This window comes from Sciurus vulgaris (assembly GCF_902686455.1).
Source record: "Sciurus vulgaris genome assembly, chromosome: 2".
NCBI lineage: Eukaryota > Metazoa > Chordata > Mammalia > Rodentia > Sciuridae > Sciurus > Sciurus vulgaris.
The window spans coordinates 6,960,591-7,176,144 of NC_136462.1; the positions used below are offsets into that span (position 1 = coordinate 6,960,591).

At 52.4% G+C, this 215,554-nt stretch overlaps 2 protein-coding genes across 8 annotated transcripts; one reads left to right on the forward strand and one right to left on the reverse strand.

The window, feature by feature from the left end:
• Positions 1-41,962: 41,962 nt before the first annotated feature.
• Positions 41,963-63,906, forward strand: DEGS2 (delta 4-desaturase, sphingolipid 2). Of its 2 annotated transcripts, none has more exons than XM_079129530.1 (3): positions 41,963-42,126; positions 61,662-62,404; positions 63,490-63,906. In XM_079129530.1, the coding sequence occupies exons 2-3, from the start codon at positions 61,688-61,690 to the stop codon at positions 63,634-63,636; spliced, it is 864 nt and encodes a 287-aa protein (XP_078985656.1). In that variant the 5' UTR covers positions 41,963-42,126; positions 61,662-61,687; the 3' UTR covers positions 63,637-63,906. The 2 variants fall into 2 exon arrangements, with proteins under 2 accessions (XP_078985656.1, XP_078985655.1); XM_079129529.1 differs by lacking the exon at positions 41,963-42,126 and adding an exon at positions 49,467-49,646.
• A 1,686-nt stretch (positions 63,907-65,592) lies between these two features.
• EVL (Enah/Vasp-like) lies at positions 65,593-207,193 on the reverse strand. 6 transcript variants are annotated; one of them, XM_079129514.1, is made up of 14 exons: positions 206,678-207,193; positions 107,991-108,159; positions 99,849-100,026; positions 81,364-81,427; positions 78,983-79,044; positions 77,469-77,698; positions 76,985-77,106; positions 74,993-75,053; positions 71,648-71,711; positions 70,163-70,229; positions 70,008-70,070; positions 68,142-68,208; positions 67,754-67,811; positions 65,593-66,069 (listed from the first exon to the last, which is right to left on the reverse strand). In XM_079129514.1, exons 1-14 carry the CDS (start codon positions 206,680-206,682, stop codon positions 66,032-66,034), a joined length of 1,248 nt encoding a protein of 415 aa, XP_078985640.1. In that variant the 5' UTR covers positions 206,683-207,193; the 3' UTR covers positions 65,593-66,031. The 6 variants fall into 6 exon arrangements, with proteins under 6 accessions (XP_078985640.1, XP_078985642.1, XP_078985638.1 ...); XM_079129516.1 differs by lacking the exon at positions 206,678-207,193 and adding an exon at positions 184,469-184,969; XM_079129512.1 differs by lacking the exon at positions 206,678-207,193 and adding an exon at positions 168,472-168,666.
• Positions 207,194-215,554: the final 8,361 nt, after the last annotated feature.

Here is a 215,554-nt window from a genome sequence, read left to right on the forward strand (position 1 = left end):
CAAAAAAAAAAAAAAAAAAAAAAAAAGAATGAAGATGTCAGTCAAAAGATGCTTAATAGCTCTCTGTTCTTGCTTTGTTCAGAGTAAGTTTTGTTTCTCATTATTTTTTGAGATGCTGGGGATTGGACCCAGGGTATCCTGTATGCTAGGCAAGTGTTGTACCACTGAGCTAGATCCCAAGCCTGTCTCCTTCAGTGATTATAGTCAAACACAATTAAATCTGATTCTAGCGTATTTCTACTTCTGACAGTTTGAAATTAGTTGAAGCAATGAATTCATGCTAAGTGCTGAATAATTTTCCCTTACCCAAAGTAATTTGGCTGCCTCATGAAATTATGATTTTTTTTTTTTTTGCAGTATTAGGAAGTGAACAACCCAGGGCTGCTCTGCCAGTGAGCTACATCCCTAGCCCTTTTTATTTTTTATTTTGAAACAGGTCTTGCTGAGTTGCCCAGATGACCTCAAACTTGTGATCTTCCTGCCTCAGCCTCCTGAGTAGCTAGGATTATAGGCATGTGCCACTGTGCCCACCTATGAAGTTGCTTTTGGATTAATTCTGATGTCTAGTCCCTTATGGTGACTTCAAGTAGGTAGTCATTGCTTCTTATTAGGTCTAGGACTGAGGCTATTGGAACTAAGGAGGGCATCCTCTAGTCGGGTCTGTTCATTTTGCAGACAGAGACACAAGCTGAGAGCGGGAAATGTGCTCCAGGCCACTAGGCCAGGTGGGGAAGGCATCCCTGGGGCTGATGGAAGCCCAACTCTCCTACCTTTTCTAGTTTCAAAGAAAGTTTGGGTGGTAGGACTCTGTTCCTGAAAAATCAGGAGGAAAATTCCTTTCTGCATCTGGATTAGTTGCCCCCTAGTTTTGAGTCTTAAAAGTTAAGTGAAAAACCATAGGTGTATCAATTGTCTAAATCATAGATGATGATTTTGGGGGGAAGAGTTGTGAAATCTTTGAAACCTGAGCTGCTACAGGGGAATTTTTCCCCCTCAAAATCAATGTATGTATTAGATTTGGAATTTAGGCTATGGCAAAAGGCCCTAACTGTATATGTTAACAGATGAGGTCCCATATTGTTAAAAATTAGCATCGTTTATACAACATTATATGTTTTCTTAATAAGCTAGTGGCTTATTGCATTGAGTGAATCTGATTAATGCCCATAAAGGAAAGTTGAAATCCGTGGTAATAAGTTAGTCACCATTTTTCTCTACTTTGTTAATACATTGTCCCTCCAAAAACACTAAATCAGCCTGTTTGTACCTGCCCACTCCTGTGAACATGGAATGTGCAGTTGAACAGAATGAATGGAAAATTCTTTAATTCATGGTAGCTTTCATGGCCACAGTTTAGCACACAGTTATTGCAGTTGAGAATTAGAGAAGTTAACTTTTTCATATATGTGAGAGCCGGGCTACTGGACTTGTCCTGAGAGTGAGCTGTGACCTCTCATAGGGGCTTCCTGTTTGTTAAATAGGAGTGACTCCCCAGAGATTAACAGCGCAGTACCCGCCCTCCATGCAAGGCCCAGAGGGTAGGTGCCTTTGAAGGAGATGGGCCTGCCTGTCTTCATGGGGTCTGCAGGCTTGAACAAGGTCGACTGTTAACAGACAGATGGTATATGCTTAACCTAAGTTTTAATTGTGGAAGTCCTAGGAAGAAGTGGAGTGTTTGGGAACAGGATCAATCCTAATATATAAGATGAGGACTTCAGTGAGGAAGGGTCAGGTTAGCTGTGACATGTAGGTTGAACATTAAGCGCCTACCCAGTGCTTAGCCACACGGCAGCCTTTTAAAATGTTAATTTCTGCCTGGGAGGGCGCTGCAGGCCTATAGGGACGCTGAGGAGGGGAGGGTCACAAGGTCAAGGCCTTTGTGGGCAACTTCACCAGACCCAGTCTTCAAAAAAAAGAAGAACTGGAGGTGTAGCTCCCTGGTGTGGCCCCTGGGCTCAGTCCCCCTACCAGAAGAAAGTTAATTTCTGCTTGAAAAAGAAGTAGTCAATGAACTAGTTGGTCAGTTTGTAAATATTTGAGTCAGGCCTGTAGCACTCAGTATAAAAGGGCTATTTGTAGCCTTGAAAATATATGAAATTAACAAAATTTCGCTCTCTCTTTTTTTTTTTTTTTCCTTGGTGGTGTTGGAGTGCAGGGCTTATGCAGGTAACGACTCTACCAAAAGCCCAACCCAGAAAATTAATGAATGAATCTACTGAAGCAACTACAGAGGGGGTGGCTGAGTTTCTCTTAGTATTTGGTTCCCACTATTAGGTCCTACTTTTAATTTTTTATTCGGTTTTTATAAGCCATACCTTGTTCACCATTTTCACTTGAACTTGGGCCTTCATAGCGGGAATCAGACTGGGATCATAGCTCAGTGGTGGGACATGTGCAAGGCTCTGGGCTCCATCACCAAAAAAACAGGAAAAGAGTGGAAACTGTATACTTAGCTGCAGAACTAGAGAGTGGGAGAGCAAACTTTAAGGTCATGGCTCTGTCACTCCTGCATGTGACATCCCCACCACCGGCCAGGGCTGGAACCCAGGTAAGCACTGAGCTACACCCCACCAGCCCTTTTTTTTGTACCAGAGATAGAACTCAGGGGCACTCCACTGAGCCACATCCCCAACCCTATTTTGTGTTTTAGAGACAGGGTCTGAGAGTCACTGAGTGCCTCACTGTTGCTGAGGCTGACTTTGAACTCACGATCCTCCTGCCTCAGCCTTCTGAGCCACTGGGGTTACAGGCGCAAACATGCCCAGCCATACATAGTCTTCATTTGAAAATGCCATCTTTGTACCTGGTGTCTAGGAATCCTTTTTTTTTTTTGAAACTGTGTCTTGCTTAATTGCTGAGGCTGACTGGCCTTGAACTTGCATCCTTGTGCTTCAGTCTCCTGATTAGTTGGGATTATAGGTCTGCATCCTACTCTACATTCTGAATACTTCATTTCCTCAGCTATAAAACCAGAATAATAATGCCAGTCTTTAGGGGTTAGAGAATAACTGAGTAGAATTCCCTGAATCAGGTGTGTGTAGAAGTATTAATTAAGAAGGAAGCACAGTGGCACAAACCTATGGTCCCAGCAACGGAGAGACTGAGGCAGGAGGATCTCAAGTTCAAGACCAGCCTCAGCAACTTTGTGAGACCCTCTGAAAATAAAACGGACTGAGAACGTAGCTAAGTGATGGAGCGCCCTAGGGTTCAGTCCCCAGCAACACAGACTCACACAAAAGAACAATGGTTCTTGGCTCTGGGACTGGTTCTGCCTCCCTCTAGCTTGCTGTTCCGAGGGGAGCTGGCTCCTACACTCTCCAGCCCCAGCCTAGTGTTTGCGCTCTGCCTTCCAGCAGGGCTAACTCGGATCATGCAAGGACCTCCTGCACACATAGTTCTGGAGTAGATGAGAAGTCACTGCTAGCCAGAATGTCTTTTGAAGATATTTCCTGTATCAGTGATAAGTTTTTAACGTCTCTGAGCTAGGTGGATTGCTATCTATTAAAAGTGGAATAAACAAGATTGAGGTGTAGCTGAGTGGTCGAGTGCTTAGCTAGTGTTCAGGAGGCCAAGTCCGAACCCAGTACCCAGTACCAGGGCTGGAGCGGGTCGAAGAAGCCATCTGCCTTAGTGTTTTCTGTGGTCACTTTCTCTCATTGGACTCCTTTTGAATTGTGTCTGTCTGTGATCCAGCTGTCTTCTCCCCTTGTATCACAAAGGACAAACCCAAGAATGCCTCATAAGGTCTTGGTCGTGGTGGGTTCTGACAGCCGCCACTTAGAAAAACAGCGCAGAGTGACGAGTCCAGGAGAGGGAGACAACGTGAGTTTCCACTACACTGTTCCAGTGAACAGCGTCCAGCATGGAGTTACAGTCGCACCTGCAGTTCTCCTCTCTCATGTCATGTATGATTTTAAGCTTGGGAATTAAAGAATAGGATTAGAGAGGAAGGACTTTATTATAGTCAAAATCATGTCTCTGCGGCCAGTGCCAAGAGTGTCACTGCTCTAGACACTGAGCAGAATCACTTGAGCCCACAAGTTCAGGGCCAGCCTGGGCAACATTGCCAGACCCCATCTCAAAAACACAGTCATGGGCTGGAGTTGTGGCTCAGTGGTGGAGTGCTTGCCTCGCATGGGTGAGGCACTGGGTTCGATCCTCAGCACCACATATGAATAATTGAATAAGATAAAGGTCTGTCAACATCTAAAAAAAGTGTTTAAATTAAAAAAAAAAAAAAAAAACCACAGTCATCATGTCCTGTTTACTACCTGAGAAATAGATCAGCAATGTCCCTCCACCGTTTTGCTTAAATGGCGCCGTCACGGTGGTCAGAATACAATTAGAAAGTGCCTGAGTCTCTCCTTGGTGATTTTCTCACCAAATCACACTAAACAGCGCTTTGCCATGCCACTGAAGACCTGGCACTGGATCTGTTCCCTTCCTCAGCGGAGCCATGCCAGGCCCTCGGACTCCGTCACTTAGCCTCTTCATACTCGGGCCTTCGCAACCCCAGCTGCCTTCACTCGCACCCCTTCAGATGCGGCATCCTGGCTTTGTCTTTCTTGAGAACAGCACCTCGCCCAACCTTCCACTCCCAGTGTCCTGTCCTGCCTGCTGCTCACACCTCCTCTCCCTCTGCCCCTCAATCTTGGCCCGAGACCCTCAGTTTTCTAAGTGGATGAGGAATCCCTGGTGGTCCCAGCATCCTCAGTGTGATAAAAGGTACACTTTTATCAGTGTACCTCTGATAAAAGTCACTGTGGACCCACCCACTTGGGACTACTTCAGTCCTGCGGGAAGGAGACGCCCTCGTGACTTACACGTGGATCCGGCATCAGCAGAGTGGGATCACTTGCAATTTGGTTTTTCAAACTGCGGTGTAGCTTGGAGGTAGAATACTTGCTTAGTGTGTTGTTTTAGTCACCGCTGCCACCAAAAGATCTGACAAGGACAGTTTTAGTTGAGGAAAAGTTTATTTGGGGTCTCAGTTTCAGAGGTCTCAGTGCACAGACTGTGGCTCCATTCCTAGGGCTTGAGGTGAGGCAGAACGTGGTGGTGGGAGAGTGGCGGAGGAAGTGGCTCTTGATGAGCAGGCAGCGGAGAGCTCTCTGCACCAGGACAAAATATAAACCCCAGAGGCACACCCCCAGGGACCCACCCCCTCCAGCCACAGCCTCCCTGCCTTCAGTTACCACCCAGTTAACCCCTAGCAGGGTTCATGCACTGATTGGTGAAGGCTTTTGTAGCCCAGTCATTTCTTGCATTGTTTCACACATGAACTTTTGAGGGACACTGTGTATCTAAGCCATAACATGTATAAGGTCCTGAATTCAGCCCCGCAAAACAGTGAATTTTTACTTGGGTTAATTCTATCCCCTTCACCATTTTGCTCAGCAGATTCTCCAAATGACGTTCCCAAATTCCTGAAGAAATCTACTTGTGTCCATCTCCCCAGATCCCTCTGGTACCCAATTCCATGGCCTCCTACTTAAAGAAAATTGGAGAGATCAGAATTTCTTTTCCCAGATGCTAGCTGCACTCATCCCCCCACCCTGCATTTACAACGGAAAGCTGCTTCATCTCAGCAGCGCTGCCGCACTGGCCAGGCCCACCCTCCCCTGGGTGCCCCACCGTCACTCACTTCTGTGGGGCCTACACCACCTCCTAGATTCATGCTCTTCCTGGCCTTTGCAAAGCAGGACCCAGATCTCCCTTGAGCTATTAGCTTTTTTTTCCCTTCTGTTACTAGTCACCGTTGTGGCTGGACAGGCGAAGACTCCTGGAACCTCGTCCACCTGCTCTCCCTTGAGCTTGACACCCCGTGTGGCTCCACCCGGGGAGCCCCTTTTACTGTCTCAGGGCCCGCTCTGCTGGTCAGCTGTCGGCTGCCACCTGCAGCTGACCATTCTCGAGCCTCTGTGCATGGATGGTCCCCAGGGTCCTAAGTCCATGCCCCATTATTCCCAGTCGCCACAGGCACCTCCACCGCCCTTTGCCCCTGCTCTGCCCCTGCTTCCTCCCAGCAGCCCTTCACTCATCCCCAGTTGCCCACAGCTGAAACCTGGAAACCCTCTTCCATGTCTTCCCCTGATTCTCCACAAGCAGTCACAAATCCTGGTGAGGTCTTCTTCGAGCTGTCTCTCAACACAGCCCTTCTGCACTTCGCTGCTCCTGTCCTTGCCTAGGCCTCCACTCTGACCTGCACCTTTGCTGAACTGCAGCTCCACCTGCCCCCGCCCTCCCTCCCCAGGGCGCTCCTGAGTGGATCCAAGGTTAACATGTGACCCACGGTCCCCTGTTGACACTTTCTGGGACTTGCGAGGGCTCAAAGTAGACATGACTGAGCCTCTGCCTCCTTTCCAACCCTTGCTGCTACCTGCAAGTAGTGTGCCCCTTTGCCTAAATGTCCTTTCCCATCTCCTCCTGCTCTTTGGGACAGCTCAGGTGACTTCTAGAGGAAGCTTTCCTGGGATGGGCATTGCCCTAGCACTCTGGCCAAACTGCTGCCATCATACTTGTCCCTGCAAGAAATTGTGTCCATGAGTGTTTCTGCTTTTGCACATCAAGGGCAGGGACGGTGGCCTTTCACTCCCAGAGGGGAAAAGAGCCATCCCAATTCTGGACTCTGGATGGACCCTGTCAGAACAGAAGGGTCACCGTGTCTGCAGCTCTCCATGGTTCTGAGCACTGAGTGCCCGGCATGTACCTGGGTTAGGAAGCAGTGGTTTCCTTCCCTGGTGCGTGGGGCAGGGAGAGAGCTTGTCCACGGGGCAGCTCTGGCCAGAGTGTGAAAAGAGCCAGACCTTCTGAGAACAGAGTCTTACCTACTGGTCCTTAATATCTGCAAGTGACAGCAAGCAAAATGTTGGGAAATTAGATGTAATTCTAGAAATTTCATTTTGAATGAGAAATCCTTCATCTTAGAATTCCTTTATAATATCAGGAAAATAAAGAATATTCTTTGCCCTAAATGATATACTAGTGATGTATATTACTCATTATTTTTTCAAAGACATAGTCTCAAAGGAGCTAGTGCCAAGGAAATTCTTCAAGGGGACTGTGCTTTGGGAAGATAAGCTCATTTTGTTTCAGCTGAAGCTGGCACAGTCTCATCTGGCTCTCCCAAAGCAAACGGTCTTACAAGTAGAACCCTCTTACGGCAGCCACCCCAACCGCAAAAGCCCATGTAGAAAGGCTATTACCTGTAGCAGTTCCCCTTAGACCCTGCATCCCGTTTCGCTGAATTCTGATGCAGAGCTTCCTAGGTGAGAGGGGAGAGCTTTCCCCTGCAGCAGGTGGTGTGTCCAGGTGAGGTCATGCTGTCAGACTTCGGGGTCCGGCTCCCTTTCAGCATTCGGACTCGAAGAGTGCTGGGGGCTCCGGGGTAGAGCACATGCTTAGCGCAGGGAGGCCTGGAGTCAGTCCCGGCCCCAGAGAAGACCTAAGAGCAGAGCTGCGAGCTGGCCGCCACCTGCCTCCCGCCTGCACTCAGTCACTTCCCCTGCTTGTATTTGGACTGTTGTTTTGTCGATCCAAATTTCGTGACTTACATCTCATAATGAATACAATATATAAATCTTCATCTTGTTGGATATACATCCTGAGAGCCCACGGGGGGTCAACTGTCATCCAGTGTAGTCATTGTCCTGTCACTTAATAACAGTAGTAGCAGCTGACCGTGTAGCCCTTAGCTGGCTGCGCTAGCCATTGTGCTGAGCACAACAGCGCGATGTATTGAAGTGGCACAACCTGAGGTGCAGGTGTCCTGCCAGGCCCTTGTGTGGCTTAAGAATATTCAGATATGTGGCCAATATGTATTTTGTGGGGAGCTTTTCAGCTCTAAACTGTCTGTGAACTGGGGTTATCGTGTCGGATCTCGGTCACTGTCGCGAACACCTGAGACAGTCAGCTCAGGGGAGAGTCATCTTGGCTCGGTGCCCTGCAGTTGGGCCGGTGGGGGCAGTGCATCCCGGCAGGTGCTGGGGGAGCATGCTGCTAGCCCCAGGATGTGTGGGACACAGAGTGAGAGAGGAAGAAAGGTCATGGGTCACACTCTGCCCATCAAGGAGACCCCCAGCGATAGGAAGACCTCCCTCTCCCGGTAGGGCCTCACTAGGGACCAAGTCGTTAACTCATGGGCCTTTGGGGACATTTCTGGTCCAGACTGTAGAGTCATACATCATAAGCACCTTCTAAAACAATCCCGGGGATGGCAGAATACACTGTCGTGGCCACATGTGGACGTGTCTGAGTTTGCTTGGCAAAAGGCGCAGGTCCTTGTGGTGTCGGGTGGTGCTGACCCCACGGCTACTCTTCCTTCTGACAGCTGCATTCCTCCTTGTGGGCCCCGCTCTTCCCTTTTCAGGTGGTGGGTGGAAGTCTTTGGGTGGCATGGGGATGGACCTCGGGGCCTCCGTGCTAGGCAGGGCTCTCCACTGAGCTCCGGCGCAGCCCTGGGTAGGAGCCTGCCTCGGCAGGAGGTGTGTGGGCAGCCCGGGGGAATCTGAGGAGTGGCAGAAGGTGTGACCCTTTACAAGCAGGGCAGTGCCCAGGGAGGTGGTATTGGAGACCTCACCTCCCAGTGGACAGACAAGCTGCCGGAGGAGCAGCTCGGTGCTGAGGCCCTGTGCTCAGTCTCCACCACCACAACCCACAAAGACAGAGCCTCAGGAGGACACAGCCTCCCTTCCTGCTGAAACGTGTGATTAGCCTGGCCGTGGCAGCCATCCTGTGACCGTGAGGAGAAGGCTAAGAGAACTGTGGGTTCCTGGCAGGTGCTCAAGCCTGAATTCACTTCTGCTGCTGGGCTTCCTGTGTGAGCCCTGTACTGGGGCGGTGACTAGCAGTGGACTGTCCAGTAGCTCCTCCTGGAAAATTGGTGGGGGCACCAAACGGGGGGTTACTGTTCAGGGTGTCTGAAGTGTTTTCCCTGAGGAATCTTTGGGGCTATCCATGTGGAATGCAAGGAGCATTACAAGACCATCCATTTATAACTGATTTTTATAAGTGCTATTTTGTTTTTGTGTGGCTGGGGATAGAACCCAGGGTCTTGCAAAGTGCTGTCTCACTGAGCTGTACATCCCAGCCCCTATACATGGTTTTATTTTTATTTTTTGGTACCAGGTATTGAACCCAGGAGCGCTTAACCACTGAGCCACATCCCCAGCCCTTTTTATATTTTATTTAGAGACAGGGTCTTACAAAGTTACTTAGGGCCTTGCTAAGTTGTTGAGGCTGACTTTGAACTGTGATCCTCCTGCCTCAGCCTCCTAAGCTGCTGGGATTACAGGCGTGTGCCACCATGCCTGACCATATACATGGTTTTAATAACGTGAATTATGATACAGTAATTTAAAATGTGTGTGTGTGTGTGTGTGTGTGTGTGTGTGTGTGTGTGTGTATTTAGAGAGAGAGAGAGGGAGGGAGGGTATAATTTCAACCTTTTTTGAAAGGGCATAGGAAAAAATGTCAAAACAATGTAGTTTGCTTCTGGGAATTAGGATTTGGGTAATAGGTTTTGTTTGTTTTGTTTTATTTTATGTGCAGTAATAAGACATGTAAAATTTTTATTGTATTAAAATACACAGAACAAAATTTACCATCATAACTATTTTTTTAGATGTTGATGGGCCTTTATTTTATTCATTTATCTGTATGTGGTGCTGAGAATCAAACCCAGTGCCTCACACGTGCTAGGCAAGTGCTCTGCCACTGAGGAAACATCCCCAGTCCTTTTTATTTTTTATTTTGAGACACGGTCTTCTAAGTTGCTTATGACCTCACTAAGTTGCTGAGGCCTTGAATTTGCAATCCTCCCACCCCAGCCTCCTGAGCCATTGGGATCACAGGTGTGCATCACTGGGCCAGGGTTCTATGTCTTTTAGGCCAGTGCTCTACCACAGAGGTGCATTCCCAGCCCTTCGTTTATTTTTATCTTGAGACTGCATCTCATTAAATTGCTTCAAACTTTGATCCCCCCGTCTCAGCCCTCTAAGTAGCTCAGACCACACCCCATTCCAGAACTCGTCCTGAAAAACTGAATCTTCATACCCATTAAACACTGCACCCTGCTCTCCCTTCCCGCAGCCCCGACCACCGCCATTCTGCCCTGTCTCTGATTTGGACTCCTGTAGGTCCCGCGTTCATGTAAGTAGATAGGTATGATATTTGTCTTTTTGTGACTGGCTTATTTGAATCAGCATAACCTCTTCAAGTTCATCCCCTCTGTAGCATGTGTCAGAATTTCCTTTCTTTATAAAGCTGAATAAGGCCGGGCATGGTGGGTGGGCCATGCATGTCATCCCAGTGACTCAAGAGGCTGAGAGAGGAGGGTCACAAGTTCCAGGCCCAACCTGGGCAACTTAGGGAGATCTTGTCTCAGAATAGAAAATAAGAAGGGCTGGGTGCTGCTCAGTGGTAGAGCACCTGGGCTCCATCCCCAGCACCAGAGTGAAGTACGCGGCTGAACGGTGCTCTGCTCTGCACACATCCCATTTTGCCCGGTCACTCATCTTTGACGTCAGTGACACGGGCTGCTTCATGTTTTAGCTGTTGTGAGCAATATCTCCATGATCATGGATGCACAAATACACATGTGTCTTATAAGAGAAGAAAAGAAAAGCTGTAGAAGCCAAACCATCTATTTTGGACTTGTGGGGTTTTCCATCGCTTCTCATCATGTCCAGCCTTTTGGCCACTTGAGCCCCGTGGGAAGGAAGTGAATCCTGGAAGTCAGGCTCTCGGCCAACCTAACTGCATCCTGGAGCTGCTGACTGCCCACTTCCCTCCTAACTGAAGAATAAGGTCTGGAACTCTTCGCCTGTTTTCTCCTCTAAAACAGTTGGCCCTCCCTGCCTGGGGCCCCATTCCCTGGGGTCCCTGTGCTCCTGTAGCCTGGGTCTTGCTCTGTGGAGCTCGCTTGTAAGGGAATTTGTCTGGCCTGGTGGTGTTGCTCAGTGAGTACAAAGTGTGTTTCTGTAGAAGAGTCTGGAAGCTGTGGCACACACCTGTAATTCCAGCTCCACAGAGCCTGAGGCAAGAGGATCGCGGGTTTGATACCAGTTTCTGCTGTTCAGTGAGACACTCTTCATAACGAAAAAATAAAGGAAGGGCTGGGAATCCAGCTCCAGGTACAGCACTTGCCTCGTTCTTGAGGTGGGAGGTTATGTTACTTCAAGAGACCCTGGAACTGATGGGGTCCAGCCACTTGATCCCCCCACTGGCCTCGAGCTGTCAGTTGAACCGCCGGGGCTCTGTTGTGACGAGCTCTGGTCATCTGGAGTCATCTCCCCCGCCTGAACTGCCTCTCAGAAGCCTTCCATCAGCCACCACTCCTCCACCGGGTGTCTTTCTAGCAGTCACACTGTCATCCTCCAGGGCCCAAGGTTCCTCCCACCTCAGCCTGGCCTCTCTGGGAGGTCTTCCCCAGGCCCAGACTCTGGCCCGCCCGCACCACAGAGCCCTCTGTCCTTGAGCAGGCTCCCTGCCCTGTGCGGCGGAGGTGGCATCTGTTCCACAGGCTTTGGGCCTGTGTGTGTGTGTTGAAACCTCTCCTCCCCTCCCCTCCCTTCCTGTCCAACAGTGAACATGAAGAAAGAAAGGTTCAGAAGGATGCAGACCGTGAGTTAATGGCTACCTTAGGCAAGGCCAAGGAGAGAATGGAGAATTAAAGATGAACAACCAGGCGCTGTGGCACACCCTGTAATCCCAGCAGCTCGGGAGGCTGAGGCAGGAGGATTTCAAGTTCAAAATCAGCCTCGGCTACTTAGTGAGGCCCTAAGCAACTTAGCTAGACCCTATCTCAAAATAAAACACAAAAAGGACCGGGGATGTGGGTCAGTGGTTAAGTGCCCCTGGGTTCAATCCCTGGTACCAAAAAAATAAAAATAAATAGAGATGAGACAGCTATGGCACTTGGAGCACGTGCTGTGGAAAGAGCTTATTTTTCAAAGCAGGAGCAGCCGCAGCCCCCATCTGGGTCCCAGGAAGCCAGTACGTTCTGGCTTTTCCAGCAGCTCAGGGCCCAGGAGTCAGAGGGCGCTTCTTGAAGTGAGGTGCGTCCCTGTGGGAGGCCAGTCACTGCCCGCCCCCCCCCCCCCTTGATGCAGGTGGCCTGTTCCCTCCTTCCCCTCCCTGCTCCCTTCCTCCTTCCCCTCCCCCGCTACTCCCCTCCCCCACTCCTCTCCCTCCCCCTCCCCCCCCCCTTGGTGCCCCTCCTGTGCTTTCTTCTCCAAGTTTACTGGTTTTCTTGTCCTGTCCCCATGTGTGCCCCGTTTCCTACCCCACCTCACTTCCCTCCGCTCTCCTTAGCACAGAGTTAATGTATAGATTTCACGCTTGTTCTATTTATTGGCTGTAAGTGTTATTAATAGAGCTAGTAGATGAGTTGTGCTTTGGGGCATTTTTTTTTCCCTAAAAAAATTCCAACCCAAGTGATTTTTTGGTTCATGGGCTAATTGATTTTCTCCCCATGGATCAATGATCCTCTGTAGAAAACGCTCCCATGAGCCAGGGCTGGGGATCCTGCGTGACTGGAGTCTGCACGTGACACCGTCTCACCTGTGCCCAGAGCGCCCTTTCTCCATCCTCCCCTCCTCTGCCCACCCTGTGAACTGGAAAGCCAGGGGTGGGCCTTTGCCCCCTGCGCATGGACGGCTCCTCAGGCCTGGGCGCTGGGCCACTGCTTTCCTGCATTTCATGTGGGACGCCTGGGATTCTGGGCATGGACTGGTTCTTCAAGCACGTGGACGTGGAAGATGGCGTGGGCACTAGGGTCTTCCTAGTATTCTATTTTCTAGTGTCTGGAGGCAGTTGTCACGATGCTCAGGTTGTTTTCTGACCTCGGGTCACTGTGTGGCCAAATGCTCTGCTGCCAGCAGTGGCCTCTGGATCCCCACCTTCCTGGACCCCAGCCCCCGTCTCCAGCCCATCCAGTGATTCCATGCACTGCTCCCAACGCCTGCATTGGCCCTAGTCAGTCTAGGACCCCAGGGAGCGCTTCCTGACCCCACCACAGGCGAGGTCCTTGGCCGGCCTTGTTCTGCTCTGCTCCTCACCTGCCCCATGGCCCAAGGTGTCTTAAAGACAAATCCATCCCTGTGAGTTCCCTGCTTAAAACTCTTTCAAAGGTGTGTTTTACTGAGAAGAAACTGCCAACCTCTGGCCAGGACCAGGGCCCTGCACAGCCCCACCCCTCCAGGCCCAGTCTCCCTGTGCCCACCCCACAGCTCCTCCGTCCTCACTGCCCCACAAGGCTGGGGAGGGAATAGAGAATTAAAGATGAACAACCAGGCGCTGTGGCACACCCTGTAATCCCAGCAGCTCGGGAGGCTGAGGCAGGAGGATTTCAAGTTCAAAATCAGCCTCGGCTACTTAGTGAGGCCCTAAGCAACTTAGCTAGACCCCATCTCAAAATAAAACACAAAAAGGACCGGGGATGTGGGTCAGTGGTTAAGTGCCCCTGGGTTCAATCCCTGGTACCAAAAAAATAAAAATAAATAGAGATGAGACAGCTATGGCACTTGGAGCACGTGCTGTGGAAAGAGCTTATTTTTCAAAGCAGGAGCAGCTGCAGGCCCCATCTCCCGTTCCCTCTGCATGGAACATTCTCTCTGGCTCTGTTCTCTGTTCTGCCAGTTCCTTCGCTCACTGCAGGCCTCACTTAAATATCGCCCTGAAAAGCCCTCCTTTGGCACGTGCTGAGCAGCCCCATCCCCGTGTTTCCTCCAGGGCCCCCTTTGCAGCTACCGTGCTGGGTGTGCCCAGGGTGCTCCCTGGCCTTCACCTCCTTGCCTGGCCCCAGCCTCCTGAGCCAAAGCCTGAGAGGAGGGCTCGGCCACGCCCAGGCCTGCCACTGCAATTGGTGCCAGCAGCTAGTTCCCAGCTCCGTACCTCGGGACAGTCCCTCCAGGAGCCTGTCCTTCCAACCCAGGGCTCAGTGGCCCTGCCGGTGGACAGGCACAGCACTGAGCCATACTGCCACTTCCTGCTCTGTACTTTACACACCTCACGTGCCTGGGTGGGCTTCAGCCGGCGGTCCCCAGTGTCCAACCCAGTTGCCAGTTTATTTTACAAAGTTCCGATCTCACAAACAACCGGGAGTCCATCCAGGAAGTGGGACGCTCCCTAGCGGGCGGGGCCTGGGTCTGGGAGGTAGCCACGTCCTGAGGGGCGGATTTATAGGCCTTCCTCAGGGACAAAGAAGCCGCTGGCCTCCAGGGAGGCTGGAACATCACAGTTTGCAGGTTGTGAGCGCAGGGAACACTGTTCCTGAAGGGGCCCAACTGTCGACTGTCTTGCCTGTCAGTCAGGAAGCTTATAGTGCGGAGGCAGCTGGCCCAGCCAGCAGCTTTGCTCTGCCAAGGGCAGTGGGGGCAAATGTCAGAGGCTACTTCCTGGGGGCGACTGCCAGGCAGTGTTCCCAGGATCTGCCTTTAACCTGACCTTAAGTGTGTGATAAAGATGCAGGGAGCTAGCTGGGAGAAAGACCAAATGGAGGAAAGGAAACTGACACCACAAACCCAAGAGAAGGGGCCCTGCGGCCTGGCCTTGCACTGGCTCAGGACGTGCATGGCTTCCGGCCTGCCTGGGCTTTACCATCTGCCTATGACAGAAACGCAGCAGAAAGCCAGGCATGGTGGCCCATGCCTATTATCCCAGCGACTTGGGTGGTTGAGGCAGGAGGATCACAAGATCAAGGCCAGCCTCAGCAACTAGGAGAGACCCTGTCTCACAATAAAAAATAAAAAAGGCTAGGGATGTAGCTCAGTGGTAGAGAAGCCCTGGGCTTAACCCCTAGTATTAGCAAGGCGCTGGCAAGGGCAGCAGCCCCTCTGACTTCCCCAGAGCCTGCCCACCCCAGTGCTGGACTTCTTCGTTCCTACTGCTGCAGCTTAAGTGCTGTCTCAGTGGAACCGGAACTGCTCCTGTTAGCCCCTGGCTGGCCGTGTTGGTCAGGGGTCCCCACAGGCAGGCCCCAGGAGATGTGGCTAGACATAGGGGGATTGGTTGGGGAAATCGCCCACGTGTTGATGGTGCCAGGGAGGCCCTGGGATGGTGGTACCATGGCCCAGCCCACGTCTAAAGACCTGAGACCCAGAAGAGCCTGCAGGGGCGCTCTGAGCCCCGGCGGAGGCCTGAGAACCAGGGGCTGCTAGCATTAAGTCCTGGAATCCATCAGCCAGCGAGCTCGAAGCCCTGACGTCCAAGGCCGCAGAGAAGGGGTCATTCCCGCACTCGGAGCAGGGCGTCTGCTCACAGGGCTGCAGGGCCTGGGCCAGAGCCACCTCCCGCCCGCCTTCTCAGCTGCACCCACTCACCTCCGTCCTGTACTCTCCTGGCAACCACGAGGGTGCACCTTCCCGACCTGGGTCCCTCAGACTCACGCTTATCTAGGGAAGCACCCTCCTAGGCACACCTGCCTGCTTCACCAGGCTTCTAGGCACTCCTTACTCCTGTCAGGTCACACTGGCTATGTGACCTTGACCAAGTGACCTCACCTCTCTGAGCCCCAACAGAAAAGCAGCCTGGCTTTCGAGGGGAATGTGAGAATGAGGTTGGTGGGACACGTAAAGCCCCTCAGTGTGGCACCTTGCTCCTGGCAAGTCCTAAGTGCTTCCATGTGGAGCTCCGGGGAGGGGGAAGGGCAGCCCTGGCCAACAGTCACAAGACCTGAATTCTGCTTATCTCTGCTGCTCACTCGCTGACCTTGGGTCAGTCCCCTCTGGGTTGAAATAGATTATTTTCTGACATCTGTGAGAAGTGTCCCAGAAAGCTGGAACTTGGCACGTTCCTGCTAGTTTCACATGGGCTTTTATCTGTGTCTTTCACGAGCTCACTAGGTGTGCTTGGGACCAGGGTGGGGAGACTGCAGCCCAGGGAGCACACAGCAGGACCAGGGTGGGCTCACGAACCTGTTTCTGCCTAGGGTGGGTCAGTGCAGCTCTCCTTGTGAAAGAAACCGTCAGTCAGGAGACCAGTCACCAACTTGGCCTGTATAGTTTAGAAATAAGGCATCCCCCAGAGCGCCCGTGTTAATGCAGGAATGGTCGGGGAATGACCAGATTAGGAGAGCTTTAGCCTAATCAGTGGGTGGATCTGTTTAACGGACTAATTATTTGAATGACCTAACTGAGAGGTAACTATATGTAGGCAGGGTATGGCTGGGGAAGTAGATTAGGGGGGTATGCCTCTGGGTACCTTGAGCTCTCTGCTTCCTGGCTGCCAGAAACAGAGCTGCTTTCTTCCACCATGCACTTCCGCCACGATGTTCTGCCCCACCTATGGCCAAGAGTGAAGGAGTCGACTGACCATGGACTGAGGCCTCTGAAACCAAGAGCCAAAGTAAATTTTTCCTCCGCTAAGTTGTTTCTTTTTCCAGGCATTTCAGTCACGGTGACAAAAAGATGACTAACACATGCCCGGAAGCTTGTGAGTGCTAAGGGATGAGGGTGGCTCCCCCACCCTGTGCCCTGCTAGAGTTGGCCAGAGGGTAGCTGATTGACAGATGTGCATGCCAATGGTGGAAGCCGGGCTCTCTCTAGCCTGGGCTCAGCGGGTTGTGTGAGCAGGTGCCGTGCTGACAGGTCCCACGCCTGCTCTGGTGAGTTGTCACGGCTGACACAGTGACCGTCCACCCTGGTGGGCCCCCCTCAGCAGGATAAGGTTCAGAGGTGGGTGCTCAGCAGGCAGAAAGGGCTGGGGTAGGCTGGTGGAACAGCAGCGGTGTGCAGGAGGCAGGGGTGAACCTTGGAAGGAGTAGGACAATGGGGCAGTGTCATGGGAACTTGCTTCCAATGCACCAGGGCTGGTGACCAGAGCCCTGCTGGCTGCAGCGACCTCAGGAGAGCCCTCTCCTGGACATGTGGGCCAGGGGAGGGGACTTGGCCTTCTTTCCTTCCAGGAAGGTTCTGGAAGCTGTTGGCTGCAGGCTGGTGAAGGCCTTGATAGCATTCCCTCCATGTTGCTCATGAAGAAAGGGAACGGTAGGGGAGCAGGGCTCGTCCAGTGTCCCGCAGCTGGTGAGGAGGGGCTGTTGCCGGACAGTGAAGGGGTGAAGGGCTTTGATTTGGTCTGGCATTTCAGTGTTGTGAACAACGTGGTGAGGCATGGCTTGTGTTCCCGTCGGGTTACTAACGAGGGACATGCTGGATGGAAGTGTGGAGCATGTGCACAACTCTTGATTCCTGATTACCAGGTCTCGCCCCAGAGTGTGTCAGCACACACAGCCACGCACCATGCAAGAGTGGGCCAGTTTCACCGGAAGATGACCAGCCCCCTCGTTTACAGAAGTGTTTGCACAAAGTGGGCTCTGCAGGCTTGTTCTTTTTCTTTTGCAGTTCTGGGGTCAAGCCCAGAGTCTCCTACACGCTTGGCAAGTGCTCTACCACTGAGCTACACCTCCAGCCCTTTGTATTGTTTAACTTTTATTTTGAGTCAGAGCCTCACTAAGTTGCTGAGGCTGGCTTCCCGCTTGTGATCCTCCTGCCTCAGCCTCCCGAGATGCCGGGATTGCAGGCATGTCCCCACACCACTCCTTGATTTTCACACCATTCCCAAATGCTGTCTCCTTTCTGACTTTCTCTACATTTCATTCCTTTACTTTTTTAATTTGGAGAGAAGGGCGTAGGCTATAGATTGGATCTGGACCGTCCCCCAGGGTCCATGTGGTAAAGGCTGGTAATATGCTGCTACCGGGAGGCGGTGGAACATGTAGAAGTGTGGCCCCGGGGGAGGTCTCCAGGTCGTTCCGGGTGTGCCCTTGAAGGGGAGCCTGGGTCCCCAGCCCCTTCCTCTTCCCGTCTCCTCCCTGCAAGGAACAGAGCAGCTGGTTCTGCCCAGTGCTGCCATCACGAGGCCAGCAGGGCCATGGACTGAAGCCCCTGAAGCCAAGCTAAAAATAAGTCTTGCCCTCCGCTGTGTTGCAGGGGTGTCCCCTGTGACCCTGAGGCAGGAGGACGGCAAGTTCAAAGCCAGACTCAGCAACTTAGCAAGGCCCTAAGCAACTGTCTCTAAATAAAATGCAAAACAGGGCTAGGGATGTGGCTCGGTGGTTAAATACCCCTGGATTCAATCCCTGGTACCAAAAATAATTTTTCCCCCTTTATAAGTCGATTATCTCAGATAATGGTGACAGTGAGGGAAGGCTGGCTTACAGAGAACTGGTTCTGGCAGTGGGCTGTTGCTGTTGACTATACCTGATGGTGTGGAAAAGCTGTGGACTTGGTTGAGGAGTTTGGAGAGGTCTGGAGAAGGGCTGGGAAGAGCCCAGCACTGTATAAGCAGAGCCTCATGCACCGTTCTGGCGGTGGCTCAGGCCAGAACGCTGACAGGGCTGGTGAGCTTTCAGTGGAAATGTGGGTCTGTTAAAAATTGTGTGGACAAGCCAGGCACCGTGAGGCATCCCATAATCCCAGCAGCTCGGGAGGCTGAGACAGGAGGATTGAGAGTTCAAAGCCAGCCTCAGCAACTCAGATAGGCCCTGAACAACTTCATGTGACCCTGTCTCAAAGTAAAAAATAAAGGATGGGGATGTTGCTTAGTGGTTAGCACCCCTGGGTATAATTCCCAGTACCAAGAAAAAAAACCGTGTTGTCAGACTCGGGTCCCAGGACTCCCTGAACGGAAAGCTAATCCGAGAGGTGAGTGCAGGGAAAAGAAAGTAAGCTTCTGGAGGATGCTAGCAGCCTGAGAGGAGGTAGGTTAGTCTTTGGAGAAGTAGGGGATGTCTGAGGACCAGGTTAGGGGCTGCATGCAGAAATCTCCATTTCCAGGGAGCTTGAATCAGACAGTCTGATGTTCTGACACTGACCAGAGGTGATAATCTCTTAGTGACAGACTATTCTTATCTCAAGGGCAAGATGCTCTTGGGTGCAGAGTGAAGGCCATAGCCTAAGAATGCACAAGGGAACAAGAATAAAGCAAGACCAAGCCACTGAGGGCAGCAGCTTGTTCCAGTCAGGCTAGGGACCATCTTTGTCAAACCACAGCATAGAATTCGAATGTGTTCCGTCTGTGCCCTGGGACTCTGTGGGAGAGTGCACTTAACGGTGATGGACTAGTTCACCTGGCAGAGGAAATGCCAAGGCAGCACGGCATTCAGGCTGAGACACGGATATTCTTGGCTGCTTTTACCAAAACTTATGTTGGTGATGGGAGGCAAAGATGAGCAGAACAGAAAAATCAGAAAAGCATATAGTTTTGCCAAAAAAGAAGTGAGTGTGAAGGTGTGGCCAAGGAGGATGCTATTAGCACTATCACAAAGAAGCCAAGTGCGACACTGTGGTGCACACCTGGGATCCCAGTGACTCAGGAGACTGAGACAGGAGGATTGCACGTTTGAGGCCAGACTCAGCAACTTAGTAAGGCCCTGTGTCAAAAAAAAAAAAAAAATTTTTTTTTAAAGGGCTGCAGATTGTAGCTCAGTGGTAAACTCCCTGGTTTCAATCCCCAGTACCCAAGAATCAAACAAAAAGAAGCCAGGTGCTTTGTATCAGGCCCAAAGGAAGGATGCCTTGAAGTCGTCTCAGGGGTCTGCAAGGTCACCCCACTCATCACCAGTTCAAGGGTGCAGAGAAACACTTGTTTCAAAGATTTTTATTTGAGAAAAGAGCCCTGAGGCACCCTGCATGCCCCAAAGCACCTTGGGATTTGTTCCCAGACCCACCAGCAAGGCACCAGGAGGCCACTGCAGCTATGGTCCAAGTGCCCAGGTGCAGCTGACACTAGGGCAGACTTTGGTGTATCCATGTGCTGCTGGTCTTACAGGTAAGCAGAATGTGTGAGTTAGGGATTCGTGGAGGCTTCCACCCTGATTTCAGAGTAAGCCTGAATGCCAGGCAGCGTGTGAAGGGCCAGAGTCCTTGCAAACAGCCCCAGGCAGCGGAATGCCATGACAGTGAACTGGAGACCCCAGAAAGTGGCGAACAGCTGCCAATGGAAGCTGTGTGCAGCATGTAAAGCCTGCCCCAGAGGACGGGTATGCGAGCTGCAAAGCAGCTGAGCCATGCTGCCAACCCGGGAGCCCACCTGAGCCGCCTGTGCACCCGGAGCTGGGCACGAACCTTTGCTCTGCAGGGTTTCAGTCTTGCTTTGGTCCTATACCTCCCTGCTATTTGCCTCGGCCTTCCTTTTGGAATAGGAATGTTCCTCCTGTTTGATTTTTGTGTTGGAACTATGTAACTTCTTTTTGACTTTTACAAGAGCTCACAGCTGAACTTGCCTTCCCAGAGGCTTTGGACTTGGGCTTTGGAGCGATGGTGGGCAGCTGACTCTTGGAGATGAACTGTATGCATTCTGCATCGTACGTGCACATGGGCTTTGGAGTGCCGAGGCCAGAATGCCATGGTTTGGATAAATGTCCCCCAAAGGCCCAGGGGTAGAAGACTTGGCCCCCAGCCCATGGCACTATTTTTGGGGGGGGTACAGGGATTGAACCCAGGGCCACTTTACCACTAAGCCACATCTCCAGCACTTTTGGTTTTTCATTTGGAGACAGGGTCTTGCTAAGTTGCTTAGGACCTCACTCAGTTGCTGAGGCTGGTCTTGAACGTGTGGATCTCCCTGCCTCAGCTTCCCGAGCTGTTGGGATCACAGGTGTGTGCCACCACTGCCCCTGGCACTCGTGAGCCTAGTGACAGGTCTTTAGGGCTCTGGAGGGGTGGCTTGAAGGGAACAGGGGGCACAGCCTCTCCCTGCTCTTTCAGTTTCCGGCCAAGAGGCGAACCATTGGCTGCACTTGTGCTGGGATGTGCTGCCAGCAGGACCCGCTGACCCCAGACCGAAACCCCTGGAACTGTGAGCCCAAATAGCCTTTTTCCTTTATGAGTCCATCACCTCCGGAATGGCGGGAAGCTGGCCAAGCGTGTACACACGTGAGAGAGCGTGAGCCAGACGAGCACATCGGAGCGGCTGCAGCCAGCCACCGCAGCACCAGCCAGGCCCGGAGGGACGTGCTGCCGGCACCCCGAGTCTGGGCCTCCCTTGACCATAACCGCTTCTCCCCGTGGGTGAGCCCAGACCAGTCTGAGGACATTCACAGCCTTCTGTTTGTCTGATGGAATGCTCCATCCTGGGATTTTAATGGAGATGGCACTGAAGGTCTTCATGATCCTTCACTCAGCCACTCTCCTCTTACAGAGTTGTCTCATTCTTTTTTTTTTCTTTCATGGATACGAGAGATCAAACCCACAACCCCACACATGAGCATTCTACCACTGAGCTACATCCCCAGCCCTTTTTATTTTTTTGTCTCAAGACCAGGTCTTGCTAAGTTGCCCAGGCTGTCCTTGAACTTGAGATCCTCCTGCCTCAGCCAAGTTGCTGGGTTGACGGCTTTTCTTTTCCTTTTGAATCTTTACACCCAGTGCCCTCTTTCTTTTGCTGCCTGTCCTTCCAGGCCCTTGGTACACTTGGGCCTGGGCCGGAGGTGGGGCCAGTGCACACCTGCTGCGTTCCCATGCTCACGACTGCTCAGTGGATCGCAGTAAAGGCTGTCCCACCCAGAGCCCTCATGCTACTTAGGAAGCCTGCCCCGGGTAGTTCTGTTCCTGCATATTACCAAAACTGCTCTGGGTAGAACTGAAATGGCTTCCGGCTCAAGTGTGTTTCAGAGAATGGGCGCGGGTTCAGGATCACACAATCAGTCCACGGCTGTATCCAGCGCACCAATGCTGGGAGCCTCTGTGACAGACCCCAGGGCTGGGTGGTAGAAGGTTCCACCCCAGCACTGAAGAAGAGAGTGCAATCACCTGTAATCCCAGCAACGTGGGAGACTGAGGCAGGAGGACCACAAGTTCAAGGCCTGTCTCAAAATTAAAAGGGCTGGGAATGTAGCTCAGTGGGACAGCATTCCTGAGTTCCATTCTCAGTACTGCCAGGATAATTACGACAACAATAATTAGTTAACTGGTTCCAGTCATCTCAGAGCTTGCCAGTGAGCGGGAAATTTAAAAGCTTTGGCTGTACAGATGAACACTAAAAAGCAAGTTTAGGTCATCCAGAACCCCACTGTTCAAGTATGGTACCATTTCTTTCCAGCTTTAAAAATGCACACAAAGGGCAGGGCAGTGAGGCGGAGAAGGAGGAAGCTGACCACAGCACATACCTGCACTTTGGGAGGCTAAGGCAGCCTGTGCAAATTGGAGAGACCCTGTCTCAAAGTTTAAAAAATAAAATTTAAAAAAAGGACTGGGATATAGCTCATAGTAAAGCTTTCTGGGTTCAAAGCCCAGTACCGCCCCCCCCCCCCAAAAAAAAAACTGCAGAGAAAAACCTATCTGAATAGGTATGTAGTGTCCTATTATACAGATGAGGAAACTGAGGCGCGCAGCACTTTAAACCAAAGCTTACATGGCTAAGGAAAATGGTGTCCGGACTCAGCAGCCTGACCCAGAGCTTCCCATTTTTCTTCCCTTGTTTTTATTTTTTGCGCTTTTTTTTTTTTTTTTTAATATGACGGATCGAGCTGTGTATCCCTATTTGGAAGCCCCAGTTCTTCACGCATCTGCTTATCTACTATACACATCTTGCTTTGGGAACACGGAGTGTGCGTGCAGCCCCACCGACCGCACGCTCCTCGGCTCCACCTGCTTTCCGCTCAGGCTGCCCAAAGCTTCTCCCAGCCCTGCCATCAACGAACTCGCTGTGTGGCCTCAGGTTAGCCACTCGGCCTCTCTGGGCTTCGGCGTCCACACGTGACGGGGGCGGCGCGGTCCCCACCTGGAGGCTCGGGCCACTGCCGGCCGCGCTCTCCCCCCCGCCCGGGCGCAGTGCCCAGACCCGCGACCCCGCCGCACGCGTGCGTCCCAAGGCGCTTGCGCGCGGAGGCCCCGCCCCGCGCCCGGCTGAGTCGGCTGGGCGGGGTCCGCCGCTCCCCGGCGCGAGCCCCAGCCGCTACCTGTGCGTCCCCAGAGAAGGCAGCCTCGGCCGTGCAGACGCCGGCCTCAGGTGCTGCTGCAGCACGGAAGGCTCGAGGCCACGCCTGGCCACACTGCCTCCCGGCCCCCTACCCGCCACCTCGCGTGGCCCGGGCCTCAGACACACCTCGCGGGGAATTCTCCCCGGCCCGCTGCTCAGCTGGGACGCTGGTGCGTGCAGAGCGCGCGCTGGCTCCCAGCTCCCGGCCGGCTCTCCGGGGTGCCTCCCCTGCAGGGGCCCCCCGCGAAGCCCAGGTGATGGGAGGCTGGGTGGCCACACGTGACCAGCAGCCTGCGCCCTCCGCGGCGCTCCTTTGACCAACAACACTGTTCAGGTGGCGCGGTCGCTGCTAGAGAACAGCAGCTCTCCGGGTTTCTTCCAGCCCGGGACCCAGGGCGCGCCGGGAGGGAGGTGGCGGACTGGTGCTGCGGGGGCGCGCTCGGCGCTGGCGCGCACTGGGAGGGCTTCCCCGAGAAGGCGCTGCCCGGCGCGGCGGCAGCGCAGTAGGAGTTACCTAAACGCAGGAGGTGGGCGTGGGAGGACACAGCAAAGGCCGCGGGGTGACCCTGCCTGTCCTTTTGGACAGCTGAGTTCAGCCTGGGAGGCTGGGCGCTCAGGAGCCCCTAGCACAGCAGGGACAGAGCCAGGAACCCCGAGTAAAGCACCGTTACCCAGGCAGGTGAGCTTGAGCGGGTGGAGCTGGCTTCTGCCAAGGGGTCCTGGAGCAGGTCCGCTGGCCTGGGAGAAGTGCTGGAAGGGCCTGCCTGACCGAGGCCACAGCAAGGGCAAGGGCGTGCAGACCTGCCTGGTGCTCGAAGCTGGAGGAAGACAGAACCTGCACTGCTGGACTGGGGCAGGAGCAGAACCGCCTGAGCTCCAGACGGAGGCACCCGGGCAGGGATGGGGCGCAGGAGCTAGGGTGGCCTTGGGAACTATGGTTCTGGGGAGGGGTAAAGATGGGGGCCACTCACACAAAGCTCCCAGAAGACCCTGAGCCTGGCCGGGAGGATCCTTAGTAATGGCCACACCCACCATTTTATCTCCTTGGGTTCGCCTAACATCCTGTGAAGTTGGCAGAACATCTATTCATTCATTCAGAAAACACAATCCATGATTAGAGCTGAGCTAGAATGACAGAATTTCACATTCTGTATTATATATTTCTGAACTGTTGGGTTTTTTAAATGTGTGAATTAACTTCTGTTAATCAGGAAACACAAAAAAAATATTTTAAATTACGATGTAGCCCAGTAATGGAGCACTTGCTGAGCATGCAGAGGCCCTGAGTTCCATCTCCAGCACTGCAAACAAAACAACACAGCCACAAATAAAATTGCATTAGCCTTATTTTCCAAACATCGCAGTGCATGCCTCCTTCATGTACATAGGCCCTTTTATGAGACCCACAATCACAGTTTGCCCACCATCTTACGGTCTCAGTAACTGATAACATGCTTAACTAGTGGATCCCAGTCTTGCCCTTTCATCCTGTTTCCCTTTCTGCACTGGTCACAAGGAAGCTCCACATCAAATGTCAAATTCCTCTCTCCATTTGGCATTCCTGTAAGACATTCTGGTCTGCGTTTTTTTTTTTTTTTAATTTTAGATGTTAATAGACCTTTGTTTTATTAATTTATCTGTATATGATGTTGAGAATCAAACCCAGTGCCTCACACATGCTAGACAAGCATTCTACCACTGAACCACAACCACAGCCCCTGGTCTACATTTTTTGATGCTGACTTTACTCTTGACTTTGTCTCACTCTTCCATCTTCAATTACTTTCTTCTTTTTTTCACGGTGGTAGGGTAGAACCCAGGGCCTCATGCAAGCGCTTTACCACTAAGTAACACCCAGCTTAACTTTATCTTCATTTTTATTGTACTGCCTCCAATTCTCTTTGGAATGAGATAGGACATAAATAGATACACCATTTTCTTAAAAACCATAGGAAAGAAACTGGAGAAAGGAAAAAAAAAAAAACAAAACAAACAAACAAAAAAAAACCAAGCAGAATGGGAGCTCATCAGATTGGAGAGCTCTTCTTGCTCTCGTCTCCTCCTCTTGGAGGCGACCTTGGGCTCTGTACCCTTGCACATTTCTTGAACCTTTCCCAGTTTCACATAGGGTGAAGCCCAGTGTGTGCTGGTGCCTCACCAGGTACTGTTTTTCCTGCCGAGAACGTCATCCCCATCCAGGCATGTGCAAACGTGGCACCTCTCCTGGTGGCCAGAACTTTCTCGTTCATTAATTTTGAAATCATTATTATTATTACTTTTTGCACAGCTCTGGGGATTGAGCCCAGGGGTTCTTGACCACTGAGCCACATCCCTAGTCCTTTTGGTCTATACTGAGACACGGCCTCGATAAGTTGCTGAGGTTAGCTTTGAACTTGCCATCCTCCTGCCTCAGCCTCCCAGGTTGCTGGATTACAGAGTGCGCCCCTATGGTCAGAGTATAATAGTAGAGCACCCCTGGATTCGATCCCCAGCATCAAAACAACAAAATATTATGAAAAAGGTAAGTACTGCATTCACATGATACAAAAGTGTAAAGGTACCACAGATGGTCATTGAAAAGTCAGTCCACCCCCTCCTCTGTCCCCAGTCACCAGCTTACCTTTCCAGTTTTTGGGTGTCCCCTCCAGAAACAGTCCACACAATAAGTCATACACATAAAGTTCAAGGCTTCACTCTTCACATAATGGCAGGGGAGCTGGGAGGGAGAGCTTCCATACTGGAGCGCGGACTTCCTGGACCTTCTCCTGGCTGCGTCGTAGTCTAGATTGTGTTTTTCTACGATGCTGGCTGGGCATCTGGGTGGTTCTCATTTCACTGTTACAAACAAGGCCAGAAGCAAATGCCCTCCTCTGTAGGTCATTTGTACAATTGCACCTCTGGATGCCGATTCCTTTAAAAAATGTCCGCCACCCATTCCACGGGGCTTCTGGCAGGACCTGTGTTCCCAGAGCAAGGCATGTGGTATAATCAGTGCTGTGGCCCTCTGTACCCTGGTTTAGATCTGTGGACCCAACAGTGGATAGAAAATATTCGAAAAGAAAATTGTGTCTGCTTCACACGGACAGACTGTTTTCTTGTTATTATCCCCCAAACAAAAACAGTATGAGAGCTACTTACTTAACAGGTACGCTGCATTCCGTCTCCGATGTCATCTGGAGATGATTAAGTACCGGGAGGATGTGTGCAGATAGCATACAGATGCCGCGTGGTTTTATAGAGGGGCTTACACACCCTGAGGTTTTGGCACCCTCAGGGGCCTGGAACCACCCCCCATGACTCTTTGATCTTTGTCCCCAGTTCCAGGCGAGCCCTCCTGAAGTCCTAGGAACCTTCTGAGTATTAGAGTCTCATTGTTCCTGACGTCTCCATCACCTGGGCTTATGCTAATGAGGTGGCTTAGGGAGGGCCCTGCACAGCCCCAGAAGGTGCCTGTCATCCGAAAGACCCAGTAATAAGAGGGCTGCAACTTCCTTCCAGGCAGTCGAGGGCCGGGCCCTATAGCACTGTAGACTCCTGAAGTCTTGCATGACCTGGGAAGTTTCCAGGTGGGGAACCTCGGGTCCTGAGAGGCTGGCCACCCCCACTCAGGCACAGACGCGCCTGTGCTTGGGAACCTTCCAGCATTCCCTCTGTGCCTCCTCCAGCAAATGTCTGGTGAGTGTTTCCTGAGGTTCTGGAAACCTTGCTGGCAAATTCTTAGGAGAGTTCCGGGCACCCCTAATGACTAGCTGGTCAGTGGGAAGCTGGGGCCTAGGTGTGCGAGGGGCGGTCTGGGGGTCCGCCCACCTGCAGGTGCAGTGCCAGGTACCCACTGAGATCTCTGAGTGGGTAAGAAGACGTTCTTCACTGTGTGACCCAGCTGTGCTCTTGAAATGGCACGTCCGTGGGTGCCCTTTGTTCACAGGATTCTTTGGCACGAAGTTTAGGTATCAGCTGCTGAGCGTCGTGGCTGGTGGTGAGCCAGGGCCCCGAGGACAGTGATTTGGCCTTTTGCTTTCCCACGTGAAACTCCTGAGCGTGTGGCAGCTCCTCTGGGGCCGAGGCAGGAGGGTGGCTTGAGCCCAGGGGTTCTAGGCCAGCCTGGGTGACAGTGAGACCCCTGTCTCAAAGCAGAAACCAGAAAACCCTCATGAACCCCACAGCCTGGTTCTAAGTGGGGGTCCTGGCTGGGGATCACGGACAGGACGCCAGGTTTCGCAGGAAACCCAGAACAAGGTGCATTGCACTTGAAGAACCTCGAGTCCAGAGTCGCCTTCAAACCAGCAGGTCTGCCTGAGGCCTTGCCCAGGAGGTGAGGGGCCTCGGGTGCTCCTCCCAGGTTGTTCAGGGCCAGGGGCCTCGGGTGCTCCTCCCAGGTTGTTCAGGGCCACCCCAAATTGGAAAGCACCTCAGCGCCCCACGGGGGGGGGGGGGTTGGGGGAGGGCGGGGAGCGCGAGGTGCCACTGCCCAGGGTCACGTGGGTGGTGGACAGATTGAAAGTGTCCTGCCAGGAGAGGGCGACGGCGGGCCCAACCTCTGCGCGGCACACCGCCCTACTTTGTTTCTTCTTCCATGCGGGGTGTCGAACCCGGGCCTGCCTGGCACGTGCCAAGGAAGCTCGACCAGGGAGCGGCACCCCACCGACGTATGCACTCTAAAAAGGTGGGCTTACGACCTGAGAATTGTGGCTTTATTTTATTTTTATGCGGTGCTGAGGATGGAACCCAGGGCCTCACGTGCTAGCAGCGAGCGCCCTGCCACTAGCCCAGCCCGGCCCGTGTGGCTCAGCGGAGGAGCGCCAGCCTCGCGTGCGCCAGGCCCTGGTTCTACCCTCAGCACCACCCAAAAGGGAAGAGTGTAGAAAAACACCTGCACCTCTGCCGTTTCCACAGTTCCTGCGGCGTGGCCCGCAGAGCTGGGCGGTGAGCTCGCGCCCTCCAGACTTTCTGCAGTAAACGTGCTGCGTTTGTGGTCAGTGTCTATACATTTACCTAGACACTTAATTCTCGTAATAACCACGTCATCTTTGAAATCCTAAGATGTGGGGAGACACTTTTGCCGGAGAGGAAGAAAGGGTGGCAGGGTGTGAATGAAGAGAGCTGATCAATGATGAGTTAGCGCATGGCTGCATGGCGGCGGGTCCCAGGCCCCTCACACCCCCTCTCCCACTTCAGCGCAGTTCAGACCGTTCCCAGCAAAGCACCAAGAGCCCAGGGGACATCCTGTCCCCGAATGGCTGCTTCTGGTATCCAGAAGGTCTTTTCCACCTCCCAATGCCTGAGGAGACCGGGCTGTTACCCAGGAGGAGGACAGAGGGTTTCTATCGCCCTGGGAGGCCGGGAAGTGAGGGCGGGTGGGCGGAGTGGAAGGTGAAGAGCACCTCCTCATCTTTCCCCAGCAGCCAGGTACTGGATAATAGAAACATGAATAGTTGACAACGGTTAGTATAAGCCTGTTATGAGTATGGAGATGAGAACGGGAAGACTTCCAGAATGCAAAGTAACTGTCAACAAGGGGAAGACCCTGGTTGGGCAGAGTGGAGCAGGGGACTTACTTTTTCGTTATAAGTTTCATAGTTCAATTTGTCCATTAAAAATGTGTGCCGATGGAAAGATCTCCCGTGTTCTTGGATAGGCAAAATTAATATTGTCAAAATGGCCATACTACCAAGAGTGCTATACAGATTCAAGGCAATTCCAATTAAAATCCCAATGATGCACCTTACAGAAATAGAGCAAGCAATCATGAAATTCATCTGGAAGAATAAGAAACCCAGAATAGCTAAAGCAATCCTTAGCAGGAAGAATGAAACAGGGGGTATCGCAATACCAGAACTTCAACTATACTACAAAGCAATAGTAACAAAAACAGCATGGTATTGGCACCAAAATAGACAGGTAGATCAAAGGTACAGAATAGAGGACACGGACACAAACCCAAATAAATACAATTTTCTCATACTAGACAAAGGTGCCAAAAATATGCAATGGAGAAAAGATAGCCTGTTCAACAAATGGTGCTGGGAAAACTGGAAACCCATATGCAACAGAATGAAACTAAACCCCTATCTCTCACCCTGCACAAAACTCAACTCACAATGGATCAAGGACCTTGAAATCAGACCAGAGACCCTGCATCTTATAGAAGAAAAAGTAGGTCCAAATCTTCACCTTGTTGGCTTAGGATCAGACTTCCTTAACAGGACTCCCATAGCACAAGAAATAAAAGCAAGAATCAATAACTGTGATAGATTCAAACTAAATAGCTTTCTCTCAGCAAAGGAAACTATCAGCAAGGCAAAGAGAGAGCCTATAGAGTGGGAGAAAATCTTTGCCACTCATACTTCAGATAGAGCACTAATCTCCAGAATCTATAAAGAACTCAAGAAACTCTACACCAAGAATACAAACAATCCAATCAACAAATGGGCTAAGGAAATGAACAGACACTTCACAGAAGAAGATCTACAAGCAATCAACAGATAAATGAAAAAAAGTTCAACATCTTTAGTAATAAGAGAAATGCAAATCAAAACTACACTAAGATTCCATCTCACCCCAATTAGAATGGCGATTATCAAGAATACAAGCAACAACAGGTGTTGGAGAGGATGTGGGGAGAAAGGTACACTCATACATTGCTGGTGGGACCACAAATTAGTGCAGCCACTCTGGAAAGCAGTGTGGAGATTCCTTAGAAAACGTGGAATGGACCTACCATTTGACCCAGCTATCCCACTCCTTGGCCTATACCCAAAGGACTTAAAATCAGCATACTACAGAGATACAGCCACATCAATGTTCATAGCGGCTCAATTCACAATAGCCAGACTGTGGAACCAACCTAGATGCCCTTCAATTGATGAATGGATAAAGAAACTGTGGTATATATATATACAATGGAATATTACTCAACTATAAAGAATAATAAAATTATGGCATTTGCAGGCAAATGGATGAAATTGGAGAATATCATGTTAAGTGAGATAAGCCAATCTCAAAAATCCAAAAGAGGAATGATCTCACTGATAAGTGGATCATGACACTTAATGGGGGGTAGGAGGGGGACAAGAATGGAGGAAGGAGGGACTGTATAGAGGGAAAAGAGAGGTGGAGGGGTGGGGGGGGAGGAAAAAATAATGGAATGAATCAAACATTATTAATCTATGTAAATATTTGAATATGCAAATGGTATGCTGTTACTCCATGTACAAACTGAAACAACATGTATCCCATGTTTACAATAAAAATAAATTTTAAAAAAATGTGTGCCGAAGGTCGGGGATGTAGCTCAGTGGTGAAGTGTTTGCCTTTCATGTGTGAAGCCCTGGGTTCAATCCCTGGTTTCGAAAAAGAAAAGGGGGGAAAATGTGTACCTAAGTCAGGCACAGTGCTGCACACCTGTAATCCCAGCGATTCAGGAGGCTGAGGCAGGAGGATCGCAAGTTCAAGGCCAGCCTCAGCAACTTAGTGAGGCCCTAAGCAGCACAGTGAGACCCTGTTTCAAAATAAAGAAAAGGCTGGGGATGTGGCCCAGTGGTAAAGCACACCTGGATTCAATCCCCCATACAAAAAAAAAGTGTACCTGAACCCAGGAGTTCAAGGCTAACCTGGGAAATAGGTGACACCCTGTCTCTAAAATGGAAGACAAAACCCAAGTGTACCCGGGGCTAGAGGTGTAGCTCTAGTACAATGCTAAAATGTGAGGCCCTGGGTTCAATCCTCAGAACCCAAAACAACCCCCCCAAAAAAGGAAAGGAAAATGTGCATGGTTATTAATTTTATTGAAAAGAAAAGTTAAAGTGAAAAAGACGACGAGAAATAGAGGATTAGAGAGGTGAAGTAAGTTGCCCGAGGTTACACAGGATCCAGAGTCAGCCTGTGTGAGCTCAGGTTTGAGCTGGTGCCAATCCTGCAGCCCTGCTCAGCCCTGACCTGATACTGGAGTAGGGGAGCACCACACAGGCAGAGGGACCAGCCTGGTCTTGAACACAGATAATCTGCTATGAGAGGCCGAAGGAAGAGTCCATTGCAGATGTCAACTTTGGCAAGCCTCATGAAACCGAAAGGCCGTGTGCACACATCTGACCTTGCAAGCTGGGTGGGGATTTAGTGTCCACCAAAGCCCCAGTAGAGATGGAACTGCTTTCCAAACCAGAGGTGAGCTGCTGTCCAAGGGCAGCCACACGTGTCAGGCAAGGGATCTGGGCTTGTTACCCACTCAGCACCTGGTGGTCCTCAAGGCAGTGCGGGTCAGGTCTGAGCAGGACCTGGAGTCTGGAAGGGAAAGACTGGTCTCGATAACATGGGGGCTGCAGCTGGGGGTCAGGAGGGAATGCCGACGCTGTGTCCCAGGTCTGGGAGGTGAGGGGGGTCAGTGGCAGAAAAGAGCTGGGGTGAGAGGACATGAGGGGTGCAGCCTGGGAGGTGGGGGCTTGGTGTGGGGGGGGCTTTGCAGCGCCTTTAAGGTGGCCACCTGATCCTGTGGCCCTTAGGTCAGGACCACAGGAAGGCTGTGGGTGTCTGGGTGCATGCCTACACTCCCCTCTCCTCCCCTTTGCCACCCTGCCTTGGGGCCCTGAACCTGCCTTCCAGGGGCCTGCCCTGCAGTTTTCCCCAGCAGAACCTCGGTCCGGCTGCCTAGCGTGAGCCACCTCCAGCGACCCAGCCCAGCCTAGGGACTCAGGCTAGTCAGTCTCCAGGAACCTCCACTGACTCCCCAGGAAAAGAGGGGGAGAGTGCTCTCCCTCTCAGCTCTGCCAGGGACGTCATTCAGTGCTACAACGTACCTGGCACTCAGACATGACCTGGATGTCGGTTCCTAAACTATCATCCCTCCCCTCAATTCACATGGACACGCAGGTGTGCCTGTGTCCTAGTCCCTTTGCTGAGGAGGCAGAGATGGAAACTCAGCGGATGTAGACAAGCAGTTACAGCCCAGGGCAGGGAGTTTGGTGCAAGCAGAAGGAAAACGCACAGGGTCTCAAGAAGCCCCCCGAGGGACCTTTACCTGGCCGCGGCTGGGTCTGAAGCAAGCGAGGGGGCGGGGGAGTGGGGAAAGGCCTTTACCAGCAAAGGAGCAGCCTGGGTATAGTGACAGGGGATGAAGAGTCCTTGCCAGGCCCGAGGTCCCGCTGCCTCCCTGCCCGCCCTTCGGCAGGCTCCAGGGCTCCAAGCAAGCGGTGTCACTTACCCCGCCCACCACCCGCGGCGAGGCCCCGCCTCCACCGCTGGTTGGCTAGAGCTCTGGCACGTGACGTCGCGGACAACCAGTACCTGCGCCGCTGGTTCCGGAGTCCCGCCTTCCTGGTCGTCCAGCGGCTCTGAGATTGACCGCCAGGGGGCGGCACAGGGCAAGGAGCGCCTAGGGGACGCGCTCACGAAAGTCCCTCGAGCCGGTGACCGCGACTCCTTTGCGCTCTACGCGGGCTGGGACCCCTTCCGAAAACTTGGCAGGACGCAGTGTCCAGGACGTCCGCGGCCACTGGTGGTGTGGCCCGGTACACTGTTACTGCCCAACCCCGCTCTGTCAAGCTTGGGTTCGGGTCTCCAAGATCAGGGGTCCCTCCCGAACGTCGGAGTCGCAAAACGCCCCCTCCTGCCTCCTTCCTCCACCGGGCGTGGTTTGGCCTCTGCGCTTCCCGCGGAGGCTGGCCCTGGCCCCGAAGTTGACTTTTGCTGACGCTTCTCCCGCTGTGCAGGGCCTGGCGGGAGCGAGGGCCTCCCCGACGCCAGGGCCCCAGCTGGCGGGGGCCATCGAGGTGTGATCAAGCCACCTCTCGCCAAGCTGAGACCGCGAGCCGGCTGGGGCCACCTCCCACCACCGCCCTGCGCGAACTGGAAGGAATTCGCACAGCGGAAGAAAACTGCCTCGCCCCGAGAAAGCATGGGTGTGGCGGGTCCTCTGCACCCAGCACTCAACCCCTGAACCGGGCGTGCAGCGCAGCACCGGGGAAACGCACCCAGAGCAAAGCCTTGGAAAGCAGCGCCTCCCAGCAGCACGCCGCCCTGCACCCGGGCCGGGGCTTCGGGAGTTGCAGGACACGAAATTGGACCTTAGAAACTCACCTTGGTTAGGGCTTCTTTCCGTCTAAAATGGCAACTCTAAGCCTGAAAGGCCTACCCTGTCCCCCGCCTGGTCATTTTATTTAGAGTATTTGTATTTTAGTTCTTTTTGGTTTTTTTATTGACAAGATCAACAATTGTTTTTTTCTATTTTTCATTTTTTGAATTATTCTACTCTTTACCTCTTTTCTAAAGCATTATTTTTACTCTTTATTAATTTTCATTCATAGTATTTAAAGCTGTGAATTTGAGAGCACTAATCTCCAGAATCTATAAAGAACTCAAAAAACTACACCAAGAATGCAAATAACCCAATCGACAAATGGACTAAGATTATGAACAGACACTTCACAGAAGAATATCTACAAGCAATCAACAAACATATGAAAAAATGTTCACCATCTTTAGTAATAAAGAGAAATGCAAATCAAAACCACCCTAAGATTCCATCTCATCCCAATTAGAATGGCGATTATCAAGAATACAAGCAACAACAGGTGTTGGAGAGGATGTGGGGAAAAAGGGACACTCATACATTGCTGGTGGGGCTGCAAATTAGTGCAGCCACTCTGGAAAGCAGTGTGGAGATTCCTTAGAAAACTTGGAATGGACCCACCATTTGACCCAGCTATCCCACTCCTTGGCCTATACCCAAAGGACTTAAAATCAGCATACTACAGAGATACAGCCACATCAATGTTCATAGCTGCTCAATTCACAATAGCCAGATTGTGGAACCAACCTAGATGTCCTTCAATTGATGAGTGAATAAAGAAACTGTGGTATATATATATACAATGGAATATTACTCTGCCATAAAGAATAATAAAATTACAGCATTTGCAGGCAAATGGATGAAATTGGAGAATATCATGCTAAGTGAGATAAGCCAATCTCAAAAAAACCAAAGGACGAATGATATCGCTAATAAGTGGATGATGACACATAATGAAGTGTGGGAGGGGTTAGTGTTAGGGTTAGAGTTAGGGTTAGGGAGGGGGGCAAGAATGGAGGAAGGACTGTATAGAGGTAAAAGAGGGGTGGGAAGGGTGGGAGGGGTGGGGGAAGGGAAAAAATAACAGAATGAATCAAACAGCATTACCCTATGTAAATTTATGATTCCACAAATGGTACGCCTTTACTCCATGTACAAACAGATAAACAACATGTATCCCATTTGTTTACAATAAAAATTTAAAAAATTTTTAAAAAGCTGTGAATTTGTCTCTGAATACTACTGTTCAGCTGCTCACTTTAGGTTCTGGTATGCAGTATTTCAGTTGTCTTCTCTATACTTTGAAATTTCAACTTAATTTCTTGTCTGACCCAAGAACGATTTACGAGTTTTACCATTTAGAGGTAGTAAGGTATTTTTATTTTCTAATTTTGTTATTAATCTCTGGTTTGGGTTGCATTGTGATTGAAGAATTTAGTCTACTCTATTTCTGCTTTTTAGAATTTCTATTTTTTAAACATTGGAATTTTTAAGAAATGGTTTAGTATGTGGTTCATCTCTGTGAATAATCGGTTATCTGTCTGCAAAGGTATAGTTTGCTTTTAGGGTAGAGATGTTGATGTAAATGAATTAAATCTATCTCCAATAGCTATGTTAGTAGGTCTTTAATGTTACCTAATTTTTCGTGCACATCGTCCTCGAGGGGTGAATAAAAAATGTCCTACTGTTGCTATGCTTCTGTTCTGCCCCGCGTGTTTCTTTGGCTGTTTGGGTGAGATTCTGTGCTGTTCGGTGCATAAACATCAATAGGCTGACGCTGTCCTACATGGTAGATGGGCTTGCTTTTTTGTGACTAGCATCATTATTATTCTAAAGGGCTCCTCTTGGCCTCACCTGCTGCTCTGCCCTGATTTGCCTCCTGCCTTCTGTTCTCGTTTGCCCTTCGATGAGTCTTCCTGTTTGGGGAGTGTCTTTTGCCTCCAGTTTCCAGTTGAACGTGACCCATCTGGCAGGCATCTCCCTTTAAAGATGAGCTTTGCATGTGTCGACGTGACCCGTCTCTACTAATCTCAGTGGGGGTGTCTTCTTTTACATTTTCTGCTTTTGTAGGTTATATTTGCTGAATTTGGGTGCATAGATTTCTTCTGAGATTTTGGAAATACTTGTGTACTTATGGTTACCTCTATAAGTTTCTATTTCACATTTAAACCTTTATTTCTCTGGAGAGTGTGTGACATTCTCCACCTGAGTCACGCAACATTCGCCTTCGCCTTTTTCTGCCTCCCTTCCCCCTTCCCGTCACCATCCTGGTCACAACATAATTGCAAATGGAAATATCTGGGCAAAAGACACACTTTATGTCACATACATGACACGTAAATAAAGATTTCTATCCCGTGTCCTTGCGTCTAACACAGCGATTTTAAGTGCTCCGCTGATGTAGAAAGAGCTTTTTGAATGAAAATGGAGCTGTCACACCCCTCAGCCTCTGCAGAGGTCTAGCAGTGGTCATGCTTGAGATGGAGTGCGAGGACATGATTTCCTCCCCTTTGGACCCTGGTGTCCCTGCCTGGGCTGCTCCAGCCACACGGCAGAGTCCGTGCCCTGCCTCGGGTTGCTGGGAGGGTGTCTGGTGTCTGCCGGTGAGCTCAGCTGTCGCTGTTCCGGCGGGAACCAGCAGCGGGGGAGTTTCGGGCTTTGTCACCTGGATTCTGGGCACCACGTGGCTCCATGTGTAGGCGGCTGGCTTCGGATCTGTCCTTCAGGTTTCTCTTTTGTGAAGCTAGACACAGTTGATACTAACTCAGAGCAAATCATGTTCAATATCATCTATTAACGCAAGCCAGAAGTTCCTTGGCCACCGTTAGTCACAGGATGCCCGAGGTCCTAGGAAACCCCAGCATCACCTGGTCCCAGTTCATGGCCGGGATGATCACACCCACCTGAGGAGGCTTCTCTAGCCACCGGGCTGCGGCCTGCAGGGACCCCACGTGTGAGCCACACCGTGCCTTCCCTCCTCCCTCCCAGCCTTCCGCTGGACCCTCTACTCCTCCATCATCTCTCCATCCCCCCTTCTCCGAGGCTCAGCCCCAGCATCTCCTTCTGGAGAGCAGTGGTTCCCCTGCGGCTCCATCACAGCCTGACCGTGTCAACTGACCGAGGTGCCACTGCTGGCAGCTCAGGTGTCCCCCCAACCGGGACTCTTGTCTCTGCCTCCTCTCCTGGCCATGATTTTCTGGGACTAGAGCTAGGTCAGCCCCAGAACTTTCTGAGGAGAGCTATGGACTTACCCAACACCCAGGTTCCTCTGAGTGGCAGTTTCCATGGTTGGGAAATGGGGATATGCCTGTTCACCACTGTGGGGACGGTCGGGTGCCCTGGGCTTAGTGCTGGGGACACAACAGTGGAGAAGCAATGGAGTTACCTGCATGGGAGGGGCTCGAAAATGGGGACCTATTATTAGTCCGAGTGGCATGTTATTACTATACCAGTTTGTCGCTGTATTTCGGTTACAGTAAAGTGCCAAATTATAAGTGAGGGACCAGACGAATTTCTCCCTGGGCCTGCACTGTGGCTCCACCCAGACCAATTCCAGGAAATCTCCAGACCCCACAAGTCCCACCAGGGGCAACTGCCCTTTGACTTTCACCACCATAGATTAGTTCTGCCTGGTTTTGAGGTTTATCTGAATGGGACCACGTCGTCTGTGGTCTTGCGGCTTCTTCCGCTGGACAGACACCCTTACACCATTAGCTCGTGCTCCCGTATTAATACTAATACTTGCGTCCCCTCCCCCAGCGTGACAGGTGAGGAATGATTAACCAACCGTGAGGCTTGGCCAAGGGAACTGGCCCTGTCAGGTCAAGTTCCTGAATGAGACCTGTTCCCTGCATTGCTGAAACAGGCACAGGAAGGTGGAGACCGGGTCACAGAGGTGCCAGGGTTTGGCTTGTGTCGTGTTGTCATCTGGTGTCCGTCATTCGACATGGCCTTGGCTGTTGGTAAATACCCAACAGCAGCCTGAGGTCACCCTGGGCCAGCAGCCGAGGCCTTCTGCTGAGCCCTGCCCGTGCTCCCTGGAGACCAGGGCAGGTGCGGCACCCTGCCGACGTCACTGTCTCCACCTGCCCGCTGGACTCCCCGCCTGTGCCTGAGGTCTGGGACCCCAGGAGGGGAGACTTGGAAGATGTCCTTGTCCTGCTCCTGAGCTCCAGGAAGAAATCTCTGGGCCCGCATCTTTACCCCAAGGCTGCTGGGGCAGGTCCCTGCGGGTCCCTTGCGTGTGCTGCGTCGCTCCTGGAAGAGGCAGGCACGCTTCTCTCCCCAACACATGCTTCACTGAAGCTCCCAGGGCAGGCCGAGTGCACCTCGATGGGTGGACGAGGCGCAGCCCCACCCTGCCGTGCGCTGGCCCACGGGACGGGCCACAGCCAACCTGACCTGGCGGAGAGGAGCCAGGCTCAAGGGAGGGGCTGGGAAAGCTCTTCCTTGGGGACACCGAGTGTGACCTTGAAGGCTGGGACCAGCCAGGCCTGAGCCGAGTGAAGCGTCCCTGCTGGAGCCAAGGCGAACACAGGGCGAGCCCTGAGGAAGAGCCAGCGCTGTGGCTCGCAGCAGAGGCCTGTCCAGGGCGGGGAGACGCTGCTGGGTGGTCAGTGAGTCCCCTTCCTGTCCTGGCAGGTGGAGGCCCATCTCTAGGTGCTCCCCTCCACCCTCTGTCCCAGGTAGACGAGTGGAGGCGGCATGCAGTGAGTCAGCGATGGGCGTGAGGCGGGGCCAGTGGTCAGGGCCTGAAGTGGGCAGGTGATTGAGTCAGTAAAGGAGCTGGTCCTGCCGTATTAATCATGTTCTCTGTCCTCACCTCCTGGGGCAGGCCATTCCTGCACTCCGCCCGCCCTCTGGGGACTCAGCCTGGGTTTCTCTGGTAGGGCTTCCCCCTCCCCTGGCTCCACCTGTGACCCATTTGCTAGATCCCTTGTCTCTTTTAAGGTGTCACTGGTAGTTCCTGACCTACCTTAGCTCTGTGCCCAGGTGTCCTGTCTCAGCCCCTGCCCAATTTACCCTGGCCCAAGAAATGTCCAAGGAGGATGCCCAGCCGCCTGGTCTGTGCCTCTGCCTGTTAGAATCTCCTCCCTTTCTTCTCTCTGGTCACAACCTCTCTGGTTCTGACCCAGGGCCGCACCTCCTGGTTGCCTGGTGGCCCCTGAGCATTTGCCAGATAGGGACCCTGAGTGAGGCAGGCTGGGTCTGCTGCCCCAGCCCTTCCCACCGTGGGTAGTGGGGCCAGTGGACGGGGTGAACGTGAGAACCCCACGGGCTTGCTCCCCACCGCAGCGGCCCCTGAGGTGCTGGCCTTCTGAGGCTGAGCCAGGAGGGAGGGGTCCAGTGTCTTCCTTGGGCCGCACTGAGCTTTCCTGCACCAGGGCTGGGCCCACCTCAAGCCCTGGCAGCCACACAGCTTAGCAGCAGGGCAGGGGCTGTGGGTGGGGGGCCAGGGAGGCCTAGGGATGCTGCCTGGGAGAAGTCACTCATTTAAAACATTAATTAGACGTCTTCCGTGCTTTCAGTGACTCAGTCTTGTAAAACTCAAACAGGGCAGAAACTTTAAAACAAAAATCCTTGCCCACAGCCGCACCCCCCAATCATCCCTGCCTGCAGGGAGCCTCCACTCAGGCCTCCACAGAACAGGCAGGAGCAGGTGTGCAGAGGCACACTCGCGAACGCAGCACGCAGATACGCTGGACCCCACGCAGGCAGAGACACGCGATGGTCCGAGAGGCTGATCAGAATAGCCTGTGCCAGGGCACTTAGGCCGACTTGGCTCAGTTTTGCTATAAGAGCAGCTGCCACCCTAAACCCCAGCTCCTGGATCCGCCCCCTATGCCACCTCCTGGGGGCATTACACCCTCCCCTCCCTCTTTGTGCCCTGGTGTGACCCCACAAAGCTTCTAGTACACAGCATGTGTGTTTAGACCTTCGTGCCTGAGGACATGTGCCAGGGCCTTGGGTCGTGATGTGGTGCCCTGAGGTTGTGGGCATGGGGCGTGGTGCACCATGGGTATGCGGGAAGATGCCTGGGCGTGTGGAGGAGGTGGAGGTGAGCAGGCGGGCAGGAGCCAGCCCTCGACATCCAGGAAGGACTTGTCAGAGGCCTTTGGGGCGTCCAGATTAGAGTGGCCACAGCACTGATTACCCCTGAACATTCAATCAAGTTCAACTGAAAACAGACCGTGGACACCCTTAAGTCAGGGAGGGCGCAACACTGGTCGGGGTTCCCGTGGCATTGCAGCCTCCACCAGCACCCTCTGTCCAGGACCAGCCCCAGCTAGGACGAGGCCTCCGCTGGGCCTCATCACAGGGATCTGCCTGCAGAACACGCCTCTGGCTCTGGGCCCGGTGAGCCCTCTGAGGTTGACAGCTGACTGGATGGGGCAGGCGGGCAGGGAAACGGCCACCACAGCAGGCTGGGTCTGCCTTACGGTCTGCCTTGGTCACACCCAGGTCTGGGCTGGGGATCCGGCCCCAGAGTCCCAGAGCACTCCAGAGCCTGATTTGGATTTCCCTCCAACTCACAGACCCCTTTATTAAGAGAGCAGAAAGGAGCCACGCAGGAGCTGTACTGGGAATTACCAAGCTGGCCACACCTAAGTCCCTGGTGTGCATGGTATCACCCAAGAGAAGAGATCTGGAAAGTTCAGGGTCTCTAACAATATCTTGGTGCCACTGTAAAGTGTGTTAAAAGTAGACATTATGAGACTGGGGGTCATGGCACACACCTGTAATCCCAGTGACTTGGGAGGCTCAGGCATGAGGATGGCAAGTTCAAGGTCAGCCTCAGCAATTTAGGGAGACCATGTCTGAAAATAAAAATTAGAAAGGGCTGGGGGATGTGGCTCAATGCTAGAGCACCCTGGTTCACTCCCTGTACTGGGGGGAATGTAGCTCAGAGGTAGAAGACCCCTGGTTTTTGCAAAAGAGTATACCTTACAAATAATACCACCTCATCATAATGCTTGGCGTGTTCTCCGTCAGGGCTCAAGGCGGCAGGAGCAGCAGCCGCATTGTTGGGCGCTCAAGAGTTTGGTCAAGGTGCATGCAGGTTAGAAGGCCCGTGTGCAACCAGGGGAGAGGGGCTTGCGGGGACATGGGTGGAGCTGCAGATGGGAGGGCACCGTGCAAAGCTGGAGAGGAGGGTGGGAGGGAGCGCTGGGCAGTGGTGGGCCTCATCCCAACGGACCCAGCCTGACGGGCCTCTGGGGAAGGCACCGATTGCCATCAAGTTTTGGACTGACTTGGAGAGCGGGCTTCTGCCAGCCTTCTCTTTGGGTGTGGGAGTTGGAGGTGATGTTTGGCAGAGAGTAGGGGCTGCCCCAGCCTCACGGGCCAGGCAGATGGTGAGCGCAGGGAACATCACAGAATCCCTAATATGGAAGGAAGAGTAGAAGAACAGCAGGAGGTGTCGAGGCCCCTCTGCCTAGGAGAGCAGCGGCCGGTGCTGGGGCAGAAGTCGGAGTGTCTGGGTGGAGGCGTCTCCAGCCGTGGGGTCTTGGGTTGGGGCCCTGTCTTTGTGAGGCAGTGCCATCTCCAGAGCGGAGTTCCTGGGGCGTGTGTCCCCGTCACCGTGAGTCTTGCTTTTCTGGCCCTGTGACATCCGGGCAGCCTTGCATCTGGCCACTTGCTGTCAGCCCTTTTCCCAGGTTTGACCTTGACTGGCACGAACTTGGGTGGTACGCCAAGCTCAGTGGCCTGTGGCCTCGGCATTGACACGCCTGCCTGAAACACTGGCATCCTCAAGGACCGATCTCAAGCCAGTGAACTCCTGACCCGCAGGAGGGGCCAACAGGCCCTGGGCAGCCGGGCAGCAGAAGTGTGTGGCTGCGCTCACCGGACTCCCGTCTGAGTGTGTGAACGCAGGCACCGCTGCGAGGCGCACGTGGGCGCCACAGCAGATGGGCTGTCTGGCCATCTCGCCCTTGTGGCATTTATAATGCATAAACCCTGGGGATGCGGGCTGGAGTCGTGGCTCAGGGGTGGAGCGCTTGCCTGGCGCGTGTGAGGCACTGGGTGGGATTGTCAGCACCACATACAGATAAATAAAATAAAGTCCATTGGCAACTAAAAAATATTTTTAAAAACCTGGGGGATTATTAAAGGACCTCATATATAGTGAATGAACCTCTATATAGATGGTGGAGAGACATATCCCCCTTTAAATATAGGGAAGGCTTTGCTGGGTGCAGTATAATTCCAGTGGCTCAGGAGGCTGAGGCAGGAGGATTGCAAGTTCAAAGCCAGCCTCAGCAACTTAGCGAGGCCTTAAGCAATTCAGCAAGATTCTGCTTCTAAATAAAATATAAAAAAAGGGCTGGGGATGTGGTTCAGTGGTTAAGCACCCCTGGGTTTAGTGAATAAATAGATATAGGGAAGGGTCATGGGAAAATTTCTAAAAACGAATGAGAGTTGTGTCTTGGCCAAGGGGCTTTGAATTCAGAGTAGTTAAGGCCTGGAGTGAGATGGAGACACCTTGAGTATCGTCTGCAGGGCTGGAATTTGAAACAGAACTGTTTGAGGAGATAATCGTGTCTCTCCATTAAGCCCGCCACCTGAGCTCCACCAGGGAGACACAGGTCTCACTGTCCCCTCTGCCACCAGTCTGACGGTGTGTCTGAGGAATGAAGTGCTTGGCGTGGTCCCTGCAGTGTCTGCAGCTCCCCGGGGGTACAAGCTGACTTGTACTTAGGTCGTCTGTGAGGCAAGAGTCCCGGCACTCTTTACCCCAAAGGGGCAACGCTTAGGCGAAGGCCCAGCAGTTTGTAACAGGTGCAAACGTGGGGCAGCTGGCTGGCCAGGCTCCAGTGTGTTGACCCTTGGGTCCTGTCCTTTATCAGGACAGTCTGGCCAAGGGATGGGAAGCGGCCACCTTCCCCCGAGCTCCATCCCTCTCGACAGTGGGCAGTGCTCTCTGTGCAGTCTGTTTGCTCAGTTGGTTAAGCCAAGGGATCCAGGAGACGGGCGACCTCCTTCAGCACCGTGGCCTCTACGAGGGAGTGAGGACAGGGACACTACCACTCCTGCTGCTGGAATATGCCACGGGCCCAGCTTTGGTCCCATCCTGTCCTAAGGGGGCCTTAGGAGCTGTGCGGAGCCTGAGGGATTCTGTTCCGTGACCCAAGTGCGACGGGCAGCAGGTAAGAGGGTCGCAGCCTCAGAGGCTGGCCAGCCTCTGCTTCAGGGCCGGGTAGGCGGTGGCAGTTCCGTTTCCATGATGGCTCCGGAAGCCAGCACAAGCAGTCTCTTGCATCAGAAGCTCTCGGGCAGCTGCTGGCTCCCCAGCTAGTCCAGAGACTGCAGGGGCTGTGGCAAAGGTTGCCCAGGGGCTCCGAGGCCACTAAAGGAGTGCCCCTCCGCGGTGGTTTGGACAGACACTGCAGCCGTTTGCCACCAGACCCAGGGAGCTGAGAGACGCTGCACTCGACGTTAAGGAGCAGATGAAGGGCTCTCGGAGGAGGAGGATGTCCTGCGGGGGGCGAGTGTGTCCAGGGGCCACACTGCAAGGCGCCCTGGCCAGTGTCCGGGAGTGAAGGAACGTGGAGGCCAAACCTGGGGAGAGAGGCCTGGGAGGCCCCCTCCGCCAAGTCTAGGGGAGCAGACACTCCACAGGCGGGCGATGGAGGGTTCGTGATTTGGAAGTGTCGGCTGTGGGGTGGGTCCCGTGTGGTGGGGCCACTGCTCCGAAGCCCACCGTGAGGAGCTCTCGTTTCCCCAGGTTCAAGTCCAGGTCAGTTGGAGTGTAAAATGGAGATGGTATCTTATTTAACAAGTCTCATTCTTTGAAATTCCTGGAGTGGTTTTTGGCTTTTAATTCCGGGAATGGAGGCCAGGGCCTTTTGCCCACCTGGCCAGTGCTACGCCCCAGTCTTAGCACCTGTGGCCCTGTGGGCAGGTGTCCTGAGGAGGTGGAGGAACACAGAAGCCACCTCACAGTGGACCCTGTCTATCTAACTTCACTGGGGTTCACAGAGTCCCCCTTAATTCAACCAATTGGTGTCAAATTTCTTCATTTAAGTTTACAGTTCACTGCATTAAGAGTGCCCACGCCCAGAGCCACCTTCTAAGGCGATGGGAAAATTCAGGCAGGGCTGGGATTAAATGCAAGCATCTCTTGCTCCTTAAAAAATCAACTCATCCACTGACTTGGTTTTGCAGTGCTGGGGATTGAGCCCAGGACGCTCTGCCACACTGCCAGCCCCTTTATAAAATTTATTTTTTGGGGCAGGGCCTCACTAAGTTGCCTAGGCTGGCTTTGAACTTGTGATCCTCCTGCCTCAGCCTCCCCGGTAGTTGGGATGACAGGGCTGTACCCCTGTGCCCAGCTGCACGTCTTTTCTCTGCTTACTTCCCCAAGGTTACAGGAGGTGGGGTATTTAAAATTTAGTGGTGTCCCTGGAAGAACTATTACTCAGGCCCCAGCATGGACTAAGTCCATGAGGTTCTGACCAAGGGTGCAGTTTAGCAAGTGCTCAAGTTAACTTTGAACCTGTGTTGTAGAGACACAAAAGCTGATAAGTGACCCTTCAATCTCCCGTTATGGATACATTTGACATACAGATGTTGGTAGGTACTTGTTTTATACATATATATATATATAGTTATGTTTGTTATGAGCATATTGTTTATAATGTAAATTTTAGTATATGAATTTTGGATTTCCAATTGAACCAAATCATGAAACTTCACATATATGAACTTTACGTGTGAATACGCAACCCGTATGTGCCACACATAACTTACCATGTAGTTCATCCGTGAACTAAGCGTGTGTTCACGAGTGTCCGCCCCACGTCTCCCTCTTCCCTTCCTCCCTTGTAACTTGGGGACTTTTTCCTTCCTCCTCCTCCCCTTCTGTAGTTTTAGGCTTTGCCCCCTGAGACAAGGGCTGTGGATTTTGACTCAGGCCCAGGGGGCCAAGAGGAGGAGGGCCAGGACAATCGGGTTGACCGCCGCCTCTGTCATTGGGCCTTTTTTTGCTTTTTCTTCTGTTTTAAACAAAGTCTGTCCGAATGATTGCATTGCCAAGGAGGCAATTTTTCTTTGCCTCCTGCCTCCTCCCGTTCTCGGCTCACCCCCTTTCCTCCCTCAGGTGTTCATCACATACATCCTGTGGTCTTCCTCTCAGGGCTCCGCCACTTCCGGGAGAGGACAGTGGTGTCCGCTCTGTGCGTGCTGGGACCAGCCCACGGCCTTGTGCATGCCCGGCACAGGTCCTACCACTGAGCACCCAGCCCCTCTCAGGATCTCTGAGGCTGCCTCTGGCCGAGGCCCTCACGGGCTCAGTGGCGGGGATGCTCTAGGCCACTAGAGCATGCGGCGCGGCCTCTAGGTCCCAGGGGGCAGGCGGGCAGGCTGCACGGTTCTCCCTTTCTCTTCCACCCCATGTTGTTCCTCTCTGGTGCCTCCTACCCCACTTGTCTGGGGCCATGGGCAGAAAAGCCTGGTGGAGCAGGTGCTTTGGTTTGAGCTCGGATTGGTTAGTTTGCATATGAAAAGGACTTGGGTAGCCTTGGAAGGGCTCCAAGATGCCAAAGCATCAAAAACAAGACCTGATCAATGCACCATGCTGGGGTACAATAGTAATTCCCTTTTTTTCTTAAACTTTAATTTTTTTTTTTTTTTTTTTTTTTTTTTTTTTTTTTTTTTTTAGTTGTCAGTGGACCTTTATTTTATTCATTTTTATGTGGTGCTCAGGACTGAACCCAGTGCTCTACCACTGAGCTCAGAGGCTAGGCCTCGCTATGGTGTATGTAGCTGGGTTGGCCCTGGATTCCTGGCCTGAAATCCTGGGCCCCAAATTCCTGCTTCAGCCTCCCGAGTAGGTGGGACCACAGGTGCACTCCACTGCGCCCGGCAGTAACTCTGCGGATGTGGAATCTCTTGCTGCTGCTCTGTGCAGGGATGGCCACCAGCTGTGCACCTGCCTCAGCTCTTCCCGGTGACCCTGCATGCCTCTTAATGCACATTTGTGTCCCTTCCTCTTGGTTACAGGCCTGGAGTGGTTCCTGGGCCACAAGTTCGATGTGTGTGCAGTCTTGGGGGACATTGGGGAAGAGTTTTCCAAAGTGGTGGGAGCAGGTTTCAATGTTGGGACACCGTGAGCCGCTCCGTCTGAACACGCAGGTCTTCTCTGCTCCGAGGAATCCTTTATCACTCCTTTACTGTGAATCAGTCAGTCGCTTAGCAAATCATCCTTAGGAGCATCTTCTCTGCCAGAAATTGTCCTAGGCATTGGGGATGCCAAGGGTGGTCCCCAGAGAACAAGACGCGCTAGCGAGGGACCGTGCCATCAACACACAGTCACGCGCCGCCATGCGTGGCAGCGAGGCGCTGTGCCATGGGCATGCAGCTCGGGCGGCGCGCTCCCTGTTTTTGTCTTGGAGTGGACCTCTTCCACTAACAGAAGGGTGGCAGTAGGGTAGTGGGGCTGTAGCGCCACCGCAGCCTCCTGGGCACGAGGGCGCCACTGGGCTTGCGAGGCCGTCTTCACACGGTGAGGAGATTGTCTAATGGTGGTTCTCAGGACGCGGCCCTGCGGTGAAGCAGTGCGTGATCGGGAGCAAACACAGCCATGCTGATTTATTTCAGAGGAGACGGCCATACTTCCGTGTCATTAACCGTAATCAGAGGACCTCCAGGAAGAGCGCGGGCACTCAGGACCGTGCGCCTGCCTGCGCTCCCGGAGACCTGCTCCTCTGCAGCGGACAGCGTTTGCTCCTTAAAACCTATGTATTTGATGCTCGGAATGGAAGTCAAGGCCTCCCCCAGGCGAAGCGCATACCCTGCCACTAAGCTCCAGCCCTGTACTCAGAGGGTCATTGTTTCCTAAACACTTCTTAATGATTATTTTAAAACTTTTATTTATTATTTTTATTATTCTTTGTGGTGCTGGGTTCAACCTAGGGCCTCGGGCATAGCTAGGCACGCACGCCCCTGTGGAGCTCCGCCCCATCGTTTTATTTTCAGGATTTCTATTACTACTACTATTATTGTTATTTTGCAGGACTGGGGATTGAACCCAGGGCTGCTATCATTGGACCACACCCCCACCCCTTCTTATTTTTTATTTTGAGACAAAACCTCGCTAAGTTGCTGAGGCTGGCCTTGAATTTGTGACCCACCTGTCTCAGCCTCCCAAGTCGTTGGGATCACTGGCCCAGGTCTATTTAATGGATGAACCCGCCTTTGGTGTCCATGGGCGGTGCCCAACCTCAGTGTTGTCTGGGCCAGCTACTCTTCTTTCACGGGGGACAGGGTGATGTCCCTGGGGTGTCAAGCAGCTCTGGGTCACGGCTGCTTGACTCTGTTGGCTTGGGAGTGTGGGAGGGGCTGTCTGGAATGCATTCTGGCCTGTTTTCTATAAAAGAGGGGCAGGGACGACCTTCTGCTACAGCAACAAACACCGCGTGCCCCGAGACTCCTGGGTGTGGCTGCGGCCTGCTCCTTGCACAGCTGCCGATACCAAAGTGCTCTGACCAGCAGTCACCATCGGGGCCCCTCTGAGAGCTGCCAGAGGAGACAAGGTGTGGAGGGGTGCCAGGGAGCCACAATGGCTGGTTCCTGTTTCCAACCACCAGAGTCCCCGTGTTTCAACCTGTCTGGGACTTATCAGGTACAATGACCGTGTATACATGCAGTCATGCTTCCCTTAACCACGGGACGTGGGGCGATTTCGTCGTATGCGAATGTGACAGAGTGCACCAAAACAAACCTGGAGGGTTTCACGCGCTGCCTGGTACTTAGTGAAGCCCGGGCTCTGGAGCCGCGGCCCCAGATCATATCAGCCCGAGAAGATGGCACCGCATGGGGACACTGCGCTGTTTACGACCCAGGGCCCCAGGCTGGCAAGCGGCGCTCCCCACAGCCCAGAGGGCTGTTTTAATAAGTAGAAGGAACGCACACTAAGACAACAATAAAAAGCACAGCAGAGTAAATGCAGGGTAGCACGGCGGTCACGATTGTCGTCGTCAAGCATTACGCACCGGTCTAATTGCATGTGCCGGGCTTATCCACCTGCAGGCTTGCTCACAGCGCATGACACTGACACACGAGTACGGCGCCACTCCTAGATGTCAGGAGGCTGCATCAGGATGCCGGCTGCCGTCGCTCACAACGTCTGAGCCGAGCATGACTGTAGGTTATACAGGGGCACGTGCAAAAATCCCCAAGCTTTCATTTACAAAGTAAACAAAGAAAAAAAAGCTCAGACCTGGGGGCTGGGCACTGAGTTCCAGCCTCAGCCTTTTAATCTTGTTTTAAGACAGGGCCTTGCTCAGTTGCCGAGGTTGGCCGTCCTTAGGTGTGCGCACCACACCTGGCTTTATTTTTACTTTTGTACTTGTAGATGGACAGCATGCCTTTGTTTTATTTATTTTTGTATGCGGTGACTAAGGATTGAACCCAGTGCCTCACACGTACTAGGCAAGTGCTCTACCACTGAGCCTCAGCCCCAGTCCCCATACCTAGTTTTTAAACTTAATTTAAGAATAAACTTTATTTCTAAGAATGATTTTAGATTTGCAGAATAATTGTGAGGACTGTATAGGAAATTTGCATATATCCCACATCCAATTTCCTTTATTTTAATATCTTATAATAGTATGTTGCATTTGTTACAATTAATGAACCAATGCTGATACATTAGAATGAAAGTCCATTCTTTATTCAGATTGTCCAAGTTTTTACCCAATGTCATTTTTCTGTTCCAGGATCCTATTAGGGACAGCACTTTACAAATGAATGTATCTTTTCTTTCATTCCTAAGACCAGGGAGAGGCTGGGCCAGGCCTCCAGGATGACCTGGGGGACTTGAAGATGTCTTGGAGAGGGCACTGAATGGCAGTGACTCACCTTGAACTCCTGTCCCCCACCTGTGTCTCACTCAGTGCGTCCATCTCATCCCCTTGTGGGCTTCAGTTTCCTCATCTGTAAAATGAGAGCATTGGATTATGATCCCAGGGACGGGTGGTGTCCCAGAGTAAGAGCATGGTGGCTTCGGTTCCTGTCCTGGGACAGAGCGAGCTGGCAGGCTTGGTGGTATCCCAGGGGTACAGTGTTGCCATGGCAGAGCTTGGGGTGGAAGCTCTGACGTTGGAAGTTTTTGAAGTCGAAAGTCAGGTCCTATACCAACTTTGCAGCTTGATCCCTTATTTTAGGCCAGGCCTGTGTCATGTCTGGACCTCTGTTTCCCCATCTGTGAGTGGCAGCTGTGGACCGTGTTGCTTCTGGGGCCCTGCTGGTTGGGAGTAGGGCAGCCACCTGCACAACAGCGAGCCTTCTGTCTCTGGAGGTGTTGGAGCCGGACCAGTGGCCCTGCTGTGTGTTGTAGTACAGGGGCTGACAGGGGCTCTGAGGGCCCACCCATTGCTGGGGACACCCAACCTCTGTGCCCACCCTCTTCCCCACGCTGACCTGGGCTGATACTGGCTGCAGTGGGTCCTGTGTCCTCCTTCCTAGCTCAGGCCAGGACTCCTTTTGGCTCCGGGCTGAAAGAGGCCCGTCAAACTCATGCACTCCTGGGCTGGACTTGCAGGGAGGAGGGATGTCCGCCATCACCTCAGACAGCAGGCCGGCCTCCTGGTAGCTCTGGCTGCTTTGAGGGCACTACTCGGCAGAGGCCAGACTTCGGTCTTTAGGTATGCCATGTCCACCCTCCAAGATCCAAAGGAGCAGGAAGAAGAGGAGAGGAATCCCTGAGAGGGTGAAGATGAGGGTCTCTGTACCCCCTCCTCAAAACTGATTCTGCCTGGAGAATATCTGGGCTCTTCCTCGGCTTCTGCTCTTTTAGCTGTTGAACTCCTACTCATCCCACAACGCCCAATGCACAGTCTCTTCCACTGCACCGTGGCTACTCCCCGCCTGTCTTGCGTCATGGCGCTCATCACCCTAAATCACTTCCCTACCTGTGTCCCAATGGAGACTTCAAGTTCCCCGAGGCTGGGGCCTTCTGACTCACCTCCAGGAGGTTATTGCACGATGGGGGCGGGTAGGGGAAGATGCAAGCAGCCCACCTTTCCTGAGCTGCTCACCCGCACTGCTGCATGCTCTCGAACCCTGTCCCACCAAGTCCCCTCTTCCCTGCCACGCGGGCACCATTTCAGGCTCCTCCGTGCGGGCAGGGGCAGCAGGAGTCCGAGACCCAAATACAAAGGGGTGCGGACCAAGGAGAGAACTGGTGCTCAGCTTTGAGGCCCCACTACTAGTTCCGGGCGAGCCAGGAGGGGAGAAAGAGTGTGCGCTCCGGGGCGACGCGGCCGGCGGGTGGCAGCGGGCGTCGTCCCACGGGGAGTGATCCAGAAGACGCCGCTGGGTCGCGCGGCCCCGCCGGCCCCCGGGTGCACGCACAGCCCCATTTTCCAGCCGAGGCAACCGAGGCTCCGAAAGCCACCGCGGCCCGCCCAGGCGGAGCCACCCGGGCGCCGCCCGAACCCAGCTGCACCGCCCGAGTCGGCCACGGCGGAGGGCACCCGGCCCCGCCCCGCCGCGGCCCCGCCCGGGCCCCGAAGTAGCCGGCGCCGCGCGGGCGCCGCGGCAGGTGGAGCGGATCGGAGCCTGCGCCGCGCTCCGGGCCCCACCATGGGCAACCGCGCGGGCCGCAGCGACTTCGAGTGGGTCTACACCGACCAGCCGCACACGCAGCGGCGCAAGGAGATGCTGGGTGAGCCGCCGGGGCTCCCGCGGGAGGGCAGCGGAGGCCCGGCCTGGGTCCGGGAGAGCGGGGACTCGCACTGGGCTCCGCGGGTCCCGGCCGGCGACCCTGGCTCGGTCCTGGGAGCCCGATGGCCCCGCGCTCGCTCCTCGGGAGCGCGGCGCAGCCCCGGGCGGGCAGCGCGGGACGGGTCTCTCCGGCGGCCGGTGGCACCCGCGGCGTGCAGTCCCCGGGTCCCGCGGCGGGCGGGACACACAGCCAAGCCCCGCGGACACCCGAGTGCCGGGCAGAAAGAGCGCCGGGAAGAAGCGGGGGCGCAAGGAGAGATGCTGCGTCCCGGCGGGCGCGGTGGGGACCCCAAAGACTTTAGCCAAGAGTCCCGTCTATTCCGTCCGTAGCTTGATGCCTAGAGGCCGCCCGGCGTTCTGCACGGTCTTGCGGGATTGAACCCAGGGCCACTCAACCACTGAGCCACATCCCCGGCCTTTTTAGATATTTTATTTAGAGATAGGGTCTCAGAATTGCTTAAGGCCTCTCTGAGTTGCTGAGGCTGGCTTTGAACTAGTGATCCTCCTGCCTCAGCCTCTCTGGTCGCTGGGTTTACAAGTGTGTGCCATCACGACCAGCCTTCGAGGTCATTTACCTGCGTGGGCACCATTGTGTGGCTCGTTGATGCCCACAGCACCTCTGAACCACAAGCAGGTGTCCCTGCCACTTAATCGCTCCCCTGCCGCAAGCTGGGCTCCTCCTCACCGACTCCATGCCTTTGCTGACACCTTTTAATTTTTCTGGTATTTCATAAGATGGTGAAGTAGTATTGTTTCTTTGTAAACAATATGCATTCATTTGATGATTGGATTCAAATTTCAATTTGGACATTTTAATCTGGGGTTGGTCTTTTGCCTGTGAGAGCCCTTTCTCTCAGGGGCTTGGAACCCTGTGCCTCAGATGTGGCAGGTGTCCTCCCTGTTCAGCGACTAGGTTGGCATAGAGCTTCTGAATATTTTAAATTTAGTTGCGGTGACTGGCCGTTTTCTTGCCAGTCTGCACCTTGGTGCCTTCCTGACCTAGGACTGCAGATGTTCATCGTCTGATGGAGTCTTTCAGATACAGGGTGCACACTACAGCGCCCCTGACGCTGGGGCTCCGGGCTGGGAACCTTGAGCAGCTCTGACTTTGGGGCTTTGTCCTGTGAGATCATAGCCATCCTGCCCTACACGTCCAACTTCCTGGGCGTGGCTGGGAGGGTCCCTACCTACCCAGCTGAGGGCTGGCGTCTTGCTGCCCCTCAGCCTTGGTTCCATGCCCTCCCTTGCTGCCCCCAGCTTCCTCTTACAGGGCTCAAGGGGCACCTGGCACACAGGGAGAAGCTGGAAGACGCAGGACAGCCAGAGACCTGGCCATGTGGGAGGACCCTGGGCCTGAAGGGTCCAACACCCTGGGCTATCACCTCACTTTCCCAGTCTGCAAATTGGGCACAGTCTCCCTGTGTGGCAGAGTGGGTGTGAGGATGAGTTGGGATCCCAGATGGGAAGTGCCCAGGGAGCGGCCTGGGCTGCAAGTCATGCGGAAGGATCTCTTTCACACGAGAGAAACCGTGGGCCCTAAGAGTCCAGCATTCCAGAGAGGGTGGCCCAAGAGGTCGGAGCCTTGGAGGCAAGGCTGGCTGTGCACGTGTCCGGTGCTGGCCCTACAGGAGGCTGCGCTCGGGTGCCCTTTCCATCAGGTGTGGTGGCGCCCGCCTTCCACCAGTCCAGTTCTGAGCTAGTGAATTTGGATCGTGCTGCCTCCGTCCTCCTAGGCTCTTTCTCAGCCTTCTCCCTGCTTGAGGTCCTGTCCCCTGCTCTGCCTGGCTCTCTTGCTGGGCCTTGCTCTGCTTGGTTCGGTTCTCCTCCCACAGGAGCCCCTGGCTGCCTCCTGGGCCCTGGCCCAGGCTGATGAGGGCTACCCTCAGGTGTCCCCTCCACGGCAGCAGCCATCAGCTCTGGTCCCTGGGGAGAAGTTGGCTGTGGAGGTGACCTCCTTACAAGGACCCCAGCACCCATTCGCCAGCCATGGTGAGTCAGTGGCCCGAGGAGGAAGCTGGCTTGAGTAGGGTCAAGGGTCGCTTCCTCGTGGAGGCTGTGCAGGCCCAGTCAGGTAATTCCAGAAGTCTCAGCTGGGACTCCTGTGGCAAAGGTGTGACTGACATCTTGCACACGGGCCTGCGGTTCCCGTCTGTGCCTCTGCCGCACCTGGGCTGCCCCTGCCCTGGCAGAAACCCTGTGTGTAACTGCAGCATCTCTTCTGAGAAGAGGTCGCAGAGTAGGGATCAGAGAGGAGGTGACTTGTGCAGGGCCACACAGCCCAGAGGCCCCAGAGGCTGGGTTGTCGCTCAGGCTGAGTCTCGCCCCACCCATCCGGCTGATGCAGGCTGTGCCAAGCTCCCGGAGGTCAATAGATATTCAATTAAGATCCTAATCTGACTCACGTCCCAGGAAATTGTGGTGTTTGCTCCGGGGCTCTGTGAATGGGGCCAAAGTCCATGCCCAGCTCCTGCCTGGGACGGGGACATCCTCCCCAGGCCACAGCATCCTAGAAAATAGGATTGTGAAGCAACCCTAAGTCACATCTCCCAGGCAGGGGGCGGGAACAGAGTCAGCAAGAATGGTCTCATCAGAGGCCAGGGGCGTGGCCAGTGGAATGAAGAGGAGGCTTTGGTTTTGTTTATTTTTGTTTTTAAACAAATAGTTTTGTAATTTTGTTTGTTTTTTAAAAAAAGATTGTCAAAGCAGGGTGCACACTGTTAAAAATATTCAAATAATCAAAGACAAACAGAAGAGGAAAAGGAGGAAGTAGAACTCTTGGCAAATTTTGGAGTCTTTTGGGAGCCGTCTGGCTGGGATTCTCTCAGCAGCGGTGGGAAATCCAGAGCAGAGCTGGCCTGAGCTACAGGGGGCTCGAGTGCTGGTCAGCCAGCCGGGCTTGAGTGATGGGCCTCCCCGGGGCCTGCACATCTGTGTGAGAGCCTCAGAGGGCACCTCGTGGAAACCTGACTCTGCTCTGGCCTCTTGGGGGCGCAGTCTCTGGCCCCTGTCTCCCGCCACTCTGTGGGTGCCCCCCGCCACCTTCCCAGTTCCAGGCTGTGTTCCTCTGCTCTCTGCTGGAGTTCCGGGTGACGGTCTGCAGAGCTGGGCTGGAAGCCAGGGCCTCGTGTGCTTCTGGCGAGTTCTGCTCCTGGACTACTCCCCCTTTCGTTATTCTTCGCCTAGAGATTCCTGCGCAAACTCCAGATCTCAACATGCTCTTTTTGGGGGGGTACCGGGGGTTGAGCTCAGGGGCACTCGACCACTGAGCCACATGCCCAGCCCTATTTTATATTTTATTTAGAGACAGGGTCTCACTGAGTTGCTTAGCGCCTCACTTTTGCTGAGGCTGGCTGTGAACTCGCGATCCTCCTGCCTGAGCCTCCGCAGCCTCTGGGATCATAGGCACGTGCCACCCCGTGGCCTTAGAAACGTTCTCTAGTGACACACGCGCATGCCGCTGCCCCTCCCCCTTTAAGCGTCTCCCTGCTCCTCCACCAGGACGCCTGGCCCTTTCCCTTTGCCCCAGGTCTGGGGGCAGTTGCCTTGGAGATCTGACTTCCTTGCTCAACTCCGAGGCCCCTTCCAAGGTGCCTGGCACACAGTGACTCCTCAGGGGCTGAGTGACACCATGAGACAAGAGGCCCCTTTACAGAGCCTTTGCCATCTCCGCGCCATGCCTGGGTTTCCCTCCCACCAGTGGGCAGGCTTGGTGTCTCGTGAAGGACCCAGTCCTTGTTCTTAGGTGAGGTTTTCTTGTGTCCTCGTGTGGCAGAAGGGTGGCAGAAGTTCTGTGGAGTCCCTCCTGTCAGGGCACTGATCCCGAGCAGGGGCTCCGCCTGGGAACCAGCCGCCTCGCCCCACCTCCACGAAGTTGTTTGTGGCCACGACATTCCAACGTGGCTTGTCTGTCCTGTACCTTTTGACGTGGAGTAATTTTCTTCTGCTTTGTCTTTGTCCTCATCTTCTGCGTCTCATGCACGCTTAGAATGTTTGTGTATTTCAGGAGCCTAGAAAGGGAGGTCACCTGACCCAGGTTGTCCTGCGGTCAGGAGTGGGACCAGGACGCTCGCTGGGCGCCTGCCAGGCCTGGGCTGCTGTGGCTCGGTTTGAGAGGAGGCCACTGTCCTCTGGCCCCTGCACGTGCCTCCCCTGCAGCGGCCAGCCACGTGCCCCTGGTCTCCTTCCTTCTGGCCTCTGTCCCTGCGTGCGCCGTCTTCTGCCCTATGTTCCTTCTATAACTTTTAACAGCTTTCCTGAGGGTCGGTGAGCGTGCCTGGTGATCCACTCTCTTTAGTCACAGTCCGATGGTCGCGAGGAGTCGCGTGGCCTCTTCGTGTCTCATGGCCCGTCAGGACCTGCTCCCACCCCGCTGCCTGAATTCCTCAGGGGAGGCCTCAGCTGGAGCACCCCACTCCCGTGGGTCCGTGTGCTGGCGCTCCTGGCTGGGACGTGCTGGGTGCCCCACATGTGCGGAGCACCCCTCTGCACCGCTCCCATCTCCACCATCAGCCAGATCCTCAGACCTTCGTCACATACCTGTCACTGGGACGGACAGCAGGCTTAGCGAGAGGCTGGTGAGGAGGCAGGCTACTGTGACTCCTGAAGGTACTTTGAGCCACTTTCCTCATTTTCTCTGTGGAAAATGGCCTCAGAGAGCCTCCCGCACCCACCGGACAGGGCTGGGCTTGCCTTTTGGCTCAAACCCAGGAGGGAGAGGTGAGGCGGCAGGAGGAGAGGACGGCTCTTGGAGCACAGGCCAGGCCGAGGAAGGGCTTGGGAAGGAGGGAATTGAGAGGGCTTTGGGTGGCTTTGTGAGAAGAGGCTGCTCAGGTCAAGCCACTCGACTGCAGGAGGGGAAGGGCCCTGCTTGGCCACAAGGTTGTCCAGGCACTTCCCGCTCTGGCCTCTAGGTGGCACCACTGGCACGGAGCAGCTTGGTGGCGCCAGGGGGGAGGCAGGAGTGTGGGCAGCACCATGACAGGCAGAGGCGAGGCCGCCTGCCCTGCAGCCAGCAGGTGACTGTCTCGTGACTGGGAAAGTGGTAGGAGAATCCAGTCGCAGATGGTCCCAGTGGCGGGGCCTGGGCACGCGGAGGGTGGAGGACAGGAAGTGATGAGGAGCCCTTCCCCTGCTCGTGGGAGCCTGTGGGGCCAGCGAGAAGTCAGCAGGGAGCGGGCTGGTGGGCCTGTGGCCGGGAGGGGCAGGGCCCAGGGACCCCTCTCTGCTACAGTGCAGGGCAAAGCAGGGCAACCCTCCTTGCCCGGGGGCTGGTCTGGCCACATCCCCCACCCTGGATGGCACAGCAGAATTGCTAGGAGACTCTCGAACAAAACCAAGCGTCCGTCAGAGCTGGAGGGTGGTGGGCTTGTTCTGTGGGGTGGGGCCACTGGCACCAGGCTGCCTCCCTTCCCTGAGGCCCTGCGTTGTCCTCATGAGGGGTCTGCTGGCATGTGCAAGTGGGCGGCTGGGAGGGAGCCAGGCACCCAGCACTGCAACATCGGCTGCCTCTCCCCGTCCCACCCAGTGGCCCACGTGCCCTCATGGAAGCCCCGCCATGTGTTCCTTAGAGATGGAGAGTGACGAGCCAGGCCCGGGCACACAGCAGTCTCTGGGTGCTTTGCTCTGGGCAGCCCCCTGGGGACTGGAGGCACCCGCACAGCACCTACTTCGCGCCTCTCTGGAGGGGACCGTGGAAGTCGGGCAGGTTGCTGGCCCTTCTGGTGGGGCCTGTTCCATCTCTAAGATGGGGTGGGTCATCTCCTGGGCAGGGTGGCGAAGGATGAATGAGGGTGGAGTGTGGGTCCTGAGTTCAAGTCCTGGCCCCGTCAGCCTTGCTGTGCCCTCTTGGGCCCTTCCTGGAGCCTGCCTGACTTCAGAGCCCTCCTCAGAGTCTTGCCTGAACAGGGCAACTTCTAGAATCGCTGTTGCCATCATCAGCTGCCCTCGGGCCCCACAGGGGGAAACCATTTGTGTGGGTCTGTTTGTCTTTGGTTCCAGATGGCCGTCCACACTGGGCTCCAGGCTGCCAGCGGAGCAGAGAGCCCTGGAGGCACGCATTAACTCCGTCTAGGCTGGGGTAGAGGCCTGAGTGGGCCGGGCCACACGTGAGGTCGGAGGAGCACCACCACAGACAGGGTATTGCACCGAGTGTGTCCCTGGGCACCCCCTCCTCAGGCTTTCCACCCCTCCCATGGCCAGGATGAGATGGGGGCTCTCCCCAGGCCCACCCCCTCTCCCTGTGTCCCTGGAAGAGACATTTCCTGTCAAGACAGCACCCCTCTTGGCTCTGTGATGCCAGCCAGGTGTTTCCTGGAGCCTTTGGCCAGCCCTCCCCGTCCCCTGCCCACTCCCCCTATGTCCAGCCCTCGCTGCCTCAGTTCTCTGCCATCTTGCTTCAAGCTGGGCCAATATGGCCCCTGCTGAGACTCCAGTGCTCCTTCCCAGTCTAGTGAGCTCCTGTCCTATCTTCTTGTCCCTGATCCTCTCTGACGCCTGATAACTGGACACCTCCAAGCCATGGCTTAATTTACTACCAAATCCTGCCAGTGCCCAGGATGACCACACCATGACCTCTCCCGCATCTCCAGTCTGCACGTTCCCCAGGGCGAGGTGACCCCCAGGCCTCCCGTTCCCCCCGGGGCCTGGGACCCCTGGGAAGTGATGTGGCAGGTATTGGAAAGTTTCTGTGAGCAGCGGCTGGGTTCCTTCCAGCCTGCGGTTCACCGATGGGCAGATCAGCTTGCTGCTGTTCCCAGGAGTTGGAGGAGGTCCAGGGTACAGCCCCACTCCTCAGGTGGGGCCTTCTGGGGGTCCCCTTCGGAGGCTCAGTGAGGGTTCTCTGCCCAGTGAGATGCCCTGCCCGTGCTGCCTCCAGAACTTGGTGACTTGGTGGCCTCTGGGCGCTGTTCTCGAAGCCCCGGGAGAGGCACTGCAGGCAGGCGCTCCTGCTGCAGGGCAGGCACGCAGGCCTTGGAGCTGCCAGGCCGAAAGGTGCTTCCTCCCTTCACTGGGGTCCAGAAAGTGCCCTCAGGCGGGTGAGGGGACTGGGGCTCACGGCGTCTGTCCCCTCCTCAGGGGTCACACCCGTGTGATGCCCCTTGTTCAGACTCTCAGCCTTCAGTTGCCTCCTGCAGGATGGCCAGTCCTGTGGCCCCCTGGGGCCCGGAAGGTTGGGCCTGCTCTTGTTGGAACAGGGCAGACAGTGCTCCAAGACCGCACTCAGAAACGGCCCTGGTGAGGCTCCCCAAGCCTCCTGCTGGACGTGCCTGTGCCCGGCCAGGCTGGGAACTGCCCAGCATCCACTGAGAGGAGGTTTAAGGGGTGCACCTCTCAGCCCTGGCGCTGTGGAGGTTTCAGCGGCTCTGCAGAGCCCAGTGGGGTGGAAGAGGCAGCCTTAGGGCGGAAGAGCTGGCACGAGTGGTCCCAGAGGTGAGGGGGCTGAGGGGGCAACTGAGTCCTTGGGAGCCATTGGGAAGAGGAGGATGAGCACCACTCCCCTGCACTGGCCTGGGTCGGGGACCCAAAGTGTCCCGTTTGTTCCCACTCCCACCCCACAGGCAGAACGAATCATCTCTGTTCAACAGATGGGTAAACTGAGGCCAACTGGCCAAGGTCGGGGCTTCTGGGCTCTGTCATCGCGCTCTTGTCCCTGAGAAGCACAGTATTGTTGGTCTGGCCTGGATCTAAAGGCCAGGGGCCCAGGCCCTGTTGCCCTACGGCTCACCTGCCTGTGGCTCACCTGGCGCAGGTGTGGCGGGCCCCACCCTCTTGCTCTAAGACTTGGCCTCCTTCCAAGGAGAAGTAGGGGCCACCTGCTTTGTGGAGGCTGATGGCCTTGAGCTGTGGATTCCCTGGTGGGTCTGGGCAGGTGAGGGACTGGTTGTTCTTCTGAGGACCCTGCAGAGCGAGGCTGGTGCCCCAGGACACCCTGGGTGAGAGGGCGGCTGGCCCAGCCTGGCTCCTGGGTGACTGGGTTCGGGACTCTGCCTGTGCTTTCCTGTGTGGGCTGGGCAGGGCCTTCCTGAAGCGGCGAGAGGCTGGCACGTTCTCCCTGCCCGTCGTGAAGACCCCTGCTTTCCTGGCTAGGGCTGATGGTCCCCGTGGTCCCTCCTAGAAGCACCCGTTTTTCCCAGCCGCACGGCAGTACGGCCTCTGCAGTGTGGCTGCTGGCCCTGGCTCTGCCGGGGCTGGACGAGGTGGGACGAGGCTGCCTCAACCCCTGCTCTGCTCTGCCCGGGGAGCCGCAGGCTCTGTCACCCCCCAGGTGGAAGGCTAGCGGTGGTCCTTCCTGCCTTCATGTCTAGGGCTGTGCCCTTGCAGGCCTGGTGGGACGAGGATGGGATGGTGCCATGCTGGCCTGTCCCCGACGGGGCTGGTGGGCGTGAGGCCCTGGCAGGGCAGGCGGAGGCCACCTGCTCCATCCTGCGGGCTGTGCTGGGGCCTGGGCCGCCATGGGTGTGCGTCTGTTTCCTGCAGCTGCTGGAACCAAGTCCCACAGATGGGGGCTTCAAGCTGTTAACAGCCATGCAGTTCTGAAGCCCGACTCGCTCCTCACTGGGTTGAAGCCCCGTGTCCCTAGGGCTGCGTCCCTTTGGGAGCTGGGGAATCCATTTCCTTGTCTTCCGCTCCCAGAGTTGCCCACATTCCTCTGCACGCCCCCTCCCTGGTGTCCCAAGGCAGCGGTGGCAGGACCAGTCTGTGCCGAGTCACAGCGCAGAGACCTCCTCTCCTGCCTCCCTCTTGTTCTCCCAAGGACCCTTGTGATGGCCGTGGCCCCCAGGTCGCCCAGGAGTCCCCATCGGGGGCTCCCTGATTCGAAGCCGCAGGGCCCACCCTCCTTGCCGTCTGACCTAATGCAGCCGCAGATTGCGACGGGCTTAGGATGTGGCTGGCGTCTTTGGGGGTCTGTTATCCTGTCCCCGCAGGTGTGAGCGTCCCCCCCTTGAGAACGGGGCCCTCCGCCTTGCCCTCCAGGCTTCCTGGGCCCTTCTGGGGGCAGCTCTTCCTCCTCCCAGGCACACCCAACTGCCAGGCTGCCATGAAGCAATGCAGGCGGGGCCCAGAGGCACACACTTAACCCCTGGGATTCCGTCACCACCTCGCCACACCTTCCTGTCCCAGAAACAGGTGGCGCCTCTGCAGGTGCTGTCCTGTCAGCAGCCCTGTGCCTTGCCCCATGTCCACCTTGTGAGCTAGCAAGGCTCGGTGGGCAGAGTTGTGGGATCTTCCGAGGGCACGCAGATAAAGGTCGCATGCCTGGAAGCTGGGACTTTTAAAACCTTTTTGTTATTGTGGTAAAATATGTAATGTAGGGTTGGCCACTTTGACGAGCGTGTAGTGTGAGGTCTGGTGGCACTAGTGACATTCGCTGTGTTCTGCAGCCACCACTATCGTCTCTGAAACTTTGTCATCACCCCAGACAGAAACACATCCCAGCCAGTACCTGGTGACCTCTGCCCCACTTTCCCACCTGGATCTGCCCTTCTGGGTATTTCCTCTGAGTGACCGCAGGCAATATTCATCTGGTGTCTGGAGCCCGGTGCCATTAGGAAAAAAAATGACCGGTGCTGTTCCGCCGTGTGACAGCACATTTTATGCATGCACTCCTCCTGGGGGGACAGGTGGGTGTCTTCACCGTTGGGCCACCAAGAACCCTGCATGGCGTCTGGTTCTCGTTTCCAGTTCTGGGCTTATGCCTGAGTGGGGTCTCGGGACCACGCGGTCGCGACATGTCTGCCACCTCGAGGACCTGCCAGACTCTCCCTCTCCCTGGCTGCCCCATTCTTTGTTCCCACCAGCCGTGTGCGAGGGGTTCCGATTTCTCCACATCCTCAGCTGCTGTCCCTTTTTAAACTCCAGCCCGTCTTGCTGGCATGAGGGGGTCTCTCGCCGAGGGACTGCATTTCCCTGTGACCACTGTGCTCAGCACAGGCACCTTCCCGTGGCTTGCTGGCCAGCTGAGTATCACTTTGGTGGAGGAACGCCATTCTTATCCTCTGTCCACTTTAGAATCGGTTGTTGGCTTCTTAGTTGTTGAGGCGCAGTTGTTTTTGTATGTTCTGATTTTTAAACCCGAATCTGGAGCTGGGGTTTGCAGCTGGGCTAGCCTGGCCCTGAACAGGAGAGAATCTGGAACACGCCCCATGCCCAGCTAGATCAAGACTGGCAGCTTTCTGGGCTCAGTGGGCAGGGGGTTTCACATCTGGGTCTCCCTGGCTGGTTGAATGTGACCATGCTGTGACTCTCTGACTTGCTGTTTGTCTTCGGTCACTGGAAGGACTTGACTAGCACAGACTGGTGTCAGAGCACTCTGCATCTTCTTAGGGTCTGGAGGCCAGGGTCAGGCTATCCTGGCTTTGTCTTGGGCCATGTCCCTTTTCTCCTAGGCTTAGGGAAGGAGGGCCCTGGCTATGGGACCCTGAGCGGGCTCTGCTGTGTGGTCACATGCTCCCCATTCTGGGCACAAAGGGGAGTGACACTTTGGGATACAGAAGGAACTGAGGCAAGAGCCTTCCTTGGCCTGGTGGGTTCCAGTTCTGGGTCCCCAACCCCGGGGGTGGCAGGGTGAGCCGACCCTGGGCAGGGTGAACCGAGGCTGCCAGCTGCTCATTGGGCTGGGGGTAGATGCAGGAGATTCTGGGGAGCCTGAAGGCTGGTATTGACAGACCCAAGGCCCTGCTGGCCTTGGTGTCCCCATCGGCACGACAGGGCTGGCTCCCTCTCTGAGGACTGTCTGCTCTTGCCCAGGGAACAGGGGACAGAGCAGACCTGCTGCCTGGCTGCCTCTCCCTGCGTGCAGGATGAGCCCCCAGTCCTGGCCCCAGCCCTGCAGGCTGCCCTGACCCTTGGCTCCTCCTGCTGAGCCCAGCAGAGGTCTCCAGAAGGCAGAGCTGTCCTGCCCCCTCCGCCTGCCCCCGGGCACAGGGCATCCACCCTGCCTGAACCTGCCCTTTCTGTAGGGCTGCTCCTGGCCCAGGCACACCCCCTTTTCTGTAAAGCAAAATACAGAAAAGTACAAAGGTCTCTAATAAATGCCTATGACCCAAAATAAATGCCTTCCACCCTTTATCACATTTCCTGCCGTTCTTGTTTGTTTAAGAACTTGGCTGTTATCGGTGGATCTGCCCGCCCAGGGAAGGGGCTGCCTTGCTAGTGGCTCCAGAAATACTTGGAGTCAAATTGATAGAAAAATAGGCTTTAATCAAAGCCGCTTTGAAGATGGAAGAAACTGAATTGTTTGAAAAGTTCCATCTCTGAAACTCCTGAAGTGGAGCAGAGCTTTCAGAGCCCAGGGGCAGCTTCAGGCCAGCAGAGGAAGGCCGGAGGTGGACGCGCAGGGGCAGTGGGCCATCTCCCCTCTTCCTGCCCAGCTTGGGCCCCTGTTAGGGGTTGAGGGTCACAGCAGAAGTTCTCTCACTTCAAGGGGTGTCCAGATTCAGTCTGTTTCAAGCAAAGCAGGAGCCCTGGGGGTTGCCCTCTCATGGCCGCCCAGGGGCCTGAGTTTGGGGTGACTGGCCCGCGTTGTCCTTCCTCTGCCTCGCGCGTCCAGGCCCCGTGCGCACAGCATGGAGGTGCGCATTCAGCAGGCGCGCAGGGCAGCGCGGCTCCCAGAGGCTGCTGCTGTGATTTCTGGCGTTCCCGCATGATATTTCTGGGACCTGGGGTGACCCCTGCCCCTTATTTAGACCAGTGGCAAATGCCCCCACTCTGGGAAGTCTCCCCAGAGCCCCCAGTTGAGGGGGAGGCGGGTCAGCCCGCCTCTGTGTCCCCACAGGCTGGGATGCTCCCTGGTGGGAGTGGACGGCAGGCTTTAGAGGGTGGCCTGTCCCTCCTAGACATCCTGGAGGGTGTGGGATGCCTGGATGCGAGAAGGAGAGAGGGAGGGGCATGGCGGATGGCAGAGCCGAGCCCGGAGGTCCCTCGCCGACAGTCTTCCTCTCCTCTGTCTCACCTGCAGCCAAGTACCCGGCCATCAAGGACTTGATGCGACCAGACCCGCAGCTCAAGTGGACGGTGACGGGGCTGGTGCTGGCGCAGCTGCTGGCCTGCTGGCTGGTGCGGGGGCTGGCCTGGCGCTGGCTCTTCTTCTGGGCCTACGCCTTCGGCGGCTGCGTGAACCACTCCCTGACGCTGGCCATCCACGACATCTCCCACAACACGGCCTTCGGCACCAGCCAGCCTGCCCACAATCGCTGGTTCGCCATCTTCGCCAACCTGCCTGTGGGCGTGCCCTACGCCGCCTCCTTCAAGAAGTACCATGTGGACCACCACCGCTACCTGGGCGGCGACGGGCTGGACGTGGACATCCCCACGCGCCTGGAGGGCTGGCTCTTCTGCACGCCGGCCCGCAAGCTGCTCTGGCTGGTCCTGCAGCCCTTCTTCTACTCGCTGCGGCCACTCTGTGTGCACCCCAAGGCCGTGACCCGCATGGAGGTGCTTAACACGCTGGTGCAGCTGCTGTTCGATGCCGCCGTCCTCGCACTCTGGGGGGTCAAGCCCGTGGTCTACCTGCTGGCCAGCTCCCTCCTGGGCCTGGGCCTGCACCCCATCTCGGGCCACTTCGTGGCCGAGCACTACATGTTCCTCAAGGGCCACGAGACCTACTCCTACTACGGGCCGCTCAACCGCATCACCTTCAACGTGGGCTACCATGTGGAGCACCACGACTTCCCCAGCATCCCGGGCTGCAACCTGCCCCTGGTATGTGCTGGGTCCTGCTGGGGCGGCAAGGGCTGGCGGGCCTGCGCCGCAGCCCCGGGAGGTCCTGGCCACACCCAGCTCACCTCAGCCTTTCTGTGCTGCTCGGGTGACGGTCACTCTTGTGGTCTCCAGAACAATGGCAAAGGTCATGGGACACATGCAAGTGCCAGACTGGAGAATAGGGGCAGGTCTGGGATTGTGGGCGCTTCACAGCTGGGGGCTTGGTTCAGAAGTGGCTTGTACCCGTTATGGCATTTACACGCTGTCTCTGGCAAGCTACCCACCCTCTCCATCTTTTTCTTCTGCAAAACGGAGCGGCATTAGCGTTTCGCCATGTGAGGCACCGTGTGCTTCCTGTCCCGACTCTGTCCTTGCTCCTGTCTTGTCACAGCTTTGCAACATGACAGGGGCCCCTCCTGGCCCAGAGATAGCCAGAAAGGACAAGGGTGGGCCTTGTGCTTGTGCTTGCAGGGGCTTGGCTTGGCTGCAGGGAGGGGAAGCTCTGGTGGCACCTCTGCCCCGGAGCCTGGGTCCTGGAGTTGGAGGATTTGCAAGTGAGAAAGGGGTGTGGGGAGCGGGGTTCCCAGGCTCAGGCTGGCTCGGCTGGCTCTGGCCGGAGCTTTGATAGCATCTGTCTGGTCAGAAAGGGCTGAGGCGACCCAGCAGGGGAGCAAGTTGGAGCCCGGGCATGAGGCTCTCAGGTCCCTGGGGCCTGTGTGTGGGGCGTGTTCATGCAGGAGGGCTTGCGGCGAGCTGGCCGGAAGACTGCTGGGCCCAGGCTGTGCAACAGGCCTCCGCTCCTGCCGCCGGTGCCACCTCTGCCTGCTGGGCACCATCTCACTTACGTTCACCAGGCATCCTTGTTCACGGCCCTGAGGGGAAGGCCCAGGCACACGGAGGGCCGTGCTGGCCTGAGCACCGGCAGAGCCAGATTCAGGACCAAGGGTCACGGAGCAGCCATCGGGGTGCCTGCTGTCAGCAGGTGGCCAAGTCAGGCTCCAGCACCCGGGAAGCTGTGTGAGTGTGCGCGTGTGTGCTCGTGGGCACAGCCACAGTGCGGCCCCTGACCCCTGCCCTCTCCACAGGTGCGGAAGATCGCGCCGGAGTACTATGACCACCTGCCGCAGCACCACTCGTGGGTGAAGGTGCTCTGGGACTTCGTGTTTGAGGACTCCCTGGGGCCCTATGCCAGGGTGAAGCGGGTGTGCAAGCTGGCGGAGGACCGCCTGTGAGCCCTGCCGGCTGCACAGCGTGGCGGGACGCAGGCTGGCTGGGCTGCACTGATTCCTGCACCCCCGGCTGCTGCTGGTGGCCCCAGGCCCTGCCATCGGCAGCTCCGCCTGTCCACAGGTGCAGGCTGTGTCCTGGAGCAGCGTGGTCTGCACAGGGACTCGGAGGACCAGGCCTGCCCACCACCTGGGCCAGGGCTCTGGGCCTGTGGTCCTCGCCAAGCTGACTTCTGTGGATTCTTGTGCCCCAAATTAAAGGAGCGTTTGTTTTCAGTCTGCGCTGTGTTCCGGGGGGTGGTCCTGGCCCCAGCCCGGCTCCCAGAAGACCCCAGACCCAGGTGGGCGGTGCCCACGCCCTGTGGCAGCCCCTTTGCTGAGGCTCAGGCAGTGCTCCCAGGGCAGCCGAGGGCCTGTGTGGGCTGAGGGCACCGTCGCAGGTGGGGACCTTGGCCCCTAGACTTTCCACCTTCTGCTCCGTCCTGTGGAAGCCTCCCTGGGCCCAGAGAGGTTCAGGCTGACGGTGCAGGGCTGGCTCTCCATCAGCTCAGTGCAGGCCCCAAGTCAGGCCAGAAGGGTGGCTGGACAGACATGAACACATGGTGAACCACGGCCCAAGGGGAGCAAGCTGGGCACAGCCTTGGTGTCTGTGTGAAGTGGGGACATTTACCTCTCCTTTCTGTGGAGGGACCAGTGGTAAGCTGCGACCTAGGGTCAGCACCCCCAGCTCTTGGGGCTGGACTTGGGTGTCCTGGTGTCCACAGCAGGCAGGCAGCAGTTGGGTGTGGCTGTGGGCCAGCTTGGCCAAGGGCAATCCCACAGACAGCAGGGAGGGCGCTAGCAGGGCATGCCGCAGTCCTTCCCTATGCCTGGGAGTGGCCCCATGTGGTGCCTGGCACGGGTGTCCCCAGATGGGCTGACTGCGGAGATGTTGCAGCGACAGGCTTGGGCCCCAGGGCTCTTTCTGAGACAGGAGGACTTTGAGCCTGGCAGGCAGCCCCTCCCTGTGCACACAGGCCTAACTGAGGGCCAAGGGGACCCTGGAGGGAGAGTCCAGCCCCCACCCCACCCACACGGCAGTGCCTCTGGAGCTCCGCCTTGTCCACCTGCACATGTCCCCTCAGACAGTGCCAAGGCCGTGTCCAAGCCTTGTCATCAGCTGGAGGCCGGTCCTGGGCCTGAGGGTGCCTCTCTGAAGACCGTCCTGATTAAGCTGTGCGGAGGCAGTCGCATGCAGTGGGGAGGGTGGGTGCCCCCTGCCTCCTGGAGCCCAGCGCCTGCCCTCCCCACCAGCAGAACAACCACATGCCTGTCTTTTAAGGTCTGGTGACTCCCTGCTGAGATAAAGCCCCTCGAGGCCCAGGCCAGAACATGACAGCCTAGGTCCAGGCGAGCACCCTTCCACAGGGTAGCTGGGCCTGACGGGATCTGCTGCTGCATGGCGGTGGCAGGGAGGGCACATGGTACAACCTAAGGCATGAAGTCCAGGACATCAAGCCTACCATCCCTGGGCTCCTGGTCACATGGTCAGTGGCCCCCAAGGCCGAGGCTCAGACCTATCCTGGCTGCGATGGAGAGCTAGTGCTAGGGATGCACGCAGGTGGCCTGTGGGCTGTCCCTGCTGCCACCACAGGCCAGGGTCTTCCAAGAGGGCAGGGGAGCCTGTGAGGAAGGTGCTTTCCCTGCCACCTCCCTCCGCCCCAGCACCCACTTCCTCACCTGAGCAGGCACATCCCGGGCTCTGCCAGGCGGGGTGCACACATCCCCGTGGCGTTTCAGGAAGTGGTTGGGCTCAGGGCCTATCCAGCTGGGCCCTGGGGACGTTCTAGCTGAGCCCAGTGCCACAGGAGGGCTGTGTTGCTGCTCTTGCTCCTGCGCACCCTTGGACCCGGCCCTTCCTGGAAAGGGGCGTCCCCAGCCAGGACAACCAGAGGCCGGGAGAGTGAGAGCCGAAGCCTGTGGTGTGGACAGTAAGTGGTTTATTACTGTGTGGACACAGCACGCGGTGCGTGGCCAGACAACACCGTGGTGCCGGATGGCTGTGCTGCGTGGAGATGCCGAGCCCAGCCGGCCCCTCGCTGCCAGCTGGGGAGCTCACAGCGTCACCTGGGAGGAAACCTGGAAACCATCTAATGAAGCAGGTGATTTGGGGGTGTCCTCTAAAAACCAAAAGAAATGTACACTTAAATAAGCAAATATAAAATACAAAAAAAGAGAATAGACCTGGCACTCTGTGTCAGATAGAATCTAAAAAAATCCAGGAGTTGAACTTTGTTTCCTCATTTCAATTTTTTATCACAGATTGAGACTTTCAAGTGAAGCACATCCTGGCTTCTGCGCTTGGTGTGTGCTGGAGGCCGGGGCTGTGGACTCCTTGCTGTCCTCCGGGGTGGTGGCTGCTTTACGTGGTGCTGATTCCACTCAGCTCCTGCCTGATGGCTGAGGGACAGGACAGAGAGGCAGGCTCAGGGCAGCCGTGGGTAGCCAGCCCACACCCCTGCGGACCCACCAGAGGCCGCCAGAGGCCATGCACAGGGTGCAGCCTTGCGGCAGCTTTGCCACAAATCTCTGGGGGAGGCAATAGCACCTGTGTGGGCCTCACAGGCCACTTCTGCCAGTCCCCGCTGCCACTACCTGCTCTGGCAGAGTTGCTGGCTGGGGTCTGGAGAGGCCGGGCCTAACTGTGGCCTCAGCTGCCACAGGCGGGGCAGGACCTTCCTGTGAGCGGTGCCCTGTGTGCTGAGGCTCAGGGGTCTTCATAGGGTCTGGATGGGTGGCATCCAGGTCTGCTCAGAGGACCTGGGACCCTCCCAGACAGAGTGGGCTGCACACTGGAAGTAGGAGGCCTTGCTATTGGAAGGTGGACGCTGCTGACTGCCGCCCGGACCCTGTGCAAGGCCTCCGCAGATGTCCCCAGCTTGTCTTTCTTCTCCTGCCCCTCATCCCTCTTAGCCACACATGCCCTCTCCGTCCTCCCAGGGCCTCTGGTGTCCTCCCTCCTGCTCCTGTCCTCCATGTCAGCTCTGGCCTCTCCCTGGACAGATCTCCTGGGCCCTGGAGCCAACATTCAGGAGCAGGTGGAGGGGGGGACCACCAAGGAGCAGGGGAGGTTTCTGGGGGCTGGGCACTGCGCCTGCTCTCCCAGGGCTCTTGGCTGCCCTGGGTGGGATCCTGTGGGCCTGCACGGCAGCAGCTGCCCCGGCACTCCAGCCTCCTCCATGCCAGCCTGCCAGCCTGGCCAGGCGGCCTTGCTTCTGGGCCCATGGCGGGGTGCACCCACAATAAAGCAGAGTTAATAGCTGGCTCAGAATCCTCGTTCATTAACTCTGTACCTCCCAACCCATCCTCTAGCGGAACGGGACAATTCTGAATGCCCTCTACGGGCCCAGGGTGTGGCTGGGCCTGCTGACTCCCTGTGATGGACTCTCTGGGAGTCTGCCATCAGTCTTTGCCACTTGTGACTCTCTCGTCCAGGTCACTGCTGATGCCCTGGGGGCCAGAGCCAACCACCCAGTGTGAAGCTTCACCTTCCTGGAGGGACAGCAGGCAGGATGGCACAGGCTGCACTTCGCTGCTCTGTTCCAGGGCCAGCCAGCCCTGCCCAAACTTTCCCGTTTCCTCTGGCTGCAGATCTGAGCCAGCTCCTCAAAGTCCCTGGCGGATGTCATGCTCGGGACCCGCCCTGCTCTGGAGTGAGAGGCCGTTGGGGGGAGCGCCACATCTGCTGGAGTCAGGCAGGCTGTGATGGTGCGCAGCTCCTGGCTCCTAGCCCTCTGCACCCCAGGAAGGCAGCAGCCCCTCAGAACTCCAAAACCAGCGACAGCAGGGTGGCAGGTCAGAAAGGCAATGTCAGTTGCCAGATGATGAAATACAGAACAAAAACTGGGGTGTCCCTAGGCTCCCCCCCACTGATCAGGCCCACCCTCCAGCAGCCGGGGAGGCAGCAGACCCCAGGGCCAGGGGCACACCCTTGGGCAGGCAAAGCACTTAACCTTCCTGGGCCTGGGTTCCCACAATCAGGGCTGGGAGGTCAGTGCCTCTGTGGGGCCGCTGGCCAGCAGCACTGGCTCTCCTGCTCTGCAGCCTGCCTCTTCCCCAGGACACCCCGCCACGGTCCACTCACCGTCGATGATCTCCTCCTTCACCTTCTGGAGCTCTCGAACCACCTCCTCCAGGATCTCCTGTGGGTGGGGCCTCTAGGTGAAGGGCCGGTGGCCTTTGCCCCATCCCCCTTGGGCCCTTGGCATGGCCCCAGCTGGGGAAGGATGGTACGGGCATGGGGCAGATACTGGCACACACTGGTGAAGCCAGGGCTGGCCCACGGGAGAGGTCCCCAAGGCAGGCTGGGGGACCGGACGGCAGGGGCCGGGGACAAATGGTACACATGGATACCAGCTTTCCTCCAGTGGCCACTCCCTGCCTGGCTTGGCGGCATCCACGAGTGGGTCCCACTGGGCATTCCTGGCTCCTGACCAGAGAGGGTCTCCAGCCTGAGGAGAGGACACACTCACCTGTTTCATCCGGTCCAAATCCAAGGCGTCCAGGGCCACGTCGTTCATGCTGCCAGCAGGCTTCACCCTGAGGGGGAGGAGGGTGGACCGGTGGGCAAAGCCCGTGGCGTCCCACACTGGGGAGTCTGGCGTGCCAGAGGCACCCGAGGGCAGGCTGCTCCCTTGGTCTTTCCGGGGCTTTTCACCCATGTCACTATTAGGCTGCTCAAAAGACAGTGATGCCCAGTGTCCAGGGCCTGGGGGCCCGTGGGCACCGTGGCCACATTCGCAGTCCACGAAGCCTGCTGTGACAAGCCATCTTCCGACGTGAGAGCTCTTATGTGGAGGAGACAGCTCAGGCTGCGTGCCACGTCCACCCACCGCCGCCATGCAGAGAGCACCAGTGACCGGCTCCTCGGCGTGGGGCTCATGTCCCTGGCTGAGCGGGGCTCGGCAGACCTGCAGCGTGGCACTGCGTTCAAGGTGGAGTCCCAGTCAGCCTGCAGGCACCACTTCCCACCCAGGCCAGTGCCCGGTGTTGGTGACCAGTGCTGGCGTCTCTCCCTCAAGAGACCAAGGGGATGTGGCCTTGCTGCTTTGGGTCTCGTGGCCTGTGCTTTACTGAAGAAGCTCGGAGCCGAGGGTAACGACCCTCTCACGTGGGCATCCCCTGGAAACCTCAGCACTGATCTAACGACCGATTTCTCTCCCCGTGTGGACAGCGTGGCAGGGACATGAACCCAGCCGAGTCAGCAAAGGGCTCGCGGCCATGACAGGCTCAGGCCTGCCCTCTGTGGAGCCATCTGTGAAACCGGACAACAGGTTTGTCTCCCAGTTCTCTGTTCCTGCCCAATGAGGGACACGGCTGCCGACCCCAAGTCCACCGGCAGGCACGGCAGCTCTGCTGGGGCTGCGGACTGCCCACTGCCGGCTCCGGCCGCCTTCCTCTGCTCAGCCAGCGTCACTCCCCAGCTCGTCCTAAACAGCCTCTCGGCTGCCCGCCTCCACCCTCCCGCCTCCCTCTGCGCTCCAGCCACACAGTCCTTGGACTTGCCGGGTGGTCACAGCTTGGGGCCTCAGCACGTCCGTCCTTCGGCTGGGAGGCTGTGCCCACGAGTCTTATCCAGCGGCCTGCCCAGCCCGCGCCTGATGACCCTGTGCCCTGGAGGACCCACAGCTGTCCTGTTTATACGGAGCTCCTCAGGGTGAAGGCTGCTCCCGGCACACGGCCTGGCTGGCTGCTGAGTCTCCTCTCTGTCCCTCTGCTCTGCGGCCTAGCCAGGGCTCTGCTCATTACCTTGTCTCACTCAAGACTGATGGCCACTGTCACCTGCTCTGTGGAGCAGTCTCTTCCTTCAGTGTGCAGTGGACAGTGGAGATGTTTCCTTGGGGTGGGCTCCAGAGGCTGGCAAATGCAGGCACCCTGGGCTGTTTCTCTCTGACTTTTGGGGCAACTCAGGCCAAATGTCCTATCCTGTGGTCACATGGGTTTTGGTTTGGGAAATGAGGCTGGCGGTGGGAGGAGACTGGCTACGTGAGCTGTACGCGGGGAAGGGGGCGCCATGCTCGAGAGGCCCAGGGGCCCAGCTTCAGCAACAAGCTCCTCTGTCCTCTCTGTCCACATGGCTGTCCCCTGCGGCCTCACCTTCACACCTCGCTCACTTCCTGCCTCTTGGACAGTATCTCCTTAGGCAGGAGAGGAAGGAGCTGGCCTGTGTGACCCCAAAGTCCCTCTAACTCCACCTTTCCCCAGGTCTCAGGGGACAGACCACCCTTCCCAGAGCAAGCTGTTAAGCGCCACCACGCAAGACAGGGCTGGAGGTGTTAGTTGTGGAACAGGGACAAGGAGGCCCCGGAGCCTGGGGAGGCAGGAGGGTTGTTCGGTACCTAGAGTGAGGCTGCGACTGAAGGGGGCTCTTAGCTTCGGGGCTCTTTGCCACAGACGGCGTTCTACGGCAATGGAATGAAACAGACACGTGAATCGGTGCCAGCTCCGGCCTCTGCCCCCAGGTCACGGCCCAGGCCTTCCCAGGGCAGCTTACCTGGACAGTAATGAAGACACAGGCTTCTCCACCGAGTTGCTCCGCTCCCAGGGCTTCCGGCCAGCCTCTGTCAATGCATTTCACAGATGAAGAGCCACAGGTCTGAGAGGACCAGAGGCCACCTGACACTACACACTTCTGGCAGGGTCCCACTGCAGGGAGGGTGCAGAGACCCTGGCAGGAAGGTCTGCTCCAGGGGGAGCTGTAACTTGGTGCCTGATTCTCAGTTCCACTTTGGCCCAGGGCACGACTTGAGGCCCACAGATGGCACTGTTGTCACCCCATCTCCCCTGCTCCAGGACTCAGGCTCCTGCCTCCCTCCAAAATGCCTAGGACCAGAAGGGCTTCGGATTTTGGGGTGCTTTGGACTTTGGAATATTTGCAAACTCTATCAGGAAGGATTCCAGGGCACCTGAATTTTGGATTAGGGATACTCGACCTGTATGAGTCTGTAATTCATCATAACACAAGAGACGTGTTGACCCAGAGGGAATTCAGTGGCTTTGGAGGATGAGCAGGGGCAGAAGACAAAATCTCGAGGGGCAGCGAGGAGGCTGCCCTCCCGGAGCAGATCGACCTGGTCTCGGCCTGGTCTCCTCAGAGCCACTCCTTGGGCCTGCAGGCACAAGAGCTGGGACAACAGCCTAGGTCCAGGCCTGTGGCTTCAAGCACACCTGTAGCCGCAGGAGCCTCAATGCCTAGCTGGGAAACCACTTAACCTGCTCAGAGGCTCTGGGTGAGTCAATAGCACAGGGACAGCCAGAGGAGAGGACAGGCGAGCTTCCCGGGCAGGAGGCAGCAGCCACCTCTGCTACGGTGAGGGGGCGCCACGACCCTGTGAGACGCACTAAGAGCTGGCAAGAGCTCCTCTGCCTGACTCGGGGCCTTTCCTCCCCGTGCTGGCATGGAGGGTGCAGAGCAAGGTCAGCTGAATGACTGAGTGGCCACCCCTGCGTCTTCTTCCCAGTATGGGCCCATGGCGCTCTCCTCAGGACGGCCTCTCCGTCACAGCTGCCTGGCAGGGCAGGGCTGTGCTCCTGGTGAGCGAGAGGGCTAGGTGGCGTCTGCCATGCAGATTGAGCGGGCGTTACCTGGGACACAAACGCTAGTGCTTAGACTTGCTGGGCTGTGTGTGGGGCCCAGTGGTGCAGCATGTGCCCAGGTATGGCAGCCCCAGCGCCACAAAATCAAAACCAAACTGTAATGACAAAAAACATCACTCTTAAGGTGGCCCAGCCTGCACCTCAGGCTCTAGGCGCCCTCTCCGCCGGGGGCGAGTGCTGCGGGCAAGTGCCTCCCCTGGCAGGACTCGGTCCCGGTGGGGAAGGCAGGTCTGAGGCCCTGGGTAGGAGGCTGGAGCTGGGCTTCCGCGCCTGGGCCCTGCTGCTGCTCCCAGGAGAGGCTTGGATCGCATCATCCCCTCCCAGAGCCCCTCCCTGCTGCTCTGAGGCCCGGTGTCTCCCGGCTCAGGTGGAGCCCTCTCACCTGAGGAGTTAGGTGGCTGGCTGGCTACTCGGGTCCCTGGGGATGGGGAGGTGCTCGCTTCTTCCTAAAATGGGAGAGAAGGTGCTACGTCAGCCTGCTCAGCAGGGCTGCCTGGGTCATCATAGGGACTGTTTCCAAATGTTCTCAGCGAAGGTGCATTAGTTGTATAATCAGCAAAAGGCAGGATGCTGGAGGACGAGCCCCCAGTTCCACCAGGGAGGTCCCTGAGCATGACAGTCGGGAAAGAGGAGGCCCTGCAGAGCCCCAGAGCTCCCTTCTGATCCCCAAACCCTGCCCAGCCCCGACCTCAGGGGTCTTAGGGACTTCTCACCAGTGCCCTGTGGAGGGGCTCACAGGCTTCTGCCCATCGCCCACCCTGCTCCTGAGGAGCCTGTGGCCAGCAGAACCACCTCAGGTCCCTGCCCCTCCTCTGCTGAGCTCATCACGCTCCCAACTACGTCCCCTCTGCCATGGCCTGTCGAGGAGCCCGGCAGGGCCGCAGCTGCGTCCCTGTAACACCAATCGAGTTGACATTATATGGCCGCCGTGTGGATGAGGTGTCCTAGAGAGTGCCCGGTGGTGCCCTGGCTGTGAGGGTGACAGACCTGCCACTGCCGAGGTCCTGCCTATGGACGACCCAGGAGCACCCGTTTCCCTTTCGGGAGACAGCAGGCGTGCAAGAATCTGTGCGGCTTCCTGCACCCCGTCCGACTGCAGGTGGCCATGCTGCTGCCAAGAGGAGCTGCAGGACTGAGTCTGGCCTGGCTCAGGCTTGGCTGGGCCCTGGCGTTCCGCTGCCTCTGCCAGCCCCGCCCCAGCCCTGCGCCATGCCACCCGCAGCCCCAGGTTCCCTGCATTCCTTGCGGGATGCACTGTGCTCTAGTCCCACCCCACAACTCTGCTCCTCCTCCACACCCTGGGCGGACATGGCTTCTAACGGGGTCCCCGGGCTGCCTTCAGGGGCCCTCCCTGGACTTGGCGCTCGCCTCTGCTCTCACCCCATCTCTGCCTCTCCCAGTGGGCTGCAAGTGAGCTCCGCAGGGCAGAGTGTCTCCCGGGTCCCTCGCACACGACGCAGAGCCTGGCTCACGGTGGGTCTGCAAGGGGGCAAATGTGTATCTGCCACGGCCGTGCCAGGAGTCTGCAGGGATGCTCCACAGGTGTGAGCAGTGTGGCAGTGAATGCGACTGGCATGTGTGACAGGGGCACGTGTTCTGGAAAGATCTTTTACTATCGAGAAAACGACATTTATCAAGTAAACATCACTTCTATCTACATTCAAGGACACACATGCAGCTGCTGTGCAGAGCTTCCGAGCAGCGGTGCCAGCCACCCATGACTTTGCACTAGTGTCATTCTGACCCAGAGCCAGAATCTGCGTTGCCACTTCCTGTCACACTCCGTGTACACTCTGCCTCTCCTTCCTTGGTCCACGTGAGGCTGGGGAGGGGAGACTGGGCCTCCCACAGCCCCCTCCTGGCTCCAGGACTCTGGGTGCAAAGCTAAGTACCCCACCCCTGTCCCAACGTGAGACCGCAAGGGGCCAGGCCTGTGTTCCCATACCACTTGTCCCCATGCCAAGAACAGGCTGGCATCTGTAGGAACCCCTGGAAATCTGTGGGCAAACAAGTGAGTTCTGGGAGCTGGTCCCGAGGAAGAGAACTGTGCTAGACTCAGGTCTTGGCCTGAGTCTCTGCAGCCTTCTCATCTCAAAAGAGCCAAGCAAGGGCTCAGGTCAGTCGGCACGAGTACCTGGGGCCATGGGCCCAGAGAAGCCAGCGAGAGTGAACGTGAGGACCGTGCACCTGGGGACACACGGACATTAGGGTTCTTTCTTCAATATCTTTAAATCACAGTTAAAAAAAAAAACCACTTCCCTGCATAAAAGGGACCTCGTGCCTCCCTTTGGGCTGGGCCGGAGGCTGCCCCACAGCCTCCTGTCAGCAGAGCTGCCTGGGGCGAGCATGGGGCAACTTTGCTTGGGGTGGAACTGGTTCTCAGAGTGGTAACATCATTGCTATGGACAGCAAGTGGCCGTGTGCCCACTGGTGTCACTTGGCTCTGATTTGAGAGGTACTTTCTTCTTTCAAGTAATAACCATTTGATCTTTATTAATTATAAAACTAGTACACGTTCGCTGGAGGGAATTCGGAAGACACTGAAAAGCATGAAACAGAACACGGAAGCTGCTGCCAGTGTCAAGTGTGCCCACGGTTGGCGTGGGGGACTTGTGTAGCCCCTGCAGCCTGGAGGCTAGTCTGGTACGAGGAAGGCCCAGGGAACAAGAAAGAGCAGTGGCCGGGCCTATTACAAAGAGGAGGAAGCCTGTGCAAGGGCACACGCCTGTCATTCCTGTGACTCAGGAGGCTGAGGTAGGAGGATCGCAAATTTGAGGCCAGCCTGGGCAACTGAGTGAGACCCTCAGCAACTTAGCAAGACCCTCTCTCAAAATAGTAATGATGGAGCTAGGGGGTGACTCAGGGGTAGAGCAACCCTGGTTCAGCCTCCAGTATGGGGTGGTGGGAGTGGGGAGATGGGGCTAGAAGAAGGGGGCTACACCCTGGGGTCGAAGGTTTCAAGATCGTGATTCTCTTCTGGAATCCCTGGGTGTGAAATCCATTCCCTTTCTTGTGAAGCACCAGCGGCTGCCTAGGAAGAGCCTGTGTGGACTTAAGACCTCTGCCATGACTGGAGTGGCACTTGGTACTGACCCTGAACCCACCCGGGGCTCCTGGCCACGCAGGCCTCTGCATTTGTAGAAACTTGTGGTGGGGGGTTGGCCGCAGCCCAGTGTGTGCGGTGCCTGGGACCCGGCCGCAGTGAGTGTATCAGCTTGGCCATGGGAGCTGCACAGGGCTGGGGAGAAGTAGGGCAGGGGGACGGGACAGTGCCTCCCAGTCCGGGGCCCAGGAGGTCACATGCTTGGGAGGAGGGTTTATGTAGAGAAGGGCAGGCGAGGGGTCGGCAGGCAGCAGAGGAACGGCATGTGCCCAGGCCCAGAGCAACGTGCTCTGCGCGAAGAGGAGCAGGTGACTGTGGCTGCGTCCAGGCCCAGGCTGCCTCCCCCGCTGACCCCCAGCCACACTTCTGCCTCTTCGTCCTGCCACCCGGACTTCACACTAAGCTGAGGCGTGTCGGTGGGACTCTGTCTTAATCTAGAGGACAGGGGCTGGCCGCTGAGTGGATGCCCAGGATGCCACCGAGAACGGGTGCCCGGGGTCTTGGGTTCCTGGGCCCTTCTGCCGCTCCTGCGAGTCACCAGTGAGTGTGCACCACGTGGACGTCCCAGCCGGGACACCCCGAGCCCCCTTGTGTGGGGCAGGCCGAGGGAGCGGGTGGGCCTACCGTCTGGCTTTCGTCTTCCTTTCTGTCCATGGGCTTGTCTGTCTGGGAGGCTGCTTTTCTCCTAGACACAGGGGAGGAAAAGACACTGATCAGCTTCCTGAGGTTCTCGCGTTGACCCAAAACCAGCGAGCTGCCTCTCTGCTCGACCTGCTGGCCCTCAGGCAGCCGCGTGGGGCGGGGGCGAAGGAGGCCACCGTCCAGGCCCTCGGCTGGTCGGGAGCCACGCCCGCTGTGCTCAGGCCTTCTATGCTTGCCCGTGACCCAGACTTGAAACAGGTCTGGGCAGAGAGGAGGGCTGGATGCTCCATGTTTGTCCAGCTCAACCAGGGATGGCCGTAGCCCCCGGGAGGTGGAGGAAGCTGCTGCACTGCCCAGCTCTCCTGGTACTGAGGCTTGGGTGAGTGGCGGCCATACCCCTAGGACACTCCAGCCTGGCCACGGAGAGAGGAGCCTCTCGGGGCTGTGGCCTGTCCCTTGGGTCAGGGCGGTGGGAGATTCCATTTCAGACTGGCCCCGGGGACAAGAGACTCCAGCTCCTTGCAGGAAGGGGAAGACAGTTCCTGTCACCCTAAGGCCCTCCCGTCCTAGAGCTCAGGCACCAGCGAGGCACCAGGAAGCCTGCAGGCCCCAGTCAGGCCGTGTGCCTCCCTGCAGGCCCCAGTCAGGCCGTGTGCCTCCCTGCAGGCACCAGTCCCTCCTCACGTACTCTCAGGTTGCACTCATGGTTTCTGGGCTCAATGTCTGACGTTGTCTGGCCGCCTCCCAAATCTATACCTGCAGGGCCGCGACATTTCCCGCAGATCTGCTCCTGTGGATTCTCAACTCCGCAAAGCTGCTGGTGTTAAACTCTTGTAAACTGAGGCGAGCTGCCCGCCAAGGATGAAGGGGGCATGTGCTGAGCAGCTGCCCCCTACGGCCATGCTGCAGCCTCCCCATCTCTGGACAGGTGACTACCTGTCACCCAGCCCAGGCCCCTGGGAATGGTCCTCGATCCCGACCTCCTAAGCCTTTTTGCCTGGCCACTCTACCTGGACTTTATTCCCCAGTAGTCTCCCTTGCCTTCACTCCCAGCCCCTTGCTGCTGGCTGCGTCCTCTCTTCCTGGCCCTGGACAGCATCCTCGCTGGCATACCCCACGGCCTGGCCCACTGTACCCCAAGTCTCCCAGCAGGCCTGCGTCAATTCTCCTCCCTGCAGTACTGGGCATTGACCTCAGGAGGGCTCCAGCTCTGAGCTACAGCCCCAGGCCTTTTAAAAAAATTTGAGACAGGGGTTTGCTAAGTTGCCCAGGCTGGCCTGCAACCTGTGATCCTCCTGCCTCAGTCTCTAAGCAGCAGGGGTCACAGGCATGTGCCACGCTGTCTGCCCCATGTTTCCTCTCTTAAGAGTGTAGAGCAGACCAGGCTGGGGTGGTAGCAGTGAGCGCTTGCCCTGCCTGGGTGAGGCCACCCTGGGCAGGCTGAAGCCACTGCTGGTGTGGCTGGAGAAGAGGATGACCAGGTACCGGGGCATGGGAGCTTTGTCTTCCCATCCCTCAGGAGAGGCTTCCTTCCTCTGGGTTCCTGCTGCTGTGTTTCCCTGCTTGCTCTATAATGAGTCCCAGAGGAAGGGGCACCTCACCCCACATCCACCAGAGCGCTGGGAGCTTGGGACTGCATCTTGTGCCCACTGACATCCCAAGTACAGGCACTAGCCTCTCTTCCTCTGGGGCATCTCTGAAGTGACCTCCAAACGCATCCCTGCTCAGGACAGGGCTGGGACCTAGCAGATGCTTTGACTCTGTCACACTGAGATGAAGAGGGACTTAGGAGTTCAGAGGACTCCTGGCTGAGGCCTTGGGCTGACCCTTGAGTTGGGGAACTGCAAGCAACAGTGTTGCCTGCTTGGCGAACCCTGGGTGACAAAGGACTCTGGGGCCAGCCAGGATCCTCTGTGAGGTGCTGAGGGACAGCAGCTTCTGGGGCGGCACCGGGCTGGGGAGTAGAAGACCCACCTCTTGGCCAGAAGTTTGTTCATCTCCTCCATGAGGCCTCCCCCGCCTCCCCCGCTGCTCGCCCGGTTGGCATCAGACTTTGCTGTCCCACTGGGACTGGAGCCTCCAGAGGCATCTTCCGGCTGAGGGACAGAATGCAATGTTTCAGATTCTGGTGGCTGGAGGGCAGTTGTGCCTCTCTGAGGGCCCTCGGGAGCGCGTGCTTGAATCCCACCGTGGCAAAGCCAGGAGGGTGGAAGGGACCCCAGGACAGCAAGACAGCGGAAGGCAGAGGAGGCACATGCAGGGGGCCTGCGGAGCAGCCCAACACTGAGGTCATGTGTGACCTCCCTGTGCCACAGTGTCCTCCTCCGCATGGAGGAAAACTCCCGTGCCCCACTTAGGAAGGGTGCGGAGAGGCGCCTGCAGTTTAGGACGGAGAGGGAGGCAAGCCATGGGTGGGAGGTGCCTGTCCCCCGCCTGTCCCCGAGGCTGGAGCTCTTACCCGCTGCACCCTTCTCAGCTTGGCCCCGGCCAGGGCAGCGGCCAGTCCTGACACGGAGCTGTCGTCGTGGCTGGCCCCCTGGGCGCCTCCAGCTGGCAGGGGGGGCGGCGGTGGTGGGGCGGCCCCCGTGGGTGGGGGTGGGACAGGGGGTGGGGGCGGGGGCGGAGGCCCGCTACATGAGAGGGGGGCGCTGGCTGCCGTAGAGGGATGCCCGGGTGGGAAGACGGACCCTGGAACAGAACGGGGCTCAGTCAGTCCTCGGCCCCCTGCTGGCCTGAGCCTGGTCCTCCTCTCAGGTCCCTGGGGGAGGGACAGAAGGCAGTGGCTCCCGAGAGTCACAGGAGGCAGGCCCCGTGGCGCTCGTGTGTGAGTGCTCCTGGGCCTCCCTTGCTCCTCACGCTTTTCTAGCGGGAGAGGAGGCTCGGGCAGTGTGTGGGCCTTCTCCCCCTGTTCCTTCTCAGCACCTGGCACTATCCTCAGCACTGGCAGAACTCGGTCTCCAACACGTAAGTGGGACTGACCCTGGATCTTGGGGACTGTGGCAGATAGCTGGGTTCCAGGGCTGACTGGGACATGGTGAGGGAGCGGTGCCGAGTGCCCAGGCTCCACTGGGTCTCCAGCCAGCCACCCTCCCTCAGAGGCTGCCTGAGCCTCCACTGTGCACCAGGCACTGAGCTGGGTGCTGGGAAGAGCCACTGGCTCCTCGCCCAGGTGCCTGTGCCCAGTGGGAAACAGTCTTGAAGACGACAGGCCACCCAGAGCGGGCATGCAGGCCAGGAGCCTGTACAGTGGCTCCAACCTGCACGGGAGTTCTCAAGGACTGCCGGACAGAGCGGGACTGGACAGTACAGCAAGTCGCCTTAGCGAGGCAGTGAGGGGGGGAGGGGAAGAGGCTGCTGGGGAGGAGCGGAGAGGGGAGGCCAGGGTGCTGGAGCGTGAGACGGGGCAGTGCTGCGCTGGGCAAGGCAACGGCCGTGGAGGGTGGCCTGGACAGCAGGCCCGGGCAGCACCAGAAGCCCAGCATGGCAGGGGAGGCACTGCCAGCCTCCAAGCACAGGGTGCCCAGGGGATTGGTTCCTTGCCGGCAAGGCAAGAGCGTTCACCTGCTCACTTTAGAGAACACGCGAGCAAACTAAACAAGGCAAGGGACACGGGCTATGCCTGCAGCCAACCCGACAGCCTCCTCCTCTATGTGCCGAGCTGCAGTCAGGGCTGGAGAGCCTGGTGGTCTCTCCTCCGGGCCTCCTCTGGGCCTCCAGCCCTGTACTTCCCTTGGTCACAGCAGACACTAGTGTCAGGATGGGCATTTGCTGGACAGGGGGCTCTCTGTCTGCCTTGCCCATGGTGTGTCCCCCAGAATGTCCCCTGGGGAATGAGTGACAGGAGGCCTGAGGGCCAGTGGACAGGGCTGGACTGGCTGAGTGGCACTCCGAGGTCACGTGAGCCCGCCGTGCCCGGCCCCGGCTGGTGGAGGGCTGCCACCACTCCGTGTGGGCTGTAGGAGGGGCTCTCACCTGTGGCTGAGGTTCTTCTCTCCAGAGACTCCTGACGGTGCTGCTGCTGCTCCATCACTTGTCTGAAAGGCAACCGGGCCGGGGCTGATGGCTCGGGACCCACAACCACAGGCCCTGGCTCTGAGGGCACCCGGGCTGGCCCTCCTGCACTCCTGGGAGCTGCCCTGCCAGGCTGCCTCCACTGAGCGGAGGGTGAGTGTGGGTTTGGGTCCTCAGACGGGGCGTGCGGGTGGCCCCCTAAGCTCAGGCAAACCTCTGGCTGGCGTGGGTTCACCCATGGCCTGGTAAAGCTTCTCCCTTGGGACTGACAGGCTCCCATGGTTTGGGGGGTCTGTGACCCTGACCGGTCCACCACAGGAACACCTGTTCTTACTGCACCTGGCTGAGCTCCTTGAGACAATTTGTAGGCACTGCTAGTTGTCAGGAGAAATGGACATAGAGGCCGCAGGCCCAGCCATCCCAAGGGCCATCTGCAGAACCAAGCTATGAGGACCTCACTGGGAACTGACCACTGGTCTCGTGGCAGAGTGGCCTCAGGGTGCTTTCAAGGCTGACTGAGTGAGGAGAGTGACCCACAAATAAATGCATATACTTCAGGGACTGAGAAGGTGGCACAGGAAGGGCCTTCTGGGACCACCTAGGGACGGCAGCAAGGACGCACCTGGCTGGAGCAAATGCCACACCTGGGCCGTTGGTGCCCGAGGTCGGGTGCTCCAGGGCAGCATCAGGGAGGGTGCTGGAGGCAGACTGCTCTCTACCACGTGGGGAAGGGCGGGTGTGTGGCCCGGGGGCCACAGCCTGCGTTCTCGGTGTGGGCGAGCTCCTGGGCTCTGGCCTGCGGGTGCTCAGAGAGCGCCTGGGGAGGACAGACGGGCGCCTTGCCCGGGCAGGGAGCCTCTCCTGGCTCCTGTCTGGGATTCATGGCTGTGATCATGGGCAAGTCGTTTCCCTTTTGTGGGCCTCAAGTGCTTTTCCGTTAGGTCAGCATTCGGCCACCTGCCCTGGGCTCTTGTGAGGGGTGTGCCTGCAGCCAGCACAAGGCGGGAAGCCCCTGGGCATCGAAGGTGTGAGGGGTCCCAGCAGCACCGGCCTCGCCTCTCCACCCACTGCCAGATCATCAAACCAACCCCGCCCTCCTCTGCAGACCCACGTGCTCGGAAACCACAGTAAAACGAGGATATCTGCAAAGTATCGAAAAACTGAGTCTGAAGTTATGACAGTGAGTTTCCTGCGCTGGGATTCAGACCTCACGTGTGGGCCCCAGAGTCCTCTCTCCTCTGGGCCTCTGAGGTCTGAAAAGACCCCCCATGGGTGGAAGGTCTCTTGCCTCTGTTGACTCCAGGCCCGCCCTGGTCTGAGCATGGCCCCTGCAGCCCACTGCCAAGCTGGCCTTTGACTTGGCCTTGGGTTAAGATGGGAGAACGGCTGGACTATCTGTGCAGCATCACCTGCCCCTGTATGTCACCTCCCGTCTGTCCCGCTGGGGTGCACTGCTCGCCCTCTGGGGGAGGCGCCTGGGACAGACCTACCTGTCTGCCCGGTTCTGTTTAAGCCCTGCTGCCCTGAGCCATCCCCATCCGGGCTTCACTGCTCACTGGGAAACAGCAACGCAGAAACAAGCCCTCGGGTGGTGTGAGGACCGAGGACCTCCCTACACCACGGAGCTGGACTCCGAGGCTCTAGAAGGCAGGCCGCAGGTCTGTGCATGTGGCTTGACAAAAATGAGACCATTGCTCCTACTCTGGGAAGCAGCTGCCCGTCCGGTTCCTCATGTGCTCAGGACAGGCTGAGCAAGGGTAACATCGTTCTCAGAGGTAACTGGGCTCGGAGTGGCACCTGCCTGGAGTCACGATCACCCTGTGGGAGACAGAGGCCCAGGAGCCCTAGGCTCCTGTTGCGTGGTGTTGGGAGAGGTCAGAGAAGACCAAGGCCTGAGTTTGAGAGCTGTTCCTGGCAATGTGACCCTGGGAAGCCACTCTGCAGGGAGCCACCAGGACCTCTTCTCTGATCTCAGGACAGAGCACTGCCCTTCCTCCCATGGTGGGGGCTGATCACCCTCATCCTGGGACCCTTGAACTATCGCCTGTGTCAAGACTACCATTAGCACCCTAGGGAAGGTGAAATTGGTGATGGAAGGTCAGCGGGCGGGACCTGCCAGGCTATCACGGGGACTGTGTGATGCAGGGTGGCGGCCGCCCTGTAAAACACCTAGGATATGGGGGCAGCATGGCCCAGGTCAGGGAGGCGCGCTGCTGTGGCTCCCCGTCCTTCAGGCCTCTGGGAGCGTTGGCCTGGGCTGCACCTGTGTCCTCACTCACTGAAAGGCAGCCCTAGCACTTGGGGGAGGCTGTGAGGCTGGCCGCTGCCCAGGGTGGGGTTACCTTCTCTGGATGTCCATCTCCTCAGGAGAGGGGCCATTCTGCACCTGACGCTGGGTGGAGGGGCCTGTGGGGCAGAGAAGCACAGAGCAGAGTGGTCAGCGGAGGGAAGAAACCAGCCAACAGCCCTATTGTACCCTCTGCTCTCCCGGCCACAGAAGGGATGGCCCTGGCCTGTGGACGAAGCAGGGCCCTGCACCTGCGCCACACCCGACACCCAGTCTCCATCAGCCCTTCCTGTGGCTCCGCCCTCTAAGCCACACACAGGACCTGACGCACATGGAGGTTGGGTCCCCTGACGCTGAGGGCAACATACTCAGCTGAGTGAGCCTGAGGGCCAGCTGCCCCAGGGGCCATGGAGTGCTGAGCCCGGTCTGCGCCACACAGGCTCCACTGCACGTGGGTTGGTCCTGCCTTTTGTCCCACCTTGCACTTCTCCTCCTTTAAAAGCTTGCCTCACCCTCCAAAGATGGAATTTCTAACCACAAAGCTTCTTCCAACTTCCATCGAAGCTGGCTTTGAATAAAACCTGCTATTTTCCTGCCAACTGAACTCTCGAGTGATTTGGGAGCAGTGGGAAGTACAGCCGGCTCTCTTCCTCAGGCAGGCAGCCGTGTAGGCAGGTGACCGTCCAGACTTGACCTCCTTAAAAACCATCCCTCTTGGCTGTTGACCCTCTCTTCTTGCCTTCAGATGACACTTGCTGCCTCTGCTTCCCTATCTGCCACTGTCCCTCTGATCTTAACTCTGACACCAGCCTAAAATCACCAGCATATTTGGAATGGTCAAACCGGTAGGTCCATTTTATTCTGCTTAATTTTTTTTTGGGTGCTAGTAGGAATAGAACCCAGGAGTGCTCTACCACCGAGCTACAGCCCATTTTGAATCTCATTTTGAGACAGGGTCTTGCTAAGTTGCTCAAACTGCCTCAAACCTGGGATCTTCCTGTCTCAGCCTCCCGAGTTGCTGGGATTACAGGTGTGTGCCACCACACCCAGCATAGTCCACTTTTTCGGTAAAGGACTGACACTCAGAGGGTGGTGTCAGAGCCCTAGCTAGAACTGGGCCTGGGGGGCAGGGCAATCCGTGCCCAGTGCCACCCTGTTGCCAGCAGCAGGAATCTGGAGCGGCTGGGGGAGAAGCAGGGTCCTGCCAGGGCTCTTGGGGCTCAGGGCTGACCTGAAGCCTCCAGAACCACACCTGCCCTGGGCCCCAAAGGCAGGGCCCTGGAGCAGGCCAGGCCTGTGTGGAACCGCGTGTCCAGACGAGGGCTGCTGCTGGGAGTTGCACTGGGGCATCCTGTGTCACATTCGGACCAACTCCAGGCTGCAGCCAGCCTGGGAGAGAGTGACTGTGCCTTCTCCTTGCCAGCTCAAGTTTCCCTTGGGAACCACAGAGTCACAGTGACTCGGGGAGGGACTCTGGACAAGTGGCTTTGTTTCCAGCCTTGGAGGAGGTGGCACAACAGGGGGGCTCCAACATAAACAGCGACCCAGGGGGCTGGGGAGATAGCTCAGCTGGTAGAGTGCTTGCCTTGCAAGCAAAGGCCCTGAGTTCGGTCCCCAGTACCCCCCCCCCCCCCCAAAAAAAAGAGTGTAACAGCGACCCAGGGGACTCCTCAACCTCCTGAGTCACAGAGGTCCAGGATCCTCATGGTCCTTCCCACCTGTTCTCAGGAACATGAGCAATGAACAGGTGAACAGCGCTTCAGCAACGTCCAGGAGCGTTTCTCATTTAAATTAAGCCCTAGTTCTCACGACTGTGAAGACAGCTGAGGAACAGGCCCGGGACAGTCAGGGGACTTGCTAGCAGTTACAGACAGCAAGTGGCAGGGCAAGGCAATGGCACTCACAAACGCCGCCCTGTGCCTTAGATTCAGTCTCCCTGCGTGTCAGATGAGACCAGTGTGAAGACTGGGGTGCAGGACTCACAGGCTCCAGAAGAGCCAGGAGCTGCTCTTGGTTGGTGTCCACAGTGGACCGGTGTCTCTACCCCTACCATTATCCTGGCTGAGGCAGGAGGTTTCGAGATGCCCCAGCCCCACATGCTGGGACTCTGCTGTCAGCCTAGCCCAGGCTTGGCCACTGTGCTGGGACAGTGGACCTCTGCCTTGTTCTGGGACCTGGTCTCAGCAGCTGGGCCTGCTCCTGAGTCTGACTCTGTCCTTCTCCTGGGGCTAAGTTCCTGTCCTGGAAAGCTGTACAGCCCTGGTTCCCTCCTTGGACCCAGGCCTGGATGCCTGGATTCCCCTTACTGCTGCAAGGACCTCTGTGTCTGCTGGTGTGGTCACTATGCCAGTTCCCCTCGTCTGTCAGGACCCGGGATGGCATCCAGTTGCACACAGTGGTCTGTTGTGGTCATGTGCCTTGGAGTCCTCAGGAGGCCTGCTGGCCTGCGCTGCCCACCACCGCTTCAGCAAACATCTCTCTGGAAGGCAGGGGAGGCAACAGGAGCCTGGCCCCTCTCAGGGCCCCATGACCCTGTGCTTAAGATACACTACAGAAGAGTTTTAGATGCTACAGAGCAGGAAGAGGCAACAGGAGGCCTGGTACTGCCTCCTAGGCTTCTTCAACGAAGGAAACAGTGGGCTGCTTTGAGCTGCAAAGCCTATGGCACTGTGAAGTACAGTCCATTTTAGGGTAGGCGGTGAGGCCCAGGGTCTGTCTGGTGTTACCCTGTGCACATGTGCAGATGTGAGATTCCCTCTGCTCCCAACTCCTGGCCTCTTCCATTGGCCCAGAGGCCCTATGACAAGGTCAGGGCAGAGGGACAGGGGGACGAGTCACTCCTTCAGGGTGGCCATTGGCCCTTGGGAAGCCTGGGGCAACAGCCCACTTACAGGTGCTTCTTCAGAGAAGGAGGTGCTTTCTGGGCAGAAGCAGGTGCATGTGGGACAGTACTAGGTATCAGATGCCCACCTGTCCTGGTGCTGAGCAGGTGCAGATGACCTTTGCAGGATGTGGCCAGAGGCCAGGGTGGAGGACACACGGAGTTGCCTCTTGCCTCCTGAGCTGAGCCTGGATCCTGCAGAATCCAGGGGGAAGAGGCACCCCGGACGTTCCTTCCTGGCCTCCCATAGCTCAGATGTCACTGCATCTCACTTGTGCTGCCTGAACCACAGGAGACCACGGGCCTCTCTGTCCACCCCCAGCCGTCTTGGCCTGTCCCTCCTGGTCCTGCGCCCCAGTGAGCTACAGGGCTCTGCCTCCACTCCCTGCCCTCCTTCTCTGCCTGCCTTCTCCAGTGACGCTGCAGCTCAGCCACCTCCAGAACACACAGACCCAACACTTGTGAGGTCATCCGAATGGGTCAAGGCTTAGGCTTGGCCCGACCCTGGGACTGCTTCTGGACATGCCATCACAGCTGACCCCTCCATCCATCCACTGAGCTGACCCCCTGGTGCTCCCCACCTCTATGTATTCTGTGGACTACTCAATCCCCCTGCCAAGGCTTCCAGGCCCAACTCGACTGTCACCTCTGCCCAAGGCCTCCCCAGGTCCCAGTCCCCTTGCTTCGCCACACCTGTATGCTTCTACCACAATCCGCACAATTTTCTGGCTCATATCTCAGTGATGGGGGGCTGTCCTCTTTCCAGCTCCAGACCTCAGGCCTCTGGAGGGCAGAGTGCTCAGGGCACTCAGCTCAGGCCTGGTGGGCCTTTGACACTTGTGTTCTACTGAGCTGAACTGTGAAGGTCAGGGAAGGTGTGGCCACCAACCCTGGGGGACAAAGCCAGGGGGAGAGCTGGGTGGAACTAGCCTGAGTGAAAACAGACAGCCCAAGAGGTGGCCTCAGAACTACAGGCAGAGGGACTAGCAGGTGGTACCTTCAAGAGGTGAGTGGCCCTGGGGCTCCCTCTCATGGAATCCGTGCCAGCACCAAGGTGAGCCCAGCCTGTCTCGCTCACTATCGTGCCCTTCTGCTTCTACCAGGGAGGGTGCGGCAAGAAGTCCCTTGCCAGATACCAGGCCCCTCCTGGACTTACTGGCCTGTACCAGGAGCCCAGTGCAGAGAGACTGTGGGGCTGAGCTGCAGGGACGGGGCTGCTGGTCAGCTGTTACCGGTGCTGCGCTTCAGATGTCTTTCTGTTAGATGCATCTCTGTGCTCCCGTGGTGCCTCTGCACAGCACACATATGGCGGACACTCATCCGAGGGTCACCTCTTAATGGCCTTCTTCCCAGAAGGCAGCAGGCGGGGTTGGTGGTGCCGGGGAGGGCACCTGGCCGGAGCTGTGCCCTTCCCTGTGCACTGTGTGCTCCTACACAAGCTCCTGTGTCCTATGAGGTGGTTCAGATATGAGGTGTCCCCAGAGCTCCTGGGACTTTCCTAAAACTTGGGATCCATGACGCTGGCCTCATTGGCCCAAGCTTGTCAAATGTGGAAGCTGGGCCTGGCCAGTCACTGGTGACTCCATGAAGACAGTTCTTACCCTCCTCTCACCTGCCTCAGGCGAGTTTTGCCAAAGTCAAAACAAAGAGCTTATTTGCACCATTGACAAATGAAGAGAAAGGGGAATTTAAGGTGGAGCATCAGACACTGGCCAAAGCAGGTGGCTGTGCCATACTGGTGTCACCCAGGTCCAGCCCTGGCAGCAGGCAGAGGGAGGGAAGGACCCCCTCTCTGAACACACAGAGCTGTGTGGACAGAGGCTGAGCCACGGTGACACTCCAGCCCCGGCTCTGTTGCCCCACGACCCCGTGGACTGCCAGGCTTCCTGGGGGCTTGCTGGCTGTCCCCGAGGCCCACTTCCAGCTTCAGGCAGGACTTCCCTCAAACACCCGCCTCCCAAACAGTGGCAACTCCCTCAAGGGTCACGAGGTGGGGAACACGGTGGGGATAAACAAGAGGAGGGCGAGGACGGCGGAGGGATCCCTCGTAACCTCCTCAGGCTGCCCCGGGCGGCGCAGCTCAAGTCTGAAACCCAGGGCAAGCCTGGAGAGGCCCTCCCGCCTCACTGGCTTGCGCCGACTCCTGCTGGCTCTGCCACGGAGACACCTGACCTGTGCAGGAGTCTGACGGGGGACTTTTGAAGTCAGAGGGCAGAAAACTCCGCCCTGAGATCAGGCCACGTCGCCATGTCCCTTTCTTCCTTCATTTTTGTTGTTGGTACTGGGGATTGAACCCAGGGGCTCTGCCACTGAACTACACCCCAGCCCTTGCCATTTTTATTTAAGTTGCTGAGGCTGGCCTCAACCTTGCAATCCTGCCTCAGCCTCCTGAGTCTCAGGGGCTACAGGTGTGGCCACCACGCCTGCCGAAGGGCAGGTGGGTCGCACGCGTGCGGGCCCCTGATCACTCCACCTCTGACCTCCTCCCCCCATGCCCTAAACCACCCTGCTTCTTATCCCATAAACACCCAATCCCTATCTTGAGGGGACTGATTTGAGACTTGCTCTGCACCTCCATATTTTGCAAAACGCAGCGTTCCGTGGCTGGCCTGCTGCTCGCAGGCACGGTGGGCCTGGTTCCGTGACACACTTGGTGCCTCCCTGAAGGCTTTCACAGCGCCAGCCTTTGACAGAGGTCCAACCGAGGATTCCATGTGAGGTCCGTCATCTGCCCACGTTGCAGAGGGGAGGAGGCCAGGCCCACGTGTCAGCTTCAGAGAGACTGAGGAGATGACAGTCCTGCCCGCACATCCTCACAGCCAGGTGGAGGCACAGGGCAGACGTGGGTCACCGGGCCTGCTCTTGTGGACGCTCTTCAAGCTGAGCCTGTGTGCACCAGGCTCTGTCACCGAGGCTGTGCGAACCCCAGCAGTTCCAGCGGTCTGGCCAACACAATTGCAGCCGGCCTCCGCGCTCCCCACACTCACACGGCTCCGGGGCTCAGTCACACGCTGACAGAAGGAATGGCGGCCTCAGGAAAACTGTCCCAGGATCTCCAACCAATGGCCGAGACTAGAGCAGGCGACATGCTCTTAGGGAAAATAAGTCCAGGGCCCCCAGAAGGCCCTAAGAGCCAGAGCAGCTGGGCTGAGCGGGAGGTTGTGTCCCGCAGCCCTAGACAGGCAGCAGGTGAGGTGGTCAGCTGGAGGTGGCCAGCAGGGGTGGCAGGAGAACGCAGTGGGATGGCTGGGGAGAGAGGACTCGGTTTATCAGCCTCTGTACCAGGTCCTGTGCAGAGGCTTCCTGAAGGACGCCGGGTTCCTCATGCTCATCCCGGAGCGGCGCTGCGAGCTCCAGTGCGTCCCTGGAGACCTGGATGCCTGAGGCCACGGTGTCTCGGGCCCGGCAGGTCAAGAGTGGAGCGGGTTTAACCAGGACAGAGGACTCTGGAGCTCCTGCCTCCTTGAGCCACCTGATTGCAAGGACAGGGCAAATGGGAGGGAGGGGGTAGGGGCCAGGGGCAGGCAGGAGGCACAAGAGAGGAGGCGACCCCTGCCCGCAGCACCCCAGCCAGCGCTTTCCTGGGCAGCTGGCAGGTGGCATACCGCAGCCTCTCAACACTGCGCCTCACGGCTGCTGTGCCCCTGCGTCGTGGCGCCTGGGAGAGGTGGGCCAGGAGGAGCGGCTGGCCCGGCGGGGCAGGCTGCCCTCACGGCACAGGGTCTGCCTCCTCTGCTGACACCCGTCTGGCCAGGACTGCCCGCAGAGGCCTATCGGGAACAGGGGTGGCCACACGGGCTGGCCTGGTGGGACCTGTGCTGTCCCGTCTAGTGCGCCCACTGGCCCTCCTTCCTGCCTTTCAGGCTCTGCCCACCCTGGGCTCAGAGGGTGACCTCTGTGGACCTCTGCCACTCAGCACGCAGGCGCCGCGGGAAGGCCCTCCCTTCCAGACCTGCCTCCCCTGAAGGAGGACGATGGACCACGAACCATGCAGCCCCCGAGCCCTACGACTCAGAAGGACACAGGAGGAAATCTGCCCAGTTGCTTCTGTGGCTCCCGGGCATCGTGGGATCCCCGTTTGGATCTGTGCCCGAGCAGCACGCAGCACCTAGGGAGGGAGCGAGGCCCGAGTCCTGGTGCAGAGCTCTGAGGCCCACCCCTGCGAGGCGCGGCGCAGGCGGCAGACGGCGGGCTCCTCTGCAGGGCGCTGCGGTTTGGTCCGCACGCCTCAGGCCCCAGTGGGCAGACGGGTGGGGCACCACTGAACCCTGCGGAGGAGGCCTTCCTCCTTCCGCCCTTGCACACCGTGCAGGCCGGCGGACGCCAGCCCCCAGCTCCTCTGGGACAGAGGGACGGGCTTGGTGTCCAGTTCATCTCTATAGGAAAGGCATCCCTTGGCCTCCTGAGAAGAGGGAACCTGAGATCCCAGGAGTGTCGGAGACAAAGCATCCGGCACCTGCTCCGTGATGCTTGATGGAATTTCTGGCTGGTGAACAGCAGCCACCTGGCCTGAGCTGGGCAGAGGCCCAAGAGCTCCCAAGCACCCTCCCCCGGCTCTCTCTGTCCCTCGGGCTGGCTCCTTTCTCTCCTTCCAGGAGGCCCTCATCCTGGATGGAGCCTGGCTGTAGCTCCCTCAAGGGTGCCACTCCTCTGGCAAGAAGGCCAGCATCCAAGAGGGATGGAGTCGTGACCAGGGTTTAAGCCCTGGCCTGGCCACTGCCCTGAGAGCTGCCTGGCCAGGCCACACAGGACTCGGCTGTGGAGCTGGACAGGTGCCCAGGAGGAACACCTCCCAGCGGGGCTCTGCTCCCTGCAGCACACTGCCAAACAAGCAGCCGGCCTGTCTAGGAACAAAAGCAGTCACTGTCCCCGCCAGTGGTACCTGACTGCCACCCGCTAAGCTTGCTGAAGGAACTGAGAGTTCCAGTCTTTCTCGCCCAGCCCTCGCCACATGAGCTTAGGCTCACAGTGGCCGATAAGCTGCACACAGGTCACGGTGCCAGCCTTGCCTGGGCGCCTGGGGCGCGGCTCCCTCTGTCCTCACGGTTGTGCTCCCAACGTGGCGCAGCAGAGGAAGGGCCTCTTGTAACCCTGCAGTGAAGGCGTGAGCCTGGCGGCCCTGGTGCCAGTGAGCAGCACCCCTTCCCTGGCCCCTGGCCCCGGCCCCGGCTCCTTACAAGGAGGGGTCCTGATGCCCAGGACAGGGTGGGGGCTTGCCGAGGTCATACCCACGCCAGGGCAGCCAGGGCTAGGACCCAGCCCTGGGCAGCCAGGCCGGAGCAGCCCCATAAGCGCAGTCCCGCTCAGGTGCCGCCTGGGGAGGCAGCTTCCCCGGTTCCTAATAAGCTCATTTCAGAACGTGAAACAAACCTTGACCTTAAACAATAACCGTATTAACAACCTTTCACACCTTTACAGTCCACAAAGCACCTTCAGCACCTTTGGTGATCAACCCCCCTAGTCCTCCAGGGTGGGGCTTACTGGCCCGTCTTCCTGTGTAGGGAAACTGAGGCTCGGAATGGTGAGCAGCCTCCCCAAGGCGGCTCGAGTCTCCAGCCAGCAGAGCTGCCCAGGCCCAGCCACGATGCTGTGTCTACCCTGCCACTGCTGCAAGGACCTCACTGAAACCCTGCAGTCGGTAGTGACAGACGCCCGTCCCAATGCCCAGCGCTCCTGCCCCCGCCCTCCACCTCAGGAGCTGGTGGGAGTGAAAGGAGAGGCCAGGCAGCAGGGAGGAGAAGAGCAGCTCTTGTCACCTACAGGTCACTCTGCAAAGCACGGTGCAGTCACAGTGGCAGAAGCAGAAACAGTGAAGGGTACACTCCCTGCTGACCATTACTGGCAGGGCTCCGCGGCACAATCCGCGAGTCGCCTCTTGCATCCCGGCCACCTACCTCTCCCTCCGCAGCCGCCTGGCCGGTACAGCAGTAACTGATACTCGGTCCAGCTGCCCAACGGGCTTCGCCACGTCAATCTTTAATGAAGCTCCTGCTAACCTATCAGAACCCTCCTGTCCACCTGATTCCAGCAAGCTCCAAGGCCCCGAGTGCTGTCCAGCCCCATGGGCTCACCACAGGCTTCCCACCATGATGGATGCACAGGGTAGGTGCGCAGGTGAAGGGAACAGGTGACCAGGCAGAGAGCTGCCGGGCACGGCGCGGCTTCGAGCCTGCTCCCCTGCCCTCCGCAGGCCTCGCGGCCCCCGGGCTCCCCTTTCTTACCGTCACTTCTGCTCTTTCCAAACCCATTTCAGTCATTCCCACTTTCCTTCCCAGCCCGACCAGCTGCCTGCACGAGGTTACCCCTCCAGCCTGCTCGGGGCCATCCTGCCCCACGGCTCTGGGCCCTCCACCCTCCACCCAGCCATGCCACAGGCCTCAGTGCTGCCATGCCTGTGTCTTCTTTGTGGCAGGCTGGTCCACACGCTGCTGACTGGCCCCAACCTGGTATCCGTAGGGCTGGTAGGTGGCTCTCTGCCTGGTGACACCTCCTGCCTGCTCAGGCAGAAGCCTCCCTGCCTCTGTCTCCTACTTCTGTGGGGTGGCGTACCCTGTGTGGCCGGGTCTGCGCTTGTTACCGATACCCTGAGCTTCCACTCACTTGCAAAGGCCTCTCTTCTTCTGTCCCCTCCCCTGAGGCAGGGCCTGCCACAGATGGTGCGGGAGGGAGTCCAGGTGGGCGTCCTCTCACAAGAGCAGCCCTGTCCCCCACTCCTGCTCTCCGCCTCCAGGAGTCTCCACGAAATGCCGGCTCTCCTGAACACGGTCTCCTGGGTGCATCTCCTCTGCTGTCTGGAGCCAAGGCTCAGGTGCTCTCATTTGGGGGCTTTCTAACGTCCCCAACAGGTCTCTGAGGAGGCTGGTCCCCTCGAGCCTGTGCTCACAAAGTAAACATGAGGAAGCACAGCTCCTGTCCGCTCCTCCTGGGCCAGGAGAGTGGTGGCTCCCACCGGTTTGCATGGGAAACCGTGGTGCTTTGGGGTCGAGGCCTCCTGAACTCCAGCTGCCTGCCCTGCCTGCCTCCTCCGCTCTGACAGGATGGAATCGGGGTCCTGGCTCTCTCACGCACTCTTGGACCTCCCTCGAAGCTCCAGTGAAAGCCCTTGCCCTAGGACACATACTCGAGCCCACCCCTAGGCCTGAGCCGCTCCGCGAGCCTCCCCTCCCCTCCCCCGGCACCCAGGATGGGCAGTGCTTCTGCATGTGGCACCAAGTGCCTGCGCCACTGCGCAGTCTGCTTCCTCTGTCGGACTACTCTTCTCTCCGACTGGCCAGCGTGGATCCTTGAGGACCCTGACCAGGCTTGCCAGCCCAGCTCAGCCTGCCTCTGTGGCTCGCTCTAGGCCCCCACAGGCTCTATCCTTTGCTCCTGGCACAGGACACCCTGTACAGTCTCTTCTGCACCTGGCTGTGAGCTCCATGAGCACAGGCCCATGTCCTCGCCCCCCGTGAGCTGGCGTACAGCCCAGAGGAGATGCTCGGCATTCATCAGATACCACTGTGCAGGCCCTGGGACATGGTGCACACAGAAACTGCTCCCCAGAACTCGCACTCTGGAGAGGAGAGACGGCAACAGGGAAGACAACGCAAGAGGCAAAGCGCCAGAGTGAGGAGTCGGGCTGGCACGTGAGGGCCTGTCCAAGACACTACCTCTCCGTCCAGGGGAAGGGAGAGGGGACACGAAGGGTGTGGTCCCTGAGTCAGGAGCTTGCTTGGCAAGTCTGGGGAATGGTGAGGAGGCTGGGGACTGGAATGGGGTGGGTGAGGGTGAGTCAGGAGGAAACCAGCACAGGACAACCAGGGGATAGACACAGTGGCCACACCTATTATCCCGGCTACTTGGAGGCTGAGGTAGGAGGATCGCAAGTTTGAGACCAGCCTTGGCAATGTAGGGAGACCTTGTCAAAAAAAAAAAAAAAAAAAAAAAAAAACCACAAATAAAATAAGTAAATGAATACTTGGCTGGGGTGTAGCTGGGTGGGGGAGCACTTGCCTAGCGACACGGACACATGAGGAAGAAAGCGAGCGCCAGCCAGTAGGGCCCTGTGGGTTCAGCAGGATCTGGGTCCATTCTGAGTGAGACTGAAGCAGCGGGAGCTCTGAGCAAGGACTGAGCTGGTCAAGATCTGAAAAGACCCATTGTCATGCTGTGCCTAAGAGGCACAGGAGGGCGCTGGGCTCTGGGGCAGGCGGGTGGAGTAGGTGGCTACTGCAAGGACCCGCTTGTCCACAGAGGCAGGCAGGCCTCCTGCCCACACCTGTCCATTTTAGAAACCAAAAGCTGCACCCCACGGGCAGCACTTGGTTTCTGGGCCTGGGGACAGTTCCTTACTGACGTATTTGAGCTGTCTCTCACGCTGTATGAGCTAAAGCTGACAGAAGCTACTTGTGAATTTCTTTTCTCTTCTTTGTTTTTTTTCTTTTTCTTTCTTTTTTTTTTTTTTTAATACACAGGCCTCACTAAGTTGCCCAGTCTGGCTTTGAACTTGTGACCCTCCTGCCTCAGTTTCCTAAGTAGCTGGGATCACAGGTGAGCACCACTATGCCCTACTCATGAATACGTTCTTAGGAAAGAGACTGCATACTATGTGAGCATTAGCGAATTCTCACTGACTTTAGAAGACACGGGCACCTACCTCACAAGATGGGCCTGGTTAGATGTCCTCAACAACCAAGAAAGGCTGTGGCTTAGAGGTGCGGGCTGCAGCCTGCTCCTGGACTGGGAACCAGGAAACGCAGTCGCCTAGGGGCTCTCACTAGGCAAGTCACTCAGCTGGGTGCGCCGCCTCCAGTCCCCTGTCCCTGACAATCTCAGGGATGCTGTGAAAACCCAGGGAGCCTGGCAGCACACGAGGGCATGGAGAGGCCTTGCTCCATTCTGCAGGAGTCACAGCTCAGCCCTGGGTTTTGCTGCAGAGAGTGCTGGGGGTGCGAGCCCAGGGCAGTGTCTGGGGACTCGGGTCCCCAGGAACAGCACAGCCTGTATTCTCCTCTACTTTACAGCGTACAGACCACACTCCCAACTACCTTATCACGACAGCCTGAGGTGGTTAAGATGACCACATGAAAGATGAGGAAACTGAGGCTCGTCCACCCTTCACACCTGCTCCGTGTGACAGCCAGGGACAGCATGGTCACCTGTCTCCAGTCTGTGCCCTGTCTATCAGTCACTTGTGCTGACCACAGGGGGCTGGCCTTACCTGGCTCTCACTGACCCTCCCAGGAGCCGCCCACTGGGGTGCACCAGGCAGGCACTGGTGTGACCAAGCTCCACAACGGCCCTGACTGGGCATGGAAGACGTACCTGTGGAAGGTACGTCTACCTGTAGAAGACGTGGTGAGAAGCCTGGAGCAGTCTTGACACAGGAGAGAACCCTGGGCTGGTGGAAGGGGAAGGAGGTAGCCATTCTTTTCTAGGGGGTAAACTGCAAATGAGCAGATGGCCATGTGGAATGTTAGGGCAACCCCCAGGGGACACATCTCACTACCAGTACGAGGGAACCGCAGGCCAGGCGCAGACGCTCCTCAGACCTTGATCTGAACATGAACTGCCCGGATCTGCGCACTCTGCCATGCTGCTGGTCACGCCTCACCAGGGGCTCCAGCCCCACGGGCCAGGCCTGCTGCCCTCAGAGCGCCATCCGGCTCTGTCACGGGAGCAGAGGTTGACAGTGACATACGCAGGTGGTTCTAAAGAGGGACTTAGATTGTTGAAGTAACTTTCAGTGATAAAGAACTTTTACAAACACGGACTCAACACAACATCCCTGTGACCCACTCTAAGATGGAGAAAGGCTGCCCCAGATGCATCCTTGGCACACTGGTCTGAGGCCACGTGGGGTGCTCCTTCTGCAGCGCGCGCCTCAGGGTACGTTCCTCCAGGCAGCTGGCGGGAAGGTGATCCTCGGTTTGGGGCGTAGCTTAGCAGGCCAAGGTGACGGGTGCGATGTCTGTGTGAGACAATTCCATTGACCATGTCCCTCAATCACAGATAGCACCCCTCACCTTGAGCCCAGTTTCACAGGCCGCAGTGCTGCTGGTCCAGGAACTTCCTTTCAGTCCACAGGGCAGGAGGTGGGTCAGGTGGCCTCAGGTCTGCGAGGCGCACAGGACACGGGAGGAACGGGCGAGTCCACTCACTCACACTCCATTCCTGCTGACACGTCACTCTCTCTCTTGGATGCAGGACACAGACTGGGGAAGCAAGGGACCTGCCCCGAGGAGCTCACAGTCTAGCCTGGCTAAGGGTCCAAGGTGGAGGAACACTGGTGTTGTGCTCACAGCTGAGAGGGCGCCACACAGCAATGCTAAGGATGAGCAGAGGCCACCAGGACACAGGCCAGGGGCCTGCCAGGGCCATGCCGAGAGGTGGGAGCACCACTGCCCCAAGGCAAGCAGCAGACTAAGGCCAGACTCCCGACCTCCCGCCGACTTGGTGGACTCGCAGCGGGCTGGACATTGCTGGGGCTCAGACCCTGCCAGCGTAGGCGTCTTCCTGCCTCCAGTGAGTCTAGGCCAAGCTGCTGCTATTGCTAATTGTACACTGGTCATGCTGCAGCCCTCCACATCTGTGCTGTGCCATGTGCCCTGGAGCCTTTGATGCCCATCATCTCCCACTGTGGAGAAAAGGAAGCCAAGGCCCAGGAAAGGGCAGGGGTTTGCCCAAGTCCCTACTACGTACCTAGACAGCATAGCCAGGCCTAGCCCAGGTCTCCTGCTTTCCTGCAGCACCATGGCCTCTGAGTCCCCAGAGCAGATGGCAGTTCAGTGGGCACCACAGAGAAGGGCTGCTAGCCTGGTCAAGACTGGAGGACAAGCAGCATTCCGCATCCCAGGGAGGACTCTGAGGCACCTGACCTGAGGGAGGTCACACGGCCAGGGAATGGTGGGGCCAGGACTAGGGTCAGCCTCCTGAGTCCCAGTCTAGGAGAACAGAACCTGGAGTCTGCCCTGGGCTGCTGAGTTCCAGAAGGTGGAAAGGCCAGGGCAGCTCAGGGCAGACTTCGAACTCTGGGTGGCTGCCAAGCATCTCCCCTGCACGCGCTAAGAGGCAGAGGGGATGAGATAGCATAAACCTGCCACCTATAGGGCCAGCAGGCTGGGCACACTGCACCAAAGGGCTGCCTGCAGGAAGCACACTAAGTGCATCCCTACCTCCATCTGGCGGAGGTGGGGATGCTGGCCACACTGCCCCATGGGAGGTAGCAGTGTGGACTTGGTGTGGACTGGGGGTGGCAGAGGTCGGGCTCTCTGCAGCACGCGTACCTCCAAAGCCCTCAGTAAGGCCTCAGCGAGGCCCCCCGCTTCCTCTCCTGCACCCAGAGAGGCCACTCCAAGGTCAACACTCCAAGACCCTCCACTGGTCTGTCAGTGGAGCTCAGGAGGGACTGGGCTGCACGGCAGAAGGGCCAGGTTTCTTTTTCAGGTCTCTGCAGTGACTCATTCCAGGAACCCTTTCTCCAGCAGGTGACCAGACTTCTGCCAAGTGAAGATCATTGGTACTGCTACTGTTATTAGTCTTTTCAAGGCATAACTAGCTCTTCCTCATCACAATGGGAGCTTTGCAAGGGTCATAAAGAGCCCCACGCAAAGGGAGAGCCTGAGTGAGGACGGAAGGGGCAGGCTTTGAGGAATTGCTGGGAAAGGGGATGACTCCCCAGGGACGGTGTGGAGAGCAGCAGATTCCCAGGATGTCCACTGGGGAACCAGAGGCCAGTTTCACCAACCAGGAGGCACGGCCCATGAGATTACTCAAGCTTCAAGATGGTGTTTTCCACACTTTTAACCAATTAGTCAAACATGAGCAAAGGAGCAGCCAGAGGCAGATCTGAGCAGCGCTGCAGAGGCATGGCCGAGGGTGTGGCAGGGAGGAGGGAGACCCGAACGGCATCTACTACCTAAAGAAAAAAGGAAAGCAAACTAAAATGCTTTCCTTCTTCTCACGCGGACCAAGATTGATGGGAGTCATAAGGCCTCACGCTATGAAGGTGCAGGCAAGTGACCCCTGGGCTGCACAGAACTTAGACTAGGACATTCATTCTGGAAGGCACTTGGTAGGGCATTGAAAGTGCACGTTGTCTGACTCGGAAATGTGCCCCAGGACAGAAGTGGACAATTGTGCAGAGGGACAAACAACCATGGAATGCCCACTGCTGCAGGGACGCAGAGGTGAAGCATTGGGACAGCCAACGTGTTTGAAAGCAGAAGGTCCAGCCAGGGGCCGTGGTGTGCATGTAGTTCCAGCTCCTTGGGAGGCGGAGGCTGGAGGATCACTTGAGCCCAGGTCTGAGGCCAGAGCTTGATGCCACCCTGGGCAAGACAGTCTCAAGAAGGAAAAAAACAAAAAGAAAACCAAAGGCTGCGAACCTTGTGTCCCTGCATGGTGTTCCACGAAGCCCCGGGCTGCACAGAGGGTGGGGCCCATGCCCCTTGGCACAGAAAGACAGGCCTAGGAGACCTGTTCCTCCACCCAGAGCACAGCACTCTGACACCCTCCACAGGGGCGTCTGTGGACACTGAGTGTGTCCTCCAATTTAATTCAATTCTGACACCAACTACCAAAGTCTGTGCAGACCCGGGGTTACAGGCTCAGTCCCACAGGTCTGGTCCCATTAGGCACCAATTGCAGTAGTAAGTCCCCAGGCTTCTGTCTGACCAGCTTCAATGGGTTCCCACACCTCTCCTCAAGTTTGATAGCTTGCTCCATAACTCACATGGTTCAGGGAGACCTCGAGTTATTAAAAGAGTACAGATGAATGGCCAGATGCAGAGGTGCACAGAGTGAGGTCCAGAAGACCCTGAGCTTCTGTCCCCAGGGCGTCGGGGCATCATCCTCCCGCACCCACAAGTGCTCTCCCACTCAGAAGCTGTCCAGTACCCCTGCCTGGGGTTTCTAAGGAGGTCCCTCAGGTAGGTGTGACTGATGACATATCAGCACTGGGTGTTTGGCTCAGTCCCCAACCCTTCTTCCTGGAGGTCATGGGGTGGGTGGAAAGTTCTGTCAGGGTGGCATGACTAGCACTCTAGGCCTCCAGCCACCAGCACATTAACTTACAAAACGACACCCTTTCACTCCAGAAGTTCCAAGGGTCTTAGCAGCTCTGGTGTCAGGAAGAGGGGCTAAGATCAAACATCGTACAAGGGATGCTTCCTTTGTCACTCCTGCTGCCCAGGAACTTAGGGGGCTTTCAGAAGCTCTGGGCCAGGAGGCTGGCAGGGGCCCAGTCTGCCTCTCGTTAGGTTTTAGCAGGTTGTAGGACAGTGTAGGCCGTGCTGGGGAACTGCCACTCCCTCCTGTATGAACTCGAAGGCCAGGGGTGATGCCCCAGTGTTAGTGGCAGTAGCTCTGGGCTCTGTGTGGCGTTACAGGTAATTCCCCCTTTCTTGTCCTTAGGTGAATAAAGCCTGGTTCACTCAGTGCCTGCTCCTGGGAGGTGCCTGGCCCCTCGGGAAGTAAGGAACAGCCTCCTGCTCCAGACTCCTCACAAGGCCGTAGCTGCCCCTGCTAGTGGATGTGCTGGCAGTGTCTGAGGGGAACTAGATCATCAAGCCAGACCATGTACGTCAATGATCCATCAGGGCAGGAATGACCTGAAGAGGTGGAGATCAAGTCCAGATCTGCCCTTTCACAGATGTCCCCATCTAAGGCCCACAGAAGGGACATGGTGCAGGTCATGTGTGAGTCAGCTGCTATCATTCAAAAGCACACAGAAGAGCAGACTCTCTAAGGCTCCCAGACCATGACCTGATGCCTGGGAAGAGAACGATCTGTAGGCGGGGAGGGAACGTGAGCTGGGCGGGCGCCCAGCAGCAGTGTGCGCAGAGGAAGTCCAAGGGAGCTTTCTGGAATTGGCATCAGCAGTTCAAGAACTGATGACTGGGCAGGCCACTGGGCAGGGGCTGGACCCCTGCCATGAGCCAGGATCACTGTCTTCCAGGTGAGGCGACTGCCGGGGGGCACAGCCCAGGAGCAGCAGCAGGAGCAGGAGCTGGTGGCTTCCCCTGACCCCGGAAGCAGCAGAAGCAGAGAAGCAGGGGACTCTAAACTAGAAACCCCAAACTTCTGTCCTACTGAAGATTCGGCAGACACATCCCTGTTGTGGATCCCAGGACCCCATCTCAGTAAGTACGTCACAGCAGCTGGCCTGACCCCCACTGGAAATGCAAGCCAAGGAGTAAGTGCTTTTGGGTCTGGGGAAGTGCCCCCTATACCAATGAGGCCTGTGGGGCTGCTGGGCTGGCCTCACTAGGCCACTTGGTGGGAGCCTGTCCTTAAGAAGGGTGGGAAGGGGGCACACGAAGAAGTAGGCTGACAGAAACAGAACTCCAGGCCACGGAGGGAAGACCTAGGAGTCACCACTACTATTATCACTGCCTCGTCTTCCACGAGGCCAACAGGCCCGAGTTCCACCTGGGCCTGGGCACCGTCACACCTTACTGCATCACACAGCACCCAGGAAAGCTGGATCGTGTCGCCTGCAGCCATGCTCTGTGGAGTGGACCCCTGTGACCCAGCTAGGCTATAGCAGTGTTCCACCGTGGGGCCCAGAGCCAAGAAACACCTGGCACTTCTTCCTGCTCACTCAGAAGAGAGCGCCCCTCATCCCAGAAGAGGGCTAATGTCCATTTTTGTAGCAAAGGCCTCAGCCCTCCCTCTGAAACTGGCGCCGCGTGAACGCTGAGAGCCGCACGTGGCCTGGCATCTTTGCTTACTGCTGTGCGCCAGCTGCTCACCTCAGCCTGCGCTGTCCTGCAGGTGTGCAGGGCGCTCTCGTGCAGGCCCGCCCTTCCGGAGTCCTTGCAGCCTCCTCCCTACCTGCACCAAGCCCCGGGGTGCTGCGCGTCCTCAGCCCCTGAGCTGCAGGTCCTCTGCCCGGGACACCCATGTGCACCTGTCTGGAGAAGTCCTGACCCCTCACCTTCCCAGCTGAGACGTCACCACTGCTGTCAAAGCCTCCCTTGGTGACCCACATGGGAAGTCACCCGCTGCTGTTCCTCTGTTCCCCGAGTGCCCTGCATGTAGCTTTATCAGAGCACGTACTGCAATTACAGGTTCAGGTACCATCTGCCCAGAACACCCGGGATGTGCCTCGGGGGAGACATCTTATCTCTTCTGCCCAGCCAGTTTCGGGCACTCAGTGAGTATTTAGCAAACATTCGTTAAACATGGATAATCGAATCCAGGAATAAACTGTTGATTGTTCCCTCGATTCATGCCAAAGATGTGCTCTAGAATATGGGAGAAGGATGGCCAAGATAAAACAGATCTGAACGTGGAGCTTCAGGAGCACATTGGTGCAAGCATGTATCTCACAGATGGCAAACAGATTCAGCGGCTCGGGAGGCTGGAGCAGGAGAGTGCAAGTTTGAGCCCAGCCTCTGTAACTTACTGAGGCCCTCAGCAACTTAGCGAGACCCTGTCTCAAAATAAAAGATAAAAACGGCTGGGGATGTCACTCAGTGGGTTCAAGCCCCGGCGCTCACCCCCAAAGAATACCCTCTCAGTCTTCCCTCCTTCACACAGTTAATACCTGTCTACACCTGAGGTCGGGCAGCAAGTTTGTCTGAGGACTCACACAATGTCACTCCATGCAGTAGCAGCGCCAGGTACAAGAAGGACAGAGAGGTCTCAGCACCAGGCTGAGGCAGAGCCCTGCTTACCTCCCTCCTGGGAATTCATGATGTTCAGGGCAAACAGCATGGCGTTGGAGAACGTGGTAGCCTCTTCCTTACTTGCAAAGTTCAAGCCGTAGACCTGGCGGGCGTCGCGCCACTGGTGGAAGGTCGGCGTTGCCTGATTGTACTTCAGCCCCTTCACGATGGAGTAATTGATCACAACCTGGGGAGAAAGGGAGACCTGCTGTAAGAGACATGTATGTGAGCTGAGAGGCGCTGTGGGTGCAAGGAGACCGTACCCATAGACGCAGGGTGCGGGAGGGATGCCGAGCAGAGGAGCACGACCACGCTTCCGTCAGGCCAGGCCTGCAGCACGGCGAGGGCTGAGCAACTCCCTGCCATGTAACGCTTGAAGCTGCCCCAATGGCAGGCCTGGTTGACCCTGGGTCTTCGAGGCCATGCCCTTCAGGAGTGCTACACGTGGTGGGCACTGCCCCTCTCTGGGGCTGTTTCTCTAATTACAAAGCTGGGATGATGACATGTCCCTGTGGGTAGGTGTGAGGATCATGCAATGCTTGGTATCTTATCCACACCTTCTCTGTGTCTTCTGGACCTAGAGCTCTTTGCGGGCACCTGTCTTCTGCAAGTCACTACTCTTCCTGTAGCCCTCTGCCTACTGTCTGGTGCTTAGAAAGCATCAATGAAAGAGTAATTAGTTAAAAGGTCAACTTGGAAAAGTTAATGTGGCGCACAGATACACAGCACTGCGAATGAATTTATTATTATTATTTAAAAATTTTTTTAGTTGTAGATGGACACAATACCTTTATTTTATATATTTATTTTTATGTGGTGCTGAGGATGGAACCTAGTGCCTCACATGTGCAAGGCAAGGGCTCCACCCATGAGCCACAACCCAGTCCATGTATTTATTATTAATCAATCAATGAGCATCACCTGATTGCCAGGAGCAACAGCAGGGCCACCAGGGAGAGACGCAAAGGAGACAGACACAAGCCAGACCCGCAGGGTTAGCAGAAGAGACTCAGCAGTGAGCTGTCTGGCTGCTGAGCTTCTGCTCCTCAGACATTTGGAAGAGAAGTGTGTCAAGTACTTTAGGACTCTAGCAAGAGGCACTCAGTGAAGGCCATGAGGCTGGAGAAAACACTGCGGGCTGGACCCTCTAGCTCAGAGTCACGTGGCCTAACACAATGGAACTTACTAGTTACCAGTGTTCTGGTCTGTGAAATGGGAAGCACATGACAGAGCTGTGGTCCAGCGCCCTCGTGCTGCCCTGTGAGGATTAAGTTACGTCTGTGAAGGCTGATGCGGTGGTACACGCCTATGAGCCCTGCTACGCTCCTGATGCAGGAGGATCACAAATTGGAGGTCAGCCTGGGCAACTCAGTGAGACCCTGTCTCAGAATAAAAAGGGCTGTGGATGTGGTTCTGTGGTACGGCGCCCCTGGTTTGATCCCCAGTACCACACACAGACGTGCACGCACAGACACACTTAGAAATGTGAAGTCTCGCACAGGTGAGGGCATACAGTGGCTGCTACACATCAAGGTCCCTATAAATCACGAATGCAGGCAGAGTCCAGATGAGGCTGACGGCCACCGTCAGGGACTTGACAGATGGGTTTTGCTTTAGGAGTAGTGCAAGATGCTTCTTGGATCTGGCGAGGCTTTGATTTCCAGGCTCTGTGACCCAGGTTGGTGACCACTCTCCCCACTGTACCCCTGCAGGATGGTGAGCTCAGGAAGAGGTCTGAGGGGCCAAAGGGACATGACTAAGATGCCTCGGACACTGCGAGGGTTCTGGCACGCTGTTCTTCTTCCTGCCCCCACCATGGTGCTGCTGGGAAAGGTGACGCTGGAGGACGGCGAGGAAGGGCAGCATCTGGACAAGCGCTCCTCCCGACTCGGCCAGGTGGAAGCTGGGTGTGGTCCTCCTGAGCGAGCAGGCCAGGGACACAGTTGTCACACTCGCCACATACCGACAGCATGTTTCCAGCAACGTCTGTGCAGAGTCCTGCCTGGCTCTCTATGGTGCTCCTTGCACCAGGAGGACAGATTCACGTGTCCACATAGTGGAACCAACAGGATGCAGCCTGATAGAGCAGTTGATGAGAGCAGCAGGTGATGATAGCAGTTCTGGGTCATTGGAAAGGGTGGAGGCTTCCTGGAGCACACGTATCAAGAGAACTGCAAAGTAATGGTAGTTACAAGAGCTCTTAAGGTCCAGGGACATCTTAAGAGAACAGTGACCAGAGTGCAGGCGGTAAGAACTGGCTCCTTTCTGCTGCGGTGAGTCTGTCGGAAGCTGTGCTCAGTTTTCTGTTTTTGTGTCACTTTAGTGGACATTAACAAACTGGAGCTAGCCACAGGAAAATGTTTTAAGTGGGAAAAGTCCTAGAAACCACATTATATGAAGAATGTTCCAGGGATAACAAAGCAAATTTGAACAAGACTCCCAGGCAGGTCTTGTGAGAGCCACCTCCAGCTACTTGAGGGGAGGCTGGGGGAATGAGGCTTGGCTTCCTAGGGTGCTGCATCTCTGGCTGGCTATGTACTTGGGGGAGAATGGGGAGGAGATCAGTGCCTACCCAGAATATGGATAATCACTGAAGGAAACTCACTGGGATTATGGAATTCGATCTTCTCTTTTCATAATTGGGAGGTTGAGCCTGCAGAGAATGGGAGACTCGCCCCTGTTGCAGGTAGGTTAACGGGAAGACTGGATTGCAGGTCAGGCCTGCAGCCTAGGAGCTGCCTCCTACCACCAGTAGGATGGATTGACCCTTCTTCCCATAATCCCCTCCAGTCTCGCCCTGACCTCTGGAGCCTTGTGGATGGGATCTGGCTGCTGGAGGTTCAGGGGGCTAGTGACTTCCTAAGAGATGTCTCTGCTCTGTAGTTCTCAGGGTCCTTGGCTGCACATGCTGGCCTCTGACCCCACACTCTCTGGCAGCCACTGCTGTTGGGTCTACACTTGGAGACTACAGGCTGCCCACCAGCACTTCCGGCTGCCATTCACTCACACCCCAAATCCAGGAGTGCTGTGGAGACAGTTACTATACCAGGGACGAGGAAAGCAGAGGGTTTCGAGTCAAAGGGTTTGGGTTAAGACCCTGGTTTTACTGCCTTTTAGTTGAGTAACTCTGGCCACATTGTATCAGTCTCCTCATGTAAAATGGAGATGGCATCATAAACAAGGCTGCCCTGGACATCCTTGGAAAGATGCATTTCTACAGAAGTTAGGAGACACTTCTATGAGCACCACTGCTAGAAGGGAATGACCATTTTAAAACTTATTTTGACCGTTTGAAAATACACTTCTAAACCCTCTAAAGGAGAGCCCAATGCAGCGCGTTTTGGATACACATGTTGCTGACACATACTGTGTCACTTGACCATCTGCAGGAAGGGGTCCTGTGTGCCCAAGTGCCAGGTAGACCTGACCGCTGGTTGCTCCATCTCAGTAACTGTCTGGTGCTTCCACTGCTCTGTTGACTCTGCTTAGAACATTGTGGGACCTTGGGGACATTGCACTGGGGCAGGTTCATTTTTGGATATGGTGGCTTCATTTAATGTCCCTCTCCAAGCACTCCCTTCAGAGATAACCACGTTTCTGACTTCTGACACCTTCAGTAACTCTTGCCTGTCCTTGAACTTCATAGAAATGAACTCATGGTGTATATTCTTCTGTTTCTGACTTCTTTCACTCCATATAATGCCTGAGATTCATCCATGCTATCGCCTGTATCAGATTTTTTTTTTTTTCAGTACTGAGGACTGAACCCAGGGGTGCTATCACTGTGCTTTGTCCCCAGACCTTTTTATTTGGAGACTAGATTTTGCTAAGTTGCTGAGGCTGACCCTGAACTTGCAATCTGCTGCCTCAGTTCTCGAGTTGCTGGGATTACAGGTGTGGCACTTAATTCTTTTTGATTGCTCCATGCTTTCCATTTTGAATCACAAATAACTTCTCCGCTCTCCTGCAGGTAGACTCTTGGCTAGTTTCCATCTCTTGATGTTATGAAAAAAACTGCTATGAATATTTTCAACGTGTCTTCTAGTGGACACAGGCACTCATTTCTCTTGCATATGTCCCAGGGAGAGGGGCTATGTGGCAGGTGTGTAGTTATCTAATTTTACTAGGTTCAATCAAATAATTTTTCAAAGCTGCTGTTCTAATCTTCCCTCCCAGCAGCAGTACACAGGCACCATGTTGCTCGGCCCTCGGCGTTGTCAATGTCCCCAGCACTGGCCTCTTGGTGTGTGGGTATGGTCACTGCAGTTTCCTCCCTCGGTCCCTTCACTGGGATGGAACCCAGGGCCTTGCATGTCCTGGGTGAGCTGTGCTCTGCCCACAGTGGAGTTTCCATCTGGACTTCCCTGGAGACCTTTCACACACGCACTGGTGTGTTCCACTGCTCTCTTAAGAAATCCTCATTCAAGTTTGGTTTTTGCTCAATTCTGAAAAAAATATCTGTCTCTTGCTAAATTATAGGAATTCAACATATATCCTTTGTCTCATTTAAATCTATGTATTGCAAGTATCTTCCCCAGGTTGTGGTTTACCTTTTCTTGCTCTTAGTACAGTTTGTTTTTTTTTAAATAGTTTTTAGTTGTCAGTGGACCTTTATTTTATTTACTTATATGTGGTGCTGAGAATTGAACCCAGTGCCTCACACATGCTAGGCAAGCGCTCTGCCACTGAACCTCAGCCCCAAACCAGTACAGTTTTTTAATGAAGAAAAGTCTCAATTTTAATGAAGCCCAACAATGTTTCTTCTACAGTTAGTTTCCTGGGTCCTGTTCAAGAAGCTCTGCTTCTCCAATGCCTGCAGGTTTTCCCTGCATTTTGTTCTAAAATGCAAATCTTCAGTGCAAATCTAAATCTTCCATGCAAATCTAAACTGTCAATCTTTACTGATTTACTTGCCACCCTTTTGTGATGAGGTCTCGCCATGTTGCTAGGTCAGTCTCCAACTCCTGGGCTCTGGTGGACTCCCGCCTCCCCCCATGACAGGGACTGTAGGGTAAGCCCTGTGCCAGCTTGCTGTTAATCTTCATTGAAGACTTGTGACACGGCCCAGCCCACTGTTGGTTTTGGTCAATGTTGAGACCAAACCACTTGAGAAGACTGAATATAATACAGCTATTGCTGGTAGTTTCTACAAATGCAAATCAGGCTGAGTTTCCTATGCCTTTGCTAATTTCCACTGTTCACTGCTGGTCAGACCACTACTTGGAGGTATGATTAGACTCTCCACATTTGCTCCTGAATTGGTCTATTTCTCGGAACCTACAGATTGGCCCATTTTTGTTTTCTACGTTTAGAACATATAGTATCAGATGCATACAAAGTGAGGGTTGCTCTGACTTTCCTTTCAATTAACCCTTTATCATGAAAAAGGTCAGTCTTTCTCTTTAGTAAATCTTGTTGCCTTGAGGTCTATGTTAACCAACCATACTAGTTCATTTTGGTTAAGTGTTCATAAAGGTTATCTTCTCACACTCTTTTTCTTTCACCCTCCTCTAATCAGCTTTATTTTAAATTTCATTTTCTAAGACTTGGCAGGACTTATCTGGATGAAGAAGGGGTAGGGCTCAGTGGTAGAGCACTTGCCTAGCAAGCTCAAGGCTCTGGGTTCAATCCCCAGCCTGGAAAAAAAAAAAAAAAAAAAAAAAAAAAAAAAAAAAAAAGACTCATCTGGATCCTTTTGAAGGATCAGCTTCTTTTAGAATGTTGTGCTTCCTGAATAGGAGCCCATAATTGCAGTGCTTGCTTGGGTTTTATTTTGGGGTGTGTAGGAGTAAAGGGGACTGCCTTTCCAAGTCTTTTCAAGGAAGCTCTGCCACTCTAAATACTGATACGTTTCTGAAGCCTCAGAGGAATAGTCAAGAGTCCTTTACAAAACAAGCTGTTGGAGAGAACTATCCTCTTGACCCTATGTGTTTACTTGCATCTTGAAATGACAGGATCTGCAGCTTGGCAAAGATGCTTGAGGCATTGTCTCAGCCAAGTCTCTACCTAAGGAGAGACTGTTCTTCTCAGAATCTTACCACAAGGCAGCCAGCCTCAGGTAAAGTGTTTGTGTATTAGGCTGTTTTCCATTACTATAGGGAAATACCTGAGGGAGTCTAACTTTATAAAGAGAAGAGGTTTATTCATATCATAGTCCTGGAGTCTCATGGGGTCATATTCGGTGACAGCCTTCTTGCTAGCAAAGTTCGAGAAGGTGCAGGGCATCCCATGGCAAGAGTCAGGAGGCCTACGGGCATGCCCCTTCTTGGCCCGAGGGCTCTGCCCTGATGATCTCATCCAATCCGGGCACCTCCCCAAGGCCCCACCTCTAAACACCATTGCCGGATTAATTTCTTTTCTTACTTCCTAAGGATGTGGATTAAATTCCAACGTGTGAACCCGGCGGGGACACCCAGACCTACAAGCCATGCAGTTTGTAAGCAAGTTCTCCCTCTAACTGAGTCGGATCCCCTCTGTTGGAGTGTCCATGCTGGTTCTGATTCTGGGCAGGTATGACAGGCGAGAGTCCCCTCCACTCATCTGCAGGTGTTTGAGAAAGGTGTGTGGCCTCCTCTTCATGCCTTCTCCAGATGCAGGCTTGTGGCTCTTGGTTGCTGCACACTTAACCTTGCCCAGACCAGTCACAGGCGGACGCCCCTCCTGCGGTAGGTGGCACTCAGGTTTGGCCCCAACATTCAGGGTGGGGTCTGGCAGCTCTGAGTAGAGCGGGACTGTGCCTCTCTTCCCCTGGACTCCACCTCAACCAGTCCACTCCGACTTCACGTTACCCCTTCACTCAGCCCGGGAACTCACTGACGTGTGTGGGGCCCGCTCAGCGTCAACTACAGGTCCCTTCGGACCTCACTCACCTCTGAAGGAGGCAGAGAGGTGCACCTGGGATTCGGGACCCACTCTCCAGGGGTGCCCTTCCCACCACACCAGTGGACCTGGGGGGTGGCGACCAAGACGCATGAGAGCAGCAAAACTTGTCACAGTAGAAGCCACCACGTTGGGAGCAGCCCCCAGGTTCAGGAGCTGAACCAGGTAATGGACCTCCAAGGCTCTCAGCCAGGTGATTCTGCCTCACCCTCCGGCTCCCATGGGTGATCTGGAATTCTGTGCCACGGTTTTGGTTGTCACCAAAACTGGGGCCAAGGGTGCTACATACCCTGCAACCCGTGACAGTCTCTAAAAGGCAGATCCAGAACCAGCAAGTAGGAGCAATAGGGAAGCTGCTTCTAGAGTGTTTCTAGAAAACCTCATGTCACGAAGGCTCACAGCAAAGGAGAGAGCTGCCTAGAGCACCTCGCATCAGGGTCCCAAGGCGGGATGCTCTTTGTAGCCACCGAATCTGAAACCTAAGAGGCTGCTTTGACAAGGTGGAGACCCACTCAACGGGCCACACACTGAAAGCAGAACCGGAAGCTCCTGTTCTCCTTTCTAACTGCTCACCTGCCAGAGCTTGCCCAGTGGAGGCTGCCGGAGTCTCTGCTTAAGCAGAATTTCTCATGGCTGCTGAAAGCCAGGATTGGTGAGCTCGGTGCTGGGAATGCACAGCCAGCCTCGAGGAGACAGCGGAGGGAAGGCAGGGTGCAGGTCAAGGTCGTGTGGGCAAGCTGATGGCCCATGTCTGCAGGTCTTGACTTCAGTCTGCATCACATCATTCATGACTGGGGGGACATGGGAATCACCTTGTACTCGCACAGGTATTCACCACGTGCTCTCACAGAAGACTCATCTGATTTGCCCAGAATGTACCATTAGGGAGAGAAATGGTCCCCTTTCTCCAAGCATCTTGATATGTTTTCCAAAGTAGGATTTAAGGATTGCTAAACCAACAATCAGAACAGCCTTACATATGGATACAAAGTACAGACTAACTTGTGCACTGTGTTTTTCAAGGTTTTCACATCTACTATTTAATTCTAATCAGACAATGACACAGTGAAGAAGGTGGATTGAAATTACTATCTGCTCATGAAAGTTAAGAGAGTTTGCTCAAGGTCTCATAGCTTGGAGTACCAAGCTCAGAGGTAGATGTGAACCCAGAGCCTGATTCCAAATACTGACCTTTTCCTTTCTGGTCTCTTCCCAGGGGGTGAGGAGTTGGCACTCAGGCTCGGGGCCATGATCTGTGACCCCAGCACTCACCTGCTGATCCTGTAGCTTGACTCCAACAACTCTGAAGCTGTTGCTGGCAGTGTTGTGGTAGATGTTGATCCGGCTGAATCCCTGCTGGCCAGGCTTGATTGGTACCCATTTCTTACTGGTGTCATCGTAGACCATCACGGAAGCCCGGGCTTGGCAGATACTCTGTTCACTGCAGAGCAAGAAAAACCCAAAGCGTCAGCCTCAGTTGTAGTGGATGGAAGCTTGCTTTGCCTTTTTTTTTTTGAACTGAGGTCACCAGCTGCTTGACATAGACTATCAAACTTCTAGCTGTCTGTGGAAGGGCCGCCCTTGAGGTGATGAGTCTCATTCTTTAAAGACCATGTGGAATGGACAGGAGGTTCTGAGCCCAAATCATGAATAGTTGGGAAAAGAGCCCCATCTTTGCTTTCAGGGGAAAAGGCATTTGAAAGAGAGATGAACTATTATTACAATTTGTCAGCTGCCTACAGTATTCTAGGTACTGTGTTAAACAATGCACTAAAGCACCTATGCTTCACAAGTTAAGAAGTAGTACTTATTACCCATGTTTTTCAGAGCTGAGAGAGATGTACATAAGTCCACACAGGTATTCAGCGATGAATTTGGGATTTCCAACCAGTTATTTCTGACCCTAGAGCACCTTATAGGACACAGAATATTCCTTGCAATGTTCAAAAAAATGCTCGATTTATGGTGTTGTGATGGGGTAGCATCAGATACACTGCGTAGACAATGAAGGGGCTGGGTAACCCAAAGAGCAGGCCACAAATCAAAACAGGTTGGTGGTTGTCTTTCCCTTTGCTAAAGGCATTTACCTATGAAATCGCTTCTGTCCAGAGTGATTTGGAAAACCAGGGAAGAAGCAGAAGTAACCCCTGCAGGGGTAAATGTTAACCCTAAAATTAAGACACAAACAACACCCAACACCATCTTGCCACAGCCTTTGGAGCCCCTGGCTTTTCGCTTGGGAAAGCCCAAGATCTGGAGTATCCCTCCAGTCTCTAGCACAGCAGGATGCCCAGACTAAAAATGTGTGAAAGGTAGGCCCTGAGGACAGCAGGAGGTGGCAGCTATCAGAAAGGTCACACAAAGACAATGAGGTACCTGTAGGAAGTTTAGAGTCCAATGATTCAGGAGCAGAAACAGAAGAGAAGCTTGGACAACAATGGATAACGGTGGCCAGACCAGGCGTCAAGAAAAGCCAAATCCAGTCCCCCTTATCATCCTATGGAAGAAGGCAGGGAACCAAAATATTTGGTAAAGATCTCTCCCCCTAGCTCCTGGCTACTGGGTAACAAAAGTGAAGTTTTAAGAATAGATTGGTCTCGGCAACTTGGAACCCATCGCTCAATCCTGGGTGCTCCAGAGGGCCTGGGGACCTGCTCTGGGGCTGGCAGCTTGCTGATGGTGGGGAGTATGGACGTTTATGATATTAACACCATTTCTGGGCACCCAGCTGAACTGCTGCGTGCGCTCAGTGGGCTCCTCCCTGCACCACTGCCCGCCCAGCTCCAGCCCTGGAGTTGAGGGGTCTGGGGCTGCACCCATCACCCATGCGGCCTGTGCTGGGGGCCTGTCCTGTCTGGCAGCTGTACAGGACTGAGGGTCAGGATTTTGGTCTGCAGTCAAGTCACATCCTTTTCCATGACTCACCAACGCTTATGGGATAGCGCCTACATTTCTGTGCCTTGGAACTTGGAATGCTCTATCTTTTAAGAGTTGGTCAGGAGGAGTTAAGTCTCTGGTCGTAAGGTCTAGTAAAAACCAGAGCAAGCCATGCACACGGTCACTCAGACCTGGACCGAGTCTCGCAATACAAGCTACCTGTAAGCTGAGTAATGGGCTAAGCGCTGTCACCTACTGCTATTGGTACACCCTGGTGCTCACTGTGACTTGGGGCAAGAGGGGATGTTTTCCAGATACTCCTCAGGGACTGGAGCCACTCTGAGATGCAGCGAGAACAGGCTGCATTGTCATAGTGATCTGAGTTGGATCCCAGCCGCACCACCTGCCAGCATGTGATCACTGGTGCCGGGAACCATGTGACAGGACAATGCCTCTGAGTGTCCCTGTGGGCAGCGTGATTGTGGTTTTGACCTCCTTCAGGAGAGCCCACCATGGTTGCAGAGTTGACTTACGGTCCCTGGTGTGTACATCGAGGCCGTGTGTTCCCCAGGCCACTCTAGCCACTGACCATACATGGCAGGGGCACCATGGTGGCCTGTGCCTGCCCAGCAGTGTGGGGACTGCCCACCAGCCTGTGGCCTGAGAGGGCTCTGCTCTTCTTCCTGCCCTCTTCCTTCACAGACCCCACCCCAGATCACCCCAAGGCTCTGCTGCCCACTCCTGCTCCCTCCATCCTCCACCAGGGTCTCCCAGAAAATCCGTTCCATGCCAACTGTCTGCATGGCTTTGCCATCTGCTTCTTGCAAGTCCCATGAGGGCAGGTGCACGCTTGTCCCATTCTCTGTTGTGCAAGGAGCTGGTGCATAGCAGGTGCTTAATAAATGCTCACTAGAGACTCAGTGCTGAAAAGACCCCTAGATGATCTGAGCTTCTCTATGACCCGTGGCACGGAGCCTATGAGAGACAGGAACTTGCTGCTCTCCCCAGTGGCCCCTGCTGTCACATGCTTTGATATAGGGAACCTTCTTGCTCTGAGTGACATTCTGCTCACTGCTCTGCAGAGTTACAGAGGTGTTCTGATCTACACAGCGTGACGATGGACACCGGACAGCTGAAGGAAGAGCTTGGCTCCTCTGTAACTATCCACATGACACTACGATCCCTTCGCCCTCCCTGTGACTCTTCTGAGTCCCCCACGTGTTGCATTCTTCTCTAGGGCCAGGGTCCTAGAGTTGGACGTGACATTTGGGCCTTGGTCTGATGAGCACAGATGCTAGTGAGAGAAGAAGCGAGGCAGGTGGGCCAGTCCCTGCCCCCAGGAGCCCACGGCGAGCCAGCCAGCAGGGCTGGAGGCCAGGGGAGCCTTTCTGAAGAAAGTGCTGCGTGGGCTTAAAGATGGAGACAATTCAGGAAGCGGATGTGGGACTCTAGGCGGAGGAGACAGGCCGCCTGGGCAGGGGAGGCGAGAACCACGTGGTACGCAGAGCCGTAGGCCCTTGTGGGGGCAAGGGTGCCTGGGGGTACCCCCCACGCCTTTCAGGGTGTTAGGAGCAGAGATGATATAAATGAAATGTTGGTCCTGGGTTGCCACCTACTAGGTGCTCAAGCGCCAGTGACTGTTTTAGTTATTACAATGATAGCCGCAGGTTCCTTTTTTTTCCCCCCTTGTTGCTTTTAACGCTTTAGGTTCAAATTAAATTTGTGGTTAACCAAAACCCTTGGGTGCCCCCATCTGATTAGTGCTTGTCTGTCTGCTTATTTCACTGCCACTAGCAGATCTAAATGCAAGAGAAACTTACTCCACTGTCTAGCAGGCTTAGGTTAATCACCCCTGGGTTTTGGTTTGGTGAACTCATGGCACCTATCCAGCCCAGTTGCTGCCTGGGCTCTGGGTGGCTCTGTAGCACCCTGGTGGATACTCCAACTGTAGTGTGCACGTGTGCCTCAGCATCGAAATACAAACGGAAGAGTGAGCCATTTTTTGAAAGCACATACCTCTTTACTAAATAAATGGGTATTTCCTTGTCCTTCTCAGCAGGCCCGTGACCCTAGCCTGTGTGGACCTGATCCAGCGCCCTGCCTGCCTTGGCTCTGCAGAGGAGAGGTAAGGCTGCTGCTCGTGGGCCTTGACCTCCTACAGGGTGCTTCCACGCCAACAAACAACCATGCGGTCAAAAGACATGTCTCGGGTGGTCCTGGGTGGGTGGAAGGTGGATGGACTTCCCCTAGGAGCTCGCTTGGAGTGGCAGGTCTAACTGGAGTCTTCTTCCCAGAGAAGACTCTCAGACAGCAGCCCAACTCCCTCCCCTCTGAGGCTTTGGCACAGCTTTCCTCCAGCAGCTGAGATGGACTTCACACAGCTCAGCGTGCACTCTCATCCCCTGAGGGGAGAAGCACTGTGTGCCTCCGGGCCTTGGCTTCCTTGTCTGCACTTGAGGACCTCTGTGACCTCAGAGGTCTCCTGGATGAGTGAGTACGCCCTGAGCTCTGCCAAGAAGCCCAGCACCGGGCAAGAAGGGAGAAGGCCCAGTCTCTGTCTTAGCACTGGGTTGGCAGTTTTCCTCTTAAACCACAAGCCACTTTGGGACATGCTGAAATCTCTTACTTACAAGGAGTAAAGGCAACACACCCCGTGTGCTCTGCACACACCCTGAAGCCCAGCTGTGGACCAACTTAAGATCTCTTATTTCAACATAAGAAATCACTGAAGCAGCTGGAGATAAGACTAACATACAGAAAAGCTCACGGCACGCCCTTGGGTGACAGCCCCTGCAGTCAGCCTGTCTCCTGTGCTGTCCAATCCTCCTAGAAAAGTGCACTCTGGCTCTGCCGCTCTGGTGGCCAGGAATGAGGGTTCTGACTCCTCCCCAGCTGACCTGGGCACTCCATCTTGCCCGCTCTTTCCTGAGCACAGCTGCCAGGGGTACCTTCTGCTTTGTGAATGTCTTCAGACCTTTCAGAGCATTTGCTACAAAACCTTGGAGTGCATATAAATCCTCAAAGTAAGGGCGATGGAATCCCAGAGGGGAGCAGGGCGGACCCCAAGGGACCTGCTGGAAAACACCAGGCCAGGACTGGGCCTGGAGAGAGCTGGCTTCTGCCACATGTGGGCTTCTGCCTGGGCCACACACTTCTGTCCCACTGGACTGTGAGTTTCTTGAAGGCTGGGGCTCTGCCACCTCCCCTTGGTAAATGCAGGCCTTACGGGCTGTAGACACCAGTGATCGTTGAACAAACAACTCCAGGAGGGGGAAAAGCACGGCGTCTATGATCACATGCCAGGGGACATTCCACTTGCAACCCTGCGCCCTGGTTCTCACGGTGAGCCGCTGCCAGCTAAAAGCAGGTGTCACAGATTACCATCAGCAAAGCGCCTGGGACGGAAGTCGGGAAACCACAGCACTGAGGGTGGCCACTGTGCAGAGCAAGCAGCTGAGGCTGCCGCTGCCACTCCAGGTGCCTCTTGGCTCAGCCCAGGCCCAGGGCGAAGGCTGCGGGGAGGCCAGCCACAGCACAACCCCTCTCCGAGGCCTCAGGAGAGCAAGGGCTGCCCTCCTCTGCTCCCCACGCTCTTGGTTGCTCGGGTCTCTTCCTGGTTCCCCCAGAACAGCACAAGGGTCCTACTCAGCCGATGCCCCTTCATGGGGGCCTTCAGATGGCTCTTCCCTCTCTGTCTTGGGGACCTAACTCGCCTCCCCACCAGGATGGAGCCTAGCATCTGCTGTGACTGTGGGCGTCCTGGAAGAAGCGCATTCGGCACTGAAGCCACATAGCCCAGCCAGTGCCTCGGTGGAAGTACCCGACAGAGCCCTGTGAGCTGATGTGAGCTGCCTACCCTGCTCCCAACAGCCCCCTGGCCCCTCTGCTCTCCCCCAAACTTCTGCTCTACGTCCTCCTTCACTCCCTCAGCCCTCCCCCACTGGACCTGGCTTCTGTCCTGGAGATAGACTGACACAGATCCAAAGGGTGCCCTGACCCTGCTCCAGAATCGCTCGCCACAGGTGAGCCCTTGTTTTTGGAAAACCTCTCCTGACCGGCTTGTCCTCCACCCTCCTGCACCTCCACTGACCTCTCAGCTATCCCTCCAGCTCCCCAGAGCTTCTTCCCACTCACCTCTCAGCGAGGATCCTGAAGCTGGGCCCAGGAAAAGCCTACCTAGTCTAGAATCCTCTGGGATGTTTGCAGATGGGGTGTGCATGCTTCTGGAACCAGGCCAGCATAGCATTCTCAAGTGGGGCCCTGCTCCAAAGTCATCCTCAAAGCTCCAAGTTTCCCAAATGTGCCCAGGTTAGTATTCCTACTCTTGCCCACGATGCTCAGAGTCTTATGCTGCAAGGTTCAGGAAGGCATGCACACCCTCTCCAGCAGAGTCTGAGGGAGGCCTGGGGGCCCGGCTCTGCATGTTCACACATGCTCCAGCTGATTCCGTGGCGAGCAGCCCTGGACTGTGAAACCTCGCCTTCGAATGTCTGCTCTTCCACTCCTGGACGGAGTTGACATCATTAACAAGATGTTGCCGACCCCTCTGCCAACCACTCTGTCCCTGACCTCCTTCAACTAGGAACCCTGTCTCCAACTTCTGGACCTGCCTCAGAGAGCTCAAAATCCGACAAGCAGAGCGCACTCTTTTCACTGTCCCTGCTTCAGAGAATGGCAACCCCTCAAGGTCGCGTGGAAAGTCACTTCACCCGCTGTGATACACAGGCAACCCACTGGCTCTTTTCCTGAGGTGGTAGGGATGGAACCAGGGCCACTGTACGCTAGGTGAGCACTCCATCTCTGAGGCACGCCCCAGTCCCCAAAGACTTCTTAGCCTCCCTCAGCTCTGCTCCTCTCTCCCCCTCGGTGGCCCAGGCCTCAGCCCTGGTTGTCTCGCATCTGATGCCACAATGGGCTCCTGCTGACCCTCCTGCCTCCAGTTCCAAGTCTCGTGACCCCCAACTCCCCTTTTGCAGTGTCACCAGCGAGATGTCCATCCAAGGCGCACCCCATGGGTCCGCCCTCACGGGGAGTTCTGCCTTCACAGTGCTTTGACCCAGGCAGGCTACGCCCTCCTCTGCTGTCTCCCTGTCTGCATCTTACCTAGCCTACCCACTCTCTCCTTCCCTTTCCTCAGCTCCCTAGAGGTGTGTGGAGAAGGCAAAGGCTGGCCAGGTGGAGCACAACATGGGCCTGTGGTGGCTCCCTGCTCCTGCGGACCTTGGGCTCCTCACGTTCCCGCCCTTGCCCCCCAGCCTCATCTTGTGGAAATACTCATGGCCCTCCATGCCTCCCTGCCCCAGATCGTGCCGTTCCCTCTGTCCAGACACCTTCTGCAGCCTAGCTGATGGGTCGTCCCTACTCCCCGGAGTCTGCAGGTATGCTGTCTCTTCAGAGAGCCTTCCTCGAGGCCCCAGGCTGTGTGGACAGTCCTTCCACAAGCCCTAGTACACATCCTGTGCCGACCGCCCCAGCAGCCCTTCCCAAAGTGCATTGCAACAAGTGTCCACTTTGGGCCCCTCTGCTGGACAATGCCTGCCTCAGGCTGGGCTCTTCCCTCTGGACAGGCTCCCGGGTGCTGCTCAGGGGCTTAGGCTGTGGTTCCCCTCTACCTGCGTGCCTTGCCACCTTGGACCTCCAAAGGTCCTCAGATTTGGCTCCAGAGTTACAGATGGAAAACATGGGATGTTTTGCTTTTAGTCTTCCTAAGTGAAAGATTTCAACAGGTGTTCTAAAGTGGTCTTTGGAATATGGTCTACAGAAAGGCAACAGCGTCATGGGTCTAAGACAAGGGTGCCGACTTCTCCTGGCTCTCCCGGCCTGCTGCCCCCAGTCCTGCCAGGCACTTTTCAGAGGAAGGTGGGCCTGTGGGCACAGTCACTCGTGGTAAAGCTGGAGTGACAGCCAAAGCATAGCCCCCACATGTGGTCCGATTAAAATGACTTCGCAGCATCACTCAAGTAATCAGGAAGAACGCCATTTCCCAAGATGCTCTTTCCAACCCTGGGGTTTGAACCTCACCTCTTCTCAAGGCTCAGGTCAAGCACCCCACCTTCAGTGATGGGTCTGTTCACTGCCGTTCACTTAACAGCCACCAAAAGTGAGGCACACTGCTTGAAACCTGGATGTCCCTGCCCTGGAGATTGAGATCCCTTAGGAAAAAGACAATCGCGAAACGGGAACCTGGGAGTGTTAGAGGAGAGAAAATACGGGTCTTGGGGAGGAGTTCCCACAGCAGAGCGGGGCTAATACATGCATCAATATTTTCTCACAGTGACTTACACACAAGGCACACGCAGGTGCCTGGTGTGGCGCTTGCAGTCTGTGTGCTCAGGAGCTCTCTGCCTCTGGCCTGCTCCAAGATTCCCTGTGCTTCTGATCAGTTTCAGATTTCAGGAAAGCTCTTTAGAGCCCATCTGCTTCCAGAGACCATGAACATCCCCACACCCAGCCCCAAGTCCTCCTGAGTGTGGCCAACACCTGGTAGGTGGCAGAGGAACTCAGAAGCAGTGAATGGGGGCGCCTGGGGACAAGTGTTCCAGAGCCAGGCTCTGGGCCCCTGTGGAGTCCTGATTTGTTTACTACCTACACAGGAGACAGCGGCTAGGGAGCCTCCGGCTGGGAGCAAGGCAGGCTCACAGACTCTGTCTGCACTGGGTGCAACGGAGTGGCTGCTCACCTGCTGAGTCCAGGACAAGGACTGGGGATGGGGAGGCAGGAGCCATCTTCTTTGCTGAATGCCAGCCTCTCTCTCGGAAGTGCCTCATGTGCTAGTTCAGTAGCCCACTCACAGGACAGCCTGCATGATTTGTGAGAGTTCAAGACAGCTGCCATGAAGTCCCTGTTCCACTTAGCCCACTCGCATTAGGGGACTTGTCCAAAGTCACTCTCCTCCACTGTCTTGGACTTGCCCCACCTAGGCCCCCAGCCTCCCTTTCAAACCCTTCCATGGCTGTGACGCAGTGCTAGCTCGGCGCCTTCCTGGACTGCTCCTTTTCTGACAACTGTCTTTCCCAAGGAGAGAGGCAGAGAAAGCATTAGAGGAAGTCTGCTTGGCTGGTGCTGGAAAGCAAGTCCTGGCGTAGCCACCGCAGGCCACCACGGGCCACCACAGGCCACCGCGCACAGAGACGGGAAGGTGAGGCTGGCAGGCCCTCAGGGAGGAAGGTGAGGCTCTGTAGGACAAGGGCAGTGAGCTCTCTGGACTGTTCTTTCAATCTGCTGGAGACCCAGTAAGACTGAGGAAGTTTAACGGGAGAGCAGTTTACCTAAGCTGATCAGCACCCCGCTGGCACCATCATGAACAGGAAAAACTGAAGAGCAGAGCTGCAGGCGGTCAGCTCCGTGAGGTGGTCTGAAGCTGCCCCCGTGTGCGGTGCAGCCATGGCTACCTCAGGTTCCTTTAGCCACCCAAAAGAAAACAAGGTGGCAGGCCCCTCCTGAGCCTAGAGAAGCACTTTCTCTCTGGGGGCTGTCTTTGGAGTGTCCCAGGAACCCTGGGAGTGCTGCCAAGGCCCAAAGGAGGAATGGTGGGCCAGCCCCAGGCCTCCCTGTGGGCAGTTTCCACGCCCGCCTTGCACCTGTCCCCTCCAGGGAGAGCAACCCACTGGCCCAGGAAGAGCTCACTGCCCGCTGGCCCCGCACGCTGCCGCTCTCCACCACTCTGCTGGCACATGCCACTGTCCCGTTTATCGCCCCCTCTCTGACTCAACACAAGAGCCCAAGACAGGTTGTCTTCTGTTTGCTTTTTGAAGATTGTCCATCACTGTGGCTCCAGTTACTGGGAGCCCAGATCGCTCTGTAAATACCCACATAACACTTGCTTTTATGTTTGCTGAGCTTTCCTGAATGTTGCATTTCTTGGCATTGAAGGATTTCTGGTGGGGGACAGGAGACTGTGACTCACTTGAGCTCCGGCCACCTCTGCTTTCTCTTGGTCTGTTTCTGCATTCATTGAAAAAAATAAACCAAGCCAGTATCCCATTTACTGAGTACCAACCGTGTACCGAACACATTCCCATGTTTAGGATTTGAAAGAAACCCAACCATTTGCTGGACATAAGATGTGGTCTCTGTCCCCAGGTGGAGGGCACTGGGCACTTGCAGGGTCACTCTGCTACCTCCTCTCTCTGAGCTGTGCATGGGGTGAACCACTGGAGCCAGAGAACGTACGTTGATTCCACCCAGGATCCCAGGGAGGCTGCCAGGAGGAGAAGTGAGACTTTTCAAGGAGGGAGTGGGCCCCTGGAGGCAGAGGGAAGTGTCAGTGGAGGCTGGGGGTGGAGGGTGCCGCCTCCCAGGACACCTTCATGGCCGTGTCCTTCTCCACCCCTACTCCAGGGGAAGGAGGAAACCAGCCCCACGCCAGGATGCCAGGACGTCCCAACGCAGCAATTGAGAAACACAGCTGGAGTCCTGGCAGTGCTGAGCTGACAAACAGCCTGCGGCTTCGTCCTCGATGGAGGAGATGGGCTGGCAGGCCACAGTTCGGAGGCGCCTGCACGCAGCCACACACCTCACCTGCCACCTGCTGCACAGGGGTCTTCTCACTCCCCTCCCCAAGGCAGAAGTCCACCAACTCCCACTTCTAAAAATCATTTTGAAGCTGTTTTCCCTCAGCTTTTTATTTTGAAGAATTTCAAACTTACAGAAATGTACACCCTTGGCCCTTTCATTTAAATTGGCCTGGGATTAATGTTTTGCCATATGTGATGTATCTCCTATTTTTGGTTTTTCCCTGAATTATCTGAAAGTAAGCTGCAGAAACAATACTTCAATCCTGGGTTCTTGAGAATGCTGTTTAAAATAACATTCTAGCTAGGGATGTGGCTCAGTGGTGGGGTGCTTGCCAACATGCACAAGGCCCTGGGCTCTATCCCCAGCACTGAGCAAATAAAATAAAATAAGGACTTTCTAATGGATAACTTAAATGCCATTCTTACACCAAAGGGAATCAGTAATTTCTTAACAAATCTAATACAGAGTGCATACCAAATGCTACTTACATTCCTAAGCATGTTCCTGATGTTTTAGACCCAGGACCCAAACTTGCAGGGCCACGGTTGTGCTGTCTGCTAACTCTTTTTAAAGACAGGATTTAGGCTATTTAGGGGGGTGGTTGCCAGGGCCCAGAGTAATGGGGCTGCCATCTTGGACTGGAACCTCCAGACCTGTGAGCTAAACAAACTTTTTCTCTTTATGAGTTAATTGTGTGAAGTATTTGTTACAGTAACATGAGGCTGGCAAATACAACCCATATTTCAGAGTAAAATGAGAACATCAGTAAAAATTTCGTTAGTTGTCAGTAACAATGTTGATACATGTCACTGTGTATCTGGAAAGTTCCACTGTGTGCTTGTAAGAGAGAAGAAGGCAAATAATGTCTTGGTATCATCATATGGTTTTGACTCAGAACCCAAAAAGGTCAAGTTCCTGAATGAATTTAGAGACCGGCAACAGATAGCAATGAAAACAGTGAATTAGATCTGTGTATATTACCACGCAGACCAACAGTGACTGAGCTGTGTTTTTGTGAATGTGAGAAATGAAGCAAGGCTTTGGGTAAATGAAGCCTTGGTTCAGCATCCGGTCCATTCATCTCTTCTTCCAGCCACACAGGATGGAGGAAAAGATTGCCCCCCAAAGGGCAATCCAGACGTTTGCCTTTTGTCCCCGAGGGCCAGCGTCCTGGGTACCCATGCAGCTGCGCCCCCTCCCCCCCGCCCCGTGACAAGTGGAATCTGAACAACACAAGAGCTACGTCAGTGAGGGAGTGACATACTGAAGGTGACGCACACTTTGGGAAAGACCCAAGGCGCGGCAGACAATGGAAGGCCAGGCAGCTGGATCTCCTGTCGCCCCCTCGGGCACGGTCACTCACTTACTCATGCTGTCTCCTGTGGCACACCCTGCCGTCAGCTGTTCCTGCTCTGGGCAGCCTTGTCCAACCAGCATGCACAGGGCCCTGCTCTGTGCAGGGCTCTGAACCCCACAGGGCTCTGGCCAGCTCTCCAGCTGCTACGTTGAGCTCTCATCATGGTGAAGGAGCCGCCACCCACCTGAGTCACAGCAGACTAGGTGCTTCCCTTGCCCACTTCAGATCCATGGGGAAGTCCTGCAGTCGTCCCTCCCAAGTTCACACCCGGCTTCCCGTCTCCTTATATGTTAGACCTGTGTTTCCCTCCCACCCTCCTGGGATCCATCAGGAAGTCCTGCAGCCACCCCTCCGGAGTCCTGCATCTGGCTCCCTCTCTCCCTTGCCACCATCACCTCTTTCTGGATGGCTGGGCAGCCTCCCAGGAGGCTTCCCGCTTCTGTTCTCGTCTCGTTGCACTGTGACCATCATCTACATAGTGGCCAGAGGCTGTCCTCAGGTGCTATTGGTGTATTTCCCTTTTCCAAGAACCCTGTGACGTCCCCCGAGGCCCATGCGCGGCTGTGCCCTCAGGCTGCCCTTCTCCTTCCACGCGCTCCTCGATCGCAGGGCACCACCTTCCTATTCCTCTTCTGGCCCTTGAGCCCACTGAGCTGTTCCCATCTCAGACCGCTTGCTGCCTGTCCCCCACCCCCACCCTGCCAAGGCTGTCATCTCCAGCACTCTGTGAGGCTGCCTGATGTCCTCACTGGGGGACACCAAGGGGCAGCCCAGGCTTCCTCTAGCACTGCCTGGCCCCAGCTGCCATCTTCCGTAGCTGCTCCCCCACCCCACCCACACCTCAGCGACTTTGAGGCCGAGACTGTCCACCTGGCCTGTCCAGCCTCCCCAGCACCTAGAGCAGCCCTGGCTGAGTGGACACCTGCTTGGTCCCTTTTTAAAAACCTGCTCCCCCATCCTTTGAAGATCACCTGGGAGTCCACTCTCCCTGGAGTCGCTCCTGGCCACCAGTCCTCCACTCACGGCTCTTCCCTCCGAGGCTCACCATTGCCCATGCTGCTGTGTCCTCCCAGGGCCTCCTCTCTCCTGTGAGAGCGTCCCCCTTCCCCAGGGCAGAGGCCAGCACTCGCTCCGAGGGCAGGAGCAGGAGCATGGCATCTGCAGGGGGAGGCATGAGCCAGGCCCGGGTCCCTCACTCCTGCTCTTTCCTGTCAAGCTCCTCTCTCCCTCTGTCTTTGTTCTTCCTCTAGAAACAGAAGTGCACTTGTGGGCAGTGTGTGAAGGAGTCCAGAACTGCTGACCGCCATTAGGCCACACTGTGCGGCAGACGACCGCCAGCTGTGGGAACACCAGGGGCACAGTGGCCTTTCCAGGAGCAACCATGGCAATCATGACAACCCCCTGGCTTCCTTCAGGAGGATGGTCCTGAGCCCACACCTGGCTCAGACAGGCTGCTATCTGTTCACCTGCCGGCCCAGACCTCTTTCTAGAATCTTCCCCTCTCCCAAGTTGCCTACTGTGCCCTCTTGCCTTCCCTTATGAAGAGGACACACCCGGCCTTTGGTTCTGCTGGGATCCAGGGTCACTCTTCCTTCACATGATGTCCCTGTGCGTGACAATGGATCTTTAGGGTGTTTTCTTCTGCCAGTCCGTCTATGTCAGTTTATCTCAGAGGCCCGGCTGTGGAGGCTGTGGAGCAAAGGGAAGCTCCTCCTCCCCTGTGGCTTCCGCAGACTCTTGTGAGAACTACACAGAACTCCGTGCATCGCCCTGTGCTTGAGGGAGTCCGGCTCCTGGCCCTGCTCGGTGCCTGGGAGCGGGTCCCCAGCGAGGGGTGCCAGAGCCAGTGCCCATAAGGGGGAGCTCCACGGTAGGAAGCTCTCTGTGCCCCTGGAGGCCAGGGTAACTCAGAGTCTGGAGGCCGTGATGTCCCCACCCCACAAGGGCCCGTTCGGCTGCCACGATGTAGCTTGGTGGATGCTGCTCTCTGAGAGCCACCACGGGTGGAGCCACAGTCTGCCGGTGGACCAGCACAAATGGGCTTGAAGGGAGTCAAGGCACCAGGGAACCTGGACTCTGTCTTCGTCTGCACTAGCACACTTGGCATGGAGGAGCCTGCCAGACGCTGGGCCTGAGAGCTGAACCAGATCAGCAGTCTTCAGACGTCCAAATCAGCGTCACCCGCAGCCATGCAACGCTGTCATCCCTAGGAAGGGATGGCAGAGTCATGCTAGCTGAGGTGCAGGTACCAGGTGGGAGCACCAAACTGTGTAGCTCTGCGCAGCTGGCCTCCAAGTTCTTTTCTGGATGGGGAATTCTCAGATTTCTTTCTTTTTCTTTTCCTTTCTTTTGGTATTAGGAATTGAACCCAGGGTGCTGTACCACTGAGAAACATCCCCAGCCTTTTTATTTTTTACTTTCAGACAGAGTCTTGGTAAGTTGCCCAGGCAGTTGAACATATGATCCTCCGGCCTCAGCCTCCCCAGCAGCTGGGATTATAGGCGTGCACCACTGTGCCTCGCTGTATCTCAGATTTCTAAATTTTAAAAGACCTTTACGGGCTGGAGTTGTGACTTAGTGGCAGAGCGCTTGCCTGGCATGTGTGAGGCTCTGGGTTCAATACTCAGCACCACATATAAATGAATAAAAAATAAAAAATAGAAAGATCCATCAACAACTAAAAAACATAAAAATAAAAAAAAAAAAGAACTTTAAAAAAGCTTGCTGTGCATCCGCCCCATCTACTCCAGACCCTTTTCTGCCATCAGTAACTGAAAGGGTAGAGTGAGCTGCCTAAACTTTTCACCGTCTTATTTACACCTGAAAAGGCTTTGGAAGTGAACACCTTTGAATGGAAAGCATTTTATAGCACCACCCACAAGTCCTCCAAAGCTCAAGGAGATTTGCTAAAGAGAGAGCTGGCTGCAAAGGAACAGGAATAAAGCCACCAAAACCCAAAACAACAAAACCTGCACTTCCCCAGTGTAATTAGACTGGGCCCAGAGACCATGGTTCCAGCCATGGCAGAGAGGGCTCCAGGAGGGGACAGCCACGCTCCCCGTGCTGCCTGGCAGGAACGCTGGACAGGTTCCACCTATGCGCTCCAGATGTAGGCAAGCAGCCATGCAGCTTTGGGGGAGCCCACAGCTTGGTAGAGATTAGGCCTCCCCGCCACAAAGCAGGTGCTGTGACACCTTCCTCATCCACCCAAGGGGCAAAGGACTCACAGAGGATAACTGCTGAACAGCACTTTGGAAACTGTGGTGTCATTTTAAAGTGAGGGATCATTATTTATGCTAAGACACAAAGCTGTAATGAGTCAATCAAGAGTCCCAAATCCCAGAGAGGGTAAAACTGCCCATCATCTTCCATGAGGTCACAGGGTAGGGGACAGTCAGGTCCACACTGCAATCTCAGCTTTAGGAAGAGCATTCACAATGCTCGGGGTCACAGACCTGTGGATGCTCCTGCACCTTCCATAGCCACAATCTGTGGGATCAGTGGCCTAAGGCTACAAGTCTCTTGGGCTGGTCAGGGTCCCGTCCGCTACCGTTCATCAAGTCTCTATGAAAAAGACACCTGGGTGCTCCCCTCCAAGCAAACGAGCTGCCCCAGGCCCTTCAGAAGAGAAAAGCAGGACTCGCCAACCACACTCTGGCCCACAGCAGACAGCAGTCCCTCTCCCTACCCTGAGGCAGGTGGCCAACTTCTGGTAAGGCTGTTGGCTCAGAAGCCTTTCAAGGTCACAGGCATCAAGAGCCATAGGTCTGAGAATGGAGAGACCAGCAGACAGAGTGAGGTCACTAGCTTGCTGGGTGACCTTGGGTAAGTCCCTTGCCCTCTGGCCCCGGATTCCCCAGTCCCTGACTGGAATAACAGAGATCCCGGAGATTCCTACGGCCCTTCATCATTAGGATTCTGGGTTTCCTCTTGACATCCCTCTGTCCCCTGTGGGTTCCAGTACTCACACCGTGGCCATGGCTGAAAGGCTGCAGCACAGGGGCCTCCTGTCCTTCACTAGGCTGCGTGGGTCGAGGACCACAGACCCTCTGAAGGCAGCGACTTGATTTTTAGACTCTACTTAAAACCAAACAGGAAAAGGAAGTTGAACCAGAGACAAAGGGGAAACAAGCCCAAGTCAAAAACTGAAACCTAGGTAGAAAATAGAGAAACGAGAAGCTCTCAGGGCCGGGGCCCATGGCGTGGGTGGCTGGGGGTGTGACAGTGGAGCCTGAGATGGCAGCCTCAGGCTTCTGGGAGCTTCCAATAGGCCAGGGCGGCAGGGGAGCCGGGGCAGGAGTGACCAGGCTGTGGTGCAGCTCCACCAGAGAGCAGCTCCAGTCCCCACCAGGTCAAGGCCATCTGGGGTCTGGGCCTGGGTTTTGTCTGCGCAGACAATTCAGGGTCCTGCTGGCCTCCTCCAGGAGGTGGTGAGAACTCAGGAGAGTCTTGGCTGATCCTCTAGAGAACAGACTGTAGGGCTATGTTTTAATAGCTGGCAAAGGCTTCATGTTTACTTTGGAGTAAAATCTGCATTTCTACTGAGGAGACATGTTGAGTCAGTCAGCAACTGACAGCGTGAAACTGGTAGAACCCTGGGAACTGGGCGTTGCCGCCTCGTTAGTAAGTGACCCTGCGGTCTCTGTCCCCAGCTGTAAAACAGGGTCAGTAACCCTGACTTTGCCTATCCCCCCAGGTTCTCATGAATACGAGAACCATTCCTAAGCTTGCTTTCACATTTTACTGAAAACCTACCAAGAGTCATGCATGGAGCAAGAAGCCCAAAATCAACCGAGAGGAGCGGCAGTCCTTGTCCTGGAGGGTCTTAACATTCAGAGGGGGAGCCCGATAAGAAATAGCCATGCAAAGTTCAGTACAAGGGAAAGGTCCATTCTAACTGGAGAGATGAATGTATTCTGAATGCCAAAAATGTGCTTTAAAGGCTTTAAAGTTATGTGTTTCCTGTTAGGTTCAGTGTTAGCTGCCACTCAGAATTCTGACATATTGTGGTTTTCATTTTTACTGCTTAAAGTAGTTGTGATTTTCCCTTCTGATTTCTTCTTTTACCCATTAATTACTTAGAAGTGTTTGTTTGATTTTGAAATATCTGGTGTTTCCTACCCTGTTGCCTGTTTATTTCTTGCTTAATTCTGCTGTGGTCTGAAAATAGGATCAGGATGATTTCATTTGTATTTCCTGGTATGACTGAAATCCTTCTCCATTGCGAAGTCTTCCAGCACAGTGTACAGTCTGTTTTGGTGAATTATCAGGATCATGAGGAAAGAACATGCATCTGAAGTTGGATGTGTGTTCCATGAATGGCAGGCAGGTCCGAGTGGTGGCGAGCAGTGCACCGCGCATGGTGTTCTCAGCTTTCAGTTGTCTGCCTTAATCTAATTGTTCCATCAGCTGCTGAGACAAGGTCTATTTCCCTCTTGAATTCTGTTAACTTTTATTTCATACATTTTGAAGCTCTTCTTAAGTACATTTTCCATCCTGAATATATTTATTTTTTTCTGCTGCTACTGTAACAAATCACCACAAAGCCAATACTTAATACAACACAAATTTATGATCTTACAGTTTTGTAAGACAACAGTTGATCAGGAGTTCAGCACAGGTCCCATGGGGGCTAAAATGAAGATGTTGGAAGTGCTGCACTACCTTCTGGAGGTTCTGGAGAAGACTCATTTCCTGGCCATTCCCAGCTTCCGCGTACTGGCTCTGTCCCTTGGTCCATGGCTCCTTCCACAGAGACATCTCTTTTTGACCAAAGCCAGGCCAGGTTATCTGCTTTTTAGGGACTCATAAGATCAGAATGGACTCACTGGATAACCTAGGACAACTGCTCCATCCCTAGGTCCCTCTGACTGTGTAAGGAGCACACTCACACTCCGGGGACCTCAGGGGGCTGGCATCCTTTTACTCTCAGCCCTTGCAGATAGCAGACACTAAAGTCTGCATTTTCTCCCCTCCTGACGGTCTCTTAGCTGAAGCATTAGGCCCATTTGTATTTAATTTATTGATATGGGCCTCCATTTTGCTATTTCTTGATGGTCTTATCTGTGTTTGGTTCCTCTTTCCTTGCATTCCTTTGGAAAAGCTAAACACTTGAGAATTCCATTTGAAGTTCTCTGTTGACTTTTCAGCTATGCATCTTTATTTTTGGAGATTGTTCTAGGGAGGATCATAATACACAGCCTTAATTTTTTGCAGTGTACTTAGAATCAATATTGTACTGCTTCATGTAAAATGCAAGAACTTTGCAAGTGCATGATTTCACTCCCCACTCCTGTGTAGCCTTCAATACAACCAGATGTTCAAAATACACTCTTAAGATATTTTTGTTTCATGAGTCTCTCCCTCTCCCCCTCTATGTATATATGTATATATACAGATATTTATTAATTTTAAATAAATTAAGAAAAAAAGTCCTTTACATTGACTTACATATTTCTCTTTTCTGTTACTCTTCATTTCTTCTTCTGGTATCACTTTTCTTTAGCCTGAGGAACTTCCTTTTCCATTTCTTGTACAGCAGTTATAGTTTTCTTTTATCTGAAAAATATCTTTATTTGATCTTCATGCTCGAAGGCACTTCTGCAAGAGCATTCTGCGATTTCTTTTTGTATTTTAGAGATGCCACCCCACAGTCTGCCAGCCCCCCTGGTTTCCGAGAAGTCAGCTGCCATCATAGATAATGCAGGTTATGCATCTTTTTTCCTCTGGTCATTTTAATATTTTCTTTTTCCTCTGGTTTTCAGCAGTGTGACTATGATGCCCTTAGGTGTGATACTCCTTGAGATTCACAGACTCTTGGATATATAAATAAGATTTTCACCAAATTCGGCCACCTCAGTGGGGCATGGCTGCAGTCCCAGTGGCTTGGGAGGCTGACAGGAGGATCGCAAGTTCAAGGCCATGCTCAGCAACTTGGTGAGGCCCTAAAAAACTTAGTGAGAACCCATCCCAAAATAAACAATTAAAAAATCCCTGGGGATGTGGTTCAGTGGTAAGCACCCCTGGGTTCAATCCCTGGTATCAAAAAAAAATTTTTTTTTCACCAAATCTGGAAAATATTTTGTCAGTATGTCTTTAGATATTTTTCTTCTGTCTGGTTCTTCTCCTCTCCCTCTGGCACTCCAGTTACACATACGCAGCCTTTCTGATACTGTCTCAGAAGGCATCGAGGTACTCTCAATTCTCTTTTCTATAGTTTCTGATTTCCATTTTTAATCTCACCCAGCAAATTTTTCATTTCATTTCTGATATTAGAATATTCATTTGGTAAATTTCTAATTATTTCCATCTCTGTTGAGATTTCCTCTCTGTTTATTCAATCAACTGTATTTATTTCAGCAACTCTGAAGTACTTACCTGCTCACTCTGACCTCAGGGCAGCCCACATTTTACCTAAGTGCAGGCCAGGTTTCCTGACTCTTTACATCTGTGCCAACTCCTGACTGCACGTTGGACCCTGTTAGGACACACCTGGGAGAGTCTGGATCCTGCTGTCTTCCTTTAAAGTTGTCATTTGTTCTGGCAGGAAGGCAGATGATTGGTGCTGTCAAGTTTGGGTCAAATCTTTTTTAAGTTCTGTTTCCATTTTGAACTTAGCCCTAAGGCAGGGTGCCCATACCCAGGGGCACGATCCTCTTCATAAGGTGCGGCTGTCCTGAGTGGTCAATAAGGGCTCTTCACTCAGGTGGAGCTGTACCTCTGCTGTCTCCCAGCACTGCATGGCCTCTAATGTCACTGTCAGCTCTGCCTGGCCTCATGGAGGGTCTCCCCCTGCACAGCCTGACCTCAGCCAACAACCCGCAGTGAATCCTTACGCAGAACTGGGCTGTCCGTGCTCCTGCTACAGGCTCCCTCTTTTCTAGTTCCTTCTGTGTTAATCAGCTTTTTGTTCTTGTGGCCAAAATACCTGACAAGAACAATTTAGAGGAGGAAAAGTTTACTTTGGCTCAAAGTTTTAGAGGTTCAGTCCAAGGTGGGCTGACCCCATTGCTTGGGGCCCATGGTAAGGCAGAGCGTCATGGTACAAGATCAGGGTGGAGGAGCCCTGCTTCACTGCTCATGGCAGCCAGAAAGTAGAGAGAGTAATGGGAAGGGCAGCAGGAAAGATGCACCGTTCTAGGGCACATCCCCAGTGATGCACCTCCCCCAGCCACAGCCCAGTTGCCTGCAGTGACCACCATCAGTCCATCACACTAGGATGGACTGATTAGATTACAGCTCTCACGACCCAATCATCTCACCTCTGAATGCTCCTGATTAGCAGGAGTGTTGGGGGACACTTCACATCCAAACCATAACGCTTGCACCGCCCAGCTACTTCAGTAGCCCGGAATTCTAACACCTGCGTCCTGAAAGCTCACCAAGATCACCTTCCAGCTCAGACCCCACCCCCTGTGCTGAGAGTGGAAGGTGGTGCAGGCAGAAGGCCTGGGCCACCAGGGGCTCAGCATGGTGTTCCTTCTCTCTAGTAGCTGGGTCTTGTGCTCCCTGTTCAGTCCCTGAAAATGGCAAGGATTTAATATTTTGTGCACTTCCTCCATGTATTTTGTTCATTTGCACAGTTGCTTTTACAAAGACTGTAAGTCACTACTCTGTCGCGGTCAGAAGCAGGGGTCATTACGGTTACGGGGTGCCAGCGGGTGTTCTTTCTTGTTTCCTGAAGACATTAGCTCAGCACGGACATCTTCGCTGCGAGACACTCTTTCAGTTTCACTCCCGCTTCTCTGTCCTTCACATGTCATGACTGCCTTTTATTGGTTTCACTAAGTTGGTAGTAAGAGTGAACTTTGGGGGCACTTTAAAACTTCTTCCGCCTGGGAGTGAGCTCAGCACCGGGAGCACTGCTGGGTGCAGCACGAGTAGGGCAGATGTTGACTCGGGCCGACGTGCACGTGGGGAGGAACGGTGCACTAAGGGAAGCCACCAGAGCCACATGGGACGTCAGATCCTCAGGCAGCTGGCTCTGGACCTTCCACACAGTATAAGCTTGGTGAAGGGCCACACACTGGCTTGAACTGAAGAGGTACTTTCCGCGTGCCTCGGCCACAGAAAGCAGAGTGGGAGCTAGTGAGAAGCTGGCCATGGACTGGGCAAGGCCTCCCCCTGCGTGGATCTTGATTTCCTTTTGTGAACAGACTGAGCTCTCCCCTCGCCTCTCAGGGTTGAAGGTTAATGACGTGACTGACACAGGCTGCTTATTGAAAAACTGACCCATGGGATTCAGCACGTGGTTCTGGAGACTCTAGTCTGGGACAGCAGTCCTGCTTCCAGGCTCTTGTGAGGGCCGCGCATCATGGAAGAAGTGTGGGGAGCTAGCCACCAACAGGCTGGGATCCCACGACACCTCCAGGGACCTGAGGGTTCCACCACCTCCCACAGGGCCACCATGGGGACCAAATGTTAACACAGGGGCCTTTGGGAGACACTATTCAAACCATAGCAAGCACGGAGGTTGCTTTCGCAGAGAAGTGCGGACACGAACTGTGCTGGACCGCACGCCAGTTCACAGGAGCTGTGTTAAGAAGGCCCCCGGGTCCTGAGAGCAGAGAGGCGGCATCCAGGATCAGCCACTACTGCTGACGAGCTATGAAATGGTGTTAGCTGTGCTTGCCAGGCTTGTTCAATGACACGTTGTTAATGCTGTCATTATTTCACTCTTACAGCCTCAACTACAGCTTCAAGAATCAAGATGCAAATGGCATCTCCTGGAGATCCTCACATCCTCCGAGACCCTCCTGACTGCCCATTCTTACAAGGTCAACACTAGCAGTGTAGCCGGCCCCCCGATGCCACCTACCCTTCTGCCCCCTTGCACAGGCCTGTCCCTGCCTGTGGCTAGGGCCTGCCTATGCCAGCTCCTCTGTCAGATCGACTGTTACTCACACCAGGAGTCAGGCAGGAAAAGCCACAAACACAGGCAAAGGAACCAAATTCCAGATGATGTATTTGTAGTCCGGGATTCAACCCCGAGTTGTGGGGCCTGGAAGGAAAGTGTAGTGGCCAACAAAGGTTCCCTGATGCTCCTTGAGCACTCTTAGGGGAAACACAACCACTCTTCACTGCCATCTGTGACCATGGACTCAGCGTCCGTGTCCTTCTTCCCATGAACCTCTCGTCATCACGGACAGGGAGGAGAAAGGAAGGTCAAGCGAGCCCCTGGACTCGGGCTGCTCACGCACCGCGGCGGGCCAGGCTTTGGTGCTGTCCTCACCTGAAGTCACCCTCCACCTGCCTGCACTCCAACTCGTTGGCCTTCAGGACCCAACTCACCAACACCCTTTCGGGGCAGCGGTTGCGAGCGAGACCCTGCGAAGTGCTACTTCAGGGTTGCGACTATTCTCGATCAGCTGTGGAAGAACGCTGCCCTGTGTGCGGGCAACCACTCATCTTTTGTAAGCAGTCGCTCCCAGCACAGTTCTTGGTATATAAAGTGTGTACAGCATCCTTGGTAAACTATCTTCTGAGAGGACTGGACCTCGAGAAGAACACAAATGACCAGCAGTTCAGAGAGGGGATAGCCGTGGCCTTGTTTTTTCTTTTTTCTTTTTTCTCTCCTCACTTCCCACGGTTTGGAAAGGGAATGCTTGAACTCAACCCCAATAAATACCAGAGCACCTGCCTCAGGTTCTTCCCTCTCGATCAAGTTCCAAACTTATCTGCAGCATCAGTGTGCAATATTAGGCAAGGATGTTCTGAGAAGACAGGGTGAACTCTCGGGGGAAATTGCAACATCTCTGAGGAATGCCAGCACCATAAAGGAAGGACGTAAGAGACACATAGCAAATGAAGCGACCTCTACCTGGGAAACCGAGTTCTAAAACCCAACAGGCATGATGAATGCCTTCTAAGAGATAAGGGAAGATACTTAAAGATTAAGTGGAAATAAGCAATGAGGAAAGAACCAAGTGAATTTTTTAAATAATTAAAATATAACTTGAAATAAAGAACGCAACAGAGAGGCTCAGCAGAACGGTGATTAAAAAGATACAAAATCGGGTCAAAAAATGGACCCAGACACCATCAGGAAGGGTCAAAGACAAAGGGAGAAGAGAAGTGGATGTATCAGTTTTTATATAAAAGGCATCTCAGAAGGAAGAAAAACAGAGATCAAATATTTGGGGAAATAATGACAGAATTTTACAAAATTCCAGAATGATGTTAAGACTTCAGGTACTAAAGAAGATTGATAAAAGTAAAACATAAGTGTGAGCATGCACTAACACAAACCAGATTGTAATAATGTCTAAGAACAATGAGGTCATAAAATTCCGAAAGATTTTCAAATGAAAGCAAATCATCTACAAAAGGGAAAAAAAAAATCAGATCAGACATCTACATCCTAGCTGCAGTAAACAATGGAATAGTATCCGACTGCTGGAGGCAAAGAACTTGGAATCTTACATCTCACTTCACACCCAGCTACACTACCATTGAAATGTGGGGGAGATGAGCACACCTTCAGGTATCGAAGCTCTCAGAAAGTTTTCCAGCTGTAGACCTTCTCTGGACAAAGGTCCACCAGATATGCCAGCAAGGAGGAATTTGTTTGTTTGTTTGTTACCAGGGATTGAACTCAGGGGTGCTTAACCACTGAGCGACATCCCAAGTCCTTTTTAGTCCTTGTTTTGAGTCAGGGTCTCACTAAGTTGCTAAGACTGGTTTTGAACTTGCCATTTTCCTGTCTCAGTCTCCAGAGCCACTGGGATTACAAGCGTGCGCCACTGCACCCAACAATGAGGAAACTTTACCTAGGTACAATAAGAAGATATAAAACGCGGTAGCATACTACTGACTGTAAGCCAGCCATGAGAAAGGAACAGGTACTGGCGTGTGCTGCAGCATGGATGACCTTGGGGAACACAATGCTGAGGGACAGAACCCAGACAGGAAAGGCCATCTACTATGTGATGACATTTGTATGAAATATCCAGAGTGGGCACATTTATAGGAAGAACATGCAGATTAGTGGTTGCCACAGGCTGGTGGTGAGGGCAATTTGTACTCAGGTCTTAATTTATAAAGATGACTCTAATGAAATGGAGAGGTCCTTGCCATTGAAAAGGATTTTTCAAAACTTTAAAAAAAAAATTCTTTTAGTAGTCAATGAGCCTTTATTTTATTTACATGTGGTGCTGAGAATTGAACCCAGTTCCTCACACATGCCAGGCAAGTGCTCTACCACTTAGCTGTTACCCGGCCCCCCAATATTTTTCCTCACAGAAAGCAAATCTGACTTGTCTGAGTGGTTTGGCAGGACAACAGACTTTGCCACTTAGGTTTTATGGCAGACCTTTTTTAAAAGCTTAAGCTTACATATTAAATTGCATTTACAGATTTAATATTTATTTATTTAGGTTCTGGAGATTGAACCCGGGGACACTTAACAACTGAGTGACATCTCCCGTTGCTGACTTCAAACTCCTGGGTTCAAGTGATCCTGTCTCAGTCTTCTGAGAAGCTGGAACTATAGGCTCACACCTGCATACCTGGCTCACTGAAAGAAAAGTTGACTGTTACCCACTGTTCAGGCACCGTGTGACATGCAGGATCACAAGGCGAAGCACGAGTGTTGGTCAGGAGGCAGAGGAGGGATAGGAAGGCACAGGCTCAGGCTTTCTTGGGGCTTCCATGGGAAAGGCAAGGCAGGGCAGGAATGGCTTATGACTGGCCAGTTTGGTAATCCTGGCATGCTTGGAGGCGGCGGGACTGTTTCTAGTTGTCTGTACTCGGCCCTGGTTTGATTTAGAGCAGAGGCAATACTGGTTTGGTGAGCAAGAGATCAGGAAGTGGCTGGCAATGTACTTGGGACTGTGTGGTTTGTACATGAATGAGAGGTTCACCAAGAAAAGCTGCTTACTATTGCCAGGAATCAGCTAGTCCTGGGATCAGGGGACCCTTTGCAACCAACAAGGACCCCAGATGTCAAACATCAAAACAAGACAAAGAGCCCGGTTAATAGAGGGCAGGGAGATGTGAGAAGAAACTGCTTACTGAGCATGGTGCTTCCTTTTGGGGCGATGGAAAAGTTCTGAAACTAGATAGTAGTGGTGGCCGTACAGCATTGTGAAAGTACTAAGCCGTGAGCTGCATGCTGCAGATATTTCAGTGGCTTAAGGAAAAGTGAGTAAAACCTAGTGAAGTTTCTTATTTATTGCCTGAGGTCTAATTATGTTGGAATAGGCAATGATCATCAATGACCATTTTTAAAGAGAGTGTATCTATGACTTTGGAGCAAAAATTCCATGTGCAGCGAGCTTTATGTACGTATGGGATGTTCATCTACAAGTAACAGGAGGTAAGACCCAGGGAAACCACAGATGCCTGTGGTCCTTAGAACAATGGACAGGAAACCAGCTGGGGCCTCAGGGAGGTAGGAGCAGCCACAAGGAGCTTGAAGCACAACCTCTAACTTTCAGTCAGTCCAAGAAAATCAAACACACGCTGGAAGGCAGGAAAGAGGACGACATACAAGGAGAGCCAGGATGAAGAGAAAACGTGGAATAAGACGGCAGAACAAGGATCCTCACTAGTCACTGCTTGGGTACTGCTATGTAACAACGGAGTCCCCAAAGTTAGTAAGTCGAAGCCACAGCGTAGACGTCTGCACTTGGGCATATGGCCACCAAGGAGGGGATTCAGGTGAATGTGTCATAAGAGCATGGCAGGATCAGGGCTCTCCTGTGAAGAGACACCACAGAGCTTGCTCTCGGTGTACACGTGTGAGCACCCTCCCTCTACCCTGGGCAAGGACACAAGGAGAGCTTGCTCTCGGTGTACACGTGTGAGCACCCTCCCTCTACCCCGGGCAAGGACACAAGGAGGTGTCTGTGAGCCAGAGCCAGGTCCCCACAGAAACCAAAGCCACTGGCACCTTGATCTTTCCATGGGGAAGGCAAGGCAGGGCAGGGAAATCAGCTTATGACTGGCTAGTTTGATAATTCTAGCAGTTTTGGAGGCATGGGGACTTCCCAGCTTCCAGAACTGTAAAAAGAAAAAAAAAAAAAAAGTTGTTTCAACCATCCAGGAATTTGTTATGATGGCCCATGAAGACAGATACATGTGCCTTCTAAAATATTTAGAAAAACTGTACCTTCTATGTTTTTTTCATGGTAAGTTTATCTACAAATTTTCATGGTAAGTTAAATGGTTGCACACGATGAAATATTTAGAAAGAGTATATATTGTATGTGTGCATTAAAGATTAAATTTAGCCAGGAGTGGTGACACATGCCTGTAATCTCAAAAATTCTGGGAGACTGAGGCAAGTTCCAGGCCAGCCTCAGTGACTTAGTGAGACCCTGTCTCAATATAAAAAATAAAAAGGGCTGGGGATATAGCTTGGTTGTAAAGTGTCCCAGGGTTCAATCTCTAGAACCTAAATAGATAAATATTAAATTTATAAATGCAATTTAGTATGTAAGCTTCAGATTCTTTCAATTTAAAGAAAGTTCTGCCTTTATTAAGCGGCAAAGTCTGTTGCTCTGCCAAACCACTCAGGCAAGTTAGATTTGCTTTCTGTGAGGGGGAAAAAACAAAGTCTGACCCAATTCTTCAACTCCAGCATGCTTATGCACGTCACAGGGAAGCCACCACTTCTGAATTCATGATTTCAGAACAGACTGCTGAGCAGATAAGGCACGAAGCAAAGCCATGAGCCTGCAGCCTGGGCAAAGCGAGGCCCGGTCTCTTCACATTTCCTGAGTCTTCCTGGGGAGCTTGGCTCTCCTGCCTGAACTCCAGGGCCCCAGCCTTCTCACACAGGTCACCTCCGTGTAAAGAGGTCACCGTGTGCAGAGGCGATGAGTCACAAGCGGTCTGGAAAGGGAGGGTGGTTGCCTTTCTTCTACAGTGAGGAGAAACCAGAGGTGGGGAAAGGAGAAGCAGCTCAGGCAGATCTCCAGATGGTGCTAGTGGGGGTGTAGACACAGGTGGGGGGTCAGGGAGTCCCCAGGAAGACCTATGTACCCCCCAGGCATAAAAGTGCCCCAGTCTGAACCTGCGATCCTGTGTCACACAAATGGCAATGCTGCCAATGGGTTGAAACCACGGCCGGAGGGACATGGAGGGCTTTGGACTGAATAGAAAGGAAGGGCCAGAGTGACTCAGTCTACACAAGACAGCTAAAGGCAAAGGAGGCTTCAAGAATGAAAACGAACACATGGAAAAGTCATACGGCAATTTTAAGTTCAAGAAAGCCTAGTCAGCAATTTTAATTAGACAAGTAGAAGTGAAGGAGAAAAACATGATTAAGGAAGCAGAAGAGCATTATATACCAGAGAACATAATCATGAGCATGTGTGCAAATATAATAGCCTCAACCATGTAAAGCAATGACTGAAAAATTATGGAAGCAGTCAACTAAACAATCCTAGTGAAGATTAAAAATATATAACGTAGCCCAGCAAATATATAATGTAAGTATATACCCGTATCAAATGTAGCCATTTTAATAGACAATTGTTTTTGAAACAGGATGGCTCCTTACTCAAATGTCATCCCTGTAGACATTTTTGTTAAAGTTATACATGTTTGAAGTTAGAAAACTCAAACAGCAGAAAGACAGAGGGTGAATTAAAAATCCTCCCCTCCCTCCCCAGATGACCACTGTTGACGCCAGGGCAAATGCTTTCCTGGGGTGAGAGTGGGGGACTTCACGTCCTCGCCGCGGTCCAGTGTTGCCTTATCATACCTGTGTCCTCTTAAGGGGCGACGGACTACAGTGAAGCCCTGCTGAAGGGAGGGCAGAAGTCCAGAGCCAGTGACAGCTCCAAGGGCAGCATGAACAGGCCGGAATGTGAGTCTTGCAAACCCCAGGCCTGGAGCAGTCAGTCCCAGAGCCACGGTGGCACGGCTCCACTGACACCGCCTGCCCGGGACAGGCGGACCCAGAGAGGACAGCGGACCGCAGGCCGCGGGCGGCGGGTGGGAAGAGGCTGCGGACTGAGGCTGAGCACTAGCGAGTGGTCTCCTTTGGGGGCCAGGAAACATACTAGTGTCGACTGTGGCGGTGGCCGCAGAACTGTGGCTACACCCCACCCCCAGGTGTGCTTCGATGGCAGGACGTGCACGGCACGGCACTCTCATCTCAGCAAAGCTGTTGTTCAAAAATGCCCCCAATGCAGGCGGCCACTGCACGTGCTTTCAGGGGGTCCTGAGGCAGCGGTAGGGCTGGCACCTGCTGAGCCCCGGGCCCGCCCAATTCTGGCTTGCATCAGACCAGTCCTCAGTGGGAAGGCTCCCGTCCAGGGGGAGAGCTCTCAGGCTCGCTCAGCTCTGGAGGCAGGGAGGACATCAACGCAGCCAGGCCCTTCTGACGGAGAGGCGCTCCAGAGTGCAGCGGGTGCGCCTGGTTCAAGGCGATTCCTGGGACCTCCAACCAGGCTTCAAGGCCAGCCTGTGCATTTGACCTGAGGACCATCTATTTCTCAAACTGTGTGATGGTTTTTCATGTCCCCAAATCTCCTGCCTTTCTTTTAATTGTTCCCAGTGGACGTAAAGAGCATTTAAAGAAAAACAGAACACTTCAGATGGATTTAGTTAATCACAGATCTAATAGATCCAAGGGACCATAACGAGGAGAGAGCCTTTCTCGTCATGCGTGTTACAGGAGCTGTTCGTTCCTGAACTTTCTGGTTTGGCTTTGCTCTTGGCTCACTGCTCTGAATATGACAGGTGGAGGGCTGCCTCGACCAGAAGGCAGGGCGCTTCGGCACCCCAGTGCTGCTGGGGCTTCTCCTCCCCTCACTTCCAGCAGCCGTCTCTGTCCTCCGCCTCAATGGCGCGTCTTTGGAAAGTACTATGCCAGCAGACCAAGAGTGGGTGACTTTTTAACTGGCTTTCTTCACTCAGCATAAAGATTTTGAGAGCCATCAAATTGTCTTTATTACTGATTACTGCAGTTTTTTCTTTTTTTCTGAGTAGCATTCTAGTGTATAAATGTAGTACAAATTGTGTAGTTAGTTGAGGGCATGTGGGCTATTTACTCTTGGTGGTTATAAACGGGGCTACTGTGAGCAGTCACATATGGGTTTCACATTTCTATGGGGTGACTGCTGAGGATTGCCAGGCAGTTAACTGTACGTTTAACTTGAAAAGAAACTTCCAGACTCTCCTGCAGAATAGCTGCACTATTCTAGCTTCCTTCCAGCAATGGGAAAAAGCTGCTGTTGCCTGTATCCTCACCTGCACTTGGAACTGGCACTATTTGATTTATTTCAGCTATTCTAATAAGTTCACAGAGATCTCTCACTGTAATTAGAATTTGCATTTCTCTGATCACTTATGATTCTGTGTATCTTGTCATGTGACATTTGCCATTGTATATTCTCTGTTAAAGTGTCCAAGTCCTGAGCACTTTCACCATATTCTGCTCTTAGGTTCTTGAACAAAGTCCCAGTTTTCAGGGGGTTTCAAGATGGCAGACTAGAGGGTGGCTGCATTTCATGTTACTACAGGACTCAGGATTCAAAAGAGGAGATATTGAGAGACTTGGGACCAACTCAAAGCAGCTAGGTGAGTCTCTCACGTTGGGGAGGCATCCCGGATGGGGCAGTAGTCCTGGAACGCAGGGAACTTTTGAAGTAGAGCTGCCCAGCGAGACACTCCTCCCCCCGCTGCAGCAGTGAACTCGAACAACTGGGAGCATTGTAGAGGAGGCCGCTCAGCACAGCGCTTAAACTTGGAGTAACCACTGGGGCTCCGGGCAGCTGCCCAGAGGAGGAGCTGCGCGGAGAGCTGTTTGGACTCAGAGCGACCACTCCTGAACACGGGGGCCTGCCTGGAGGAGGATGATGAGGAGCGCGGCGGGTCACTTGGACTCGGGGTAACTGTACCAGAGCTACAGGCGGTTGCCAGAGGAGGAGCTGCGCGGAGAGCTGTTTGGACTCAGAGTGACCGCTCCTGAACGCCGGGGCCTGCCCTGAGGAGGAGGAGGAGGAGCATGGCGGGTCGCTTGGACTTGGAGTGACTGCACCAGAGCTACAGGCGGTTGCCAGAGGAGGAGCTGCATGGAGAGCTGTTTGGACTCAGAGCGACCGCTTCTGAAACACTGGGGGGGCTGCCCGGAGGAGGAGGAAGAGCGTGGCGGGTTGCTTGGACTCGGAGTGACTGCATCAGAGCTCTGGGCGGCTGCTCAGAGGAGGCGGCGAGTGGTGAGTTGTTTGGACTCAAAGCGACCGCTCCTGAACACCGGGGGGCTGCCCGGAGGAGAAGGAGGAATGGGGCGGGTCACGTGGACTCGGAGTGACTGTCCAGGGCTATGGGCAGTTGGCGGGAGGAGGAGGCACGCAGTGAGTTGCTTGGACTCCTAGTGACCGCACCGGAACACTGGGCAGCTGTCCGGAGGAAGAGGCGTGCAGCGGGTTGCTGGGACTCGGAGCGATTGTACAGGACTCTAGGTGGCTGCTCAGAAGAGGGGCCATATAGCCAGGCGATTAGGTGCAGAGCAGGGTCCCAGGACCTAGGAGGCTTCTTGGTGGAAGAGCCGCACAGAGACACGCTTAGGGGCGGAGCGAAGGTTCCAGGACTGTGGGCAGATTCTCTGAGGAGAGGCAGCCTAAGGAGACTCGTCTGCGAAGGGTGAGGCTCCCAGGTCCAGGAGGTAGGTCCGGGCCCCTGGGAACATTGCAGAGGAAGGCAGCCCAGCCCAGGCGGTAGATGTAGACTGAGGGGAACCTCTAGGAGGGGAACTGACCAGCGAGACCTCCCCACCGGGTGAGTCTTCCCTGCCGGGTGAGGTTTTCCCACAAGGACGGTAAAACCAGAGACACAGGCCCAAACAGGCCTTGCCTCAGCCTGCAGCCTAGTTCCCCTTTGGATGACCATTGGTCAACAAGTGGAGGCACCTCTGCCTACTAGCAGGGAATATACCCCACCTGAAGGCCACCACCCCTAGAGAGGCAGCTTCCTAGTGGAGCACCGCACTATCAACTTCCTCCAAGACTTCAGCCTACTGAAGGCTAAGAGGGGACATACTAGAAATCTTCAGGGACATTATAAGTCAATATAGGAAATCTGCAATATCTCAGCAGTCCACTGATACCTTAACAATATGAGAAAACAAGGGAAGAAAATGCCCCAAACAAATCTAGATGTTACATCAATAAAACTCAATGACAGCATGGCAGAAGAAATGACAGAAAAGGAGTTCAGAATGTACATAATTAAAATGATCAGGGAAGCAAACGATGAGATGAAAGAGCAAATGTAGGCATTGAATGATCACACCAATCGACAGTTAAAAGAGCAAATACAGGAAACAAAAGATGATTTCAATAAAGAGTTAGAGATATTGAAAAAAAACAAACAGAAATCCTTGAAATGAAGAAAACAATAAACCAAATTAAGAACTCCATAGAAAGCATATCCAATAGGATAGAACACCTGGAAGACAGAACCTCAGACATTGAAGACAAAATATTTAACCTTGAAAACAAAGTTGAACAAACAGAGAAGATGGTAAGAAATCATGAACAGAATCTACAAGAACTATGGGATATCATGAAAAGGCCAAATTTAAGAATTATTGGGATTGAGGAAGGCTTAGAGAAATAAACCAAAGGAATGAACAATCTATTCAAGAAATAATATCAGAAAATTTCCCAAATCTGAAGAATGAAATGGAAAATCAAGTTCAAGAGGCTTATAGGACTCCAAATACACAAAATTACAACAGACCCACACTAAGGCACATTATAATGAAAATACCTAACATACAAAATAAAGACAGAATTTTAAAAGCTGTGAGAGAAAAGAACCAAATTACATTCAGGGGGAAACCAATACAGATATCAGCAGATTTTTCAATCCACACCCTAAAAGCTAGAAGGGCCTGGAACAACATTTTTCAAGACCTGAAAGAAAATGGATGCCAACCAAGAATCTTATACCCAGCAAAACTTACCTTCAAATTTGACGATGAAATAAAATCCTTCCATGATAAACAAAAGCTAAAAGAATTTACAAAAAGAAATCCAGCATTACAGAACATTCTCAGCAAAATATTCCATAAGGAAGAGATGAAAAACAAAGAAGCAAATCAGCAAAGGGAGGAATTATCCTAAAGGAATTGTCAAATAAAGGAGGAACCAAGTCGTGCCAAATAAATAAATAAATAAATAAATAAATAAATAAATAAATAAATAAATAAATAAATAAATAAAATTTTAAAAAATGAACCAAATGACCGGGAATACAAATCATATCTCAATAATAACCCTGAATGTTAATGGCCTGAACTCATCAATCAAAAGACATAGACTGGCAGATTGGATTAAAAAGAAAGATCCAACAATATGTTGCCTGCAAGAGACTCACCTCATAGAAAAAGATACCCATAGACTAAAGGTGAAAGGATGGGGAAAAACATACCATGCACATGGACTCAGCAAAAAAGCTGGAGTATCCATCCTCATTTCAGATAATGTGGACTTCAAGCCAAAGTTAGTCAGAAGGGATAAAGAAGGACATTTCATACTGCTTAAGGGAAGCATAAATCAGCAAGATATAACAATCATAAACATCTATGACCCAAACAGTGGCTCATCCATGTATGTCAAACAAATCCTTCTCAATTTCAGAAACCAAATAGACCATAACACAATAATACTAGGTGATTTTAACACACCTCTCTCACCACTGGACAGATCTTCCAAACAAAAATTGAACAAAGAAACCATAGATCTCAATAACACAATAATTTAGACTTAACAGACATTTATAGAGTATACCATCCAACCAAGAGTGAATACACTTTCTTCTCAGCAGCACATGGATCCTTCTCTTAAAATAGACCAAACATTATGCCACAAAGCTAATGTTAGCAATTCAAGAAGATAGAGACACTACCTTGTATTCTATCAGATCATAATGGGTTGAAGTTAGAAATAAATGAAAGAGTAAAAAACAGAAACTACTCCAACACCTGGAGATTAAGCAATATGCTATTATATGATGAATGGATAACAGAAGATATTAGGAAGGAAATTTAAAAATATTTAGAGGTAAATGAGAAGAAAGAAACATCATATCAAAATCTCTGGGACACTATGAAAGCAGTACTTAGAGGAAAATTTGTTTCATGGAGCGCATTTAATAAAAGAAGTAAAACTCAACAAATAAACGACCTAACACTACAGCACAAAGCCCTAGAAAAAGAACAGACCAGCACCATAAGTAATAGAAGACAGGAAATAGTTAAACTCAGAGCTGAAATCAATGAAACTGAAACAAAAGAAACAATACAAAAAAATGACAAAATAAATAGTTGGTTCTTTGATAAAATAAAAAAAATTGATAAACGTTTAGCCACACTAACAAAGAGAAGACGAGAGAAAACCCAAATCACCAAAATTCGGAATGAACACGGAAATATCACAACAGACACGATTGAAATACAAAACATAATTAGAAGCTATTTTGAAAATCTATACTCCAACAAAATAGAAAATTTCGAAGACATCAACAGGTTTCTAGAGACATATGAATTGCCTAAACTGAACGAAGAGGACATACACAATTTAAATAGACCAATTTCAAGTAATGAAATAGAAGAAGTCATCAAAAGCCTACCAACAAAGAAAAGTCCGGGGCCAGATGGGTTCTCAGCCCAGTTCTACAAAACCTTTACAGAAGAGCTCATTCCAATACTTCTCAAAGTATTCCATGAAATAGAAGAGGAGGGAACCCTCCCAAACTCATTCTACGAAGCCAATATCACACTGATACCTAAACCAGACAGAGACACATCGAGGAAAGAAAATTTCAGACCAATATCATTAATGAACATTGACGCAAAAATTCTCAACAAAATTTTAGCAAATCGCATACAAAAATATATTAAAAAGATAGTGCACCACGATCAAGTGCGTTTCATCCCAGGGATGCAAGGTTGGTTCAACATCCGGAAATCGATAAATGTAATTCACCATATCAATAGACTTAAAGTCACATGATTATTTCAATAGATGCAGAAAAAGCATTTGATAAAATACAGCACCCCTTCATGCTCAAAACACTACAAAAAATAGGAATAGTGGGAACATTCCTTAACATTGTAAAGGCCATCTATGCTAAGCCCATGGCTAATATCATTCTAAATGGTGAAAAACTGAAAGCATTCCCCCTAAAAACTGGAACAAGGCAGGGATGCCCTCTTTCACCACTTCTATTCAATATCGTCCTTGAAACTCTAGCCAGAGCAATTAGACAGACCAAAGAAATTAAAGGAATACGAATAGGAAAAGAAGAACTCAAACTATCCCTATTTGCTGATGATATGATTATATACTTAGAGGAACCAGGAAATTCCACCAGAAAACTTTTAGAACTCATAAGTGAATTCAGTAAAGTAGCGGGATCAATGCACATAAATCTAATGCATTTTTATACATAAGTGATGAATCTTTGAAAAGAATAATTAGGAAAACTACCCCATTCACAATAGCCTTGACAAAAATAAAATACTTGGGAATCAATCTCACAAAAGAGGTGAAAGACCTCTACAATGAGAACTACAGAACTCTAAAGAAAGAAATTAAAGAAAACCTTAGAAGATGGAAAGATCTTCCATGTTCTTGGATAGGCAGAACTAATATTGTCAAAATGGCCATACTACCAAAAGTGCTATACAGATTCAATGCAATTCCAATTAAAATCCCAATGACGTACCTTACAGAAATAGAGCAAGCAATTATGAAATTCATCTGGAAGAATAAGAAACCCAGAATAGCTAAAGTAATCCTCAGTAGAAAGAGCGAAGCAGGGGGTATCGCAATACCAGATCTTCAACTCTACTACAAAGCAATAGTAACAAAAACAGCGTGGGTATTGGTATCAAAATAGAAAGGTAGATCAATGGTACAGAATAGAGGACACGGACACAAACCCAAATAAATACAATTTTCTCATATTAGACAAAGGGGCCAAAAATATGTAATGGAGAAAAGATAGCCTCTTCAACAAATGGTGCTGGGAGAATTGGAAATCCATATGCAACAGAATGAAACTAAACCCATATCTCTCACCATGCACAAAAATCAACTCAAAATGGATTAAGGACCTTGGAATCAGACCAGAGACCCTGCAGATTATAGAAGAAAAAGTAGGTCCAGATCTTCAACATGTCAGCTTAGGACCAGACTTCCTCAACAGGACTCCCATAGCACAAGAAATAAAAGCAAGAATCAATAACTGGGATAGATTCATACTAAAAAGCTTTCTCTCAGCAAAGGAAACTATCAGCAATGCGAAGAGCCTACAGAATGGAAGAAAATCTTTGCCAATCATACTTCAGATAGAGCACTAATCTCCAGAATCTATAAAGAACTCAAAAAACTCTACACCAAGGATGCAAATAATCCAATCGACAAATGGGCTAAGGAAATGAATAGACACTTCACAGAAGATCTACAAGCAATCAACAAACATATGGAAAAATGTTCAACATCTCTAGTAATAAGAGAAATGCAAATAAAAACCACCCTAAGATTCCATCTCACCCCAATTAGAATGGCGATTATCAAGAATACGAGCAACAACAGGTGTTGGCGAGGATGTGAGGAGAAAGGTACACTCATACATTGCTGGTGGGGCTGCAAATTAGTGCAGCCACTCTGGAAAGCAGTGTGGAGATTCCTTAGAAAAGTTGGAATGGACCTACCATTTGACCCAGCTATCCCACTCCCTGGCCTATACCCAAAGGACTTAAAATCAGCATACTACAGAGATATAGCCACATCAATGTTCATAGCTGCTCAATTCACAATAGCCAGATTGTGGAACCAACCTAGATGTCCTTCAATTGATGAATGGATAAAGAAACTGTGGTATATATGTACAATGGAATATGACTCAGCCATAAAGAATGATAAAATTATGGCATTTGCAGGCAAATGGATGAAATTGGAGAATATCATGCTAAGTGAGATAAGCCAATCTCAAAAAACCAAAGGACGAATGATCTCGCTAAGTGGATGATGACACATAATGGGGTGTGGGAGGGGTTAGTGTTAGGGTTAGAGTTAGGGTTAGGGAGGGGGGCAAGAATGGAGGAAAGAAGGACTGTATAGAGGGAAAAGAGGGGTGGGAAGGGTGGGAGGGGTGGGAGGAAGGGAAAAAATAACAGAATGAATCAAACAACATTACCCTATGTAAATTTATGATTACACAAATGGTATGCCTTTACGCCATGTACAAACAGAAACAACATGTATCCCATTTGTTTACAATAAAAAAAAAGTGTCCAAGTCCTTTGCACAGTTTAAAAACCTGGATTATTTCCTTACTGTTAAATGTTGAACGTTCTTTACACATTCTGAAGTCAAGCCCTTTATGATTCGCAAATACTTTCTTCAAGTCTCTTGTTTTTCATCCTTGTGACAGTGTCTTTCACAAAATAAGTTTTAAAGTTTGATGAAGTCAAAGTTGCTTTAATTTGATAAAGTCCAGTTTATCTTTTATGAATGACACTGTTGCTGTCATGACTAAGAATGCTTTGTCCAAGTCCCAGGTCATGAAGACCGTCTCAAGTTTTCTTCGAGAAGTTTTGCAGTTTTACATTTTACATTTGGAGTGACAGTTCACTAGAAGTGACTTGCATGACATGTGGGGGTTAGGGCAACGTTCCTTCCTTTCTGCAGAGATGTCCAATCCCTCTGGCACCATCTGCTGGAAAGACTGCATTTCTCCATTGACCTGCCTTTGTACCTTGGTGGGCATCACTTGACATCTGTCTGGACCTGTTCCTGGACTTTCTGCCCAGTGTCCAACCTCTCCACAGCTACCCTTTGAAAACACGAGGCAAGTTTGTTGCTGTCATATACACATTGCCCTGAAGGCTAACGCAGAACCTGAAACAGGAGTAGTGACCGGGTTCTTGATTCATTTATTCTGACGTCTACACTGTCAAATATGTAGCCCGTTCTCTCTCTGGACTAGAGCACACGTGGAATGCTGGGATCAGCTTTTGATAGCACAACTTCAGAGGAGCAGTGGCAACCTGGAAACGTTCTCACAGGGTGACTGAGATGATAAGGCAAATGGAAATGGAAACGCACGGAGGCTGGCAAGGTCAGGGCTATGCAGCCTGGGGTGATGAAAGGAGGAGGAAATGGCACTAGCTTGAGGCACCATGCCAGGCCCTGGGAGTCCGGAGATGGCAGGGCACGCCTCCTGTGGTCCGGGGCAGCCACAGGGGAAAAGATCTTGGCTGCCAGCTAGCCAACTGCAACTGGAGTGCTCCTGCTTCAGCTAAGGCTCTGATTCTGACTTTGCACAGTTGCCAAAGGTGGCCCAACGCCTGACTATTCTGAACAAATGACCGTTTCTGTCTTGGGTTCAACAGCCCCACAAAGAGACTGAAGTCATGTGAGAAAAGTGATTGATTTGCTTGAGGGCTTGACACAGTGGAGGCAAAGCTGAGATCAGAAACCAAGCCTCCTGCTGCTCATTGGTCTAGGACTCCTTTCTACTAGTCAAAGCTCTCAGCACTATGTTTGCTGGAGGGTGAGCAAGTGCCTCCTCCTTAGGTGCCCTGTTTCCTGGAATTTATTTTTTTTTTTTTTAAATTTTTAGTTGTAGATGGATACAATACCTTTATTTTGTCTGTTTAGTTTTTTATGTGGTGCTGGGACTCAAATTCAGTGCTAGGCAAGTGCTCTACCACAAAGCCCAGTTCCTGCGGTTTCTTACTGCTGTGGTTGGAGATGAGGTACCTCCCCCACCAAGCTCCTGTGTTAATTCAGGAGTGTTCAGAGGTGAAGTGACTAGATAAGACCATGAGAGTTGTAACCTGATCGGTGGGTTGATCCACTGGATGGATCGATAATCTGAAAGAACTACAGTACTGGGGCTAACTGTAGGCAGGTGGGGCGAGGCTGGGGAGGTGGGTCACTGGGTGCATACCCTTGGGGATGACATCTTGTCCCCAGCTACTCCTTCTCCCTCTCTACTTCTCAGCTGCTAGGAGCGGAGCAGCTTTCCTCCTCCATGCCTTTCCTCCCTGGGGGTGCCTCATCTTAGGCCCAGAGCAATGGAGTTGGTCATCCTTGGACTAAATCTCTGAAACCGTGAGCCAAAATAAACTTTTCCTTTAAGTGCTCTTGTCAAGTATTTTGGTCACAGCGACACAGAGCTGACTAACACATGCTTTATGTTTTTAGACTTTCAGGATGATTATCTCTGAGGTCTTAACAGAAGGGAATCCTACTGTTTGAAATTTTAACATTTTTTTCAATGACAAAATGGGGAAAAAATAAAACCCAAATCAAACAGGTCTTTTATTTTCGCTGAGCGGTTCTGGGTGACCTACTACTCTAATTAGGCTGGAAATAAACGTGGCTTTCATGAGATCTAGGATACGGCTGGAGGAAAAAGTTGTCAAGACTACTTAAGGTCATCACTGCCCACACGAGCCCCGGCGCATGCCAAGAACTCATCAATTCACTCCATGATTCATTCCACCTATCAGTCACACACACGGGACCCTGGGAGGCCCATCACTAGTGGATAGAGGTCAGCTATCTACCCAGGGCAGTCAAGAGATCAGGAAAATATCAGCACTGTAGCTTACTGATGGCCGCTTCCGCGGCAATGTGGCAAGCCAGCAGACCGGCTCTGCAGTCCAGCTCTTCCTGCCGGGACACATGCTCACCTGGGGAGGGAGGAGTGACCCAGTCCTTTCACTCCGCTGACCTCTGGGAAGGATTAGAAAAGACAATGGTATGAAAAGAGCTTTGCAAACTGAGAGGTGACGGGCATTTCCTCCTTAACAGGTCGGATACTTATCCAATGGCATGTTCCAAGCCGAACACCTGGGTATAAAGTTCGAGTAGACACAGCCCAACCCTCAAGAGGACAGTCAGATGCAGCATGGCAGGCGCAGGTGTCGGGAGAGCAGGGGCCTCGTCTGGCAGTCCAGGCAGCAGGAGCACAGCTGTGAAGGGGCTGAGGGGGCAGAGGCGGGAGATGGTGCAGGGCCACAAACTGGCACTGGACAAGGTCACACGCTCCTTAATCGACCCAATACTTAAAACCATCCCATGTGTGGGCACCATTTCTACTATCACCCCGTTAGTCCATAAAGAGTGGGTCTCAACTGGGGTGGGGGCTGCTCCTGGCATCTGGGAGGTAGACGTCAGGGATGCTACGGAACATCCGACAATGCACAGACTTCCTCGCCATCAAGAGTCACTGACACTGCCCTCCCCCCGCCCCCCGTACTGTGCCAGCCATGCCGAGGCGGAGGATGCCTGCTGACCAGGGAATGGGCAGCCCCCTGTGCAGCACCTCAGCTGGACTTCCAGGCTGTGGGCTCCACCTAGGCAAGGGGGAGCCGGGAGGATGAGTAGCTGGGCAGGGCTGCACTGAGACCCAGAACCCTCAAAGCCACTTGGGCCGAACAGCGAGTTGGGGAGGCGCAAGGAGAGGCCGGCACTGGTGGGACCAAGATGAAGGACACTTGACTTCTTGATAGCAACCTGCACTAAAGAAGCTACCCCTTGTCTAATGTCATCATCACTGCAGTCCGGCCAGCAAGGGAGAGAGGCCAAGGTCAACGTTCTGAATCTCCCTCTGGTGCTGTGAAAAGTGGAACGTATCAGCCGTGGCTGGGACTCAGGGCGAATCCCCTGCAGCAGCCCATGCCGGCCGCCTGTGCCTTGAGTGGCCCCAGCTCACAGAGGCGGGACGGTTCTCTCTGAGGCTTTCCTGTGGACTTGGGAGGTGCCAGGAGAACAAGAAGCGACACTCAGAACAGAACTGCTCGGTGAGCTGAGCTGAAGTGGAGCAGAGGTGGGACGGGGCTGGGGGATGTGGACCACCCGGGCTCAGCGCCTGTGCTTCCTGGAGCAGGTGTGACTTCACGCTGGTCACGCTGCCCCCCTCCCACCAGGGAGAGGAGCACAGGATCACTGTTAGGAGCACTCCCTGCTCTACATATGGAGCCTGGTTTATTTTAAAACGCTCTCCCCACCATCAAAGGCACTGCTTAAGTGTGACCAACGAAAAGAGTTCCCAGGAAGGCAGCCCACATGGGCATCCCTGGTCTGGGCTGAGAAGAAATATACTTAATTTTGGATTAATTTTCCAAAAATACCGAATCCTTAAAGAACTTTTTATTTTTTTCAACAAATCTGCTGTTTAAGCAAATTTGCTAATAACTGCTTTAATTCGCTTTTATGGATTATGCACTGATGTGGGCAGAGCTGGCCTCGCAGAAGGAGGTGGCAGTTCAAGGTCGGAGCACAACCTAACCTGTACTGGGCCTCAGGCAAACTGCTGGCCCTTGGAGCCCTCCTGTGCTCATCTTGAAAGCGACAGGACTGCCCAGCAGCCACCTGTGCTTGGCCTCAATCCTTGTCTGTCTTTGTTCCTTACCTGGTCATGAAGACCGAAGCCAACGATGAGCGGGAAAGCTTCCGGAGAAGCAGAACATTCTGCTTGCTTGCCAGGAGGAGTGGGGGTGGTCAGGGATTCTCTTTATTGATAATGCTGGCAGCCACTTACCCAGATGGGATCTTTAGTGGCCAAGAGCCGGCGGTGGGGGAGCGGCTGCACAGAACACTGCATTACTAGGCGGCATCGGCATCTGCAAGAGTGATACTGCTCCCAGCTCACGGCCAAAGTCACCCCTATAACCTCGTTTGCACTGACATACATTGCAATGTGATCTTTCTAGGTCTTTCAGTGGAGAGGTGGAATCATACAACCCAGTAACTGTCAACACTGATCGTTTTTTCATTTTAGGGACTCCAACTTCCACTGAATTTCACTTCAGTTTACAGAGTCTGGATTGAGGTAAAAGAATGCATGGTTTTCAGCAGATGAATGGATGGAGAAAATGTGGTATATGTACACAATGGGATATTACTCAGCCATAGAGAAGAATGAAATGATGGCAGTTGCTGGTAAATGGATGGCTCTGGAGACTATCATGCTAAGTGACATAAACCAATCCCAAAAAACCAAAGGCCAAATGTTCTCTCGGATATGTGGATGCTGACCCACAACAAGGAAGGGAAGAGGAAGAGCAGCAGAATGAATCATACATCACTTCCCTAGCCTTGTATTTGGATATATGACCAGGGTTACTTTGTATCATGTATAACCACAAGAACCTAATGGAACAGTTATACCTCATGTTTGTATAATATGCCAAAATAATTCTACTGTCATGTATAACTAAAGGGAACAACAATAACAACAACAAAAGAATGCATGGCTTTAAGAAAGGTTTTTTTTTTTTTGCTTGTTTTTATTTTAATCCCATCAAACTGGCCTAGAATCTATGAATTTGCACATCTGTTTTTGACATTTAACACTCAAAACTTTTTATACTTGCCAAGGCAGGTAAATCCACTGAGCTGACAGCCTCCTCTGGAGGCCACTCATCCAACAGCACAGTAAACGTGCCTCAAGGCCACTGGCATTGAAGTCGCCTAGTAGACAGTGACTGGACCCAGCTTCTCCATATGCCAGATCCTCAGAGTTCAGCCATCCAGCTCTCCACACAACACTCAGCTCTTACTAGAAACTTCTACTAGCATTGCCCAGCCTCCCTTCTCACCCACCCTTTGTCTCCCTCTTTTTAAGACTTCCACTTTCTAGAGTGGTTTTAGGTTCATAGCAAAATTGAGAGGGATGCAGAGATTTCCCACGTGTCCCCGACCCCACATGAGTACAGCCTTGCGATGATGCTGTATCTACGCTTGTCCAAACCCACGGCCGCTTAGCGTGAACTATGGAATCCGGGTGGTAGGAGGTGTCCGTGTGGGTTCGTCAACTGTAACAAATGTACCACTCCGCGGGTGGTGCTGGAAATGGGGAGGCTGAGGGCGTGGGGCGAGGGCATATGGGAAATCTCTACCCCTCTCTTGATTTTGCTGTGAACCTAAAATTTCTCTTAAAAATAAAAAGCCTCAGCACCCTGCATATTCACCCCTTCTCTTCCCGAGAAGGCAACCCCTGACTTTTTGCCTTTTCCAGAGTGTCACATGGTTGCCATCGGACAGAATGCAGCCTCTTCAGCTGGCTTCTCCCACATAGCCGTGTGCCTGGGAGCCTCTCCATGCCTTTTCATCTCCCTCTCTTTTTTAACCTTGAGTTCCTGGCCAGCATGGCCTCAGTCAGGCTCCTGCCCAAACTGGCTCAGAGGAAACTCACCTGTGAGCCCTGGAAGGGGAAGGCACAGGATGGACACGCTGCTGCACCCACCTGCACTCAGCCCTCGGGTTCTCGGTAGAACCTGTCTGGTGGCACCTGTAGTAGCTCCCTTTTTCCCTCCTCTGGCTCCTGGGGCACCTGTGTATGGGTTTCTGGGGGACAGGGTCTAATGTGATGTGCTTTGGTAATCTGTTAAGAAGCTGCTTGGTCAGCATACTGAGCAGCTTCGGCAACCCTAAGCCCTCAAACAGGACCAAGATGCTCTGTCGCACCAGTGGAGGGTCGTGGGTGGAGGCAGGCTGACTCGGGGGGGTGCCCTGAGCTCTGGTGAAACAGCCTGAGCTTGGGAGGACCTGGGCGCACATGCGTGCTCTGCGGGACTCAGGCAAGTCTCTTCACCTTGCTATCCTGGACCTATCTCACCACCCGCCCTTATTCTGCCACAGTACTGATATGGAGATAGACCTGGAAGCCGTGGGTCTACCATATAGCAAGTGCAAATGTGAAGGGCTTTTAAAAAAAGTTTCTTTTTTTTCTTTTGTATTGGGGATTGGACCCAGAGGCATTCGACCACTGAGCTATAAGCCCAGCATTTCTAATTTCATTTTGAGGCAGGGTCTCAATAAGTTACCCAGGCTGGCCTGGAACCCACCATCCTCCTGACTCAGACTCCCAAGTCACTGGGATTATAGTCACCACACCCAGCACAAAGGGCAATTTCTACTTAACAAAAAGCTTTCATGGTCTGTTATTTGGGATGGTGACTGTCAATTAAAACTTTATTACCGGGTGCTTCTCACCCTGCAAACATCAAGAATGCAAGGACAATCCCAGGCACTAGCATCTTCCATACAAGCTTGAGCTTAAGGAACACTGGTTTTGTGGCCCAAAGGATAAAACCCAGCCTAGTCATGAGACTTGGGCTGATGCTGCTGCCTTTCCCATCAGTCCTTGGGGGCCCTGGACAAATGAGCTGTCTTTGGGCCCAGGATCCTGTGAGGCGTGGGATGCCATCAGCTGAGCTCAAGTCCTCCTCCTGCTGGCTCCTTCTCCAGGATGACCAGGCGAGGGCCACTGCAGCGCTCTCCTCTCTGGGCTGTCCTTCCCTGCCATTGGTTAGCTGTGCCTGTCACTGTGCAGGGTTCATGGTGGCTCAGGCTACATCAACATCTCCAGTCCAAGACAGTACTCAACACAGTGACCGTAATTAGCTACCTCCTCTTCGTCTCTATGCCTAGTTTTTCCTTCAGTATTTGTTTTAATTAATGCTGCTACAACTTAGTTGGCAGCCAATCTGGAAATCCCTTTCTTTCACTGTCTACATCCAATTAACTGGCAAGAACTGGATCAGGTCAAATCTGAGCAGTTCTTACTGACCAACCCACAGCATCCTGGTCTCCTCCATCTCCTCAAACTCTCCTCCCGAGTTCCAGGAATGATCTGTATCACTTGCAAGCTGACAACTGCATTTGCCCAAACACAACTCTGGGAAGACCCGCCCCCAGCGAACAGCCCCGCAGACCCCGTGGTGCTCAGCACACTCCTGTGTCTCTCACTGGTCATCTGCAGCAAGGCTGATCCTGGCCTCAGCAGCTCCTGCTGACCCCAGGACTCAGTTTGGGTTTGGGCTTATCAGGAAGCCGGGGCCTAGGTGTGGAGATCCACATTCACTGGTTGGTCTGTGGCCTGCTCAGCCACTCTGACCACGAGGGTCTATTTCTGGGTCTGTCTAGACGCTATGGGCTCAGAGGGCAGGCACCAGGCCCTGCTCGTCTGTCTCCCCCAAGGCGGGCAGACGGCTTGCAGTCCATGTTTGGGGTCTTTGGCTGAAGCTTTCTGGATAGTTTTAACATGAACTTCTGGAGCAAGGGTGTGTTGGTGGTGGGGGGGGGGTGTGTCTGAGCCAAAATTTCTATTTAGCAAATGTTACATGTCATGAAAACTTAAAAGTATTTTAAAAGAGAGAGAGTCAAATACCTCCTTCTGCCCTAGCTCCCTCAAGGCAGCTACTGTCAGTGGCTTCTTGTACATTCTCTCATGATTCGTTGCACATTCACACATGCTGTGAGCCCCCAGCCCCCTTCCCCTCACAAATGGGCACCTACACACCATGTGTCCCTCATGTGATGAGGGCTTCCTAACCCTAGGTGCTCAGACCAGTTGACTCGGTTCATCAGGGTTCTAGATGTCCAGTCTGATAAGCTGGAACGACATGTGACTCTGAGCACTTGGCAGGTGGCCAATTTGGACTGAGAAGTAATATTGGTGTAAAAATATGTGCTGGACACCAAATTCTTTATACGAGAAAGTAACATAATAGCTGGGTATGTGGGGCACACCTGAAATCCCAGCAGCTCTGGAGGCTAAGGCAGAAGGATCTCAAGTTCAAAGCTAGCCTCAGCAAAAGTGAGGTGCTAAGCAACTCAGTGAGATCCTGTCTCTAAATATACTTAAATACAAAATAGGCCTGGGGATGTGGCTTAGTGCTGGAGTGTCCCTGAGTTCAATCCCCAGTAACCACCCCCCCAAAAGGAAAGTGATAATAAAGCTCATGAATAATTTCCTGTTGATATTATAATATTTTGGACAAAGTAGTTTAAAGAAATACATTATTAAAATCAATTCGATTTTTAAAAATTTTGTTAATGCCACTATTAAATGTTTAGCATTCTGCACGTGGCTCCCTGTGGCTTGTGTTAGGACAGTGTGCTCTAGAGAATGTCACAGGTTCCTATTTTAGGCTCTCCACCAAAGCTTACTTGATTAATTTCAACCTCAGAAATGTTTTGTTCTGCAAAACAAAGGTGAAACTTTCAAACAGGAGTCTCTAAGTTTGGCACACAAATAAAAAACAAAAATACATTTGGCAACACTAATAATATAAGTCTAAAACTGTGACATCCGGGATAAAAGTCTAATTTCTTTTGCATGATGTTCACTGAGCACCTACTCTGTGTTGGGTTCTTTACATTTATTACCATTATTCCCATTTTAAATATGAGAAAAACTGAAGCTCAGCAACTAGTTCAAGGCCATGGAGCTAGTAAGCAGCACGTGAATGCAAGCCAGGTGTCTGTGCCGCAGGAACTCTGCCAACATCCTGTGTGCTTCTGTTCGTATCCACTACAGTTTACAGAATTCTCCAAACCATCCCATGAAATCAACAGGGAACTTCAATTACCATCCTAAAAGTGGGTGTTCAGGGCTGGGTTGTGGCTCAGTGGCAAAGCGCTTGCCTAGCATGAAAAAAAAATTTGAAATAAAGTTGTGTCCACCTACAACTAACAATGCACACACACACACACACACACACACACAGTGGGTGTTCAATCCCGGGTGAAGGACAGCCCAAGGCTGAAAATGGACAGCACTATCTTATACCTAGGAGTTCTGAAAAAAAAAAAAAAAGAAAAAGTTTAAGAATATCCTTTCAAATGTATCCTCTCCAAGTCAGCCAAACAGCTCTCTCCCTTTAGCACTGCTGGTGTCACTTCGGCTGGGAGTGACAGGGAGCTGGGCAGCACTCTATACCCACAGGCTCCTATTTCTGCACCCCAGGAAGAATGCAGGATTAATCGACAGCTCTGTGAACTGTTACGTCTCACGCACAGTCAAGCCGGCTATTCATGTGCCTACCTATCGTTCTCACTTGAAAGAGGAAGGAACTGAGGCACGGGCAGGGAATGGCCTCCCCGGGAGCCCCAGAGCCACTTCCAGACCGACCTGACGAACGGGGAACACAGGCAGCCGTCAGGAGGGGAGCAGGGAGCGCTGTGCGCAGGCCCTTCCTCCCTCTCGAAGCCAGACCCCCTCGGGCGAGACCTGCCCATTGGTGTAGACTAGGCAGGTGCACAGGGAAGGACAGGGAGAGTTCGAAAGAGACTACTTTGTGGGGAGAACTGGGTTCTGTGCTTCCTGAGGAGCACATGAGAAGCCAGGCTTTACTGTCCACTTAAGGGGAAACAGCGACAGAGAACTAATCCGCATGCAGAGGAGAAGGTGTAGCTTGAGTGTAGACCAGAGTAGGCTAACTTAAGCCCAGGGGAGAGAATGCAGGGGCAGGGCAGGACCACACCAAGAAGTGTGGCGGAGCTCAGAAGAGCACAGTCATGCATTAGAACAGCGCACTTCTGAGAGGCTGAGGGAGGAGGACGGCAAGTTCAAGGCCAGCCTGAGCAACTTAGAGGAAAAACATGTGCATTAAAAATGAAGATAAATGGAGGTGATAAATATTTGTAGTAAGGCAGCAGAGTGCCAATAACAGTCACCCACATTGAGCCCTCGGCCAAGATCATTTCAGTGCCAAGAAATAACACAAAGAGACACAACCATCGAGTGAGCTCACAGTGCAGCCCCACCACCTGGGACGCAAGCCAGAGAGAAGAGTGGTGCGGACGCAGACTCCAGCGAGGAGAGGCCTCAGGGCTGCTGCAAGTGGTCACTCAGCGTCTCAGGAAACCTAGTTCCTCTGTCCACTTTGTACATTCAAGTTATTAATTTGATTTCAAGGTTTTGCTTTAAGAAGCCTAATGAGGATTATTTTAATCCTCAAAACTTCATCCTAACCCATATTGGAAAAGCTAGAAAACCGAAATTATGAGGTAAGCATATGAGTAACTTGTGTTTAAAAAATGCCTATCACCTGCAGGTCCCCAAGACCTCCATTTAAGGGGCTCCAGTGTCCTTCCTGACATCCTTCCCCAACCAGGTCGCCTGTTTATTTGGCGTCCTGGTTTCACCTGTCTGCAGAAGCCAGTCCTGTGCCCTGTGGGCCTGACCAGAGGAGCAGAGCTCCCCACTCTTGAGGAATGTGTCTGCTTCACAGAGGCTGGGTATGTTCACGAGGACCCATAGGAAGTCACAGAGTCACTGGGAACTCACACTTGCCACCTATCTTCTAGTCCTTGTGAGTAACCAAAGCTGTTACACACACACACACTGGAACAAACTAGGCACACAGGGTCCTAAAGGGTACCAGAGACCATCCCGGCCAGCCAGCCACCCAAGCTGTGGCTTTGCCGAGCGTTTAAGGTCTTCAGGGAAGTTCTAGCATTATTCTATTTGGGCTTTTTATTATGAGCAGTTTCAAATTTTCCAGTTAATGAGACTAGTTTATTTTAAAAAAGCTTGTGGGAACACAGGGACAAGTATGATCTATGTGGAACCCATGCCTAGTCCTCGGGATGATGGAAGCCTGACTCAGGGCTGAGGCCCCTGGGGCCCAGACGCCATAGGAACAGAGGAGGGTTCCATCTCACCTACTGGCTTGGCCATGGCTCCTGATCTTTTTTTTTTCAGTTGTAGGTGGACACAATACCTTTATTTTATTTCTCTATTTTTATGTGGTGCTGAGGATCAAACCCAGTGCCTCACACATGCTAGGCAAGCACTCTACCACTGAGCCACAACCGCTGCAGCTCCTGATCTTTGATAGATAGGTCAGGGCATTTCTAACCCAGCAGAGCGAGGAAGTCCATCCAGACAGGGCAGCAGGGTAGCAGGGGCATCTGCTTCATCCACATTTAGCAGTTCCCCCGACTTATTGCAACATCCTCACATTTTAGTTTCTCCTTTTCTCTCAGTTCTCCAGGGCAGGCTGGTGTGGGGCTTTGTCCAGTTGACGTGGCTAGCTGCTGGCTCTTTCTCCTGGTGCTGGCAGCTCTACACCTGTGGCTTCCTGCCCAGAACAGGTCTTGCCTGGCCTACATGTTTCTTCCAATTCAGGGCAAGGGAGGAAAAACTGGGAACGAGCAGACCTGAGTTCTGCTCCTGGCTCTGCCATTAGCCTGATGCCCAGGACCAAATTCTGAGGATTTTTAGGTTTGTCTCCTCAATTGTAATTAGTTTCTACCTTGCTGAGGGTGTTAATTAAATACAGTACTCTGTAAATACAGATCTTGGCACTTAATGATGAACAAATAGAAGCCACTCCCTTGCACATCCCTGGTGGCGCCTGGATGAAGGCACGGCCTTCGTGCCCTGTGCCTGCCTAGGTCACAGCCGGCACTACTACTCACCCACTGGAAGCACCAGGTCCCTTCAGTCTGCCTCTGGGAAGTGAAAAGCAAACACTGCCCCCAGAGAGTGACACAGTGGTCTGAGCCTGCGGAAACCTAGAAAGGTTCTTTTGTTGGTGCTCTCGCGTTCTGCGTCTTGTTTTGCATTTACTTCTTTAAAATGTAACTGAGGACTTGGCACGTGTGCTGGGTGCCAGCCAAGCCTGCAGTAAATGAAACGGCTCCTCTTGGAAGCTCGTCAACTAGAAGCTGGGGCCAATGAAGACAGCTGAAGTGGGGTCAGTGCAGGGTCTTTCTACAGTATGGGGGAGGCTGACTCTAGCTTGGGGAGCGGACAGGAGGAGGGAGGCCCTAGACACCGAGCAGAAGGCAACTGTTGGAAGTCTTCCTTGAGCTGGAGGAAACTGGTGTCCGGGGGCTTTCTGCGTCTACGCTACACCTTGCAGGCTTGGTGGAGGGCAGTGATGGCTTCCTCTGGAGCCTCTCCCCACTGTGCACATGGCTGCCTTCTCTGTGGCCTCACGAGGCCTTTCCTCTGTGCACAAACTTCCTGGTGTCTTTTCCTCTTCCCTTGGGGGTATGAGGCCTATTGGACCAGGGCCGCATCTTTATGACCTTATGTACATCTAATTATCTAAAGGCCCCATCTCTAAGCATAGTCACCTTGGGGGTCAGGGCTTCAAGTACAACTTTATAGGGAGACAATTCAGTCCACACTGGTGCCCTAGGGTACCACAGTCCTCTGTCAAAACACCTAGACAGAATAGAAAACACCGACAATTTTTTTTTTTTTTTTTTTTTTGTACTGTGGATTGAACTTAGGGGCGCTTAACCACTGAGCCACACATCCCCAGCCCTTTTTAATATTTTATTTAGAGACAGAGTCTCACTGAGTTGCTTAGGGTCTCAATAAGTTGCTGAGGCTGGCTCTGAGGTTGTGATCCTCTGCCTCAGCCTCCTGAGCTGCTAGGATTATAGGTGTGTGCCACTGTGCCCAGTGACACCAACAATTTTGAAGATGACTGCTATGGTCACCTTTACTGGAGGTAAAAATGATACAAATTTTAGTTTGCTTCTGATTTCTCTCGCAGTTCTGCATTATTCAGGACTCTATGTGCTGTAAGTGATATATTCTAACAAGGATAAATGGAATTTATTAGTTTGCGCAGTGAAAAAAAAAAAATAATAATTCACAGATAAGCCTGGCTTAACCATTTTGTCCTATCATCCCGATGTGGAACACCTATAAAAACTCACAGTATATAATATATACAATTATATAATCGTGTTATTAAATGATAATGGTATCAATTAACATAATAACATCTATAAGCTCTAGATTGTGATCTCCAAGCTATCTTAATGCACCTGTGTCGAGTTCACGGAAATGTCTGCAGAACTGAGACCCTGGGGCTGGTTAGTAGCCTGGCTGCCTGGACGCACACATCATTGCTGCCCGGGAACACACTGTCTCCAGCCACCTCTGACTTCCTTTTCCCCCTCTGCTGGCTTCGCTGTCAGTCTTTCCTCACACGATAGAAAGAAGGCTACCAATGACCTGAGGTTGTCATGATCCTGACAGCTCCTGAGCTCAGAAAGAAAGGCATCTTTCCTAACAGTCCTGGTCCAAGTCCCAGAGAGTCCCAGATGACAGACCTGCCCCACCCCAGTCATCACAGTCGGGGATCAAGCCTTGGCCTGGCCAGGCCTGGGTCCTGTGCCGCCACTCCAGTAGTGGGGCAAGGGGTGAGGTCCAATGAGCCACATGAGGAGGTCGGGTTGCGGTGGAAGGGAACCCTAGCCCCTCTGCCCAACTCCCCTCTACTGTGCTGCTGGCAAAACTCCTCCTAGAAATGACACTACTGTTCTAGCAGACAAATCGGTGTGCCAAAACATGACTTGGATGGCCTTTTTAAACACGTTGTGAATACCTGCTACTGGAACAGTCCCCACCCTCCCTGTGCCTGTGGGCAGGTGCTAAAGGCAAAAGCCTCAAGTGAGGAAGTCATGACGCGTGTGCTCAGCTCAGCCCTCAGTCTGTCACCGGTGTATGGCTCGGCGCAATCCTCCGGCGGTCCTTGGTGAGAGTCAGACCTTACCATGGCAGCTTCTAGAGCAGCGACGTCAGTAGGGTGACACGCTAGAAGCTCCTTTAACAAAAGGAAAGCAAAAGCGGAAACCAGATGGCCACATCTGAGGGAATGAGCAGCAGGAAGAGGGAAACAGCCCAGTACATATGCTATTGAATGAAATTTACCATTTTGGAACTACTTAAAAATTTTCTTTCTGCCAGGGACGTGTCAGAAAAACAAAATAAACTGCCTTAGCCATCCAGAGTGGGGTGCGATCAAGTGAATGGAATGAACGTGATTTCTGATTTTCTAGTTGAGTGACTTCTCTAAGCTCCAAAACCAAAAAACCAGCAAAACACAATCTACAAAGAAAATTCAAGGCACAAAAAAAGTCTAGTGAACTTTTTCAGTTCTAGGGGACCAGAAATATAGCTCAGAGCCTATCCAGCATGTGCAAGGCCTTGCCCTGGGTTCCAACCAATCCCCAGCACTGCAATTTTCTTTTTCAGTTCTAACACACCAGTTGTAGAACTGGGAGACGCAGAAGACAACATTCATTCAGCCATCCCACTGTGAACTCCTTTTAATAAACTGGGGTGCTGCGCTAGATACTAGGATGGAAATGACCTTGGTGAACAATGATTTAAAAAAACAACTTTGGCTTTCAGTTTGAAAAACACTTCTGAATAACAATCATACTCCCCCCTCCCCAACAGCCCCATTTTACAGATAAGGCAAGAATAAGATGACTCACCCCCCCAAAAGAAGAGACTGACCCCACTGCACACGGGAGAGGAGCCTCAGGTCCTGAATTCTCCTGCGGTTGGCCATTCACACTTAGGTCCCAGCCCAGACCCGCCCTCCACTGCAGAGTGCCACTCAGAAGGATCCTTGTCACGTGTGCGTGCGTGGGGAGCCAGGAGGAAGAGTCTGCCCACGGGGCTTCTGGGAGCCCTGGCTACCACCACCATCCTTTGCAGGGTGGTTCTCAAACTGACCACAGAACACCCCTCCCTCCTGGCTTCTGGAAATGGCTAAGGCGGCAATCAGAAGCACAGTTTCGAGTCAGCAGGCCCAGGTCTGAACACAGCTCTGTGACATGTGACGTGGACCATGCTGGCATACCTGCGCATCTCAGGTCCTTCACCTCTGGAATGGCCTCTCGGGGCTCCAGGAAGAGAGGCACAGAGCTTACCACGGGCGGGTGGCCACCTGACACAGCCAGGTTTCAGAAAGTGTGAAACAGAACATTATCCAAACAAAGACTGTGGGACACCTGACAGGTCTTTGTTTTACAAAATTAGGGTGGGAGGCAGCTGTGACTTTTTTTCTTTTTCTTTCAGTTAGAATATTTAGATCCAGCTTCAGCAGCAAGCAGTGTGACTGAGAAAGTGATTTCACCTCTCTGAACCTCGGAGCCTCTTAGGTAAAATGGTGACAATAATGTAACCACAGGCTCTTGAATCTGTGCTTCTGAGCTCAGCTCATGAGATTGTATGAATATCAGACATGATAACCAAAGTGCCTGGCACACAGTGAGTGCTGCTGCACACGGTTTCCTGCTAAGAATTGGAAACCACGTAGATACGTGTAAAATGTCATGTGCATTTCCACTAACTCAAAGTTTTCTGCAAATGTCCACAGCCTTGGAAATCTGCAGTCTGCTTGGGCCTTCCCACTGATCTGTCCAGACAAATCCTGTCCATCCACACACAAGTCTTTCTCACTAGATTTAGTATCTCCATCAAAATCCCAAAAGGCCTTCATGCTTAGAAAGGCAGCAAAGGTCCCTTTTATGCCATTTCTTCTTCCAGGACCTATAACGATGCCTGGCATATGGCAGGGGGCTAAAGCATGTAATAAGGCGGGGCTGCTGGGGAAAGAACTGACTAAATTAAATATTACATTGTGCATGTGCAAATGTATAGCAACGAATCCCACTGTTAGGAAAACATGCCAAGCATTGTTCCTGCCTTCAAGTGACCAGGAATCTAGTCAAGAAAATTGGATTGAGAAAAAATATTAGATTACATATTCTACACTCAAGTGCTGTATGGATTCAGAAAGAGAAACGTGGGCTGGAGGGGTCGGGAGACGCTTCCTGGAGAAGAGAGTAACACAGGGCTGGTTTTGAAGGGTTTCAGCCAGAAGAAACAAAGGTTTAGGATGGGAGCAAAGTGGCTCGTGCAGATTCCTGAGCAAGGGCAGATCTGGGGCAGAAAGAGCTGTGCTTCCTGGGAACTAAGCATTAAGAGGAAGGGCAGGCAGATGCTGGGGGGCTTCAGTGCAGGAAACAAGGGGCTGCCTGGCAACGGACAGAATCCTACTCCACAGGTGGGTAAAGGACAATCCCCAAGGACCGCGTGCTTTGGAGTACCAGGGGAGGGCACACGCCTCTCGCTCTTACCTTCCTTGAAGCAAGCTGTGGGCAAAATGAGCGGATTCTTACTTGGTTCATACCAAGGATGCAGCAGCCACGATGTCCCAGCAGAGAATCCCAGGGCAACCTAGGAGAACTTCACCAGCTGCAGCCAAATGCGCCTGCCTTCGCCTTGCTGAGGAGCTCTTCCGGCTAAGCCGAGGATAGTAAAGGTGCAGGCTCCACTCTGCAGCGCTGGAGTGCTCAAGGTGAGCGACTCGAACCAGCGCTTTCCAAGGAAAGGCAGGCCATCACCGCGGCCAGCGTGCCTTTAACCCACTGCCGGCCTGGCTGTCCTGTTGCAGAGATGCCTTATCACAGGCTTCTGTCCTCCTCATCTTCTCAAGAAGGCTCTGGCTTGACTTGGTACACAGCCGTCTCATCTACCAACTGTGGTGAACCGTGAGTGGCAGAGGGACTTCTGAAAACCCAGGCTGGGGAGTCCTGCAAGAGGCAGCCATCTCCCTGCTCCTGGATCCCCGTCCTAGTGTCCCTGGTCTGCAGGGACATCTGTGCATCTGTAGCCACGGGCGGCCTTCAAAGGTGGAAGAGCTCCGAGCTCATGTTTTCCCTAGGCTCTCACAGCCAGGGAAAGTGGTGTCTCTTCTCTTCCAGTGCTTGGGCTGCTGGAGATGGAGGGAGGTTAGCCTCAAAGAATGCAGGTGAGACCATCCCAGGCATCTGGCAGCCCCTGAACAGGCTGACTGGCGTGAAAGCAATTCCTCTTGCTGTAGATGAGTACAAAGTGAATTCCTGAGATCCAATGACAGGTCATAGAGGCACCAAATCCAAGACTGGGAACCAGCACGAGTTCCAGACCAAGCGTGGCAGTCTGCATCAGCCACGTGCGCAACACCCCTGGGCTCAGCGTGCCTCAGGAGGTGCCAGCTGAAGTCAAAACACACAGGTAGCACCTTTCTCTTTCCAGGGCTCTTGACTTTCCAAAGTTGAATGCAGTTGCTCTAACTTTCTGAACCACGCCTCTACAAACTAAATTCTTCTATTTTTCAGGTGGAAAATCAAATGTGTTTGTCAACTTTTCATGCTGTGCCAAAATACCTGAGAAAAACAACTTAAAGGGGAAAGGTCTATGTGAGCCCACAGCTTCAGAGATGCCATCTGTGGGCATGTAGTTCTGTTGCTGTTAGGCCTGTGGTGAGGCAGAATGTCCTGGTGGGTGTGCAGTACCTGGAAGGGCAGAGCTGCTCACCTTGTGTGGCCCAGAGCAGAGAAGGAGGAGCTGGGCCAAGGTTCACCCTTCAAAGGCCCGCCACTGATGAACTAGTTCCTCCAACGAGTTCCGCCTTTGAAAATATCCACCACCTCCCACTGTTCCACTACTTACGACCCCATCAATGAACCAAGTCACAGAGAGGTCAGAGCCCTTGTGATCCAATTGGCTTCCTAGGGTCTCCGCTCTGGACATGCTGTCTTGAGGATCAAGACTTCAACACATAAACTTTTAGGGATCCAAACCACAGCAATCAAGTCTCTGTGAAGTTACGTGACTTATCTAAAGCAGCGTGGCGTCATCAGAGCCTAGAGCTGCTTGGTTCCCAAGCTTGGGTTCTCCTAACTCCTAACTTGGGGGCAGAGTCATCAGTGGAGACTTAACAGTACACACGCCCAGCCTCAGCTCCTCAGTGTCTGCACTCAGGAGCGCTGAGGGGTGCCCAGCACTGTGTTTAGACTGCAAGGTGCTCTCCCAGCAGAGAGTCAGGACACAGAATTTTGAAGAGGAAGGTCACTCCTGACAGCGCCTCAGAGCCGCTCCTGCTGTTCAAGAAAACCCCCCACACAGCACCATCAGAGCTATTGGGAGGGCTCCTGTCACCAAGTCCTCCCTTTAATTAGCTGCTCTCCCTCACAATGGCACCATCCAGTGGAGCTGAGACCAGCTCAGTGGACTCTCACCTATTAAGCCAGACTCAGGGAATGAGGAGAGATGACATGGAGGAATGGCTGAGGACCTGGCGTGTAGGCACTGTAGACTCAGACCCTGTGGGGCCCTGGGGGGACATGTCGACACTGGTGGGGGGCTCTGGCGGTATTATCACAGCTAGAGACTGCTACAGTCGATTTGTCAACTGCCAGGAACTTGGTTCATCTCTCAGATCAGTGACTGTACATGCCAACCCAGCCACCATCCTAACTCTCTGCAGGCTAGTCACATTATGTTTGGTTCACTGGGTCACAAACTTCAGGAGCAGAACAGGACTATCTTCCAAGGACTGACTTTTGGCACTCTGAACACCGAGGGGCAGGGGGAGAGCAGGAGGGCTCTGTCCTTAGGATGTGCCAGCCTTCTTCCTGGCTCCTGTATAATTCTAATCCAGGATAAGGGTCTAAGGGTTACTCAGCTATTTATGGTAAGTTAGTGGTATTAATTTACTGAGTCCATACTAAACCCAGGCACCTTGCCAGATGCTGTATATAGAATTCTCACTGAAGCACAAAAACTCCTGAGCTGAGCAATGGTTCCATTTTGCAGAGTGGGAAAGTCAAGCACAAAGAACTTCCGCAGCTTCTTGGGTAACAGGGAGAGTGGACGCAAAGCCTTCAGCCTCAGCACTGCAGAGCAGTCAGCAGGCTCCCGGGGTGACTGACTCCTGAAGGCCAAAGGGCTGCCCCAGTAACGGAGCAAACTCAGGACAGAGCCAGTCACTAGGCTCCAGAAAAGGCAACGTGAATGAGGCCTGTGCCCTGAACAGGCCGAGACAAGGCTGCCCTGGGACTTTACCAGTCGAGGTGTGGACAGCACACATACACCTGGGCTGCGGCCTCCGCTCTGCCCTCCCACCCACAGCCTCTCCAGGGCCCATCCCAAAGGCCTCCTAGAGCCTACTAACTCTCCTCCGGCCTACTGCATGGACACTGCGCTCGCCCCTGTTCTGCCATTGGCTTCGCTTTGGCTCCATAGCCCCCAGCTTTTGGCCTTTGCTGGACATCCCCAGAGGGCAGTGTCCTGGAGACAGACTCCTGTACATTACATGAGTAGCTGTTGGGAAACATCTGTTGAATGACTAGCAGACGGGTTCAAAAAGCAGACCCAGGGTTTTCAGAACCCGCAGGGATGGAGATCCTGCAACTATCCCTGTGGCAGGAAGAGGCATGGACCAAGGCGGTACCCTCGAAGGCTCTGGGATGCCCCTGGGCACCGGGCTGCTGTGCTCCCTCCTCTGGCCTGGTGTTCTGTTCAGCACAGGCAAGGAGGGATGCTCCCAGGTGTGGACGCAGACACTGCGCCTGCCCGTCACTGGAGCACTGCTGTCCTTCCCTTCCTCTACGAGCGGTGCCACGGCCCAGAGAAACTGCAACTTACCCTGGTCACAGCTTTGACACCTCCATCGTAAGAATAGAAGCCCAATCTTTGGACTCCAGATGCACAACACCATCTCTCTTTGAGAAAAACTCGCCAACAGCTATAAGACTACTCAGTAATGGGGACAGAGGTGTCCCTTCCTCTCTGCCACCTGCAGCCAACTTGTAGCCACAATAACGTTTTGCCCGTGCTTAGTCACAGGCTAGCAAAGCTCATGACAGGGAAGCTTGCTGGCCGGCCCTTTCCTGGCTCCTGCTCTGCCCAGCTCCCACAGGTGCTCCTGCTGGCACCTAACCCAAAAAATGAAGCTAAAATCTACAGTGTGTAGGTAGTGATGTGTGACCTGGCAAAAAACAAGGCAGAGTAAGGGGGTGGGAGCACCCACTGAGGACAGGAATATGTTGCAAGAGGTCAGGGCACACCAAAGCAAGGCCTAGGGGGAGCCAGGAAGCCACACAGATTGCAGGGTCCCAGGAGGAGAGAGCAGGTCCTCAGGAGAGTAAGGGCAAGGAGGGGGCAGGATGGCGGAATGAGAAGGCAGGTGTTGCCACCGACGGGCTAGGGAAACTGGGAGGTTCAGGTGTAGGAAGTGACGGTGTGAGCTGTACTCAGCTTGAGATGCCATCAGCCCCAGGTAGCAACCTGGACCTTGAGTGAGCAGAGCCACTGGGGACCAGAGCTGAGGCAAGGTCTGGGTGGACTATGTAACCATTCATGAGGCCTGGCATGGGTTAAAGCCACTGGCAGTGTCTGGTCCTTGCCCAACACTGGTGCCTCTCCTGTTGACCTGGACTAACTTCCTCTGCCCAGTGTGAGGGTCGACATACCTAATGTCAGCTTGCTCAAGGGTGACAAGAAAAGGGACCCCTGGAAAACAGGAGGGACTGAGCTGGCCTGGGCTCCTGGCACTGGTGGCTTGTGGGTTTCAGGCCCTCCCCTGCCACTCACTCTAGCTCTTCAGTATTCCAGCAAAAGGGCCAGAAAAAAATTATACGAAACTGTAACAGTCCAAATACAGAAACAAATTTGAATTAATAAGGAATGAAAGTTAGCTGGAGTTTGAACTGTGACCATTCTATAACATTTTTGTTTAAAAATAAAATAAAACAGACTCAGAATAGCAACTTCCCATTTCCCTGTGACTGACACATTCCAGCTGTAGACCTTGGAGCTGGTGCCACACTCTGGAACCATGCTGGCATGAATCAAATACTGGGATTCTGAGAAAGTGACCTGAGGTCCATTCTCGCATGAGGGATTAGGGCAAAAATGTCTAAAACTCAATTTTGGCCTCATAAGGGAAAGCTGTCACTGGTTTGGGTGTAGGAATAAAAGGAAGGTGACTGGGAAGGAAAGCCTCAGGGACAGTCTCCGCAGCATGTGGTAACGGGCACTTAAAACTGCCCATTCAGTGCACGGCTTGTCCAAGGCTGATTTTAAAAAGGCAAAAACACCCTAATAACACAAAAGCAAAAATAAAAAAGGGTCTGCGGTTGTGGCTCAGTGGTAGAGCACTTGCCTAGCATGTGTGAGGCACTGGGTTCAATCCTCAGCACCACATAAAAATAAATAAAATGAAGGCATTATGTCCATATACAACTAACTAAATAAATAAATAAAAAGTAAAAAGGTAAAACCAGAAGTGACTGTTGTCTGTCACTACCAGCAGCTCAACAGCTCACCTGGTGTTGCAATGATGCCGTCGCGTATCAATGGCAGGCCAGAGTCCCCTAGCCAGCTGGGAGGTGCTGGTCTGTTCTCTCTGGGAACTGAAGCTCTGTGGGTGGGGACCACGGCACTGGCAAACCACCTCTAGAGTGTGCGCCCGGCACAGCCTCCCTAGGACTGGGGGCCCAGGGCTGAGCACACCCTACAGGCTCTGCGGGACTAGGTGGGCCTCAGCACCCACCTGGCCTCCATCCCAGGAGGCAGAGAGCTGCTGGCTCTTCACTCATGGAGGCCTGGTTAGAGCGAACTGCTGATTCAGACCTACTATGTGTCACATAGTTCAAACTCCACAGAAACAAAGTTAAAAACAGGATTCAAAAAAGCTCTCGAGGAATTCACAGTCCAGCAGGAGGGATGGCATGCAACGGTGGCATGTGGAAAGCAGGTGCCTTTTAAAGTGAAGCTGGCTGGCGCCTGGTGTTGGGGTATGTGCCAGCCATGCACCCAGGAGGCCTGAAAGCACCTGAGTGTTGCCCCCAGGCTCTCCTCAGCCCTTTAGAGTCACGCAGGAACGACTGCGAGGATTTCAGAAGCTTACATTACTCACTGATTCTAACAGCATTACAGGTTTTCTGGGCAAGAATCACTCTCCCATTTTTCAGTTGGGAACACTGACAGTAAGAAAGATCGAGAGGCTTGCTGAGCCTGCAAAAACAGTGCACGGCAACACCAGGAGTACAGACCGAGTTCTGATTCTGGTCTCAGTATTTCTTTCTCCTGCCCTATAAGATGCCACCAGGAGAATGAGGGGCTGTCCATCTGACTTTACTCTCATGAGCATGCCTGGCTCTGATTCACCTGCCTGTAGAGTTGTCACTCAGATTCAACCAGATTCAGGAGAAAGAAAGGAAGGGAGGGAAGGAGGAATGAAGGGAGGAAGGAGCTGCCCCTGTACTGAATATGCATAGACTTTTTCTTCCCTAAACAATGCAGTATTACAACCACTAGGTAGAATTTGCATTGCACTAGGTGTTTGTAACAAGTCATCTAGAAATGATTTAAAGTATGCAGGAGGTGAGCAGAGGTCAGATGTAAACACCACACCATTCTACACAGGGGCCTTGAGCATGTGCAGATTTTGGTATCTGCAGAGTGCCAGAGCCAACCTCCTGTGGACACCAAGAGACCCCTGTACTCAAACTGCTTCTTCCTACTCCTGGTGCCTTCCATGCCTCTTCCTCCACCCCGCCTTTGCCTCTAACTTCTCATCTCCATGATAGGCAATCTGTTGCCTTTCCTAGGCAGTGGTGCTCCTAGTCTGGTCCCAGATGTGCAGCATCAAATCACCTGGGAACTCACTGAAATAGATTATTGAGCTCCACCCCAGACCTACTGCATCACAAATTCTGAGAGAAGAGCCCAGCAATCTGAGTTTTAATATGCCCTCCAGGAATTCTGCTTCATGCTAAGGCTTGAACGAGGTTAAGAAGTTATGTTCCTCGATGGGCCCTGTGTTGTCCCACCGCGATCACCTGGCCCAATGAACACAAACCCTGTGGCGGAAGAACACCATTCATCCAGTAACCATGCAGAAATTACAAAATGTAACCGCATCCAGCAAAGTTCTTCAGAGCCAGATGGCAGATGCCCGGAGCAGGGGATGGGAGACCTCCCATTTCTGAATCGTTCTCCATGACGATGACCCCACTTACTCAGTTAATTAGTGCAGTGGCTTTGGCCCAACCTGCTTCCACCTCACAAGCCCAAGCTCTTGTCTCTGAGGCCACAGGCCACCACAGTGGGAATGGGTTTGTTGACAAGTATCCCTCTTCCCTGCCTGTGAGATGTAACGAAGGGCCCCAGGCTCTGTTCAAGGGGGTGGCTCAGGCTGACCACATCCACAGTGGATGCCAAACAGAGGGACAAACTCCATGACACGACTTCTTGCTACCATTTACAGAACCCTTCCATGACCTGCACAAGGACATGAACGCTAATGCTGGAAAGAAGGCTGGAACCCAGGGGTCCCGATCCATTCTTAAGGTCCCACCTATCGTAACATGCCAGGGATTCAATAAATTCCTGTTAGTTGCCTGATGGAGTTATCCTAAACAGTAAGTATGGTCCCCCTGGAAGGGAGTGGGCCCATGCCGCCAGGGCATGTTGCCACATGGAGAGAATCTCCTTTGTGTGGCCCCGTCCACACACAGGGACATGCTCTGAAGCAGAGGGTAACTTTCTGAACCCAGAGGAGGGCGGGGACAGCCCTGCAGCTCGACCATCCTTTGTGGAAACCTGTGGGTCCCCTCACCTCCTCCAGATCCGCTCCAAGGTCTCTGTCCTCTCTGACAAATGTCTTCTGGTTTCAACGTCTATTAAGAGTGGCGTTTGGAGGGGACATAAAGGCCCATCAAGGTGGCACCTAGGCCCACACATTTTTTGCCTACCAGTAAAGTGTTTATATCAGTTCTAAGGGGCACAGAAATTCCACTTGAAACATGAAAAGCTGCCAGAGGTCAGAAAGACACACACACACATATTTTCTTGTCCATATGCTCCAAGAGGTGGAAATAGACCCAAGAACCATCTGACTGCCCGCCCGTTCCGCCTCCTGAATTTTCATTTCTTAGAAACTATCTCTGTTGGAAGGTCCCTTCCCACATTCATGCCCAGGGACAGATTCCCAGAGAAGAGATGGAGGAAAACAGAAGGACTGAGATTCACAAAAGGCCTAATTGGGAGCATTAATGACTAGAGCAGCTGAAAAGCTTAGGAAAGCCAGGAAGGACCCTGTTAACAAAACATTATCAGGACACTTCCCAGAAAGCAGCCCAGCCAGGAGCTGGCCATTAACAACAATGACAAAACCCAGCCAGATCAAATCTCAACTATGCAGTCCGATGTGCAGAACCTTCACCTTCACTGCTACAATGCATATATATACACACTTACAGAGCAATAGACTGCATGAGTTTGACAAAGGAAGAAAAACAAAAGATAGCAAGAGGCTGGTTCTGGATAAACACTTGCTGTTCTGTATTCCTAACTCTATGCCAGCAAAAGCAGCTCAAACGAGGCACAAGGTGGGGTCCTTAACAGATTCACACATGATCAAACCGATTATCCACGCTGCTTCTGCATGCAGTAAACACCGGACCTGCACCACCTCTGCACTGCCACCCCCACACCGGGATAAACCCCACCAAATGCAGACAAGAATACTTCTTATTGTGAGAACCAGCCGGAGCCTAAGCTGTCATTACACAGCAAAAACCCAGCGAGAACAAAAACCCAGCAGCAGACTGATGTAGAAAACCGAGAACATACCTGAATTCCTCAAATGCAAACATGACCTAGCCAGAGACAATTTCCTTAGATTGTATGGTAGCCTTTCTGGTACGGAGGACAACCATTTAGTCAGTCGGATGGTGAGAAGTGCAGAATAAAGAGGCGGGGTTTCCACACCCCCCAATATTCCGAAGTGAAAGGCTTTCTGCAGACAGGGGCCTGCAGCCTCCAGCTCCGCCAGCTGCTGACAAGCGGCAGCTAGAAACCATGTGATCATTCCAGCAAGGCTGATTAATGCAGTGTGTGCTTAGGCTCCAGGCTGGAGCTGCATTAGTCTAGAGAAATAAGTCGAACCCAGGGCGCGCCTGGATTCTGCGAAAGTCACCTGACGCTTCCCACCCTTGCTAGAGTTGTACAGGGGGGAGGTGTACAGGGGGAGAAGGCAGCCTGTTCCACCGTGATCTCCTAACCCCCCATCTTCCTGTGGCTGTTGCTGCGATAGTGACCAGGCATGACCCACGTTGTAACTGAGCCCAGTACTGGGGTAGTTCAGCTGCAGTTCACAGGAAGACAGAGTACTCAAAGTCTCCCAGGTCCTGTATTTTACCACTCCACTCCAGAATACTATTTAGCACAGACACATGAGCTGCTTCAGAATTGCCAAAGTCACAGTCCATGCCCACCACTTTACCACAGCTACCATGACCTTGGAAGTCATTAGCATCTCATTTTCTTGATTATTTATTGACTGTATATGTACCAGGCTCTCATCAATTCCTTGAAGTACAAAAATTGCTGTAATAATTTCAGAACAGAAGTTAAGAAAAAGGAAACAAGATGTCAGCCAAAACAAGAGAAATGTTCACCTGTGAAGCCCAGGCTAGCAGGCCTAGCAGGAGCCAAGGCTGCCTTCTGAAACTCGCTGGGAAGGAGAGCCTTTGGCATTTGGACACAAGTCTTTATTAACAAGGGAGACAGATCTCGAATAAAGATTTGTGAGTTCCTCAACTTTTTCTCCAGTATGATCAATCACTGGTTGTGAATCTTCCTAGACTCTCCCAGGTTATGTCCTGATCAGTCCTGGTGATGAGTTGCCATGTGGCTGCTGCCTCTCCAGGAGCCTGACCTCTCCTGGAACAGTTGGTGGCTCTCTTTGCTACCAGGACCGCAGCCTGCCTCCCCCACACGTAGGGGTTCCCCGAGGACAGGGTGTTCATGCTTGACAAAAGGAGTACTTCACAAAGGGTTTGGGAGCCAACCTCAGCTGCCCATCTGGGAGGACAGCAATGAGTACACGTGCTCACAAGAGTGCTCTTCAGGTCGCCACTTCTGTCTCCAAAAGGACCAGAGGTCCCGAGTTGCACTTAGAGAAAGGCAGGGATGAAGGCCAAAAGGCGGAGAATGATGGGTGGGATCCATCCACTAAGCGGACCTGAATGCCTTCCGCAAAATTCCCAGCAAGCCTCTGCCTGAGACCCCCTGCAAGAGAGTAGCTTTCTGGCAGAACCGTGCCACAACAGAGAGCACAGGGGTCCCGAGTCGTTAAATAACCCCGTTTTAAATCCCAGATCTGCCACTAACTCTGTGACGACCAGTGAGCTGCTGAAGTTCCCTGAGCCTCAGGTTCCCAGGAGGTGGAAGGGCAGCAGCATGGGGACCACCCGTGCCTCTCCCAGGGCAGCTTCCGGGGCCCACAGTCAGGCAAACATCCCATACCGCCTTTATCATCACAGGCCTCTCACCCGACACTCTGATGACTGCAGGGCTGGTCCTCGTGGGGAGGCCTCCTCTCCTAGGAAGGGTCCTGTCACAGGCAGCTCATTTACTGGTGGTGTGTGAGGTGTGTCTGTCTCATGATTGTCAGGTCAGGGGAACATACTTCTATCGATATCTGGTATCTGCAAGGGATTGGATCCGCCCGCCCCCCCATACCAGAATCCGCAGCTACTCAAGTTGCTTATATAAAACGGCATAGTGTTTGCCTTTCTCTACACACATCCTACCGGACACCGTCAGTCGTCTCTCGGTTCCTTGTGATACCTAATGCTAGGTAACAGCAACGTGAAGAGCCGCCACAGTCCTGTTTAAGGAATGAGGATCACAGCGCAGGCACACTTCCCCAAAGGCTTCAGTACCTTCTGTCAGCAGCTGGTCAAATCTGTGGGTGTGGAGGGCACACTGAGTGTGTGTATCTCTGTGTGTGTGTACACGCACGTGTTTAGATATTTGCATGCATGAACACATAAAGTCACTGTCCTAAGTCCTAGGTAAAAAAGCAGTATGGGCCACCCATGTCTAAAGAAGAGCAACTCTCCCAGACCAAATATAATTAATTATATGATGTTCTCATGTATTAAACTACCTGGGAATAGCCATCCACAGCCCAGGGAAAGAAGCAAGTAGGAATCAACTAAGCACGAGTTTCTGGTGGGGAAGCGGGCACCAGCACACCCCCTTTCCTGTTTTTACAGCCTCTGGCCAGGGCTAGTAAACAGCAGACACTCCACAGTTACTTCTGACTGATGGGCTTGCTGGTTGATCTAATACCAAAACCTTCACCTTGGCATGCTCTGTAAGTCCCCAGAAGCAGCAGCAGTGGTCTTGACCCCTAGACATCTGGTGGGCATCAGGTAGGTGAGGTCAGGCCAGGGTAGCAGAGATCCAGTAGGATGGAGCAACTCTAGACCCCAAGCCTATCCTCCACTAGACATAAGCTTCTCCTCTTGGAGGGCTGGCTGTACCATGCAGAGCTATTCATAAGGTCCTGGTAGACAGCAGAGCAGGCACAAAGGCAAAAGGACAAATCCTAGCACCAAGTGTATTTTAGACATGATTTCATGAGAGAGATTCCCAAAAGCACTAATAAGGAAAACAGGCAGTGTGGCTGAGGAACGTGTACAACATCAGACAGCTCTAAGTGGCAGAGTAATGACTTGGACCCTGGTCGGTCTAAATCCACCAATGATCCAACTAGCACAGGCTGCCTCCAGAAAAGAACTTATTCAACAGGCTGTCAGGCAGCCAGTGGGCCCAATTTGGGGCTGGGACACTGTGGCCCTTTTGGGCTATTTCATTCAGTTGGCCTGGTTAATTCCAATATTTCATGGCCAGGCAAGAGACCTCTAAAGGCTGAAAATTATCTGAAGTGCCCAGAATTAAGGGGCAGAAACTCGGGTTGACATGCACTGGGACCCAGTAAGAAGAGGAGTCTGCTTCAAAAGCCAGGCAGATCCTTGACCACTTGATCACTGGTAATACCAGAGTGTCAGCAATGGGAACTTAAGAGAAGGTCCACGACTCCTAACAGCTCTGATCTTCTCCAGAATAGTGCCCCAAAAGGCGCTTCTGTGACCATAAAATGTCTGAACCAAAAAAAAGGAGGAGGAGCAGGAGAAGTCATTTCAGGTCATCTACCAGAGACGCCAGGCTCAGACATGCACACTCCTACACTCGGGCTCACTTTTCCTTTCTATCATGAAGGAATAGCCAGACATTGATTTTTTAGCCTTTTATTTTTTAAAATCACACTTCCATGGAACCCTGATACAAACCCTAATATAAAAAAACTGGTAAAAGTAGAAAGGTCCTGACTGAAAGAGCAGGAGGGGTCCTACAGGCCCAACTGTAAGGCCCCTTCTGCCCCCCAGGGATGGGCAGGACTCAGCCTCAAAGACATTGCCAGCATGACTCTGACAGTCCCTTTCAGTGTCCGTGTCCCAGGGGCTGCCACATTACAGATCATCACTCACCCTGGTTAATCCAGATCCCCTTCCTCTCTCCTCATTCCTGAGTGAATGCCTCTTGACTGGTCCCTGCCGTCACAGCTGAGCACTCTTCCACGGTTCCTGGACATGCAAGCTGCCCAAAACTTTTCCAAAGAAATAAACATGAAGATGCTGGTACAAACAAAAGCACTGACAGGAAATGTCCCTAGATCCCTGATTTGGGGACACTAAATGAGAACACTTTGAACAAGTGGCTTCACCTTAACACACACTTTAGTTTCACAAAGCAACATGTCTTCCTATGTGAAATGGCAAATTTTCAAAAAAAAAGCGAGCTTAGGATCTGCTGGGACTGTCTCCTCACAGTCTGGCGGTAGACTAGTAAAGAGCTGGAGCCCCTGATGTCCTGTGCATTTGACTTGGTGATCAACACTCCTCAGCCATGATGTATGTGCAGCAAAATAAGAACTGAGTCTAAGGACAGAGCCTGGTGTGGCAATCAAGTAAATCAAGAACGCTGTCCTGACATCTGTGGATATGCACACTCACTACTGCACCGTGTGGGGATGAAACAGAGGAGACAAATGCAGATCAGCTATGAGCATGACTAAAAACACACTTCTCTTCTCACGGCCCAGCCAAGAGTTTTCCAGGAGCCTCTGTGGTGACAAGAAGCACCTGGTGTGTCCCCAGAGGCTGCTTCTTTCTAGCCCACCTTTGACACCCTGATTAAGACCCCGACTCCCATCCCCTGCCTCTCCTCCTTGCTGAAGTTACCACTCGACACTTTCCAGTTCAAACCTAGTTTCTTTCCTGCTCTTCACTAAGTCTCAGCTCTGCCTCAGCATTGGCCTCCTCCATAACCTGACTGCCCTGTGCTGCCCATCTCCCATGCCTGCCAACCTTGACCCTCTGGTATGGCCAGGCGGTCTTCTCATTGCCCTCATCCCCAAATTCATGCCACCTCTGCTTCCTGTGCCCCTCAACTGCTACACTTTCTGCCTTCCGCCCAGTTAATGGAAAGGAGCTTCTGAATCCAGGTCTGCGGCTATCCCCCTGGAAGGCTTGGCAAAGATGTGAAGTTCCTTCGCCTCAGCCTAAAATGTAGAAGAAAGCACATATTTTGTTTAGATGCTGTGGAGATGAAATGCCTGGCACACAGTAACCATGGTCCATAGTAGCTAAAACTGTCACATATGCTTCAAACCCATCCAAGTGTCTCCTCTTGACCAAAACTCAGCCTTGTGCTAAGTAACTGGGTCCAGTGTATGGCTTAGGCCACTGGCTTTCCTTGTTCCTTCCCTGTCTTTCTTTGGTGCTGGGGCTGGAACCCAGGGTCTCACACATGCTAGGTAGGCCACAGCCCCATCTTAGGCCACCAGGTATAGGACTGGAGGGGCTGGAGGCCTGAGTTTAGTCCTTTAGAACCTCCACTGGACATCAGTCCTCCTTCCAAGAACACACATGATCTAAGAAACAACAGCATGCTTTCTATGCACATGCAACTTCAACAAGAGGGATCCATTACAATTTTGGGCCACCCTCCCCAAACACTCCTTTTGCAGTGGGGGGAGCCCACTAGCAGTGCACCTTGCTTTTGGTCCTGTCTAAGTTTTCAGAAAACAGAAAACATTCCAAGGTGCATGCAGAAGGTCTCTGGTTAAAAATGTTTTGACTTCACTGAATGTCCTTAAATTCCAGTTGAGTTAACCTTTCTAAAACTTAAACATAAAAAACAAAAAACAAAAACAAAACAAAAAAAACCCTTGAATTGATAGGAAATGTGGGAGCCGTGTGCTCTGAGCTCAGTCTTTCCCCAAATTACATAGTTCAATTCAACTTCTACAGTGAGACTTAAGTGTGAAATACAGCCATTTCTTACCTCTATTTTGAGAATCCTATTTAAACTAAGTTACCAAGAGTATTCTAGTATAAAACAAACACAATTATAATGTATCTTTTAGTTTACCTCTGCCCGAAAGTAGTTCATTGATAATTATTTCTGCATTTCAGTCTACATCAATCTCTTTGGCAAATAAGCACTCTCAAAATACCCTGCAGATTTGTCGACGGTCATCCTTGACTCACGCGGCAATGCTCCATGAGCTCCTTTGTGCCGAATACTTAGAGGTGCTGCAGAGAGGGTAGTGAACCAGCTCAAGCCTGGAGGGAGTGGTTGGTTCTCACGAGGTAAATCAGATGATGATGGAATAAGAAAAGATCATGAAATAGAAAACGAGTGGGGGGGCAGCAAATTTAGAAAGGGACAGAAAGTCCCCTATAAGGTCATGATAGTTAAGCTGAATTCGCATATCAGAAGTTAGTAAAATATCAGAAAAAGATCATCAGAGGCAGAGGAAATAGCCCCGACAAAGGCCCAAGGTGGAAGGGCTTAGCATCCCTGGCTCTTCTGAGGCCCGGTAGAATGGATGAGGGCAGAGGAGCAGAGGAGGAAGACAGGAAGGTAAGCGGCTCTGCTAGTCAGGGAAGCCACTGGGGAGTCAGGCGGGGGAGTAATGTGGTCTGATTTTCATTTTTAAAAGGAAAATGGGAATGGGGAGACCAGCCAGGAGCTACTGCAGAGTCCAGGCAGGAGACGATGGAGTCTGGACTCAGCTGGCAGCAGCAGACAAGACAGCCCATGGTGGAGATGGTCTTTCTCACACTCCATTGTTCATGTGGTTCTCAGATTACTGATGAAGCAAAGACTGAAAATATTTCAATTAGAAAACTAAGAATACTGCTAGCACCATGAGCCAAAGGAAGTGTAAGCTCCATGAGAAGAAGGACCTTGCCCTGACTTTACCATTCTATCCCAGGACTGGCACACAGACTCATTCGTCTGTTCAGTTAATCAATCGAGGTCTGTGGACTTGGAGAGAATTCAAAAGACGATGAAATTGGATTAAGTCAGCAGTCCTCTTCTGGTACAAGTGTTGAATAAGAGGGCAGATTATCCTTTTGAATGAACAAATACAGCTGTTTCAATGTCATCCTGAGGTACTGAAGTTTGCCCAGAAAGTCTTTTCCAGGAATAGAGAGAGAATCAAGAAGAAAAACATGCAAAGCAAATATATAAAATCAATCAAGAAAGATGGACTGAAACCTGCTCTGAACCAGTACTGCTCCATCCCTGATGGGGGAGGGGAATCAGAGCCCTGAGGTGGGTGGCTTCAGGCCTTTCCAACAGGTAGGAACAGAACCTACATTACAGATGCATCTTAAGTGTCCCCCAAAGGTTCAGGTGCTAAAGGTAGGGTCACCAGCATGGTGGCATTGGGAGAGGGTGGCACATTAAAGAGATGGAGCCTAGTGGAAGGAAGTTAAGTCACTGGGGATGTGCCCCTTGAAGGGGACATTGGGATCCTAGACCCTCCTTTTTCCCTTTTGCTTCCTATACAACACAAGGTGAGTAGCCTTCACAATGGGGCACTGTGCTGCCACAGGACGTGGCCAAGCCACTGCGAACCGGAACCTCTGAAATGGCAAGCCAAGAAGAATCTTTCCTTCTTAAAAGTCGATCATCTCAGGGATGTAAAGGTACCGGCAGAGGGTCATTGCTGTGACTATGCCTGATGATGTGGTTCAGAGGCCTTTGGAACTGGCTTGCAGGAGGAATCTGGAAAAGTTTGAAGAAGCAAGCCAGACCAAACCCACTACAAGCAGAGCTCAACGGGTGATTCCCGTGGTGGCTCGGAAGAGCAGAAGCTGATAGGAACACAGGTGGTAAAGATTCAGATGGAGGTGAAGGCTCCTGGGAATCCGTCTAGAGGCCATCCCTGTTACATTCTGGCAAAGAACTTCTCCACATTTTGTTCATGCCCTGAGGTTTTATGGGAGGTTGAGTTTAAAGGTGACAAAGTAACTCATCTGGAGGAGACAATTACAAAGCAGCACTAAATTCAGGTAGCAGCATGGGTATTGCTGGCTGCTTTTACAGATTTACAGGGAGAATTGGAAACAAAAAGCAGAGTGGAAAGATTTGAACAACTTGCAGTTTGGCTAGAAGAGGAGCTCATTTAAAGTTGCAGCCAAGGAGGGTAAAGCTGCTAAGTATATTAGCACTTTTAAAAAGAAACCAAGTACTCTGCCTGGGGACAACAGGAAAGATGCCTTGAGGGATAGGAGGAATCACCAAGACCCCACCCACTGCAGGCTCAAGACTTCTGTTTGAGAAGAGTCTGGGGCACCCTACTGCACTGTGCTGTTGAGGGCAGTGTCTCCCCAGGATTCAATCACCTGTGTTCAGTCACCTAGGTTCTTGGAGGCCACTGCAACTGTGGTTCCATCGGGCCCAGGAATAACTCTGGCCAGCAGCAGCAGACCCTGGCTTCGTCCGCGCAATCTGGTGGTGTAGGTGCGCAGAATCCAAGAGTTACAGGGTCACGAAAGCTGCCGTGGAGATTTCAGAGGCAAGCCTGGAATGACAGGAAGGGTGTGGCAGGGTCAGAGTCCCCGCGAACAGCCCCTGACAGGATGATGCATGGAGCTGTGAGGGTAAAGCCAAAGCAGCAGTGGAGACCCCAGGAAATTAGAGGCTGCAGGAATGTGGAATGCCTGCTGAGGGAAGGGGCAGTGAGAAGAGACACCCCAGAAGAGAGGCCACACGGGCTGCAGCATGAGCCCTACACAGGGGTAGGGCTGCCCAAGTCCTTGGGAGCTCACCCCCGACTTGCATACCCTCTAGACGGTGGACGTGGAGCTACAAGATTTAATGACTGCCCGGCTGAACTTCAGTCTTGCTTTGATCCAATCCTTCCTTTCTACGCTCCATCCTTCCATTCTGAAATAAGAATGTCTGCCCTGTGCCATAGCATCTTGAAGTACACAACCTGTTCTTTTGATATTTCAGGGGCTCACAGCTTAGCGCTGGCCTTGAGGCTTGGAGGAGACTTTGGACTTACACTTTTGAGCAAGGCTGGGACTGCTACGACTCTGGGGACTCTTGGATATGGTTAAATGCATTTTGCATTACAAAATAGACATAAGCTGCTGGGGGCCAGGGGCGGAATATTATGGTTTGGGTCTTAAATTCCCTAAAGGCCACATGTTGAAGGCTTGGTTGTCACCTGTGGTGCTGTTGGGAGGTGACAGGACTGGAAGCAGTGGGACTTAGTAGAAAACAATTAGGTTACTGGGTGTGCCCTTAAACAAAATATTGGGACCCCAGTCCCTTTCTCTCTCTTTTGCTACCTGGGCACATGAGGTGAGCAGCCTCCTCTGCTATGGGCTCTGTACCATGATGTTCTGTCTCACTACAGGCCCAGAGGCTACAGGGCCAAGCGACCAAGGACTGAAACCTCTGAAACCACGAGCCAAAATAAGTATCTCCTCCTTTTAGGTTGATTCTCTCAGATATTTTCTAACAGGATGATAATCTAACTAACATATGCCATATACTCAAATCATTAAAATAACAGTCAGCAATGCAAAATGAATGTGGCAGGTGTTCACAGCTATGACACGGGGTTTCTATTTGTGCTGTTGGTGTTAGGATTTTGTTTTGTTTTGTTTTTGCTTTTTATGTTTTTCCTGCTTCAATTCAAAGTCCTCCTGACTCCTGACCCCAGCATGCAGTGGCTGAATGGACCGAGTGTGCAGAGGTGGACTCTGGTCCCGCTCCGCGCCTCCCAAGTCGAATGCCTCTGGCAAGGAGCTTCACCTATCAGCTCAGTGTACTCCTGCACCCTCACACAGAATTCAAAAGAACGGGGTCCCCACTCTTACAAACTGTAGTGCCACAAAAGTCCATGACAGCATTACAACAACAACAAAAGCACCGTCCCTTCCCACTTTATGCAACATGGATCTAGAGAAGGCAGAGCTTCACATCTTCATCCAGGCCACGTGCCATTCGTTGGTCCGTAAATGCAACTCACTATCCTGTAACTACAGAAGGCGGGGATAAAAGGACCTTAAAGTCATCTGGCCACACCCCGAATCCTGGCCAATAGTCTAAGTCATCTAAGATGCTCAGAGGCTAAACATGTACTCATTCTGTCAAATATAACATGCGTGTGTCAAAGACTGACTTAACTCACTAATGAAGGAACCAGCAAGCCAGCAAAGCTGGTTCAAGGGTAACACAGGAAATACATATATAGTCACCAGAGAAAAGAAAGCTGTGATCATCTCACAAAGTTTGATATAATACTGGTTAAATGTGCTGCAGAACAATGAAACCTTAACCTTTGGGGGCTCTCTTTTCTACTAAACAGAAATAACTGAGCATTGGAGAATATTAGCACCTCTTCCATACAGAAATCACTTGTAATTTATTACCTGTAACTAATAAAAATTTACTTGTAACTTATCAATTCTCTATAAATTAACACTCAACTTTATCAAGTCTGGACTCGATCAAATACTTACTGTTTTAGTCAGCCTTTTGCACTGCTGTGACTAAAAGACCCGACCAGAACAAAAGTAGAGGAAGAAAAGTTTATTTAGGCGCTCATGGTTTCAGAGGTTTCTGTCCAGAGGAGACTGGCTCCATTCCTCGGGGCTTGAGGTGAGGCAAGACATCATGGCAGAGGAGTGTGGCAGAGGGAAGCAGCTCATATGATGATCAGAAAGCAGAGAGAAGTCTCCACTCTCCAGACAAACACACACCCCAAAGCCATGCCCCCACTGCCCACCTCCTCCAGCCACAGGGCACCTGCCTTCAGTTACCACTCAATTAATCCCATCAGGTGATTAATTCACTGATTGGTTTAGGCTCTCACAACCTAAACCAACTGTTTCTCTCTGAACTCTCTTGCATTTTCTCACACGTGGGTCTTTGGGGGAGATGCCTCACATCCAAACCATAAGTTATTGTGTCTCCTGTGGGCTTGCCCGATATGCTCCTCATGATATTGCCTTTTTCTGACTTTTGGATATCTTTTCTAAAATATCTACAAAAGAGCTAACTACAGGCTGGGGCTGGGGCTCAGTGGTAGAGTGGTTGCCTAGTACGTGTGAGGAACTGGGTTTGATCATCAGCCCGACATTAAAAATGAACAAGTAAGATAAAGTTAACAAAAAAAAAAAAAGAGCTAACTGCAGCCCGCTTGCTGGGAGCTAAGGAGCTCCCCCTACCGGCTGTTCTGCCTGTGCCGCTCGCACCCTCTTCACTTATAAAAACCCTCCAAATGAACCCTTCTAAAGAACTGCTTAGTCTTCTTGGGCAGGTCACCTGGAAATCAGGAGCTGGTATTTCCAGAACTCGCAGTCCTGGGTGGCTCTCTGAATGGACCAGGGCTGTCACCCTGGATCTCCTAAAGTTGGACACCGCTGAGTCTGGCTCACAGGCTTCCTCCGCCCCTGGAGGCCCGGCCAATCTGAGGCAGCCCCACGTCAACTGCAATCTTCTGGTCTTCACATCCCTCTCCTGCCACCCCTTCTTTCCAACGTGACAGTACGTGGAAGTAACAAACCAACCCCCTTCAGAAGCGCAAGTAAACCCACCCTCACTATGTGGCAGAACCATATGAAATGAAAGAGGAAATCTGATAAATCAAAGAAGGTCTCACGGTTTCCGCAGAAGCTGCTGAGGGGAGGGACTGGAATGAGCGAGCAAGCCAGTAAGTAACTGGCATTGAAAAGAAGAGTGGACCCCAAAGGCTCACCTGTGGATTGTCTCTCAAGACACCCAGGAAGGAAGGGGATTTCTGGGGACTATCCCAGCGGGGGCCACTGAAGTAGAGACCCAATGAAAGAATGCTGTGGTATCCCAAGTATCAACCGGCAAGGCAGGGTGGAGGCTGTGTGTGCTGTGTTGCGCAGGCTGGATCCAGTGATCCTCCCTCCTCAGCCTCAGACGTTCCAGGCAAGCTATTTTTGCCTTGGAGGTAGGAGACTAAGAAGAGGTCCAGGTATGTACACCCGACTGGACCACACAGTCTGGAAGCACCGAGGCTGTCCTGGAGGAGAGCAGGGCCTGGAGCCCATGGCCCACCCTGACCACACCCCTTCCCCATCCACAGCCCCCAAAGAAAGACCTTCACTAAGAACATATTCTGACGTGTCAGGACAACAGTGTAGAAATCCTCTGACTACATGCCTGCGTGTGTAGTCTGAGAAGTTCTGCACTAGGTGAGCGGGTTCTGGTTCCCCAGAGCTGGTTCTCCCTCCTCACCTTCCACGTTCACTCCTGACAGCCAGGCCTGCTCTCTTCCTTATTTTCTCCCAGCATGCACAGCTAGTGTTTTCTTGGTCCAGAGCAGCACTGCTTCTTGGCCTCCCACCTTGCGCTCCACCTCTGAGTCTCACCGGCCAGTCTGTGTTCCTTCTTACAGAAAGCCAGCACCCACCTTCTGCCATGTGTCTAAATGACCAGGGACGAGGACAAACTGATGCAGCCCTTCGCGTGGACTGCGGCCACCCCACGGGGGTCTCAGCGGCTGGCTGCGTGCGGAGCTGTGGTGGCTTTTCCACGAGAGGCTCCTGGTTTCTTCCTGCACCTCCTTCTCAGGCCGCTCAACCCCTCCCTGTACCCTAAAGCCAAAATGAACAAAGGAGAGAAGAAGGAGGGATCTGAGCTCCAACCGCAGGGGCCTTGATGCTGGGCGAACCCAGTAAGGACACCAGGGCATACACTTCGAAGGGCTTCATCCATTCCGGAGACGGGAACGTGGCCTAGAAAAACGTCAGTCCCATCTCACTGAGACCAGAGAGAGGAACACAGTCCCTCTCTGGAGTTACAGCGTGCAGCATTGGGAACAGCTAAGTATCAACGTCTACCTCAAGGGCTTTCTAGACACCAGTGGCCCTGCAAAGTGGGTCCTGTACCAGCAGCAGCAGCAATAGCAGCAGCATCACTGGGGACCGGCTGATTCTCAGAGCCCTGCAGACTTGGTGGGTCACAGGCCCTGGCAAGGTGGCTCCAGCAGCCTATCCACAGGCTTCTAGGGCAGTCAAGTGAGTTGAGGTCTAGGAACCACGGGCTGCCCCATACCAGTGACTAGCAGCCACGACTATTCTGCCCCCGGGAGACACTTGGCGAAATCTGGAGACAGTTCTGGCTGTCACAATGGGAGGTGTGGGGGCCAGGGATGTTGCCACGAATCCTACTACAGACAGGGCCGCCCTCCGCAGCAGAGTGCCCTGCCCAGACGGCAGCAGTGCTGAGGCTGAAACCGCTCCTGCCTGGCAGGAGGGCAGCAGCACCAGCAGAGGTGGCTGGTCAGCTCCACACCTCGTTCTCAAGCCACCACTCTCCTCTGCACCCTGGAGCAAATACTGAACCAAAGAAAGGAAAGGAGGATAGAGGAGCTGAGCCTCCGGGCACCTGGACAGGCACCAGGCCGCCAGTGCTGGTCTTGCCTCGGCCAGTGTCTTTCATAAACTCATCCATCAAGCGGTGGGTGCTCCCCACGGGGAGTCAGCTGCCAGCCTCAACCCTGGCTCCCCAGGAAGCCAGGCCTGGCCTCGAGGCAAGTCATTCCCACTGCCACAACAACTCCTGTACCCAAGCACGTCACACAGACACCACCACTTTGCATGAGAGCCATGGTATGGTTAAAGATTAGAGACTAGGCCAGGTTCAGTGGCACACATGTGTGATCCCAGCAGCTAGGGAGGCTGGGGCAGGAGGATCCCAAGTTCAAGGCTAACCTGAGCAACTTAGCAAGATCCTGTCTCTAAATATATTTTTAAAGGGAGGGGGAGTGCTGGGATGTGGCTAAGAGGTTAAATGCCCCTGGGTTCAATCCCTGGTGCCAAAAAAATCCCAAAAAACAAAAAACAAGGTGACTTCCCATGTCTGGTAATGGTGGACTAGGTTTGTTAGATCAACTCTTCTGGTGAAAAATAACCAAATAATGAGTAAGTAAGAAGCCCTTGTAGCAGCTTCTGACGGCTGTCATACAGGAAGAAAAGAGCAGTCCAAAAAAGGAGACCAACAGGGCCTGGAAAGGCCCTGAGGGCAGATGTGGATTCTGGAAAACACAAACCCTCATGCTGCAGGCCCCTCAAGGTGAGCCCCTGCCCACAGGTGCCCCACGCAGGAGTACGCCACACACCCCCAGTGGGGAACTCCCACCACACTACCTTCCCTGTAAATAAAGACCAGCGTTTGCTGAGCATGTGTTACGCCCCCGGTGTTGCACTACATACATCACATTATCAATCAATTTAATCCTGGGGAGTGACACATAGTTAGGTCCTGTGTTCTTCCTTCGGTTTTACAACTAAGAACCGAGGTGCAGAGAAGTGAAGAAACTTGTCCAAGAGTGCACGGCTGAAAAGTGGCAGAGGGATCGTAGTGACTTCAGTCCCAGGGTCTGTACTTTTAATCACGACAGAGTAAGTTAAAACCAAAGGGTGCAAAAGTGTTTATAGATATGATTTCAAGTAGAAAAAAGCTATCCATCAACAAAGGACTGATCAAATACAGTACATACCACAGAATCCCAAGCAGCCATTATAAATGTAGGCCTTCATGAACCATACAGACCTCACCACTGTGGAGTAAAACACCACAGAGGACAATAAATAAACTATGACTGGCACAATGAACACCTCCACAGATCAAATGAAAAGCAAGTTCTAGAAAAGCATATACAGCATCTCACTTATGCACCACAATAAACCACACACGGCAAAGCTAACAGTTGTAAGCACAGACCTCACAGAGGTGGCACTGTGGCCAACGCCGGGCACATTCACTTCACTGTTCTGAAGGTCAGTTTCTTCTGAGCGAAACAGGGTGACATTGTGCATCCCACATTGCTTTCTGGTGAGACTCAAGTAACACAAGTGCATATAAAGTAGCTCACCTCAGAGGTGGCATGGCACAGCTAATAAAAACAGCTGCCCATTAGAAGTATGCTTTTATGTGAATGTTCATGTTCACTAGAGAAAGAGGTCTAGAAGCACGTTGGTTATCAAAATGTCAACAGTGGCTTATCTCCAAGAGATGTCAGGTGATTTGTTCTTTATTTTTTGTATTTTTATGTGTTGCTGAATTGTACTACAAACAAGCATTCTTTTACATAAGCAGTGGCTTTCTAATAGAAAAATACACGAATACGTGTGTGCATCTTCTCCCAGCAAGCAGATCAGAACACACTCCTCTGTCCCAAGAGCACTGAAGTCAGGTGATGGGCAGTCTCAAATCAGAGATCCAGGAGAAGCAGGAGAAGGGAGTGGAGGAGGGGGAGACCCTAACCTGGGACGCTGCCAGGAGCATCATGCCATGTTTTAATAAGTGAAGGCGCAAATACATTGAGAACCAACACAGCATAGCGGCACTGAGCTCTGGAGCCAGTAACAGCTGGACTTGAGCATCAGCTCCGTCATGTCTCACTGCTAATCTTGACCATTTACTTTGAACCCCCTGATCTTTAGTTTCCTGATATAAGATGGATAATGACAATTCATAAAACTATTATGTAATTAAATGAGAAGGTTAACATAAAAGTAGTTCATTAGCGGAGGTTCAATAAAAGCTAGTTCTCCCCTCACACACACACCAGTCCAAGGTTTGTCAATGACAAAGTGTGACACTGGACAAGTTGTCTTTCTGAGTCCCAGTTTTCCCATCTATAAAATGAGAATGTTAACCCCTTGAATACTCTGATAACTATGCAAAACCTTTCTGAATATTGTAAGGTAGTATATACAACAGGGAAGATTCACTATGATTATTGTGGGGTTTTTAATCAGCTTATTTTACAGTCTCTCTAATAAACTATACTCAAGTAGCCTTTAAAAACTAATGAAGATGGGATTTTATTAATTAGTAATAATTTGCTTAAATTTACGAGCTTTCCCAGAATAGCCTGATCCTCGTATATTTGGAAACGAAACCTGTCTTCATTTGATTGGCATCATCTGCTTCCCAAGAAACCCTGGTTTAGGTCAGCCCACGGCTCTGACTTCCCAGCACAGAACAAGCCAATTGGCATGGTGCTGCACAGCCACGTGTTCAGTTTTGTTCTCCCAAGGATAAAGAGGGGATCCTCCCTTCTTTCCACTCTTTAAGAGAAAGGGTTAACTTTCAGCCACCAGCTAAAATCCTTACATAACTGTCACGCCCATGGAACACCTTCATAGTAACTAACATTTATAGCATCCCATGACCAAAGAATCATCTCTAAAAATAGGCAAGGCAGAGAGGGCCACCTCCGAGAGGCTGAGTGACTTGATCTCAGTCAAGCCTTGTGTTTCCACCCATGCTTGAAAACGGAAAGTCGCACCTGTCTGCAGTCCTTTTCAGGGAGGGTCAAGTAAGGGAGGAAAATCAAAGTCACACCTTCCGCCCTACTTGGTCAAGAGCAGGGTAGGCTCAGAGCTGACACCAGAGATGAGAATTCTGACTTACTCACCTCAGGTTACTGCTCCCAAATGCACACAGCCAAGAAAAGGGATGTTTCTGCTTGCTGCCTCACGACTGAGTTCTGTCCAGCTCCCTGTGCAAATCAGTCCTGCGCTGGAGAGAGCCACAGAACGGCAAACGACCAGACCAGACAGCGCTTAGGCATTCAGTGGCATCCCCTCCTTTCACCATGGATGGTGACAAGGCCCAGAGGAGGGAAATGACTCTCCGGCTGTGGCAGTGAGGGCAAATGGAGCCAGGGCTACGCCCAGCTCCGGAACTTGGCCCCTGCCCCCAAACGCTGCCTTCAACCCTATTTCCACTGACCACGAGCTCACCACCTCCTCCCTCACTCTCCTGTCCTAATTCTCTTTGCTCCCAGAGTCAAGGTAATTCATCCGGGTCAATGGACACTGAGCACACAGCACGTGCTCTCCTGACCCTGGCTACACAGAAGATGAGGACGAGCTGCCGAGGGACTGACGCGCACGGAAGGCGATCATGCTGCCCTTGGGCAAGAACAACTGAAGCAAGGACTGAACTGCCATGACAAAATGTCTCCATTATCCTCCCAGCCTCCTAGCCTCCTCAGAGCCAGAAAATCTCAGGGAAAGGCCAGGTGTCCACATCAGTCACAGCAGACACACTGAAGGAGTCACACTTCCGCAGTTTCGTTTGGAAGAGATTTTAAAAAAATGAATGTGAGCTGGTGCGGTGGTACACACCTATAATGCCAGCAGCCCAGGACGCTGAGGCAGGAGGATCCCAAGTTCAAAGCCAGCCTCAGCAACAGCAAGGTGCTCAGCAACTCAGTGAGACCCTGTCTCTAAATAAAACACAAAATAGGGCTGGGGACATGGCTCAGTGGTCGAGTGCCCCTGAGTTCAATCCCACTAACCCCCAAGAAAATGTAATAAGAAAGGTATGAAATGTCCAGGAGGTTTAGTTTGCATATTAAACAGAATCTACAACTCCTGCCTGAGCTGTGACATTTTGAGCAGTCCACAACAGACTCTCAAGCTCGGGCTCGGTGGGGTTCATACGTCCAGCCAAATGGGTGACTTCATCCCTCTGTGCCTCAGGATCCTCCGCCATAAAAAGGAAAAAAAGTAATACCATCTACTTCTGGGGGTTATTTCAGTAATTAATTGTGATAATGTATGTTCAGTGGTTAGAACAGTGCCTGGCATGTCAAAAATACTCACTGAATGAGTTATTATTTGAGAAATAAAATTCAGGTCTTCTTATGAAGCTGCACTTTTTAAAAATATTTTTTTAGTTGTAGATGGACACAATACCTTTATTTTATTTATTTTTATGTGGTGCTGAGGATCAGACCCAGTGCCTCACATGTGCTAGGCAAGTGCTCTACCACTGAGCCCTGAAGCTGCACTTTTGAGCTCAGAGTTTAATCACTTTTTCACAAACTACAGAAAGAGATTAAATTATCCCCCAGAGAAAGCTTACTTCACCAGGGAGAGCACTGCAGAGTTTATGGTCAGTAAATAGAAAGCCCCAGACTTTCCCTTCCCACAGAAACCAGTTAACAACAGATGGACCAATTATTATTAGAGAATTTTAGAAACCAGTGAAAAAGGTCTATGTGCCCTGGAACACCAAGGAGAACTTCCTCACAGTCTGGCAAAATAATTCATGACATTTTGCTGGCAAGGTCTCTGGCCTAGCACAGCCTGGGGCTATGGGGACATTACTGCCAAATCTGTTTTTCCTTGGGGAGGAAGAGTAGAACATTCATTTAAAGCCTTTGCTTTTGAGGAGGGAGGAGGATGCTGCCCAAGGGACTGCACCTAAAAACAGCCTCACCAGAATCTAAACTCTGACAGGCACTGGCGCCAGGTAGGGGGCCTCTGAGAACAAAGATACTGCCACTGCCCTAGTACCAGAGTGTGCAGTACCACAGAGAGACACTAGGGGGAACTCCAATAGGAACTTCTGCCACAGCATCAGAGGCAGCAGTTCTTCAGTCAGGCATGGGGGTAGGGGGTGGGAGACCCTGAGTATAAGCAGGAAGCTGTAACCAAGAGTATGCACAGAAGCCCAGAGAAGACCTATCCCCAGGAGAGGCTTGAGAGGTCTCCTAAGTCTCTAGCCAGGATGACTACTAAAGGTCTCTCCCTGCACAAACCCAGATTACACAGACTGGGGAAAGTGGTCATTTTTCAAAAGCCAAATCTCGATAAAAAATAATAATATATACAAAGGAACAGGGAAACATAATCCAATCGAAGAAACAAATTAAATGTTCAGAAATAGAATCAACAGAACCAAAGATATATAAATTACCAAAGTAAGTCCTACCCAGGCAGTAAATACTTCAAATGTGAGTGAATCAAATTCCGAAATTAAAAGATATGGCTGAATGGATTAAAAAAAAATTAGCATCCAGCTACCTGCTGTCTACAAGAGACTCATTTTAGATCTAAGGACACAATTAGGCTGAAAGTGAAGTGACAGGAACCTAAAGAAGAACAGGGGTGGCCATATTACATCAGACAAAACTCTGTCCTAAGGGACAAAGAAGGGCATTATATAATGAAACGGGGATAAATTCATCAGGAATATACAACAAATATAAACGTAAGTGACCTAACATTAGAGTTCCCAAATACATGAAGCAAACATTGACAGAACTGATCAGAGAAAGAGCAATTATAACAGAAGACTTCAATATCCCACATTTAGTTATACACAGAACAACCAGAAAATAAGTCTAATGATCTTCAAGAGGGCACCAAAATATTTAATGACTGACCTTTCAACAAATGGTGTTAGGAAAACTGATAATCACATGTAAAACAATGAAGTTGAACCCTTACCTTACACCATAATAAAAAATGAACTCACAATAGATTAAAGATCAAACACAAGATCTAAAAATATAAAACACCTAGAAGAAAACATAGGGGGAAACCTTCAGGACACTGGACTTAGCAACATCTTAGATATGACATCAAAAGCAAAAAACAGACCAAAGAGATTACATCAAATTTTAAAATTTCTGCAAACAAAAGAAATAATCAACAAATTGAAAAAGATAACTTACAAAATGGGAGGAAATATTTGCAAATAATCTGTCTGGTAAGTGTTTAATATCCAGGATATATCAGGAACTCCCCCAATTCAACAACAACAAAACAGAAGCAACCATAAAAAAAAATGAATAAATGGGCAAAGAACTTGAACAAACAATTCTCCAAAGAACATAAACAACTGGCCTACAAGATACGAGGAGTGTTTGGCATCACTAATCATAAGAAAAACACCAATCAAAACCACAATGAGATCCCATCTCACATCCACAGGAGGAAAAGAGCAGAGAAGGACAAGTGTTGACACACAGGCAGGGACACTGGGAACGACTGTGGCCTGGTGGGCTGTACAGTAGCAGTGGTGAGGAAGCCGTGTGGAGGCTGCTCGAGAATCTTTAAATAGAGTCACCATCCCATCGAGCAGTCCCACGTCTGCGCACATATTCAAAGAAGGCAAAGCCGGATCTGGAAGAGATATTTGCAAACCCACATTCACTGCAGCATTATTTACAATACCTATGGGTGGAAGCACCCCAAATGTCCCCTGATGGATGAATGGGGAGATACATGTGGGATATACATTTAGTATAATGTTACGCAGCCTTAAAGAAGTGGCCACATGCTAATACATGGTTGGACCTCAAGGACATTACGCTAAATAAAATAAATCGGTTACAAAAAGGACAAATAATATAAGACTCCACTCATACAACGTGTCTAAAGTGATCAAAAAAGAAACAAAGTAGAAAGGTAGCTGCTAGGGCTGCTGGGGGTGAGAGGTCATTAATATTTAGTGGTTTTCATCATTTTGCAAGATGAAAGAGTTGTAGAGATCTGTTGCCCAAAAATATGCATATACTTAACACTTTTGAACTCGACACTAAAAAATGGTTAAGGCAGCCAATTAGAAGTTACAGTTTTTACAATAAAAATTAAAATTTTAAAAAAAGAGAAAGAAAATACTGGAACAATAATAGCCTCAAGTGTTTGCTGAGCTTTGCTAATATCCTAGTACATGACAGAGATGTTCCTCTGGCAGTTAAAACATTTGTTTCTGTGAAAGTTCTATTGATTCAACACACATATAGTTATCACTTATTTTCCTAAGCACATAAGTAACCCCCACTGGTAAAGAGAAGCAGGGAGAAACAGGGTATCTTCTTACCTGTATTTTCCTGATTTTTTTTTTTCCAGGACTGGCGATGGAACCCAGGGTCTTGAGCATGCTAAACAAGTACTCTGCCATTGAGCTCCACCCCAGCCCTTTCTTATTTTGAGATAGGGTACCCCTAAGCTGCCTGGGCTGGCCTCCAACGTGCAGTCCCCTGCCTCAGCCTGTGGAGTAGCTGGGACTGCAGGTGTACCCAGTGCCTGGCATTTTCCTAGTCCCCTGCAGCTCCCTTAGACTACACCACCATTCACCAACATTCAAGACTTGATCCACCATAGGGAGCAGATTTGCTTTAAAAGGCTTGGTATGAGTAAAGTCATTAGGAACAGAGGCAAAACAGAATAGAATAAAATGAGAGACCAAGTTTATATTGTAGCAAGTTAAAAATGAACAAGTAGATGGTCAAATGATTGTCAATGGAGGTGAAATAACTGAAATAATTCAAAGGGAGAAAGGACAGTCCTTTCAAAAAATGGTGCTGAAATAATTGAAAATACATTGCAAAAAAAAAAAAAAAAAAAGCATTTAGACCTTGACCTCACATTGTACACAAGAATTCACTCAAAATGGATCACAGACTAAGTGAAAGAATTAACACTAGAAACCTTTCAGAAGAAAACATAAGAGAAAAACTTCCTCATCTCAGGTATACAAAGCACAATCTAAGTGGGACTTGATCAAGACTTTAAAAAGTACACTCTTCAAGAAACCACCAAGAAAATAGAAGGGCAAGTGATCCTCTAAGAAAGAATATTAGAAATTATATATTGAGAGAGGATTTCTATCCAGAATATGAAGGGAAACCTCAAAACTCCACACTAAGAAAACCACCATTATATAGACAGAGAGTAACCTAAGTGCCCAGCAATGAAGATGAGTTGAGAAATGGAGATACGTCTAGTCAAGGAAGTACTACACAGTCATTTAAAATCAAACTCTTGTACAAGAACTAGGATGAGCTGGTGGGTGAATGGATAGAGGCAACAAGGCTAACAGGACAAAATGGCAGTGGGCATATGATTCACTGATTTTGAATGTGAATATTCTTATAATAAAATATAAAAGGTTACAAAGAGGAATGCATTTTCCGTGATACACCCTTTTCAAAAAACATGTGTCCACAGGAAAAGGACACAGAGCAGAGTTAGTGAGTGCCTCTGGATAGCGTGAGGATGGTACTTTCTCTCTCATTCTTGCTCTTCCTAGGTTCTTGGGATAGTTCTTCCTCTCTGGGTAGTTGTGACTCCTTAGCATATATGTAAAATGTTGTGTGCACTGGCCTCTTGTCCTTTCCAGATTAATCTCTTGACTTTGTGTATGATATTCCTCCTGGTTGTAGTGCCAGCGGTGATCGACAGTCACACGGCTGGTGGCTGCCATATAGGACAGTGTAGGAAATGGAATTTTTCCATCATTGTTGAAGGTTCTGTTGTATTGTGCCGGTCTAGAGTAATACTTGGCTTGGTAGGCACTAGTAAATGTTTGTTGAATGATGAGTGCACTCACAGCTATTATCTATGACAGGCATCCACCCGGCTTCTGTGTCTGTGCTCCAGGGGTAAAGTACACTGAATTACCAAGCCAGCCTGAGCTCTCTCTTCCTTCATATACTTGGCTGGCATCTGCTTCTCTGAAGTTTCTACTGATTGATTCAAGTTGTACATAATCCAGAACAGCACCTCCAAATCAGAACGTAGCAGTCTTTCCTCCAAGTCTGCTCCGCCCAGGCTTGAGCACTGCACATTGGAGCCTCGCCAGGCTTTAGTTTGTCAAGTCCAGATGTGGTGGGACCAGGGCACACTGCAGGGCTGTCACCTCTCTGGTGCCTGCATTTCAACTTGTGCAGCCCCACTCGTCACAAATTCGGCATCCAGCACAAAGGTCAGCAGTTCGCGCACTACCTGGCCAAAGCCCATTCCCTGATGGTATGCCGGTAAACTGCAGGCTCTCCCGGCTTCTTGGAGGCCCCTGAGGGGTGATCTAGTGAACTCATCATTCTCCGTTGGACTGCTTCCTGCCTCACTGCTGTGAAGGTACGTCTTTTCTCCCCTTACATCATGAAAATAATGGCTCACTGTGGAAAAGTTACAGATGGATAAGCAAGAATGAGAAAGTACCATCCTCACGCTATCCAGAGGCTCTTCCTCCAAGAACTCAGATTGGAGGATTAACAATTCAACAAAGCTCAGAGTGGACACTTTAAGGAGTAATGAATAAAAGTGGAATGCAATTACGGCCTTTTGATAATGGTTAAGATCTGCCTTAAATCAGCATCACATCTCTAGAAAGACAGGGACAGATGGAAGGGACGAGAAGGCGCACCCACCCAGATGTGGCAGGAGGGAAGTGAAGGCCTTCATGACGCCTCTAGGCTTCTGCCTTGGATTATGAACTGCACCTTCCCCAGAATGGGGGTCCTGGAAGAGGAAGGTCTGGGAAGGAGAGGAGTGAGTTCAGTTTTTTCAAAATAACTTTCTTGAGAAACATAGTCTTATTTTACAAAGTTCACTCACTGAAACATATTTTTACTCCATAAAATACACAAAATACAGTTGTGCAACCACTCCCACAATCTAGTCTTAGACCATGTGTGTTCGTCATCGCCGAGAAACCTATGCTCATTAGCCATCACTCCCCATTCCCAGACACCCTGGTTCCCAGCTGGAAGCAACCACTAACCTGCTTTCCATCTCCAAGGACTGGCCTGCTCTGTCAACACACTCGTACAACGCATGGTCTTTTCTGATTGGCATCTCTCATTCAGCAGTGTTTATAAGGTTCATTCACGTAGTATCAGCATCAGGGCTTCACTAAGAGTTCACTGTATGAATACACTACAGTCCATTCATTCATTCAACAAAGTTCTTGGCCATTTGGGTCATTTCCACTTTTTGGCTATTATTAATAATGCTATGAACATCCATGGCCATGTTTTGTGTAGACATGTTTTAATTTGTCTTGGGCATATTCCTGGGAGTAGAACCGCTAAGTCATATGATAATACTAAGTCTAACATTCTAAAGAACTGTCAGAGTGATTTCCAAAGCCACCATACCATTTTATGTTCTCCTAGCAATGTATGAGGGTTTCCATCTGTGAAGTTTAGCTGGGCCTGTAATCCCAGCAACTTAGGAGGCTGAGGTAGGAGGAACACAAGTTCAAGGCCAGCCTTAGCAACTTAGTGAGGCCTAAGTAAAACAAAAATAAAAAGGTCTGAGGATATAGCTCAGTGGTTAAGCATACTGGGTTCAATCCCTGGTATCCCACCCCCCCCAAAAAAAAAAAAAATCAGTGAAGTTTATCCACAGTCATGTTCTAATGACTAACACGTAGGGGTTATCCACATCCTCATCAGTAGTTGTTACTGCCTGTCATTTTATTCTTACCCTATGGTGGGTGTGAAATGGTGTCCTACTATAGCTTAAGTATATATTTCTTCTTCCCTAATAATGCTGAGCACCTTTTCAAGTGCTTACTGGCCATCTGTGTAACTTATTTGGAGAATTATCTATTCAAATTATTTGCCTGTTTTAAGGTTGAGTCATGTACATTTTTATTATTATGTTATGTCTCAGCCCAGTCAGGCTGCTGTAACAAAAATGCCGTAAACTGACAACTCCCAAACAACATTTATTTCTCACAGGTCTGGAGGCTGGTCAGTTCAAGATGAAGGCTTCACAGGTGCAGAGTCTGGTGAAGGCTCTCCTCACAACAAACTCTTCCTGCTGCAACCTTACACGGTAAGGACAAGTAGGCTCCCTCAGATGTCTTTGACGAAGACACTAACCCTATATGTGAAGGCTCTGCCTTCATAATCTAATCATACTCCAAAGATCCCAGCCCTTAATAACATCACCTTGAGGGTTAGGATTTCAACATATGAATCTTGGGAGGGCACAAACTTTCAGAACATAGGAAGCAGTAAGTGTTCTATATGCATTCTAGACATAAATCCCTTGTCAGATACAAGATTTTTAAATATTTTCTTCTATTATGTAACTTTCTTAATAATATATTTGCAGCACAAACTTTTTAATATTAATATTTAATGCAATTTACCTTTCTTCCCCCCCCCCTTTTTTTTTTTTGCATTAGGGATCAAACCCAAGTCCTGTGTGTGCTAGGCAAGCGCTCTACCACTGAGCTACACTCCCAGTCCTATCTTCTTTTCTTTTCTTTTTTCTTTCTGGTCAATTGTGCTTTGGGTGCCATTCCTATCCGGCAGTCACAAAGATTCACAGTCAGATTTTTTTCCTATGAGTTTTATAGCTTTAGCTCTTAAACTTAGGTTTACGATCCACTTCAAGTTAGTTTTTGTGTATGGTGTGAGGTAAGGGTTCCAACTTTGCTCTTTTCTATGTGGATATTCAGTTGCCCAGCATTTGTCAAAAAGGCTATTTTTTCCCCCACTGAATTACCTTGGCATCCTGTTGAAAACCAATTGCTCATAAACGTAGGGGTCGTGAGTCTCATCTTGGACACGTTGAACTTGCGATCCCTGTGCTCTGTCTCCTTGGGGCTAAGCTATGTGTATAGAGGACCATGTCTTCTATTCACAGCCCAGGAGTCAAAGTCAGTGAACTCAATAAACACTTGATGAATCACCCCATCTGTGGGATTAACAGTCATGCTGCCTTGTCACCCTCAGGCCTGACACTCTGAAGCACATCACTCTGCTCTTATGGAGGGACCAGCTGGTCTCTTTTCAGTGCTGTTCTTCTATTTGGGTCTCTTTATCTGATCAGTCTGTTGCTTACAGTTCTATTTTGCTTAGTGACACAAATTGAGGGGAGCAACTTTCTTCTTCCCAGGAAAGAAAATGTTTATAAACAGGACCCTGAAGCTGCTCAGTTAGAAATCTCAGCTGGTACAAGGAAGCAGTGCCAATGGATACATTTGATGATTTTCCTCCCAACCCCCCATGGCACTGGGGATTGATTAAACCCAGGGGCATCCACCCCTGAGCTACATCCCCAACCTTTTTATTTTGAGATGGGGTCTAATTTGCCAAGGCTAGCCTCAAATTTGTGATCCTCCTGCCTCAGCCTCCTGAGTCTCTGGGGTTTGTAATATGTGCCACTGTGCCCAGCTGACACATTTTTTGATTTTGATCTATGGGCGTGTAGGCCCCAAAGTGTGATGTGTCCCCATTTGGTACACAAGGTTTCATTTGTGTGAACACAATTTCCTGTGTTCAAGACAAAGAGAATCCAAACTGCTGATGGACCTCAGCAGGTCAGAGATCAGAGAAAGGGAGGCCCTCAGAAGGGCCACTAGTTTGAGATAGGTCATGAGTGGCTGGAAGACCCAAGGATTTTTACCCAAGGAAAGGCAAGACTTCTGAAGATGTCTTCAAGTATCTGAAAAGTCAACTGAAAGAAAGAACAAGTCAGTTCAAAGAGGTACAAAGGGGAAGAACCAGAACAGAAGACTAGACCCCAGATCAGCCCAAACCCTGATAGTTCCCCGGCCCATCTCAAATGTGAAAGATAAAATAAATGATGAAAATGGTGCTGTTGGACAACCTCGTCTCTGGAACTCTCATCTCACACACCCTGTGTTCCCCCTCTTGGCTCTATAGTCATCCCTTGGTGTCTGAGGGACACTGGTTCTGGGAACCTCTGCCCCCCCAAGGATACCAAAATCCAAGAATACTTAAGTGCCATATATAAAATGGCATACATTTGCATGTGACCTATACGTACTGTCCTGCATACTGTCCTGTGTACTCCTGAAGTCTTCATGGGTCTCTGCAGCACTCATGCCTCGCATACAGCAGGTACTCAACATGTACTTGTCAAGCAAAAATCTAACCAAATATGATACCTTAAGAGCAGATAAATAAGAGCCACGTGTTTATAATATAAAATACTCTATACTTGACTCACTTATCCTGTTTATAAACATTACTTTACTCATTTATTGTAGTAAATTTAAAACTTTAAAGTACTTAAAAACTAGCTGCATTTACTAAAATTATGTTTATGATAAATATTTAACATCACTTTTACTGTGTAAAATAAGATGCGTGTGTTCACACGCCTAAACCAATCACTACATACACTTCTCCCAAACATGAAAAGCCTAAGGTCAAAGTACTGGCATCCGAGGCTCCCCTGGCTCTAAGCTGCAAAGACCTGTGATCATGGCCCCAATTTCCCATCCTAACCTGAAAACTATACAGTACAGGGTTAACCCATGGAAAACGCTGTGCACAAGCGGCCCATAACCTCTCCCGCAGCCCTGGGACAGCTCCACACTCTCCCCAGGCCTAAGGGCGTGGCCAGCAAGAACAGGGGCAACACAACTACTCATCTCCCGGCACATACGACCGTAGCTCTTTCCAGATCCTAGTACGAGGGCTTCGTGATGTCTGCTCCTATTGTCTACTATTTCTCTTGCTTTTTCTCACGTATCCTATAGTTTCTTATTGGGTAACCATGACGGTATATTAACACTGTAAATAACTCGAGGTTTGACTTCTACTTTGAGAGGCAGGAGCCCTGAAGACCCCGGTTCACCTTAATCTAGTCTCTGCGAGGGACTCATCTGGTTCACCCTTATCCCTACGCGCAGCCCTTAGGAAAACGCATCAGGCTCCTCCTGGCAGGCTCATCACCGCGTTTACCCCCCAGTCCTGCGAATCTGTCTAGAGCTCTAACCCTCTTGGCACTGACAGTTGTTCAAGGGGAATATGGTGCCAAATGCTTCTTCTACCTAAAGGTGTCCATCCTCTCCACACTCGGTCCCGTGCGAGCTGATTTTCTTTTTTAAATTTCCACCTCATCTTGCTGATAGTAGGACTGGTCCCGACACCTGATAAACCACCGCCAAAAGATGATCCCTGTCCCACACAGCTTAGCAGGATCTTTGTTTAAAACCAACCGGAGGGAAACATTCTTACACAAATCATTCATAATTTCACACAAGCCTTTCCCATTTGGTCACACTCTTGCAGTTTTCCAGGGGACTGCCCAAATCAAGGCTGTGCAGCAACAGGGCTGTGGGGAAATAGAGATTCAGAGTCACTGATGACCAATAGAAACCCACAAAAATCCTAATTAAAATAAAGCATTAATCTAAATTTCAAGTATTTTAAAAGGTAACACACTTTACTGCTGGAACTGGGAGTGTGGCACTATGTTAAAAAATAAAAGACAGATAAAATGTGTGAACACTAGGCTCAGAACCTGGTACAGAGCAGGTAACAAGAATGCTAGCTTCCTGTTCCTTTATCTTCTTCTGCCCTGTTCCACTCCACCCCTCACCGAGATCTAGGCGGCTGACACAGAACACAGGCTGAAATTAAACACAGTCTGACCATTTCTCTAAAAATCCAAGAGGTACTCAGTACTGAGTACTCATTTGCAGATGTACTCAGTACTGAGCAGGAACTTGGGTACTGGTCATAAAATTGAACAACACATGAGTTGAGGCTGCAAGTGCTCCTGTCCCCCTCTGCCTATAACTACAGAATAGGAATAAAGGACAGGAGGAAGGAACCAGAACCGAGAGGCAAGAAGCCCAGATGTCCTCTTCCCATCACCCTGTCCCCTTGCGAGCCCCAGGCAGCTGACCTCTGCAGTTGAAGACTGAGGGGACACTTGCATTCTTCAATATGTGTTTACTGAGCACCTACTACATTACAGGTACACCTTGGCACTGAGACTCTGGGGCTGAATAAACCAGCCGTGGTCCGACCTCAGGACTAAGTCAGTAGTCCTCAACTCTGGCTGCACATTTAAATAGTTCAAGACTTAAACAAACACAGGACTTTAGATTAAGTAGGTACCCAAGACGGGGCTCAGCACCGAAGTGGGGTGCTCTTCAGGGGTTCCTCATGCACAGGTGGGCTGGACACGCCTGGACACTTCCATTTCCCAACCTGCCTCTCCACAGCTTCCTTAATAAGTCCTCTTTCACAGATAAAAATCTCCAAAGTGAGTTGTGGTTTCATTAATGCTTGTTCGTGCATGTGCAGGGACTGAGGGTGGGGCTGCCTCGGCTCTGCCACCAATCTCATCCTGAAATCCACACTGCCTGGAAGTGACTTCCAGCCTCACTTGAACCTCACAGTAGATTCACAGGTTTCATTTCATAGGTAAGAATTCTCCTTGGGGGCACGAATCACACCATCCTATATGTCCCCTTGACCACCATTTCCTGAATGCTGGTCCTCTCAGAATTTTTGTCAGCTCTGTTTAACATGAGAACTATGATTTACTCAATCTTTTTCTTTTAAAATCAACTTGCTGGGATTGGGGCTGTGGCTTAGTGGTAGAGTGCTTGCCTAGCACATGTGAGGCACTGGGTCCATCTACAACTAAAAAAATAAAATAAAAAAAAGATCAACTTGCTAGAGCAATGAAAGAGTTATAACTCCACCAAATAATAAAACGAACTGGAAAGTCCTTTAATTAAAAGTGAGGTATTAGCACATGGATAAATACAGATCAATGCAATAGCATAGGAAATCCAGAAACAGAGCTAATTAATTATATGTGACAAAAGACAGCCATCTTGAAACACTGGGGGGAAATGGACTTTTTTTAACCAATGGTCTCAAAATACCCAAAATAACATGAAAACTGAAATCCATTTCTCAAACCATATGTCAAATTCCAAATGGATCAGAGACTTAAATGTTAGGAAAAAAAAAATAAAAAAAGCACTAAAAAACAAACAAGCAAACAAACAAAAAAAACAAAACAAAACATGGCTGACTTCAACCCAGGAGTGAAGAAAACATTCTGGTTGCGATTGAAGATTGAGAAGAAATGAATCAAAGGACTGGAAGAAACGAATAGATAAATCTACTCTTTGTTCAGTAACAATAATAAGCAAGCATGTATAAAAACCCACTTCTGGGTTCTCTGCTGCCACCCCAGTGAGACGCCATGGGAGCCCTCTTGGTGCGGTAATGCCCAGAGGGCCAGACTCGCCAAAGGGGACAGGAACTAACGCACGTTTGCTTCTCCTTCCTCCCTAGAAGTCAGGACCCATGGGGACCTACAGGCTGACAGGCTGGCCCAATCCACACTAAGGACGTTGACTGCTTCTCCACTCCCCTCCCTTTCCTTTATCCCTGCTTCCTGCTGTAACACTTCCCTCCGAAATTCCCCTCGCGTGAGGCTTGGTCTCAGGCCCAGTTTTCTGGGAAGCAGCTAAGTCTGTTATGGTTTGCATCCGAGTGTCCCCCACAGGAACGTGGATTTAGGCTTGGTCCTCTAGGCAGCGGGTTCAGAGGCGGGGCTGTTGGAAATAACCGACTGTGAGGCTCTGACCTCACCACTGGATCACTCCACTGGGGATTCATGTTTGGATGACGTTTTTTGGGAGGTGGTGGAAACTGTAGGTGGTGTAGCCTCATTGGAGGAATCAGGTCACTTGGGGCATGCCCTGAGGGATGCATCTTGTCCCTGTCCCTTCCTGGCCCACATGCTCTCCTCTCTGCATCCTGGTAGCCACAAGGTGAGCAGCTACCGTCCTCCACGCCCTCTGCCGTGATGTCTGCCTTACTTCAGGCCCAGAGCTACAGAGTCAGCTGACTGTGGGTGAAACCTCCGACACCTGGGCCACAATAACCCTTTCCCAGTTTCCCAGACGTTTAGGTCGGGTGTTCTGGTCACAGCAGCTTTCAGCTCACTAACAAACACCATGGACTCGATGCGCTGATTTTTTCCCATACACATTAAATGCGTCATTATTAACATTTCACAAACATTCACAAGGATAGTGGAACTCCCCACTCCTTACGTGCTGGGCAGGGCACAGTGACTTCCTTGAGAGCGTCTGGCAAGGAAGGGGGAAGAAGAGCTGAATGTGAAGGAATTCCCCAAGCACGGCTTCAGCCAGGAGAGGAGGTCTGTCTCATCAGCCATAAACCCCGCAGACATCAGGGGCCCTCATGCAGGGGACACCAATGGCGCGTGATTCCTGTGGTCTGCTGCCCCAGACCTACAACCCCTGCCTAATCATGAGAAAAACACCAGACAGATTCCCATAAAGGGACATCCTGCGTTACAGCAGACCTGACCAGTACTCCTCCAAAGCAATCATCAAAAATACGGAAACTGTCAGGAGGAGCCAAGGAGATATGACAACTAAGGATATTCAGTGCTCCTGGGTAGCACCCCGTGACATTAAAAGGACATCAGGTACAAACAAAGGAAACATGACTTCCACTCATAGTAATGTGCCATATTAAAAGGAGATGCTAATAACAGAGAAGACTACGTGCCAGGGTGCCCCACTACAGGCCACCTCTGCCCAACGCTGCACATGCTCTTGTTGAGGCCAATTGAACAAGGACGACAACAAACACGTAGTCCTTCTTTCAATGTTGCCAGGATGAGGGGAAGGGGAGGCACAGGTGGCAATGTTCAGAGAGTGCACCACTGGGGTCTACTCACAGGTGGGAGTGACAGCCCAGAGGGCGCAGGGTTCCCAGCCAGCAAAGAAGGGTCATGGGCCTTTAGAAGGACAGGACTGAAAACCCAGAGAACTGGGGACGAACCATATTGTTAAAACGAGTAAATAACCCTAGAGGAACCCTGGCCAAGCACTGCTCCCTGAAGAAGAGTCATTTCAACTAAGATCTGAAGGCCAAGGAGTAGCAAGGTGAAGAAGGAGCCGAAGCAGCCAGACCAGCTCAGGGACCTGCACTTGCAGAGATGCCCTGAGGGAAGAGAAGCCAGCACCAGGACACAGCTCCCCAGTGGCTGCAGACGGCACAGGACCCAGAATGCTTGAGGGTGTCAGCGCCTCTGAAGAAGAGGCCCTGGGCAGGTGTGTGGCAGGACAAGGGGAGCCCGAGGCTCACAGACCAAGCTCTTCAAGCTCAGCGGCCACTGTCCTCCAGGAGCCTCAGAGTGTGTTCAGAGTCAGGCCAGCGGAGGGAGCCCGCTTACTCCGCAGTGAGGCGCACGCTGCCCGTGTTTCCCTTTGGGCCGCGGCCTCCGTGAATTTCATGGCTAAATGAGCTCGCCTGCAGTGACTATTCCTTAATCTAAGCTTTCCGGTACAACTTTCTTCTCTAGCCACAAGAACATGCCTCCTGTTTGATATTCAGTTTTATTTGTGGCTATTACAGAGAGGGCCCTGAAGGTTTCCTCCCTCCCTCTCCCTCACTTCCTCTTTTCTCTCCAGTGCTGAAGACTGAACTCAGAGGCTCACATATGCGAGCAGACACTCTACCACTGAGCCACGTTCTCAGTCCCCAATCTTTTTTAGAAATTGAAGCGTTAATAGCAAGTGTGACTTCTAAACCGAAAATTATCACAGAGATAAGTTATGCGCGGATCTGACAAAAGGGCAGAATCTTTGAAATCAGAATTCCCCTAGATTTTCTGAGGTTTATCTTACAGACAGAACAAATCAGGGTGGCAGTGTGGTAAATAACCTTAACTGAACTGTTTGTAGATTCCTATTTCATCTTACAAAACCATGGAAAGGAAGTGGGATTGTCCTCATTTATATTTCAGAAAAATGCAGGATCACAATGGTGAAGTAATATGCTCAAAATCACCAGTCAGCTGAGACAAGTAGCTCACAGAATCCAGGTGTCTGACTCTAAAACCCAGGCTGCTTAGAATAAAGGGGGTTAATCTCAAAATACAAAAATCTAAACCAAGGGCTGGGGCTGGGGCTCAGTGGCTGAGCACTTGCCTAGTATGTGTGAGGCACTGGGTTTGATTCTCAGCACCACATATAAATAAATAAAATGAAAGTCCATTGACAACTAAAAAAAAAAAAAAAACTAAACCAAAATTTAAAAAAAAAAGCTCACTGGCCCGCCTACATCAACACAAGAGCAGAGCAGCAGCTCCCACAGGACTGAGATGGTCCATCCTCACAGACCCTGCCGCAGAGGAGCCGGGACAGGGCTCCCTCCACTGGCCAGCAGGCGGAACTACACCACGCTGCATCCTAAGTATAGTCCTTTCCTCCCCGTGCTGCTGCTTGTTTCTCCCTTCTGACCCCTGTCCTAGCCCTTCCTTTGCTTTTTTTTTTTTTTTTCTCCTTGTTTGTTTTGGGGGATCTCCAAGTTAAACCTCCATGATTAAACTTCCTTTCATTAATTTACCTCTTTTTCTTTTCTTTAAAATTAGTAGTCTCGTAATATTACAGTCGGTCTTCAAAGTGTTTATGCCCTTTGTTCCAGTAATATCATTTGCTGATTTATCTTATGGAAATAATCAGAGATGCACACAGATGCTTATCCTAGTGCTACTTAGAATGAGGAAACTAACAGCAATCTGCCTTAAAACTGGGGTACTGGTAAATAAATTTGGTATTCCATGTGATAGACGACAACTATTTAAAATGCTTCCAAAGAATATTTTAAAAGGGGAAACGCGTGTAGGTTGAATGTAAAATGACTGATACAAATAATACAGTGAACTATCAATTTTGTAAAAGCGTTACGCTTACACATGAAAAAGATAAAGAAGCTATACCATGTTTGATGTGGTTCTCTGTAAAGTCAGGGCTGATTTTCATTGTCTTCTTTTTAAAAATATTTTTTAGTTATAGATGGACACAATACCTTCATTTTATTTGTTTATTTTTATGTGTTGCTGAGGATCGAACCCAGTGCCTCACACATGGTAGGCAAGCGCTCCACCCTGAGCCCCAGCCCAGCCCCTATTGCCCTCTTTATACCTTTCTTTTTTTCAAATTCTCCACATTCAACGTACATTACATTTTTGGGGGTGGGGTGGTGATGCTGTCTTTTAAAAGGGTTTGACAAAATTACCACAAGAAAATCACTCCCATGGAGAGCTTCCCTTTCAGGCTACGAAGGAGGAAAACCTCCAAGTGTTGGAGAAGGGAACCCCCGCACCCCACATCACTGGCTGGAAGTGCTCTGCTGTTACCATCATGCCTACTACAGCACTTTCCACGTACTTAACCACTCAGTGTCTTCATCAAGCTAAGCTGCTGCAAGGGCTCTTCAACTTGGAGATTGTACAGACTCCCTTTAAAGGGAAAAAATCCTGAACAAAACAAGAGGCTTCATTTATGTTCATGAAGCTTATCCATGTACAATCATAAAATTAAATTTAAATGTCTTATGCTTATATAACTAGATAAGCAAAACAAATTTATAAATTAAATCCAAACAAAACCACCTGACCAACAAAATTCAAAGTGCCATTATTCTGTAAGGCTCTGCCTTTTTCCCAGTGCTGGGGATGGAACCCAGGATCTCGCACATGCTAGGCAAGTGCCCTACCACCAACTTACATTCCCAGTGACATTACTTTTATAAAGAAATGATGTTGCTCAGATTGCTGACCACCAAGTATCATAAATGGCACTGGCCTATAAGCTGGCAGACAGAAGAGCGCAAAGACACACACACACTCCACAGTCACGCTGCCTTCTGAGCACCTCCAAAGCTGATACAGTGCCCTGGGCCCAGATGAGCAAGTCCCTGGCACAGAGCGAGACCTGCCAATGGCCACAGGCCATGCCACACACAAGGCTGGCCCTCATCAGAGGCAGGGGGATCAGGGATGATTCTCACTTCTTCAGACATCAGCTGCTGCGATTGTGCACATTAGGGTTCTGGCAGGTGTTTGGCACTGACATCCAATCTAGACGGCATACAAATCACCAATGTTATCAAGAATACAACCAGCAGTTCTGAAGAAAAATGGAGTTCCAATTTTCACCTCATAAACACAGGCAATTTGAAGAAGAAATTTTTAAAAATTCATATATAAACATTCTAAAAAATTTAATAAGCAAACTTCTAGAAGAATGTCATCCTCAATTTAAGAAGACAAAACCCACAAAGAAAACGACTTGATGGCATAAAACTTTTAATCTTCTATACGCTGAATCTTTAAAAGATAAGAGGCAGGTTGAGAAAACGTTCATAGAATGTTCCCAACAGATAAACGACTGATGTATTTAGCAGGAATAGGCCACATCGTGTATGTGTGGGTGGTCTTCCAAGTAGGTAGGGAGAGGGACCCCGCACATTTCTGTAAATCTTATAGGTATGGGAACTGTTTATAAAAGGCAGTCTTGGGGACTGAAGCCTGAACCTACGGGATCTGAGGACACTCCGCTGGTGTCTGCTCCTGCGTACTGCTTGCCTGCTAATGGGAGAAATCCTCACACCTGTTGAGGTCTCACAAATCTTCTCAGATGAAGGTTTTTTTGTTTTGTTTTGTTTTTGAGACAGGGTCTCACTGTGTTGCCCAGGATGGCCTCAAACTCCCGGGCTCAAGCTGGTTCTGCAGGTAGGCACTCCTGCCCTGGCTCCATGGTGTTGATTACCATGGTGGAGCTGAGGAAAGGACCAGAATCACACCCGCTGACATCAGAAAACAAACAACTTCCTAGATTCATTTTCCATTTGCAAGAGCCAAGAACTTGAGGTATAAATAAATACGCAGTGACCGATGCTTGACTATCTGCAAACTCAACCAAGAACCAAGTTAGTGTTTTTGAATACCTGTGTGAAAAACGAACAACTTAGGGGAAAAAAAAAAAAAAAAAAAAGGAAAAAGAATAACTAGATGACTCATTCTGGAAAAATCATTTAAGAACTTTCATTTGTACATGTATGTCTTTTATCTTATCAAAGAGGTGAGATCTGGGAATGCTATTATGCTACTGTTAGCCAAAAATATCAAATGGTCTATTCAAGAGGACCAGATAAAGGGTGATTCTTATCAAATAAACAGTTAAGGAAATCAAAACAGGAAGAATAAGCATGGAAAGAGAATACCTGCCCAACCCCCAGGCACAAATCCTTGGCTTTACAGTTACCTGAGCCAAGCTGTTGTTTTTTCCTAACTAATTATATGTCAAGAGAAGCCAAAGACTTATTCTTAAAAGCTATCCTGATTCAAGAGCATTACACAAACTGACAATGTAGTCAGGACAGATCACAAGAAAATAGGTGTTATTTTTCTCCACTGCTTCCATAACGTGGCAGCATAAATCTCTAGAACTGAACAGGACTCAGACCGCCCCAAAAGGGCAAAGATCAGGAACTTTTATGTTGAGCAACTGTGGACTGTATAAATCAGAAGAATCCTCCAGCTGAGGTGAACTGGAAACACTGGCGTCAAAAGGTGACAAAACACCTGTTGGGGGGCCCCAGAGCACGCAGGCTGAGCCTGGAGCATACTTTCTGAGTGCTGGTGAGTTCTGAAGGGAAGGCTGCCCCTCTGGTGCTCGGAGGAAAAGTGAGCAGAACATGCTTGTCCCCACAGGGAGCGAGACTCATCTCAGAAACACCTCAGACCCTGACACTGCACTCAAGTGGCCAGATTACAAACGCCCTCAGACGCCTGACAAAAGCAAGCGTGGACTATCTCTGGGAAGGGAAAACATTTTATGCCTCAAATTATTTCTACAAGTAATTTGGCAAATACAACAGCCAGCACTAATTTAAGAATAAACACTATGCACATAAGACAATATGAATGAAAATCAACAGAAACAGACCCTAGAAATGACTAACACACACTGCCATGATCACCACAGATTTAAGATAGTTATGCATATTATGCTCAAATAAATAAACTGGGCAGATCACTAGGAACTATAAAAAAGAACCAAATAAAATTTTTAAAATGAAAATACATAATAACTGAAATTAAAATTCAATGGACAGGTTCAACAACATTATGTCTAGCAGAAGTGAGGAGATATTCAGAATGAAAACAAGAGACAGACACAGAAAACACAGAAAGAGGGTCAAGAAACAAAAAGCTATAGGAAATGGTCTGACATTTAAAACTTCAGCCCCAGAAGGAAAGATGAGAGAAAATGAGGTAGAAGCAATAACTGAAGGACTCATGGCTGATGACTTCCAAAACTAATGAAGACATGAAGCCACAGATTCAAGAAGACCTAAGAAGACTTAAGAAGCCCAATTACAAATTCAAAAACACCCATAGGAGAAATAGCATAGGAAAAAATGTGAAACCAAAGACAAGGAGAACATTTTAAAAGCAGCTAGAGAAAAAGAGAACTACTTTCGGAGGAACATCAGACTGGCAAGAGGCTTCTCAACAGAAACATTCCACATCAGAGATAATGAAAATGGCTTTAAAAAGCTACAGTAGCCAACCATGAATTCTGTAACTAATGAAAAGACCCTTCGAAACAGAGAAAAATGGTCTAAAATTAGACTGGTAATCTCCTTACATGGTTCTGTGAATACTCTAAAAACCAATCAACTGCAAACTTAAAACGTATACATTTATGGTATGTGAATTTTATTTCAATAACAATATTTATGAAAAAGAAAAAAATGGAGGCTAAATATTTTCAAACCCTAGGAATTTGTCACCAGCAGTAAATAGCATACTAAATATTTGTTTCAGTTAGCTTTTTCACTGCTGCCATGAAAAGACCTGTAAAGGAGGAAATAACTGTAAAGGAGGAAAAGTTTATTTGAGGGCTCAGTTTTGGAGGTCTTAGTCCACAGAAGGCCAGCTTCTTTTCTTGGGGCTGGAGGTGAGGCAGGACATCATGGTGGAAAAGCTGGCAGAGGAAAGCAGCTCACATGATGATCAGAAAGCAGAGAGACTCCCGCCAGATACAAATACACACCCAAAGCCACGCCCCAATGCCCCGCCTTCTAGCAGGACCCCACCACGTCAGTCACCGCTCAGCTCATCCCTATCGGGGGCTAAATCACTGACTGGGTTAAAGCTCTCACAACCCAGTCATTTCTCCTCTGAACCTCTCACACTGTCTCACGAGTGAGCTTCTGGGGGACACCTCACATCCAAACAATAATAATATTCTTCAGACAGATATAAAAAGTCCCAAATGGAAGACTAAAGATGACAAAGGTGACACCCGGACCGATGGGGGAAAGATGATCTTTTTTATAAACAGTGCTGAATAAATGGGAGTAAAAATGAAATTAACCTTTGCATATATGTTACACAAAAATCAATTCTAGATGGACAACATATCTTAATGTGAAAGACCAAGCAGTAAGGTTTCTAGAAGATTTATAGGAACTGCCTTCTTGGTTTTGGGATAGAAACCCTAAAAATTAGGAAGAAAAAGACTTGTCAGTCCCAAAGGAAAAACTGGGCAAATATTTGAACAGATGCTTCATAAAAGAAGATACCAAAAAACATGAAAAGATGATCAGTCTGATTGGTCAACAGGAAGCTTCAATGAAAAGCACAACAGTAGACCACGTCCCTCTCATCAGGATGGCTGAAATTAAGGCTGACAATACCAAGTGTTGACAAAGATGCGGAGCAAGAACTCTCCTGTCCTTGCTGGAGAAGTACAAACGGGTCCAATCACTTTGGAAACTCGATATCATGCATTAAGGCGAAGATAGGTGCCTCTCTTGACCTAAACATGCTACTCAGCCGAAATGAATGCACCAGGGCTGGGGCTGGGGCTCAGGGTGGAGCGGTCGCCTAGCACGTGTGAGGCACTGGGTTCGATCCTCAGCACCACACACAAATAAATAAGTGAATGACTCTGTGTCCCTCTATCACTAATAAAATCTTAAAAAATAAGAAATGAGTGCGCCAGGAGGCACACAAGCATGTTCGTGACAGCATTATTAATAGCCAAAAGCTAGAAACAAATGGAAAGTCCACTAAGAGGAGGGCTGCACTGCGGCGCGCTCGGGACCGGCGCACGGGCGACGAGGGAAGGACGCGGTGCACGAAGCGGAGGATGGCGAAGCTTGAATGGAGAAGCCGGATACCAAGCCCACGCCCGCATCGCCCCCTACAGCAGGTCCACAAGAGGCCAGGTGCAGGCACCGGCTCGGTCCTCGCGACCCTCCGGACGGCAGGGCTGCGCGGCGACCGAGGGCAGCACCCCTGCGGGCCGGCGGCGTCTGGCGCGGGAGCCGGCCCGCGAGGAGAAAGGGCCGGGAAGCGCGCGAGAGGGGCCGGCGCGGCGGCGGGAGCTCGCGGGCGGACGCCCCCCGCCGCCCGGCTCCCAGGCCCCGCGTCCGCGCGGCGCGGGGCGGGCGCCGACTCACCTCATTGTCGCTGCCGGGCGGGCGCGGGGCCGGGCGACCCGGCGCGGCGGCGGGCGCGGGCGCGGGGCTAGCGGGGGAGCCGGCCCCGGGCGCGGCGGCTCCGCGAATGGCTGGGCTGCGGCGGGCGGCGGGGGCGCATCTTCTCGGGCGGGCGTCCGGGCCGCTAGCTGCGGTGAAGGGCTGCGGCGGCGGCGGCGACTGACAGCTGGGCCCCGGCCCCTGCCATCTTGGCGGGCGCGCGTGCCCGGCCGGCGCGTGCGCGTGCGCGTGCCGCCGCCGACGGGGCGGGGAAGGGGCGAGCGACGGGGTCCGACCAGCGGGAGCGCGCGCGTCCGCCCGCGACTCCGGGCGGCGGCCCCGGGGGAGCGCGCGGCGAGTCAGCCCAGAGCCGAGACGGAGGGCGCGCGCGGGACTGTGCGCCCCTCCGCCCGCTGAGGGGGCTGCGCGCGCGCACGCGCGCGGCCGCCGGGCCGCGGCCGCCGAGGTGAATGAGCGCGCGCGGCTGCGGAGCTCCACACAAAAGGCGCGGGGTTCCACCGTCCGCGCCTCTGGGAAGGCGGAGCCTCGGGCCGTGAGGGGCGTGGCCACGGAGTCGGTGGGCGTGGCCGGGAGGGGCGAGGCGGAGCTCCCAGGGAAGGAGGAGCGGGCGGAGCCCGAGGGGCGGGGCCCAGGGAGGGCGGGGCGCCCGCGGCACGTGGAGCGTTGTACCTGCTGAGGCCCTGTGCACCCTCAGAGCACGGTGAAGGCGTGGGACCTGCTCGCCGTGACCGCGGGCCTGCCACCATGCCTGCCCTGCCATGCACCTGGCCTGCTAGGACTCAGGGCACCCCAGAGCCAAGGGGCGTTTAGATCACAAACAAGTGACTCACTTGTAAAATGGAACCCCCGCGTGACCTGACCGGCGTCAGCCTTGGGACATGGGAGCAGCTGAAGGACTTACCCCTACTCAACAAGAGCCCCACCTGGCACCCCGAACCACAAGCTGTGAAAAAATTAATATTTCACAACACAGCATCACCTGGATTGTCCAGGTTTTCTCTGGATTTTAAATCCCCATCCTTCCTAAAGCCTCATGATCCTTCTTCATCGCTGGCCCCAAACCCCAAACCGTTTGGGGTTTCACTGTCCACCTGCAAGTAGACCCAATTGGCTGTGCTTTTTGAACACTGCCAGTAATGCCTCCCCTTCCCCTGTCATAGTAACATTGAAAGAAGAGCTACATTACATATATATATATATATATATATATATATATATATATGTCTATCTATAATTTTTTTCTGCAGGAGAGCATATCCAGTGTCTGGCAGTGGGTGGCATATGCTAAGAGGGCAGTAAAGGGTCACTATTTTATTTCTGGTCCTGACTGAGAAGAAACTGTGTGATTTATGAGGTTTTGCCCAAGATACTGGAAATGGTGGAGTCCTTCTCAAGACAGCATTTTTCTGACTGAGAGTCCCAGTGCCCAGTCCCTTCTAGCTGGCTGGAATTGAGCATCACTCTCCACAGGCTCCAATAGGGACTCTGTGTGTTTATCCCTTTCGGCCTCCTTGCTCCTCCCTCCCTGTGCACAGGTCTGGGGACGTTCTTAGTGATCGTTTATCCCATGTCCACTTTCCTTCCATGTTTGTTTGAACCCGAGTCATCACACTGGAAAGGGACTTTGATCTTCTCCAGTCCTCTTAGCATACCCTGAGGTTGTGGCTCTGCTCGCCTCATTTGTTCCTCTGTCCAGCATCAGGAAGGATCTCTTTGCTACAGAAGAATCTTGTTACACCCTAAAAACTGCTAAAACAGACAAGCTTCCAGTCACCTGGAGATATCCCAGGTGTGGTCTGCAGAAGCAGAGTACCCCTGGTTGGTGCATCTCAAAGTCCTGTGCAAAGACGCCAGATATAGACCTCTTAGTTTCCACTCTACCTTACTGATGCTTGTTCAACATGTGGCCCACTCTGACCTCTAGATCATGCATTTTCCATACCGTCCTGGAGTTTGTGACCAGAAGAGCATTTGTGGGGAAATGTTAATGGCAGATTTGCCATGAAACCGTGGCAGCAGGGTGAGGGTCACGCATCCTCCGTCAGCTTTCCCTGCAGACTGCTATAAAGGGGAGGGACATCTCTCAGTGAATGCATGGAATTAGTTGCCTCTGGCTCCTGGAGACGTCTTTTCCTGCTTCCGGTATTTGTGACACAGATGGCTTCATGACTGGCTGGCAGGGCTGGGGGAGGCCAATAGGAGCTGCGCACACTCCATCCTGTGCCTTGCTTCCCTGTGAATCGATGCTGACCTTTGCCCTGGGATGCTTGGAGAGGCAGGAGCTCCACACTTTAACCCCGCGGCTCAAGCCCTCTGAGCCTGTGTTTCTCCTCCGGCAGGCAGGAATCCTAACGCCCACTGTGCAGGTATTGCCAAGTATTGGTTGAGGTGCCCACGTCAGAAGACACCTGAGTATGGTCTCTGCCAGCCTCCTGCGGCACCCTGCCTCTTGCTTCTCTTTCCCCTTTGCCAGTCTACTTCCCTGTTGCACATTTACTGAATGAAGTCTTTATTCCCTGGGCGAAGATGAATTCATGTTTTCCATTCTCCTGATAAAAAGAAAACACTTCTGAAAAGTCAACATTTGTTAAACATGTGGTCTCCAAATGATTAACTTCTGGAGGCCACCAGTCCCTGGATTTGAAATGATCCCTTGGTAGAGTCTGATGTGCCGGGTGCTGGACACCTGGCCAGGCCAGCTCCCAGTGGCTCCCAGGCACTCCTGGACTGGATTTCGGACACATGGGGAGGCAGGAAAGACGGCGGCTGCCATCTGCTGGGCTCCGGATGGACACAAGGTCACAGCGAGTTAGTAGGCCTAAAAGTCCTTTGAGGGTTTCCCAACCAACCTCCTTGTCCACAGGGTGAACTGAGGGCCCAAGAGGTCACTCAGATGAATGTGTGGTTTAGTGGACTTGCAGTCCCTGGACAATGTCCTGTTTCTTGAAGCTCTTGCAGTCTGCAACTGCTGCAAGGAGCCAGGTCACCGCTCTGGTCTTAGGTACACTCCAAAGAGCACGCGGAAGTTGAATTGCTCTTAACTGTGTTAAGAGGTGGGACTTCGGGGGGACGGCAAGGTCGGGAGGACTCTGCCCTCCTGAATGGATTGAGCCTGGTATCAGAAGAGGATCAGAAGAGGGGTGGTTATCTGGGAGCGGGCTCCTGACAGTGCCCTCTGTCTCCTGTGCGTCCTTGCTCTGTGGTCTTCCCCATATTATGATGCCGCACAACAGGCCCTCCCTGGATGCCAGCACATGCTCTTGCACTTCCCAGCCTCTGGAACTGTGAGCAATATCTTTTCTTTTGCCGAATCAAACCACATGCAATTGAAAGAAGCAGTTGCTTTTGATGAGTTACCCGTGACACCATGTCTGGTTTCCATTAACTAGCACAAGTGGATTTCTAATTCACACCAGAGTCTGATGCAAGGCACACTCAGACAGCAACAGAGGTGTCGGGGACGCGTGGACCCCTGAGCCCTGCCCTGCTCTCCATTCCTGCCACTACTCTCGTTGCCTGATTCGGTACTACCCACAGCTGATCCTTAAGTACAACACACTTCCTTTCTATCCGGTTCTTCATTCAATGTCTGTAGAGCTCCTCACCATGTGCCTGCCTCCTCTCACGCCTAGCCCACTGTCCCTATCTAAAGGCAGATCATCTTTGACCCCGCTTGCCTGGCCCCTGGCCCCCAGCATCACCTTGCCGGGGGCTGAGGCTTCATTCTCTGTCGGCTTCGGGGCGCACACTGCCCATTCCACGTCAGGATTCCTTTTGCTTGCTGAAAGTTCACTAGCCCCCGGACTTCTTGAGGCCGGCACACACGCCTCATTCCTCCTTGCACGCCATCCGCCTTGCATGCACAGCGTGGGACTGAAGAGCATGCCTGTCACCCCAGCCAAATAGGGCTCTGGAGGACCAGGGGCCACTGTTTGTATGTGCGGGCATTTCCAGAAACTAGAGCTCTGGCTCATGTTCTGGTTCCCTGTGGCGGGAAAGGCAAGTTATTTCTGGCCCATTTTGCCTTCCGCACCTTGAGGATGGACTGTGGTTCTGATTTTGCTTCCGTCTCCCTTGAGCTCCTCAGCTCCAAAAGTGACTCTCTAGAAGACGAAGTTCTACCATCTTGAAGGGGGGCCTGGAGCCATACTGGGGATGAATTCAGCTTCCTGATGGGGTCACTCAGGGGTGGGCATCCATTGAGGGGAAGCGTGGCCAGGCTGGGGTGGGAGGGAGTCTTAGGTACCTGCCTGTAGAGAGTAACTTCTTAGCACCACTGTTTGTAAGGCAGATGAGGAGGTTTTTGCCCTCAGAAGGTGCTAAGGTGGTTCCTTTGGGATCCTGGTTAGTCCTTGAGAGAGGTTGTCATAAAGGAGTAGTCCTAGTCCGTCCCTGCTCCCTGATTTCCCAACTCACCATGTGAGCTCTCCCTCCCTATTACACACTCTCTTACCATGATGCCCTCACAAGAGCCAGGGCCATGCTGTTGGACTTTTAGCTTTCAAAACATCTAAATAAACCTCTTTTCCTTACATATTATCCAGCCTCGAGTATTTTGTTATAATAACAGAAAACAGATTAATACAGGTCATCTGATTAGTAACCTTAATTCCCCTTTGTCATATAACCTACATCACAGGTATTAGGGCTGGGAGTGTTGGGATGGGGTTAGAGGTACATTTTGCATATAAGTAATCTGATTTTCCTGCCTGGATGCTCTAAAGAGTTTCTTGTTATCCTTTGAAGTTCAGAAATTTTACCAAAGTGTAATGAAATCCTACATGATCATAAAAAATGTGATAAAAATTCACTTTAAAGTGTGAAAATACTCTATTAGATAAGTTTTGCTTAAAGTAGTTGCAGGGATCAATCATAAAATAATTGAAAAGGATATTATTACACTTTTCATTTCAATAAATTTGAGTGTCTACATGAGATGAATGATTTTTTTTTTATTAAGAATCAAATAGAAATGTTAAATTGGACAGAATCCTAAAACCAAACTGGTGTCTGGGGCACCTGGGTGGCAGAACACTGGGGGAAGCCAGCCATCTCAGCCTCTGTGGAGAAGGTTGTCCAGAGTGACATGAATACAGGCTCCTAGTGGGACAGCAGGTGAGAATCATGCTGAGACCAGGCGAGAGGCCTGTGTGTCCTGGGTGGGCCCTTGCTTTCCTCCAGGATTCAAGGGGCAGCTAGCGGTGGCCAGTGTCAGGGAGAAGATGAGCATGGGGAAACTTGCTGGTCATCGCTCCCCTCTGACCGCTTTGGCCAGAGTGGTCAATTCTCCACCGTGTCATGACTGGATTTTCCTGTGAGATTTTATCTGAGCAGGTTTTGCTGCTTGTTAGTCAGGCTCTTCAGAGAAGCATGATATATATAGACATATAGGAAGAGCTTTGTTGTAAGGGATCAGCACATGTGCCTGTGGAGGCTGAGAAGCCTGTCTGCCAGCTGGGTGCCCAGGAGAGAGGGTGGTGGCATCCCAGTGCAGATCTGGGGGCCTGCCCAAGGGAGCTGAAGGCAGAAGACCCAGCTGGAGTCCTGAGGCCTGAGGACCAGGAGCCTCTGTGTCCAAGGGCAGGAGAAGACATGTCCCAGCTCAGCAGAGAGAAGACCCGCCCATCCCCCCTTTCGCTGCTCAGACACTCCCGCTGGCTGGCGATGCCCACCGTGTTGGTGAAGGCTGGTCTTTACTCTGCTCCCCCATCTGGTTGCTACGCTCTTCCAGAAACACCCTGGTTCACCAACTATCTGGGCATCCCTAGCCAATCAAGCCGACGCCCAGAGCTAACCTTCACAGCGTGAATCAAATTTGGAAGCCTGGTGATCCCAACGCCCCAGCCGCCTCCAACCCCAGCCTTTGTGTGACAAACTCTCTGGTTTTACTTACCTTCATGACTTTCTGGTTTCTTAGAGAAAATGTTTGTAATTTAGTCCTAGAAGGGAAGTGTCTGTGTGTGTGTATGTGTGCATGTGTGCGTGAGCTTTCCTTCTTTTACAAAACCACTGCTTAATTTGGAACTCAATTTAAACTTGCTTTTCCTGAATGACCCAGAACCACCCTATGGCACAGGGGCCACCAGGGCCGGGAGGCTGGCAGACACTCGTGCCTGGTTTTCTCTTTAAGAATGATGAGGTTTACAGCCTTTAGGTAAAAATAGCTTTGTGCAGCTTCCGCCAGGAAGACTCTTAAAAGGGAAGAGAGGAGTCATTTGCTAAAAAAGAAAAAGCCTCCCAATTGCTGCTATAATTTTGGAATTCATTTTCACAAACATATCAGGAGACGTTAAGATGTCCTTGTCTTCTAACCCAGTCGTTCGGCTTCTGGGCGTCTGGCCTGGAGACACAAACTGAACCAAAGGAAAAGCTCAGTGGATAGGCTGTTTACTGCAGCTCCTTTACCATGGTGAGACCCTGGGAGAGGACCCAGGGGGTCAGGCAACTAGGAACGGGAGTTCAAGGCCCACCTGCTGCTCACAGGTGCATTCGACACACCTGTCATTATCTTCCCTCAGGAAGAGGGAGCAGGTGCAGAGCTTATGGACATGTGGGCTCCAGGCAACTCAACCAACACTTTCATGTGACAATAGGAGTAACAGCAACAGCAGGGACAGAGGAGGGACCTGAAGCCAAACTTGGCACTCTGGGAAGGCTTCCTGGAGAAAGTGAATATTGAGCTGTTATAAAGGTCATGGTGGATGAACAGGAACAGCAGGAGGCGGAGTGGTAGGCAGACAGCAGATATGACCTGGGTGCCATGCCGAGGGACAGGGAGAGGCTCTGGGGTGAAAAGAGAAAGAGACAATGATGGAGAGGGACCCAGAGCTGGCTGAACAGGCCTGAGCGCAAAGTGAAAGTGCTTCTTGCTAAGAGCCACTGAGGCAGTTAAGCAGGAGGTTAAGCAGGACTGTGACATGGTCAGGTTGATAGTTTGGACAGCTCCCCCAGACTACCTGGAGGGGGCCAGGCCAGCATGGTAGTGGCCACCATGGAGAGGCAGAGGCAGCACTGTGGGAGTGGCACATGGACACTTGCCATGGTCCCCTGTGGGGCAGACCCTTCTGTCTTGGAGAGACAGAGCTGGGCAGTGGTTGAGGGTGATTTTTGAAACTTGACTACATGGCTTAGAATCCCACCTTCTTAGCTGTGTGACTCATAGCAAGTTAACTAGTTTCTCTGTGTAAAAGGCAGGTGATAACGATGATGAGCAGGTCGAAGGAGTCTGTGAATACATCTTTCAAGTGGCGTCTGGCACCGGGGACGTGCTCTCTAAGTGGTGCCTTCAGAGTGGCCACTGTCATTACAGAGTGGTCACTATTATTGGCACTTTGCTGATATGGTCAGTGGGTCAAAGAAGGACTGAGTGGGATGTCTGCATTCCTGGCTTGGTCATTTGGGGGATCGGAGAACAGGGATTGGGGGGCGAAATGGACTGGTTCATTTTGGGTAGAGACTGAAGCACCAATGGTGTGAGTAGGCAGATGTGTCCTCAGGACTGCTGAGCATACAGGTGTGAAGCAAGCGACAGAATGAGCCCACGATATTGATTTGTGTTTCGTCAGGGTTGAAGAAGTGACTGAGACCCTAGGAGCTGACAGGATGGCCCTGGGAGAAGGAGGGAGGGAAAGTGACAGCAAAGGAGAGAGCCCTGCAGATAAGGGATGGATCTGGGAGGTTTTCAGTTTAGTAGGAAAGATTCGAGCCTGTTTAAATGTTGATGGAAGGAGTCTTTAGACAGCACACGATGGAGAAATTGTCCTAGACGGCTTTTATTTTTTTTATTATCATTATCACCATCGTTGCCATCTCCACCACCACCACCACCACCACCACCACCACCACCATCATCACCACCACCACCACCATCATCACCACCACCACCACCACCACCACCACCACCACCACCACCACCACCATCATCACCATCACCACCATCACCACCACCACCACCACCACCACCACCACCACCATCATCACCACCACCACCACCATCACCACCACCACCACCACCATCACCACCACCATCACCACCATCACCACCACCATCACCACCACCACCACCATCATCACCACCACCACCACCATCACCACCACCATCATCACCATCACCACCATCATCACCACCACCACCACCATCATCACCATCACCACCATCATCACCATCTCCACCACCACCATCACCACCACCATCATCACCATCTCCACCACCACCACCACCATCACCACCACCATCACCACCATCACCACCACCATCATCATCATCACCATCATCATCATCACCACCACCACAACCACCACCATCACCACCACCACCATCACCATCACCACCATCATCACCACCACCACCATCACCACCAACATCACTGTCAACACCATCACCATCACCATCATCATCCATGTGAGAGAACTGGTCAAAGAGCAGTGCTGCCAATCATGGCATCACATTCCATAGCTGGATGAGCTACTTATAACAAAATGATAATGACATGGAAAATGCCTATAATGTTATAGAACATGATGTGTGCAATATGTTGACCACAGTAAAACTACAGGAAGGGAGTACACTAAGAAGTCATAGTGTATTTCAGAATGGTAGAAATATGCCTGGGATTGTTTTTTAATTTGCTACAATTAGTATGTATTAGTTTTGTCACAAAAAGAGTACAATAAGCTTTGTTTTATGAAAAAGAAACAAACTAGGGCAGTTGAGCAACCCCTGGAAAGGTCATCCTGACCTTGGGCAAATCCCTGTTTTCTGAAATCTGTTTCTATGCCTACAAGAAGGCAGAGTTGAGCAGAGTGGCATCTCCCCCAGCTGCACTCAGTCTTGGGCTG

Bases quoted from the DNA above. Each gene is read 5' to 3' on its own strand.
- DEGS2 (XM_079129529.1), top strand. From the start codon at position 49,565: ATGGGCAACCGCGCGGGCCGCAGCGACTTCGAGTGGGTCTACACCGAC. The intron at 49,647-61,661 runs GTGAGCCGCCGG...TCTCACCTGCAG, and splicing joins GCGGCGCAAGGAGATGCTGG to CCAAGTACCCGGCCATCAAG. The intron at 62,405-63,489 runs GTATGTGCTGGG...CCCTCTCCACAG, and splicing joins CGGGCTGCAACCTGCCCCTG to GTGCGGAAGATCGCGCCGGA.
- EVL (XM_079129512.1), bottom strand. From the start codon at position 168,494: ATGTTTGCATTTGAGGAATTCAG. The intron at 77,107-77,468 runs GTAAGAGCTCCA...TCTGTCCCTCAG, and splicing joins AGCTGAGAAGGGTGCAGCGG to CCGGAAGATGCCTCTGGAGG. The intron at 75,054-76,984 runs GTGGGTCTTCTA...CCCTGTGTCTAG, and splicing joins AACAAACTTCTGGCCAAGAG to GAGAAAAGCAGCCTCCCAGA.